This window comes from Mirounga angustirostris, unplaced genomic scaffold, assembly GCF_029215605.1.
Source record: "Mirounga angustirostris isolate CCGP_5_RB_7025 unplaced genomic scaffold, mMirAng1.0.hap1 SCAF_4, whole genome shotgun sequence".
NCBI lineage: Eukaryota > Metazoa > Chordata > Mammalia > Carnivora > Phocidae > Mirounga > Mirounga angustirostris.
The window spans coordinates 43,973,812-44,262,169 of record NW_026991712.1 but is presented as its reverse complement, the minus strand read 5'-3'; the positions used below and the strand labels follow the sequence as shown (position 1 = coordinate 44,262,169).

The 288,358-nt window shown below is 38.0% G+C and overlaps 3 protein-coding genes and 1 long non-coding RNA gene across 7 annotated transcripts; 3 read left to right on the top strand and 1 right to left on the bottom strand.

Moving 5' to 3' along the window:
* Positions 1-6,836: 6,836 nt before the first annotated feature.
* On the bottom strand, positions 6,837-8,884 carry LOC123858906 (uncharacterized). The gene is made up of 2 exons (XR_006794291.3): positions 8,745-8,884; positions 6,837-8,635 (listed from the first exon to the last, which is right to left on the bottom strand). It is a non-coding gene; the product is annotated as an uncharacterized LOC123858906 (long non-coding RNA).
* Positions 8,885-9,127: 243 nt separating this feature from the next.
* OTUD6B (OTU deubiquitinase 6B) lies at positions 9,128-25,534 on the top strand. 3 transcript variants are annotated; one of them, XM_045896255.3, is made up of 7 exons: positions 9,129-9,298; positions 9,948-10,099; positions 12,582-12,662; positions 17,437-17,749; positions 19,863-19,924; positions 22,555-22,661; positions 23,628-25,534. In XM_045896255.3, exons 1-7 carry the CDS (start codon positions 9,217-9,219, stop codon positions 23,710-23,712), a joined length of 882 nt encoding a protein of 293 aa, XP_045752211.1. In that variant the 5' UTR covers positions 9,129-9,216; the 3' UTR covers positions 23,713-25,534. The 3 variants fall into 3 exon arrangements, with proteins under 3 accessions (XP_045752212.1, XP_045752211.1, XP_045752213.1); XM_045896256.3 differs by lacking the exon at positions 22,555-22,661 and having other exon boundaries at positions 9,128-9,298; XM_045896257.1 differs by lacking the exons at positions 9,129-9,298; positions 9,948-10,099 and adding an exon at positions 15,302-15,439.
* Positions 25,535-45,275: 19,741 nt separating this feature from the next.
* Positions 45,276-149,983, top strand: LRRC69 (leucine rich repeat containing 69). 2 transcript variants are annotated; one of them, XM_045896253.2, is made up of 8 exons: positions 45,276-45,673; positions 79,292-79,418; positions 82,581-82,653; positions 89,499-89,694; positions 92,828-92,899; positions 120,147-120,248; positions 133,460-133,639; positions 149,769-149,983. In XM_045896253.2, exons 1-8 carry the CDS (start codon positions 45,491-45,493, stop codon positions 149,877-149,879), a joined length of 1,044 nt encoding a protein of 347 aa, XP_045752209.1. In that variant the 5' UTR covers positions 45,276-45,490; the 3' UTR covers positions 149,880-149,983. The 2 variants fall into 2 exon arrangements, with proteins under 2 accessions (XP_045752209.1, XP_045752210.1); XM_045896254.2 differs by lacking the exons at positions 79,292-79,418; positions 82,581-82,653; positions 89,499-89,694; positions 92,828-92,899.
* SLC26A7 (solute carrier family 26 member 7) lies at positions 120,148-287,313 on the top strand. Its single transcript, XM_045896251.2, has 19 exons — positions 120,148-120,248; positions 180,675-180,981; positions 207,988-208,098; positions 210,069-210,241; positions 228,821-228,985; positions 241,698-241,850; positions 245,735-245,817; positions 247,959-248,106; positions 250,122-250,235; positions 258,697-258,774; positions 259,788-259,883; positions 266,509-266,615; positions 267,699-267,765; positions 271,654-271,791; positions 275,995-276,043; positions 281,302-281,402; positions 285,757-285,811; positions 285,894-285,997; positions 287,005-287,313. Exons 2-19 carry the CDS (start codon positions 180,789-180,791, stop codon positions 287,038-287,040), a joined length of 1,971 nt encoding a protein of 656 aa, XP_045752207.1. The 5' UTR covers positions 120,148-120,248; positions 180,675-180,788; the 3' UTR covers positions 287,041-287,313.
* Positions 287,314-288,358: the final 1,045 nt, after the last annotated feature.

Here is a 288,358-nt window from a genome sequence, read left to right as displayed (position 1 = left end):
AAGGCAGACGCTTAACTGAGCCACCCAGGCACCCCAATACCCAGGTTTCTGATGTGAGCAACTGAGACAACAGTGGTACCGCTTACCGGTTCATTGGTTGCAGTTTATCATATGTCAATTATACCTCAATAAATAAAACTGTAAAAGAAAAAAGGCAAGAAGAAGATGCTATTAGAGGGTAATTAGGGCTCTGACAGTGCTACAGAAGGTGAAGTCATTGACAGTTCCTTGAGATAAGTGATATATACTTATCATGAGATTCCCCCCCCAATTGTCAGGGGTCTCAGGTAGCTTGTTGGTTAGGTGCTGCATCTCTGATAAATCAAACATACGAACTTTGACCTGAATGATAATAAAAAGTCCGTTTTAGAAAATTTGGGGAATATTTTTCCCAAGGAAGCACATAGTGAAAAACTTAAAACTTTTAGGTAGGAAGAAGCTTGATTTTTCTAAAAACACACACAAAAAGAACAATATGGCTAAAGTTCTGGGATTGGGTGTAGATGGGATCAGAGATCAATGCAGGAACAAAAACGTGGGGACTTCTACGATGTGGGACTGGTGCCATTTACTGAGATTAAAAAAAGAAAAAGAAAAATCCTTGGGTGTCTGGGTGGCTCAGTCGGTTAAACATCTGCCTTCAGCTCAGGTCATGATCCTGGGGTCCTGGGATTGAGCCCCATGTTGGGCTTCTTGCTCAGTGGAGAGCCTGCTTCTCCCTCTCCCTCTTTTGCTCCCCCAACCCCACCGCCGTCAAATAAATAAATAAAATCTTTAAAAAAAAATCCTGGAAATGCAGAAATGTTATTCAAAAAGAACAAAAACCCAAACAAATGTAGAAAAGAGCCATTTAGCATGTTAAGTCCAGAGTACCTGCGGGACGATCCAAGTGAAGCCACCCAGGAGGCTGTATTTGTATGTATGACTCCGGGACTTGGGAAAAAGGTCCAGTTGGCACATAGATGTAGTAATTGAAGCCATGGGAGTTGAAGTTGGGAGAAAAATGGGCCTGGGACAGAGCCCTAAGTGAACCAGCAAATTTTAGTGAGAGAGAGAAGGAGCAGTCAGAACCAAAGGAAAAAAAAGCAGGAAAGGGTATGTCATGGAAGCGAAGAGAGGAGATACACAATACTCAATTTAACAAGGGTATATATATCAGTTGGTGGTTAACTATTACGGAGAGAAGTCAGGCAAATTCAACAGGGAGAGAGGAAAGGTGGGTGGGAAGAGCACATTTCTTCTTTCTTTTTTACATGGTGGGACAAGGACAGGTTTCACTGACATTTGAGTAGAAATGTGAACAGAAGAGATAGTCATTAATGTCTGATATTGCTGAGAAGCAAACTACAAGCTGAAAAGTGATTTTTGGCAGCTGTTTTATATGGTGGGAAACTATGCAGCAGTTAAAAATGTTTTTGAGGAATAAATGACTTGGAGAAATGTCTGTATTATAATTGAAGTGAACAAAAAGCAGAAATTTATATATAGTATTAGCCTAAATTTGAAAAGTAATTTAAAAGTAATTTCCACAAGGAAATATCCCGTTCTCAGGGCATCTATGCATGGTGGGATAATGGGTAACACTTATCATCTTTATGTTGTTGAGGATTTCTGCAGAAATGTTTTTAATTTTAAAAAGTAATATGCCTTTCTTTTGCTGTGAACATGACACATGCTAAAGAAAGGTAAATAAGGAATTTTTTTTAAAAAGCTACCATCCAGATGTATAGTAAGTACTGTTAATTTTGGCAATATCCAAATAGTTCACTACAGATTTTCTAGACAGGAAAAGACATGCAAATACACACACACAAACATGTACAATAAGTATTACAATATTTGCTGTTAACTGGCTTTTTTTTTCTTACTACATGTCATTAGGTGTTTTCCATATCAGTTAATACAGAGCTTACTCTTTCCTAGTGGTTACCTGTTAATGTATTTAACTAAGCCCTTATATCTGAACGTACACATCATTCCCTATTTTTTTTCAATATTATAAATTTTGCATACTTTTCTATTGTATTTCCAGGATAAACTTCTAGAAGTGAAGTTGATGGGTTTGCTATGAATTATTAAGCCATGTTCAAAAAATGCTAGTAAGTTAATCACACTGAAATACATTTATTGATCATTTCTTTACTATTATACTGTTTGCTCCATTTCAAACCTCTCGGACCTTACTTTGTCTCTAATAGACACTTAATAATGGTAATAGTTTTTTTTCCCTATCTTATTGAATTGCTTGAGGTTTAAACAAGAGAGTAATATACAAAAGGACTTTATAAAAACCCCAGTATCCATTTTAGCAATCATAGCAGCCATATTATGAAAATAAATTTAATACTTGCAATTCTTGAGAGAAAACAATATAGAAGTCCAGTTAAAATTTTTTTTCAGAAACCAAAAAACTCTTACACTCAAAATTTCAAGTTTCCATTCCACATTTTTATAATTATAAAACATTTAGCACATAACAACTAAGATAGGCTGCTGCCTAAAAGCTCAGTGTCAGTAAACTAGCAGTTATTTTAGCCTGCATTAAATTGTATTGCCTTCCCATATTACTAAAGACGGAATTGTGCCCCCCCAACACACAAAAATTCATATGTTGGGGGGCTGTATTTGGAATAAAGACGTGATTAAGGTTAAACGAGGTCATATGGGTAGAACCCTAACCCAATACAATTAGTGTCCTTATAAGACACCAGAGAGCATGCTCTCTCTGCCTCCCTCTCTCCCTCCCTCTCTTTCTGCCAAGTGGAGGGATGGTGAGAAGGCAGGTATCTACAGGCCAGGAAGATCTCTCATCAGAAATGGAGTTGGCTGGCACCTGGATCTTGGACTTCACAGTCTTGAGAACTCTGAGAAATAAATCTGTTAAGACACCCAGCCTGTGGTATTTTATGGCCACCTAAGACTAAGACATACACTGTTTTCTTTGTTATTATTACTATGAGCTTTCAGGATGAGAGGCTTAAAATTGCCGATTAATTAAAACTAACCCAGGGGAGCCTGGGTGGCTCAGTCAGTTGAGCGTCTAACTCTTGGTTTTGGCTCAGGTCATGCATGATCTCGGGGTTGTGGGATTGAGCCCTGCATTGGGCTGTGCGCTCTATGGGGAGTCTGCTTGAGATTCTCTCTCCCTCTGCCCCTCCCCCTGCTCCTGCTTTCTCTCACGAAAATGAATCTTAAAAAACAAAACAAAACAAACCAAGGCCCAATTTCCTTCAGCAGTGTACTAACCCTTATGAGCTTTGCAGCTGGGTGTGTGACCCTTGAATATCAATCTCATTTCATAATTGATTGCATGGTATCACTTAATTATGCAATCTGGTCAAGCAAAAAACACAAACCCTCAATTTTTCTGTACTTTTTTGGCATATAGATTTATACCACCATTTAGTCTTTTTTAGAATTCTTTGAAATTAATATTTGGGACAGATAGTCTAGATCTCAACCTGGCTCTGTTCCATATTGGAAACATTCTCCTCTTGCTGTACCAGACAAAACAGCAAAATAACAGCTGCTAGGAATCCAGACTTGCTGGCTCAGTGCCAACAGAAAGGAAAGAAGCAAAAACCATTGTGTTCATGGTGATCATGTGCAAGTCTTTCAGGACCATTGCAGTGATCCTTAATTCTGTGGGAGTCATCAGTGTTGTACCCCCTCAAAGCTGCATTCTTTGGCTTTTCGTGTAAATACGGCTTCCCAATTCCAGTTGGAAATACTTAACATAAACGTTGAATTATAGTCCATATTCATGTTTTGCAGGTTACATGTTAATTTGTTTTGTTAATTTGTAAAATTTATTAGTAAACCCCCGAATCAATACTTACGGTGCTTTCATGGGCATGTACATGTGCAGACGAATTTGTCATCTGACATGTATGGGCTCAGATGAAGTGAGACAAGGTGACAGTCTTGTCTCAGCTCTCATGCTGCAAACAAGTGCCCTTTTCATTATGTATTTAGTGTGTTTTTAGCATTTTTCTGCTTTTTCTTGGTGATTTTGCTGTTAAAATGATCCAAGAATACGGCTGGGTAGTGCTTGTTCCTAAGTACAAGAAGACTCTGATGTGCCTTACAGAGAAAATATGTTAGGTAAGATTTGTTCAGGCCATGTACTACAGTGCTGTTGGCTATGAGTTTAAAGTTGGTGAACGAACAACAGATATTAAAGTATCTTAAAACAAGGCTATGTACTGATCAGTTGATGAAAATAATGTGACCAGAGGTTCACGGGAACCTAATCCTATCCTTCCCCCAGATGCAATGATACAGTATTTGTTAATTCAGTGACTTTATAGAAATAACTACTAGTCACAAGAATCAACTATGTTGCAGTGAACTACAAATTAGAATATTCAGAACAATGAGTGTGCCATTATATTTTTAAAAGTTTTAAAATTACAAATTAAAAACAATTTTGGTACAAAGATAAAAGCCCCATACTCCATATTACTCATCGCCAAGTATAGGGCTGACAATAGTGTGCATTGTTTTTGATGTTAAATTCAACTGGAACTATAAATCTCAAATCTTCTATTCCTCTGTAATACCTACCCATCAAATACAGGTGTCCCTTATGGTTTAATCTCCTTTCCTTTTCCCTTCTATTTCTTATCATCCTTTCCAGGGTGGTTTCTCATGGCCTCAAATACCATCTTCAAATAAAAAAACTCAAACCTAAATTTCCAATCTTGACATCTCTTCTGGCTCTAGACCTGAATTTCCAAATACCTGTCTGACTTATCCACAAATTTTCCTGTCACAAATCATGATCAGTATGTTACAAACAAAACTCATTTTTTCCCTCCATAAGCCATTCTTTTCTGCGTATGTACCTTAACTGAAGTAATGAGTTTTCTTCCTTATCATATAAACCAGAAGTTTATCCTCACAACAATCTTCTAAGTAGGTGCTGTAGTGTGGATGAGGTAGGATTACATAGATGACAAAATTAGAGCCTTGAAATCAGATTTGGTTCTGATATTTACTATGCGGCCTTAAGCCAATTACTTTTTGAGCCTCACTTTCATGGTTAATAGACACAGTGAAGATTTTATTTTTCTACTTTAAAGTGTGTTATGTATCCAGACTGGCAGCATCAACACATGGGCGCTTTTAAGAAATACAGAATCTCAGCTTTACCCCAAATGTTGTATTATTATCTGCATCTTTTTTTTTTTAAAGATTTTATTTATTTATTTATTTATTTATTTGAGAGAGAGAGAATGAGAGACAGAGACCATGAGAAGGAGGAAGGTCAGAGGGAGAAGCAGACTCCCTGCTGAGCAGGGAGTCCGATGCGGGACTCGATCCCAGGACTCCAGGATCATGACCTGAGCCGAAGGCAGTCGTTTAACCAACTGAGCCACCCAGGCGCCCTATTATCTGCATCTTAATGTATCTTCAGGCAACTGGTTTGCAAATTCTAGCCCATCCTTACTAATACAAGAATGTTATCACCTTCAGGGGAGTACAACATTGGAGAATCCAATGTAAGTCCTGTCTGTAATTTACTGGAGCTGCTGTTCCAATTATTGCTAATATTCCTATTTATCATTTGTCACCAATTCTAGCTAATGAAGGCCTTTTACAGCTTTTATAATCTTTGATTTCCTCCAAAAACCTTGAACTCTCTGCACATGACTTGAATTTAAATCCACCGCAAGGTTATCTTATTCACTAGAGAGACCTATTATATTGTTATTTGAGAGGCTCATTCTTTATTTACTATTTTAAGTTGTACTCCTTCAACATTTCTTCATTTGGATTGTTCAACTTGAAATTTTCCTTGTGTCCTAACTTTATAAATTTTCAAGACAGAAGGAAAACAGAAGTACCAATCTTGCCCTGAAATATTTGGAAAATGTGACTTCCAATTCAAATGCAAAAACTTTTATACAATAACACTGCTTCGGCAAAACTGTTTCTAGATTCTAATACTATTTAACACTTATTAAGCATTCATAATGTACAATGCATTATGTTCAGTGAGAAAGTTTATAGAGGGGCTTAATATATTTTATAATCTAATCCCATGATGCTATTAACCTGAGTACATTTCTAACAAGCTCCCAGGCAATGCTGATATTGCTTTTCTGAGGACCATAATTTCAATATAAAAACCATACCGCAAGAAATATTATATGAGGTCTAAGAAAGAGACGAAACCTGTGTATGTGAATGTGGGGGCTGTGGTGCTGAGAAAAGACTTTGGCTTCTCCTTCTTTGAAATGAGCTTTTAGAACTTAAGTTAAAACTCATTTGGGAGAAATCTGTCACCAAGATGTTAATTGTGGCACTTAAATAGCTTATATTGGAGAATATCCACTACTTAGGATTGGAAGGTAACAAAATTTACAAACTCCTGTTACTAAGTCTATCTTAGGTGCATATTCCATTCTTCACCTGTTTTCATTCCCTGTTCCTTGCCTTTTGTACACCCATTCCATAACATATAATGTATAACATCCTTATTGTAGCATTTCCTAAATTATAAGTGTTCGTTACAATTTTCTCTTTGACCCAAGTTGAGAACATTCCAAAATTCCAAGAATATGATTTTTCAGCTTTTAAACTTAGTTTCTAGGCTTTCTTGCAATGTAGTCATTTGTGCAATGTGCTCATAAATTAAAGTTCTCTCTGTATCCTAGCACAAGATCATTTAGAAATGTTTCAGGATAGTTTGAAAAGAATGCAAATGAAGTAGCAAAGTAATACATATTATACACACATTCACACCCCTCCTAATCAGTCTATCCCTTTTCATTTACTTTACTAAAGACTGTAAGTGAAGTCAGTCTCCAACATATGTATTGCCACATGTATTTGAATTAAGAATTACTTTATTTTAGAATGCACTTAAAAACTATATATACAGCAGTAAAACTACCACTCACATCAAGATATTGAACATTTTACAGATGAATGCCATGTTATTTACCACATGAAGCTTCTTAAATGCTACATCCTACAGTTTTATACTTTGTTATAGCTTAAATTCTGATAAAAAAAAAATGGGTGTGGAGGTACCATGGGGGAAAAAAAGAATTCTCATAGAAATGTTGCTCCCTATCTCAATTTCTATGCCTTAATAGTTTTCATTATCTTTAAATTCCTTTATCCTTTGTTTTATACAAATGTGAACTCCAGATTCAGAGACTGATTTTTGACCCAATTTGAATCTTTTTAACAGGGATATTTAGCCTGTTTATGAGTGTGATCTGTTAATCTATTTTATGCTAATTTTAATGTTTCCTTGCTGTTTTTGTTTTTTCACCATTTCCTCTCCAATTTTATCTGTAACACTTATCTCAATGTCAAATTTACTTAGAATGAACTACTACATGAAGTGGTTACTACTGATTTTCCCTAGGCAAGATGTACATAAAACAAGGTTTTCATCTACCACCTCCCCAGTCAGGGATTTGGAAATTACTTTCCCCACCCTCTACAATTAAAAATAAAGGGCACAATACTGTACCAATTTCCCATTTTATGAGATTAACACTTGGAATGCCTTTACTCTAGGTGTCCTGTCCACCACAGTAACAAAGCCCTTTTATTTGTTTAGCTGAAGAGCATGCATATCTTTATCCACATTACATACTAAAAACAGTACTTATTGTCTACATTGAACATTTAGCACACCTTTTCGGTTTAAAACAAGACAAACTGAAATTTTAGACCCAACTGAAGAATTTATCTTTGCATTTAGTTTTATAACCCTACATATAACAATTTAATCTTTAATGATACCTAACTAGCTTTAATGCTTACCCGCCATTTTTTTTTTAATACAATTGCCTCACTACTCTTGTTTTTGTGCGCTGCAGTAACAGCATTTAGCAAATTTTTCAAGAATGGTATTTGGCTGATATACTTTCTTAACCGCTGCATATCTACGAATGTCTGCCAGTTGCCTTCATTTAGAAACGATAACTTGGCAGGATATGTAACTCTTAGTTCAAAATCATTTTCCCTTAAAACTGTAGATACTGCCCCCTTGCCTTTCGGCATTTACAGTTGCAAGAGAAAAATGGCGTCAGTCTGACTTTTACCCCTTTACAGGTAACCTGCTTTCTCTGAATACTTGGGAGAATTTTTTTCTTTATCCTTCCAGTTTAAAGATGTCACTAGGATATGTCTAGGTGTTGCTTTCTTTTCGTTGTTTTACTGGTACTCTATGAACTTTTTCTATTTGCAGATTGAGTTCGTTTTTCGAATCTGGAATATTTTCTTCAATTAGGTCCTTATTGTTTCAGCTTCATTTGCTTTCCCGTTTCAGGTATTCCTATTATGTGTAGATTGTATCTCCTGAACCGATCCTGTAGATTTCTCTTCTTCTATTTATTTTTCCTTTTTTTCTGCAGGTTTCTCTTGTTTTACATTTACTTCGGTAATTCGATTTTGTGACCGATCAGGCTTGCACATTTGTTAGCGCTCTCTCCTTGATACTTTCCAAGCGCTCTGACATTAGCCTCTTTATCAATGAGCACAGATCTTTAAGCTCCTGTATTATACGATCAAACCTTACTCTCTCTTCGGTTTCCACTGCTATATCCGTTTCAAGAGGCGGCATTTTCTCGATTATAAGCTGTTTCTTCCGAACTCAGGTATTAACGACCTTTAAAACAATAAACAAAACTTAATTCTCTACCGCTTGACCGAGTCAGCCCAAAGATTCCCATTGGTAATTATTAACAGGTTTATTGAAATGTTCTCTTCTTGCTTACCTTTCGAACAACTCTTCTTGGCAATGGGACCAAAAGTAAAGATTAAAGACAGCCTTCCGAAGCCCCTTACAAAAGAAAATGAACGTCCAAAATGGCTCCCGCACGTCATCACTGCTCGCCTCACGTCAGAGCCAATAGCCTGATGCTTAGCTTTATTGCTGGGGAGCTATAGCGCGCTAGCCAATCGGGAGGCAGCAAACTCCAGCGACCCAAGCCACACCCCCACGCATTGTCGTGCTCCTCCCCCGCCGCCCCGCCTCATCAGAGCGGGGTCATGGGAGTGCGCATGCGTCCATTCCATCTCCTGACCCTTGGGTCCAATGACTCGGCTTAGATCTGGTACCGCCTCGAAGGCGGGACTGGGTCCCAGCCACGGCCAATGGAACCCCAGGTGAAGGTTGAGGGGTGGAAAGCGCCTGGTAGTCGGTGATGTAGGTTTCTACCAGCGCATGTGCAGGGCCACCTGGTCGTCATGGAGGCAATCTTGGCGGAGGAGCTTGATGAGGAGGAGCAGCTGGTGAGAAGGCATCGCAAAGAGAAGAAAGAGTTGCAAGGTGACGAAGGAATGGGAACCTAGAAATCTCTCAGATCCAGGAAAGGGCGCGTGGCGGGTCGGTTCTAGGGAATCTCGAGAGGCTTCTGATCTGCATCCTCCTAGACTTTCCCAAAGTAGCCAGTGGCCTCACCCCTCCTAATCCCCTGCCCCGGTGGTCCCTTAATCCGCCAGATTTTTAGAAGCTTCCTTTTCTCAGGTCCACCGCGTCCCCACTACCCCACGCCACAGCCGGTGCTGGTGTCTGAGAATTTCGTGTTGGGCCCAGATTGTTCTCCCCCTCCCGTCTCCCTTTCCTGTTCCTAATCAGTTACTGATACTGGGCGCTAATGGACGCGTTTTGAAATACCTCAGTTTTGAGGACTCAGAAGGGATGCTTGAGAGATTTAAAACTCAGAGTCATTTTTTCCCCCTCCTCCTATCACACCAAACAGACGTACGTTTTTGTTAATGAGGTTTTTTTGTTTGTTTTGTCTCTCCTTCATCTGGGTTCTTCTCTGTAAATGTCTGATTGTTATGTAATTACTCTTCTTGGCTTACATCATTACTTGTCTATACACTTCTCCTCTTATCATCCCCTTATTGCCCCTATTTGTCATTTCCTCTTAATCTCTGGGTTGTTGACTTAATGATTTTTGGTGGATTTTCAGCCAAAATTCAGGGTATGAAGAATGCTGTTCCCAAGAATGACAAAAAGAGGAGGAAGCAACTCACTGAAGATGTTGCTAAGTTGGAAGCAGAAATGGAACAGAAACATAAAGAAGAACTGGAGCAAGTGAAGCTGAATTCTAAGGAAAGTAAAGTATGTGAAGTGTTGTTTCTTTTTGCCTACAGCTTTTGAAAGCAACTGTCCACCTCTAATAAACTGTTCACTATATGAAATCATAAAATTAGAGGGAAAGGAAGTCACAAAATCATGCTCATGCATCACCTTTCATTAATATTTCTGTGACCAGGTTTACTTGGTAATGTGTAAGGGAGGTCAGCAAAAAAAGTACACTTCAACTATGTACTTGCCCCCAAAATGAACATAATGATAAAGTGGACCAGAGGAAGCTTCACCAAGTGGAAGTTGGAAGATCAGACTTCTAGACCCAGAATTGCCATTAAATAGTATTGTAACTTTGGTAAAGTTACTTAAATTTCCTGAGCATAAAATTCTTCACATATAATATGATACAAATACTTCTGCTGTTTAAGCACAAGATTCTGTAAGAATCGAGTGGGACAGCAAATATGAAATCATGTTCAGGTTATAAAATGTGCTTTATGAACAAGTTGTAATGAATGAAAATTTACTTTTGTTTCCTGGGTAAATTAGAGCATACTGTCATCGTTTTAACTAATACTTATTTTATCATTGTAGCTAATAGATATTGTGTGTGCCAAACACTTTAACATATGTGCATTATTCTCATGTAATTTTCATAGTAACACACTATGAGGTATTACCCATGAAGTAAATGTAGATAATTCCATTTTTCAAGACAGAAATAGACTCAGGGACTAAGAATTTCCTTCTGAATTCATACCAGCTATTAAATGCCAAAGCCAGAAGTCAAAATCAGGACTGTCTTACTCCAAGATGTGAATCATAATTCTGTTATGATTTAGTGTGGTATGGTAGTTTATCACATGATTTTGGATATCAAGGATCACAGGCTCCATAATCTTACTCCATTTTTGATAGAAAGTTCTTATGGCTATACAAAATTTTATCTACCATAACTTAGTTTTACTTGGTTTATTTTTGGTCTGCTGTTGACAAGAAAACAGCTTGTCTGTACTGATTTACAGTGGTCTTTATATGAAACATAATCTCATCTTCTTTAGCCTTATTAGCTAGTCGTTAGTTAAGATCCTGGCCTTCCATGACTTAACATATTTTATTTCCAAGTGGCAAGGTGTTATGCTCCAGTTGTTTGTGTTGTCACAATCATGGTATTCCTGATTATCTCCCCATCTTTTCTATTAATGAGATAGTTTTATTTGCTCTCCAATTTTCAATTTTGAGATCTCTTTCCTAGGTTTCCAAGGACAAAAATGTTTGATTCTTAAGCTACATATTGTTCAACTGTTAAAATACAAACTCCCATTTTACTTTGACCTATGATCTTTTTCATTAACTTAAGCTTGTTTTATTTCTGGACACTATCTGAATTCTCATGTCATTTCTTTCCAGATGCTTCTCTGTATCTTGCCTCTTGTCAGTATGGCAGTTTGTAGATTTTAGCAGATTCCTCTGAAAAATATAAGGATACTAATTTTATTAAAGTTGATGTAACCACTCTCTGAAGTCTTAGTTTGGTTTTGATATTTTGATAATTTGGTTATAGCCTTGGAGCCTGCTATCTCTTTTGTTGTGAGAGGCCTTTATATGCTTTATGCATGTGTCCTACTAAAAACTAGTTTAAGTTACATTTGCAGTAATAAAATACTAGTACTAATCCTGATCGTTAGTCTAGCATATTTCTTCTTACTTCAGCAAACACATAATAGCCATTTGATGATTAAGATTTGTTGTGATATCTAAACAATACATTAACTTTTCTACCTGTAGTTATCAGTTTGTAGATGGGAGAGGATAGAGAAAGCTCAACAGTGTTCATCAGGTTCTGGCTAATTGAGATGGGAAAAGGCCTTTCCTGCCGCATTTGAGATTATGAAGGCGGTAATGAATCCAGCACAAGACCTTATTTTTTCTTTTTTTAAGATTTTATTTATTTATTTAAGAAAGAGAGAGAGCAGGAGCGTGGGCATCATGCACACAGAGGGAGGAGCAGAGGGGGAGGGACAGGCAGACTCCCCGCTGAGTGTGGAACCTGGTATCATGACCTGAGCCGAAATCAAGAGGCTGACACTTAACTAACAGCCACTCAGGCACCTCAACACAGGATCTCATATATCCTATAAGTACTCTCAGCATTTAGAGAAGGGAAGGGTGAACTGCTGAATGAGTTGACACTATAATTATAGGAAGTATTTAGATTAACGGAATAGGAATTTCAAGGAAGGAAAGCCCGCAGGGATGAGCGTTATCTTTGGAGAGCTCTAAGGAAACTTTTTGGGAATCTGGTGAATTCTCCCTTAAAAATTTAAAAAGGAGACAAAACCACTTCATGTAATATTGTACCTAGTGCTGTTATTCAAATTTGAATTGTTGTATTACACATACCTGTGATTTTCTTTTTTTGTGTGATTTTCAATAATTTAATAATCTAATACTTTGAATAATAACTTAAAAGTATTTTTCATTAACTTGGTAATGCTTTTGTTTCCTTCAGATAGATTCTGTTGCTGTTAACATTTCAAACTTGGTTCTTGAGAATCAGCCACCTCGGATATCAAAAGCACAAAAGAGACGGGTATGAATGTCATGTCACCAAGTAATTAAGTTAGTGCTATATGCTTACTATCTTAGGTGTTGTATACGTAAACGAAGGGAATAGGAAAAAAAATGATGGAATTTCTTGTCAAATACCTGAACTAACATTTATTAAAAACTTAGTATGTGCCAGATACAATGCTAGGCTTATAGATTATATGAAATCTCATTTAGTCCTGATTATAATCCTGTGAAGTAGATTCTTATCCTCATTTTGAAGAGAAGAAAATAGGTCTAAACAGTATAAAATAACATGTACAGTTTCTGGGTCTCATAGAGAGTAGGGATAGGAAGGGAGTGTGCGAAGGATATTTACTTAATAATTTAGAATCTTCACATTGTGGGCCCAGGTGATTCTCTTTTGGTTGAAAACTGGTGTTAAGTGGTGAAACAAGGATTTGAATCTAGAAATTAAGCAAGATACACAGGTGTACAGAATTCTCAGTATTATGCAGGTATCTACGTGATGGTTAGTTGCAGTGAAAATTCAGAGAAGGAAAAGTTCATTTGTGCCAAGTATTATATAATGAGTTGGAATTTTAAGAAAGTACAGTTAATTAGATAGGATATTTGAGTAGGAGAAACCTCATGCATAAAAATAAATGTGGGCATGAAATTTTGCATCATCAGAGAGCTATAAGGAAACTGATTTGTTGGAAGTAGTGAGTTCATGAAATCAAAGTTATGGGAATGAAATTAGATAGGTAAGGGCTGTTCACTTGGAAAAAGAAAAAGGGGTTTAAATCTAGTATGTTTAGTCTCAAATACTGTTTTATTAACATTTGATGTTTTATAGTATTTAAGTGTTTGTTTTTAAGCTAATTTAGCATTTTGTAATTTAGTAGTACATAATTTAATAGGGCATGGTATTTGGTGTCAGACATGTGAAGGTTTTAATATCCCACTTACTATTGTAGCTTTGGGTAAGATTCTTAACTTTTTTAAACCTCAGTTTCATATGTACAAAATGGGGTAAATAATACCTACTTTATAGAGTTATTGTAAATATTAAATAATGTACTATTTCCAAAGCCCTAACACAAGGCCTGGAGAACCAGTGGGTCAGCACATGGTAGTATTGTTTACTGTGTTCAGTCCTGCATAGTGTGCCTCTTAGAAATTCAACCCAAGACCGAATCTTTTTTGTTGTTGTTTGAAAGTTGACTAAGTTGCAAGTTGTCAAACATTTCTCATACTTATGTAAGATTTTATTTTCTTGAGGAAATATTATGTTTGTGAATTCCATAGAATCATGAAACTTAGATTTTGTAGTATCTTGGAGGTTATCTATTTTAACTCCCTGCTTATATGTGTTCTTTTTGTGAGAGCCTTATAGTTGTCATCTAGCTTCTATAGATCAAAAGCAAAGGTCAGAATTTTTGCTTGGCAGGAGCATAACGAAATACTTGTTGGAATTACCTCTACTTAGTAATTGATACATCTTATAAGAGTAGCCTATTTAATTCTGGAAAACCTAGGTCCCAACCCCTTCCTGTCTTTATCAAATCTTACTCACCCCAGCTGGACCCTTAGGCAACAAAACAAATAAAAAATTAAACTCCCTTACTTTTCTCAAACATCTTGTTACTTTTCTCCTAAAATTCTGCATAGCTGAAATGCATACCTTTTCAACTATACCCTCAAAAAATTTAGTATCCTTTATAGTCAGCTGCTTAAACACTTGGCAAGAAAACACCCTAGAAGTAATGCCAGAAATTTTTTATTGCTTTGTTATATTAATAGTATTAATAGGATTCTAGAACTGAAAACACTTGAAAGTTTATAGTGTATACGAAAATGAAACCTAAACTTTTTTTTTCCGGCCAAAGACTCCAAGGAATGAAAAGCCAATAAATTAATTGTGTTTATCTTTGGGAGAGATACAATTCTGTCTTAGAAGAAAACTGACAGAACTTTATGAAGATTTATTATTGGAATATTGTAGAGTAAATCTCTAATTTTAAATCTAGAAAAACACAGGGAATATTTTTTTAATTCAGCAGGCTTCAATGGAAGAAGCTTTTTGGTATGCTGGGAAGAGCCCAAAGTAGAACTTAGAAGAATTGGGTTCCAAAAATAGGAAATTTGGGAGCTGGAATGAGATCTAGTTCAATTTCTTTATTTTACAAATGAGTGAGCCCAGTTGCCTTAGTGGCAAACTGAGTTTGATACAAACCCAGGACTAGTACCCGGCTCTTAAGATTTCTCTTCAGAGATGATTTTGCTACATTACTATATTGAAATGACTCTGGTTTTACTGACAATATATTTGTGAGTTAATTGCTGTTTTTATCTTAAATATATGTTTTCATTAGACTTAATTGTTGCCATTCTGTCTCTAGCACTAGGGCTATAGAAACCACAGTGCCTAGCGCCATTGGGAAACTATCCATGGCTGGGAAAAGAATCCAGTGAATTTCCCCCCTTGTGCCCCGGAAAGAAAACACAATTGCTGGGTAACATTGAAGCAGAGCTTGAGGGCAAAAGTGAAATGCTTGGATTAGTATTTTAGAGGGTTAAATGGTTTTGCAGACAGTATAAAATTCCACTCATCTAGTAACTAGCATATAACATCATTAACTCCAGCTCCCATCTGCTCCAACTTTTATTCTGATTTAGGTGCCTGGATAGAAGGAGTGCTCTGTGTTGTCCTTGGTCCCAATCTGCTTCTAAACCAGCTGTATGGCCTTTGGAAATCTTTCTGCGTGCTGTTTCCTCAGAGGAAAATGAGGGGTTTTGGATTAGATGATATCCAAGGTGCTTATCCTCCCTCTCCCCTCTGAAAATGTTTTTTAGACTTTCAAAACGTAACAGTGCCATCTTGTGTTTTAAGGTTTTTATGCTGCTCTGATACATAGTTGTAGGTATGCAGTGAAATAAATTTGTTCATGTTACTTCTGGCATGGTTGGATTCGGGTGGAATAAAAAATAGGTGTATGTTTTATTAGGGAGATAATACTGTTTTTTATTCAGGTAATTTACAAATCACTTTAGGTTCCAGCATGGCACATAACAGGCAAGTAGTTCAAGTGTGTGACATTAAGTTGAAATTTGCCTTTCCATTAATTTCTTCTGCCCCAAGGAGGAATGAAAGCTAGGGACACGAAAATCTTTACTTTTTCCTTCTTTTACCAAATCCTTCACTGTAATTTGCTACCAATATCAAGATTTGTGGAATTCAACTTAACTATTTTTATTCTCTTAAATTGAAAAGGATTCATGTTCTGTATATAAGTAAAACATATTCATGATGGAGAATTAGAAAGATGCAGAAAAGTGTGCACGTGTGCACACACAAAACAAAACTTACTTTGTAAACAAAAGCCAGACTTTTATTTTTTATTTATTTTTTTTTATTATTAAAATTTTCTTTTTTTTTTTTCTTTTTTTTTTATTCATGAGAGACAGAGCGAGAGAGAAAGGCAGAGGGAGAAGCAGGCTCCCAAGGAGCAGGGAGCCTGATGCGGGACTCGATCCCAGGACCCTGAGATCATGACCTGAGCCTAAGGCAGACGCTTAACCATCTGAGCCACCCAGGCGCCCAAAAGCCAGACTTTTAAATACAGAGAACAAACTGGTGGTTGCTAGAGGGGATTTGGATGGGAGGATAGGTGAAGGGGGGAAACAACTTATTTTGTAATCCTATGATCCAGAGAAAAGCACTGTATTTTGTGTATATTTCTCTAATTTTTAAACTATGTATGCATAGATTTAACATATATTAACAATATACATACCTTTTCTGCCCCCAACCTCATTTCTTGACATGTTTCTATGGTACTCTAGCTATATGAACCGTGTTCAGCTATGAAACATACAGTGCTTTTGGCTTTGATACTTGCTGGTATAACTGTCAGAATTTTTTTTTTTTTTCTTATTTTCCCCAGCCTTCCCATTCTACTTCCTATCCATCCTTCATGTCACAGATCTCATTGCCCTATCCCTACACCATCCTTGCATATGTTGCCATAGGAAGAGCTCTTATGACATTTGAATAAGGAAAAGCATGTTGCAGAATGTAATGTGATATCATTTTTTGTCAAAATATTTTTTTCCATACTTTTTTATGAGTACATCTATATTTGTTAAAATGCTTAGAAAAAAAATCACCAGACCTCTAGAGCAGGCACTGAAATTGGCCGTGATCCTTAGGGGAACTTTAGTCTATCTGTAATATTTTAATTTTTTATAAGAAGATTTTTTTTATCTGTGCTTTAGTAAATGTTGTGTGTGTGTGTGTACACACAGAGTTTTTTTCTTTAGGCTAGATAAATAGAATTCCCGTACCCTTCTAAAGGCTTTGCCATATTGATGCCTCACTGGTGATTTAACATGTTAATGCCCCAGTAGTTGAGTGATAAGTTAAAAAGCTTGGATTAGCTTGGCATAAATATGATAATGATGTTGCTTTAAGGCCTAGGATAGCTCAGTCTTCAGGCAGTACTTTGAAATCAGTAAGTAGAGTTTTTAGAAACTTGTCATGTAGTTTTTAAACAGACTTCAAAGAAAAATTTGAAGGCTTTTTTTGGTCCTAATACAGAGCTTGGTGTTGGGTACATGTAGATCAGAAAGATAGTTGCCCTTAAAGGAGTTCATAGTATAGAACATTCTGTAAGTGATGAGATCATCAATATGATAATGCTTGTGGGAGAAGGAAGATGGCAGAAAGTTTTGAGTCTTACATTTCTATCCCCTAAATAAATGTGAAATAGTCCTAATTATTGTAAATTAACTTTCCTGTATTCTCATCCTAGGACAAAAAAGCTGCATTGGAAAAGGAGCGGGAAGAAAGGATAGCTGAAGCTGAAATTGAGAACTTAACTGGAGCTAGACACCTAGAAAGTGAAAAACTGGCTCAAATACTGGCAGCTAGACAGTTGGAAATTAAACAGATTCCATCTGATGGCCATTGTATGTATAGAGCCATTGAAGATCAGCTGGAAGAACGGAAATGCCCCTTGACTGTGGCTGCCTTGAGAAGTCAAACTGCTGAGTATATACAAGGCCATGTGGAAGACTTTCTGCCGTTTTTAACAAATCCTAATACAGGAGATATGTATACTCCAGGTAATTTATTTTTCTTCACTATGTCTTTTTTTTTTTTTTTTTTTCTACTATGTCTTGTTGCTGCTGTTAAATAAAACGATTCCTGGGATTGAGAATAAGAAAAACCCGTGATAGTCTTTATGGAGGGAAAAAAAAAATCTCAAAATTTAGGCAGAATTCTTTTTTATAATTTTAATAGTTACTAGTTCATTTTGCTTTAAGATCTTTTAAGTACTTGACCATTTTGTGGTTTAATGTTTCATTTAAGATAAAAATGGGAATAGGATTACTATTACTGAAAAAAATTGTGGTTTATAAGTTCACATGTCACAAATTTGGGCATAGAGGGAGGTAAGCTTTGACTAGTCTATGGAAGTATAGGGTCCAAAGACCATAAGCAGAATGATTGGGAAAGCTAAATCCTACTTTTATCCTGTACACTGGGAGATTTAATTTTCTCAATAAGCCGTAATATTTAGGAAAAATTTGATTTTGCCAAACCAAAAACAAATAAGTTAATAACCTGCCTTATTATTCTTTATAATACCTTTGGTAATTAAGGTAAGATATTTATGGAGAGGTGTAAAGAAATGCACAACTAGCAAGTAAAGGAGAGAGCAGGTGAAAATCTGAGAGTTTTGGGGGGAGTCAGGGATAGAACAGAGGAGAGTTAGTTCTTAAGGGAAGTTGCAGGTGTGGTAGTATCCTTTGGGAGCAAGTCACATGGCCGGGATGGGTTGGAGAAGAGAAGGTTAAGGTTGGCTTTCCTTTAATGGAGTCCTCAACTCTGCTAGTTGCAGGGCAGTGGAAAAGAGGTGGCAACTCAGCATGCTGAATTTAAAAAAAGATAAAAGACTTAATTTCTTACTCATTCCGCCAATATTTATTGAGGGCCACTATGTGCCAGGGACTATTCTAGGCACTATTTTGAGCATTGGAGATATAGCAGTGGATGAGACAAACCCACAGGACATATTTTCTATAGATGCCCTTAATTCTTTTTTTTTTAATTTTTTTTTAAAAGATTTTATTTATTCATTTGAGACACAGAGATACAGAGAGAGAGAGAGCATGAGCAGTGGGAGAGGCAGAGGGAGAGGGAGAAGCAGGCTCCTCGCTGAGCCAGGAACCTGATGTGGGGCTCGATCCCAGGACCCTGGGATCATGACCTGAGCTGAAGGCAGACGCTTAACCATCTGAGCCACCCAGGTGCCCGATGCCCTTAATTCTTTTCCCTTCCTCTAAACAGGGAGGGTGTTCGTTTCCCATTTTATTTTTTATTTTATTTTATTTTTATTTTTTAAAGATTTTATTTATTTATTCATGAGAGACAGAGAGAGAGAGAGAGAGAAGCAGAGGGAGAAACAGGCTCCCAAGGAGCAGGGAGCCCGATGCGGGACTCGATCCCAGGACCCTGGGATCATGACCTGAGCCGAAGGCAGACGCTTAACCATCTGAGCCATCCAGGCGCCCCTCGTTTCCCATTTTAACTTCCTATATAAAAGTGTGTATGCTCAAGATGTGCCATTAAACTGCAGTTAGGTCTTTGCCTACTCTCATGACTGATCCAGGAAGCCCTTTCTTTGGCTAGTACTGATACTGAAGCAAATAAGGCAAATGCCTTCGAGATAACAAGTGCAGGCACTCTGGTGCTATTGCTGGGAAAGGAATTTCAGGTCATTTCTACTTTTACCCTAATTCTCTTCTCACATTTCTTATGGGGTCTTAGAGTAGACCTGATTTTATAAAGGCTGCACTGTTTTAATTGTTCTGCGTATTTTTTCAGATGGAGGTCTGGGCTTTAAAATATGTGTCAAGGTAGTGAATGGTGGTAATATTGGGGTTGCCTGTGTAAACAGAAGAATAGCCTTGCTATGTAGTTAAGGTGCCTGGGCTTCAGGCTGAGGGAGAGAAGCAGAAATGAATTGCTTTGCTCTCAGATGGAGAGGTGGTCCAAAGTTGGAGCAAGTTAAGTTTGGATATGGGAAGTGGATTAAATTCTAGAGAGTGCAGGTAGAGGGAGAAGTAAGTTCACAACTTGAGTAATGATCAGGAATTGTGGGAGCTATAAAAAGGATCTTGTAACATGAGTTATGAAAATTATTAAGTGCTATCTTCTCATTTTTCTCTACAGAAGAGTTTACAAAGTACTGTGATGATATTGTCAACACAGCTGCATGGGGAGGTCAGCTTGAGGTAAGTTTGTAATTATTCATGGTATTTGTGGCTTGTTAAATTTAATTTCTAAATCCCATATGTAGTATTCAGACATATTTTGCAGCTGATCCTAGTTTCTGAGTATCCCTTTTCTTAATGTATTTGCTATTTCTTTACTGATGAAGCATTGAAATAGGGAGTTAACATTCTTAGGCCTTTGATTTAAGTATGTATCTTTGGGAAGTAAAGCAGTATTTCATTTTATTTTTTTATTTTATTTTTTTTAAGATTTTATTTATTTATTTGACAGAGACAGAGAGAGAGGGAACACAAGCAGGGGGAGTGGGAGAGGGAGAAGCAGGCCTCCCACCGAGCAGGGAGCCCGATGCGGGGCTCCATCCCAGGACCCTGGGATCATGACCTGAGCCGAAGGCAGACGCTTAACGACTGAGCCACCCAGGCGCCCCAGCAGTATTTCATTTTAAATAGCCCAGTGTTTGATCTCTGGGTTGGTGAGGCTAATCTTGTACTTGTGTGTTTCCGTTTGTGATGCTGCTCCTGGCAATATATTTGATTTTCTGGACTTAAGAAAGGAGGATTTTATTCAAGAACAGTAAAATTTACCCTAGTGGTTCAGATGATGAAAATCACTATTGTAAAGTAACATGTCCATTACATTAGAAATAGAAAACCGTATTTTTATGTGAAACTATGGGCCAAATCCTACCACAGTACATTACAGTTGGAATTCTAGTTGATACTGACTGCAAAGCAGTATCTGCTGCATTAAAATTCACATATAGGAAAACAGTATGTTCAGTCACTTGTAGGGAATTATCAGAATTTTTTTTAAAGCTTTAATTATCTTATTGTTAACTTTGTTTCATTAAACAAAATAACCCACCTAGTTGGTCCAAGTGGTGATGGGGCAGCCTGGACTATTTGAAAGTCAGGGGATGAGAGAGAAAGTCCTGGGTTTGGGTCCTGGCTTTCCCTCCACGTCTCAGTTTTGTGATCTTGGAGTCAGCCAGCCTCCTGAGCTCGAGTTTCCTGATTAAATGCGGGTGTGTACTTGGTAGGTCATTTGTGGACATTAAATAAGACAGGTAGTACATGCATAGCACTCCGTAAGCTGAAGTTCCAGCTGGATGAATCTAGCGTGTAATTAATACTATGTAGTGATGGTTAGTCATCTTGAATAGTTTGTGGCTCGAAGTATTTCAGTTCAAGAACTGTATTTTTGGAAGAAATGGCGTGAATGCTTCTTCAAAATCTTTTTCTCAGTAGTGCAATATTTGTACCTCTTCTGAACCACCAGGGGGAACTATGTCCATTCATTTTGTATGCCTCTCCTGGGTCTCTGAAACTCAGGAAATGTTCATAGCAGCTTTGTGACTACATTAGGAGTAAAGATGCTTGAACTTTGAGAAATCACATAGGATTAAGTTTGCTGTTGTGCAGCATAGAATTTTTTCCATATTCTTGAAGTAATTTCTTACCTTTGTTAAACCTTCCTAAAAGGACCATGTTCTAGGCAGAATGTTCTTATAATCGGGTAAATATATAGATGAGGGCACCATGAGTGAGGACTGTTAAATGATTAATTTATGAACTTGGACTCCAGAGTCACACTTACTCAGTTCAGTTGCAGGTCATTTTACTTCCTTGTGCTTGACTACAGAGAGGCACCTTAACCATTCTCTGCTTCAGAGATCTTTAAAATGTGTAACAGTAGTAGCACCTATCCCATAGGGTTATTGTGAGGATTGCACGAATTAATACACGTAAAGTGCCTTAGTGTGCTTGGTCATAGTAAATCTAAACAATGTTACTACTAATACTTATTATTCACTGTTATTCATCTGACTTTAAGCTCTAATTTTATATGAAATTAACATTAGGTATTAATCAGATGGAAATTCCATGAAAGGATAGTACAGTTCTTAAACATAACTCATTCTAGTCATGCCTTGAAAATTATGAAGCAGTGGTTATCAACACTGGTACATTAGAATCATCAGAAAAGGGACGCCTGGGTGGCTCAGTTGGTTAAGCGTCTGTCTTCGGCTCAGGTCATGATCCCAGGGTCGTGGGATCAAGTCCTGCATCGGACTCCCTGCTCCGCGGGGAGCCTGCTTCTCCCTCTGCCTCTGTGTCTCTCTCTCTCTGTCTCTCATGAATAAATAAAATTAAAAAAAAAAAAAAGAATCATCAGAAAAGCTTTAAAAAATTAAGCAAACCTCCTAATCTTCCCTGTTCTTTCTCTCCTTCCTCCCAGCCCTTCCCAAATTGTAATTGATTTGGTCGGGTGTCTGAGCAATAGTATTTTTAAAAACTAGCAATTTTCATGCAATATTCAAAAATAGATTAGTATAATGAGTCCAATCTACCCCTGTCCTCACTTCATTAACTATGGTACTGCTATTTCTAAAAAGCTGTCACGTAGCCAGGACTTGAAACTTCTGCATTTGGTTTAATAAATACTGTATTTGTTTTTTCAACAAATATGTATTAAGTGTCCACTATGTGGCAGGCTCTTGGTGTACAGTGAGGAATAGAATAGATCCATGCTGGATGATGATTGCCCTATTCATGCATACTGAGTAGTTTATGATTTGAATAAGACTTACCTTTTTATTTTCCTTGCTAACACATTTTCTTTCCTTTAGCTAAGAGCTTTGTCTCACATTTTGCAAATGCCAATAGAGATAATACAGGCAGATTCTCCTCCTATTGTAGTTGGTGAAGAATATCCAAAAAACCCATTAATACTTGTGTAAGTACCTGGAAATTTCTACTGTTACATTTTTCATATTTAAGACAAAAAGAGTTATTCAAAGATTTTAGGTTGTGTATGTTGATTAATCAGAAAAAAAATCTATCTTCAGCTGCATTAATTATGCTATTTTATGTTAAAGGCAATTATAGAATTAGAAAGCGTTGTCAATATATGATTTAGATAATTGTTTAAGAACCTCTAGTGGTTTATTTTTGTGTATGAGTTAAGAATAAAGTCATTTCTAAAGGTGACACATTTTAGCATTAGTTTTCATATTGTCCTGGTTTCACATGAATGACGCTAAGTTTCAACAAGTGTAAAAGCTGAAATACATTCACGTTGCCTAATTGTTTATTCCTTAGAGATTTTTTTTTTTTTTTTTAAAGATTTTATTTATTTATTTGACAGAGATAGAGACAGCGAGAGAGGGAACACAAGCACGGGGAGCGGGAGAGGGAGAAGGTTTGGTCCCAGGACCCTGGGATCATGACCTGAGCTGAAAGCAGACGCTTAACAACTGAGCCACTCAGGCACCCAGAGATTGTTTCTTTATATTGTAAAAATATTTTACCTGAATGAGAATTCTCTGAAACACAGCATGGAGAGTTTTCTATTGGCTTTAGTGTTTATTACCCAAACCTACGAAGATAGTCATTAATGGCTTAAATTTAGGTAAAAATTTAAGCTTATTGAGCACTCAGCATTTCAGTATTTCCCTTTACCCCCCAGTGATTGTATACTCCCTGATTTAAACTCATTTATAGAGTTATTGAACCAGATTTTACTGACTGCTGATGCTTTTCAAATGGTGTTGTACTTTTAAGTAATATGTCAATGAAGTCTTTGAATGATACCCCTGTGGAGTGATTCATTCAGAGTGTTTGGTTTTATATACATAATAAACATTTATATACAATGAATTACTTTCGTCTAAACTACTCATTTCTCCTTTTCTCATTTCAGATATATGAGACATGCATACGGCTTAGGAGAACATTACAATTCTGTTACCCAGTTGGTGAACACAGCTACTGAAAATTGCAGCTAGTTTACAAAATGTTGCATAATTATGTTTTAGTACAGTGTGCCGATCTGACTATTCTTACAAGTGCTGGATTGTTCTAACCTTACTGAAAAACACAACTACCTTAAATCAGTTTTATGGCAAAGCTACTAACACAGATTTTTAAAAAATGTGTCAGAGATAAACTTTAACCAGTGTTTCCTTATTGGTATTTTAGAGTCCGTTGTGGAGAACGTCATTTACAGACCAAGATAGTATCCTATTTGCTTAGATTTTTATTAATATAAGGTCCTGAACATTCTGTTCTGCACTGAAAATAAAAAATTTTTCTCCTTATTACTAAAAGCTTTCAGTAACCATTTTAATGTAACTCTTCTTGAAGAAATGAAACGATTCGGTCTTTTTTTCTTGAAAATATGTGGTAATGGTGATAGCAAATTTAATTAATGCTTATAAATGAATCTGATTTCAGTAACCTTGGTACTGATGGGATTAGTACTATGAAGTTTTTTATATAAGCCTGTCAAAGTGTAGCTAAAAAGCTTGCTTTAATAACTAAAAATTTTAAAATACTAATTCACATGGGAATCAGTTAAGTTTAAGAAATGAGACAAATTCATTGGTAAATAGGTGTTCCCTATCAGATCAGACCTCTAAAGAATTACAGATTAGCCTTTTATTTGTGTGCAAATAAAGACCTGTCAGATTACTGTCTCTCTAATTTACTTGTTACTCCTTGCTGTTTCTTAAACTTCCAAATGGAATTACGACCACCAGTTGTTTTTTTTTTTTACAAAAGTTTTTTAGTGTCTTTATTTTTTTATTTTATTTTTATTTTTTATTTTTGAAGTAATCTCTCTGCCCAGCATGGGGCTTGAACTCATGATCCTGAGATAAAGAGTCCTTTTTGGTTTGATCTAGTTTTTCCAAATTAGGAATGAGTATTAAGATTTAGCATCAAGTTCATAGTATTTGAATTTTTCCTCCATGAATGCACTAATTTTTTTAAGTAAATATTGCGTTTTATAATACTAAAAACGAGTGTCAGCCTCACATGCCCAGCTGGTGACAATGTGGGAAGCTGGTAGGGACTGTGGTTAGATAGAACAAGTAAGTACTACATGAAGGTATTCCAGTTCAAAAGGTGAAAAACCATTCTGTTTGCCAAACAAAATATGTTCTGAAGGCTGACTGTTTTGGAATCCTTGATCTGAAATTTTGGGGGCCTGAAATTTATAAAAGTTAAATTATAAAATTGCTAAATGTCTTGCCTTTATTATGAAGTAATCTGTTACTTTAAAATCAAAAGATAAGCATTGAGAAGTAATAAAACAAATATCATGAAACCTAGTTATTACAAATGCCATCTATATTTAAAATAACTTATTGGTAGGTATTTTTTTCTAATAAGATGAATGGAATTTTCTTGATTATAGTTTTATTTTTATTATTTTTTATTTTTAAATGTCCAATATGGTTATGAGTAAGATTTGTGTGGTCAGCTTCTGTTTTTTCATAAAACTTCAGATAATCATTTTAGCTGTAACCAAATATTGAAGTCTTTAAAAAATGGCAGATGTTAATTTAAAAACAGCATATACTAACTTAGTTTGCTGTGTGATTATGGTCTAATGGAAGTTTCATAAGCTTTCTTTTCTCCTAACTCAGAAAAGTATATGTCAGAGTTTTGGAATATGTCCTTAGCCAAGAATTTTATCCACTTAACATATGTTTACAAACTTATATAAAGCAAAAAAGAATGTATAACTATAGTGAGCAATATAGTTTTGCTCCTATTATCTGATGTTTGCCAAAAGAAGAATAAAAGATGTATGAATTAAATCAACAGTTGTTTAAATTGTTATTCTTAATTGTTCTTCTCAAATTGTTTTAGAATTTTATCCAGCCTATATTTTGTCCTTACATATAATTGAGAATAATAGTCACTGATTCTTGCTTTAAGGGATTTGGAATAAATATATTAAGCATAGCATTATGTCTCAGACAGAATAGAGGGAGATAACGTGATAGGCATTTAAGCTGTGGCTCTTAGAAATCAGGTTGAAGCTTAAAACCTTTTAGAATAATGAAGGCAAATGAATTTGAAGAATATTCTAAGACTCATGGATGGACAGAAGAAGGAAAACAAGCACTTGTGTGCAAGACTGAAGCAGTAAGAAGGAAATTTGTGCAAATTAATGCTAGTACACGATTGCTAATATATTATCTTGGTACGGGTTGTCATGAACTAGCTGAAGGAGCAGATCACTTGTGTTTCTGAGAATTTAGTTGGTAATTTCATAATGTTTTTACTTTTATTGAACAAATGAGTATGGTTTTTCTTCCTTTCCATATGTTTTCACATATTGATTTTTCTTTCCTGTCTTATATTTTTTTCAAAATCTTTTTCCATTATGCAGAAAAAATATAACTCGGGGTTCTGATTTTTTTTTTTTTTTTTAAAGCAAGTTGTAGGAAGTATCATTTCTTGTTCACCATTGTTCACCCTCCTATTTGAAGGTCTTTGAGCTGCCATTTGGAGTTGAGCATTTCACCCAACCAGCTTCACCTAGCTTACTATCCTGGTCTCAGCTTAATTAGCACCAACTTAGTCAAACTCCCATCCAGGCTGGGCTGGGTGCCGCAGTTCATACATGTTGATTTCTAGTAACTGCACACTAGTAATTAGTTATTTGTATTTAATTTATTGTTATTGTTATTATTTTCCCCTAGTCTGTAAGTGCTTAGAAACAAGAACTTTTTGGCTATTAATAAAATATCTAGTACATTTCCTGGCCTCTATAGTAAGTGCTTCATAAATGTTGACAGTCATATGATCAATTGAAAGGACAGGCTATGACTCTGAGGAGATGTCATTAGACTAATGGACCTATTAAGAGTAGGGAGAGGTATTGACTTAGCATTGTGCTTGCTCACAAAAGGGCTGCTTTCTAATTTACCTAACCCCTTGATGAATTCTTCAGTCTTTTGGTAGATTTAAGGGAGGAACAACCCAAGAGAGCTTTCTTTTTTCTTCTGATACTCTTAGTTAATTAGCCTTCATGTATCAATTAGGACAATCGATTTTAATGAGTCTATGAAATATAAAGGTCCTTTAAGGTAAGTATATAAACCAAGAAAATACTACAAATCTTGTTAATATGCTGACCAGGAAGAAGTTTATAGCTGTCTTATTTCAGTATAATCAGGATGACTAGCATACCTTACTGAAACAAATTATTAACAGGGATGACTTACAATCTTTCTCCTTATTTTTTTTATCTGTGTTACCCTTATCTTGACAAAAGGAAACTCCTGTTTACTATTTATAATCTTAAGCAATACAGTATCACCATGAGGACTAATGAGAACCCAATGCATGAGTTTACTGAGCAAAAAGAATAACCTAGTTTTAAAAAGTAAATTGCTGTTTTTGAATCAGACATTCCCCCGCTGAAATCAGAAAGGCGTTCTTCACCTCTATCAGTTTCTCAACAGTGACACTACAGACATTTTGAGCTGGATGATTTGCTGTGAGGGCTGTGCTGTGCATTATAAGATACTTAGCAGCTTTGCTGGCCTCTGCCAACTAAATGCCAGTGGTACTCCAGAGATGTGAGGAAGAAAAATACCTCCAGACATTTTAAATGTCTCCTTGGGGACAAAATCGCCCCCATTAGAGAACCACTTACTAAATCGTAAGTTTTCTTGCTAATGAGGTTGGAAAGTTCCAAGGAAAACCAGTAAAAATAAAAATTGGGCACGTTAGGCAGAGTTGTCTTTTGTAACTTTGGCAATTGCCTAATGCTAGACTTTACATGAACCCCCTTTGAAAAGTTCAGTGGACCTTAACTTACTCCATTCTATTTTCATACTGTATCCTGACCCATTGAGATGAGACGATATTTGACTTTTGAGACCACTGGTGGTAGCAGTCAGGATAGACTAAGTCAGGCTGTGGTAACAACTCAAAAATCTTGGTGGCTGTTCCAACAAGGAGTATTTCTTATATGTGCTACATTTTGCCAATTGGCTGGGAGCTGTGCTCCATGTCTATACCCTGGGACCTAAGCTGTCACTGTCTTAAACTTTTCTAGGAGACAGTGTTCTGGAGTTTCACTCCAACAGATTTTGTGGTTCAGAAGAAACACTCGTTTCCATTCATTGGCTTGAATTTGTCATATGGCCTCACGCAAATAGGAAAGTACCCAGAGGTGCAGCCCTGCCATGCATGTGTCCTGAAGGCAGAGCTGGAATATTTGATGAGCATTAAGGATTTTCATATGTACTGAAAATACTGGAATTTGGGATTAGACCTAGATTTAAATCTTGACTGGCACTTATGTTTTAAACTTGTGCATATATTTAAACTTTCAGAGCTTTGCTTGTTATAAAATAGGAATAATAGGAATAATAACATTTACCTTAGTAGGAGAATGATACAAGTAAGTATGAAAGTTCAAATAATGAATCTAGCATTTTAGCAAATGCTCAATATGAAAATAATGGTTATTATTTTGCTGTGTTTTGTGTATGTGGAGGGGTTGTTTTTGTTTTTTGTTTTGTTTCTTTTTTTTGCCTGTGTGTCACCTGGAAGGGAAGCAGAGGTGATAGAAAGGCTAACGATTTGTTTTGGAAAAGTTTTGGATCGGAAAAGTTTCGGATCGTGAAGGTAGTTCACAAAGCAGAGCCTGAGATGCTGGAATGGGGAAATTTCACTGCTGCCCTTGGTATTCAGTGTAGAAGATTTTCTGTAGCTTTAGGCCATTATGAGACCCAGGAAGAATCTGAGATAATAAGGTAAAAATTCTAATAGTTTTGCTTCTTATATGTTATCTCAAAGTTTGACATTTATATTCTGTTTGGAGTTGAGCTGTCAAGATTCTTTTTTTTTTTTTTTAAAGATTTTATTTATTTATTTGAGAGAGAGAATGAGAGAGAGCACATGAGACAGAGGAGGGTCAGAGGGAGAAGCAAACTCCCTGCCGAGCAGGGAGCCCGATGCGGGACTCGATCCCGGACTCCAGGATCATGACCTGAGCCGAAGGCAGCCGCTTAACCAACTGAGCTACCCAGGTGCCCTGAGCTGTCAAGATTCTTGATCAGAATAGAGTTTTCAGGTTTGGTTATGGTATTCTTTAATGAATTTTTAACTTTTCTGATATTGGTGAATTAATGTGAATTAAGGAAACACTTTTACTAAGCTTCACAAAGAATACCCACAACAGCCTGGGTTTAATACCACCACTCCACTGAAATTGCTGTAAAAGCGGTACCAGTGATCACTTTCCCGTTCTTGTATCTCTCTGGAAGTCTCTGCTGCATTTGACACTGGACCACTTGCTCCTTGAAATTCTGTCTTGCTATTCACAACACTATTCTGCTGGTTCCTCCTCCTTAGGCTCTGTTCTGGCTGCACCTCTTCTCTTGACTGTCTTTCAGGATATTATCCTTGATGTTCTTTTTGCCTTGCTCCACCCGAGCTGGCTGAGTGGGGTCCAGACAGGTATTTTGTTTGAAGTGGTTCAAAGAAAATTCAAAAGTGAATTAGTTGGTAGTATTTAAGAGCTGGGAGATTTCACTTAAAGTCCATGTTTCTACTTCTCCAAGAAATCAGAGCTGTCGACACTGGGCCAGGACTTCCTCATGGCAGCACTCAGCAGGGGCTGAGCCGTGGCTGTGGCCTTAAGCCAATACATGGGCCCGGTTCGCCCGCCACCATCCCCAGCTGGTCTGGGAAAGTACAGTTCATGTCTCAGTCAAGGGTATCTTGTTCTCAAGCCAAAATCTTGATTGGCATCATAACATCCTCCCTTACATTCACCTTTTTGTTCTTTAATTCTATCCGTAGACTTTGTAAATGTTTAGTTACCTTATTGAGCTTGGTTTTATCTCACTGTTCTCTTTCCTGATACTTTCATTTCTACTTTTAATTTTAATTGGTTACTTCCTTCTGTTTTCTATGTATCTAATTTTTGGTAGAAACTTCCAAAATATATGTATATGTGTATTTCTGTGTGTGGGGGGGTGTTTAGTAGAATCTGAGAGGTTCTTCTAACTTAGTGGTAATCAAATGCTGATCTGTAAGCTGATACCATTTGCAAAATAAGAAAATTTTGTATAAGATGATGAATTTTTCATAAGGCAAATTCATTTAATTGCATGAAATTTATACATATATATGTATATATATTAATTAACATCTACTAACACTTATTAACATTTATAATACAAAAGAACCTGGCTAATTCCTATGACAAGAGCCCCTGTGACAAAGGATTTTGAAAGCTGCTAAAATGCATTGAAAACGGGAGTTCAGGGGCGCCTGGGTGGCTCAGTCGTTAAGCGTCTGCCTTCGGCTCAGGTCATGATCCCAGGGTCCTGGGATCGAGCCCCGCATTGGGCTCTCTGCTCGGCGGAAAGCCTACTTCTCCCTCTCCCCCTCCCTCTGCTTGTGTTCTCTCTCTCGCTGTGTTTCTCTCTGTCAAATAAACAAAATCTTTAAAAAAAAAAACCAAACAGGAGTTCATAAACACAGGTTATGGCAGAAACCAACACACTTACTTGAATTATTTTGGCAAGCTTATTTTGTGATTAAAACGTCTGAGATTTGGGGTAAAAGTTTTCAAACATGAGCAGATCCTTCGTATACTAGAAACCTACTGTAGAAATTCTCTGTCCTGTAATAAAAAAGGGCACTGGCTTTCTCTTGGTTCGTTTTCCTTTTAAATATGGAAATGGAAACTCTGATTTAAAGGGTTTTAGATTCTCAGGGTCCCTGGCTGGCACAGTCTGTTAAGCATCCAACTCTTGGTTTCGGTTCAGGTCGTGATGTCAGGGTTGTGAGATTGAGCCCCGCATCAGGCTCCATGTTCAGCTTCGAGTCTGCTTAAGACTCTCCCTCTCCCTCTGCCCCTCCGCGCCCCCCCCCCAGAATAAATAAGGAAATCTTAAAAAATAAAAATAAAAAACATAAAGGATTTTGCATTCTCAAAGGCCTGCCTTCTGAGGTCAGCCTTGCCACTTACTATCAACGTGGCTTAGCAAGTTGTTCACTCTCAAAGTCTTCAAGTCTCATTCCCATGTTTAGAACAGGGATGAGAATACCAACCCGACCTTCTGCAAGGACTAAAGCCCACTTAGGTAAAGCACTTAGCACACATATAGTAAATGCTCAATAAAACGTAGTTCTGTTTTCTTTTGTACAACATTTTAAATCAAGATCGCTAACTCTTGTTAAATTTCTGATGTGCGCCTGTACCACTTTTGGGACTGATTAAGGTGCTGATATATGCCTACTGTGTCAAGGACCTGTCTCTGCTGCAACCTGCAGTACACTATCCTTTATCCATCACTACTGCAACTTATTACTTAGATATCTGAATGCACTCTCATTAAAGGAGTTCAAATAGGGAACTAGGTGAGGATTTGTCAGCAGTGCTGTACAAAGAATTCTTGTTGGCTATGAGGTTAGAAATGTAACAGTGGTTCACAGACTTTAACACAGGAAGCAATTTGTAAGAAATTCAGTTATCAACTCTTAATTTTGCCAAGTAAAGTCATTTTATTTTTCTTATTTATATATTTTTAAAGATTTTATTTATTTGAGAGAGAGAAACAGCATGAGCAGGGGGAAAGGGCAGAGGGAGAGGGAGAAGCAGGCTTCCCGCTGAGCATGGAGCTCCATCTCACGACCCTGACATCATGACCTGAGCCGAAACCAAGAGTTGGATGCTTAACGGACTGTGCCAGCCAGGCACCCTGAGAATCTAAAACCCTTTAAATCAGAGTTTCCATTTCCATATTTAAAAGGAAAACGAACCAAGAGAAAGCCAGTGCCCTTTTTTATTACAGGACAGAGAATTTCTACAGTAGGTTTCTAGTATACGAAGGATCTGCTCATGTTTGAAAACTTTTACCCCAAATCTCAGACGTTTTAATCACAAAATAAGCTTGCCAAAATAATTCAAGTAAGTGTGTTGGTTTCTGCCATAACCTGTGTTTATGAACTCCTGTTTTTAATGCATTTTTGCAGCTTTCAAAATCCTTTGTCACCGGGGCCCCTGTCATAGGAATTAGCCAGGTTCTTTTCTACTATAGATGTTAATAAATGTTAGTAGATGTGTTGTAGATGTTAATTAATGTGTTAATAAAATTACTGATTATTTTAAAGTCCTTGAGATTCTAGGATGCTATATATTTTAGCATTCCTTCAGCACTGTATACTTCCAAAGTAGTTTATAATCAGCAGTTAGATATTTCCCACACAATCTCAGTGGAATAGATTGGTATTCTTGTTATTTTACTGATGAGAAGAGAGATAAAGCCAGTTTGACTGACTTGCTGTTTACATAAGTCACCTTCACATTCTAGATTAACATTCAATTTAAGGTTCCTAGTTTTGTGCTGAGTTCACAGGATGATGCATTCTCAAGAAACTGGTGATTTTTCAATTTTCCTGCAAATAGATAGATTTCTGGTTGCTGGGAAAGCTCTGGATGCCAACATTCCATGAGGCCAACCCATATAGCAGAGCTCAGAGGCTGTTTCAACTGAGTGCTTATAGGGAGCACGTTTTAAGATGCAAGTGAAAACTCCAAAGTCTGAAACAGTAAACCCCGTCCCCTTTTCTACATTTCTCTTCCTAGGTTTTTAATGTCTTCATGAACTGGGTTTGTGCCACAGCCTCACCCTACCAAATATTACCCCACTTTCATTTCCCCACTTCACACCCTCAATTGTGGTTCACATCTAATTTAATGTACCTATGAGATCGGGTTGTAGTGGCAATCCCACCCACATTATACCCTATCATTTCTTCCCTGTCCCTTTCTCCTCTCACCTAGAATAGTACAAAAATGTCATAACTGCTGTCCCTGCCCACAGAGCTACTCCCTTACACTGCCCCCTTCCTTCGTGCTGCCAAAGTGAACTGCCAGAAATGCAAATCTGAGGACTGTCTCCTAACCTAAACTTTCCAGTGGCTCCCCAGTCCTAGAGGATGAGTCCACTCCTTAACATGGCATTTAAGGGGGGTCCTTTATGACTGGTCCTGCATACCTCTCCAGCATCGCTTCTCATCACTCCTTTCTTTAGACTTATGCACTCGAATTATTTATATTCCTCATGGTCCCATGTATTTCATGCCTGTGAACATTTTTCTCACACCCCTTTTATTTAAATTTACCCCCACTTCCTTATATTTATTTAATCAACTGCTTAATTCTTCTTACCTGTTATGACTAGACTCAACAGTCAACAGCAGGAAATCTTCCTTGAACCAACAAGATGTCTTAGTGCTCTAATGGTACCCAGCATGTAATGGGTACTTGGTAAATATCTGATTATTGTGGTATTCATTTTGCCACATTTACACATATCAAATCATTATTTTGTACACCTTAAGCTTATACAATGTTGTATGTCAGTTATATCTCAGTGAAACTGGAAAACAATAAATACTTGATGAATGAATGACCGATTTACATTTCTAATTTCCCACTAGACTCTACACCCCTTGAAGACAATGACTGTTATTCATATTTGTATACTAGGCATCTTGGACAGTGCCTAACAAGTAATTACTCAATGTTTTAAACTTCTGTGTCTTCACATGTCTTTTCTCCTATATTTTCATGAACATTAATTTATGCTAATAGACTTTTTTTAAAGAAAGATTTTATTATTATTATTATTTTAGATTTTATTTATTTATTTGAGAGAGAGAATGAGAGAGAGAGAGAGCATGAGAGGGGGGAGGGTCAGAGGGAGAAGCAGACTCCCTGCCGAGCAGGGAGCCTGATGCGGGACTCGATCCTGGGACTCCAGGATCATGACCTGAGCCGAAGGCAGTCGCCTAACCAACTGAGCCACCCAGGCGCCCCTAATAGACTTTATATAAGGTACTCCTTCAGACAACCCCTTAGCATAAAATTCATTTTAATTTAATGAACATTTACTGAATTCTATGCCAAGCATAGTGATAGAGATTGCAGTTTAAACGTATAGCAAGAGAGAAATATGACAACAATAATACAAAGTATTAAGTGCTAAATTAGAGTTTGTATAAAGCCCCACGAAACAAACATGGAAGCAGTTTTGCTCGGACAGGTCACAGTTCAAGGAAAATGACAGAGGAAATACTTGAGCAGATTCTTTAAAGGATTGGGAACAGGCAGGTGGCAAAGGAATATAAGAAAAATGAATGGCATAAACAAAGGACTAAATATATTTGATTCTTTTGATGAATAGTGGTCTTCTAGAGGCAGAATAGAAGGTTAGTGAAAGGGAATGACATATAATGACGCTGGGGCTAGACTGATACTTTAATTCCAACTCAATAGTTGGGATTTTAACTTATAAGCAATGAGGGGTGAATGAAAGATTTTATTTATTATAAATTTATCATAGAGTAAGATGTATTATAAGATGATTGATGGCACTGACCATGTATGTAATTGCAGAGTGGCAGAGAATAGGCAGTAATACAGGTAGAGATGATGAGACTGGCTTGTGATAATAGCAATGGAAAGAGAAGCAGATATGTGTGAAGGGTGATGGTGTGGTGGATTTGTACTGGATCAGTTTAAACTTAGACTTTATCTCAGAATCCCCTTCCCTGTATAGTTTCCCAGTCCTGGCCACAAGCGACGTTTTGCACATTTGGAAGGCACAAGTCAAGCAGAAGCTTAGGCATCGAGTGTCAATAACATGTGTCCTGTTGCCGATCTGCTGGCTCGCTTCACTGGTGTGAATTAACCATGGAGCCTGCAGCTTCTCCCACTTCTGCCAGATCTTCTCCTTCAGCGTCTCTGAATCCTGGGGCAAGCACAGCACCACACACATCAGCAGCAGCCCTATATAGATGGCTTAAACAGCTCCCACAATTACCTAAGGCCAGTCTGTATGACTCTTGGTCTTCTCTGATAAAGAATTTGCTGCTATAACAAAATACCTAAGCCATGTAATGGGTTTTGGGATTGGGACTTGGGTTAAATTAGAAGGGTCTTTTTATTTTATTTATTTATTTAAGATTTTATTTATTTGAGAGAGAGAGAGAAACTGTGTGTGAGTGGGGGGGTGGGGTAGAAGGAGAAGGAAGGAGAATCTCAAGCAGACTCCGTGATGGAGCCTGGCTGGGGGCTCGATCCCATGACCCTGAGATCATGACCTGAGCCAAAATCAAGAAGTCAGATGCTTAACTAAGTCACCCAGGTGCCCCTAGAAGGGTTTTGAAGAGACTGTTAGCAGGAGCCTGATGTTACCCAGGAGGCTGCTGGTGAGGATTTAAAGGAATATGAGAAAAATATTATTGGAAATGTTATTGTTACATTATTGGAAGAAAGGTGACTCTTGTTACATAGTAGCAGAAAGTTAAGCAATGATGCCAGCAGCATTAACATGGAAAATAAAAAGTGTATCTCATCAACTGGATGGCCCACCTAAGGAGATTTCTAGATAAAATGTTAAAGGTGCTATCTAGATTTTTCTAGCTGCCTATGGTAAAAGAGGAGAAAGGCAAGCAAGAAGAAATGAGCCACAAATTTGGGGGTTTGAAAAATTAAATTTTCTTATTCCTAGTCTCTCCAGACAGTAAATGATGCTAAAATTAAATGAGTTCCAGACAGAGAACAAATCAGGGAACCATCAGGAAAATGAATTATAAAGATGAAGTCATGAACATGACTGCAAAACTTTGTTGAAACCTCAGGAAGCTTAAAGATGCTTTCTAGTCAACAGATGCGAGAGCTTCTCAAGTTATTAAGGCTATTGTCCCGTAGTAGTTTCACATGGAAACCCAAAATAGAGGACAACTCTAGCAAAGACATTGGGGGTGTGGCTTTTGTCTGATGGAGTGAATTATAAACTCAAGACAAGCTTGCAAAATATTAAAGGGCCTGTATCAGTTTGTATCAAATGAAACAGTGTAACTTTTTTTTTCTTAATGTATTATGTATTATTTGTTTCAGGGGTACAGGTCTGTGATTCTTACACAATTCACAGCACTCACCATAGTACATACCCTCCCCAATGCCCATCACCCAGTCACCCCATCCTTCCCACTCCCCTCCACTCCAGCAACCCTCAGTTTATTTCCTGAGATTAAGAGTCTCTTATGGTTTCTCTCCCTCTCCCTCCTTGTTTTCCCTCCCTTCCCCTATGATCCTCTGTTTTATTTCTCAAATTCCTCATATCAGTGAGATCATATGATACTTGTCTTTCTCTGATTGACTTATTTCGCTTAGCATAATACCCTCTAGTTCCATCCACATTGTTGCAAATGGCAAGATCTCATTTTTTGGATGGCTGCATAATATACCATTGTGTGTGTGTATATATATATATATATATACCACATCTTTATCTGTTCATCTGTTGATGGACATCTTGGCTCTTTCCATAGTTTGGCTATTGTGGACACTGCTGCTACAAACATTGGGGTGTACATACCCCTTCGGATCACTACATTTGTACCTTTGGGGGAAATACCCAGTAGTGCAATTGCTGGGTCATACAGTAGCTCTATTTTCAACTTTTTGAGGAACCTCCATACTGTTTTCCGGAGTGGTTGCACCAGCTTGCATTCCCACCAACAGTGTAGGAGGGTTCCCCTTTCTCCACATCCTCGCCAACATCTGTCGTTTCCTGACTTGTTAATTTTAGCCATTCTGACTAGTGTGAGGTGGTATCTCATTGAGGTTTTGATTTGGATTTCCCTGATGCCAAGTGATGTTGAGCACTATTTCATATGTCTGTTGGCCATTTGGATGTCTTCTTTGCAGAAATGTCTGTTCATGTCTTCTGCCCATTTCTTGACTGGATTATTTGTTCTTTGGGTGTTGAGTTTGATAAATTCTATATAGATTTGGGATACTAGCCCTTTATCTGATATGTCATTTGCAAGTATCTTCTCCCATTGTCAGTTGTCTTTTTTTTTTTTTTTAAGATTTTATTTATTTATTTGAGAGAGAGAGAATGAGAGAGAACACATGAGAGGGGGGAGGGTCAGAGGGAGAAGCAGACTCCCTGCCAAGCAGGGAGCCCGATGCGGGACTCGATCCAGGGACTCCAGGATCATGACCTGAGCCGAAGGCAGTCGCTTAACCAACTGAGCCACCCAGGCGCCCTGTCTTTTGGTTTTGTTGACTGTTTCCTTTGCTGTGCAAAAGCTTTTTATCTTGATGAAGTCCCAATAGTTCATTTTGCCCTTGCTTTCCTTGCTTTTGGCGATGTGTCTAGGAAGAAGTTGCTGCGGCTGAGGTCGAAGACGTTGCTGCCTGTGTTCTCCTTTAGGATTTTGATGGACTCCTGTCTCACATTTAGGTCTTTCATCCATTTTGAGTCTATTTTTGTGTGTGGTGTAAGGAAATAGTCCAATTTCATTCTTTTGCACATGGCTGTCCGATTTTCCCAACACCATTTGTTGAAGAGACTTTTTTCCATTGGACATTCTTTCCTGCTTTGTCGAAGATTAGTTGACCATAGAGTTGAGGGTCCATTTCTGGGCTCTCTATTCTGTTCCATTGATCTATGTGTCTGTTTTTGTGCCAGTACCATACTGTCTTGATGATGACAGCTTTGTAATAGAGCTGGAAGTCCGGAATTGTGATGCCGCCAGCTTTGGTTTTCTTTTTCAACATTACTCTGGCTATTCGGGGTTTTTTCTGGTTCCATACAAATTTTAGGATTATTTGTTCCATTTCTTTGAAAAAAGTGGATGGTATTTTGATAGGGATTGCTTTAAATGTGTAGATTGCTCTAGTAGCATAGACATTTTCACAATATTTGTTCTTCCAATCCATGAACATGGAACGTTTTTCCATTTTTTTGTATCTTCCTCAATTTCTTTCATGAGTATTCTATAGTTTTCTGAGTACAGATTCTTTGCCTCCTTGGTTAGATTTATTCCTAGGTATCTTATGGTTTTGGGTGCAATTGTAAATGGGATTGACTCCTTAGTTTCTCTTTCTTCTGTCTTGTTGTTGGTGTATAGGAATGCCACTGATTTCTGTTCATTGATTTTATATCCTGCCACTTTACTGAATTCCTATATGAGTTCTAGCAGTTTTGGGGTGGAGTCTTTTAGGTTTTCCACATAAAGTATCATATCATCTGCAAAAAGTGAGAGTTTGACTTCTTCTTTGCCAATTCAGATGCCTTTTATTTCTTTTTGTTGTCTGATTGCTGAGGCTATGACTTCTAGTACTATGTTGAATAGCAGTGGTAATAGTGGACATCTCTGGCATGTTCCTGACCTTAGGGGAAAAGCTGTCAGTATTTCCCCATTGAGAACGATACTCGCTGTGGGTTTTTCATAGATGGTTTTTATGATATTGAGGTATGTAACCTCTATCCCTATACTGTGAAGAGTCCTAATCAAGAAAGGATGCTGTATTTTGTCAAATGCTTTTTCTGCATCTATTGAGAGGATCATATGGTTCTTGTTCTTTCTTTTATTAATGTATTGTATCACATTGATTGATTTGAGGATGTTGAATCAACCTTGCACCTCAGGAATAAATCCTACTTGGTTGCAGTGAATAATCCTTTTAATGCACTTTTGGGTCCTATTGGCTAGTATTTTGGTGAGAATTTTTGCATCCATGTTCATCAGGGATATTGGCCTGTAGTTCTCCTTTTTGATGGGGTCTTTGTCTGGTTTGGGGATCAAGGTAATGCTGGCCTCATAAAGTGAGTTTGGAAGTTTTCCTTCCATTTCTATTTTTTGGAACAGTTTCAGAAGAATAGATATTAATTCTTCTTTAAATGTTTGGTAGAATTCCCCTGGGAAGCCATCTGGCCCTGGGCTCTTGTTTGTTGGGAGATTTTTGATTATTGCTTCAATTTCCTTACTGGTTATTGGTCTGTTCAGGTTTTCTATTTCTTCCTGGTTCAGTTTTGGTAGTTATACATCTCTAGGAAACTATCCATTTCTCCCAGATTGTCCAATTCGCTGGCATAGAGCTGCTCATAATATGTTCTTATAATTGTTTGTATTTCTTTGGTGTTGGTTGTGGTCTCTCCTCTTTCATTCATGATTTTATTTATTTGGGTCCTTTCTCTTTTCTTTTTGATAAGTCTGGCCAGGGGTTTATCAATCTTATTGATTCTTTCAAAGAACAAGTTCCTAGTTTCGTTGATCTGTTCTACTGTTCTTTTGGTTTCTATTTCATTGATTTCTGCTCTGATCTTTATTATTTCTCTTCTCCTGCTGGGTTTAGGTTTTATTTGCTGTTCTTTCTCCAGCTCCTTTAGGTGTGGGGTTAGGTTGTGTATTTGAGACCTTTCTTGTTTCTTGAGAAAGGCTTGTATTGCTATATACTTTCCTCTTAGGACTGCCTTTGCTGCATCCCAAAGATTTTGAACAGTTGTGTTTTCATTTTCATTGGTTTCCATGAATTTTTAAAATTCTTCTTTAATTTCCTGGTTGACCCATTCATTCTTTAGTAGGATGCTCTTTAGCCTCCATGTAGTTGAGTTCTTTCCAACTTTCCTCTTGTGATTGAGTTCTAGTTTCAAAGCACTGTGGTCTGAAAATATGCAGGGAATGATTACAAATTTGGTACCGGTTAAGACCTGATATGTGACCCAAGATGTGATCTACTCTGGAGAATGTTCCATGGGCACTAGAGAAGAATGTGTATTCTGTTCCTTTGGGATGGTATGTTCTGAATATATCTGTGAAGTCCATCTGGTCCAGTGTGTCATTTAAAGCCTTTATTTCCAAAACTAATGATGTAATGTATGGTGACTAACATAACATAATTAAATAATATTTAAAAAAAAGGCCTTTATTTCCTTCTTGATCTTTTGCTTAGATGATCTGTCCATTTCAGTGAGGGGGGTGTTAATGTCCCCTACTATTATTGTATTATTATCAATGCGTTTCTTAGATTTTGTTATTAATTGGCTTATATAATTGGCTGCTCCCATGTTAGGAGCATAGATATTTAAAATTGTTAGATCTTGTTGGATAGACCCTTTAAGTAGGATGTAGTGTCCTTCCTCATCTCTTATTATAGTCTTTGGTTTAAAATCTAATTTATCTGATATAAGGATTGCCACCCCAGCTTTCTTTTGATGTCCATTAGTATGGTAAATGGTTTTCTACCCCCTCACTTTCAATCTGAAGGTGTCTTTGGGTCTAAAATGAGTCTCTTGCAGACAGTATATCGATGGGTCTTGATTTTTTTATCCAATCTGATAATCTGTGTCTTTTGATTGGGGAATTTAGCCCATTTACATTCAGGGTAACTACTGAAAGATATGAATTTAGTGCCATAGTATTGCCTGTAAGGTGACTGTTACTGTATATTGTCTCTGTTCCTTTCTGGTCTATGTTACTTTTAGGCTCTTTCTTTGCTTAGAGGACCCCTTTCAATATTTCTTGTAAGGCTGGTTTCGTGTTTGCAAATTCTTTTAGTTTTTGTTTGTCCTGGAAGCTTTTTATCTCTCCTTCTATTTCAATGACAGCCTAGCTGGATATAGTAATCTTGGCTGCATAGTTTTCTCATTTAGTGCTCTGAATATATCATGCCAGTCCTTTCTGGCCTGCCAGGTCTCTGTGGATAGGTCTGCTGCCAATCTAATGTTTCTACCATTGTAGCTTACAGACCTCTTTTCCTGAGCTGCTTTCAGGATTTTCTCTTTGTCTCTGAGACTTGTGAGTTTTACTATTAGATGTCAGGGTGTTGACCTATTTTTATTGATTTTGAGGGGGGTTCTCTGTGCCTCCTGGATTTTGATGCCTGTTTCCTTCCCCAAATTAGGGAAGTTCTCAGCTATAATTTGCTCCAATATGCCTTCTGTCCCCCCACCCCTTCTTCTTCTGGGATCCCAATTATTCTAATGTTGTTTTGCTCTATGGTATCACTTATCTCTTGAAATCTCCCCTTGTGATCCAGTAGTTGTTTCTCTCTCTTTTTCTCAGCTTCTTTATTCTCCATCATTTGGTCTTCTATGTCACTAATTCTCTCTTCCGCCTCATTTATCCTCCAGTTAAAGCCTCCATTTCTTATTGCACCTTATTAATAGCCTTTTTGATTTCAACTTGGTTAGATTTTTGTTCTTTCATTTCTCCAGAAAGGGATACTCTAGTATCTTCTATGCTTTTTTCAAGCACAGCTAGTATCTTTATAATTGTCATTCTGAACTCTAGCTCTAGTTCCGACATCTTACCGATGTCCATATTGATTAGGTCCCTGATAGTCTGTACTGCCTTTTGTTCTTTTTTTTTTTTTTTTTTCTGAGGTGAGTTTTTCCATCTTGTCATTTTATCCAGAGGAAAATAGATGAATGAGAGAACAAAATGCTAAAAGGGTAACCATGACCCCAGAAAAATATACACTTCCAGAAAGTGGTCGCTTTTCTGTTCATAGAATTGCTGCTATTCTTTTCTTTGATCTCCTGTGAGTTTGTAGGTGTTCTGAATGGTTTGATAACTATCTAGCTGAATTCCTGGGACTAGACAAAATTTAGGTCTCCTACTCATCTGCCATCTTGCTCCTCCCCCCAGTAGAACTTTTTTTTTTTAATTTATTTATTTGAGAGAGAGAGAGAGAACACAAGAATGGGGAAGTGCAGAGGGAGAAGGAGAGAGAGAATCCTCAAGCAGACTCCCCCCTGCTGAGTGTAGAGCCCAATGTGGGACTTGATTCCAGGACCCTGAGATCACAACCTGAGCCAAATCAAGAGTTGGACACTTAACTGACGGAGCCACCCGGGAGCCCCCAAATGTGACAGTATAAAATGAGAGGATGGGGGCACCAGTGGCTTAGTTGGTTAAGTGTCTGCCTCAGGTCACGGTCCCAGGGTTCTAGGATTGAGCCCCACGTCAGGCTCCCAGCTCAGTGTGGAGTCTGCTTGTCTCTCTGCACCACCCTCACATGCGCTCATGCTCTCTCTTGCTCTTGCTGTCTCTCTCAAATAAATAAAATCTTTTAAAAAATAAGAGGAAAGGATGAACCCTCATACACTGCTGATAGGAATGTAAACTGATGCAGCCACTTTGGGAAACAGTCTGGCAGTTCCTTAAAAGTACCCTATGATGTAGCAATTCCTCTCCTAGGTAGATACTCAAGAAAATTTATATAAATGTCCATAGCATCGTTTGTAATAGCCAAAAAGTAGAAACAACCTAAATTTCCATCAAATGATAAATTGATTCAAAAAAAGTATTAGAGCCATATGATGAACATCTTTAGGCGATAAAAAGGAATGAAGTAGTGGTACATGCTATAACATGGATGAACCTTGGAAACACTGAGTGAAAGACAGTCACTAAAGACCACATGTTGTATGATCCCATCTATATAAAATGTCCAAAATAGGCCAATTTATAGAGATAGAAAGGAGATTAGTGGCTGCCTAGGGCTGGAGTGGATGGGAAGAATGGGAGGGTGATAGCTAAAGGACACAGGGTTTCTTTTTCAGCAATGAGAGTTCTACAATTGATTGTGGTGATGATTGCACAACTTGATGAATATATTTAAACCACTGCATTGCACACTTTAAATGGATGAATTGTGTGGAACATGAATTACAAATCAAAGTTGTTACCAAAAAAGGAGAAAAATGAAAAGAGGTCTTTGGTGTCTTGAGCTTCTATGGACAAGCACTCTGAGAAAATTTAGCAAACAAGGGCAATGTTTTATGAAAAAGTAAAGATAATTCAGGAGCCGAGATAGGAGACCAAAAGCCAGCCCCAGGCAGTTGGACTGAACATTAATCAAGGATCTGACAACACATACCTAGTTAAGTTCCAGAATGGCTACAAACCAAGGCTTCCTTGTGCCTCTCATTTTCCCCTTTTTTGAGTGGCATTGTCTATTGCCTGTCCTACATTTCACCTCACCCATTGTTAAATTCTGGGTATGTGAGGATAAGATAATTTGTCTCTTTAGTTCATAGGTCTTCAGATCAAGATGAACTGTCCTTGAAATGGACTCAAGGAAGATGACAAGATTCTGGGATCTAATGCTCTAAACAGATGAAACTTTTGGAGAATGGGGATCTTGGAAGAAAGTCTATTTTGTGTGTTAAAGGAATATAAATAACTCATGGCCAGGGGCTGGACTGTGGTGAGTTTTAAGACATGTCCACTTACCATTGAGAGGTGATTCATCTTCTTTTGAATATGGGCTGTTCTGAGTAACTTGCTTCTAATGAATAGAATGTGGCAGAAGTGATGCTACATGATAGTGAAGTTAGGTCATGAAGTGATATGGCTTCCATTTCACTTTCTCTCTTGGGATGCTCACCCATAGAACTAAGCTACCATGTTGGGAGGAAGCTCAAGCCACCTTGGATGGGCTGCATGGAGGTGTTCTGGCTGACTGCCCAAAGGTCGCAGCACCTACCACCAGATATAAGTGAATGAGCCTTTAGATGATTTCCACCTCAGCCTTTGAGCCATCCCAGCAGTTGCCAAGAGCAACACTGACAAGCTTTCTCCACTGAGCCCTGCCCATATTGCAGATTTGTGAATAAAATAAATGTCTTAAGCCATGTTTTACATTGGTTTGTTACCCAGCAATAGATAACTGAAACAGGTAGTATTAGTAGGACTGACTGATATTGGAAGTAAGAGAAAAGGAGGAGTCAAGAATGTTTACCAGATTTTCTAGTTTAAGAAAATTAATATGAAGCAGTATTAGCTTGCAGTGGTCTGTTTACCTGTTACCTGGCAGTAACAAATTACCAGTATTTGGATAGTGTCAGCTGGGGTCCTGGCTGCACACAGTTACTTCAGAGGAGATGAGTGTCCATGAGGTTTCTTTTTTAAAGCCTGTGATCAGTTTGTTTAGATAGTTACAGCATGATTGTTCTTAAGAAACTAAAACAGTATCAGAGTAAAGAAGCTGGAAGATAGGTTTGGAAGAGATGAGACAAAGCACAGTGACTGAGTAGCTGAAAAATGATTTTATTCTAGCAACTGTAAGTCACTATTAATCAGCACCTCTTGTTTTACTATTATGATGGTACTGATGTACATACTACTCTTCATAAATTTAATGATGATTCTTTAGGACTATATATATACATATATATAGGAATATATATATTTATGTAACATATAACATATATATATAAAACATATAACATATAACACACACACAATCCCAAATGCCTCCGAGCCTCAAACTGACTCATAAGTTCTAATAGTAATCAAATCAAATAGGTTTCAGCTCCACCTCATTCCTTGTCCTAACCTTTTATTTGAATAATGAGAATAATATAATGAACCCATATATACCCATCACTGAGCATCAATAAGTTTGATGTTTCTCCACTCACTTGCCCCCCCCAGTATTTTAAAGAAAATTCAAGACATTATGTCATTTCACCTGCAAATTTCAGATGCATTTCCTGATGTTAAGTACATTTTAAAAAACACTACCAGCACACCATTATCACACATAATGGAATTAGCAATTCCTATCATCTAATATCCTGTCCATGATCACATTTCCCCAGTTGACTCCATAATATTTTTATTCAAATCAGGATCCAAACAAGGTCCACATATTGCATTTGGCTGTAATTTTTCTTGTCTCATTTATTTCCTGTTTCTCCTTTTTATTAATGCCATTGATTTGTTGGTTGAACCTTTTATCTATTCTGCAGAATTTCTCATGTTCTGGATTTGGCTCACTGCTTGCCTGACATGAAGTTAGCTTGTTTTCTAGTCCTCATATTTTCTGTAAATGGCAGCTAGATCTGGACACATGATTACGTTCAGATTTAATTTTTAGGCAAGAATATTTCATAAGTGGTGCTGTGTGCTTTTTTTATAGCATCACATCATGAGACTTAAAACATGTGGTGGTCTCAATTTTAATGATGCTAAAACTGATTTTTAAGTTATTAGCCTGATTTCTTACTTATAAATTTCTCATCAATCTTTTACCTAATTCTCTTAGCATCCAATTATGATTTTTGTGAGATCCATTCTTTTATTTGGATTTGCAAAAATAGTGATTTTTCTAAATCTATTTTTCCTTCCTCATTTATTAGCTTTTATTTTTTCTTTGAGTAGGAACTTTATTACCCTTAAGTTACACTAAAATGCACTTGTAGTGGAAAAGCAGAATAAACACTTCATTTTTTTTCCTTTATCAATTTTCAGACTTACGAGTTCCTTAGCAATCCCTTTGTAATCAATGAGTTTCTTTTATTTTTAAAATACCATTATGAACTCTTAGGTTTTAATGTATTTTCTATTTTTTAAAAAATATTTTATTTATTTATTTGAGAGAGACAGAGATAGTGAGAGAGAGCTCGAGCAGGAAGGAGGAGGAGAAGCAGGCTTCCCGCGGAGCAGGGAGCCCGATGCGGGGCTCGATCCCAGGACCCCAGGATCATGACCTGAGCCGAAGGCAGAGGCTTAACCATCTGAGCCACCCAGGTGCCCCGGTTTTAATGTATTTTCACATGTTTGATTCTAGATTATTCTTTCTGATCCTCAAATTTCCCGGTTTAGACCAATGGGAACCTCTGGAAGTTGGTTTTTGTGTCCTTTTGATGTGTGATCTCATTAGTCTGATAACTTCTATGTCTCTGGCATAAGATATCCTAGGCTCCTCTTGTACATTTCCTGCTCCAAATCTAGAATCAGCTATTTCCTCTCCCTACGTTTTTCACAGGAAACACTCTGATGCCTCCTGTCCTCGACATGGTAGATCTCAGAATGTTTTTGTTTCCATGACACACCAATTCTGTAATTAGAGGTTCTAAAGAGGCACAGTAAGTAACTTAATCCCTCGCAATTACCTTCTCTCTCTTCTATTTCTCTTATAAGCCCATGACTGAAAGGTTGTTAGTAAGAGCATTGAAGGGTGGTGAAAACACTAAGATCGTTACCTTGAATGGGAAGAAGATAACAAAGATGCCCTCAACATTAGATAAACTGCCTGGCCTGAAGACTCTGGATCTTCAGAATAACCAAATACCCAAGGTGTGCCCTGAGATAAGCACCTTGACCCAGGTAAGGAATAGCATATCATTTTGGATTGAGGTTGGAAAATAGGAAGAGAGAAAAGAGGTGAGAGAAAAATAAGCCTTTGATCTCTGGAGACAGCTCCTGGGAGACTTACTGTGGAGTGTTTTTGGAGAGGCATCAAAAAGCTCTCTCCCTTAGGGGATTACATATGGTAGGGGAGAAGACGTTTCAACTTATTTGTGTGCACATCTGGAATCAGAGGATTAGGTCTCTGCCACACTCATCTTTCTGGAGGCTGTCATCTGGAAAAGGGATGAGAGCCTGGAACTGCTTGCCTACCTTGGGGGCTCCATCTGGAAGTGGGATTGAGGATCCCCGAGATGCGGTTCACCCTGGAGACTATCCTGAAGCTTTGCATATGGAATGAAGATAGTTTTTGGATGTAGCAAGGGGGTTCCTTTTCAATTTCCTAGAGCAGGCTGAATTTTGAAATGGGAGTGTTGGCAGGGAATGGGAAGGAAGAAACATTCATTTCTTCTGAAGCAGGCTTTAAAAGAAGGTTAGTATTTTAAATAAAGAATACCCTTCTGAAAGAGCAACAGTTGACATGAATGAATCCCAGATGCTTGTGTTAAACATTTCTGCCCAACAATGTGAAACCTCAGCGGCTAAAGATCTTGACGTTAGGAGAAAGCAAGGGATATTAATTTTGCAGTTTTCTTTTTATTTGCTTCTAAACTGTCACCAAACACTAGAAGAACCTATAAACAGTAAAGTCATTGCAGTTCATTGGTTTTGAGTTCAGAGTTACCAAAAAAAACCAAAACAAAACTATTTTCTTACCTTCACCTACCTCATTTCCTTTTAGATTCACAAAATTTTTTGAACTTGTAATCTGTGGCTAAGTCTTTTAAAAAAATAGGGCAATACTCACAAACTCCTCCTTTTAATGGTAACTTCCAATAGTGCATATATAGTTACAGAAAAAAGATTTGGACTTTTCTAATAGAATAGAGGAGTTTCTATGCAAAAGGATTTAGGATTTGACTGAGTCATGACCTGATTTTCTCCCCCCACTTGATTTTTTTTCCATTAAAGTAACACAATGCATTGTTTTAAGATAATCAAATATTACCAAAGGCTTATAATAAAAAGATACTATCTTCTGTCCCACCCTCCCTCACCCCCAAAACTGATCTCCATGTATAAACATTTTTCACTCATCTTTTTTTCCTTGATTTTTCTGTTTTAGATATCACTCTTCTTCATTCTTCCAAATACTATTAATATACTTAGTTTCTCCATAGTTGTCTTTTAAACTTAATATTGCCACACCTTCATTTCTTCTCTTCCCAACTGCAGTCTCTTTTTAGTCCCCACTTTGTAAGATGACTGTGTCAGCATCTCTAATCCACCTTCAGCTCTCCTTCCCTCCTCCTCACCAAAAATTTTAAACTTGTTACTTTTATAAGATGTATACCATTTACACTGTATTCAGTTATAACTGTGGTTAAATATTTTGTCTCTTGGGGAATTCTAAGATGTATATCATTCATTAAATATCATTTATGCAGAGTTAATTAATGTATTATGATTATATTTTCTTCCTTATATCCCATTTCTGTTCCCTTGGAGTTTCCAGTTGCCTTTCTTTTATTCTTGTGTCTTTTACCTTTGGCATGGCCTCATTTTATTTCAAACTGGATTATGTTACATATTCTATCAAATGTGCTTTTTCCTTGAGTGACATCCCCCCAGGGGCCTCCATCCTCCTGCTCCAGTTGAAGCTGATTATTGTGTAGGTTTGCTGGATAATGTCAGGCTAGGGTGGCTCTCCTGAATTGGACCCATTGTTTCCTCTGGCCCATATTTTCCTCTTTCTTGGTTTCCTTTCTTATTTTGTAAGAGTAAGTCTCCAGATGCCATCCTCGTCTGGGTATGTGGTAGTTCAATTTTTTTCAACTCTTGCATGTCTAAAAATGTGTATTCTTCCTTCATGTTTTGTCAATAGCTATTTAGTAAAAAAAAATTAAAGACTGTAAAATATATTTCCTCAGGGAAAAAAAGCCTGAGTCTGATTATCCTTACTTTGTCTTCTTCTCATGGTTCCCCCAGTACTTTCCTCCCTATCCTTCTATTTAGGAGAGCCCTTAAATTTTGACTTCTGTTTGCTCACAACTTCCTTAAATAGGGAGGTGGCTAAGCTCAGCCCTTAGTTTTAAAGACAAATTCATCTGATTTAGAAAGTAGACTTGTTGTGGTCTACCTTTAAAGTGCTTTACAAGTCAGATTCAGGCTAATGGCATAGCTGTTTAGCTGTTCATGAACTAGCAATTTTTCTCATATAGAGTCTCCCTAGTTGTGGAATTTTGAAAAAAGTCAATCTCCCCTTTATAATGGGAGTTGTAGACGTAGCTCAAATAAAATGTGCTAGAAGCCTTCAAAAGATATAGATTGTTCATATGGTTCAGAAATGCTGCACAGTCATTCCCATAGTTTCTAACAGAAAGGACAGATGATAGTTTCAGAAAAGAGAGAGCTAAGAGGGGCTGCTCGCCCTGGAGGAATGTTTGGGAGACCTGGATATCTGAACTGGTTCAGCCACGTACCAGCTAAATAAAAGGGCTTAATCCCCCCGGGTCTCAATTTCTGCCTTCATTTACTCCATCCACACGTAAGTATTGAGCACCATCTGTGTCTTAGGCACTAGGAACTGGTGATTGAGTAACAGATGAAAATCCCTGCCTTCATGGAGCTTCAAACCAACAAGCAAAACAAACAGGATGTGAGGCAGTGATCAATGCTAAGAAGACAGTAGAGAAGGCAGGCAGGACATGTTGTGGCATTTGAGCTGAAAAGTCGAGGAATGATCTAAGCCACAAAGTGTCTTTGTGATCTTTATAACCTGGTGATATGTATATCATAGTTCTAAGATCATCATTCTTATTCTCATCATTTTCTATAAAATCCCTGAATGTATTTTTCAAGAGTTAGTTTGGACTCTTTCTTGTATTGCCTCAAATCCTACATTTTATGAGTAATTATTAAAAGTATCCCCCTACCACATTTTTGGGGGGTCTATACTGTGCTTGCCTTTTGGACTAGCCTTTTTCTAAATCATTGTAGGAAGTCCAGTTTGCCCCAATATTCCGATTTTTGGTCATATTTTCTAAAAAATATTAAAATGGTCTTGATATTTTTTAAGTTCCTAAAGCAAAAATAATACTTTTAAATTTCAGCACTCATAAAACGGTATCAAATAGAATAACAACATCAATCATTTCTTGAGAGCCAGGCACAATGCTAGGAATTCTGTTCATTTTCAAGGAAGTTATTACCCTCCTATTGTTAATAAAATGTATGTATGGTTCAGTAAGAGGTTAAATCACTTGTCAAGGTCACTCAACCAGTGAATACATCTATAAAATGAAGTCTCTTTCAAGGTTGCTTTCAGCTCTGTTTCATTAGTTATATACTTAATGTGAACTTTACCAGGGTATGGTATTTCAACTTGTAGTTCCTAAAAACAAAAACTGGGTTGCCTAAAGAGAGCAGGTTTGAATGCTACATGGGTTGTCCCCACTTACCATTTCTTTACATATGCATTCTTTTAACAAACATTTACAATTCATCTTCCTGTGTCTGTGCTGGTCCCAAGGATACAAATGTGAAAAACACATGGACCCTATCTTTTTGTTTGAGGATTAAGTTAAATGTTAACATATGTAAAGCTCAATGCCTGGTACATAAGAAATTTTCAAAGTTATAATTGCTATTATGATTACTATTACCATTGTAGTGTAACTGGCAACAAGCATAAAATGGGAGGAGGTTCTTTAGAAAATACAGATCCTACTTCTTCTTTCTTTGTTTATTTGACTAGTGAAATTTGGGGAAATTTTAATCCCTTCTAATGACATGAAAAAAATGAGTTAATGCCCTGTAATTTAGGGTGAATGCATTTGGTCTGTGACTGATGAAGGGCTGGGATAGCAACAATTTTCAAAGAAGCACTTTGTAACTCTTGAGGGTGGAGATCTTGTTTTGTCCCCAGTGCCTGGCACCTAGTAAACCATATAATGTGGACTTGAGTGGAATGGGATGGAAGCCATTTTCAGAGTCCAACTTAGCCAAACACAATGTTATCATAATTATGGCATCATCTAGGAGCAAAGTCCTTTCATAGGCAAATCAGCCATAGTTTTAAAATCCCCAGAAAAACAAATAACTATCATCTCTATTCGTGTGTAGCATTGTTAACACGCCTCATACGGTCCAATGGTAGTACAATAATGTTCCCCTTATGAGGCTCACATGTGTGACTGCCCGGAAATAAGATACGGTCTACCAAAGCTTTTTATTCGACCATAAACAATTGACAGTAAATAAGGCCAATCTTAAGCAGAGTTGGGTAGTTTGTAAATTTGTTATTGTGTTTTTAGTCTCTCCTTTTCTTATATTTACTGTCCTTCTCATTGACCCCTAACACAATCAACTTCCTTTCTTCCTCTCTCTCTCTCCCTCCCTTGCTTGCTTGTTTGCTTCCTTCCTTCCATTCGTCCTTTCTTCCCATGTTCAGCAAATAGTTAAGTGTGCCTGCAGTGGATGAGGCACTCTGATAGATTTTGGCAATATAAAAAAGAACAAAAATATCCATGTGTCCCTATTCTCAGGTTTGGTGGGGAAAGGCAATCAAATAGAGGTAAAATTACAATTGTGAAAAGTACCATGAAGGAGAATTATACTGTGCTATGAGCATTTCTAGTCAGAGAGGTAAGAGAAGGTGGTCCTGAGAAGTGCAACGGAGTGAAGATCTGGATGATGAGTTATGCAGAGGAACACAAGAGGGACAGCACATGCAAACACTTCCCTTTCTCCCTCCTTTGGGGTTCCAGGTCTCACTCTAGAAGCCTCAAGAAACAGTAGGAAACTGATGTCATCTGTACTGTTTGTCAGCCGTACTGTCCTTTCTTCTGTCCTTATCACTGGAAATCTCTTCTTCCTCCATCAAGTAGTGCCTCTGTTTTCTAAGCCTGGCTTTCCTATCAAACAGGGATTTATTATCCTGCTTTACTCTATCCCGTCCAGGTACACAGGCCCCTAGGGAGTTCCTTCTCTCCAAGCTCCTTTATTCTTCCTTTGCCTCCGCCTCTCTGCTCAAGCCTGTGTTAAGCCTCTTGCACCCTTTCTGGAACTTGAGCTTTCTCCACTAGCTGGCAGTCAGGTGTCCAGAAGAAGCTCAACCCTCTTCTCTCACTTGCTGGCTAGGTGATGGGAAACAGCTCACATTATCTCTCTATGCCCTGCTTGCCTTATCTCTAAAACGTGCTTCATTATTCTTAGCACCTAATGTTGCTGTCAACAATACCTTGTATAGAATGCCTTGACATCCTGGTTACTTGGAAAATTGTAGCCCCTACCCTCATTCAAACATCCAAATGCTTCATTCTTCCAAACACTTTGGGTTTTACATTTTAACTGAATGTCAGTTTTGTCTTGTAATTCCTCTTTTCTGACAATTCGAAACTCTTGTTTCTTCCGTATTCTTAAGAAGCTTCTGACAGGATGCTAACAGGTAATACTTTGTTCATGATTTTACTGTGAATGCCAGTCAGAGAGTCTTTCTTATAATGAGTGAGTAGGACTTGCCAATTCCATGACACTGGGTTTCATGTTGGGGGTCTAAGGGGACAGTGCTTAAAGGTTGCAGGTATCTCTATAGAGATTAGATGGTATGCTGGACTTTGGAACCTTTGCCTCTCTTTCCAATGAAATTACAATTGTTTTGAGAAATCCGACTTTATATATTAAGAAGATATGCAAATTTAAATAATAGTTTTGAAATCTGCAAAATTATTCAAATAAGCAAAGTCAGGAATAGCTGGACTTAGAAAAAAGCATTTTACAATTGTATTAAACTGTGGTTTTATTTTATTTATTTATTTTTTAAAGATTTTAATTTATTTATTTGACAGAGAGAGAGAGAGACAGTGAGAAAGGGAACACAGCAGGGGGATTGGGAGAGGGAGAAGCAGGTTTCCCGCTGAGCAGGGAGCCCGATGCGGGGCTCGATCCCAGGACCCTGGGACAATGACCTGAGCGAAGGCAGACGCATAACGACTGAGCCACCCAGGCACCCCTAAAGTGTGATTTTAAATATGCCACAGATTCCTTAAAAAAATTTTAAAAAGGCATTTATAAGAATTAGCAGATTGAGCCATAATGCTACCCTCCCCGATACACCTTGGTCATACACATGCTAATTAAAAAATGTAAAAATCCCGTTAGTCTTCTCTCATTAATTTGATTCAATTATTTTTATTAAATAGTTTATAGAACCTAACATTATATTATGTATTATTTAGGTATAGTGAATGGGAATATTCACTGTCCTTAAAGAATTTCAGGATTAGTAGTCACATACTAGCTAAAACATATACATATATATGTTATAGGCAAATGATCTAACAGCTTATTCCAAAATGGTATCATCAAGCATGATTTAGTTCAAAAAGATGTCCAGATAAAATGGACATTTGAACTTTTTAAAATGATTTATTTATTTATTTTTAGAGGGGGAGGGGCAGAGGAAGAGGGAGAGAGAGTCTTGAGCAGACTCTGTGTTGAGCATGGGTGACCAGGGCTCAATCTCACGACCCTGAGATCTCCACCCTGAGATCATGACCAAGCAGAAACCAAGAGTCGGAGGCTTAACTGACTGTGCCACCCAGGTGCCCCCGAACTCATTTTTTTACACTTTTAAAAATGTTTTTATCCAAGTTAGTCAGAGATATCATTTTAAAAATCAAATAAGCAATTGAAAGACATAATAAATAGCACAGAGTTTACAGTGGCAATTAATAGTGACAAGCACAGCTTAATTAAATGTTAGAAGTTGCCTGGTGCAAGTTCCAGGCATACATCTGATAGGCGGGCTCTACGCCAAATTGAGTATAGGGGTTAGTGAGAATGAGCAGATGCTTAGAATAAAGAAAACATGCAGCCCTTAGAAGGAAGTATATCAAGTTGGGAAGATTGGAGCTGACTGCACTCCATAGATACTTGATTAAAAAAAATGATGTGGAGCCATAATGAGTATTTCACAGGGTGAACCATTAGGTTGCAGAAATGATCTAAGCAGGCAGCATTCAACTAATGTTTACTGAGCAACAATTATGTTCCAGACACTGTTCTTTGAATGCTAGATGAATCGCATAGAGACCTCACTTAATAGTAGAGGTAATATATATGCATGAATCACTACAATATAAAGCAGAAGATAATAATTGGTCATAGAAAGTACACAGGGCCATGCAACTACAAAAGGAAGGTGGCTTCCTGAAGAAGGAGGTATATGCCAAGGAGGAGCAGTAAATACAGAAACCTATCCTAATAACTGGAGAACTAAGGTAAAGTGATAGTTTAATGGAAACAGAATCCTGGAACACATTATCACTAGACACAATAAAAAATTTTCCCAGCAAAATTAACAAGTTAACAGAAGTCATTATTCTGTGGCCAAAATTTTTCTCTTCTCTGAAAACGTCATTGAAAAGTGGCTGTGAGAGAACAGAATGGTGCATACCAGAGGCTGGGGGGTGGGGGAATTGGGGTTACCTTGTTTAAAGGTACAAACTAGGAACTAGTAGATAAGTAAGTCCTGCACAGCATAGTGATTATAGTCAATAATAACTGTATTAAAAACTACAAAGTTGCTAAGAGACTAGATCTTAATTGTTCCTAGCACAAAAGAAAAGAGATGACAATTATGTGATAGAGGTGGCAGATAAGGTTATGGTGGTAATCGTTCTGCAGTATATATATGTATCAAATCAACACACTGTATGCCTTGATCTTACAAAATATTATAGGCCAATTATATTTCAACTTTAAAAAGTGGCTTTGAACTTAGAAATGTTTGAAAAAATGAGTTAGAAATCATGAAGAAAACAGTTTTAACCGTGAGACTCTTAATGAGAGAGAAGAAGCTGAGGGTTGATGGAGGGAGGTGGCTGTGGGGATGGGCCAAATGGGTGATGGGCATTAAGGACAGCACTTGTTATGATGAGCACTGGGTGTTGTATGTAAGTGATGAATCACTAAATTCTACTCCTGAAACCAATATTACACTATATGTTAACTAACTAGAATTTAAATAAAAATTTGAAGAAATTAAAAAAAATTAAAACAGGTGGAAAATTTGAAAACCGAATGGAAGTGTCAACTTATATATATGAAGCACCTACTGAAGTTCTAGCACCATGCATGTCCAACATTTTGTACTATGGTCTTCTTCTGGATCTAAAAGATTATAGTTAACATTTCACAGTATCTGCTATTTTCCAGGCACTTTATTGTATTGTCTGTAATCCATAAGACAGCCCTGAAAAGTAGACACTAGTATCCCCATATTTTTAAAGTAATATCTACCCCCAACATGGGCTTGAACTCACAACCCTAAGATCAAGAGTTGCATGCTCTACTGACTGAGCCAGCCAGGCACCCTATCCCCATTAAAAACAAACAAACAAAAAACCCAAAAAAACCCTGACACTTAGGAATTGGACTTGCCCAAGAAGCTAGTACATTGCAGAGCAGATGGTCTCCAAATCCTGTGCTTTGCCCACTGTGCAATACTGACTAAAGAGTGTACAAGGAATGTACAAGGCTACCTGGCACAGTGTTTGGCACAAATAAAATTCTGTTTAGGTGTTAGTCATTAGTATTATCATTAATAAGTCAATCGGTACTTTTTCTTCTCAAATTTCTTGGCCTCTTCTCTCCTATTTATACAAAGATTGCTACACATTAAACCTGGATTCCATAATCCAGAGGCATTGGTGACACTGAGATGCCTACCTCACATCCAAGCTGTAAGAGGAAACATCCATCTATTTTGAGGTGGGCCACAGACAGGCTGTAACTTAGAGGTATGAATAAGCCTATCGAATAAATCAAATCAAATTTAGGAAAAGTTGGGCCGGATAGACACTGTTTGGGACAAGTATACCAAGATGCAGAAAATGTAATAGGGATACTGAAAACATTTAGGACATTATTGGGTAGGGCGATTCCTTGTGGACTGGTTATTTAGGCAGCCGTTTATATATAATATAGTAGGCCTGGATAAAGGGAATTTAAATACTCTTTATACACATCCGATTCTTTACATTCTTTGGCTATGTAATGCTATAGGCAGGCAGTAATGATCACCAGTTTTAGGGTGACTGCAATGAGATACAGCTGAAAAAGATGCATCTAAAAGGAATTTTGAGACTAAGAGTGGTGACTGATTGAATTTGGGTGTAGAGAGAGAAAGAAGTTCTAGGTGATTCCAAAGTTTGGTCATGAGAGGTGATAGGATTAGAAGAATGGTGGGTGCATTAACCAAAGTGGGGATGGAAAAAACAGATCTTGTATGCCCAGTGACATTGTCCAGTTTTAGGCTTTGAATTTAGAGTGACAAGAGTGACAACATCACGTTAACTTGAGAGATCTTTTGAGCCAAAACCAACAAGATTCAATTTTTGCAGGGATAACTGTAAATTCCTACATTTAAGAAAATAATTCAACTGCACAAGTCCAGGATGTGGGTTATCTCCTTCACAGTTACCTCTTTGGCAGTGGGTTTTTTATGGCCACACACAAAATCAATTATGCAACAATAATATGCCCTGCTGCTGAAAGAGTGCATGCCATGTTGGGCTGCATTAATAGAGGTGCAGTCATCTGCCCGAGGGAGATTCTGTGGTCTCACCAGCATCTATGCTATGAGATCACATTTCCTGTCTCACCCTAGGCGCCATGTTTCCAGAGAGGGGTGCTTATAAAAATGAGAGAGTGACCAGGACAGTGAGAGGTCTGGAAATTATGTCCTGAGGGAAATGGTTAAGGAAGAATGGAACAAATTCAGAGGGACTATGATAGCAATCTTCAAATATTTGAAAGATTATTATGTGGCAGAGAGGAGGGGGAATAAAGCTGTTTTTTTTTATGATTGCCATGGGAAGAATTAGATAGAAGTTATAGAGAGGCTGACAAACAAACAAAAATATGAATAAATAAGTAAATAACACTTCCTAAGAAATAAAAGAGCTACCAATTACCAAGTGTGTACATGAGGGCTGCCCATTTGCATTTTATCTGCTGCACTAGGTGACTTATACAAGTTCTTCCTGATTTTAAGATGCGATAATTTCCTGGTTATGGGACCATGAAAAACCATTTTGTAGAGATGGTGTCTTTCAATCAATGGCAATATGCTAGTTTCCAAAGGACAGAAGAGTTATATTCTGAATATGCCAACAGAAACTTCATTATAGATAATTATTGAAGTAACAGAAGTTTCCAACTTATCCAGTAGCTGTCTCTTATATGACTAAAGGCCTCCCCTCAGGAACTATCCATAACCATAGAGTGTTACTAGTGAAACACTGTATGTGCTCTTTCTGGATGCCTGGTATTTTTGAGACCCTTTGTGAATGGAATAACATTTGGAACAACCTTGGCAAGGCATCTCAAATAGTTCACCTCAAACAACTTGTTAAGGCATCCCAGTTAGCTCACCTCAAACATCACTTTCCCAGAGAGGTGTTCTCTAGTGACCCAATCTGGCCTTGAGTCCCTTCCTTCCTTTCCTTCCTTCCTTCTTTCTTCCTTTCTTCCTTTCCTTCCTTCCTGAATCTTCTTTTAGTTACCCTACTCTATCAAGAATAATTCTGGTTCCATTCACTTCATCTTAGTTTTAACTTTAGAATCGTATAAATCTTGAGATTTTCCGTTGAGCCCTCTTCATCTTCTATATGGTCTTGGTGTTGAGCTCAGAATTTCACATGGTAGCCTTTTCTAGCCAAAGGGCCATGTATTTAATGTGTCATCCAAAGCTGGTGCCTTTTCCTGGGTCATCTATCCATTTTATAACATCTTCTTTGGAGCCTTTTGATCAGAAAACCAGCTATGGCTATCAGATGCCACCCTACCACATTTGCCCAGATTGCTCTTCAAAATTACATTTCTTCAAACTTCATACATCTCCCCCTCCAAGCAGATGGTTTTGTTTCATATTTCATTGAAAAAAAACAAACAGATACTATCAGTCAGGAACTTCCTCAGCTTTCTATCACCAAATCCATCCACGGCCCTGATCTGCATGTGCTTTCTTCAACTTCCTTCCTACAACCTCAGTGAAGAGTCCCTACTCTTATGCAGAGCCAGCACCCACTTACACTTTGGATTATATCCTCTCTCATTTTCTAAAGGATTTTGATTCTGAAATGATCCCTCTCCTTATATCATTAGTTTCTCATTCTCTGCAGAATTATTTCCATTAGCATGTAAATATAAGCTGTACTATCTTTTATTTTCAAAGAAAAACCCTCCAGCTGCCTGCTAATTTTCTAAGATCTCTTCATAGCCAAAGTTCCTAAAAGAATTGTCTATTACCCATTATCTTCACTTTTCCACATTTTCTCCCCAACCCACTTCAATCAGTTTCTTCCCCAACACTTCACCCCTATTGCCAAGGTCACAAATGGTTTTCATGTTGCTAAATCCAGTGGTTATATCTATGCTTTTATTTTACTTAACTTTCCCTGGGATATGGCCTGCATCTTTTAAAAAATAGCTTTCTTTTCCTTTTCTTTCCCCTTGGCTTCTGTTACACTATGTATCTTGGAGAATCTAAGTCATAGATTTTTGTAATTTATTGAGGCTGTGCTCTCAGGAGAAACCTATAAAAGTGTGAGGAAGCAGAACAGAGCAGGGAAAGAATCAAGGTTAAATCTAATTTCAGGAGAAATTTACCCTTAGCCTTATCCCATCAGAGTTCTGGAACATGCCTTGACCCACAGAGGCAAAGGGGCTGGCTGTTACATCCCTGCATTCATTATGGGATATAGGCCACCCTGAGAGGATGGAGTAGAGGCATAACTTTCCAGGCACCTCCAGGTAAGGCATCTCCTAGAAGCCAAGGGAAATTCTTCAGAGAAGGATGCAGTAGAAAGTCCTCAGCCGGAAATGTCCAGTTCCTGAGAATTGAGCACTGTCTCAATAAAGGAGATCTGCTACACCAGATACTGCAGGTGTCCCACCCTCGCTGTCTACCTCACTGGCCATTCCTTCTCTCTGCTAGGCTCAATCCTCTCCTCATAATCTCACTCTTGGTGATCTCTTACAATTGCACAGGATACCTTTTCTTGGGGAAGGCTCAAATTTAACCCTCTGGTCTTGAGCACGTTAGAGAGTTCTGGAGTTGCATTTACATCTGCTTACTTGATATTTCCACTTCAAGTTCTAAAAGGCATCTTAATTTTAATAGGGATAAAACAGAACTCTTGATACCTTGTCCTTCCCCCCAGCCTGCCCTTGTCCTCATTGTCCTCATCTCAGGCGTTCAAGCTCCGAAGCTTGATTCTACACATGACTCCTCTCTTTCTCTTACATCTCACAAGCTTCTGGACCTACTTCCAGAGCATATCTCACATTCATCCACTTCTTTCCACCTCCATCACCACCATTCTAGCCCAAACCATCCTGATTTCTTGGCCTGACCACTGCAGTCATGCCTCTGAAGAGTGTGCTGTCCCTTGCTCCCCTGAAGACTATTCTGTATACAGCTGTCAGAGTGCTCCTGATAAGACATACACCACTTAATACTGCATTTGCTCAAAACCCTACACTCATTTCTCACTTCACTTAGAGTAAAATCCCAACCCTTCACCCTGGTTTACAAAACCATGGACAATCTGGCCCAAGTATACCTTTGCAACCCCATGTTTTGCTGAGTTTACCCATTATGCTTAGCCGCATCAGCCACATCTCCTGGTTCCTCAACTATGTCAAGAATGTTCCAGTTTTGAGGTCTCTATTTTGGCCATTTCTTTTTTATTATCATCGTTCAGATCTCAATTTAAATATCAACTTCTAAGACAAGCTTCCCTGATCAGCGAATCACTATCTCTTATTTTAATTATATACAGAGCACTTAATGCTACCTAATATTTTTATTTTCTTAATTTTTAGACTTTCATTCACTTCTTTTTCTTTTTTTTAAATTTAAGTTTAGTTAACATACAGAGTATTATTAGTTTCAGGGGTAGAATTTAGTGATTCATCAGTTGCATATAGCACCTAGTGTTCATTATATCAAATGCCCTCCTTAATGCCCGCCACCCAATTATCCCATCCCCCCTCCACATTCCCCCCACCCCCAGCAACCCTCAGTTTGTTCCCTAGAGTTAAGAGTTTCTTATGGTTTGTATCCTCTCTGGTTTTACCTTGTTTTTCCTTCCCTTCCTCTATGTTCATCTGTTTTGTTTCTTAAATTCCACATATGGGGGTGCCTGGGTGGCTCAGACTGTTAAGCATCTACCTTCTGCTCAGGTCATGATCCCAGAGTCCCTGGATCGAGACCTGAGTTGAGCTCCCCCATCAGCAGGGTCTGCTTCGCCCTCTGCCCCTCCTCCCACTTGTGTGCTCTCTTGCTCTCAAATAAATAAATAAAATCTTAAAAAAATAAATTCCACATATGAGTGAAATCATATGGTGTTTATTTTTCTCTGACTTACTTCGCTTAGCATAATACCCTCTAGTTCCATCCATGTCATTGCAAATAGCAAGATTTCATTCCTTTTTGATGACTGAGTAATATTCCATTGTATATATATACAACACATCTTCTTTATCCATTCATCTGTCAGTGGATATCTGGGCTCTTTCCGTATTTTGGCTGTTGTGGATATTGCTGCTATAAACATTGGGATGCATGTGTCCCTTTGAATCATTATTTTGTGTCTTTTGGATGAATGCCCAGTAGTGCAATTACTGGGTCATAGGGTAATTTTATTTTTAACTTTCTGAGGAACCTCATACTGTTTTCCAGAGTGGCTGCACCAGTTTGCATTCCCACCGACAGTGTAGGAGGATTCCCCTTTCTTTGCAACCGTGCCAACATCTGTCGTTTCCTGAGTTGTTAATTTTAGCCATTCTGACTAGTGTGAGGTGGTATCTCATTGTGGTTTTGATTTGTATTTACCTGATGATGAGTGATGTTGAGCATTTTTTCATGTGTCCATTACCCATTTATATGTCTTCTTTGGAAAAATGTCTATTCATATCTTCTGTCCATTTCTTGACTAGATTTTTTTGTTTTTTGGGTGTTGAGTTTGATAAGTTCTTTATAGATTTGGGATACTAGCCCTTTATCCGATATGTCATTTACAAATATCTCCTCCCATTCTGTAGATTGCTTTTTAGTTTTGTTGACTGTTTCCTTTGCTGTGCAAAAGCTTTTTATCTTGATGAAGTCCCACCAGTTCATTTTTGCCTTTGTTTCCCTTGCCTTTGGAGATGTGTCTAGCAAGAAGTTGCTATGGCGGAGTCAAAGAGGTTGCTGCCTGTGTTCTCCTCAAGGATTTTGATGGTTTCCTGTCTCACATTTAGGTCTTTCATCCATTCTGAACTTATTTTTGTGTATGGTGTAAGAAAGTGGCTCAGTTTTATTCTTCTGCATGTGGCTGTCCAATTTTCCCAACACCATTTGTTGAAGAGACTGTCTTTTTTCTGTTAGATATTCTTTCATGCTTTGTCGAAGATTAGTTGACCATAGAGTTGAAGGTCCATTTCTGGGTTCTCTATTCTGTTCCATTGATCTATGTGTCTGTTTTTGTGCCAGTACCATACTGTCTTGATGACTATAGCTTTGTAATACAGCTTCAAGTCTGGAATTGTGATTCCTCCAGCTTTGGTTTTCTTTTTCAACATTACTTTGGCTATTTAGGGTCTTTTCTGGTTCCATACAAATTTCTGGATTATTTGTTCCATCTCTGTAAAAATGCTGGTGGTATTTTGATAGTGATTGCCTTGAATGTGTAGATTGCTCTGGGTAGCATAGATATTTTAACAATATTTGTTCTTCCAACCCATGAGCATGGAATGTTTTTTCCATTTCTTTGTGTCTTCCTCAATTTCTTTCATACGTGTTCTATAGTTTTTAGAGTACAGATCTTTTACCTCTTTGGTTAGGCTTATTCCTAGGTATCTTAGGGTTTTTGGTGCAATTGTAAATGGGATCAATTCCTTGATTTCTCTTTCTGCTGCTTCATTGTTAGTATATAGAAATGCAACAGATTTCTGTGCATTGATTTTATATTCTGCAACTTTGCTGAATTCGTGTATCAGTTCTAGCAATTTTTTGATGGGAGTCTTTTGGGTTTTCTACATAGAGCATCATGTCATCTGCAAAGAGTGAAAGTTTGACTTCTTCTTTTCCAATTTGGATGCCTTCTATTTCTACTTGTTGTCTGATTGTTGAGGCTAGGACTTCCAGTACTATGTTGAACAACAGTGGTGAGAATGGACATCCCTGTCATGTTCCTGACCTTAGGGGAAAAACTCTCAGTTTTTCCCTGTTGAGGATGATATTAGCTGTGGGTCTTTCATATATGGCCTTTATGATGTTGAGGCAGGGTTTTTATCAAGAAAGGATGCTGTATTTTGTCAAATGCTTATTCTGCTCTATTAAGAGGATCATATGGTTCTTATCTTTTCTTTTATTAATGTGGTGTATCACATTGATTGATTTGTGGATGTTGAACCACCCTGCAGCCCAGGAATAAATCCCACTTGGTTGCGGTGAGTAATCCTTTTGATGTACTGTTGGATCTGATTAGCTCGTATCCTGTTGAGAATTTTTGCATCCATGTTCATCAGGGATACTGGTCTGTAATTCTTTTTAGTGGCGTCTTTGTCTGGTTTTAAGATCAGGGTAATTCTGGCCGCATAGAATGAGTTTGGAAGTTTTCCATCCATTTTTGGGGACAGTTTCAGAAGAAAAGGTATTAATTCTTTAAATGTTTGGTAGAATTCCCCTGGGAAGCCATCTGGTCCTAGACTCTTGGTTGTTGGGAGATTTTTGATTACTAATTCAATTTCTTTGTTGGTTATGCATCTGTTCAGATTTTCTATTTCTTCCTGTTTCAGTTTTGGTAGTTTATGTGTTTCTAGGAATTTATCCATTTCTTCCAATTTGTTGGCATAGAATTTTTCATAATATTCTCTTATAATTGTTTGTATTTTTGTGGTGTTGGTTGTGATCTCTCCTCTCTCATTCATGATTTTATATATTTGGGTCCTTTCTCTTTTTGATAAGTTGGCTAGGAGTTTATCAATCTTGTTAATTCTTTCAAAGAACAAGCTCCTAGTTTTGTTGATCTGTTCTACTGTTTTTTTTTTTTTCCTGTATCATTTATTTTTGCCTTAATCTTTATTATTTCTCTTCTCCTGTTAGATTTAGGCTTTATTTGCTGTTCTTTTTTCAGCTCCTTTAACTATAAGGTTAGGTTGTGTATTTGAGACTTTTCTTGCTTCTTGAGGAAGGCCTGTATTGCTATATACTTCCCTCTTAGGACCACCTTTTCTGCCTCCCAAAGGTTTTGGACTGTTGTGTTTTCATTTTCATTTGCTTCCATGTATTTTTTAAATTCTTCTTTAATTTCATGATTGACCCATTCATTCTTTAGTAGGATGTTCTTTAACCTCCATATATTTGTGGTCATTCCAAATTTTTTCTTGTGGTTGACTTCAAGTTTCATAGCATTGTGGTCTGAAAATATGCATGGTATGATCCCAATTTTTTTGTAACAGCTGAAACCTGATTTATGACCCAGTATGTAATCTATTCTGGAGAATGTTCCATGTGCACTCAAAAAGAATGTGTATTCTGCAGTTTTAGGATGAAATGCTCTGAGTATATCTGTGAAGTCCATCTGGTCCAGTGTGTCATTCAAAGCTCTTGTTTCCTTGTTGGTCTTCTGCTTAGATGATCTGTCCATTACTGTGAGTGGGGTGTTAAAGCCCTTACTATTATTATAATATTATCAATGAGTTTCTTTAAGTTTGTTATTAATTGATTTATATATTTGGCTGCTCCCAAGTTAGGGGCATAAATATTTGCAATTGTTAGATCTTCTTGTTGGATGGACCCCTTTATTATGCTATAGTGTCCTTCTTCATCTCTTATTATAGTCTTAGGTTTAAAATCTAGTTTTTCTGATACAAGGATGGCTATGCCAGCTTTCTTTTGATGTCCATTAGCATGATAAATGGTTCTCCATCCCCTCAGTTTCAAGCTGGAGGTGACTTTGGGTCTAAAAGGAGTCTCTTGTAAGCAGCATATCATTGGGTCTTGTTTTTTTATCCATTCTGCTACCCTATGTCTTTTGATTGGAGGAGGATTTAGTCCATTTACATTCAGAGTAATTATTGAAATTACAAATTTAGTGCCATTGTATTACCTATAAAGTCGCTATTCCTGTAGATTATCCCTGTTCCTTTCTAGTCTTTGTTACTTTTGGACTCTCAAAGGGTCCCCTTTAATATTTCTTGCAGGGCTGGTTTAGTGTTTACAAATTCCTTTAGTTTTTCTTTGTCTTGGCAACTCTTTATCTTTCCTTCTATTTTGAATGACAACCTTGATGGATGAAGTATCCTTGACTGCATATTTTTCCCATTTAGCACATTGAATATATCATTCAGGCCTGCCAGGTCTCTGTGGACAGCTATGCTGCCAGCTGTCTACCCTTGTAGGTTAAGGACCTCTTGTCCCGAGCTACTTTCAGGACTTTATCTTTGTAATTTGCAAATTTCACTATAATATGTCATGGTGTTGACCAATTTTTGTTGATTTTGAGGGGAGTTCTCTGTGCCTCCTGGACTTGAAAGCCAGTTTCCTTCCCCAGATTAGGGAAGTTCTTAGCATAATTTGTTCAAATAAACCTTCTGCCCCTTTTTCCCCACTATCTTTCTTCTGGGACTCCTATAACATGAATATTATTTCACTTTATGGAATTGCTGAGTTCTTTAAGTCTACCTTCATGATATAATAGTGTTCTTTCACTCTTCTTTTCAGCTTCACTATTTTCCATAATTTTATATTTTATATCACTGATTCACTCTTCTAATTCATTCATTCTTGTTTTTATGGCCTCCACTTGGGACTGCATCTTGGTAATAGCATTTTGAATTTTGGCCTGACTACATTTTAGTTCTTTTATCTCTGCAGTAAGGGATTCTCTAGAGTCTTTTATGCTTTTTCAAGACCAGCTAGTATTCTATAATTGTTGTTTTAAATTCCAGTTCAGACATCTTTTTTTTTTTATTCTTATGTTAATCCCCATACATTACATCATTAGTTTTAGATGAAGTGTTCCATGATTCATTGTTTGTGCACAACACCCAGTGCTCCATGCAGAACGTGCCCTCCTCAATACCCACCACCAGGCTAACCCATCCTCCCACCCCTCTCCCCTCTAGAACCCCGTTTGTTTTTCAGAGTCCACCATCTCTCATGGTTCGTCTACCCCTCCGATTTCCCCCGCTTCACTCTTCCCCTAGCGCTACCCTCTTCTTCTTTTTTTCTTAACATATATTGCATTATTTGTTTCAGAGGTACAGATCTGAGATTCGACAGTCTTGAACAATTCACAGCGCTTACCAGAGCACATACCCTCCCCAGTGTCTATCACCCAGTCACCCCATCCCTCCCACCCCACCCCCCACTCCAACAACACTCAGTTTGATTCCTGCGATTAAGAATTCCTCATATCAGTGAGATCATATGATACATGTCTTTCTCTGTTTGACTTATTTCACTCAACATAATACCCTCCAGTTCCATCCACGTCGTTGCAAATGGCAAGATCTCATTCCTTTTGATGGCTGCATAATATTCCATTGTATATATATACCACATCTTCTTTATCCATTCATCTGTCGATGGACATCTTGGCTCTTTCCACAGTTTGGCTATTGTGGACATTGCTGCTATAAACATCGGGGTGCATGTACCCCTTCGGATCCCTACTTTTGTATCTTTGGGGTAAATATCCAGTAGTGCAATTGCTGGATCATATGGTAGCTCTATTTTCAACTTTTTGAGGAACCTCCATACAGTTTTCCAGAGTGGCTGCACCAGCTTGCATTCCCACCAACAGTGTAGGAGGGTTCCCCTTTCTCTGCATTCCCACCAACATCTGTCGTTTCCTGACTTGTTAATTTTAGCCATTCTGACTGGTGTGAGGTGGTATCTCATTGAGGTTTTGATTTGGATTTCCCTGATGCCGAGCGATATTGAGCACTTTTTCATGTGTCTGTTGGCCATTTGGATGTCTTCTTTGGAAAAATGTCTGTTCATGTCTTCTGCCCATTTCTTGATTGGATTCTTTGTTCTTTGGGTGTTGAGTTTGATGAGTTCTTTATAGATTTTGGATACTAGCCCTTTATCTGATATGTCATTTGCAAATATCTTCTCCCATTCTGTCGGTTGTCTTTTGGTTTTGTTGACTGTTTCCTTTGCTTTGCAAAAGCTTTTTATCTTGATGAAGTCCCAATAGTTCATTTTTGCCCTTGCTTCCCTTGCCTTTGGCGATGTTTCTAGGAAGAGGTTGCTTCGGCTGAGGTCAAAGAGGTTGCTGCCTGTGTTCTCCTTTAGGATTTTGATGGACTCCTGTCTCACATTGAGGTCCTTCAATCATTTGGAGTTTATTTTTGTGTGTGGTGTAAGGAAATGGTCCAGTTTCAATCTTCTGCATGTGGCTATCCAATTTTCCCAACACGATTTGTTGAAGAGACTGTCTTTGTTCCATTGGACATTCTTTCCTGCTTTGTCGAAGATTAGTTGACCATAGAGTTGAGGGTCCATTTCTGGGCTCTCTATTCTGTTCCATTGATCTATGTGTCTGTTTTTGTGCCAGTACCATGCTGTCTTGATGATGACAGCTTTGTAATAGAGCTTGAAGTCCGGAATTGTGATGCTACCGGCTTTGCTTTTCTTTTTCAATATTCCTCTAGCTATGCGGGGTCTTTTCTGGTTCCATACAAATTTTAGGATTATTTGTTCCATTTCTTTGAAAAAAGTGGATGGTATTTTGATGGGGATTGCATTGAATGTGTAGATTGCTCTAGGTAGCATTGACATCTTCACAATATTTGTTCTTCCAATCCATGAGCATGGAACGTTTTTCCATTTCTTTGTGTCTTCCTCAATTTCTTTCATGAGTATTTTATAGTTTTCTGAGTACAGATCCTTTGTCTCTTTGGTTAGATTTATTCCTAGGTATCTTATGCTTTTGGGTGCAATTGTAAATGGGATCGACTCCTTAATTTCTCTTTCTTCTATCTTGTTGTTGGTGTATAGGAATGCCACTGACTTCTGTGCATTGGTTTTATGTCCTGCCACTTGACTGAATTCCTGTATGAGTTCTAGCAGTTTTGGGGTGGAGTCTTTTGGGTTTTCCACATAAAGTATCATATCATCTGCAAAGAGTGAGAGTTTGACTTCTTCTTTGCTGATTTGGATGCCTTTGATTTCTTTTTGTTGTCTGATGGCTGTGGCTAGGACTTCCAATACTATGTTGAATAGCAGTGGTGATAGTGGACATCCCTGCCGTGTTCCTGACCTTAGGGGGAAAGCTCTCAGTTTTTCCCCATTGAGAATAATATTTGCTGTAGGTTTTTCATAGATGGCTTTTATGATATTGAGGTATGTACCCTCTATGCCTATACTCTGAAGAGTTTTGATCAAGAAAGGATGCTGTACTTTGTCAAAAGCTTTTTCTGCATCTATTGAGAGGATCATATGATTCTTGTTCTTTCTTTTGTTAATGTATTGTATCACATTGATTGATTTGCGGATGTTGAACCAACCTTGCAGCCCAGGAATAAATCCCACTTGGTCATGGTGAATAATCCTTTTAATGTACTGTTGGATCCTATTGGCTAGTATTTTGGTGAGAATTTTTGCATCCATGTTCATCAGGGATATTGGTCTGTAATTCTCCTTGTTGATGGGGTCTTTGTCTGGTTTGGGGATCAAGGTAATGCTGGCCTCATAAAATGAGTTTGGAAGTTTTCCTTCCGTTTCTATTTTTTGGAACAGTTTCAGAAGAATAGGTATTAATTCTTCTTGAAATGCTTGGTAGAATTCCCCTGGGAAGCCATCTGGCCCTGGGCTTTTGTTTTTTGGGAGATTTTTGATGACTGCTTCAATTTCCTTAGTGGTTATAGGTCTGTTCAGGTTTTCTATTTCATCCTGGTTCAGTTTTGGTAGTTGATACATCTCTAGGAATGCATCCATCTCTTCCAGGTTATCTAATTTGCTGGCATAGAGTTGCTCATAATATGTTCTTATAATTGTTTGTATTTCTTTGGTGTTGGTTGTGATCTCTCCTCTTTCATTCATGATTTTGTTGATTTGGGTCATTTCTCTTCTCTTTTTGATAAGTCTGGCCAAGGGTTTATCAATCTTGTTAATTCTTTCAAAGAACCAGCTCCTAGTTTCGTTGATCTGTTCTACTGTTCTTTTAATTTCTATTTCATTGATTTCTGCTCTGATCTTTATGATTTCTCTTCTCCTGCTGGGTTTAGGCTTTATTTGCTGTTCTTTCTCCAGCTCCTTTAGGTGGAGGGTTAGGTTGTGTACTTGAGACCTTTCTTGTTTCTTGAGAAAGGCTTGTATTGCTATATACTTTCCTCTTAGGACTGCCTTTGCTGTATCCCAAAGATTTTGAACAGTTGTGTTTTCATTTTCATTGGTTTCCATGAATTTTTTTAATTCTTCTTTAATTTCCTTGTTGACCCATTCATTCTTTAGTAGGATGCTCTTTAGCCTCCATGTATTTGAGTTCTTTCCGACTTTCCTCTTGTGATTGAGTTCTAGTTTCAAAGCATTGTGGTCTGAAAATAGGCAGGGAATGATCCCAATCTTTTGGTACCGGTTGAGACCTGATTTATGACCTAGGATGTGATCTATTCTGGAGAATGTTCCATGGGCACTAGAGAAGAATGTGTATTCCGTTGCTTTGGGGTGGAATGTTCTGAATATGTCTGTGAAGTCCATTTGGTCCAGTGTGTCATTTAAAGTCTTTATTTCCTTGTTGATCTTTTGCTTAGACGATCTGTCCATTTCAGTGAGGGGGATGTTAAAGTCCCCCACTATTATTGTATTGTTGTCAATGTGTTTCTTTGCTTTTGTTATTAATTGCCTTATATAATTGGCTGCTCCCATGTTAGGGGCATAGATATTTACAATTGTTAGATCTTCTTGTTGGATAGATCCTTTAAGTATGATATAGTGTCCTTCCTCATCTCTTATTACAGTCTTTGGTTTAAAATCTAATTTGTCTGATATAAGGATTGCCACCCCAGCTTTCTTTTGGTGTCCATTAGCATGGTAAATGGTTTTCCACCCCCTCACTTTCAATCTGGGTGTGTCTTTGGTTCTAAAATGAGTCTCTTGCAGACAGCATATCGATGGATCTTGTTTTTTAATCTAGTCTGTTAGCCTGTGTCTTTTGATTGGGGCATTTAGCCCATTTACATTCAGGGTAACTATTGAAAGATAGGAATTTAGTGCCATTGTATTGCCTGTAAGGTGACTGTTACCATATATTGTCTGTGTTCCTTTCTGGTCTATGTTGCTTTTAGGGTCTCTCTTTGCTTAGAGGACCCCTTTCAAGATTTCCTGTAGGGCTGGTTTCGTGTTTGCAAATTCCTTTAGTTTTTGTTTGTCCTGGAAGCTTTTTATCTCTCCTTCAATTTTCAATGACAGCCTAGCTGGATAGAGTATTCTTGGCTGCATATTTTTCTCATTTAGTGCTCTGAATATATCCTGCCAGTCCTTTCTGGCCTGCCAGGTCTCTGTGGATAGGTCTGTTGCCAATCTAATGTTTCTACCCTTGTAGGTTACATATCTCTTCTCCCGAGCTGCTTTCAGGATTTTCTCTTTGTCTATGAGACTCGTAAGTTTTACTATTAGATGTCGGGGAGTTGACCTATTTTTATTGATTTTGAGAGGGGTTCTCTGTGCTTCCTGGATTTTCATGCCTGTTTCTTTCCCCAAATTAGGGAAGTTCTCTGCTATAATTTGCTCCATTATACCTTCTGGCCCTCTCTCTCTTTCTTCTTCTGGGATCCCAATTATTCTAATGTTGTTTCGTCTTACGGTATCGCTTATCTCTCGAATTCTGCCCTCATGATCCAGTAGTTGTTTATCTCTCTTTTTCTCAGCTTCTTTATTTTCCATCATTTCATCTTCTATATTACTGATTCTCTCTTCTGCCTCATTTATTCTAGCAGTTAGCACCCCCATTTTTCTTGCACCTCATTAATAGCCTTTTTGATTTCTACTTGGTTGGATTTTAGCTCTTTTACTTCTCCAGAAAGGGTTTCTCTAATAACTTCCATATTTTTTTCAAGCCCAGCTAGTATCTTTAAAGTGATGATTCTGAACTCTAGATCTGATATCGTACTAATGTCCGTATTGAGTAGTTCCCTGGCAGTCGGTACTACCTCATGTTCTTTTTGTTGAGGTGATTTTTTCCGTCTTGTCATTTTGTGCAGAGGAGAATACGGTACTACCTCATGTTCTTTTTGTTGAGGTGATTTTTTCCGTCTTGTCATTTTGTGCAGAGGAGAATAGATTAATGAGAGAACAAAATGCTGGCAGAGTAACCACGTCCCCAGAAAATATACTCTAAACAAACCAGAAAAGACCTGAAGCAGTGGGATAAGAAAAGGAAAGAGAGAAAAAAGAAAAAGAAAAAAAGAAAAAGATAAAAACAAAAACAAACAAAACAACAACAACAAAAGAAAAACCAGAATGTGATCAAATATGATCTATATGGTATATAGATCAGTGCCACACACTAGATTTGGGGTGTATTTTGGTCTTTTAGAATAAAGTGCCTCCCAAAATTTTAAAGAAAGAAAAACTTATATATGTACAAAAATAAGGGTTGATATGATGAAGGGATGGAACATGACTGTAAAAATGGAAATTATAAAAAATGTTATAAAAGGAATTAATAAGAAGTTGTTTGAAAAAAGAGAGAAGAGGATTTAAAAAAAGAAAAACGAAAAAGAGAGAAAAAAAAAGCGAGAGGATGTGATCAGGCAGGGGAATAGAAAACACCATATACTAGAGATTTAGGGTATATTTTAATCTGTTAGAAGAAACTATCTCAAAATTTTAAAGAGAGAACAACTTATATATATAAGCCAAAAATATGGGTAACTACTATGAAGGGATAGAATATGACTCTAAAAATGAAAAATAAAAATGTTTTTTTTTTTTTAAAGGGATTGATAAGATGTTGGTTGAAAAGGGGAAAAAGAAAAATTCAAAAAGAAATAAAAAGACAAAAAGACAGTTTAAAAAAATTAACTTTAAAAGACTAAGGAATCATGGTAAAAAAGCCGTGAATTCTATGTGCAGTAGTCCCCTAGCGCTGGAGTTCTGCCGTTCTCATTGATCAGTAAACTTGGTCTTGGCTGGCTGTTCTCGCTGATCTTCTGGGGAGGGGCCTGTTGCCGTGGTTTCCAAATGTCTCTGCCGGAGGCGGAATTGCCCCGCCCTTGCCCCCTCCTGGCTTAGTAATCTGCTCGGGTTTGCTCTCTGGGGCTTTTGTTCCCTGTGAGCTTTCCGTACAGCTTTGGAGCTGGAGAGTGAAAATGGCGGCCTCCCAATCTCCGCCCCGGAGGAGCCAAGAACTCGGGGCCCCGCTCCTCAGTGAGCCCCCAGAGAAAAGCCGTCAGTCACTCCCGTCTCCTGGGTCTCCAGCCGCACTCCGCACTCGCCAGGCCTGTGACCGCGCGTTTCTATCTCTGGCACCCAACCCCAGGTGGAGTCTCCAAACCCAGCAGATCCCTGCGTTGCACTCCCGTACGGCTCCTCCCGGGGAAGAAGGTGAGTCTCCCCGGATCTGCCGCTTGTTGGGTCCCTGCTGGAGGAGCAGTGGCCCGGCTGTGCCGCGGATCACGGTTTATGGCCACCCCGAGCTGAGAGCCCGCGCCTGGGCTCCACCTCTGCAGCCGGCTTCCCCGCTCTGATCCCTGGGAGCTCTGCCACACTCAGCACCCCCGGTCTTTCTGTGACCCCGAGGGTCCTGAGACCACACTGTCCCGGAGGGTTCCACCCCCCGCTTAGCCACCAGAGTGACGTCCCTCGGCGGAGCAGGCTTTTAAAAGTTCCGATTTTGTGCTCTGCGGCTCTATCACTTGCCAGAAGCGGCTGACGGAGGCCCCTCCCCCGCCATCTATCCTCCCGAATATCGCCTCGGATTCACTTCTCCGCACATCCTACCTTCCAGAAAGTGGTCGCTTTTCTGGTGAGAGAGTTGTTGCTCTTCTTTTCTTCGATCTCCTGTTGGGTTTGTAGGTGTTCAGAATGGTTTGATCCCTATCCAGCTGAATTCCTGAGAGGAGACGAAATCCAGGTCTCCTACTCCTCCGCCATCTTGCTCCGCCCCCCCAGTTCAGACATCTTACTTATATCTGTATTGATTAAATCCATGGCTATGAGTACTACCTCCTGTTCTTTCATTTTGGGTGAATTTCTCCATCTCATCATTTTGTCCAGAAAAGAAAACAAGAAAGAAAAAGAAACAGGGCGCCTGGGTGGCTCAGTTGGTTGGGCGACTGCCTTCTGCTCAGGTCATGATCCCGGAGTCCTGGGATCGAGTCCCGCATCGGGCTCCCTGCTCAGTGGGGAGTCTGCTTCTCCCTCTGACCCTCTTCCCTCTCGTGCTCTCTGTCTCTCACTCTCTCTCTCTCTCAAATAAATAAAGAAAATAAAATCTTAAAAAACAACAACAACAACAACAAAAACAACAAATCATCCATCCTGGGTGTGTTTTAGTCTGCTTATTAAAGAAACTAGATACCAAAATAAGAAAGAAAGAAAGAAAGAAAGAAAGAAAGAAAATATATAAATAAAATGTGATGAAAGAAAACAAAAAAATAGAATATATATATATATAAACTTAAAAAAGAATAAAAAAGAGAATTGAAAAAAAAGAAATAACTTAAAAAAAACCCTAAAGAATAAAAATACAACGGATACTAGATACTATTTTCCCCTAGAGCTGAAGATTTGCAGCCCTCTATATAATCAGTAAATTTGGTGCGAGCAAGTTGTTTGTGCTGGTCTTCTTGGGGTGGGTCCTGTTGCCCTGATTCTCAGGTGGACTTGTCCTAGTGGAAATGCACCTCCGGTGCATAGGGAGGCAGGGCTTGATGTAAGCGGCTCTGGACTCCACTAGGTGGTGCTGTTTTGCTCCCTGAAGGCTTTCAGCACTGATGGGCAGGATGAATATGGGGGGTGCCCAGCTCTCTAGCCTGGGAGCTGAAAATTCATGCCCCCCACTCTTTGGTGAGTCTTCACAGAAGAGCAATCAATCACTCATCTCCCCAGTTTATGTCAGAACTCTGTATTCACCCTGCCTATGTCTGAGCTTTTTTATCTCAGGCATGTGACCAAGTTTCAAAACTCCAAATTTTAGGGACCTCTTACTGTTCCTCCTGGGGAGGGTCAACCCACACTTCTGCCTTTTGCTGGACCCATCCCAGGAAAGTGGTCACACGACCGCACAGTGGTTCACAGTTTATGGCAACACAGAGCAGAAAGCCAGCACCTAGACTTGCTGTTGTCAGCTGGCTTCCACACTACTATGCTTGGAAACAGTGGTGCACTTAGGCACCACTTGTTTTTGTGACCCAGAGGATCCTCAGATCATGGCGTCACACCTGGGATTCCACTCCACTTCACCACCTGAGCACCTTTAAGCCAGGCATGTCTCCCAGTGTAGAAGACCTCTAAAAGTTCTAATTTTTCACTCCATTGTTTATAATGCTTTGTGGTAGCCTCCTTAAGCAGGCTTCCTCCCTGCTGCCATATACTCAGCTTTATCACACCGGATTCAAGTTTCTGCACCTCCTATCTTCCAAAAGGTGGTTGCTTTTCTACTTGTAGACTTGCAGTATTTGTTTTCTCAGACTTCCGATTGATTTCTTGGGTGTTTAAAATGATTTGATAACTATCTAGTTGTATTTAAGGGATGAAACAAACTTAGGGTCCCCCTACTCCTCCCCCATCATCATTCACTTATTTTTCATTCATTGGATTGCTTTTCTCTCACTGTTACTGTGTAAGTGTCTTGAGGGTAAAGACCTTACAAGTCTTTTTTTTTTTTTTTTTAAGATTTTATTTATTTGTCAGAGCGAGAGCATAAGCAGGGGAGTAGCAGAGGTAGAGGAAGAAGCAGGCTCCCCACTGAGCAAGGAGCCCCACGTGGGACTTGATCCCAGGACCCCAGGATCATGACCTGAGCTGAAGGCAGCCACTTAACCGACTGAGCCACTCGGGCGTCCCAAGACCTTACAAGTCTTATTCACCTCTGTGTATCTAGTATCTAGAACTGGTGGCTCAAAATAGGCATACAGTGCATATTTTCAGATGAATACTGACCCACTTGCTTCCTTATAGATGATTATGTGGGCAGTTTAGATTGCATTTTTTCATAATTTGTTTGTGGATATATCTCAAAGCATCAAAAAAACCCAATCTACTTTATAGTCAAGCTTGATTATATCCTGTGATTTCCCATTGATATACCATGAAATCAAATTACTGTGTTATCTTCAAATATCTGGGCCATGCCCTTAGATTCTGTAAAACACAATGACAATATATGTAACTCATAGATGAAAACTTATGACATAGCATGCAAAATAAGCACTATAGAGGTTGTGCCCTCAGAAATACCTGGAAAGCCCTGATAGTGTGAGAAATCACAAGTTTAGTTCTTTGTTATTTACTTTAAAAATATATGTTGCCATATTTTCAATGAAGACAATTCTCCATGAGTCTCTCATGTTTTTGCACATCTCTGTATGCAGAGGCACTGACTAGCTTTGTTCTGAACTAACTTTTCGGGAACATTTATATAGCAGATAGCCTTGGAAATTAGAAATCGTGTCTCCTCTGGAGCAAAGGGCAAGCACAGTTATTGCTTATTCTAAAAGATTCAGGTTCCCTAAATTCATGGTTTCTCTTCTGTAACACAATCCATTGCATGTCCAGGTATCATCTGTTTTTTTTGCATTGCTGGTGCAAAAATAACAATATTCTGGACACTGTTGCTGTAGGTAATAAAATGACCTTTGTCTCCTGCCCAGAGGTCTCATGCTTTCTGCCAGCATCTATGAAATAGTGGCAGGTTAACTATTAGCTTGCAAATTGAGTAAAATCTCAGACCTTTCACAGTTCCCAACTGTTGTATTTCTCACTAGTACTCACAAAGATTTTGTCGAGCATTAGTTTACTGCTATGAATTTCTCACTAAATTTAGGCAAAAGAAAGAAATTGACTTGATTTTTGGAAAAGAGATTTCAAATAGTCACTGCTATAGACATATAATGGTCCCCCAAAGATGCCTACATCCTAATCCCAATAATCTGTGAATGTTAGGTTACATGTCAATGAAGAATCAAGGGTACAGATAGAATCAAGGTCGATAGTCAGCTAACCTTGAGATGAAGAGATTATCCTGGATAATATGTGTAGGCCCTGTGTAATTGTGAGGTTCTTTAGCAAAGGATGAAAGATTTATACAGTCTGAAGAGAAATCAGAGTATGAGGTTCTTTAAATATGGAAGACAGCATCAGAATGATGTTGTGATTTGAGACTTCACCAGTCCTTGCTGGTTTTGAAAATGAAAGTGAGGGCCAGAAATCAATGAATGTGAACGGTTTCTGGAAGCTAGAAAAGGTAAGAGAACAGATTCACCCCTAGAGTCTCCAGAAAAACACAGTCCTGTCAACACTTTTGTCAGTGAATCCAATTTAATTTCATCTGACCTCCAGAACTATAAGATAATAAATTTGCCTTGTTTTAAGCTACTAAATTTGTGGTAATTTGTTATAGTCCAATAGGAAACTAATATAGTCACAGACTCTGGATTAAGTCTTTCCATTAGAATGGCTACACGAATATATTTTAACTTCACCTTTACAAAAGAATAAGGTCGGGGCACCTGGGTGGCTCAGATCATGACCTGAGCCCAAGGCAGATGCTTAACTGACTGAACCACCCAGGCACCCCCCCTAAAATTCAAGTGTAATTATCATACAATGTTACATTAATTTCAGGTGTACAGTATGATTCAACTGCTCTATATATTTCTCAGTGTTCATCAAGATAAGTGTACAAGTGGGAGGATGCGTGAAATAGATAAAGGGGATTAAGAGTACACTTATGTTGATGAGCCCTTTGCCGACTTCTTAAAGGTTTTGATTGTATGGGTCACAATGTTAGGATACTCTTCAGGATGCTCAAGTGAATTATGAGTGAATCATTAATTGTGGTTTTAAATGCCCTTTCAATGGTTTACATTACAATTTTAATGAAGTTCAGTGCTTTATTAAAAATTAAATTGTGCTTTAATTAACATAAGATGTTTGAACCTGAAGCTCAAATGAACTTTATTTATAAAGTTCATTTTAGATATATGTGAAAGAATTGTTTAAGATTATGCTGACATTTTCTTAGGTTACATGGATCTCAACAAAGTTCTTTTTAAAATCCATGTTACAAAAATCATTTTAATGTTGAAATTGTCAGGTAATATCACATGTGTATGAGAAATTGTCAAAGACATAAATTTTGAATAGAAAGAATTTTATATAGAATAACTAAAAATAATGATGCTATTTTTAACAGCAGTCACTTTTGTTGGCCTTTCCCTGGCTTGAATTACTACATTATTTTCACCACATTCCACCCAACATGGGTCATTTCCATTCCAATATTTTTATTCTGACGTGCACTTTTCTTGTATCTTACCATTTTAATTTTTTATGCAGCATACCTAATAAGACTACTTTATTTTTTTCTACCAAGTTTTTATTTAAATTCCAGTTAGCTAACATACCTTGTAATATGAGTTTCATGTTTAGGATTTAGTGATTCATCACTTACATACATACCCAGTGTTCATCACAACAGGTGTCCTCCTTAATACCCATCATGCATTTAACTCATCCCCCCACCCAGCTTCCCTCCAGCAACTCTGTTTATTTTCTATAGTTAATAGTCTGCTCTGTGGTTTGCCTCTTTCTTTTTCCCCTCTATGTTCATCTGTTTTGTTTCTTAAATTCCACATATGAGTGAAATCATATGGTATTTGTCTTTTTTGACTGACTTATTTTGCTTAGCATAGTACTCTCTCTAGCTCCATCCATGTCATTGCAAATGGCAATATTTCATTCTTTTTTATGGCTGACTATATTATGTTGTATATTTAGCCACATCTTTATCCTTTTATCAGTCAATGGACATTTGGGCTCTTTCCATAATTTGGTTATTGTTGATAATGCTGTTATAAACATCAGGGTGCATGTATCTCTTTGAATCAATATTTGTGTACCCTTTGAGTAAATACCTAGTAGTGCAATTGCTGGGTCATAGGGTAATACTATTTTTAACTTTTTGAGGAACCTCCATACTGTTTTCCAGTGTGGCTGTACCAGTTTGCATTCCCACCAACAGTTTAAGAGGGTTCCCCTTTCTTCGCATCCTCACCAACATCTGCTGTTTCCTGACTTGTTAATTTTAATTTTAGCCATTCTGACTAGTGTGAGGTGGTATCTCATATTTCCTTGATGATGAGTGATGTTGAGCATCTTTTCATGTGTCTATTAGCCATTTGTATGTCTTCTTTGAAAAAATGTCTATTAATGTCTTCTCCCCATTTTTTACCTGGATTTTTTGTTTTTTTGGGTGTTGAGTTTCATAAGTTCTTTATATATTTTGGATACCAACCCTTTACAAGTTATGTCATTTGCAAATATCTTCTCCCATTCCATAGGCTGCCTTTTATTTTTGTTGATTATTTCCTTCACCGTGCAGAAGCTTTTGTCTTGAGATGAAGTCCCAATAGTTTGTTTATTTATTTAAAAGATTTTATTTATTTGAGAGAGAGAATGAAAGAGAAAGAGAGAGCATGCAGGGGGGAGGGTCAGAGGGAGAAGCAGACTTCCTGCTGAGCAGGGAGCCTGATGCAAGACTAGATCCTGGGACTCCAGGATCATGACTTGAGCCGAAGGCAGTCGCTTAACCAACTGAGCCACCCAGGTGCCCACCAATAGTTTATTTTTTTTTTTTAAAGATTTATTTATTTATTTGAGAGAGAGAGCATGAGAGGGAGAGGAAGAGAGAATCTCAAGCAGACTGCACTGAGTGTGGAGCCTGACACAGGGCTCGATCCCACAATCCTGAGATCACGACCTGAGCCCAAACCAAAAATCAGATGCTCAACCAACTGCACCACCTAGGCACCCCCAATAGTTTATTTTTGCTTTTGTTTCCCTTGCCTCATGTGATGTATCTAGTAGGCAGTTGCTATGGCTGACATCAAAGAGGTTACCTCTATGTGTTCTCCTTTATGATTTTGATGGTTTCCTGTCTCACATTTAGGTCTTTCACCCATTCTGAATTTGTTTTTGTGTATGGTGTAAGAAAGTAGTCCATGTTCTTTTGCATGTGGCTGTCCAGTTTTCCCAACACCACTTGTTGAAGAGACTGTCTTTTTTTCACTGGATATTCTTTCCTGCTTTGTCAAAGATTAGTTGACCACATATTTGTGGGTCCACTTCGGCATTTTCTGTTCTGTTCCATTCACTTATGTGTTTTTGTGCCAGTACCATACTGTCTTGATCACCACAGCTTTGTAATACAGCTTCATGTCTAGAATTGCTATGCCTCCAGCCTTGCTTTTCTTTTTTAAGATTCCTTTGGCTATTCGGGTCTTCTGTGGTTCCATACAAATTTTAAAATGCTGGTGGTATTTTGATAGGTATTGCATTAAACGTGTAGATTGCTTTGGGTAGTATAGACATTTTTACAATATTTGTTCTTCCAATCCATGAGCATGGAATGTTTTCCCATTTCTTTGTCTCATCTTCAATTTCTTTCAGAAGTGTTTCATAGTTTTTGGAGTACATATCTTTTACTTCTTTGGTTAGGCTTATTCGTAGGTATCTTAAGGTTTTTGATGCTATTGTAAATGGGATTGATTCCTTGATTTCTCTTGCTGTTGTTTCATTATTGGTGTAGAGAAATGCAACAGATTTTTGTATGTTGATTTTGTATCCTGTGACTTTACTGAATTCATGTATCAGTTCTAGCAATTTTTTGGTGGAGTCTTTCTGGTTTTCTATATAGAGTATCATGTCTTCTGCAAATAGTGACTTCTTCTTTGCCGATTTGGATGCCTTTTATTTCTTTTTGTTATTTGATTGCTGATGTTAATACTATTTTAATAGTGATAAGAATGGACATCACTGTCGTGTTCCTGACCTTAGGAGAAAAGCTCTCAGTTTTTCCCTGTTGAGGATGGTATTAACTGTGGGTCTTTTATATACAGCTCTTATGATGTTGAGGTATGTTCCTTCTATCCCTACTTTGTGGAAGGTTTTTATCAAGAGTGGATGCTGTACTTATCAGATGCTTTTTCTGCATCTATTGAGAGGATCATATGGTTCTTATCCATTCTTTTATTTTTTTATTTTTAAAGATTTTATTTATTTATTTGACAGAGAGAGATAGCGAGAGCAGGAATACAAGCAGGGGGAGTGGAAGAAGAAGCAGGCCATGTGTGGAGCCAGGAGCCCGATGCAGGGCTCAATCCCAGGACCTTGGGATCACGACCTGAGCCGAAGGCAGATGCTTGACGACTAAGCCACCCAGGCACCCCTCTTTTATTTTTTTAAAAAAGATTTTATTTATTTAATTGACAGAGACAGAGATAGTGAGAGCAGGAACACAAGCAGGGGGAGTGGGAGAGGGAGCAGGCTTCCCGCCGAGCAGGGAGACCGATGTGGGTGGGACTCAATCCCAGGACCCTAGGATCATGACATGAGCCGAAGGCAGACGCTTAACGACTGAGTCACCCAGGCGCCTTTATTCATTCTTTTATTAATGTGGTGTATCATGCTGATTGATTTGTGAATATTGAGCCACCCTTGAAACCCAGGAGTAAATCCCACTTAATCGTGGTGAATGATTCTTTTAATGTACTGTTGGATTCAATTTGCGAGTATTTTGTTGAGGATTTTTGCATCTATGTTAATCAGGCATATTGGCCTGTAGTTCTCTTTTTTAGTGGAGTCTTTGTCTGGTTTTAAGATCAAGGTAATGCTGGCCTCATAGAATAAGTTTGGAAGTTTTCCTTCCATTTCTATTTTTTGGAACAGTTTCAGAAGAATTTTAACTCTTCTTTAAATGTTTGGTAGAATTCCCCTGGGAAGCCATCCTGCCCTGGACTTTTGTTGGGAGATTTTTGATTACTGATTCAATTTCATTGCTGGTTATCAGTCTGTTCAAGTTTTCTATTTCTCCCTCTTTCAGTTTTGGTGGTTTATATGTTTGTAGGAATTTGTCCATTTCTTCCAGATTGCCCAGTTTGTTGGCATAGAATTTTTCTGTGGCGTTGGTTGTGATCTCTCCTTTCTCGTTCGTGATTTAATTTATTTGGGTCCTTTCTCTTTTCTTTTTGATAAATACTGGTTAGGGGTTTATCAATTTTATTAATCTTTTTCAAAGAACCAGCTCTGGTTTCATGATCTGTTCTACTGGGTTGTTGATGTTGTTTCTGTATCATTGATTTCTGCTCTAATATTTATTATTTCTCTTCTGCTACTGGTTTAGGATTCATGTGTTCTTTTTTTAACTCCTCTAGGTGTAAAGTTATCAACAAAAGTTCTTAATGATTTCTTCATCTCATTTGAAGGTGAATAATGCATGAGTTCATTAAATTTCTATATGTTTACAGTTGATAGTACTAAATCTGGGAAACAACCTTTTGGAAGAAATTCCAGAAGAGATGAAATACCTTACATCCCTGAAGAAGCTTCATTTATTTGGAAATAAGATTTGTAAATTTGCATCTGAAGCATGTGGTAAGTTAGTCAAAGAAGAGCAACATTATGGGATCAAACTTAATCTCCTTATATTGAACAAGTAAAAAAGTAAAAAAAGAAATTTTACCTTTTAATCTTTTTTTGTTGCAGATATTTATACACTATTCTTGAAATTAAGAAATTTGGGGGACTTTTTTTTTCAACCATTGTATTATATATTTCTCTAATGTGGACCTAAGAAAACAAGTTAGTATTAGCAAATTTTCCCTTTTCAGAATCAGTGTACATTTTGACTCTTGAATCTGGAGGCCCTTTCCCTGTGCCTGAGAGGAAACTGGTTGAAAATCGAATCAAGAAAAGCTCTTATTATTCTTTACACTTTTTATTGTCTCAATATTAAGCTACAATATCTGATCAAGATGCTAAGTTTAAAATCAGGAGAATTTGAAAGAAAAAATATGAGATCCAATAATTGGCATTTTTTTTTGGTGTTTCTTTTCAACTTGTAACTTCTCCGTTCAACATTCTTCCTATTTAATATAGGTAGAGTGGGCTTAAGGACAAAACACATGACAAAGATCTAGGTGATTTTTATAGCTTCATTGACTCACGTACAGCACCTCATCATTCTATGTCTCTGCCTCTATTAGTAAAACTAAAGATATGTGAATTTTTGAGACATGGGTGCTAGATATAATCACTGTCACCATCAAGCAGCATTTATTAAGGATATCACTGCATGGGGTGCTAAGTTAGGGGAATATTTGGCAAATAGCACAAATAGACTTGGTATGATCTCTTTATTTAAAAATCTTAAGTCATGTATCTTGGAGAAATATTTTTTCAAAATAGGAACTGTAACAAACACTTATTGATGGTTATGCACATTATATATGCAAAGCCATAGATTAAGGGTTCAATTACAGTTTACTTAGGAGGAAAACAGTTTACACAAGAAAAAAATTAAGGGCATGAAAACAAACACAATTTTATAAACTATTTTATAAACCATATTGAGGGGACAAACTTAGGTAAAACCCGACTTATATAAATAATATTAAGCAACCTAATTAATGCTAATTTAGGTTTCCATAAAGAAAATTTTTTTCTCATGTGCCCTTAAATTTGAGTTTATAAAATATATGTAACCTGTATACAGTGCCCTTGGATGTCTGTAGTTTCTGTATTTCTTGGCTTTGGGCTGTTGAACTTTGAAAAGCCCATGTGAGTGACACGGAATATGTTTTATGTTGTGTCCTTATTATCCAAGAGCCAGAAGTAGTTTGGTATCAGGGAGTTGAGCACTATCCAGCATGTATTACATGACCCAGTGCCCCTGACCAGAACCAGACTGGGCCGGGGCTAGACTTGTGTCCCAAGATCTGGCTGAATGGTAATTGCCCTGTTAGATAAGGCAGGTCCTCACCAGTTCTACACACTCCTGCCAGGTACACTCCCTCCAGCGCCACTACAATGTTCTGAGTTATCTTCTTAGTTCCTGTAGGCATCCCAGTTTGAGAACTGTCTACCCTGTCTGTGAACATTCAAACACAGGAATTGTAGGATGGCTAAGAATATATGGAAAATTAGAGAAAATCTGCTCAAAAGAGAAAGCCTGGGGAGTGGGGGAAAGATGGGAGTAGGGTGGAGAGAGAAAGAGAGAGAGAGAGAATATAAATATGAAGCTGAGAGAAGCTGTAATGAGAAATAAAACTCTGTGTTCTGCAGAGATGCCCTGAGAATATATCCACTGGACTTTGAGAAACTCCTGGGGGAGATATGAGTATTAGCCTGGAGCATGGTGTATGTGTCCTTGGATATCACAACTTGGTTCAGTGGTTCAGAAAAAGCATGAGAAGCCCAGCAGACCCAGGCATGAGCATTTCTGTGACTACCAAGAGCAACGAAAGGCCTATGTATATGCATACACAGCCAATACACATATATGAGCCTATAATCATGTTGCATTACACATGCATTTATATTAATATGATTCCCCCCACCCCCACGGGCTAAGGGCAAAGTGTGTTGGGCGGCCGGCACAGCCATAGCCAAGCCTGACAGAGAGAAGCCTGCCGTGGAGATGTACCTGGAGCTGCCTTGAGTCACCGACTTCGAGTTCAAGGGGCTGGGGGTGCTGCCTCGGGAGATGGACCTCAGTGAGCTGCTGGCGAGCCACGCCACGACCTTCTCCCCCCGGCCCGCCTGCAGTATAGCACCATCTGCGAATTCCGCGCGGGAGAGGCGTGCCGGACCACGCCGTGTGCGACACAGTGCTGCCAGTCCGACGAGCCGGGAAGAAGGACAAGTGCACAGGCCCCCAGTCCGTCCACTTTGCCTTGGGCTCTGCGCAGAGGTTAGTGGCCGAGGAGGGCCTATTCCCCACAAAAGCGGCAGAGTGCCTCAGCTCCTTCGCACCTCTGGTGAAGAAGATGCCCAAGTCCTCGCGCCACGTGCTAGCGCGTCTACTCGTCCCTCCAAGGTCACGCTGGCCCTGGAGCTGCGTGGACACTTGTGCACACTTAACGTCCCCTTCGTCCTCCTCTCCAGGGAGTTCCTCCTGCGCAGCTGCAAAGAGAGCGCCGTCGTGGGTCACCTGCCCGAGGTGCTGCGCAGCGGTGGGGCTGCGGCGCATGCACAGGGGCGCAGAGCCTGACAGGTGTGCACGCGTGCGGAGAGACGGTGGTACGCGTGCGTGCGTGAGTGTGCGCGCACGTGCCGGGCTCGCTCACGGGGGGTCTGCCCACTCACGTTTCCCAGTCGTGCGCGAGGGCAGGGTGCTGGTGGCCGGCGCCTTAGACCGCTCGGCCCGCGTGGTTTTCCTGATGGATGGGTGAATGCCGCCAGTAAGGAGGACTCTTTGGACTTCATTTATTCGCTCAACAAACATTTATGGGACAGCCCTTGTGAGTTAAAACTAAACCAAATTAACCCTGGGTTCAGATGCCACGTAGTTTCTGGTTCCAGTTCGTGGTGAGCCTGGCTGGGCTCTCTGCTCTTGGGCGCTGTGATTTAGCTTTTTAATTTGGTGATGAAGTCCCCCTGTTTTGCTTAAGCTAGTTTAAGAGGGTATCTGTCACCAGCAACCCCAAGAGCCTTGACCAAGGCAAGAAACCAGAAGGAAAACAACGGTATATAGAAAAGTGGCTACAAGTTATTCTCTAAGAGATAGCTAGCGTAAACAAAATTATTTTCCAACAGATGGCTTACAAAATTTGATTCTGCTTAATCTGAACAACAATCAGCTCACATGGATTCCTCAAGAAGTCAGCAGGTAATTTGGTTTATAGTGAGACTTGGTTAAACATCCCTTCACCAGCTCCACCCTGGCCATCTGAACCTCAACCTCATTGCCTGGCCTCAAGTCCCTGTGGGGTTTGTACATGGCAAAGAGGCATCTGAAGGACTGAGACAAGCCACTAATTTTAAGCAGACGATTCTTGAAACACTTCAGGGAGATGAGAAATAGCATGACTTGGTGGTCTAAGTGTAAAAGTGGGGGTTTGAAACCTAAAGTTCTAAAGTTGATTGCATTATTGATTTCCTAACTCTGGAGTTCTTGGAGTTTGCTCTGATACAGAATTGGGGACATTAAATTTTATTTCATAAAGTACTGGAAACCATTTTCAGCTTGATGGAAAAGGTAATGTAAAAACAAAGTGTTGAAAATCAAGATAGCATTTTCATTAAAAACCCCCACATTTTATTATCATTAACAACAACAACAACAACAAAATGCTGCACATCTTATCCTGCACATCTGCACAGATGGGCTGCCGTTACAGTGGCTTTCTTGAGCCAGCTGAGGGCCTCGTCCTTCTGCAGGCAAAACACTCTCTTGGGTTTTTCCTCTGACAGATGGAGAGAAACCTACTTGGGTTTACTTGACTTTGGAGACTCTCTTTATTGCCTGTTGAATAGAAACAGATGTATTACAACATAAGAGCATCCAGATTTTTAAAGGATACAGAACTATGAACAGTTCTTAACAAAGGGATTTGTGCAGCACCTAAAATCTATTCCAATTCACTTGTCTATACTTCTAGTCAATATATTATGCTTCCCAGAGAGATTTTCACAGAGAAAGTAATGTTTTAAGTCAGAGTGACTAGAAAAAATTTTAAGTGATCTAATTTTTGAAGACTATTTATAACAATGAAAATGCCAAAGTTGTTTGCTTGCTCTTTCATTTATTTGGCTTATCAATGGATTTGTGTATCAATGATATAATGAAGAAGGGGAAGATCTGGCAAACTAGGTCATATCTTTGTGCAGCTAGCCTTACGACTTTGGTCAAGTAATTTAACTGCACCTTAGCTTTCTTGTCTCTAAAGGAAAAATTTTGAGTAGATGTACTTCAGAACCTTTTCAGCTGTAATATATTATGATTTCACAGTTTATTAAGCTTAGATCTGATTTGAGTATTAAGTATAATAGTCACAGAACTGTATAAATCTATAGTGACATGTTAGAAGATGATATGAAATGAAATCTTTCACTGAAAAATGTAGGATTGCAAAATATATAAGTCTACACTATTCTATAGATAATTCTGAATTGTCTGTATTCTGGCTTTGTCCTATATGTAGGCTGATTGGTCACTTCCTCAAGCTGGATTCCATTTTCTGATGTTGGTAAAATTTCTTCACCTTCCCATACCTTAGTGTCTTCAGCTGCAGCATGAGGACAATAATAGTGCTATTCATAGTGTTGTTTTGACAGTTAAATAGGCAAATTCATCAAAAATATTTAGGATTAAGCCTGGGACATATTAAGTGCTCAGTGGATGTTAGCTATTCTTATTATGGGTTGTTATTTTTATTCTTCTTTTTGTTCCTCCCTTTTTAGAGATGAAAGATTGACTTACTGGTGAATTTGGGAAAAGCATTGAGTGTACGTGGCTCAGTGTCTTCTTTTTACTCTGCCTTTGAGTAAGCAGCTTCCTTAGCAGGAAAGGCTGTGACTGGGTGGGTATGTTTGATTCAGGAGAGGATTGGTAGGGAGCCTGAGAATGTTCGTGTCAGCTCTATACTGATGTGTGATTCCCTTCTTTCCGAATTCCATATCTTATTTCTCCATTTGTTTAGCATCTGGGAGGGGGAGAGTTCTGTTTGTTGGCTTACTTAAACTACAGAGTATTGGTTCATGGATTTGGAGTCAAACCTGGACAGGAGAGAGTTTTGCCCCTAAACAACTCTGTCTTGGGCAGGGCTGCACAGCCACAGAAGGAAAAGGAGAATGTGGGCATCCTAGGGACAGAATCTCTCTGAAAGAAAGGGAGAAAGGAAGGGACTAAGCCAGTGGGCTCAGTTCTTTCTCCAAATTCGCCACTCAGTGAAGTTATTCTTCAGCCTACTGGAGAGGAAGGGGGGCAGGGAGAAGCTGCAAGTGTGCTTCCTGTAGTTTTCTCTTGGAAGAGTGAAAAGTTCTCCCTGCTCCTGGAAATGGAAACAATGACACATACTTGTTTTCCCTTCTGCTCTTTAGTCAACCAACGAATGATGGCTATTTACAGTAGCCTCTGAGCTCAGCTTTATGCCTTGGAATAAGGACAAAATGAAAAACCAACTGCCATAGTAGTAATTCAGAGTAGAATCAATTAGAGTCGTGATTGTAACAGTGGTTAGTGAAGAAAATTTCTTGTCCTTTTTTTCACAGGACCTACTCCACACACTTTCACTCTCTTTTAATGCTGGGTTGTCCAGTTTTGACCCTATATCCTCTCTGCAAATGACTTTGCTCCTTATTTTACCAAGAAATTTGGCTCCCTCATTCCCTTCTTTTCAGCCTCTTTATCTTGCCTTAAGTAGACCTTAAGACAAAGTCTACTTCTTGCCTTTTCTCTCTTGCTCCCTCATTCTCTTTTATAGTCAAATTTCTCTAAACTGTCATCTGTCTATTGCTTTTGTTTTCTACTTAACCCCTTAAAATTATCTTTTTTCCCCGCTTCATTCTACTTTATATTATTTTTAAAGACCATTAGTATCCTTTGGGCAATCAAATCTAATGGCCTTTTCTCTCTGCTGAATACAAATTACACAAAAGTCATGAGTGTTCCATTCATTGAGTTTTGACCAATGTACACACAGCAATAAGGTATTGAACGTTTCCTTCAATCCACAAATTTCCTCATGTACACTTCCTGAATTCTTACCTCTCGTAAGCAACTATTATTCTATTTCTACCTCTACAAATTAGTTTTACTTGTCCTAGAACTAAGTAAATGGAATCATACAGTCTGTTTTCTTTTGTGTCTACTGCTGAGCATAAATTTTTTTTTGAGATTCACCTTATTGTTGCATTTGTCAGCAATTCGTTGTCTTTTGTTTATCCCCAGTAGCATTTCATTGCATGAATTATGCCACAAGTTATTTTTGCCTGTTCATGGATGTTTGGATTATTTCCCATTTGGGGCTATTATGAATTAAGCTATTATAAATATTCTTGTAGAAATCTTTTTGTGGACATATGTTTAATTTATTTCTCATTTTTTTTTTTTAAGATTTTATTTATTTATTTTACAGAGAGAGACACAGCGAGAGAGGGAACACAAGCAGGGGGAGTGGGAGAGGGAGAAGCAGGCTTCCCGCGGAGCAGGAAGCCCGATGCGGGGGCTTGATCCCAGGACCCTGGGATCATGACCTGAGCTGAAGGCAGTCGCTTAACTACTGAGCCACCCAGGCTCCCCTATTTTTCATTTCAATTCCTAGGAGTAGAGTTGTAGAGTCATTGAGTAGGATTATAGGCGTATGTTAATTTATTAAGAACTGCCAATAGTGGGGGGCACCTGGGTGGCTCAGTCGTTAAGCGTCTGCCTTCGGCTCAGGTCATGATCCCAGGGTCCTGGGATCCAGTCCCACGTCAGGCTTCCTGCTCCACGGGAAGCCTCTTCTCTCTCTCTCGCTCCCCCTGCTTGTGTTCCCTCTCTCGCTGTGTCCCTCTCTGTCAAATAAATAAATAAAATAAAATTAAAAAAAAAAAAAGAACTGCCAATAGTTTTGCAAAGTGGTTGTACCATTTTACATTCCAGCAGTTTTTAAAATGTTAACCACTGCAGTAGATATGAAGTCATATCTCTTGGTAGTTTTAGTTTGCATTTCCCTAATGTCTAATGACAGTTGAGCACCTTTTCATGTTCTCATTCCCTATTTTTATGTCTTCTTTTGTGAAGTGTTTGTATCAAGTACTTTTTCCTTGAAAAAAATTTGTGTTTTTTTTTCTTTCTTAGCATTGAGTTGTAAGAGTTCCTTATCCTTTCTGGATACAGGTGTTTTGATAAGTGTATGTATTGCAAATATCTCTTCTAGTATGTGGCTTGCCTTTTATTTTCTTAACAGTACCTTTAGATGAACTGAAGTTTTTAACTTTGATGAAGGCCAATTTATAAATATTTTTATTTTAAGATTAGTGCTTTCTGTGGCCTTTTAAGGAAATATTTCCTTACCCCAAAGTTATCAAGATATTATCCTATATTTTCTTCTACAATGTTTATAGTTTTAGTTTTTATATTTAGGTCTATGATTCATCTCAAATTAATGCTTGTGCATAGTGTGGGGTTATAGTCAAAGTTCACTTTTTTCCCACATTATCCTATATTTTCTTCTACAAACTTTATAGTTTTAGTTTTTATATTTAGGTCTATGAGTCATCACAAATTAATGTCTGTGTGTGATGTCGGGTAATGGTCAAAGTTTATTTTTCCACATATGTTTATCCAGTTGTTCTAGCACCATTTGTTGAAAGACTGTCTTTTCTTAATTGAGTTACCTTGACACTCCCAAAATCAAATGGCCATTTATAGGTCTATTTGGACTCTCCCTTCTATTGCATTGATCTATTTTTCTATAATTTCCCTAAATACTATCTTAATTACTGTAGCTGTACTGTAAGCTTTGAAATCAGTTAATACTAGTCCTTTGTATTTTTTATTATAGTTTTGGTCACACTAGGTACTTTGAATATCCATGTAAATTTTAAAATTGATTTGTCAGTTTTTACACAAAGAAACTTTAAGATTTTTATTTGGGAGAGCGCCTAGGTGGTGCTGTCAGTTGAGGGTCCAACTCTTCGTTTCAGCTCAGGTTGTAATCCCAGGGTCGTGAGATTGAGTCCAGTATGGGGCTCTGTGCTTAGCGCAGAGTCTGCTTCAGACTCCCTCTCCCTCTCCCCACTGTGCGCTCTCTCTCTCTCTCTCAAATAAATAAATAAATAAATCTTTAAAAAAGATTTTTATTTGCGCTAAGTTGAACTGTAGATCAATTTGTGGAGAAGTGGCATCTTAGCAATGTTGTTTCTTTTTATATGTGGACAAGACATAACCCTACTTTTATTTAGAGCTCCTTTAAATTTTCTCAGTCATAATTGACAGTTTTCAGTATAGAGTTCTCTCCTATCCTTTGTTAAATGTTTTCCTAACTATTTTATGGTGGGTTTTTTTTTATGTTATTGTAAATGGAGTTTTTAGAGCTTTTCTTTTCCAATTTTTATGGCTATAGTTTAGAAGTGCAATAGATTTTTTAAATAGCGACTTTGTAGTCTATGACTCTGTTTTTGGTTCTAGTAGGGTTGTTTGTATTACCTCTCTTTAACATTTAAAGTGTTGACCATCTCTTTAATTTTGAAATTCTCTCCTCCCATACCTTTAAAGATTCTTTGTTAACCTGGTTCATCTCCTGTTTCTCTATTAATGCCTTTTCTAGGTGCCTTTTTTGTTTTTGTTTTTTTTTGTCAGATGTTCACATTCCTCAAGAATCTTTCCCACTTGCTGCTTCTCTCTCTTCTCCTGCCCTTTTTGTTGTTCTTCCTGTCAATCTCATCTGTTCATGTGGCTTTTCTTGTCAGGTTTGTAGTCTTCCCCCAGTCCCCTTCACCTGCTCTGACCACTTTCCTTCCTCCAGGCCCCCCTTTTTAATGGTCTAAGAAACATCACCTCATTCTGTTATTACTTTAATCTCAAAACATTGGACCTTGAGATTATTATATATTTTCATTCTTTGCTTTGCAAACAGACACATCTGCATTTGAATCTTGACAGTGTTATCTACTAGATGGGTGGGCTGGTTGTTTACTGCCTCTCGTCCTTTATTTTCCTCATTTCTAAATTAAGGGTAATAATTCCAGCCTTAGGGTTGTGCTGATGATATAGTTTAATGCACAGGTACATAGTTGATGCTGAACATTACTAATTTCTTTCGCTTCTTTATTCAAAATATTAATATTTTTCTCAGCTTACTATGTTGCCTCTGTTGCCCTGGTTTTACAAGTTCCGTTATTCAAAGCCAAGTTCAAATGTTTATTCTTCCAAAATGCTTATGATATACCTTACTACTATACCTGCAACTAGAAACTCAAATTTCCTTAATCCCTTTCTCCCTGTCTGATGGCATTTCCTATCTTCATTTTATGGCTCTAATATCTCCTTCCAGACCATGATATCCATAAGGGCAGAATTTGTGGCTGATTCATCTTTGTATCTTCCGTAGCAACTAAGTAGTTCTCACATCTGTTTGGTGCAGGATATTTAACCTATATCTATACCTCTATCCATTTATATCCATGTATATATGTATATGTATATTTATGCATGTCTATGTCCTCCTTTGTCTTCTGGCTTCTTTTTTATTATAGCCAATGTATACGTACAAAAAGTGAAAATAGAGTTTTCTCTCTCTTAAATTGAGGTTTTGATTACCTAAAATTCTTTTTTTTTAAATTTTATTTATTTATTTGACAGAGAGAGACACAGCGAGAGAGGGAACACAAGCAGGGGGAGTGGGAGAGGGAGAAGCAGGCTTCGCGAGGAGCAGGGAGCCTGATGCGGGGCTCCATCCCAGGACCCCAGGATCATGACCTGAGCCGAAGGCAGATGCTTAACGACTGAGCCACCCAGGCGCCCCTACCTAAAATTCCTTTGACATAAGCTATCTGATTATAAAATATCTTTAAAAGTTAAATTATAGTAAAGATTTTTTTATGCTCAAAGTATTTGTATTAGTTGTGAACCCATGACTAAAGTAAGGCTCAGATGAGCTACAAAAAAATGAATTGACACATGGCTTCTGAAAAGTACAATGGGCTTTCTTATTCTTATGAATTTCATTCATATGCTTTATTTTTTAGATTAAAAAGTCTTGTATATTTGAGTATAAATCATAACCAGCTAGCCAGCATTCCTAAAGAACTTTGTTTTCTTAAGAATCTTTCTGAACTTCAACTTAACTACAATCAGCTCATTTGCATACCTGAGGAGATTAAGTTTTTGAAGACGCTCCGGAAGCTTCTTCTGGTCAGGAACAACATTGAAGTTTTGCCAGAGGTAAGGAAAACATGGAACCAAATTTTCTTGGGGAAGAACTCATTATGACACAATGGGGAGTGGTTATGGAATAGGTTTGGACATCTGAGTACAAGCCATCATTTACTTTCCCTCTGATTAGGCATAGTCAGTTCCCAAAGCCCTATCACAAAAGAGGGTTATAACTTGGATTATTCCACATAGCTAGGGATGCCAGATTTAGTAAATAAGGATACACGATGCTCACTTAAACTTGAATTTCAGATAAGTAAGGAATAATTTTTTAGTATATGTGTGTTCCAAATATTGCATGGGACATACTTATACTAAAAAAAAAAATTGTTGTTTGAAATGTAAATTTAAGGGAACCTCTTGTATTTTATCTGACAACCTATGTATGGCATAAATTGTAAGTACATTTTGGTTTTCGAATATGTGCTATATGTCTTCCATTTTTCCTACATATCTACTCTCCATCTTTTTACAACATGTTCTGTGCCTGGAAAACTGACCTGCATGGGCATCAGTAAACTCCTTTGTCCTCTGGCTAATAGGACATGAAAGGGCAGGAGGAGAGTAAGTACCAGATGGTATTCCCCTGGTACCATTCCTGATAGGATGTTGTAAGTTGCGTGCATGGCAGACCATAAGGAATATTAGGTGATCCTCATATGGACCATTACTACCTCCCCTTGGTTCTTAAGGCCCATGGCAGTAAAGAACTCCCTGCTGTTGCCAGCTTTTGGGAATGTTGTGGGAACCTTGCCAAACTTTTATAAATGGTGGCTTTATTAAACTCTCCTCAAATTTCCCAGTTTGAGAGTACTGTTTCCTGCTAGGAACTTGTCACTGGGTTTACCTTCCTTCCCTATGCAAATTAAAGTTAATTTGATAGGAGGGAATGCATGTCATGCAGTAAATTGAGGAATACAAAAAGTAGATCAATTCCTGCTGTTTCATTTTTCTCTCAAGAGGATATTCCCTTTAAAAATTCTGGGAGCCTGGGTGGCTCAGTTGGTTAAGGGTCTGCCTTCAGCTCAGGTCATGATCCCAGGGAGCTGGGATCGAGCCCCACATCTGGCCCCCTGCTCAGCGGGGAGTCTGCTTCTCCCTCTGCCTCTGCCCCTCCCTCTCGCTCTCTCTGCCTCTCATGAATAAATAAAGAAAATCTTATAAAATAAAAATAAATAAAAATTCTGTGCACACTGTAATGTGATATGTGAAAATATAGCAAGTTGTAGGCTGTAAAAATATTTCAAAAATTTTATTCTTCAATTCCTTAAAAAATCCTAATTTCTGTAAATGAGTAAGAACAGTTCTCAAAATTACAAACTAAATCTATTAAAAGTGTAATACGTTTATTTGAGGGAAAAACAGTAACAGTAGTACCACGATCATTGTCATGAAGCATTATATTATTTAGTGTTCATAACAACTCTGTGATGTTGCTCTTCTTATTTACCCATTTTATTTTATTTTATTTTTTAAAGATTTTGTTTGAGAGAGAGGGAGAGCAAGTGAGAGCACAAGCATGGGGGAGGGGTAGAGGGAGAGGGAGAAAAACAGACTCCCCGCTGAGCAGGGAGCCTGATCCAGGGCTCAGTCCCAGGACCCTGGGATCATGACCTGAGCCAAAGGCAGACATTTAACCAACTGAGCCACCCAGTGCCCCTACCCATTTAAAATAAGGAAATGAGAGGTTATATGACTTGAACACAGTTTGCAAAGGTCAGAAAAGGGGCTTAAATCCATGTCTGTCTGACTTAAAAGTCTGTACTTCGAACAGTACTCTTCCTACATTTTTTTTTTTTAAATCATGAAGAGTTTGGACTTTAAAAAATTTAAATGCTACTAAGTACAGTCCTGAATTATTATGTAAAGAATGCCTATGATCATATATCCTTGTACATTTAATATGATTCAGTCTACCATTGTTCTTTTTGGTCTGCATTATAAATGGTAAGGCATTATAGGAAATACTCATTTGTCTTGATAATGAACAAATTATGAATCATTTTCTGGTACATTATATTTTAAATAATTTTTAAATTTATTTCTATATTTTTAATTTTTTAGAAGATTTTGTTTATTTACTTAGAAGAGAGAGCATGAGGTGGGGGGGCAGAGGGAGAGAGAGAGGGAGAGAGAATCTCAGGCAGACCCCACGCTGAGCGTGGAACTTGACGCTGGGCTCCACATGGATCTTGATCCCAGGATCCTGAGATCATGATCGGAGCCAAAATCAAGAGTTGGATACTTAACCAGACTAAGCCACCCAGGAGTCCCTGGTACATTATAAATTATGTGTAGGCCTGCACATGGGTGTGAATGTATATGCCCATTCAGTCACACTGGGCATGTAGATAGAGACATTAACAGATTTTACTTTATTTTTATAAGGAAAGGATTGCGTTAGCACAGTGCTAAGCAAAAGGTAGATGTGAAATAAATGCCTTTGGAATTGTTGATAGACCTTTTACATCTGTTTTCTGTTTCTCAAAAGTTCTTTTTTTTTTAGATTTTATTTATTTGACAGAGAGACACAGTGAGAGAGGGAACACAAGCAAGGGGAGTGTGAGAGGGAGAAGCAGGCTTCCTGCCGAGCAGGGAGCCCGAAGCGGGGCTCGATCCCAAGACCCTGGGACCATGACCTGAGGCGAAGGCAGACGCTTAACGACTGAGCCACCCAGGCGCCCCTCTCAAAAGTTCTTTGTATTTTAATTTTAGTAATGTCTATTAAGTTCTCACTATAAGGCCCTTCAGTAAGCACTTTCTGATTAGTAACTTATTTAATCCATTCATCAGCCATATCAAAGTAAGGGCTTCCATTACCATTTTCGTTTTACAAATGGGGAAACTGAAGTGCAAAGAGATTAAGAAATTTGTCCATAGTTACATAGTGTCAGATGTCAGATCTGAACCTACAAATAGCCTAACTTTTGGCCACCATGTTATGTTGCCCTGGAGTAGTCAGAGGAAATGGAGACCACAGAGAATCTGGCACCCGAGGACATAGGGATCTTAGGAGGCCCTGAAGCATTGATCAGGTAATTAGGAAAGATGGTCAATCCCATCAAGTTTGAAGTTGGAAGAAATATTTATGATTCTACATATTAGATTTTTAAAAATCTTTCTCTTTTGTTTTCTGACACAGGGACTTTGTGATCTTATAAAACTAAGAATCCTAGACATAGCTGGAAATTTTATTCAGACATTTCCATCAGGAGTAAGTAGAGTCTACCTCTATTATAAATGAAATATAACTTTGTTTATGCTATTGAGATTCGAAAAATGTGAGCAGTTGTAAAACCTTGTAGTAATTGGAACCTTGTATTATACAAATGACTCAAAGATTTTCTTTGTTCTAGAATTTCAAAACCTGTTCTCTCCCATTCCTTCCCATGTGTTCTCTGCCTGCTTAGATTGTTTGAACTAAGTGAACTCTGATTGCTATCATAAATATTTTAAATGTTTTTTTATTTTATACTGTTTTGGTCACCTCAGACTTTTTGAAAAGGCTTTCCAGAGCATACATTTTTATCCCTTGTAATTAATCCAAGGTGACACTTTTGTTAGTTGTTTTTGAGCCATGAACAATGAAAAACACACTTTTTTCCATTTGGGAATGAATTTTGACTTTACTGTATTTCAAAAAACTGAGGAACAGTTGGTCTTGGCAATGTTTGACTTTTGAGAAAGAAACGGCAGTTTTTCATACTGCATTTTTATGCCCGAGCAAGCGTAGTTCCACATTCAGGGTAATAATTAGAAGCTCATCAATCCAGAAGGTATTCAACAAATAGTTTCTGATCTGTTAAATACTTTTGCTGATAGATCGACTTCAAACTGAAATTTCAGTCCTTTTTACCCTTAGAAAAATTTTTTGCACTCAAGGCGACTCAAATATGAAAAATGAGTGTAAAGTCTGTTTTAGAAAAAAATGTAGTTTAATTGTGTTAAAATATATGTAACATAAAATTTACCATTTTCACTATTTGTAAGTGTGCAGCTCTACAGCACTAGGTAGATATTCACGGTGCTGCACAGCCATCGCCAACTGTCTCCAGAAGTGTTTTGTCTTCTCCAACTAAAACTTTGTTCCCCTTAAACACTGTCTTCCCATTCCCTCCCCCCCCACCCCGACCCCTTGCAGCCGCCGTTGTACTTTCTGTCTCTACAAATCTGACAACTCTGGGCACCTCATTTAGGTACAATATACCTCATAGAAACATACAATACTTTGTCCTTTTGTGACCACATTTCATTTAACATAATGTCTTCAAAGATCATCTATGTTATAGCCTGTGTCAGAATTTCCCTCCTTCCTAAAGGCTGAATAATACTCCGTTGTACGTATCTGTTACACTTTGTTTATCCATTCATCTGTCAGTGGACACTTGGGTTGCTTCCACCTTTTGGCTATAGAGAATCATGCTACTATGACCATGGGTTGTACAACTGTATCTTTGAGTTTCTGTTTTCATTTCTTTGGGGTATATACCTAGAAGTGGAATTGCTGAGTCGTATGGTAATGTTTACTTCTTTTGAAAAGTTTTTATTTAAATTCCAGTTCGTTAACATACAGCGTAACATTCATTTCAGGTGTGCAGTATAGTGATTCAGCATCTCCATACAAGTGCTCCTCACAACAAATGCACTGTGTAGGAATTGCCAGATTATCCTCCAAAAATACACAGTTTTGAATGTTTAATGATTGGATGTTGTTAATATTGACCTGGTAAAGGCGATCAGGTCTTATCATCCTGCAAGTCTTAGCTCACCTCTCTCTGCCCTGTGATGCCTTCCAGGTTTTCCAAAGCAGTCTTCCGGTGCCACCATTTCTGTGGGACCGTTAGAGTTTATACCACGTAGGAGAGTAATTCTTTTCAAGTCTGTCTTGCAGGTAGACGGTAAGCTAAGTAAACTACTGAGTTTTTTAGTTCCCTCGAAACAATTATTTTTAAATTTTTAAAAAAATCTTTTAACAGCGATCTTTCTCCAGCTCCTCTTTCCCTCAAGAGCCCAGTTATTTTTCAAATTGCAGTCATTTGAAGAAAAATTTGACCTGACAAAAGTGAGAAAAAGTTTTAATGGTGATCACCAGGGGGCATCATGACATTTGCCTTTGATGTGAAGGTTATAACAAAATATCTATAAAACATTCGCAGACTTAACAGAAAACTTCACATTTCTGTAACACTTGTGATCAGAATCCTCCATTAGTCTAACTGCCTGAACTATCATGACTGTACTTTTCCGATTGAGAAATGGCACTAAAGGTTATATTTCTAAAGCAGTACTTTGCAATTATTTAGTAATTAGCAGATTTGCAAAGCAATTTTGCATGTTATTAAATATTTATAACAGTTTGATTTTGAATAGCGCATTGAAGAAGACCAATCTGGTATTATTATTCCTGTTTAGCACTGAGGCTCCAGAGAAGTAATTTACTTAACAGCAGCTGCCCTTAGACTTGAGAGGGCATCAGAGTTCCTGGATGACTTGGGAATTGGCAGAGGGCTGGCCCATACCTGTAGAGTTTCTGATTCAGTAGGTTGGGGAGCTCGAGAATTTGAATTCCTGTTAAGTTCTCAGGTGATACTGATGCTGCAAGTCTGGGGACCACACCTGGAGCACCCTGGGCTGGAAATGTAGAGCAGTGATAGAGTTTGGATTTGCACTCAAGATTTTCGGCTGCAAGGCCAGGGCTCTTCTCATATTAGAACTCTGCCTCTGATAAAAAAAAAAAAATACTGAGCAACAAATTCTTTGTCTTAGGAATGACAGGCAGGGGCAGTCTCTGTTATGCTATACAAATAAATGAGACCTTTCTTTCATCTCACAGGGAGTTTGGGTTCTGAGAACTTCCCTGTGTCTTCACTAAAACGATACTCAAGGAACATTCCTTGAACAAATACAATACCTGTATGCTCTGGAAAATACTTTACACAGAAACCAGGATTTTGGTATGTGAACACAAGGAATGCCTGTAAAGTTGGAAGCTAAGTTTTAAATGTTGCTCCTCTTCAGCCACCCTGTGGATGCACTTGGTGAATGTATACCACTGACACAACTTCTTAAACATTTATTTATCAGCCAATCTAAACACTGAAGAGATTTTTAACATATGACTTTAAACACTAAACTTTATTTTGGGGAAAGTTTGGTCAAATCCGTCATCATGGAACTTGTAATAGTCTCTAAGTTTTGTCTTTGAAAAGTTTCCCATTTGCATTAGGTGGTTGTATTTGGAAGTGGGGCTCAGGTCTAGGTAAACTATTTACAAGGACACATATAAATATGATAACTTATGGGAAAGTGCTTTGCTGAGGGTAGACATAGAGGAAATATGCTTTAAAAGATGTAAACCATAGCCAACCCTTTGTTTTCCACAATTGCTGTTTGCTTTCAGTTTCAAATTCATGATATTAATATTCATTTGAAGCCGTGGCCTCCATAAAGAGGTTCTGTGTCAGAGTTAAGAATCTTGAGTATTTGTATATGCCTAAGATCTGCAGGCATATAGTGTTTTCATAAGAAAAAATGCAAGGAGAAAAAGCCCCATGCAGTGGTGTTGTCATGAGAAAAATATGTTTGGACTATTTATGGGAAGGATAATAGTTATAGCACCTATTCCATTTTATCAGTGCCCCCCCTTTTTTTCCTTCAAGAATTCTTCAGAGTCATCATAAATCAAATTGAGAACAGTGCAAACACTTTCCCCTTTCACAGTATGAGAAACACAGGAGAAAAAAATGTAAGTAACTTTCCCAGAAACACAAATCATTTGAATGGCAAAGAGACTATTTGAATCCACTGTTCCCAAACAAAAATTAAATATGCCTAAGTTAGCAATTTACCAGTTGTGTGACCTTGAACACATAACTCAATCACTTTATGTTTCATTTTTTTCCCTGTGGAAATTGGGGATATTAATAACACTTATATCATAACATTGTTGGGAAAGGGTCTGACACAACAGTTGGTGTTCAGCAAATATAGAATGAATAAATGATTAAATGAGATTATATGTGTAAAGCTTTTACTAGTGCTTGGCCCATGGTAGATACTAAATGTTATTTTCTTTTTATTTTAAAGTTTGGTCTGAGCTACCTGCCACTGAATCCATCCCAAATGCAGGACACTTTCACATGCTTTTAAACACATGAGAGCACCTGGATGATTTTAACTTGCCCAAAGCAGGATAAACACTGATCTGTAGGTGCAGGTGTACGGCGGGGTGGGGGGGAGGGTACAGTCTTATAGTACTTTACTACGCTTTCTGTTCTCCATGTGTTTTTTGCCTGAACAGGTTCCAAGTTATTTTCCTCTGCAGACCCATTTACAGTCTTCTGGCCTACCTTGGTTAAGCAATAAAACAGAACCAACAAACAATTTCCCTGAAGGGGGTCCTTCTTTCCCTGGATCTTCACCAGTGATTCTGTTTATTTCTGTCTCATCCTTTCGCCCTGTGGCTCACTTGCTCACTTGTTTTCTGATTGTCACACTGGATTCCTCTGAAAATAGGACCCCTTGTTACTGAACTCCCTTTACTGAAATTGTTGCCTACTACTTATCCTGATGTCCTTTCTTCCCTTGAATACCTTTAGTTTAAAATGGTTTCTCTATTTGTAGCTGATGCCGGTTGATTTTGATCCATGCCAGTCTAAGCATATCTTTGTTGTCCTGCATCTAGCATGGCACAGACTCTGGCTTAGTGTCACTTCAGCCTCATAGTTGTCTAATTCATAAAGCCTGAATATTTCACAGATGCTCCCAGTGCCTTTTGTTTTACTTTTCTGTGCTTAATTCAAAGTCCAAGTGAAGAAAGGCATTTTATTTTTGAATGACTCTCATCATTTACAAATGAGGTCACCTGCCTTCAATAGAATGATTTCTGTATATGAGCAAGTACATACAAATATGTGCACTACACATAGGGAGGCCATTTAGCTTTGGATGGAGAGAAATAGTACTGTGAAACTGACCAAACACATGGAGAATGGTTATATAAAATTTCAAAATGTCCATGATCAAAAATGTGCTTGAGTGATCAAAAGTGCGGTGCAATCGTGGGAAAGGAATTGCCTGGGAAAATGAAATTGTGATGTTTGTCTTGTATCAAAACTTCTGTCCAGAAACTCTGTTGCAAGATGTTTAGGAATTAGCCTAAAAGTTTAAAACTGATGTGCAGGGAAGTGGCCATGAAGCTGTGTTCAAGGACATCTCCAAATGTCTCCACCATCTAGTGATTTGGTTTGAAGTATCCACTTTGCTCCGTAGCCCATGAGAAATTCCATTTGTCTACCTCATCCCCTTTGCTTTTCTGCCTCTTGAACAGCAAAATTAGAGATCCACGTTGTTCTTATTCCCGTATCTATAGTTTATTTTCTGTCTCTGTTGAATATCAAGGAAAACTGTACCCTATCTTTGAAGCTCATTAAATCCTCTCTAAAATTTGACCTTAATTTGAAAATAGTATATTTTCTTTGGTTGTCGGTGCTGCCTTCAGTGGCTCAGTTTATTAGGAGATATACATTTAAAACAACATTCAGTGACCTTTAAAAAAAAATGGGATACAAGCCAATGCTTGCCGAATGAAAACCCCTTGTGGCCTCTGTGGTTTTATGTAAGTGATGTAAGCTTAGCTAATAGAGAATCAGTGAGTTCCAAAACTTGACTAAATGCCATGCCTGTCACTGCTTTTACGAGAATGAGATCATGTTTTCAGCTGTTTCTTATATGGGGGGAGGCAGGGAGGAGAGTGTCGAATTATATGTGATTGCTTCTTTCACCCTTCGAATTCTAAAATTTCACGAGACAGACTTTTTGAAATGAAAAGCATAGAGAAAATTCATAAAATATTACCCTGGATGCAGTGAGGGTTTTGTTAAAACTCTAGCTCAAAAATTGAGGGCTCCGTTAAGTTACAGGTGTAACTGATATTCCTTGCTTAGCTAAAGTAAATCATCTGAGTTCTGCCTTTTTACTTCTCTATGTGCTCTTTTCAGAATTAGGGATGGGCTGGTCCCGAATGACTGACTGTAACTGCTCCGGAGTACCCCATTCCACATGGTGTGATGGGTGGTGAACAGTGTTTAACTGTCGCTCGTTACTCTTGGAAGTTTTATTGTTCTAGCCAAGTGGCTAAAGAGTGATTGAGGTGACAAAGGGGATGCTTTTATTTTCAAAATGTAGACTCCAAAATTTAAGTAACACACACTTGTTGAGAGAAAAGGGAGCATAGGGGTATTTGCTCATAGAGTCGAGTCAGGGCTATTGTTTTTTTTCTGCTGTGTGATAAAAGCTGAGTTTAAATGATTTCAAAATGAGGGCCAGTGTTTTTCAAGGGGTAAACCTAATAAAAAATAAGAAAAATTTTAAAGAGAGACTTGGACTGAAATTCAGTAATGTAGTTCTTAGGCAGCCTATTTAAGCATTGATTTTGATTTAGATGGTGAGTTTTTTCTACCGCACACCCGTATCCCCAAATGTAAGCTCTATGAAAGCAGGGATTTTGTCTTTTTTCACTGATGTATTCCCAACTCCTAGAACAGTGTGTCTTGCAAACTAGGCACCCAATAAATACTTGCTAAATGAACAGATGGGTGGATGGGTGGATTGGGTGGATATGGACTTTACCTAACAAACAAACATAACGGCTTTGTTCTGCTAGAAAAATCAAAACACTGATTGGTGAGAATGAGTAACGAAGAAGTTGGTTTAAGGCAGTAATTTCCAACCAGAGAAGATTTGCCCTTCAGCGACATTTGGCAGTATCTGGAGACATTTTTGGCTGCCACAACTGAGGAATTGTGGTGGTACTGTTAGCATATAGTGGGTAGAGGCTAGAGATCCTGCTAAATGTTCTATTATGTGCAGGACAGTCCCCTGTAACAAAGTATTATCTGGTCTAAAATGTCAATGTCTTGGTTTAGAAACCCTGGTTTTAAAGATTTACTGTTTATTCCTCTGTGTTTTCCAGATCTTAATCCTTATAAAATATATCCTTATCAAACAGATTTGAGAGTGTGTAAGAATCGGCATTGGTGCTTGTTAAAATTTTGATGTCTTGGCTTCATGCTTATGTATTCTGAATTATGTATGCTTTTTGCTTTAAAGTTGAATTTTCTTATATTAATGTGGCTTTATCAGCTACATTTATTTTGATTCATGTTTGCAGGATACATCTATTTTAATTCTTTGCTTTCAACCTTTCTATATCCTTAGGTTTTGGATATATTTCTTATAAATAGCATATGACTCTTCATTTTAAGAAGTTCAGTGTGATAACCTTTGTCTTTAAATTGCAGCATTTAGTTCATCTAAATTTAATGTAGCTGCTGATTTATTTTGGGCTAGCTCAGTATCTTCCTGTATATTTGTAATCTGTTCCACTAACTCTGTGTTCCTTTTTCTCTCATCTCTTCTTTTGGTATGATTGGAAATTTTTGTGATTCCATTTTTAAGAATCTTTGTAAGGCATTTTTATACAGTTTTGTTATTCTTTTAACTTACTACCTTAAAATTTAAAAAATCCTACTTGCTTTATGAAAGTGTATTATTAATTAATACTTACACCCTCCTCTTAGACAATGTAAAAACTATGACATTTTAACTCTATTTGTCCACCTCCATTCTTAAATAATTTGTGTGTACTATAATTTTGCATTTTAAATACAGTTATATTTTAAATATAATTTTTTATTTTAAAAGGTTTTATTATTATTTTACACAGATAGTATTCATTTAGATTTATCTGCAGTTTTCACATTCTTGTTGTTATTCATTTCTTCCCATATCTCCAGTCTTCCTTTTGGGATTCTATATTTGTTTCCAGCTCAAATCACATTTTTTTTAGTTCTCTTTGAGAATGAGCCTACCTGTGATTCAGTTTCACAGTTTTTGTTTGAGTTAAACTATCTTTCTTTGAACTTTATTTTTGAAGAATAAATTTTACTGGGTATAGAATTTTAAATTGACAGTATTATAGGTCACTACTTTCAAAACTTTGTTCCATCGTCTTCTAGCTTCTATTGTTGCTGTTGAGAGGTCTGGGAGAAGTATAGTTTGTTGCTCCTCCTTAGGTAACCTGTTTTTCTTTTCCTGGCAACTTTAAACATTTCCTCATTGTCTTTTATATTCTGCATTTCAAATATGATGTGTCTAGATGTAAACTTCATTTTATTCATCCCACCTGGAATTTATTGGGCTTCTTAGATATGTAAATTAATGTCTTTCATTGTTTTTTGAAAAATTCTTCGTCATTGTCTTTTTCAGTATTGCTTCTACCTCCCCCTTCTTTTGCAACTCTAATTTGCTATATGTTACAGCTTCTCACTGTATCTCTTGTCTTACCCTTCCCTCCCCCACTATTTTCTCTCCTTTTCTCTCTCTCTGCTTCATTCTAGATATTTCCTCCTGATATATTTTACAATGGAATAATTTATTCTTTGGCTGTGTCTGATGTATTTTAAAACCCATCCATTAGGTTATTTCTTTCAGCTTTATTCAGTGGTACAATTTTTGGTTGGTCCTTTTTCATATCTACCATGTTACTTTTTTTTCTTTTTAAAGGGGGGCTTGAATTCATGACCCTGAGGTCAAGACCTGAGCTGAGATCAAGAGTTGGATGCTCAACTGACTGAGCCACCTAGGTGGTGCTACCATGTTACTTTTTTTTTTTTTTAAAGGTTTTATTTATTTATTTGACAGAGAGAGTGAGAGAGCACAAGCAGGGAGAGCGGCAGAGGGAGAGGGAGAAGCAGACTCCCCACTGAGGAGGGAGCCCGATGTGGGCCTCAATCCCAGGACCCTGAGATCATGACCTGAGCCGAAGGCAGACGCCCAACTAACTGAGTCACCCAGGCGCCCCCATGTTACTTTTTATATTTTTCAGTAATCTACTGAAAATTTTAAGCTTGGTTTTTATTTCCTGGAACATGTTAAATATAGTTGTTTTAATGTTGGAGTCTGATAAATTCCATATTGGGAAGTACTTTTGGGTTGATTTCTGTTGTCTGTTGTTTGTGCAGTTTAATTTACCTGTATCAGTCAGAGTTCTCCAGAGAAATGCTATTCAACCCAGTGCACCATCTTTTCTTTTTATGTGCTTAGTGATATATATAGATGAATATTCTCTCTCTCTCTGTATATAAATGCGCACACACACACATATATATATATATATATATATATATTGAACACATATATTTATTAAAGTGTAGTTGACACACAATATTATTTGCAGGTGTACAACATAGTGATATTATAACTGTATAATGCTATAATTCTTGGTTATATTTGATTATATTCAGGACATTGTATTTGAAAAACTATTTTTGAGAATAACTTGAGGCCTCAGATTATGTAACTTCCTAGAGACATTTTCATTTTCTTCTGCCACTTTGACAGTGATGTAATGGCACCCTTTAGTACAATGGAAATAAGAATATGGTTTCACTTTAGTTTCAATGCTTAAGAGACACCCAGAATAGTCAAAGTTGGACTGCTATCTGTGTGGGGTGGATATTTTTTTATTTATCCTTATTCCTAGGTGAAAATTTCTTTCTGGGCTTAGGGGAAAAGGTGTGAGACTTCTTTCTCAGGAGAAAAAATGTGAGACTCAAATCTTTGGATATCCATGTGCTCCTAGATCCTGTCTTGGTTTTTCTGTTGGTCTTTTCTGTTCTTTGATGCCTTGAAGATTTCTGAGATATGTTTATTGAGATATTTTGTCTGAATTACCTTTTTTTCCATTACTGGATTTGGAAGTTTTTGATAGATTTCATTAAGAGAGTGAGAAAACTTGAGTGACTTCATTCCAAAAAACTCAGTTACCTTCTTCAACAGCCAGTGCATTTCCTTTTCTTTAATGATCACTTCTGCTTGTTTCTAGGACTCTTCTGCAGGTATCAGAATATGAAGTAGCAAAGTACTCTAACTTTGACCCACTCAGACCATTCTCTTGCTGTTAAATAGATACTAGATCTGGTTCTCTGGTTAAGAGGTATGTATGGTCTCCTTATTTCCTGCCTTCCTGAGGAAATAGTCTTCCCTCCTCTCTACATGCCTGGTTCTTCTATATCGTTATAGGTCTCAGATCAGGTATCAACTTCTCAGGAAAGCTTTCCCTGGATACCCAAAGTAGCCATCTCATTACTCTATTTTCTCAATTCTTAAAATTTTCTTTATGGGACTGTTATAAATGTATGTTTATTTGTTCACCTGCTTATTGTATGTCTACCCACAATCCATTCTTCTATGTCCAAGGGAATATAAATTCCCATGAAAGCAGGATGCTTGTCTGTTTATTCATTACTGTGTTCTTATTTAGCACCCTGAATATATCATGCTAGTCCTTTCTGGCCTGCTCTGTGAATAGGTCTGCTGCCAGTCTAATATTTCTACCCTTGTAGGTTACAGACCTCTTGTCCTGAGCTGCTTTCAGGATTTTCTCTTTGTCTCTGAGATTTGCAGGCTTCACTGTTATATGTCAAAGTGTTGACCTATTTTTATTGGTTTTGAGGGAGGTTCTCTGTGCCTCCTGGACTTGAATGCCTGTTTCCTTCCCCAGATTAGGGAAGTTCTCAGCTGTAATTTGTTCCAGTATACCTTCTGCTCCTCTCTCTCTTTCCTCTTCTTCTGATATCCCAATTATTCTAATGTTTCACTTTATGGTATCACCTATCTCTCAAATTCTCCCCTTGTGATCCAGTAGTTGTTTATCTCTCTTTTTCTCAGCTTCTTTATTTTCCATCATTTGGTCTTCTCTATCACTAATTCTCTCTTCTGCCTCATTTATCCTAGCAGTTAGAGCCTCCATTTTTGATTGCATGTCATTAAAAGCCTATTTGATTTTGACTTGATTAGATTTTAGTTCTTTCATTTCTCCAGAAAGGGATTCTCTAGAATCTTCTATGTTTTTTTCAAGCCCAACTAGTGTCTTTATAATCGTTATTCTGAACTCTAGTTGTGACATTTTACTAATATCCCTACTGATAAAGTCCCTGGCAGTCAGTACTACCTCTTGTTCTCTTTTTTGAGGTGTCATTCTTGTTGATGTGGGTGTCCTGCAAAAGCAAGGACCCTTTGTCATGGAGCAAACACACATACCTGGCCTAGGAGTCTGAGAAGCTGAAGGATCCCAGCAAGGTGGAGGTGTGGTAGGCCTGTTGCTGTACACCCAGGAGGTGAGCCAGCAGATAACCCCATTACTATGTTCTTAGTGCCTAGAGGAGTGCTTGGCAGATGGTAATGTAAGCTTTTATCCCATGACCCCGAGATCAAGAGTTGCGCGCTCTACTGACTGAGCCAGCCAGGTACCCCTGAGAAATTAGTTTGAGAATCCTCATCTTTTTCATATTTTTGAACTCTAATTTTATTTGCCACAATTTATAAGTCTTCTATCATAAGCCACCTGAAGTTCTTGGAAGATAATTGGTAATATATTAAAATACAAACCAAAACAAAAATAAAAACCTAAGCCCTGGCTGAGTAGGTATCCCAGGAGACTTCCAAAGTTCCCTATATTAAGTTACAGGGCATTTAACATTTTATTTATAATCAGCAGTGAGGGTAGGAGGGAAGGGGGTCACTTTTCTCATTATTTATAAGACTTTTATGAGGTAAGGATCAAATAAATTTATAGAAAACTACTCACTGTATAAATGTTAGTTTTCTCTCTCACTTTTTTTTCCCTCTAAGTGCCCATATGCAAAAAATCACAATAGCGTGCAGAGAAGATACAATGGGGAGATAGGTATGTATAGTGATTAGTGACAGTAAAGACTCAAGGTTCTGGAACATAATGAGGGGGATACACTTTTTTTTTTTTTTTAAAGATTTTATTTATTTATTTTGACAGAGACACAGTGAGAGAGGGAACACAAGCAGGGGGAGTGGGAGAGGGAGAAGCAGGCTCCCCGCTGAGCAGGGAGCCCGATGTGGGGCTCGATCCCAGAACCCTGGGATCATGACCTGAGCCGAAGGCAGACGCTTAACGACTGAGCCACCCAGGCGCCCCGAGGGGGATACACTTCTTGATACACTTGTGTATCAAGAAGACAACTACCCCGAGGTGTCAGGGAACTCGGCCCAGGAAATGGTTCTTTCTTTTCTTAGTACCAGGGCAGCTTCCCTTTAGGAAGTTCTGGCAAGAAACTTCCCTGGACTAGATAGAGTCTGAGGGGAAGAACCAGCAGGGGTTGGCAAAGGCCATCATAGGAGGGATGCTCTTCCATTTGTGAATGTATTGTTATATTGTTAGTAAGGGTTTTGTCTACCTGGGTCACAGATGCTTGCTGGAAACAGTATTATGTATGCTAAGGAAGATATATAAAAGTTACTATGTAAAAATAAAATGTGATGAATAATATTCTTTGAAAACTGTGTGTTTGGTTTTGTGTTAAGCACTTTAGAAACATCATCTTATTTAATCCTCATTATAGGTCTGTGAGTTGGGTACTGTTGCAATTCCCATTTTACAGATGAGAAAACTGAGGCTGTGGAAAGAGATTAATGCACCTATAACAGAGCTGAAATTCAAACCTAGGCCACTTCAAAGTCCAAATATTCTTAATTACTGGTAGTAATTTATATAAATATACCATGCTTGATTATCATAGATGGCTTCTATTTGTCAAGATTGTATATTCTTTTGATTTTTGTGGAAGGCGTGGCTGAGTTGTACTAGCCAGAGAAAGGATTGACCTCTGAACCCTCTACCCATGCTGCGTAGCCTGCTATACTCCTATAGGCTCTGGCTAACTTTAGAAAATTCAAGTCAAGACCCCTGGAAATGTGTTCTTTAGGAGAAGTAAAAGCATAGTTTCATCTGAGATGAGGAGTGGAGATTAGCAATTAACTCTGCAAGCTCTTGCTTTTTGTGTCTAGTAATTAGGAGGAACAATTGGTAACATCTGAAGTCCCTCTACAAAAGGAACCTCTAACCTTACTATTGAGGGAAAGAAAACATACTGGGGTTGGAGCATATTTTTATTTATTTATTTATATATATATTTTAAGATTTTATTTATTCATTTGAGACACAGAGATACAGAGAGAGAGCATGAGCAGGGGGAGAGCAGAGGGAGAGGGAGAAGCAGGCTCCCCACTGAGCCAGGAGCCCGATGTGGGGCTTGATCCCAGGACGCTGGGATCATGACCTGAGCCAAGGCAGACACTTAACCATCTGAGCCACCCAGGTGCCCTGGAATATATTTTTAGATACCATGTGGGCGAGTCTGTTGCTGGCATTCCTGGATTAAAGGGGGGGAACTATCAAAGAAACTGCAGATGTGACTTCCTAGGAGGGTAGACTAAAGAGAAAGCAGAGCTATAAATCAAGACAATAATTCCAGACCGAAGACACTGGATTTGTAGAAGGCTTAAGGCAGCTAAGCGGTGCAGTGGTTACCAGGGAACCCACTCACAGGTGGGGAGACAGTAGGTGACATTGAGGAAGGTTGAGTGTGTCACTGTGGGGACACTTGATGTTACAGTTCTTTGTTTTAGAGTATAAACATTTTGCTTTTAATAATACAAATAATGCTGGCTGCTGTGATAACTGACTGAGCTGGCAAGTGTAAGACGTCAGAAACCTAGTTAGTGCTTTATATATTACATTAGTCCTGACTCCTGTCTTTGCTTTTCACCAGCAAAGCACAAGCATGTGCCCCTGCCCACACTATGACAGTGGTGGTGGATTGCCACCATGATGTGAAGGCTTTAGAGATGTGATGCCAGATGTCATTGCTGCTTCCTCCCCTACTTTTGTCCTAGGTTATCCCTTACAGATCTACGTGCCCCCTGCGCAATCTGACCCAGACAATGAGAGAATGAATGTGGGGAGGGGGATGGGGGAATACTAAATGGAAAAAATATATAACCTATGCGTACCTGAGGGGGTATTGTTAGAAATCTAATTAATGCTAGCAATTTTTTCAACTTTATGGCAGGAAGAGCAGTTATAATGTATGCTTATGGATCAAATATACACTGTGTAAAGCAAGAACAAAATAAAGTGAAACAAGCATGTAGCTTGCATTTAATATGGAAGAGGCCATTTTATGAAATTATTTTACAGCGCTTCCATGTAATTTTTATTCAGGTATTCAGTGTTTTGGAGTACATTCCACTGAATGTCCCCTGGGGAATAAGTAGAGTCAGTCCAGCACTAACTGTCCTCATATAAAAAGAACAAGAGGATTTATGCGTCTTTGGAGTAAGCCCAGGACTGCCAACCAGGCGCTGTCTTTCAATAAAAGCTCTGCCCCTGCCCATTTTCATAGACACAGAGCTGGTTATAAATTCTGCTGTTCTCTTTTCTCCACCTACACCCTGGTGATCTTGCCTGCTGAATAGCCACAATTTTTAGTTACTGGTTTGCCCCACCCTTGTTGAGCTACATATGATCCTTGTTCAAAAATTTAGAGATTTGGAAAGTGGAGAAAGCAAGAGGAGGGCACCATGCTGAAGACTCAGAGTCCCACAGAAACAGCAAAATAAGGACAGCCCCTAGGGAGAGAAGTCTGGGTAACTCATGTAAGTGTTTTCAGCATGAATAGACAAGGAAGTGAGATGGGAAGGAGATAACCAGTGGTGTTAAATGTTTGACAACTAGCTCTCTTTGTGGCATCCACCAAGTTCTGTGGGGTAAATGCTCCCACAGCCTGTATCAGGTTCCCAACATGATATCACTGGAAGCCAGGTTGAACATTGATGCTCATATTTGGCTTTCCTGATCTGGTACCAGTCAGCAAATCAATGGCAGTAAATCTTGGCACCACTGGTATAGAATTTAAAGAGATTATATGTCTTTCTTTTGTGCCAGAGATTCTTAATATATTAGCTTTGTTATTTACAAGCTGTCTATTCTTGGGTAGAGATCCTTCAATTCCTTTAGCCTCATTTCCTTACTATTAATTCATTTATTAAATATATATTTACATATCTTTTATATGCCAGGAACTATTGTTCTAGGCATTCTGGATACAGAGGCGAATAAAATAAACTCTGTACCCTCTTGAATCTTATATTCTAGAGGGGAAGACATAATAAGCAAATACACAAAAAATATAATTTTAGGTAGTTCATGAAGAAAGCACACAGGGCATTATAAGCCCAGAAGGGGAGATTTTACGGATTATTTTTTTGTGCACTGCTCTATTCTCAGTGCTTACACCACTGCAAGAACAAATCAGCATAAAAGAGGGTCTCCTACTCTAAGTGCAGCTGACATGTGATCAGAGAGACTGGAATGATATAGAAGAATCCATGTGGCAGGTGCTGCTGGGAAGCTGGTTGAAGGCTCCATCTCAAACCCTCTTCTCTTGAACTACTTTTGCAGGGAGTGACCATGTGTCACAGTTCTGGCCAGAGAAAAATAAATGGAAATCTTTTGGGTGGGGTTTCTGGAAAAACTTTTATTATTAACTAATGTTAATAGTTGTCAGGAGATACTTCTTCAAAGCTTCCAACACTTATATTTGAAAACAGAAAGCAACACAATGCTTAGAAAAAATCTAGCATTTTTATGAGTATTCTTCTTTTTGCCTACAAACTTCAGTATACGAGCAAATTGTTGAAGAGTCAGTTGATTGAGTTTTCTAAAGCAAAGGAACATGTGAACATGTATGTGTGAACATGTGTAATGAAAAATAAATAACAGTAGTGAATGCTCTAAGCAGCCTAACCAAGAGAGGATATATGAAAAAAAGAATTTGGGTTTTAAGTTCCTGTAGCTGAACCAGTGTTTCTCAACTTTTTTTCATTATTGTCCCCCTTCCACCAGAAGCTTTTTAGACACCAGAAGCTTTTTAGACATTTTTTCCCCTAATAACTTGTCCCCCACCTCATTACATTTTAGCACTGGAGAGAAACTGTACATATGTTTATATTGTCAGGTAGGATTGAGTTTTGGAGGGCCACGAGCCATTGTAATAATATCTAAGATTGTTTTGCCTCCTCCATTAACCAATTTTCATTTCCTTGAGGATCATATCAGCCCTCACTATTGAAATGCATGAGCCGAACCAGCACAGAATTTGAAAAAATATTTCTTACAGTCTTCCTTTTATACCTCATGGGCCAGATATGTGGGAGAATTTTCAGACTTCTGAGAGAATCTTAGAATCAGCACAGATGTTGAGATAGCTTGCTTGAAATCCTTGAAATACTTTTAGTCCTGGGAAAATTTTATCCACTTTGGGAAGCTGTATTTTCAGTCTTTCAACCCAGTACAGAAAGAGTCTATATCCTGTTGCCATTCCCAAATGCATCTTCTGAAAGTTTGCAGATCAGAAATCAGAGGGTGATGTGAGTTTGATCATTTTGGGAAAAAAAATTGGGAATTTGTTTTCACTGTGAATTATTTGGAAAATAGAGATAAACAAAAAGAAAAAAAGCAAAATTACCCACAATCTAAGCATGCTAGGCTGGGGGAGGGGGGAATGCTCATACCTTAACATGTTGGTTTATTTTTTTCCTATTCTTCCAGGTTTTTTTTTTTAAGGTCTATGAATGCATGTGTATATGTGCAGATATAGATTTTTGTAAAAAAAAAAAGGAATATTCATACATGCTAATGTGTTAGTATTATTAGTATTACTTGTACATATTAGTGTATTATTCTTACATACATGTTTTATAATATGCCTTTTCAACTTCTATTGTGAACATTTCCCCATTGCTTGAAGTATTTTCCTAGTTCTTTCTTCTTCCCCCCCCCATTGGGTATCTAGAGTTATTGTGGAAATTTGACTTAATTATTGAATATTCTTTTATCTAGGTCAATTTGTGCTAACTTTTAAAAAGTTATAGTTGACATTAACTTTAGGTGTACAATGTTACATTAGTTTCAGGTGTATGACAGTCATTCGATGCTACTTCTCTATTTCTAGTGGGTGGGTGCATCATATTGATATTGTTTATATTTAAGCAGTCTCCTGTTTTTTGACATGTAGGAGATTTCAAACTTCTTGCCACAATTAAAATGCTTCAGTGAATGTCATTGTAACTAATCTTTGTACATACCGTTAGTTACTCCCTCAGGAAAGATTCATTGAAATGTAATTGCTAGATCCAAATTATGCATACTTTTACTGCTTTGATAAATGTTGTCAAATTTTGCTTCAGAAAGCTTGACATTTTCAAGTTTTAAAACTGGTTCTTATTCTTGCTTTACCTAGGCAGTATTTCACATATCTCTTTAAAAATATTAATTATACTAATTATAGAGTCCTGTCCTATTAGCTCTGTTTCTTCTGACATAAGTTCTTGCCTCTATTATTTCTAATGGTATTGACACTCAGTGATTTTCAGGTCATTTTATTTTTAAGCTTTCATCTTATTTTTGAATTTGAGACCCTTGAGATTTCCTGAAAGCTGGCAGCTGTCTTTGCCATTCACTTTATGGGAGAAGATAAAGTTCTTACAGGAGTTTGTGTTGGTCAGTGACAGTAGAGAAATGGTTGAGAATATATTCCAGCAGGCATAATGCATTCTGATAGCTGCTCATTCTTCCCCGGTGTTGCCAGCCACTCAGGGTCCCTCTCACCTCTCTCTATTCAAAGCACTGCTCCTATTAAGCTATAGGTGTGTGGGATTTAGGGAAAGGAGGTATGGAGGTGGGAGGTGGAGTGTGGCCGTGTGATAAGAATGGGTGGATGAATCCATGGTATCTGCCAGCTTCTTAGTATGGTAATCCTCCTGTCTGTTGTTTCACTACCTGTTCTTTTCTGGAGACCTCTACTGCCTCTGTGTACTGTCCCTCCATTCCATTTTTTTTTGTGTGTAGAAATTTCCCCCTGGGCTTCCATTGCATCCTGGGTTGATACTTCTTTCTTCAGATGATAACTGTTTATAGTTTCTGTTCCTGTGAGAATTTCTATTCCTGTTTTTAAGTGGCTATTTTTTATTTTAAAAGGTATCTTTGTGTCATTTCTAGGATTTGTCATGGGAGAGGGATATTGCTGATTGTGCTTAGTTTTACCATCTTGAAACCAGAAGTACTTATATCAGTTTGCTAATACATTTGCAGCATGCGGAAATGCCTTTACCCTTGTCTGGTAGCACTTAAATGAAGCAAAGTATTGGGGGAAGAAAAGGAAGACAAAATAATGGCTGATCTTAACAAGCCAGAAGAACAATAAATGTAACTTGCCTATTGTAGACAACGGACTACATGTTGGTGTAGTACCTAATTTTTCTAGAATGCTTCAAAGTTTACCACATACTTTATACTTCCTCGTTTGACCTTCACAATTAGTAAGATAGTTATTGTTATAATTATACATGAAGAACAGGCTCAGATACTTTAAATGACTTGTGTAAAGAGATTGTGTGGAGGAAATGGATTTGATCCCAGTCCCCAGCCTTTAAGACCATGCTTTCTCTGTTTTGCAACTAAGTATAGATTTAGTTATAGGAAAAGCTTAAAAGAAAGGGTGTTTTAGTTAAAATAACAGTGACTTAAGGGAAGGTAAAGAAAAGCATTCAAGAATTCTTGAAACATTGATATCTAATTTGAGTAAAGGACAACAAAGATATGTGGAGTGGAATTAAAGGTGTTTTACCTTTAGATGCTTTATTTAAAACCACATTGGGACTTGCATGAAAACCAAGGCAGAAGCTACAAACTGGCATTCTTTCTGCATTTCTCATCATGAATCTGGCCACTAAAATTTTAATTTCCTGTCAGAATAAAAAAAATGGAAGACCGAATATCTCACAGTTGGTTTTTAAACCATAAACAGCTTTCATAAAATCTTTGAATATCTTTCTTCTGGTTCACTACTCTGAATTGTTGCCTGGTCTGAATAAATTTTAATATGTAATTCTTTAGTTTAAATTGTAGACTATCCCAAGGCAGAGGTTGGGGACTTTGATTTCTTTGTTATTCCCCAAGGAAAGTGCCTTTTATAGTTTGGTTACTGCTGATGACTGCTTTTTATCTGTAACCAGATCTGTGAGGTTTAGAAATATGGATGAAAGAATATCATAAGGTATATGGCTTCCCTATCCAGTGGAGAGGTACTAATTATTACATAATTTGCTTTCAGAAGCCTGAAACTGTTTCTAAAGAGTGAGTATTTGAAAGTCTTAAATAGTTTGAGAGAAGGGAGGAGTAGATTTTTATGTTTTGTAAAGAAGGGTTCGAAGAAAAGCACCCAGGAAGGTTAGTTGGAGTAATTTAGAAACAGTGGAGAGAATTGTTTATCTGCTGAAGGTGGGACAAAAGAATTCTATGACATGTTGAAATTGGCGTGCATGATTTCTTTTGGCTCTTTGGTTGCAACATAAATAGAATTTAACTAAAGTTACATAGGGAAGAGTAAGGAGAATCTCACGGGGATTCAAGCAGGAGCTACGGTAAGGTTGGGCAGAGCTCAGAGGATTGGAGAGAGTGTTCTCGGTTCAGGTTGCTGCTGGGATCTTCAGCAGCATGAGGATGAATTGTTAGGTCATCACACTTGTTGATATAATGTTGATATGTTGTTATAATGTAGCCATATTCCAAACGTTGCTCTGTTTATACCTTGTTTCTGGTCTCCTATAAGATCAGCATACATATAACGTACTGTGGAGTTTGCACAAACTTGACATAATAGCTGTTTTATTCCAGCTTCCAGAACTCAGTTGCAAATTATTTCCATGTTTCTCGGTTTAAATTCCCAAAAGAGTATATGATTAGGCAAGTCTGTTGGATCGCATATGATTGGATCAGGCCTATGATTAGCTTTCTTTGGCTCAGGAGTCAAGCCCCTGTTTAAGTGTCCAAGTAGTAGAATCATACCATGTAAAATCTATAGGTGGCAGGGTCCCTGGGTAGTGGTGGAAAGTGGGGGTTGGAGCAGCATCAGCAGAGTAGGAAAAGCTTGGTGGTCCTAGTATATGTTTAATGGAGCTGAAATTTAAACAAGGCAATTTGATTACCAAGTCTGTCTTCCTAGACCCATGCATGTTATATACTGAGTCTTGCACTAGGAATTGGGGATATATTGGTGAGGAACCAGATGGGGTCTCTGCTCTCTTACAGCTGTGGTATAGTGGGAAAACATATTGATCATCTAATTAACATTATGAATATATAATTACAAACTGAAATCCATCCACTAAAAGGGAGAATCCCTGATCTATGAGAGAGAGAGCAGTAGTCAACAGGTAGGTTAGGGAAGGCTTCCAGGAGGAAGTAACATAAACTGAGAGCTGAAGAATAAGTAGGAATCATTTAGGTGAAAGGAAAAGACACATTTCAGACAGAGTAAACAGCATGTGGAAAGGGCTTGGGAAGAAACATGGATGTTCAGGGAACTGGAAATAATTTAGTGTAGCTGGAGCTCAGAGATTGGATGGGAAGAGACCACGGCCAAAGAATATAGGGTATGTGTAAGGATTTTTATCTTTATTTGAAAGGCAACACAAATTTCAAAGGATTTTAGGCAGGGGGTGATATAATCAGATTTGCATTTTGAAAAGATCATTTTGTCTGAATGGTGGAAGACCTATCGGAGGAGACCAGAGGGAATGTTGGGTACACTTCAGGTAGACTCTTACTGAAGCCAAGTAAAAAATTATGGTAACTTGGTCTAAGGTGGTAGCAGTAGGAGTGGAAAGACTTGAACAGATTCAAGAGACATTTAAGAGGTAAATTTGGAAATGGTGATGAGTTATAAGCTTTCTGTGGTCTAGGATAGAAAATGCTGGGAAAAGACCAACCTTAGGAGAGCAGATCATGAGTTCAATCTTGGACATAGTGAGTTTGACTTGTATTTAAGACACGAAAGTGAAGATTTTGAGTAAGCAATTGGCTATCAGATGTGGAATCAGAGTCATTGGCTTAGAGATTTAATTGAAATTGTGGAAGTGGGTAAAATTGCCTAGGGAAAAGAAAATAAAGTAAAAAGAGAATGTGGTGGGCTCTGTGGAGAACTATTTCATGGTTGGGCAAAGAATGATAGGACAGCAAAGAAAAAGCTGAGTTAATGTTGGCTAGCATGCTGAGTAGAGAAGAATTTCTGGCAACCCCTGAGGGCATTTTGGAAGGTGGTCACTGTGGTTCCTGTCTACCCTGCAGTGTGATTCTGCAAATGGGACTTATTTGCTTGAGTGCAGAGACAGGGAAAACTGATGGCAGGGATGACCCAGGGTTAGGTTTTCTTAAACACAGGTAGTGAAAAGACAGAGGACAGAGGGTTCAGGTATGTCATATAATTTACCAGACATTTTTTTTAATATAGGAGAATCTTTTAAAATTTTAAGTAATTCTGAGAAACACATTTTGTGCATAAATATTTGTTCCTATTTCAAATATTTATTTTGGGCGAATTCCTTCAAGTAGAATTAACAAAGAGAAAGAATGACTTTCAGGCTTTTTGATACATTGCAAATTTGTTTATAAGCAGATTGCCCTAATCTTGTTTACATTGGGCAGTGGATGTTCTGATGTTTATTTTTATTTTTATAATTTTTTTCTTTAGATGTTTCTAAGAAGGTACTTTATTTATTTTTACCGACGTATAATTAACATACAGTGTTATCTTAGTTTTAGGTGTACAATATAATGATTCAGCATTTCTGTACATTACTCAGTGCTCATCATCGTAAGTGGACTCTTAATCCCCTTTATCTATTTTTCCCATCTCCTCACCCACCTCCTAATTTTTATTTTTTGCATTTTGGTTGGCAAAATAAATGTATTCCCCAAATTCTTTGTTTTTGTTACTCTCTTTCAGCTGCTTTGTATCTTGAGAAATTTTCTTTGGTTAAGGTAATTAGCTCATACATGTAGAAGTCTTTCCATTGTTTTTGCATGTTAATGAAAACTTGTCTGGATTTCGAATCCATGGGTCATCAGGATTTTCCTTCTCAAATGGCTAAATGTAAGATTACATTTTTTTCTGAATTTTAATGGTATGGACAAATCTGAGAGCAGAGCGCTAAAAAGTGGGAAGTGCATATGATCTGAGGTGAAGATTGTGTGGAAAGAAAGCCAATGTTGCCAGAATGGAGATTGGGTTAGAGAAAGTGAGAGTGAGGGCTAGGGGTCAAAGATGGGATCAAAGATAGTGCAGGGTCCAATCATAAGAGTCCTATCGGCCAGTGTGGGGAGTGAGATGAGAACCACTGGATAATTTACATTGTAAGGCGATCACACTGTTGAGGATGGAGCACTCAGGGCCTGTGGAAAGAGAAGCCTCTTCCTCTGCTGGTTCTCAGGTGGTTCGAAGACAGAAGTGGGGTCTAAACTAGGGGTGGGGTGGGGACCGTGAGGAGAGACAAACAAGCCCTTGTAGACCAGTTGTTCTTTTTACAGTGATGTTTATTTTTTTTTATTTTTTATTTTTTAAAGATTTTATTTATTTATATGACAGAGAGAGACAGCGAGAACAGGAACACAAGCAGGGGGGGCAGGAGAGGGAGAAGCAGGCTCCCCGCGGAGCAGGGAGCCCGATGTGGGACTCGATCCCAGGACCCTGGGATCATGACCTGAGCCGAAGGCAGACGCTTAACGACTGAGCCACCCAGGCGCCCTACAGTGATGTTTAAATCAAGAGGCCTGAAGAGGATGCTAGAATCATTGTCCCATCAGGTTAAGGCCCAGTGTATTGAAGGCAGGAAGGGGCCTGGGCTTGGGGCTTTGGCCACTTCTCCCTGGCCAGAATTGAGGAAGGGGTGTGTGTGTGTTTAGAGCCGGAGAGTTTAGTAATCTCCTTTCCTCTAGTTTTCTCTTGGCCTCCATTCTTCAACTCCTTCTAAGGGTCTTCTTTAGGGACAAGTATCCAACTGATACTGAAGGATCCTGACTTTAGGTCACTTTATGCCTATTTCCACTACCACTCCCAGAATAGAGTTTTTGGCTTTCTTATGTTCAGATGTTATCATCAGCCTACTCATTATACAATTCTGATTAGATATGAAGTTTATCGTATATTTTCTTAAATTTCTCATTGGTTACATATCTTATTTCTGTCCTTTTTAGAATTGTTCATATATTTTTTGAATGCCATAGCCCCACACTTAAGATCTTATCCTCTTTACAAGTTGGGCTTTAGCTTATTTAGAAATTCTAATTCTTGCTAACAGGAACCCATGAGCTTTGGGATGGTCCGAAGAGTCCATGGTAATTTGCTGTTAGCCTACTTATCAGTTGTATTTTAGTCAATATGAAATCTCATCCTCCTTTTTTCTTGTTTACTTTAACAATGTTCTTGCTAAACCAGACCCTTCTGATCTCCCTTATTACTTTAGTCTGAAGCAACAGAAGGACTTGCTGAATTTATACATTGTTCCTGAGGCCTGGGGCTTTGGAGGAACAGTTACAATTGACCACCTCTGGAGAAAAAGGCCTTTGAAAATTTTGAGTTCTTAGGGAGAGCTGTGTGTGCCTGGGGTTTCTGAGAAGACATTTGTTAATTTACCAGTTATTTACTGGGCATCAGCTGTGTTCTAAGTACTGAATTTAGAGGTTGCATTACATAGGCACTTAAGATGTGGTTCTTAAAGAGACCAAAGCCTGAGAGATGAAGATAGACTTTTCAATGATTGTTTCATAGTATTATATATAAGGCCCAAGGAATAGACACGGAAACATTTGGTAGAAGCCGGAGAAGCTTAGGTGGGTAATATTTCATCTTGAAGAAGAGGTGATCCAGGAATGGGGTGAGTAGAAGGCACAGCATGAGTAATAACTGTGAGATAAGACACAGGCCTCTTGTGAGACCCCTAAGTAACTTAGGATGACTGGCGTATAAGGGTGAAGGTTGGGCTTACCAGGATATAGGGTTGGAGAAACTGGCCGAGAAAACCCAATTATGATATACTAGGGCTTTTGAGTTTATTCTGTGGACAAAAGAGAACACTGAAAAGTGTTAAGCAGGATTGTATTATGATCAGATTCTCATTTTAAAAGACAACTTTGGCAGCAGAAGTTTGCATGGAGACTAATTTGAGTACTGTTGTAATAATTCATATAAGGTGAGGGCCTTAATCAAGGCAGAGGGTTAGTGGCTGGGGTTGGGAGTAGGAGGAGATTCTGCAGAGGTAGTGAGGAGGTGGGTGGGAGAGCAGGATGGAAATAAAGGAGAGATTCCAGGGGCGCCTGGGTGGTACAGTCGGTTGAGTGTCCAACTCTTGGTTCTGGCTCAGGTCATGATCTCAGGGTGGTGAGATCGAGCCCTGCTTTGGGCTCTGTGCCAAACATGGAGCCTGCTAAAGTTTCTCTCTCTCCCTCTGCCCTTGCTCTCGTGCTTTCTCTCTCATTCTCTCTCAAATAAATAAGTAAACCTTAAAAAAAAAAAAGGATAGATTCCAGAAATTTTAAGAACGTAGAATTGACAGAACATGGAAAGAGATTTGATGTCGGTGATGAGGCAAAGGAAGGAGGAAAATGTAGAGGAAACATGAGTTTAGTTTCAAATGTTGGAATTTATGGTGACTGTGGGATTCCAGCTGGAGATGTTCCATAGATAGCCAGATATTTGAGAGCATTACTCAGGAAGTTCATTTGTAAAAGTGGTTGATACAAACAACTTCAGCACAAAGTTCCTTGAAATCCTTGATTTTAATGAGCTTTCCCAGTCTGCACTTCAGCAAACCGCCTCCACGTTCATGTCTGGATTTTACCATCATTTTCACCTGCTCTAAGTTAGAAGAATGAAAATCTAGTATGGCAGTCTGAGCACTGGTTCCTCCTGTTTTCCAGTTCCCTATTGCTTTACAGCCGTATCTTTTAGGTCAGTGACAATTCATATCCCTTTATTTCTCCTTTTAGTACCTGGTCCGTCAAAACTTTGTACTATTATTTCTTTTTCTATCTAGCTTAGACCATAAAGCCCAAAGCATTTACTTTTTAGTACATGCAGTGCACCCATTCCCTTGCTATCTGATGTATCCATTCTGCAGACTCTCAGTGTTGGATCTGGGACGCTGGGTGCTAAATGGAAGCACACAGTGTGTAGACATGGATCACCACAAATGTGTGGATTCCAGTAGGTCCCTCAGCACCTCTGTATGATATTTTTGCTTGTCTCTGGCCAGGTTTCTCTTCAAAAATCTGTAGTACATTCCAAACTTTCACCTCCTTCTTCCTGCCTCCTTCCACAGTGACGCCTTGCTTCACAATTCAGTTGACAGATGGTCTTACTCTCTATTTTAGAGACAGAATTGAAGGGAACATGTCTGACTTCTTCAGTGATCCAAGCTCACACCTTCAGACATATCCCTGCCTGCATTTACACTTCCTTTCTTCTGGCCACAGAAAGAGGAAGTAATTCAAAGATGTTAGTATTCAAAGGTCATTTGTGTTCACCTGATCATTACTATTTCAATTATCCTTTTATCTCCTTTCTATTAATCTCTGTATTGGCACTTACCTTCTTTGTGCTCACGTGATCTTCATCTTAAAAAAATAAAACCCCTCATTTTAACCTTCATTTCCCTGAAGCTGCGAATCCCCTCTCCAGATACGACAGATCAGTGAATGTTTATGATTTTTTCCCCTCTATATCAGAGTTTTCCAACTTGAACACTATTTTGCATCTGATAATTCTTTGTGGGGGCTATCCTGTGTATCGTAGGATGTTTAGCAGCATTCCTGCTCTTTACTATTTAGATATCAGTAATACTCCCCCGCCCCCATTTATGACAACCAAAAATATCTATTATGGGAGTGGGGCAGATTTGTTCCACTTGAGATAAAACTCAAAACTCTTGTTTGAGTAGGCAGGTGCAAAGACTCTGAAAGGCTGTAACAACATTTTATTAAATAGAAGAGAACGTAGCTAATTGTGCTACTGGGGTGACGACAATGACCAAAAATATTGTCCTAGTAAGAAGCAAGGCTGACCGGAAACCCAGTAGTGCACATAGAGAGAGGGTATGAAAAAAATGTTGTTCTGGGGAATATTCAGAGTGGACATTGAGAGATTGTGTGACTTCAGGTTATTGAAACTTACCTGCTCGAAGCACATGCTAGTGAATTTCATTAATTAATGTCCTTTCATGAGGATAACTTCTTTCTGAAATATTTTGTGTAGCCAGTTAGCAAACTGAGTCACTCATTACTACGTATGATGGAAGGGTAGTGATAGGATTCAAAGGAAGAGAAGGATGACCCCTAAAGAGAAATGTGTGCCCTTTGAACCATGGTCAAATTTGAAATGAGGTTCATATATGTTAACGATACTCACATATAGCAAGGTATTCAAGTTTGTATCTGTTTGAAAAAGGGCTATGAGTTTTGATATAAATTATGGAGTGTTCTTTAGGACAGAAAGGAAAAAATGATATGCTGGGAGTGCTTTCTTGATTTCAGCACATCCAGCACTGACTTGGGGCTACCACTGGATTCAGCTCTCTAGTTTGCTTCCTGATGGTAGACAACATAGGAAACTGCCTTAGGAAAGTCAGAATGTCTGTTGTGAGACCAGGAGGCAAGGTGATTCCAACATGGCCTTGAGCCCTGTATTTTATTTCAAAATGTCTAGTGACATGATGACCTGGAAAGGTGTTTTAAATCAATTATTTTAATTTGTTGCATGTTTGCTATGTTTCAAACCCTAAGCTGAAATCAGGGAAATATCTAATTCTTCCATAAGTGTGATGATGCCGGCTCATCCTGGCTCACAGGAACCAATTTTCCACATCTCTTCCCAACTCTGTGTTTGGTGACTGGAATCAGCCGTGGTAGCAGTATTTACACCAACGAATCAAAACATGCCACAGTTCAGGGCTTTTAAAAATGTTTTATTTCCAGAGAACTGTTTTACCAGTGCACCACTGAAGATGGGTCTTATTTTTTCCATTTCACAGCTGAAACTGAGGCTCAGAAAAGTAATTCTCTAAATGAATTTAACTTTGAAAACACACAGGTTCCTGGGAAGCAAGGCATGCTATTAATATGAGCGAATCCCTTATTTTTCTACTAAAATGGTAGACTTAAATGGCAGACAATTGAATTTAGGGTTCCTTCATAGAAGATTAAATATCCTTGTGAAATCTGTTCTCCTTTTTTTATTTTCACTGTGCACAATAGGTTATAGTGAGAACATTTTGATTTTCCTTTGTTTCTCTTACCTTTTTCACTGAATATAAATGGATCATGGTTCACAGTCTTTGAGACATGGATTCTGGTGTATATTAGAATGTTATTTTTCATCATACTTGGTTTTCTAACAGATACGTTATTTGCAAAATGTCCCTAGCATTTGGTTAATTAACGGCCCCTTTTCTATTACTAATCAATCCCATTATCCTGAACAAGTTTTCGCAGTTGTCTAGTATGGGGGATGCCACCTGGGACTTGTAAGGTCATTGCCATTCACGCCAGCATGAAGACTCTTAGGCTTCTAACAACTAGAGTATGTCCTGCTGTTAAAATACTAACATGGAATGTAAGTCCTAAATAAGATGTAGCCTCAAAAGTGAAGTTTGTTATTTTATCGTGCAATGAAGTTTTTATTTTGTTTTGAAAGTTTCAGAATCTGAAGCTGAAGGAATTCTACTGTGAAGGAAACCCACTGTTCCTGAAGCAGCCAGTTAATGCTGTACAACAGGAGGACGCCTGGAGTCTACAGGTGAAGCCTTATGTCATTTACACAGGTCCTCAAACGAAAGCTGTGATTTACATTTTAAAGAGTTTTCTGTAAATATTCTTGTAAGCCAGCAAATGATTACTGCAATCCTAGTCCATTGGCAGTGTGGATCCTAGACATAATCTCTTTGACTTGCTTACAGAATCCAATGTAATCCTGATTTCCAGAGTGACCAAATTTGGAGAAATGGAAACATTTTGTTGGATGAAAAGAAAAGAGAGGAATTTGTTTTCACTTTAACCTTCCAAGTATTTTTTCAGTATTATATAAAGATGTATTTGATTTGTTCTTACCAGGATCTTTGCCTCTTCCATTGTATTTTCACTTGTCCCTATTTCTAGTGGATGAAAGAATATGATCCAGAAATCATGTTGACTTTAGTCAGACAAATTGATGATATTAAAAGATGGAATAGAAAAGCATATTAGAGGACTCTCTTTGTGTGTTTTTTGGTGACAGGTGAATTAAAGATTGTAGATCTTTCCACATTTGAGTATGCATCTCCATCATGCATTTGGACTTCTCAGGTTCTAAGTGCTTAACAGGAATGAACTAATTTAGTCCTCTAATAATCTTAAAAAGGTAGTACCCTTATTGTCCTCCTTTTATAGATAAACTGAGACTCAGATAGGTTAAATAACTTGTCCAAGTTCACAGAGCTAGTAGGTGTTGGGATGATGATGCCAACCTAAGCAGCTGGGCTTCAGATTCCATTTTCAGAAAGCTCCATTGTCTCAGAAAGATGCTGCTGGAAGGTGAGGGAAAAGGAAACAGAGGTGGTCCCTTCCTGGAAGAGGTTCTGATTTATGGAGGGGACTGAATGAGCAGTTAACTCAATGTGGCAGTGGTCTCATTGGGAGCCCTTGTATTCAAGAGTGTTGCCCTGTGGCTGGGATGAAGATGCAGAGTGAGAGAGCAGTATTTCTTTCCTCTTTTTTAAAACTGTAAAGACCCAGGAGCACAAACATTTTACACACACACACACACACACATACAGTTGACCCTTGAACAACACAGGGACTAGGAGTGCCAGCCCCATGCAGTTGAAAATCCATGTATAACTTTTGACTCCACCAAAACTTAACTACTAATAGCCTACTGTTGCTGGAAGCCTTACCAATAATATAAATAGTGGATTAACATATTAACACATAACAAATAGGTGTTAATGTACATATGTTTTATATACTGTATTCTTACAATAAAGTAAGCTAGAGAAAAGAAAATATTAAGAAAATCATAAAGAAGAAAATACAGTACTATACTATATTGAAAAAATTCATTGTCTTTGGAAACCAGAGGGGCTTAATATCATGAGTTTTTAAAACTTTTGTTTTGTTTTGTTTTGGCACATTGTGAGATTTTATAATCAGTGGAGCTTACCACCTGGAACTTTAAAACTCAGCAGCTTGGCTGTGGGAGAGCCAGGGGGTGATAAAACACCGAGTTCCCACCCTTAAAGAGACAGCGTAACAAACAGCCCCAGTGATACAGCATAGAAGCAGCAGTTTGAACAACACTTGGGGTATGGGAGAGAGATTTGCTTATTATCTCAGAACTTGTGCAGGAGGCGCAGGGATCTTTGGGAGACTTCTCTAAGAACAAAAGAGCTGGAAGGCCCACACCCCAGCCTAGATACACAACACATGCAGGAACCAGCAGAGTGTGAACACTCCACCTAGCTTGCTAACAGTGTACCCCACACCCACCCTCTTCTGCAGCCTCACTCCCTCCAACCCTGCAGGAGTTTTCCAAATTGGCTACAGGTCCCCTCCCACAGTAGACCTGCACAGAACTTCCTGACACTATGTGCCCTGCCCTTGCATTCTCCTGTTGAGCAGACCCCTCCATCCTGCCCCCCCACAAGAGTCCAAAGCTAGGCCACAAGTGTGGTATTGTGCAAGCAGCCCCAGTAGGGGTCAGCACCATTCCAAAGTGACTCCTGTCCTGGGGAGACTGGAAGATAACCACACATACCAGTTAAACTGCAGCCCCAGCAGTGGGCTGAGTGCAAACATCTGGTCTAACTACAGACTCCACCCATCAGTGACAGCCCCCACCCCCCCCCCCCCCGGCCCCCGGGACAACACAGGAAGAATGCCCTGCAGTGTGGTGCTACTGCATCTCTGACAAATGCTTGGTCTGACCCAACTCAAGCCCAGGGCAGCCCCAGATTGGCCCATGAACAACAGAGGGACCAAACCCAACAACAGGGAAAGTAAGCCACTGCTGACAACTGGACTGAGACAAATACAGCTCAGCCACAGCAGTAGGGCCCACACAGCTCACAGGAGACATCCCTGAAACCCCAAATTCTGATGGACAGGGGACATTACACTAAAGGACACTGTAGGACCTCTCCTTCATAAGGCCACTACCTGTAAGAGCAGGAGACTATAAAAAACTACTGTAACTGATAAATGAATTTAGTAAACTCACATGATACAAAAGCAGTATACAGAAATCTGTTGCATTTCTGTATACTAATAACAAAACAGCAGAAAGGGAAATTAAACAGTTTTATTTATAATTGCACCAAAAATAATAAAATACCTAGGAATGAACTTAACCTAAAAGGTGAAGACCTGTACTCTGAAAACTATAAAACATCAATGAAATAAATTGAAGATGACACAAACAAATGGAAAGAGAGTCCATGCTCATGAATTGGGAGAACAAATATTGTTAAAATGGCCTTACTACCCAAAACAATCTACAGATTTAATGCATCCCCATCAAAATACCAACAGTGTCTTTCACAGAACTAGAACAAATGATCCTAAAATTTGTATGAAACAACAAAAGACCCCAAATAGCCAAAGCAATTTTAAAAAAGAACAAAACTGGAGGAACCTCAATTCCAGACCTCAAGATACACTACAAAGCTGTAGTAATCAAAACAGTATGGTGCTGGCACAAAAACAGACACATAGATCAATGGAACAGAATAGAAAGCCCAGAAATAAACCCATGATTATAGGATCAATTAATCTACAACAGAAGAGACAAGAATATAATGGGAAAAAGACAGTCTCTTTAACAGATGGTGTTGGGAAAAGTGGACAGCTACATGCAAAAGATTGAAACTGGCCCACTTTCTTATACCACACATAAAAATAAGCTGAAAATGGATTAAAGACCTAAATGTGAGACATGTGTCATAAAAATCCTGGAGGAGAGGACAGGCAGTAATTTCTCTGACATTTTTTCTAGATAGTCTCCTGAGGCAAGGGAAACAAAAGCAAAAACAAACTATTGGGACTACATCAAAATAAAAAGCTTCTGTGCAGTAAAAGAAACAATCGATGAAACAAAAAGACAACCAGTGAATGGGAGAAGAAATTTTCAAACAATATATCCGATAAGTGGTTAATATCCAAAAAATATAAAGAACTTATACAACTCAACACCGAAGGAACAAATACTCCAATTAAAAATGGGCAGAAGATATGAACAGAGATTTTTCAAAAGACATACAGATGTCCAAGGGGCAAATGAAAAGATGCTCAACATCACTCATCATCAGGGAAATGCAAACCAAAACCACAATGAGATATTCCCTCACTCCTGTCAGAATGTCTAAAATAAAAAACACAAGAAGCAACAGGTGTTGGTGAGGATATGGAAAAAAAGGAACCCTGTGCACTGTTGGTGGGAGTGCAAACTGGTGCAGCCACTGTGGAAAACAATATGGAGGGTCCTCAAAAGTTAAAAATAGAATTACCATATGATCTAGTAATTCCACTACTGGGTATTTACCCAAAGAATGCAAAAAACTATATCAAAGAAATACATGCACCCCTTTGTTTATTGCAGCATTATTTACAAAAGCCAGATTATGGAAGCAGCCCAAGTGTCCATTGATAGATGATCCACAGTTCAAACCCGTGTTGTTCAAAGGGTCATTTGTACTTAGTAGAAATAATGATTTTTACTTATATTAATGATTTGGGTATTTTTTTAAAGGTTTTATTTATTTGACAGAGAGACAGAGACAGTGAGAGAGGGAACACAAGCAGGGGGGATGGGAAGAGGGAGAAGCAGGCTTTCCGCAGAGCAGGGAGCCCGATGTGGGGCTTGATCCCAGGACCCTGGGATCATGACCTGAGCCGAAAGCAGACACTTAATGACTGAGCCACCCAGGTGCCCCAATGATTTGGGTATTTTTGAAAGTATCTCTAAGATTTTTTCTTAGGAAGGTGCCAAATTTATTATATATTTCATATTTGTACTTAAAGTAAAAGTCATTTCTAGTGGATATTTGGGTAATGTTACTGATATAAACTATTTTTTAAAAATATTTTTTATGATTTTTTATTTTTTTAAGTATAGAGATTACTTAACTCACAACCCTGAGATCAAGAGTCACATGCTTCACCAACTAAGCCAGCCAGGTACCCCTGATTTAAACTACTTGATCTGTCAAAGAATTGTAGAGCTTTGATTTAGGCTATGCCTTGATTAAGATTTTTTAAAACTTTTCTTCACCTCAAAGATTTATGAAATAAATTTAATGTTTATGACTAGATTATAACAAAATATTAACCAAAGCATACTGCACCAGTAGATGCTGCACCAGTAGAGTTTTTACCCATGTTAGTTAATTTAATTCTCTGAATTCTATGTGATTGTATTAGAAAAAAGTCCCTGTTTTACAGGTGTGGTATCCAAGATTAGAGAAGTTAATAAGGACTTGGTCAGATAGGGTCACACCGCTGATAAGTTGTAGAGCCAGGATTTATACCTATTTATCTGTCTAGCTCTAAGAATATTTCCTCTTTTTTTTTTTTTTTTTACATTTTATTATGTTATGTTAGTCACCATACAATACATCATTGGTTTTTGATGTGGTGATCCACGATCCATTGTTTTCGTATAACACCCAGTGCTCCATGCTCCATGCAGTACGTGCCCTCCTCAATACCCATCACCAGGCTAACCCATCCCCCCTCCCCCCTCCCCTCTAAAACACTCAGATTGTTTCTCAGAGTCCATAGTCTCTCATGGTTCATCTCCCTCTCCATTTCCCCCCCCATTTTTCCCTTCCTTCTCCTAATATCCTCCATGCTATTCCTTATGTTCCACAAATAAGTGAAACCATATGATAATTGACTTTCTCTGCTTGACTTATTTCACTTAGCATAATCTCCTCCAGTCCCATCCATGTTGATGTAAAAGTTGGGTATTCATCCTTTCTGACGGCTGAGTAATATTCCATTGTATATATGGACACATCTTCTTTATCCATTCATCTGTTGAATGGCATCTCGGCTCTTTCCACAGTTTGGCTATTGCGGACATTGCTGCTATGAACATTGGGGTGCATATGGCCCTTCTTTTCACTACATCTGTGTCTTTGGGGTAAATACCCAGTAGTGCAATTGCTGGGTCATAGGGTAGCTCTATTTTTAAATTTTTGAGGCACCTCCACACTGTTTTCCAAAGTGGCTGTACCAACTTGCATTTCCACCAACAGTGGGAGGGTTTTGTAAGAGGGTTCCCCTTTCTCCACAACCTCTCCAACATTTGTTGTTTCTTTCCCGATTTTGGCCATTCTAACTGGTGTAAGGTGGTATCTCAATGTGGTTTTGATTTGGATTTCCTTGATGGCTAATGATGATGAACATTTTTCATGTGTCTGTTAACCATTTGTATGTCTTCTTCAGAGGAGTGTCTTTTCATATCTTCTGCCCACTTTTTGACTTGATTATTTGTTTTTTGAGTGTTGAGTTTGAGAAGTTCTTTACAGATCTTGGATACCAGCCCTTTATCTGTAGTGTCATTTGCAAATATCTTCTCCCATTCTGTGGGTTGCCTCTTTGTTGTGTTGACTGTTTCCTTTGCTGTGCAGAAGGCTTTTATCTTGATGAAGTCCCAAAAGTTCATTTTTGCTTTTGTTTCACTAGCTTTTGGAGATGTATCTTGAAAGAAGTTGCTGTGGGCGATGTCAAAGAGGTTACTGCCTATGTTCTCCTCTAGGATTTTGATGGATTCCTGTCTCACATTGAGGTCTTTCATTCACTTTGAGTTTATCTTTGTGAATGGTGTTAGAGAATGGTCGAGTTTCATTCTTCTGCATGTGGCTGTCCAGTTTTCCCAGCACCATTTATTGAAGAGACTGTCTTTTTTCCATTGCATTTTTTTCCTGCTTTGTCAAAGATTATTTGACCATAGAGTTGAGGGTCCATACCTGGGTTCTCTATTCTGTTCCATTGGTCTGTATGTCTGTTTTTGTGCCAGTACCATGCTGTCTTGGTGATCACTGCTTTGTGATATAGCTTGAAATCGGGCAACGTGATGCCCCCAGCTTTGTTTTTCTTTTTCAACATTTCGTTGGCGATTCGGGGTCTTTTCTGATTCCATACAAATTTTAGGATTGTTTGTTCCAGCACTTTAAAAAATGTCATTGGAATTTTGATCGGGATGGCATTGAAGGTATAGTTTGCTCTGGGCAGCATAGACATTTTAACAACGTTTATTCTTCCGATCCATGAGCATGGAATTGTTTTTCCATCTTTTTGTGTCTTCTTCAATTTCTTTCATGAGTGTTTTGTAGTTCCTAGAGTATAGATCATTTACCTCTTTCGTTAGATTTATTCCGAGGTATCTTATGGTTTTTGGTGCTATTGTAAATGGAATCGTTTCTCTAATTTCTCTTTCTACAGTTGCGTTATTAGTGTATAAGAAAGCAACTGATTTCTGTGCATTGATTTTGTATCCTGCCACATTACTGAATTGCTGTATGAGTTCTAGTAATTTGGGGGTGGAGTCTTTTGTGTTTTCCACATAAAGTATCATGTTGTCTGTGAAAAGAGAGAGTTCAACTTCTTCTTTGCCAATTTGAATACCTTTTATTTCTTTTTGTTGTCTGATTGCTGTTGCTAGGACTTCTAGTACTATGTTGAACAATAGTGGCAAGAGTGTGTATTCTTGATGTGTTCCTGATCTTAAGGGAAAGGCTCTCAGCTTTTCCCCATTGAGGATGATATTCGCTGTGGGTTTTTCATAGATGGATTTTATGAACTTGAGGAATGTTCCCTCTATCCCTATACTCTGGAGAGCTTTAATCAGGAAAGGATATTGTATTTTGTCAAATGCTTTTTCTGCATCAATTGAGAGGATCATATGGTTCTTCTCCCTCCTCTTACTAATGTGTTCTATCACACTGATTGATTTGCGAATGTTGAACCACCCTTGCATCCCAGGGATAAATCCCACTTGGTTGTGGTGGATGATCCTTTCAAGATATTGTTGGATCCTATTAGCTAGGATTTTGTTGAGGATTTTGGAATCCATATTCATCAGGGATATTGGTCTGAAATTCTCCTTTTTGATGGGGTCTTTGCCTGTTTTGGGAATTAAGGTAATGCTGGCTTCATAGAATGAGTTTGGAAGTTTTCTTTCTGTTTCTATTTTTTGAAACAGCTTCAGTATCCTCTTTGAATGTTTGGTAGAATTCCCCAGTGAATCCATCAGGCCCTAGACTCTTGTTTTTGGGGAGGTTTTTGATCACTGCTTCAATCTCGTTACTGGTTATTGGCCTATTCAGGTTGTCAGTTTCTTCCTGTTTCAGTCTTGGCAGCTTATAGGTTTCCAGGAAGGCCTCCATTTCATCCAGATTGCTCAGTTTATTGGCCTATAGTTGTTGATAATAATTTCTAATAATTGTTTCTATTTCCTTGGTGTTAGTCGTGATCTCTCCCCTTTCATTCATAATTTTATTAATTTGGGTCCTTTTTCTTTTCTTTTGGATAAGTCTGGCCAGTGGTTTATCGATCTTATTAATTCTTTCAAAGAACCAACTTCTAGTTTCGTTGATCTGATCTACTGTGTTTCTGGTTTCTAATTCATTGATCTCTGCTCTAATTTTAATTATTTCTCTTCTAATGTGTGGCTTAGGCATCGTTTGTTGCTTTTTCTCTAGTTCTTTAAGGTGTAGAGTTAGTTGGTGAATTCGGGATTTTTCTATTTTTTTGAGTGAGGCTTGGATGGCTATGTATTTCCCCCTTAGGACCGCCTTTGCAGTATCCCATAGGTTTTGGACCGATGTGTTTTCATTCTCATTGATTTCCATGAATTGTTTAAGTTCTTCTTTGATTTCCTGGTTGAACCAAACATTCTTGAGCAGAGTGGTCTTTAGCTTCCAAGTGTTTGAATTTCTGCCAAATTTTTTCTTGTGATTGAGTTCCAGTTTTAGAGCATTGTGGTCTGAGAATATGCAGGGAATAATCTCAGTCTTTTGGTATTGGTTGAGACCTGATTTGTGACCCAGTAATATGGTCTATTCTGGAGAAAGTTCCATGTGCGCTCGAGAAGAATGAGTATTCTGTTGTTTTAGGGTGGAACGTTCTGTAAATATCTATGAGGTCCATCTGGTCCAATGTATCATTCAAAGCTCTTGTTTCCTTGTTGATTTTTTGCTTAGATGATCTGTCCATTGCTGAGAGTGGAGTATTGAGGTCTCCTACAATTAACGTATTGTTATCAATATGACTTTATTTTGGTTAACAGTTGGCTTATGTAGATGGCTGCTCCCATGTTGGGGGCATAGATATTTACAATTGTTAGATCTTCTTGTTGGATAGACCCTTTAAAAATGATATAGTGTCCTTCTGTGTCTCTAATTACAGACTTTAGTTTAAAATCTAATTTGTTTGATATAAGAATTGCTACCCCAGCTTTCTTTTGAGGTCTGTTGCCATGGAAGATGGATCTCCATCCCTTCACTTTCAGTCTGGATGTATCTTTAGGTTCAAAATGAGTCTCTTGTAGACAGCATATGGATGGGTCCTGTCTTTTTATCCAGTCTGCAACCCTGTGCCGTTTTATGGGAGCGTTTAGGCCATTCACGATAGGAATGATTATTGAAAGATATGAATTAATTGTCATCGTTGCCTGTGAAGACGTTGTTTCTATAGATTGTCCCTATAAATTTCTGTTGTATATCACTCTTGGGGTCTTTCTCCTTTTATAGAACCCCCCTTAATATTTCTTGCAGGGCTGGCTTAGTGGTCACATATTCTTTCAGTTTCTGCCGGTCGTGGAAGCTCTGCATCTCTCCATCCATTCTAAATTACAGCCTTGCCAGATAAAGTATTCTTGGCTGCATATTCTTCTCATTTAGTACCCTGAATATGTCTTGCCAGGCCTTTCTGGCTTGCCAGGTGTCTCTGGATAGGTCTGACATTATTCTGATGTTCCTCCCTCTGTACGTAAGGAATCTCTTCCCCCTAACTGCCCTTAAGGTGGTTTCCTTGGTTCTAAGATTTGCAAGTTTTACTATTACATGCTGGGGTGTTGGCCTGTTTTCCTTGATCTTAGGAGGGGTCCTCTCTGCCTCTAGGACTCAAATTTTGTTTCATTCCCCAGATTAGGGAAGTTCTCAGCTACGATTTGCTCAAATACATCTTCTAGTCCTCTCTCTTTCTCCACTCCCTCTGGGATTCCAATTATTCTGACATTGGAACACTTCATGGTGTCACTTATTTCTCTGATTCTATTTTCATGGATTCTGAGTTGTTTTTCCCTGGCCTCCTCTTTTCCCTTTTTATCTATTATATTGTCTTCCAGGTCGCTTATTCGCTCTTCTGCCTCAGTTACCCTAGCTGTTAGATTATCTAGATTGGATTGGATCTCATTGATAGCATTTTTAAGTTCTGCCAATTCACCTTTCATTTCTGCCCTTAGAGACTCTATGTTGCCATTAATTGATTTCTCCATTCTAGCCATTGTCTTCACGATTGCTAGCCTGAATTCCATCTCCGACATCTTGGTTATATCTGCATCCATTTGTAAATCTGCAGCGTAAGTCATAATCTCTGAGTCTTTTCTATTTCGGGGGCTCCTCCTCCTAGTCATTCTGTTGATGGGTGTTCGAGGGAATGTATAGAGTCCAAATTATTGACCAGAACCCAAGCAAGATGCACCTGTTTTCTTGGGACCTTAGGGTTGCTGGCCTCTTGTTTTCCCAGCCTGTCTTCTGTGGGAGGGGCCTGCCGCGCCGTTACTCAGGCAACCCTGTTTGGGCGGAGTTGCCCTGCCCCCATGTGGCGGGGGATGGGCTCAGCCAGAATCAGTCTTTGGGGCTTTTGTTCTCTGGCGGCTTTCCCTGGGGGCTTTCCGCGTCTCTTCCGCGAGTCAGAGCAGAAGAGACCCTTTCCAATCCTCTGCCTCAGAGCAGAGAGACCACAGTCTGTTCTTCAGTGAGCTCTCCAGGCCACACCATCTCCGTTTCTGTCCGTGTGGCTGCAGCAGCCTAGGTTGTGCGCCCCTCTGCAGCGCTCCCAGTCCTGCCTCCAGGTGGGGGCACATCTCTGCCCTTTGTGCTTCTAAAACCGCGAGCAGCTCCCAGTTCGCGGGCGTGTGTGTCCCCACTGCTCTGGGTTTCTGACCTGGGGGCTGCCCTAAAGTCCTTTCCCCGCTGCTACCGGTCTGCGAGTCTGTGCCCCGTCCGCAGCTGCAAGGCTGTCACTCACCGTCGGTGTAGGATCCCCATGGCCAGGCACCCTCCCACTGCTGTTTATTCTCTGATATCTGCCCGCAGAATCATGGCTCTCCACTTCGTACCTCAAAACCAACCGCCTGTGATATTCTGTTTGTAGAGATCCAGATCTTCTTACATCTCAGGCTGGTTTCGTGGGTGCTCAGAGTGGTCTGGTAGATATCCAGCTCAATTCCGGGGACCAGTTGAAATAGGGTCCCCTACTCCTCCGCCATCTTTCCCCCCTCAGAATCTTTCCTCTTGATGATGTTTTAGTGCCTGTCATATACACAGTAATGTTTGATAATGCATCAGTTTCAAAGTTCATCATTCCTTCTAAACCTTCATATTTGTTGTACATTTTATAATTTTTAGTATTTATAAAGATATAATTTGTATATGGATAATTTTAAAATTAAAATTAAATCATATGTAAGGAAAATAAAAGAATTCAGCTGAAACTGATTTTAATATATGATGGTTAAGCATAGGAATAATCTCTGATGTACATACAGTTAGCTAACAAATGTTCTAACAAAACAGCATATAAACTATTCAAAAGGAACAATTTATTTGTTCACAAAAGATTTCTTGACTTTTAAACACTAGAATTCGGCCATCATTAAGTCTTATGTTATCGAAGACTGCATTGCCTGTATCTTTAAGAGGTGTCCTGAAAGATACTAGTGGTCATGCTAATAGTATCTTACTTTATATATACTAGCAGTTCCAAGTCATAACTTTATGTTTCAGTGGTATATGTTATTCTTCCAAAGTAATATATTGGCAGCAAGTAGGAGAGGAACATAATTAATGGGTAACGTAAGAGTTGTCAAGAGACATATCAAATGCAACAAACATGTTTGGTTTCCAGAAACCATAAATGGAAAAAGTGAACTGTATGAATTGTGACCTATTTATAAATAGGTCCGATGTATTTCAGCAAATTTTTCTACCATCTGCTGTTTTGGGAGTGAATCCTTGTTTGTTTTCTGCTTTATTGTGAGACCTAGCCATTGAGATCTGGTAGCTAAAAACTTGCCTCTAAAATCAGTGTTTCATTCTGAATCACAAACTCTGCTCTGTGTAAGTAGTTAAAGAAAAGGATTTGATAAGGGACATCTAATTTAGGAGTCCTGGTAATATTAGTGCGAAAGAGTATTTTTTCAGAAAGGTTGACCTTATTATGTAACCATCCAGGAGAAAGAGCTGAAGTAGGTAGGAGGTTGTGCTGTTGAAGGATCAGACACTTAAGGAACCCAAGCTTAAGGCTGTTCGCTGTAGAAAGGCAGCTTTCTCAGATGCTTGGTAAATGGAAGGGATAAAGTAATAAGGAACAGGGAGGCAACAAGTTATAGAATTTTGTTGTTATTTTTTAAGATTTTAATTGGGGTGAATGAGTGAAGATTATGTATGTACATATGTATGTATGTATATATTCCCAAAGATTCCTATTAGAGCCTGATGTGGGCTATTATAATACCAGAGGGAAATCTTTCACTTTGGCCAGAAAAAAAAAAAAAAAAAAAAGTCCCACAAACTGTTAAAATTCACGCAGTGTTTGTGTAACATTTATACAGGACTTCCATGCTACCGGCACAAACAATGAGGCTCCTTTAGTGGAGTAAATCAAGTGTTTATCTTGTTTGCTTCATCAGTGAAGATTTGATTTTATGTATTATATAGTATTTTACTTCAAGATGATGATATTGTTGGTGGTCATGGCAAAAGCCAGCTTATGTTTTCTCACCACCCCTTTTGTTATTTAATATTCTAATTATTACCTAAAGTGAAGTTTCTGGATATAGCTGGGTGGATAGGTGTAATACCTATTGAATTCAGAGATTTGGGTAATAGAAATCAGTGCTCTTTACCAATATGACTCTATTCCAGTACTCGCTGCAGTGGGTAACTTAGACCAGTGTGTCTCAAAGTTCAATAGGCATACTGGGGAACTTTTTAAATTGCAGCTTCTGGTTTAGTAGGTCTGGGGTGCAGGTGGAAGTCTGCATTTCTTTCTTCTTATTCTTTTTTTTTTTAATATTTGTTTATTTATTTGAGAGAGAGAGGGAGAGAGGCAGCAGGGGGAAGGGTAGAGGGAGAGGGAGGAGAGAAGCAGACCCCCAGCTGGGCGCAGACTCTGGTGCTTGGCTCAGTCTCAGGACCCTGAGATCAGGACCTGAGCTGAAATCAGGCGTTGGAAGATTAACCAACCGAGCCACCCAGGCACCCCAGGAAGTCTGCATTTCTAGTAGGTTTTGAGGTGATGCAGATGCTATTGGTCCATGAGTCATAGTTTAAGTAGTAAGGATGTAGACGTTAGTAAATATGACAGACTCAATTTTTGAGTCCAGTCTGAATATTTGTACAGTCCTTGCTTATTTTATTTTATTTTTTGAACCCATAATTTATACCTTGCTTATTTTAATGAGAGGTACAGAATTTTAACCTAAACTTTAATGATGTAAATTTTTATTAATTTGGATTCTTGTACATAAAAGACATGGAGATATTGAAATGGAAGTAACTTGTTTTTCTTATATTATTGAAAATGAATTTATAATGTCAGTCACTAGCAATATAATTTATAACATATATATAATGGATAATTAACTGTGAGAAATAGGCCAAAAATGTCAATTAGTGAAATGTCAATTGTAATATAAAATAGTTATCTTAAAAATAATCTGAGGAACCATTTTTTTTAATCTAGGAAATAACATCAAGATTTATAATGAATGAGCTAGCAGGAAAGAATCCTTTCATAATGCACGTCATAGAACAGCACCCACAGGTCAGGAACATAATCTCTCAGGGAAGAAAATGCGCAATATGTGGAAAGTGCTTTTTAACCATATGGCTGGAATGTGTTGAATTTGTTCCTCCACCAAAGGTAAAAGGTGCTTTTTGTGTGAATAGAGCCTAAGACCTTCTCTTATTCTTTGTCCTTATCTAAATCAACCGGTACTAACTAGATTTTTGTCTGAGAATTGACTTCTATGATAGTATAATGTTTTTTATTGAGCTTTATTGAGATATAATTGACACATAACATCGTGTAAGGTTTTATGGTATTAAGGTTTACATAAGACATGTTGATTTGATACATTTATAAATTGCAAAATGATTACCACCATAGTTATTTCTTTTTTTGTGGTGAGAACACCTAAAATCTACTAAATTAGCAACATTCGAGTATATGAAACAGATTATTAACTGTACTTACCATACTGTGCATTAGATCCCTAGACTTGTTTAATCTTATAACTTGAAGTTTGTACCCTTTGACCAATATCTCCCCATTTTTCCCACCCCAACCAACCACCACTTTACTACTTTACTATATCTCTGAGTTGGTCCTTTTTTTAGATATTATAAGTGATATATAAGTGATATTATATTTTAAGTGTTATTATAAAGTATTTGTCTTTCTCTGTCTGACTTACTTCACTTAGCATAATGCCCTCAAGATCCATCCAAGTTGTAACAAATAGCAGGATTTCCTTTCTCATGGCTAAATAATATTCCTGTGTATGTGTGTGTGTGTGTATCTCACATCTTTTTTATCCATTCATCCACTGACAGACACTTAGGCTGTTTCCATGTCTTTACTACTCACTATTATGAGTAGTGATGCAATGAATACAAGAGAACTGATATCTCTATGAGATAACTGATTTCAGTTTCTTTAGATATATACTCAGAAGTGGGATTGCTGGATCATATGATAGTTTTATTTTTAGGTTTTGAAGAACATGCATACTGTTTTTCATAGTGGCTGTACTAATTTGTACTCCCACCAATAGTGCACTAGAATTCTTTTTTTTCCCATATTCTTGCCAATACTTATCTCTTGTCGTTTTAATGATAGCTATTGTAATTGGTGAAGTGATATCTCATTGTGGTTTCGATTTGCATTTCCTTGATGATTAGTGATGTTGAGCACCTTTTCATGTACCTGTTGACCATTTGTATGTCTTCTTTAAAAAAAATGTCTATTCAGTTCCTGTGCCCATTTTGTAATTAGGTTATTAATTTTTGGTCTGTTGAGTTATATGAGTTCTTTATATATTTTGGATATTAACCCTTTATTAGATATATAACTTATAAATATCTCCTCTCCTTTTGTAGGTTGCCTTTTCATTTCACTGAGTTTCTTTTGCTAAAAAGCTTCAGAAGCTTTTTAGTTTGGTGTAGTCCCACTTATTTTTTTTCCTTTTGTTGTGTTTTTGGTGTCATATCCGGGAAATCACTGCCAAGACCAAGGTAAAAAGGTTTTTCCCTTAGTTTTTTCCTTGGAGTTTTACAGTTTCAGTTCTTTTTTTTTTTAAGATTTTATTTATTTATTTGACAGAGAGAGACACAGCAAGAGAGGGAACACAAGCAGGGGGAGTGGGAGAGGGAGAAGCAGGCTTCCCGCGGAGCAGGGAGCCCGATGTGGGGCTCGATCCCAGGACCCTTGGGATCATGACCTGAGCCAAAGGCAGATGCTTAACAACTGAGCCACCCAGGCACCCCTACAGTTTGAATTCATAAATTTAAATCTTTCATCCATTTTGAGTTTACTTTTATGAGTGGTGTAAGATAGGGGTCCAATTTCATTCTTCTACATGTAATTGTCCAGTTTTTCCAACAGTGTTGAAGACACTATCCCTTCTCCATTGAGTATTCTTGCTTGCTTGTCAATTAGTTGGCCATATATGTGAGGGTTTATTTCTGGGATCTAGATTGTGTTCCCTTGGCCTAAGTATCTGTTTTTATGCTGGTACTGTACTGTTTTGATTACTATAAGCTTTGTAATATAGTTTGAAATCAGAAAGTGTGATGCATCCAGCTTTGTTCTTTTTGGGGGGATTCCATTGGCCATTTGGCATCTTTTGTGGTTTCATACAAATTTTAGGATTGTTGTTTTTCTATTTCTGTGAAAAATGTCATTGGAATTTTGATAGGGATTACATTAAATTTATAGATGGGTAATATGGATATTTTGACAACATTAATTCTTCTGATCAATGAACATAGGATATCTTCCCATTTGTTTGTGCCTTCAGTTTCTTTAATCAAAGTCTTATTGTTTTCAGTGTAGAGAACTTTCACCTCGGTTACATTTAGTCCTAAGAACTTTGTTTTTGATGTGCTGGTGAATGAAATTGCTTCTTTTATTTCTTTTTCAGATGTTTTGTTGGTGGTGTACAGAACATGACTGTTTTTTGTATGTTGACTTTACTGAATTTATTGATTAGTGCTAGAAGGTTTTTGGAGGAGTCTTTAGGATTTCTTCTACATAATACCATAGCATCTGCAAACAAAGACAGTTTTACTGTTTTCTATTAGGGTACCTTTTATTTCATTTTCTAGCCTGACTGCTCTGGCTAGGATTTTCAGTACTCTGTTGAACAGGAGTGGTAAGAATATAGAGAGCTTAGCACAGTGCTTGGTACATATTTTATTTCTGAGAAAGGCTGATGAATCACAAGATCTGGATTTGAAACCAGCTCTTCCATTCTACTAGGTTATTAATATATTATATCAAATGTATCTTAGAGAAAAATCTGGCAGAACTGCTGCCAATGAGGGCTAATATCAAGGTAAAATAATGGTTGAAGTGAAATTTAAAAGTCAAAACGAGCTGGACATGAAATACCAAGAGAAGAGAAAGATCATCAGTGGAAAAATGAAAATAGAAATGTATGTTGATTCTCAAGATGGGAGTAAATCTGTAATCTTGGTTGCTTATGTAACCTATCTGTGAATTGTTCACACTACCATCTGGAATTGATTGTTACATTCAAGAGATGTTTAATGAGTATAACACATGCGATATTACTTGGTAAAAGTTTTCAAAACACTCTGCTTTTCACTGGTCATGACACGAACACCTTGGAGAAGTTGCCATTTTTCATTTTTTTCCCAATGAACATCTTTCAGTCTTTCTTGAGGAGAATGTTCTTGCTCTAATAGATTTTTTCTTAAAGTCATCTGATAAGCTGCTAGTCTCATTTCAAGTAGAGAAGTCACAACCTAATGATAGTAACTGCATCCAACACTTATTTGGTACTGTGTCTCATGTCATGCTAAGCATGTTGCCTTGGCATCCCTCCGTTAATGTGCAAAATAACCTCATGACACCAGTGATAAATCCAAGTTCAGAGGAGCAAAATACTTTGGCTCAGTTCACAAAGCTGCTGAATAGAGGCTATGCGGAGGGAACCCATGTATGTGATTCCTTGCTCTTAACCAGACATGGTGGACCATCTTTCCTATGCTTTTCAACCCAGTTATTTCTCATTTGCTTCAACTGAATTTAAGGCATTCATGTTAAAGAGACTTATTCTGTCATTATTTATCTACTCAAACTCATGAATTTTTTTCCTAGTACTTTACCAAGGGCTGGGAATATAGAGCTCCAGCCTCCCAGGAACTTAGACGTTCCAAGGAGAAGTGGTATAAGAAGGTGACTGGAATCTAACAAATTAGGCTTGATGACCAGCCCTGCCACTTAACCACCTGTGTCATCTTAATTTACCTTTGGGGCTAAACTCCCATTTGTAAAATTGCAATAATAATAATAGTACATATCTCACAGGGCTGAGATGAAGTACTTCATAGATGGTGCTTAGCATAGTAGGTGCTTCATAAAGGTAGTGCATAATAGATACTTAATAGGATAGATTTAAAAAAAATTAAGGCCTTCAGACAAGAAAGAATTATTACATTCTTATGTAAGTACAGTGATGGAGGAGTGCACAGGGTGGTGCTATAACAAAAACAATGAATCGTGGATCACTACATCAAAAACTAATGATGTATGGTGACTAACATAACATAATAAAATAAAATAAAGAAGTCATTTCATTTAAATGGGAACATTCTCTCTCTATCCCTGGGGCCTAGCACAGTGATCATTCTTGGTGCTTGAATACATAATACATGTTAACATTATTTTAATAAGCATTGCTTGTAAATGTGCTTTGAGTGATAGGAAGGTATTAGAATAAAGTACCAGTGGGCAGGCATTTTTGGTAAGGGAACTGCCTGTGCAAAGTAACATTGTGCAAGTAAATTATGCAATGAGTGCCAGAAACTCGCAGAGATGGGAGATGAGGTTAGAGAGAGAAGCAGGTGTGAGATCAGGATGGCTCTTGGGTGTGAAGTTTGAACTGAATTTTGAAAGCTACTCTCTTGGTTTGTTACAGTTTGTTACAGCTGCCATCACAAAGTGCCACAGACTGAGTGGCTTCAACAACAGAAATTTATTTTCTCACATTCCTGGAGGTTAGAAGTACGAGACCAAGGCATCAGAAGCCTTCGTTTCTTTTGTGGCTTCCCGCCTTGGCTCATAGATGATCATCTTCTCTGTGTGTTCACATAGTCTTCTCTTTGTACATGTCTGTGTCCAAATTTCCTCTTCTCATAAGCGCATGGTCATCTTGAATTAGGGCCCACCATAATGACCTCATTTTAACATAATTACGCCTTAAAGACCCTATTTCCAAATAGAGTCACATTTGGAAGTACTGGGGGTTAAGATTTTAACATACGAATTTGTGGGGGACATGTTTCAGCCCATAACACCTACTTAGAGTTGTTGAAGCAGTGGAGTAGCCAGATGAGATTATTTATTTATTTATTTTTTGCAAGATACTCGAAGCCAGGGGAATGAAGATTGCTCAAGGAGACTTATATGGTGAGGTGAGAAGGTCAGAAGGACAGAACCCTTGAGGATGATAATACCATACTATCAAAGGGGTGAACAATAGCAGGAGTCAGTAAAGGGGAATGAGAAAATATCAGGGAGGCAGTGAGGGCCAAAATCAGGTAGTGCGAGCACAGATTTTCTAGCTATAAAACACAGATGTGTGAGAAAGAGGATTTTCTTACTCTTTCTTCTGCTGAACTTATCTTCCATTTGGGCCCTCATTCTACTGGAAAACTTATTTTAGTTAATTCCAAGTTTATGTGGTAATTTTAGGAAGTTTTTGGTCATTTAAGATATAATTTTGATCATTCAGGATTTCCTTCTCCTCCCTTTCTTCCTGTATTATCCAACTTTTGGAGCTCTTGAGTACTGTCCCATGTGGTCATCCTCTGAAGGGTATGGTCATCCTGTCAAGACCTCAGATGTGGTTGTATCTTCATGACGATGTCTGCTGAGTTGCCCACTATCATTGACTTCTGCTTATTTCTTCTGTGCCCTGTCCCTTCTAGTTCTGACCTTGGAGTCTCTGTCCTGCTGGTCCTTTCCTACCACAGTATTCTCTGGGTGAGATAATTTGGCTGTTCCCTTACTCTACTATGGGCTCAAGCATGAGTTGATTAAAGGTTCCAAGTTGAGAGATTCAGAGCTGAGGAGAAAAAACTGGGCTGGAAAATTGGGAGAGGAAGATTGTATCCTTTGTGTCATTAAATGGGAAGCAGATGGCCTCTATCAGAAACCAAATGGGAACACAGAAGTGAAGTCTACAAGTCTTAACTAATCTCCATGAAATGTATAGGGTAAAGGTAGAAGAGCAATAAGATGTTCCCTAGAGGGTGAGGAAGGCTTGAGGAAAGATTTTGAGGATGGGGAAATATGTGCATGATTGTAGGCTGTGGAAAGGGCTAGTAAAAGGTGGAACTTAAAATTAGTCTGTGTTGTGTGCTAATTAGGAAGGGCTTAGTGTTTTGATTATATACTGCCTACTTTAAGGAATTAATAGTGCTAGAATTTGGTTACCACATGATGAGCCTCATCTTTTCCATCACCTTAAGGGATTGAGTAAGCTAAAAAGAGCAGATATGAAAGTTTTTAAACAACTAGAAAATGGGGGCGATGCCTGGGTGGCTCAGTTGTTAAGTGTCTGCCTTTAGCTCAGGTCATGATCTCAGGGTCCTGGGATCAAGCCCCACATCAGGCTCCCTGCTCAGTGGGGAGCCTGCTTCTCCCTCTCACTCCCCCTGCTTGTGTTCCCTCTCTTGCTGTGTCTCTCTCGGTCAAATAAATAAAATCTTAAAAAAAAACCAACTAGAAAATGGATAGTGGTGGTAGTTTCCCACTTAAGTATGATTTGTATGTGTTTGTTTCCTTCAGTTACCTTTAGTGGGTGCTTACTATGTGCAAGGTACTGTGCTTGTCTCTTAGGATCCAAAGATGAATAAGACAGTCCATGCCGTTGAGGAAATCACATACTGTTTATTAAAATACATTGTTATAAGCATTGTAATAAGGTGTTATATACTCACACTATGACATCACAGACAGAGCAAGCAACTACTTAGGTGTCCCTGTCTGTTCAGGCTACTATAATGAAATACCACAGACTGAGTGGCTTATAAATGACAGAAATTTATATCTTACAGTTCTGGAGGCTAGAAGTCAGAGGTCAAGGTGCCAGCATGGTTGGTTGAGGGCCCTCTTTTGGATCACATATTTCTTGTTGTATTCTCAAGTGTTGGAAGATGCTAGAGGTGTCTCTTCTAAAGGCACTGATCCCAATCATGAGGACTCTGTCCTCCTGATCTAATCACCTCCCAAAGGCCTCATCTCCTAAAATCATGACATTAGTTATGAGGACTAATGCATGAATTTTGGAAGGACACAGGAGGCTTAAGGGAAACTTTGCTGAGGAAGTGTTATTTGAGTAACATGAAGTCACAGTGTTCATATTAACTTTATGACTTGTTTTTCATTGCCTCCATTTAGAGGTGAAGCAACTAAAGAAGATAAGCAGCTTGTTCATCTTAAGTTTCAAATCTTTGAAGTAACAGGACTTGAGTTAATGCCTCCTGATACCCCCTTTAGGTCTCTTTTTGTTGTACTTCTATAGCATATACATTTTTATTTTGAACCATAAAAGAAAGTGCAAATAAATTCATTGATTGATGGTTGTATAATTATTCACAACAGCTGCCTTCCTTATTTGAAGGAAAGGTGGAAGAGAGATGAGGCTTTTCCTCTATTGACTCATGGAGTGGAACATAGAACCACTGATATTCAGGCCAGATGAAGGGAAGAATTTTCCTACGGGATTTTACACAGATGCATACACACATGCACTCATGCATGTTAACATTGGTCATTACTGAAGAAACAATAAGGATGGAAGAAAGAATAGGAGAATAAAGAGATTTGGTATCTACATACTTTCATTTTAAAAATTAAAAGGGAGGGGCACCTGGGTGGCTCAGCTGGTTAAGCGTCTGCCTTCTGCCTTCGGCTCAGGTCATGATCTCAGGGTCCTGGGATTAAGCCCTGCATCGGGCACCCTGCTCAGTGGGGAGCCTGCTTCTCCCTCTGCTGCTCCCCCCAACTCATGTTCTCTCTCGCACAAATAAATAAATAAAATCTTTAAAAAAATTGAAAGGGTGATAAGAATACCTTTTTATCAACTAAGTATGTCTGAGTGCATTATAAAAACAGCAACAGAATGGCATAAGAATATAGCATGGGTTAAAAACATAATGGTTAAAAAAATAAACCAGAGACCTAGCAAATGGCAGAAAATATTCAGTTATTGGAGAAAGACATGATCCCTCACGTTGAAAAAGCACATTGGGTGCCAAGCAGAATAAAAAAGAACAAATCCATCTCTAGACACATTTTGGTAAAATTGCATTATGCCAAAGAGGAGCCATTAAGAGCTAAAGGTAAATTTTTTTAAAGATAAATTTTTAATAAAATAGATCATCTACAAAGAAATGACAGTGGACTGAGAGCAGATGCCAGGAAAAAAATGGTATAATATTTTCAAGCACTAAGAGAAAATAACTCAAAATCTAGAATTCTATGCCTAGATAAGTCGATAGGCAAAAGACATTGGAGTATCAGGAAATTGTGAGAAGAAAAAATTTGAAAAGGAAAATTGTTTTGCTTTGAAACAACCACTGATCCTAACTTTATTAAAATAATTGAAAAAATTAAACAAGTAACTTTAGTAAGTTTGTGACAGTGAAAAAAGTATGTAACAATGGAATTAGAATAAGTGTATAGTATGAAATTATAAATTATGCCAAATAAATTTAAGGATATTTAAAAATTGGATAGATTGGGATATATATTACCAGGTACTTGCCAATTGAAACATCTTATTTTAGTGGGGTTGTTTAGTTCCCTGTTTCTAGAATGAAAATGTGCACAGAATATGTGGGGATGATAATCAGATTAACCACGTTGGTAAACAGTTGCTTTTATATATCTTTAGGATTGTGTGTTGCCTTTCCACTTAAGTAGAAGGAGATTATACAAAAACTAGTTTGCCTAGAAGCCTTCCTTTCTATTTAAAAAAATTTATATCTTAATTATCTTTTCAGGAACGAAACTTAGAGAATGCTGACCTTTAGAGTAAATACTTGATCATGAAGGGAGAGCCCATTTGATAATGCCAACGTCTGGTTGCTTTGTTGTGCTTTACAGAATGTTCTGTCTCTGCCGGAGTTTGCCATCTGAAGGCACAGTTGAAGGGGGGAGACCCTTGATGACAAATGGGTCTTTATTCTTTACATAAAACAACTAGAAACAACCAAATATCAAATTGTAATTGCTTTTATTCAGGTGAATGTGAAATTATGTGGTACTTATGGAATAGTGAGATTGAGGACTGAAAAGTAGTTGATGAAAAGTTCCGCTCAATATCAGATATTAACCTTTACCATAATTCATCCAGATGCTTTTGTGTTTTTCCAAATGTTACAGCTCTTGCCATCTGAGTTCAGCAAGTCCTTAGCAATGATAGAATTATCAATAATTTCAGCGTAATTGATATTTCAGTATTAACTGCTAATGATATAAATCTCTGAAATAGCAACAAAGCTAATCCTTTTTAGTTACTACCAACTCGGGCCATATTTGAACTAGTAACTTAGAGGTAACCTAAATAGTCTCATAAAATCATTTCCAAACACTTGAGAGTGATCCTGGGCCCAAGATATGCATTTGATAGTTTTCATTTTGTATAGTTACGTTAGTTGAACTTAACATTTCCCCAGATACCTTTAAAATTGAAGAGTTTAGGGAGGGAACAGTTTGGAATATGAACTCTCAACCCTGTATTGAATGATGTAATGTAATTAAAACTACCCTCAGAAGAGATTAGATTGAGTAGGTTTCACTACAAATGAGTGAAAATGCTGATCTACTCTATGAAAATAAATGAAAATTTGCTACCTTAATTCCTTTTTTATGACAAGCTGCCAGTAATGAAACATAATATAAGATTACATTTAATAATTTTACTCATTACTTATAGAGCAAAATCTTACTTTGCAGTAAAAGGTTATTACTGTTTAGATACCACTGACATTCACTTATGAAACTGATCATTTCAGCCAGCCAACTGTGAAAATGAGTGTAGGTTTTAAAACATTTATGCAGTGGTTAGTCAGTTTAATGTACATTAGGCACTAAGAGGATCAGAAGGCATCACATTTCTAATTCTAAACAGTCGTGAAAGTAATATGTATTTATTCAGAAAAATTGAAATGGTATGAATGTTCTTTATTATTTTATTCAGAAAATAGCAAAACAATTATAGTATAAACGAACTCACACACTATATCTTGATTACTTCTACTCCTGTGGGAACTCATTGAATTTTCTTTTCTCTTTAGAAAACTCTCCCTTTTGTTCTTAAACTGCTGGGTAGAGTCACAATTGTATTCAATATCTATGATTGTTTTTTCTTCTAAAGAATCTCAAATTGCATTCAACTTCAGTACCTTTATCTGAAGCTGTGCATCACCAAAATGTTTGAACCTCCCACGTGAAATTCAAAGGACATTGATGATGAAGACATGGTGTTGTAGAGCAGGATCACTCTGTAGAGGAAAGAATGCTGCTTGCTTTGGTTTCTGCTCTTATCACAGTCCAAAGTGCCCTACAGGCATAATGACCATATAATGTATTACTTAAGTCAAGATGCTTTTGAGAGTGAAAGTGAACATTATTACTAAGCTGGAAAACCAGCAGGAAACCAGGACTATCCTGGGCAAATCTGAATGTGTGTCTCCCCTGCTTAAGTGGAGCAGTTAACTTTAGAGTAGTGCTCATTGCTGGCTTTTATCACTGCTGGTGTGGAGGAGTTGTCATTCTAAATGTTCATCTGAGATTTTAAAAATTATTTTCGGTCACTCTGTAAATATTTGAGATCCTGCTTTAAACAGGAAACTCTGGGAGTTAAGTATAGGGCAAATAAGTAGGGGACCTAGTTGGTCCCAAATGGTTTAAAATCTAAGAACTTTAAAGATGAAAAAGACACTAGCAATACAAACTAAATGTTAAATGAGTGGTAAGAACTTTTGTGCTTCAGATAGGAAGACGAGATCATTGTAAGTTGTCGGGCCTGGAAGGTACCCAGAAAGATGCTGTGACTTTACAAGGCCTTGATGTAGGTAGAATTATAAATTATGCCAAATAAATTTAAGGATATTTAAAAATTGGATAGATTGGGATATATATTACCAGGTACTTGCCAGAAAGATGCTGTGACTTTACAAGGCCTTGATGTAGGTAGAATTCAGATACATGGAGAAGGAAGCAGAGCGGATATTTTAGAAGAGAATGATATGGAGGAGAATGGATCTTGTTCATAGGGCAGTGAATTAAGTTGGTTCATGGAATGAGAGGAGGAGACATTATAAAAAAAAATGAGGTCAAATTCTATGAACCTGTCAAAGGACAGAATAAGGAGTTTGAACTTGATCCCATTTGGAAATGGAATCCTACTGAATGTGTGGGGACAAGCCACTGATATAAAGAAAGATGTATTTTAGAAGGAATCATTTAGCAGTACTGTGCAGGATTAACTGGAGGTTGAAGAGAAGAGAAGCTGAAGAAAAGAGACCTATTAGTGGTTGTCTAGTGTGGGTGTAAGGTGTAGCATTAGAAAATGCAAGGAAAGGAACCTTCATGGGAGGAGGAAGGTTGATGGAACCTGATTGGATAAGGGAAACTGCAGAAGGGTGTGAAGGAGAAAAACCAGAAAACTCCAGAGGGAGCTGATCTGGGAGGCAAGACCCCAACTTTTATCTCAGACATACTGAGTTTCAAGTGCTGTGCGGATAATTCAAGTGAATATATTTGGCCAGTTGGAGATAGATCAGAACAGCAAAGCAGTGTACTTCTGTACATTATCTGAAAATGTGTGCACTTTCCAACAACTGTTCATTCTTTCAGAGAGCTCTGTACATTGTTATTAAACCACAGTAAAAATCCTACTTTGGTGAAAGAAGGTGGGAGGAATACTCTGACTAACACTGAGTAAGAGTTTAGTGAACTTAGAGTCTAGTTCTGTCTCTAGCTTGAACCCTGAGACTTAAGGTAAACCACCTTCATTCTCACTGTATCTGGACTAATTTCCTCATCTGGGCAATGAAGGGATTAGAGCAAAGCCTCTTCTAGCTTCAGAGTGTCCGAGGGGCTGTCATAGTCATGCTTTTCATGGTCCTGCTAATTTGGAACATGATACCGGTATTAGTGTCCCATTGCTGATGTAACAAATTGCCATAAACTTGGTATCTTAATGAAAATTTATTATGTTCCAGTTTGGTAGGTCAGAAGTCCAACATGAGTCTCACTGAGCTAAAATCAAGGTGTCAGCAGGGCTCCATTGCTTTCTGGGGGCTCCAGGGGAGGATCCATTTTCTTGTTCTTTCCAGCTTTTAGAGGCCACTGACATTCCTTGGCTCATGGCCCCTTCCTCCATCCTCAAAGCTAACATTGGCAGATCTGTCCTTCTCACATCACATCACTTGGATCTACTCTTCTGCCTCCTTCTTCCACTTTTAACAATCCCTGTAATGAAATTGGGTCCACCTAGATAATACAGAATAATTATGGACCTCTGAAGGTCCTTATATTAATCACACCTGTAAAGTCCCTTCTGCTATGTAAGGTAACATACATATTCACAGGTTCCAGGGATTAGGACATGAACATCTTTGCTCTGCCTACTATGATACTTTTCCAAAGAAAACAGGAAACGATCTTATTCTTTTTTCTTATGCTTTATGCTTCATGTAATACTGAAACCTTATTCAAAGCTTTACTTTTACTGTAATATTAATATATATTTTGATAACTTTTTATTTCTCAGTTTAAAAGATGACAGTCATTGTCACTGATAAGGCATGTGTTGAATTTAAAAAAAAAACTCTCAATTCCACCATTCAAAAAATATAAAACTTAGTAAATACATGTTTTTAAACTTAAAGGGAAAGGGCAAAACTACTTTTTCCTAAAATAGGGAGAGGATGTAATCATATATTCCATTTGCTTTAGGAAATAATGCATTTCACTATAAATAGTAAAGGGTGAAAAATTAGACTGTAGTATATTTTCACATATTAAAGCCTTTTGCTACAAAGATACTTCAGAATAAAAGCATGCCTAATTATAGACCAATTCCTTTTCCTTTTCTATCTTCAGCTTGACAAAAAGGAACTTTCAGATGTTTCAATTTCTATCTGTAAACAACAAGCAAACCAGTAATTATCTTCCACAGAATCTTGAAGTTATGTTAATTGAGGCTTATGAAGAGAGGTCCTCTATAAGAGGGTGTGTCGTTATTCTTTTGTAACATGCTCATGTCAAATGGACAAGTGTACTGGTAGAAACCATTGTGATGATGCCACAAATGGGCATAGAAATTTAAATGGATATCAACAGGTCAGGTATTTGAGACTTTTTTTTTTCTTTATGAAAACACATTACTGCATCCAGTGACTCTAGATGGAAAAGTATGTTCCCAAGGAATTATGTTGAGTTCATTTTTTTTTTAAAGAGCAGGGAACCCGATGCGGGACTTGATCCCGGGACTCCAGGATCATGACCTGAACCGAAGGCAGTCGCTTAACCAACTGAGCCACCCAGGTGCCCCAAGTTCATTTTTCTTAGTAAAATTTCCAGCAAACAATTCAGAGTACTGAGAGATATCAGAAATAGTAATTATTAAATTATAGAATAATTATAAGCAAAGATTCATATTCAGTACAAAACTGAAACAAAACATTTTATTTTAATTAACTAGACTTTGATACCCCCAAGAAGGGGAAAGAGGGATACAGACCCTTTGCATTCCTGCCTGCAACAAGAGCCAATGCGAACCTTGCCCATATAGTTTCTTACTGACACAAGGGAAATGGCTAAAACCACAGTGGAAATAGAAAATGTCTTTTAATAGTTTCTACTGTAAACTTTTTACCTCATGGAGAAACTGGACAAAGCAAATCAGATTAACTGTATGGCCCCACTTGTCTCCTTGGTTTATGTTTGTCTTTCTATAACCTCATCCTAGTTGATGGCTCTATTCTTTGTTCTAGTTTCTTAAATAACACTAAGTGAAGTGTATTAGCATGGTTTATTTTGATAGCCCTTAGTTGTGGATGAAATGTGCTACGGTAGTAAGCAGGGGTAGCTGGTTGGACCCATATGCAAAGGGGAAAAAACACATTTAGCTTTTGAGCACAATTTCAACACTTAGCCACTATAATCCAGTTGATCACTATGATCTCATATAGATTTAAAATACTGTACATAATTTGTATATCATTGGAGAACTTTATGAATTGTTACCCCTGGACTAATGTATTCACTTATTGTTGATAGTCCATGATTCAACATTTTATGGTCTGTTTATTGCTTATATTGTATAGTTTCCCCAATACAGTATGCACATTCCTGAACTTCTGCTCTCACAGCTCACTGTTTTTGGATGTCCTTTCGTGTCCTTTCCAGGCAGTCACAACCTAGTCATCCTTCAAAACCCAGCTCACCATTTTCTTATACCATGAAATTTTGCTTAATGTGCAGCCTATGGTGGTGTCTCCCTTCTCTGAATAATATAGAACCTATCATGGTGTTGAGCCTTATGTTTCTAGTTATTTTTTGTGTTTATGTATTAGCTTTCCAACTAGATACTGAAAAGATTCTTTGAGGCAGAGATTGTTATATATCTTTGTATCCTTGGTACTTTGCTTAATGTGGTTCAAGTTTAGGTTGCTTATAATTTTTTAGAACTTTTGGTTGCAAGTTAAAGAAACCCAACTTATGCACTAACTAACTAACTAATGACAAGTAATAAAGCAGGTCTAGGAATGGGTCTGGCTGAATACTTAGTCATGCTCGGTCAGGTAACCCAAATTTATCATCAGGAATCTGTCCTTCTATGTGTATTGTCTCTGCTTTCCTTTGTTTGGTTTTGCACTCATTGCACCCTACACTATGCTCTCTGTCAATAGAGGTAGAGCTTCCTTCTCTTAGTAGATCCAGGGAAAGCCCTAGGGCTGATGTTCATTATTGGACTGTCTTGGGTTATGTGCCGGATTTGAGTTATATGGCTAAGTCTTAAGCCAGGGAGTGGAATCAGTTATCCTCTCTCTTCCATAACATAAACACTGAAATCAGTGAAGGGATGTTTCCCAAAAGGGAAAAGATGGGCTTTTGTGCCAGCAGAATGGGAAATAGATGCTGGACAGGCAAAAACAAGATGCTGATTGGAGATTTCAGTAAATGTTTGCTGATTGATCAACTGAACTTCCTTTTAGGAATAAAGTCAGATTTGTAGAGATTCTGTACCATTTTCCACCTTAATCCCAAATATTTTATCATCAGATAGTGCCATGTATCCTCTGAGTACTTCATAGTCATGGTTGGAGGTAGATGAGAAGGTGATGTGACATATGACTTTGACTTCCCCACCAAGGTTGAAAGGCTATTACTCTCTCAAGGATGGATTAATAACTGTGCCTTGGTGTTTGAACGTTTAAATGGGCCCTCACAGTTCATTTGTGGAAGAGTGGACCAAACAGTAATGAAATCTCTCACTGTGGTTTGTGATGATCACAGCCCAGTGAGTCCATGATAAAAGTAAGTAGCATTGTCAATGAGTTAAACTACTAGTTGTGTGACTGTTTTGGATTCTTTGAGAGCTATGTTGACTTCAGAAGTTGTTTATAAAGCATACAGATGGTAAGCTTTTGAAGTTGCCATTATTTCCAGCATTAGTGGTGAAGACATGTATACTAAGTTGGCTAACAGGGTTTTTGACTGCCTATTTTGTGTATTGAGAATGAAAAACAGAGATTTGAAGTACAAAAACTTAAGTCATGTATTGGGCAAATTGTCTGAAATCCAGCCAGTCTTAATGAACATTATGCATACTGAGCAGAGAATATTAATTTCCATGGGAAATGGATGCTGGATGGGCCAAACCAAGATATTCATTGGGGAATTCAATAAATGTCTGCTGATTGATCAATTTAACATCCCTGTAGGACAGAAATCAGGTTTGTGTGGATTCTGTATTGTTTTTTATCTTCATCCTAAACACATTATGGCTAGACAGTATAATATATTTGGATAAAAGCATAGATAATCCTTTATCATTTGAATTTTGTTTATTTTTTTAAAGATTTATTTATTTTTGGGGTGCCTGGGTGGCTCAGTTGTTAAGCATCTGCCTTCGGCTCAGGTCATGATCCCAGGGTCCTGGGATTGAGTCCCGCATCCGGCTCCTAGCTCAGTGAGGAGCCTGCTTCTCCCTCTCCCTCTGCTGCTCCCCCTGCTTGTGCTCTCTCTCTTTCTCTCTCTCTGACAAATAAATAAATACAAATCTTTAAAGATTTGTTTATTTTAGGGAGAGAGAGAACGGGAGGAGGGACAGAGAGGGAAAGGGAGAGAGAGACTCTCAAGCAGACTCTGCACTGAGTCCAACGACGTGGAGCTGGATCTCAGGACCCTGAGATCATGACCTGAACTGAAACCAACAGTCGAATACTCAACTGATTGAACCACTCAGGTACCCCTTTGTTTAGTTTTGAATATACCTTTCTTAGCTAGTTAATTTGTTCTCTTAGCTAGTTAATAGTTTTGAATATGCCTTTCTTAGCTAGTTAATTTGTGTGTGGGAAAAGAGCAAATCAAGCATAAATAGAGTAGTGTGCCCTTTAGAAATTAATGTTGTGAAATCTCGGAGAAAGTTAATGTTTATTTTATTCAAAAATATTTATTGAGTACTGCTTTAATTTTATTTTTAATCTTTACCTTTTAGAACTGGAAGATAAGCAGAAATCTACAGCTGGTACCTCTTCGAATATTAATTTGTTCTTACAAATGTTTTAATCAGCGTGGCCCTAACCTCTTTGGAATTGCTCAAGCGTAGAGCTGGTGAGCAGCTCACTTAGAGCCTCACATGACTTGCCCCATCAGCTCTGCACACAGAGTCAGATTATGCCCTACTTATGATACCGTGCTGTGTCTCTTCCCTTTCCCGGTACATTAAGCAAAGGAAGAAAAATAATTTACTTGTAAAGATCCCAATTTAAGCACTATAACCTACCTTTAGCTTGTTTAGACTCTAGGTATGCTGTTCTTTGACTTAAAAACAAAATAAAGAATGGAAAAATAAAGATCTGTGTGGCAAGTGAGTGTTATTTTTTCCTGTCATTTTATGACCACCACCCTCCTTTTCTGGATAAGTATTAAGAGACTTTGATGGGGACAAGTATTTATTTTATGCATGTTTTGCAAGTGAAAGAGAATTACCTTTTAGTGCGAGACAGTTGTATCACATTTGTATGATTTCAGCTGAGCTCTTTTTTTTTTTTTTAAGATTTTATTTATTTATTTGAGAGAGAGAATGAGAGACAGAGAGCATGAGAGGGGGGAGGGTCAGAGGGAGAAGCAGACTCCCTGCCGAGCAGGGAGCCCGATGCGGGACTCGATCCCGGGACTCCAGGATCATGACCTGAGCCGAAGGCAGTCGCTTAACCAACTGAGCCACCCAGGCGCCCCTGAGCTCTTATTTTTTAAGAGGCACTAATGTCTTAACTGACTAAGATAAAACCTTTATTCCACTTAAAGCTGAATAGAAGCCTGGAAACTCAGGCTTGTTTACTCCTAACATCACTTTGTTTCTACTTTTAAAGTTTTGTTCTTTCTTTATTTTTGCTTTTCACAAGAGAAACTTACGGAAGCCAGGGCAGTAGCGCTGAAATGAGAATTTGACTCATTTTCTCTGAAGGACAACAGAAAAGTAGAGAAAGAAGTTATGAAAATTTATGATATAGGTCGCATAGACCAGTGGTCTTTGTATGTGTGGTTCTGTCCAGCAGCCACATCACTTGTGAACTTGTTCAAAGTACAGATTATCTGGCCTTACCCCAAACCTACTACATCAGAAACTGGGGGAGTATGGCTCAGCAGTCTGTGTTTTAACAGATTTTCCAGGTGATTTCGAGCCATGCTCTCATTTGAGAACCAAAGGTACTGACGAGGAGAAATTTGCTCTAGGTTCAGAAAAGCAAGAAATTTAATCATAATTTTATGTTTAAACCCCACTAGAAATATGTTTCTTCACATAACTATTTGTCAGTACTTCTGGTGGAAAGCTGAGTGGATTCTCATTTTCCGTTTATTTTATTATTTATGTTACCTTTTGTTAGTTCACTTCAGGATATACTCCTTTATGTATCAGACTTGCCTCTAGCATACCTGGAAAGCTAAATCAATGGAGCACAGCTGAAAGGCCGTAAGTCCCAAAGAATACAGGAGTCAGACCCCACTGAGACAGAGGTGGGGCCTCAAGAAAATTTCTAAAGGCTCCATTAATCAAGAATGCATTTTAAACAAAAATAAAAAACAAAGTACAAATGAAAGTCATAGGAACTCATTAAAAATGAGTCACAGCAATAAACCATGTATGCTTATTGAGGGAAAACCACTCGGAAAATTGATTTTGATTAGGGAAATATTTTTATGCAACATGTGCTGTTCAAGAGTGTTTTGTTTACCATTTTAATCTCTTGACCTCAGCCACAGTTTATGTGCCATTCTAGTTCTGGGGAGAACATTGTATCCGTTTATTCATCTATGTACTCATTTGTTCAACAAATATTTTAAGTACCCTTGAACCTCAGGTGACATGAAAAAAGAATGTTAACTCTATACTTTTTCACCTCATCTACTTCTATCTCATGGTCCTGAGACCCGGTTTCTGCCCCCTTTTCCAAAACTGATATTTTGGAGGTCATCACTGACTTCCTACCAATCCACCTGCTCCTCATCTGGCTGGTCTTCCCTGCAAGTTTGAGCTCAGAGCTCAGTTGACTGTTTTCTGCCTCTTGGAACCATATGCCTTAGGTTCACTCTTTATTTCTTTGGTGCCTCTTCCCCATACTTTAAACTGAATTCTCTTCTTTTTAATTTTTTATTTTTTTAAAAGATTTTATTTATTTATTTGACAGAGAGAGAGAGACAGTGAGAGCAGGAACACAAGCAGGGGGAGTGGGAGAGGGAGAAGCAGGCTTCCTGCTGAGCAGGGAGTCCAATGTGGGACTCGATCCCAGGACCCTGGGATCATGACCTGAGCCGAAGGCAGACGCTTAACGACTGAGCCACCCAGGCGCCCTAACTGAATTCTCTTCTATAGCTTCTTTCAAAACCAAGGGTTCTATGAGACTCTCTGTTCAGTACCATTTTCTTCTCTTAACACTTTTTCTTTACCTGAAGGAACTCATCTACTCCCACCAGTTTCATTTATCACACCTGGGTGGGTAGCTCCCCAGTCTCTTAAGCTGTAGTTCATGTTTCCAAGCTCCCCCACTTCAACATTTCTAAAATAGGACTGACTCTCTTCTTCTTCTTCTTTTTTTTAAAGTTTATTTGAGAGAGAACACAAGAGAGAGCACACGTGCAGGGGGAGGGGCAGAGGGAGAAGCAGACTCTCGGCTGAACAGGGAGCCCGACATGGGGCTCGATCTCAGGACCCCGGGATCATGACCTGAGCTGAAGGCAGATGCTTAACCGACTGAGCCTCCCAGGACCCCCAAATTGTTCTTTTTCACAAATTGTTTTCTTCCCGTGTAGTAAACACATATTTATTGTGGCCCTACTATCTACCAGGCACTGTGTTTTTGTCCTAGGAATATAGCAGAACAAACTGGCAGGGCCCCTGCTCTCAGGAAGCTTATATTCTAACGAGTCAGGGGAGGCAAACGAGGAAAAATAGACAATATGGTGATATATAAACTTTGAAGAGAAGTAAAATAAGATTTGGGAGATAGAGAATGATGGGAATACTTTTTATAGAGGGTGGTCTGGGTCTGATAAGGTAATACTTGATCAGAGATCTGAAGCAAGTGAGGACATGAGCTCTACAGATAGAATATAATGAATCAGAATCAGTTGAGTGTTTGGAAGGCAGAAAGTTCAGGATGATGCTAAAAGTACCAAATAACTAATGGTGTGCTAAAGAAAAATCATGACTCTGATGTCAGAAAATTTAGTGTGATTGGATGCATGGTCATGTATCAAGTGTCACCATGGCAACCAGCCTGGGGAAGGATGCACCTGCTTCTACCCTGTGGGGCCACCCCATGTTCTGAATCATTGGTTAATTAAATCAGAAATTCAGTTAAATCTTATTCCCCACATATGTGAGTGTGTATGTGCATGCAAGTTTGTGGTCTCTTCTTGCCAATCTGTAATCCATCTGAGACACTATTAGATTCTGAAACACTGCAAAATATTTTTACTCCTAACAATTACAACCACCCTCTATTTATTCAGGTGAAGTTGAAGCAGCTGAAACATTGACTTTTTATGGATTATTTGGATTCATTTTTTTCCCTTTTTTGCCTCTTTTGTGGGTGCTCTCTGTAATTTTTTTTGGCTTACTCACATTTGCCTCAGAAGGATATAGGAGCGTAAGGAAAGAGAAATTAAGTCTCTTTTACTGTTTTTCATAAACTCATATCATCAGTTATTGGGAAGTAGTTTCAAACAGAAGAATATATATATTATTTTAGGGTTATTAATGAATTCTATTTGTCCCTAGTTACTAATTTCTTCCCATTCTATTCTATTCCTATTCTATTCTATTCCTATTCTATTAGTGAATTTCTGTATGTGTCTAGTTACTATGAATAATTCAAGCATAATCTCTGGTTATTTGTATTTGTGGATCCCCTTTGTCTACACAATCCAATGTGGATTTTTCTCACAGTATTAATTACTCAATATTTCCAACAACTGTTCAGAATGGTGCTTGTTGAATCCTGTTCCTGTGGGCAAAGAATCAATAAATCTAGTTAAGTACTGATACTATTTTTGTATAATCAAAGCAATAAGCCATTAATGATATTTGTGATATTTGCCTTTTTTTTAACCTTCTTGGTTAAAAAAAATTGTTTCTTTATGTTAATGTTTATTAGTGGTGATTACTGATAAAGTTTTATTTTTATTATTTTTTTAAAGGATATTCTTTTTTTTTTTAAAGATTTTATTTATTTGAGAGAGAGCAGAGAGAGAGAGAGCGCATGAGCAGGAGTGAGGGGCAGAGGGAGAGGAACAAGCAGACACCCCGCTGAGCAGAGATCCCGATGCAAGCCTCAATTCCCGGACCCCAGGACCATGACCTGAGCTGAAGGCAGAGGCTTAGGCGACTGAGCCATCCAGGTGCCCCACTGAGAAAGTTTTAGATGAAGGGAGATTTAGGTTTTTTTTGCCTGATAAAGCTTCTAAAAACTCTAAAATAACCATTGGAACTCTCATTGGTATTTCTCCATAAAATACCTCTTTGCATGTTCCTTATTGTCTAGGTTTCCCACACTGTAGCTGTGAGAAAATAAATAGCTGGAAGTCAGTTGCACTTGTTAAAAAGAATGGTTTGCTTCTTGGTGCCAAGAAAGTTCCCAGGCAGTTTAATCTGCAAACCCAGTCCTGGAACTTGGGGAGCTTTCTGCAGGCCACAGGACTCTGAATCACGTGGAGTCTCCTGACCTGCAGTTGAGAAGGGACTTTGAGACACCTAGACCAGCTGTGACACCCCAGGATTGATGAGGGGACTTTTAAATAACCCTCATCCTGCTAGAGTGGGTATCCTAAGGGGCAGAGCGTTCACCTGAGGTAGAAGGCAGGATGCATGCCCTGTTTCTGCATACAGGGTTGGAGTGAGTGAGGATGGCTAATAGGGCAACAACATTAGTAAACACCTGGGCTGGTGGTGGATGAGTGAGCTACAAGAGCTGAAAGAGGGAGGATGCTTTAGAAGGTAGGCAGAGAAAACAAAGGATTTATAATGTTGTCAAGTCAGGCCGCCCAAGAGGAGTGAAAGATCAGACATACCAAGGGCTGTTGTCTGGGCTCACAAAGAGAGGTGGGGCTCATCAGCATCCCTGCAGACTCAAGGTGAGGACGAGCCTGAATTGCAGCTTGCAGGCAGACAGCATGGGGCCGGGGCTGTGTGGGGCAGGATGTTCACAAGGGCCATTTTATGGGAAATCTGCCTTTTATTCCCTTAAATAGTTGATAACAATTTGGAGAGAGGAAAAAGGAGTGTTTTGGAGGATGGGGGAGCTGGATGCAGGGGAAATGGATCATAAATAGCCACCACTCTCCTGGTAAAATTAGAAAAAGCTTCCAATCAATTGAATTAAACTTTAATTTCTTTCTCATGTAAATCAGGGGTTGCATTTAATTTTATCTTTCCAAATAGAAGAAAAGAAGGGCATTTAAAAGGTTTTAAAGCTTACCACTTCAAATGTCTCATCAAGTAAGTAATATTGGCTTAAATAAAAAAGTACTTAGGAGACTAAAATATCCATGTTCCATCGGAAGTCTTCCATTTTATGTTTATAATTGCTCATCCAACACATGTTTCTTGATACCTTCAATGGGAAGACACTCTTTAAAGCTAGGAATAGATAAGGTCTTACAGAGGTTCAGTCTGTTCTGAACACAACAACATCCCCTCCCATCCTGCAGGGAGTACTTCCTGGCCGCGTATTTAATTGTGAGTTTGACCCCAGCGTAACTAAACCCCTTACCTTCAGCTTCCCCTGTGCGTCGTCACTTTCTATTTCACTCCATAATTGACTTACCAATTTTCTTTATTGTCTGTCTCATTCCACTCTAATGTAAATCCATGAGAGCTGGGCAGGGCTTTTCCCCTTAACATTTTATTATAAAAATTCTCAAACATACAGAAAAGTTGGGAGAATTTTACAGTGAACATTCATATGCCCGTCACCTAGATTCTACAATTCACATTTTACTATATTTCCTTTTATTACATATCTATTCATCCCTCTATTCAGGCATAAATCCATTTTACCATTTTTTTTCTCATGTAATTTGAAGTTGGAGACATCAGCGTATTTTTCTTCTAATATTTCAGTGTGCATGTAACTAATTAGAGTTCAATACTTGTTTCTTTTTTTTCCCTGAGGTAAAATTTACATGCATGTGTTTTCATGCACAAAGTTACATGACTTTGGCGAATGCATTTATATACCTTTATTGAGATATTCAGCATTACCACCACCCCAGAAAATTCTCTCCTGTAGGGTCGCCAGATTCCACAAATAAAAATACAAGACACCTAGTTAAATCTGAATTTCAGCAAAACAATGAATACTTTTTTTTTTACATTTTTTTTTTTAATTTAACATCGCTAAAGGCAAGGGAAACAAGGGCAAAAATGAACTATTGGGACTTCATCAAGATAAAAAGCTTTTGCACAGCAAAGGAAACAGTCAACAAAACCAAAAGACAACCGACAGAATGGGAGAAGATATTTGCAAATGACATACCAGAATACATTTTTATTTATTTTAAATTTTTATTGATTTCCTTAATTCCAGTCTAATTAACATGCAGTGTTATATTAGTTTCAGGTATACAATATAGCGACTCAACAATTATATATTATGCAGTGCTTATCATGGTAACTGTACTCTTAATCCCCATCACCTATTTCACCCATGCCCCTACCCACCTCTCCTCTGGCAACCACTAGTTTGTTCTCTATATTTAAGAGTCTGTTTTTTTGTTTGTCTCTTTTTTTCTTTGTTTATTTTGTTTCGTAAATTCCACCCATGATTGAAATAATATAGTATTTGTCTTTCTCTGATTGACTTATTTCACTTAACATTATGCCCTGTAGATGCATCCATGTTGTTGCAAATGGGAAGATTTCATTCTTTTTTATGGCTAATATTCCACTGTGTGTGTGTGTGTGTGTATACACACCACATCTTCTTTATCCATTCATCTATTGATGGACACTTGGGTTGCTTCTCTATTTTGGCTATTGTAAATAATGCTGCTATAAACGTAGGGGTACATATACCTTTTTGAATTGTGTCTTTGTTTTCTTTGAGTAAATACCCAGGTAATAGAATTACTGGATCATAAGGTAGTTCTATTTTTAACTTCTTGAGGAACCCGCATACTGTCTTCCACAGAGGCTGCACCAGTTTGCATTCCTACCAACAGTGCGTGAAGGTTCCTTTTCTCCACATCCTCGCCAATGCATGTTTGTTGTTTGTTGTGTTTTTAATTTTAGCCATTCTGACAGGAGTGAGGTGATATCTCATTATGGTTTTGATTTACATTTTCCCGATGATTAGTGATGTTGAGCATCTTTTCATGTGTCTCTTGACCATCTGTATGTCTTCTTTGGAAAAATAACTGTTTATGTCTTTTGCTCATTTTTAATTGGATTATTTGTGTTTTTTTGGTCTTGAGTTGTATAAATTCTTTATAGATTTTGGATATTACCCCTTATTGGATATATCATCTAAAAATATCTTCTCTCATTTGCTGTGTTGTCTTTTTGTTTTGTTGATGGTTTCCTTCACTGCAAAATCTTTTGATTTTGGTGTACTGTCAATAGTTCAATTTTATTTTTGTTTCCCTTATCAAAGGAGACATATCTGGAAAAGTGTTTCTATGACTGATGTCAAAGAGATTATTGCCTATGTTTTCTTCTAGGAATTTTGTAGTTTCAGGTCTCACATATAGGTCTTCAATCCATTTTTGAGTTTATTTTTGTGTATAGTGTAAGAAAGTGGTCCAGTTTAATTTTTTAAAACAATTAGCTGTCTAGTTTTCCCAACACCATTTGTTAAAGAGATTATCTTTTTCTCATTATACATTCTTGCCTCCCTTGTCATAGATTAATTGACCATATCGTGGGTTTTTTTATGGGCTCTCTATTATGTTCCATTGATCTATGCATCTATTTTTGTGCAGGTACCATACTGTTTTACTTGCTACAGCTTTGTAGGATATCTTGAGATCTGGGATTGAGAGTCCTCCAGTTTTGTTCTTCTTTTTTAAGATTGCTTTGGCTATTTGGGGTCTTTTGTGATGCCGTACAAATTTTAGGATTATTTGTTCTAGTTCTGTTTTGAAAGACATTGTTGGTATTTTGATAGGGATTGCATTAAATCTGTAGGTTGCTTTAGGTAGTAAGGCCATTTTAACAATATTTGTTCTCCCAATCCATGAACATGGACTCTTCTTTCCATTTGTGTCATCTTCAGTGTATTTCATCAATGTTTTATAGTTTTTGTAGTACAGGTCTTTCACTTCCTTGGCTAAGTTTATTTCCAGGTATTTTATTATTTTTGGTACAACTGTAAATGGGATTGTTTTCTTAATTACAACGAGCACATTTTTATTTTAATAATGTCTCAAATAGTGCATAGGACATACTTATACTAAAAAAGATTTTGTTGTTTATTTGAAATTCAAATTTAACTGAGAATCCTGTATTTTATCTAGCAACCCTATTTTTTAGTAAATTCGTGCCTCAACCCCCAGAGGAACCATTGTTCTGATTTTTTTCCACCATAGATTTAGCGTATATAAAAGGAGTCGTACAATTTCCATGAGACTTTTTTCACTCAGCGTGATTGTTTTGAGATCCATCCATGTTGTGTATATAGTTCATGAGTTTGTCCCTTTTTATTGCTGAATAGTATCCCATAATATAAGTTTAGTACTGTTTGTTCACTCATTCCTCACCTTGGGCTTTTTTCTAGTTTCTGTCTATTATGAATGATCTGCTAAGAACCAAACCATGCTTGGAAACATCCAGTGGCTGCCAGCTAAGTTCTAGATGAAGTAGCAACTCCTTACTATGCCTCGTAGGCACTTTCTGCTTTAGCCTTCCCTACCTCTTCCCTGGTCTTACCTCTCACTATTCTGTTCCAAGTTTACTCCTCTCCAGTCATCTTCCTTTCAGTGCCCTGAAGTGGAACGTCTATGCTGCTTCGACGTTGGGCCTTTTATGAGCAGTTCCCTCCAATTGGAATATGGCTTCCTGCCAGCTGCCTGGCACATTTTGCTCAGGCTCCTCCTACTACAGTGGAACTGTAGGCAAGTTTCTTAACCTCTGTGTGTTTCTGAACCCCTTGTTCAGAGTCCTAGAATAATAAGAGTTCCTTTCTCAAGGGGTTGTTATGAGGATCAACTGAATTAACAAATGGAAAGTACTCAGCCAGGCAACCCAGTAAGTGTTCAATGTTAGTACTCCATGTTGTGGAAAACTTGAATTTTGAGAAGCTTATGCTTTACGTGTACTGCATACGAATGGATGGGGAGTGATGGAAGGGGTTGACAGCAGAATGGAAGAGAAATTAGGGGCAAAAGCCAACACGGGGGTGGGGTAAAGACCAGATGGGAGTTTATAGTAATAGTCTATGTGAGTACACTCAGTGGGAATTGAGGTAATGGCAGTAGAAATGGAAAATGTGAGAGATTTAGAAGATCTTTATTTTGGAGACAGAACTGACTGACTGAAAGAGAATGAAGTAGATGGTGGAGACAGATACCTCTGAGCTTTCTGTCTTGGTTATCTGTGACAAGGTTGGTGCCAAGTAACGAGATAAGGGATTCAGGTAGAGGGACTGGATTTGGTGAAAAATAAGTTTGATTTTAGACATGATCAATTCAGGATGTTTACTGGACACCGGTGGAACCGTCCACCAGAATGGTGGAGAGGAAAAATACAATCAAAAGTACGGATTTTGATCATGAAACAATTATATCTTTGTATCATCTGAGGATTTTGTTTTCAAGGAAATAAAATGGTGATGCTTTTATTGCTGTTCTATAAATCTCATTCCTCATTTAGACTAACCCTGGATAGGATTCCAATAAGTAGACAGCTCTGTTCTTTCCACATCACAGTCTCAGGTAGCAGAGATACAAGGACAGGTGGAGAAGGCTCTTTTAGTAGGAGAGGGCCAAGGGCTCACCTGAAGAGCCTGTTTAAAAGTCAGAAGAAGCAGTATTTGAAGGGAACCACTTAATAAGGTCTGGCTCTGGCTGTGATTCTTTTCTTCTTTCTTTCTTTTTTTTTTATTTTCTTCTCAAGGATTAAGACTTTGGCACTTTGAATCACTGTGTTCCAATTTGCAGCTTAGTGTGGATTATTTTAAATCCCAAAACTGAGAAGAAAAAGAGGAGTCAGTAGGTAGCCGTTAGATTCCTGATTTCAAGTCAAGAGGCCAGTAATACATGACACAGGGAAGAGTGTGTGTGTGTGTGTGTGTGTGTGTATTGTCTGTCTTCCTTGTTTTGATTCTTTTCCACTGCTGGGCAGGAACCCAAGATCAGAGAAGGATCTGGCATTGCTACTGTGGTCTTCCTTTGATCTAATAAAAACTTCCTTGTCATCATGCTGGAGCTTTGTGTCACTTTTTTAGAGAATTAGGTGTATGCAATTTTTATCTATTACTCTATATAATTTTGTTAGAGTGTACTGTAATAAAAATTTCTGAACTGAAAAGTCCTTTTAGGACAGAATTACTCATTAAGAAAAAAGAAACTGATCTTAGTTATTTTTTTTTCCTCTGGATGTATTTTAGAAATACACAGCAATAAAAAAGTATTGCCTTCCTGATAGAAATAGTCATGGAATCAAATTGTTTCAATCTAAGCATTTCCAGGGGTTATTTATCTAGCCAAGTGGATCTACTCACAATATGATATGTGTATTTATGTTCATACAAGGCTTTGTATTGTGAACCAGAATTCTGATACATTATGTTTTTTTTTATGATGTTATGTTAGTCACCATTCATTACATCATTAGTTTTTGATGTAGTGTTCCATGATTCATTGTTTGGGTGTAACACCCAGTGCTCCATTCAATACGTGCCCTCTTTAATACCCATCACCAGGCTTACCCCTCCCTTCAACCCCCTCCCCTCTAGAACCCTCAGTTTGTTTCTCAGAGTCCATAGTCTCTCATGGTTCGTCTCCCCCTCTGATCCCGCCCCCCTTCATTTTTCCCTTCCTGCTATCTTCTTCTTTCTTTTTTTTTTTTTTTAACATATAATGTATTATTTGTTTCAGAGGTACAGGTCTGTGATTCAACAGTCTTATTACACAATTCACAGCGCTCACCATAGCACATACCCTCCCCAATGTCTATCACCCAGCCACCCCATCCCTCCCACCCACCCCCACTCCAGCAACCCTCAGTTTGTTTCCTGAGATTAAGAATTCCTCATATCAGTGAGATCACATGATACATTATGTTTTAAAAGTGTTATTTAGAGAAACTGAGAGAATCTTTCATGTCATAGACACCAGGTATCTTACTGCTAATTCCGAACTTCTAATTTCACGAAAGGAATTACTTACTGTTAGAACAGTACTTTTCCACTCTACTATGATTGTTATAGTGCTAAGGGTATTCCCATTAGCTTAGTACTCATAAATTTTCCAGGGCGTATGTCCCAGAATCAGTTCTGGTTGAACATGCCTTGCTGAATTTCAGAAACATCTAAGCAAAGCACAGTGGCTTGACGTGGAGAAACCAGAGTGCCAGAGTGCTTGTGTAGGTGGTAGGAGGGCAGAACCAGTGAAGATGTTGCCAGGCATGGTAAATGGGCCTATTTTGTGTTTGTTGACAGAACATCCACGGGAAGTATTGTATAAAGGAATCAGTCACTGCCTATGTTTAGCAGGCTGATGATATATTCCTATGAAGCCTCAATCTAAACAGAATGTTGATCTTTCTAGTCCCGTGATTCTAGGAAAGGCTATGCATTTCTGAAGCTGGTGATTACTGACAAATTAAGGTTTGACAATTCTAGCCAAGAATGCTGCTCAGTGTTCATTAGAACTGAAGTATATTGGGAATATTTCTAAGTTGGTGGAGAATGCCTTGGGTTTGCAAGATGCCTCCATGGTCTTGCCTGATTGTATTTAAATTGTGTGTTTTTTGGATCCTTTTGAAACCCAAAGGATCATTTCTTTCAGCCTAGTTAAGATGCATCAGGTTGACTCTTGCAAGGTAGAAAGCAGGATACGCCCAAAAGGGGAGAAGAGGAAATGTGAAGAGAAAAAGCAACAAAAAAGTTGGTCTCTGCAGAGGCAGTGTGGAAGGCAGTAGGCTGATTTGCCCTCAGATGATGTGGGGGAGGGACACATAACCTGATATCATCTCACTTTTGAAATAAATATGTTCTTGAAATCCAAAAATGTAAAGTAACTTGTCCAAAATCACTCAGTATATCAGTGGAAATGCCTAAACTCTTAGCTTCCTGCTTAGTTCAATGTTTTTTTAAATATACTGATGCCTTGCCCATAGAGTCTTCCAGAGAGCCAGACTTCCTATAACATATCATTTTAACTTACTTGTTGCTACACAAGGCCATTCTTTGTGCTATTCTTTAGACCCTTAAATGTAATTATTGCCTTCCAGCCCCTGTCACTGTCCTTCCCTCTTTTATCTCTTCTCTTCTCTAACACCCTTAAAGATGATATTCCAACTTTGAGTTCTCAGAAACATTTGCTTATTCCAGATAGATCAGATAGCAGATGTAGAAGACCAAGGCAATAAGAAGAATGGATTTAATTTGTTTGCCATGAATCTGGAATTAATTTTCATATTTAACTTAGTTTAATTCTTTTCAACGACTATAATTCTCAATTCTCTGAAAGTCTCAGTTTCTGTTTTTTTTCTTGTTCTTCAAAGTATGACCACCTCTAGGGGTGGAATGTTGGTCAGGAATATATTTTGGAGATTACTAGCTTTATAACTTAATTGGTTTTAATCAAGTCTGTTGGTCATAGCACAAACTTTTCTTTTTAATTCTTGCTCAAAGAGTTAAACCCATTATTTTTCAGAGTGGCTTCCCAAAGCCTTTATAGTTGGTTAGTGTATTAGGAAATTCTTCTAGGTTTCTTAAGAAGTAGATTAGGAAGTAGAGTAGTTACTTAACATTAAGTTATTACTAAAGCAAAGCAGATACATATCTACGTCTATGTCTATATCTATCTATCTATATACATATATATAATTGTCCTTGCATGGATTGAATTTAGGTGGCCCCTTTGTTATTATTTACAAAAATGGTACAGAAAGACTTGGCAGCAAAGGGCAAGTATCTTTGCCTATTTTTCACTTGCATAAAATACTGGCTCATTCTCACTTCTAATGAGGGAATTGAGAAACCAAATTTGAAGTGTATGATGCTCTTAAATAAGACAGCCAAACCTGAATGAGAACTCTGTATTTTTTCAGATAGCAAATGATCATGATTGAAAACAGTCTTCCCATTTTATGAATAGACATATTATGACCCAGCTATCATTGTACTGTTACTTGATTTTCTCAGACATATTCCGATAAGCACTATGCTCAAGGAACAACATGTCATTCCTTTCCTCACCTGACTCACATGGATGAGTTCAAAGGGACTGTGCAGTATTACCTGTTACTTCAAGTTTACCTTTTCTAAGAGCAGTCATCCATGCCCCACAAACAGACATACCATAAATTAGTGAGCAGGTTTCCCAGGTGTGCAGGAGTTGGAGGTCCTAAGAGGATTCAGTGGTCTGGCTCTGTACCTGGGATTTCTACAATGTACAGTTGTGTCGTCTTAGCTGTCTACCTCTGGTCATGAAGGGCTTAATCCCTACATTCTGAAAATAAGCCTCCAGAGAGGAAGGAGCAACTAGAGGAGATGGAAGGAAATATTGCAAGAGATATATTCTTCCTCATGTTTAGGGGGACTTTTGAGACACTGGCATGCGCTTTCTAATAAATTATCCATGTGCCTATCCTTACTCATTCCTTTCAGGAGAAAAAGAGAAAATCAAAATTCCTACCAGTCTAGGAACATTGTGAAACAATGTCAGCCATGAAATATTTATGAAAGATTCTGGATGAAGCAGAATATGGGGGAAGAAAGGACTGAGAAAGGTCTGAGAGACACAAATATTTTGATGATTGAGAATCATTGTCTGGGGATTTAAAAAAATACAGCTAAAAAAAGATTGGTTCTTTAAAAGGACTGGTTCCTAATGGATGTTCAAACTATATATATTTCTCACAAACACAGGAAGAATTTCTAACAGCCATTGACTAATAACTCTCAAGTCATATTTGAATTGATATATTACCAATTTAAATGCTAAATTAAATGCATCATCTCCTAACCACTAAGATTTTGGTTTGGAACTTCTGTAATATTCTCATAGAAGGAATAGAATAAATAGAGTCAGAGTAAAATCCACCCCCCCCACCAAATTACTTAGAATTCTTAACTTAATGTCTCTTGACATTTCTGGAAGTGAAAAAAAAAAAAACCCTACACTATTCATTATTTTTAAACATTTTACTCACATGTATAACCTTGTGAGCTATAAATCTCTCATCTCTTTGAGAGGCCCTCAGGACAGAAGTGGTAGAATATATCTGGAGTAGACATTAGTCCCAATTAATACAGAAACAAAATTTGCAGTAGTCTATTTATATCTGAGTTTGACTTTTGGGAAAATCGTATCTTTTCTTTTCCCAAAGAAAAGCATAGATCCTCTTGACTGCATGAGAAAGAAAAGAGAAACCTCTAACCTAAATAGAAGGGGGAAAAATTGAAGCTGGTAATTAAGTAAGCCTCAAACTTCAAATTTCCAGCTCTCTGCACTTCTCCTTCCCCTTCTGCGAAGGTTTCAGGTAGTAAGAGTTAGAAGAAGCTATGAGAAGTCCAAAATCCATTTGAATCATTTCATAATTCAAGTATCCTGGGCAGTTAAATTCTTTAACAAAGTATATTAGACTGTCAGATGAAGTAGGTAAAAGCAGCAAATAGCCAAAACTCGCTCTTTTTTTTAAATTTTATTAATTTATTTGACAGAGAGAGACACAGAGAGAGAGGGAACACAAGCAGGGGGAGTGGGAGAGGGAGAAGCAGGCCTCCCGCAGAGCAGGACCCTGGGATCATGACCTGAGCGGAAGGCATACGCTTAACGACTGAGCCACCAGGCGCCCCCAAAACTCTCTTGATGGTAGCGCACACATCATTTTAATTAGACAAAATGAGAAGAAATGATGTATCATGTTACAGAAAATATTAACTAGCATCAGTAGTCATCACTGAGATAAATTTGGGAAGTTCTTTGCAGATACAAGCCCTTAACAGTCTTTACCTAGGTGTTCTTTTTTTTTTTTTTTTTTTTTTTAATATTTTATTTATTTATTTGACAGAGAGAGACACAGCGAGAGAGGGAACACAAGCAGGGGGAGTGGGAGAAGGAGAAGCAGGCTTCCCGCTGAACAGAGAGCCCGATGCGGGGCTCGATTCCAGGACCCTGGGATCATGACCTGAGCCGAAGGCAGACGCTTAACGACTGAGCCATCCAGGCGCCCCAAGTGTTTATTTTTGACTTGACAACCACTAGGTGACGCTGTTGCTTCAGAGTTAGCGCAGGACATTCCATTAACCATGTAAGCTATAGGAGAAGCTCTATTGTTTATGTTTGTTATAAACATATTTTTAATGTTTAAATAAGCATATTTGATTTACTGGCCTGAAATTGACCTAATATTGATTGTCAATATTATTGAAAATAGTTTTAACAATACTATTTACTCTATACAATTGACACATGCTGAGAATAAAGCGAACCACTACTACTTCTGCTGCTACACCGATGTCTAGTGTTTATCAGCTGCTTGGTCTGTGACGACCTTTGTGCTTAGCCTTTTAGGTAAATTATTTTATTGGGTCCTTCTGTCAGTCAAGCTTGCTAACGATGACACAGCCAAGAAGCGGCAGAACAGGAATTCAGATCCCATCTCCCTGCTACTCCAGCCTCTTCATTGATAATGTGGTGGCCAGTCACCTGAAAGGCTGGTGGCAGGACATGATCTGAGCCCTGTCCTGGCATTTCCAACCCAGTTCTCTAGGTCAAAATAACAGGGTCTAGGGGCACCTGGGTAGCTCAGTCGGTTAAGCATCTTGCCTTTAGCTCAGGTCATGATCCAAGAGTCCTGGGATGGAGCCCCACATCGGGCTCCCTGCTCGCAGGAAGCCAGCTTCTCCCTCTGCCTCTCCCTACACTCATGCTCACACTCTCTCTCTGACAAATAAATAAAATATTAAAAAATACCCAAAATAACAGGGTCTAGGGAAAAAATAGTAGAGCAGGTTTTAACATAAACATAATATGGTTTCCTTTACATTACTTTTAAAAGGTATTTTTGGGAACTCATATTTGTGAAAAAAAAACAAAAACCAAAAAACTTCTGTGTCTATTTGATATACCGATTAATATTTTTACTCACAGCAGATAACCTGAATTTAGAATTGCTGGATAAAACACTGGATCCCCATTTAAATTTGTGTTTCAGATAAATGACATTTTAGTGTAAATATGTCCCATGCACAAATCGCAATTTCTGACAAACAACAGATACATTTATTTCTTGTATAAGTCTGTTCCAAATATTGCATGGAGCATATCTATATTTAAAAAAAATAAAAATCATTCCTTGTTTATCTGAAATTCACATTTAACTAGGTATCCTGTATTTTAATTTGCTAGATCTGGCAATATCACCTTACCTATTATTCCAGTTAATTTGAGGCAGTTTCACAAAAACTCACTAAGTTTCCTTTTTCTCTGTCTTGGACTTTCTCCCTTTTCTCTATATCTCTCTGCCCATTCCTGTCTGAGGAATATACATTTGTCCTTTTAGAGGATGATCCTGTGATCTGTGCCCCTCATCGTTTTGCTTCCTGACTTTTTCCAGACTTGCTCCATCTGGTATCATCATGCATGTCTCATTTTCACTTTTCTCCCCCTCTCTACTTTGTCTTTTTTCCATTTATAAAAGTGATTAGAGATTTCTACCTCAAAGAACCTCAAACTTCCTCTGCATCCTATTTGCTTATACTTCTTGAAAAAGTAGCTCGTATTTTCTTACCATCCATTCATTCTTCAGATAGCTGCAATTTGGTGTCTGTACCTATTACTGTAATAAAACTTCTCTCCTGAAAGGCATTCACCAACTTTCTGATTGCTAAATTCCATGCTTTTCTAAGCCCTCATCTTTCTTTTTTCCTTCTATTTGATGGTGTTCCATCTCTAATCCCTTATTTCAGTTCTCCATACTATTTCCCATGGTTGCATCATCACCTTCTTGTAGTGCATTCTGAGATTCTCAGTGTCTTTATCCCTATTGTAATAATGGTATCACCATAGACCCAAATACTAGAAAGATTTGTCTTTGACATTCTTTGGCCCCCATTTTTTTTTTTTTGCTTTATTATGCAGCTTCTGCCTCTACATTTTTGCATCCATCCATTCCTTTTGATTTTTAATTTGATTACATTAATCAAACAAAGGAAAGAGATTTTTCAAAATTTAAGATCGGAAAGGAATTGTCTTCCATTATTTCCCACCTTAGTCTCCTTAGCTGATGATTATTCTGGGGTGACAGGAATAAAAGGTGTATTCTTGTGATGGGGTTCTTTATTTTTCTGGACTTATGGATAAGTTGCTGAGCTCTCTGCTTTCAGCTGGTTGCTTTTGGGCAGTGATCCCCTGACCCATGAAAATCGAGGTGGGAGATGAACTACTTTTCTTATCTTGTACCTGAAGTGGGTCAACAGGTTCAGAAATTGCTCTATTGATAAATATGATATAGGTATTTCCATTACATTCACTGTTTTGAGCATTATCTACTCAAAATGTGGTCTAGAATATGGGAAAGATCATACATACAGTTTGCCTTATTTCTAATCTCAAGAACCAATTTCAGAAGGGCAGTTTATAGTTTGAACTCTTAAATCTTTTGCCCTTAGTTTTACAACCCTAATTATGTTAGGTCTCCTAAAGTATAATGCTTCCTCATCTTGAGACTTCCTGGGGGATGGGTAATCCATGGAGATATGTCAGAAAACATGCTGACCATTCTGCATAATTGTTTAAGCAACCCATTAAAACAATGGTTTCAAATAATAAGAATGTTCATTGGATTGGAGACTTTGGGAATATATATTTAATTAGGTGGAGATTTTCTTTTAAGTACAGGTTAGTATACTGTCCATTAAAAATAATTTCTTCTCTAAAGAATTTCTTCTCTAAAAGAATTGATAGGCATAAGTACTATGTGCTACTAAGCATATTCATCACTTTTTACTTTGCACTAATTTTAAATTTCTAAGTATAATAAAACCTTGTTTTTTTATAGATTGCATTGAGACTCAATTTGTTAAAGGCGATTTATAGATAAAAATATGAGAAAATGTTTCTGCTAGCTCTCTTAAGGGATTGCCTTAGATTAAAAATTCTTAGAGCAATAATGGTAAGTTTACACTGTATGGGTGGTCACTCCTGCCAATGCCCATGGCAGACATCACTAATAGATCTATGCAAACTTCCTTGCTGAGCATGATGCACTGCTTTAGAATTTTTCTCAACTTCAAATTTCAGTAATTCAACTGAAGAACAAATTCATCTCTATTGACATAGGATATGGATAGCCCTTTTGTTAATTATACTCAGAATGTAGAGGATAAATACCAGAAGATAATGTCAAGAGTTTAGGAATTTCGGGACCACTTTGAGGACATGACAATGTTTAGGGTTTGAGCAGAGAGAGTGCAGATCTTCAGACTAGAGAGACAGGAGTACAGGACCATGTTCTGAGGATAAATAAAGCTGTAGTCCAAGTCAGAATTTCAGATTCAAGCAAGGCAGATGGAAATAGATTTGGGTTGTTACTCAACTTGGAGGCTAAGTAGACTGGTTTGAAAAAAATTATAAACTGGGTAAGAGTATCCATTACAGAAGAAGAAAACATTCCATTCTAATTGAATAATGATGGGAAATAAAACATATATGGTGTTCTTCTTCTATGCTTTTAATGCATTAAGGCATATTAAAAGCTCAATTCAAAACTGTTGAAATACACACATTGTTCAAATCATCTTAGCAACCAATGAAAGAAATTTATAAGAGTTAACAACTAACATTTATCAGTGCCTCTCCCATGTGCCAGGCATTGTCCTTGGTACTCTACTTATCTAAATCCTCCCCTCGAAGACCTTGAAAAGTTAGCGTAGCATTTCAGCTTTGCTTGCCAATGTGCTGGTTGGTTGTCTGGCTCCAGAGTATAACACTTCAAATATTTCTTTTTTGTTGTTCTCCTTTTTTTTTTTTTTTGAAGATTTTATTTATTTATTTGACAGAGAGAGAGATAGCGAGAGCAGGAACACAAGCAGGGGGAGTGGGAGAGGGAGAAGCAGGCTTCTTGCCGAGCAGGGAGCCCGATGTGGGACTTGATCCCAGGACCCTGGGATCATGATCTGAGCCGAAGGCAGACGCTTAACGACTGAGCCACCCAGGCGCCCTGTTGTTCTCCTTTTGACATGAATAAAAAGTAATGTTCTCTAGGGTTTGGTTTATCTGCTCTAGTATATATAGTTTTTACTGTCAATAATATAGTGGATATGGTGCAAAATATCATTGCAATCTATGTGCAATGTAAACCGTGCAATTTCTAGTGTAAATTTCAGTAATGCCAATAATTAATTGGGAGAATGAGAACTCTGGTACTATTCCCTATATGCTACTTCCTGAAGCAAGAGAAATGCTTTAAGGAAGGTCTAAAAAGTCCCTTAAAAATTTGAATTTTCAATAAATTAAAATGGCTTGGGTATTTGTTCACATATTCCAATAAATGATAAATTTGTAATTATTAACTCTTTCTTTTTCTATTTGGCTCCACTGCCAGTTATATGTATGTTGTCACCGAATTTGACTTCCTATGGACAAATAAAGTTGAGCACTGAGAATTTCTGAATATTATTGTTTTTAAAATTTTTTATTTTTAATTGAAGTATAGTTGACATATATTAAATTAGTTTCAGGTGTACAACATAGTAATTTAACAATTATATATGTTATGAAATGTTCACCACAGTAAGTGTATTATAATTTAATTGACTATATTCCCTATGCTGTCTGAATATTATTATGTGCTTTTTGGTAACAAGACATTAGTGGTAGCCCACATTATAATTATGTTGTCAGATATGGAATGTAAACCAGCAAGTAAAAACTATCTCAAAAGAAAAATATGTTCTGTGGCTTAAGGGCCCAAGAAATTCTAAGCATGGTGCTTTAAATTTTTATTGGAGAATCAATTGATCCAGAAAACTAGACATCATTAAGTGTTGTAGAAATCAGCATAGGATAGGTCGAAGAATGTCCCAGTGAGACCACTCAAAAGATGAATTTATTATAAATCAGGGCTGGTGTAAGATGTTAACCCAAAAAAGTGCCTTGGAGCATGGGAAAAATATCCACCAATAAAAATGACATCATTAGTAATGATTCTTTGCCAGTTAGACCCTAATAATTCTACTTCTAAGGAAATAGTCCAAGATCTGGTTTAAGATTTATGTCCAAAGATGTGTATCCCAGTGTTATCTGTAATTTTTAAAAAAAGCCCCCAAACTAGAAAACTAAAATACTCCTAGGGGAGTGGGTATGTAAACCAAACCATCTTTATGAAGGAATATTGTGCAGTCATTTAAAAAATGGTGTTCCCTAAGAGTTTTCTATGAAATGATAAAGGCTGATGATATACTACTCAGTGAAATGAAAAATTATATTTACAGTAATGTCTCAACTATTTAAAGGAAAACTTTTCATGGAAAAAAAAAACTAGGACAAATGTACCAAAGTTTCAATCATCAGTATGATTCTGGAGCATATTTTTCTTTTTCTATTTTTTAACACCTTTCTATACTTTACAAAATTTTCTATTTTATAATAGTAATTTGATTATCTAATAACTAGAAAATGAAGAAAAATATTTCAAAAAATAAATGATTTCTGAATTCTTGTTAAAGTATAAGCGTTCTGCATTTTGCTCTATTCATCTTTCACACAACATATACAAAGCCATGAGGTTAATTATGGAAATTAAAAGCAATTGAATGAGTAGGAACTTGAGTTTTAATTTTTGATATTTTAATACATATATATTTATGAGAGTAGTTTGGTTATTTTTCAGTTTTGTAAGTTTACTCATATTACATGTATACAATAATTGTCTTTTGATAAAAATATCTCTTGGGGGTGCCTGGCTGGCCCACTCAGAAGAGCAAATAGTTTTTGCTCTCAGGGTCATGAGTTCGAGCCCCATGTTGCTTGTAGAGATTACTAAAAACAAAAGAAATAAACTTAAAAGAAAAACACTTCTTGTTGCAAGTAAGTGAGAACCTAAAGTAGTTATCAGTCCTGCATCTTAGACTAGCCCCTGAGTGACCATCTCATAAATGCTATAAAAATTATTTCCACACTGCTTGAATCTTCTAAATTAGGAATCATCTCTAGGTACTATTTCAACTTTAAGACTTAAAACCGAATAAGGCTAACAGTACAAGATCCATTCTAGTATTGAATTTTCACTAAAAGTAATTTAATAAATTAAACACTGATAATTTTGGAGAATAATATTGATAATGTTGGGGAAATTTTTTGAGGCTGATCCTTATGCAGCAATATAGGCTATATGGACTATTTTAGCTATTTTTCTTCTGAGTATCACAACAGTTCCAAAGAGTTCATTTTTTCTCTGATATTATGATCCCTTCTAGATGAGGACTCTGTGCCCAGAGGGAGAGTCTAATGAAGCTATTAGAAAAACTCCCATTATCTCTTTTAATAGAAGTACTAGATTGAAAGGTTACATAGTTACATGACTGCTGAAGACATAGTATATTTGATTTCAGGAATAAGTCTGATATAAACTCTTAAGATACCTTTTTAGACAAAATGAGAACAATTATATTTGACTGACCTCAAATAATTCCTACTAAAGAATAAATTTTAATCTGAAGGACCTTCTAGTAGATGTGCCTGTTTTTTCTTATTTATTGATTTGAATAAGGACATATAACATGTATCATTTTTTCCCAATTCTATGGACTGAATTGTATCCTTAAATTTATGTTAGAGCCCTAACCTCCAATATGATGATATTTGGAGATGGACCTTCAGGAGATAATTAAGTTTAGATTAGGTCATGAGGATGGGGCCTTTCTGATGGGATTAGTGCCCTTATAAGAAGAGATATCAGAGCTTGTTTCTTCTTTCTCTCCCTGCTATATGACACAGTGAGGACACAGTGAGAAGGTAGATGTCTACAAGGTAGGAAGAGGGGTCCTCACCAGGAACCTAACTGACCATACCTTAATCTTGGACTTCCCAGCCTCCAGAACTGTGAGAAATAAATTCCTGAGGTTTAAACTACTGAATCTATGATATTTTGTATGGCAACCCAAGCTAACTAATATAGGTAACACAATGTTTGAAGGAATAACTAATATGTTGAAGTGAAGTGTATAATTATCAGTATTAGTAATGACTGTCTCAGATTCAGAAAGACTTTGGCCCAATGAATTAATAGATTCAACATGTCAGATAAGGTTTAATATAAAACTTAGTGCTTAGATTTTTACGAAAAGCTCCTACATAAAAAGGGTGGAGAACAAATCATTTAACAGAGTGGTTTGGAAAAAATTAGAATTTAATTGTATGGTATTGTTTACACTTCTCAAGTCAGAACATAGCTAATCACTATTAAATTTTGGTACCACATTCTAAAAAGAAAATTGGCAAGGTATAGCAAATCATAAGGAAGTGATCATAATGGTAAACTGTTTGAAAGCCATATTATATGATGAATAACTTTAATTTCCAACCAGAATGGACTAAGGGACTAAGCTTATACTTCTGCCTGGAACAAATAAAAACCTGACAAATATGTGAAACAATACAATCAAGAATTTGGACATCAGGCAACAAAGGACCATAATCTTGGAAAGATTGGAAACAAACTAAATGAGGCACTGATTGTCCCAGCTTACGGCTAGGAGAATTTCCAAGCCAGGGTATAGAAGAGCATGGGGGTAGATGAGAGCTCAGAAGACTGGTAGTCTTCCTAACTTGAAGAGAAGGATCCTGGAGATTGGGAGGCCAAAGCAGATAGATTTCACACAGAGTATGAGAAAAAATAGTGACAGAGAGACAGTCTCAGAAATCTGCACATGCAAAGTGTTCAGCTAAATAAAGGTCAACACAAGAGTGTGAGGAATCTACAGACACTAGGGAAATGGCTAGAAGGAGCTATCCTAGGGACACAGTGTCAGGAATTGTTCATGTTTCCATCAGCCTGAGTGAAAATCTCATGATCCACAGAGCATCATGTAGCAACTTTGATTTTACCTTAATAGTGGGAATAAATGTTCCTCTGGTCCCACCTATCAGTATAATGCTTTCAGGTCTTGCTTTTAATCTCTGAGATGAAAAACACACTAGATGGAATTAACAGTAGATTAGAAACTACAGAATAAAAGATTAGAGAACTTGAAGACAACAATAGAAACTACCTAAAATGAAACATAAAAAAAGCCTGAAATAAATATACATAAAAGTATCTGCAAACTGTGGGACAATATCAAGTAGCCCAATATATATTTATTTGGAGACTCCAAAGGATGTAGGGCAGAAAAAAATATTTGAATAAGTAATTGCCAGATGTTTTCCAAATACGGTTCAAACTGTAAACTCACAGATCTAAGAAGCTTGACAAACACCAAGTACATACTTCAAAAAAGGAACAAAATGTGCTGGAAGGAAGAAATACCAAGATACAGTATGATGAAATTACTTAAAACCAATGATAAAGACAAAATCTTAAAAGATCTAGAGAAGAAAGACACAACATGTACAGAAGAACAAAGAAGATGACAAAAAATTTCTTGTTGGAAAAAGCTAGACAGTGGAACAATGTCTTTAAAGTACTAAAACAAACAAAAAGAACACAACAAGGACAACAACAACAAAGAAAATCTCTGCCAACCTAGAATTCTACACCTAAATGGAAATATCTTTCAAAAACAAAGGCAAGGGCGCCTGGGTGGCTCAGTTGGTTAGGCGACTGCCTTCGGCTCACGTCATGATCCTGGAGTCCTGGGATCGAGTCCCGCATCGGGCTCCCTGCTCAGCAGGGAGTCTGCTTCTCCCTCTGACCCTCCTCCCTCTCATGCTCTCTGTCTCTCATTCTCTCTCTTGCAAATAAATAAAATCTTTAAAAAAAAAAAATTAAAAAAAAAACAACAAAAAAAACAAAGGCAAAATAGGGATACCTGGGTGGCTCAGTTGGTCTGACTTAGGCTCAGGTCATGATCTCTGAGTCCTGAGATAGAGCCCTGAGTCAGGCTTCCCACTCAGCAGGGAGTCTGCTTGTACCTCTGCCCCTCTCCACTCTTTTGTGCAGGTACTCTCTCTCTCCCTCCCTCAAATAAATAAATAAAATCTTTTAAAAAGTCAAAATAAAACCTTTTTCAGATATATAAAACCTGAAAGAATTTATTTAGCAATCTGCACAAGAAGATATGCTAAAGGAAGTACTTTAGGCAGAAGAATAATACCAGATGAAAATCTGGAACTATCCAAGGAAAAATGAAGACCAATGGAATGATAACTTCATGGGTAAATATAATAGAATTTTTAAATTATTTAACTGTCTTTAAAAGTTAAGCAACTTTAAGACAGAAAGTAATAATGTAGATTTAAATCTATGGCAATAATAGCATAAAGGAAAGTGGAAGTGTATAGTTGTAAGGTCCTTATACTAAATGTGAAGTGATATGCTATCACTTGAAGATAGACTTTGGTAAGTTAAAGATGTGCAATATAAGCCCTAAAGTGATCAACAAATTAAGAGTTTTATAGCAAATAAAACAACAAATGAAATAAAATAGAATCATAGAAAATAATCCAGAAGATGGTAATAAGAGAGGGAAAATAAAGAGCTGATGGAATAAGTATAAAATAAATAGCAAAATGGTGGATTTAAACCCAACCATATCAATAATCATCTAAATTTAAATGGTCTAAATAATTCAAAGAATTGCAATCTATGCCAATAACTGAAGGTACTTAGGACATGTAGCTGGAAAATGAGGATGCATAAGCACAATCACAATCTTCCAGTTTACGCATATTTCCTTTAACATGTATAATGTTAATGTTCTTAGAAATAGGAGAGCTAAAGCAGTGGTTATAGGGGCTTAATGTTCTTAGAAATAGGACAGCTAAAGCAGTGGTTATAGATTCATAATCATGGAACCCTTAGAAGGGTGGATTTCTAGTACCGTACTGGGTAATTCCCTCTTTTGGTGTTTTCAAATCTTAAATCATGTTATGTCCCCAGCCATAGTATATTTCACTTATTGTGTAACAATTGTTGGTCGGAAATGAAAAAAGGCTTTTACTAATTCTCAATGAACTACTATTTTTACTGTTTCTTTCTTTCCTTTTTCCTTCCTTCCTCCCTTCTTTCTTTCCCTCCAACCTTCCATTCTTTCTTTTTCAGCTCAGAATGCTATAACAGAAATACCATGGACTGTGTGCCTTAAATAACAAACATTTATTTCTCACAATTCTGGAGTCTGGGAAGTCTAAGAACAAGAGCTTAGGCACCCAAAGATTAGATGTTTGGTGAGGGCTCTTTTCCTGGCTTTTAGACAGCCACCTTCTCACTGTATCTTACATAGCTGAGAGAAAGCATTCTCGTCTCTTTTCCTCCTTGTAAGGACCCTGATTTTATCGTGGAGTCTCTACCCTCATGACCTCATATGAACCTAATCATTTCCCAAAGTTCTCACCTCCTAATACTGTTCCATTTACTGTTAAGGTTTCAACATAAGAATATTGGAGGGACATAAGCATGTAGTCCATAATACCTTCCTCCCTCTTTTTCTCTCTCTGTCTCTTTCTTTCTTCTTCCCCTTGTATTTGAAAATGCCTTGGATAATTGTGGAATGCACATTTGATTTTTTTCCCCCTGGGTATCTTTTTATTTCACCAGAGCTATCTCTTTTTGGTTCCCATTATAAGTCAAAACAAGTCACAGAACACAAAAAAATGGCAGAAAGAAAAAAACATGGTAAAGAAACAGACTGGGAAGTGCTATTTAATCCAAAGAAGGCAAAGTAAGGCATGTTAGCAATCAGCACTGAGAGCACAGGATTTCGCTCACTCTACTGTAGTGGTTTGTCTGTCATGAATAAAATATTAATTGTACTGTTCAGGACTGTAATTGACTTATATGTATGCATCCGCATTTAAACATTTAAATCTAAAAGTATTTCTGAAATGAAGAGCACCAAACCAAACAACCAAAAAAAAAAAAAAAAAGAAAGAAACAAACCCCCCCAAAAAACCCAGAGCTTATTTGGGATAGAACTAAATGAATTAGTTCTAAAGCTGATGGGTTGTTTAGTATCACAAGGATTAGGATAAATACTAAAGAATGAACATTTTCAGTAGCAGATCTTGGCACAATAATTGGGAAAAGATGTTTAACAATTAGAATGTCTAAAAATTGGAAAGCCTGTTAATTTTAGTCATTAGAGGAATTAAAACAGTAGTTGGATTCAGGGCTGTACCAGCCTATATAAATTTTGGGTGAATGAGGAAAAGGTACCCTTCCTGGTAGATGACTTAATGGGAGTTGCTTCCTTTGTGTGGATGTATCCCCAGGCCAGTTACATGGCTTAGTGAGCAGAACATGGCCTTAGTTTCATAGCCTCTACTTTCCTTCTCAGATGGGAACCATTTGTAGTGTCCTCTTGTTAGAAATACTGTAGATCAACTTCTTGAAGTAGGCATGAGTTTGGAGTGATGCTCTCTGAAATTTATGAGTCTATATTTCCAAGAATAATGTGTCCCAGTCTTCAAATAGATCACATTCAAAGAAGCATAATGCCACAATCAAAAGTAACCCAAGATTTTCAATCTTTACTAGTGTCTCTCAAAAACCATTGAATGTGGTGCAATTTATAACCTGTACAACATTTTTTAAAAGGCTGATTCCTCATTTGAGCCTGACTCAATTTCCTTGTACTTCACATTTTTTTCAGAGGTTCTCACAGTCTAACCCTCCAAAACTCTCTCTGAAACCCCAGTGCATGAGGTTTTCTCTCTTTTTTTTTTTAAAGATTTTTTAATTTATTTATTTGACAGAGAGAGACACAGCAAGAGAGGGAACACAAGCAGGGGGAGTGGGAGAGGGAGAAGCAGGCCTCCCGCAGAGCAGGACCCTGGGATCATGACCTGAGCTGAAGGCATATGCTTAATGACTGAGCCCCACATGAGGTTTTCTATCTTTGTTTTGTCTCCTCCCTTTTCCTCCATTTACTATCTAGTTTTTCCTTCTTCCATTCTCTAGACTCTTTAATACAAGAAAAAGGAATTGTATTGAAAAAGATAGAACTTTCCTTAGATTGTAAGAGAATAGGGAGAAGTTGAGCAAGTAAAAATGAAATCTCTTTCCCATTCTCTTAACTTTCTTTTTCTCTATACCTATTTTCCCAATTTAACATCACAGCCTGGAAACCAGGTTGAGACAGACTAAATAATTCTCACATACTTTCAGGAGTAGGGACATTCATATGTTAATACTTTTTTGAGTGGGTCCTATGTATGCCGAGCTTTCTATTAGATCCTAAGGAAAAGAGACAAAACAAGTTAGGTGAATAATCCCTACTCACAAGGAATTTACAATCTCATGAGCCAAACTGAATAAAATCAAATGAAATAGATTTCAAAGAAGAAATACAATGAAAATGTGTGAAAATGTGACAGCTGTATACCCATGAATTGCTTCAGGGCTACTTGGGTGTTGGGTGTATAGTATGAACAAAACTATGGGGAAGCCAGGGAAGCCTTCATGGAGAGGTAGTATTGAGTAAACTGCTTGGATGAGGAAAAAGACCATGGAACAAGGGAAATCAGTAGAGAGATCTACTAAAGAGTCAAGTAATGTGCAGCAAACCATGAGTATACTTATCTGCTGGAACAGAAGGTCTAAGTAAGGTGGGAAACCTTTTTTCTCAGTGGGAATGCAATTCTCCCTTCTCTGGGCAACCATAACATTTCTTGTGTGAACTTTTATTAATTTATCCCATTCTGCTTTGAGTTAGTTAGTTATACATTTTCTATTTCCTTCATTAAATGTTAACTCCCAGAAAGTGGAGACAGTCTGCCCACCCCCACCACCCTACTCTACTTCTATAGCATGTCACACAGAATCTAGCAAATAGTTGTTCAATAAATACTTAATTAAATGGAGTTGATGAGAAGCTAGTCAGAGGTGGGTAGGGGAGTGGAGTAGGGTCACATGTTTGTGCTAATGAGTTTAACTTTGATATTGGACATCACTGGAAGTTCAAACATGTCAGGGATATAATCAAAATATTATTTTAAGAAGAAGAATTTTTCTATCATTCTGCATAGGAGGTGGGACATATGGTCATCTTTTTATTGTATAAGTGTTGCCTGGACATTTGGGAAGAGATGTCTCATATAGATGATACATAGTACTGAACTTTAAGCTAATTTTAGTCATTGAAACTTTTGAATAAATATATTTAGTCTTTTTGAATTTTACAGGCTGGATCAAAGTACTCTGAGAATCTTGTGGGTGTGAATAAATTTCTTCATAGGATTTTTTGGTATTGTTGATTATAAATAGGAGTGATTCCATGCTTTGGAGTGAGATGTTGCTATGTTTTAAATAATGTGCAAGCATATCAAATTGGAAAAAAGTCTGGATATTGGAATTCCAGATTTATACTTAAACAAAGATTTTTTGGAAAGATTTATTGTATTTTTTAAGAGTTTTTTGATTGAAATACAACAGAACTATTTTATCAAACTAATTTCTCCTCCTGCCTGGTCTTAGGATGTTTTAGAACATTTGCTGGTACTAATGTATTTAGGTACTTATATACAGATTCGTCTTCAATTCTAAAAGTCCATTCATGTGAATTCTTTGTTATAAACATTTTTTTAAAAAAAAAATGATTGAAATTACACAAATCATAGCTGTTGCTTGGTGACTTCAGTCAAGCTTTTTTTTTAAGTTTGTCAGTATAGATTTGGAATTTATGATCTGGATATGTTTTGAAAAAATATCTTTAGTGTTGATTTTGATTATAGAAGTAATACATACATATATATCTTTGTTTTATATACTGAATGTAGTATATAAAACAAAGTTAAAGATTGCTGTTTGTGAAGGAAAAGCAATGTATCATCACTGTTTAGAATGGATTTACTGGGTGCCTGGGTGGCTCAGTTGGTTGGGTGTCTGCCTTGGACTCAGGTCATGATGCCAGGGTCCTGGGATTGAGTCCTGCCTTGGGCTCCCTGCTCAGTGGGGAGCCTGCTTCTCCTTCTGCCCCCTTCCTCGCCCCCCCTCACTCCCGTGAGTGCTCTCTCTCTCTCAAAAATAAATAAATAAAATCTTAAAAAAAAAAAAAAGAGTGGATTTACTTATCTGGTGGTTTTACCTTTCATACCAAAGGATAGGGTTAAAATACTATGACTCAGTCTCTAATGGGACTCAAAATCTAAGCTAAGGAAGAGTTTGTAAACTTAACATGATGTAAACAATTGGAAAATGCAAAGCAAATTCTATCCTATACATACGAACGAAGTGTACCTTCATCCCTACATATGTGGGATTTGTTGTATTTATAAAGAAAGTTATTTTTGTACAGATAGAAAGCCATGTGATCTTTGGAAAGCTGAAAGAATAGTTCTCCACCTTAATTTAAAAACAATGGAAAAAGGTACAGCAGAGGACCTTGGATGTAGCCAAGGGCTCCAAGTACTCTGTTATTCTGAAGGCTTTCAGAAACCAGATTTCTGCTCACTGGATAAATTGATATTAAAGGGGCTGCAGCAAACTTGTACATGATATTCTTTTTCTTGGCTTCACAATTTTAGTTAATATATTGGCTTTTTGGTTGAATTCCAATGGCACAGCTCATAAATGCAGGGTTTCTCTTCTGGGGTGGGGGAAACAATCATAAAATAATAATCTTTGACAGCCTGTCTGTTCTATTATAAAATGTAACACCATATCTAAAAAAGAGAAACCCCCCAAAGGTCATGTGAAAAGAGGGCAGCACCACAAAAAAATTTGGGGACACTTCAAACAATAGTTTGAACCATACATTATTCCTTGAGAAATTCCAGTTACAATAGCATGAGTGTGAGAACTAGATTATTTGGAGAAATAGAGAAAACTGAACGAACAATTTCTGAGACAGGGAAGAACTGTAGCCACAAATATTTCTTCATAGTGATCTTATTTTCTCAGCCCAGGAGATGAAATTTCAGTTTATGAGAACTGGCTATTACGTTTTCTGACTGGGCAGTGGCTGTCTGAATGTTTCTGTATGAATGAAAAGCTCATCTCCCAGGGAATAAAAAAAAGATAAGGATATTTAGCAATACCCTCTTCTTTTTCTGAATTTTGTAGAACTGGCAGTCGTCTGATATAATGAAAATATATACTTCCTCAAAAAGTAAGGCTAGATTGTCTGAATATATTTTGCACGACAGACCCCTCTGGCAGTTTTATGTTTTTGCACAGCTTGTAGGGGAGAGACTGGACTAGTTTCCTGGTTGCATTAGCATAACCCAGCCCACTTCCAACACACGCCCAGAACTACCTCATTAGCCATTGGGATTGGAGCCAAAAACATAAGACTACAGTGAATATAAGGGGAATTACTGGCGAAAGAGCTCTAGACCAGCTTAACACTGAACCCATTACTTTTCCAAGATCAGAAAAATAATAATACACTAACAGGAACCATTTCCCCGTCTTGTTCAGATAAGGATTCAAGGTTTTAACCTATACCTTTTATCTAGAATAATTAGCTTCACCATAATAAGGCATACAGCCTGGCTGCAGATATTTAAGTGCTTCTGTTAATCTCTCTCTCCCTCTTTCTCTCTCTCCTTTATTGATTTATTTTCTGGATAGCTTTGACACGGAAGACCACAGACGAATTGGAGCCTGGCATTGAAAGGAGGTGTTCTACAACAATTTTTTTTCCTTGTCTAAAGAAGTTTACTTCTACAAGAGGGAATCTGAAAAATGACAGGGGCAAAGAGGAAAAAGAAAGGCATGCTGTGGAGCAAGATGCATACCCCCCATTGCGAAGACTTTAAACAGTGGTGTAGAAGGCGTCTACCTATTCTGGAATGGGCACCACATTACAATCTGAAAGAAAATTTGCTTCCAGACACCATGTCTGGGATAATGTTGGCAGTTCAACAGGTGACACAAGGTAATGTACTGCATTTGATTTTCCTGTTTTATGCAGAATAGATGTCACTTTGCTTTCTTGGAAGAGTATTAGGACCCAAGATCTGTAATTTAGCTTGTGAAATGGATAGTTGATTAACTCTGGGGGAAATAAGCACATTGAATATCTGTATGAACAGGCTTTCTTAGTTGTCTTTTTTAAATGTATTTTTGAAAGCTATTAAGCACTCAACCAATTTTTGAATGGCATTATTATGTATTTGCAATGTTAAAATTCATACTATGTAAGAGTAAAAGATCAGTAATTGTGGGAGAATGAGTTTTTGTAGCTTGACCTTACTGATATAGTTTCTTACTTTCATGGAATCAAGCTATAAAATATCTCCTGGCTTGTACGTATCGTTTATAAACCTAATTAGCAGCACACAATTACCTGTTGTAGCCTTGAGAGTTGCTATAAGCAAGGAACAGAACTTTCTGTACATAAAGGAGGCTCTTTGCCAAGATCATTATTTGCAGAGAGAATCCTGTATGTCCTTAGAGCTTATGTTTTACTGTGCATGCTGATTTAATTCTGTATCACATTACGTACTGTATTTATTTCTCAATAAGAAATTTAAACTGGTGAGAAGTCTGAGTTTAACTTTCCCAAAGCAGATTCTAAGTGATACTCTGGATTTAGATAGGTGTTTCTATTGGTGAAAGCTGTAAGTTAAGTAGTACATACATGTGTGTGAGCATGTGTGTGTGCACATGTGTTTTCCTTAAAGGTACATTTGTTGTATTATTATTAGTGTTTTGTTTTATTTATTTATTTATTTTTTGCTAATTCAAGTAATAATTTCCTATGTAGCAAAGAAAGGAACCAATTTCTCAACCTTGAGAATTTGGAACACTTTCCTTGGCATAGACTCTGTAGATTTATATTTCCTTGTAGTTTAACTACATCCCTGGCTTGAACTATTATTCATACCGTTAAATTATAAGCACTCTTTTAATTGAATTATTCTGTAGCTGGAACAAACTGGTTTGTGTATTTGTGTTTTTAGTATGATTAGGAACATCTGCACTGGTGGCTTTACTTTAAGATCCATAATACTATCTTACTTTATGGGATTCTATTTCCCTGAATAGTCTTATATTACATTTTTAATGAACATTTTGCCAATAGTGAAGCATGGTAATCTTTAATAAAAATACAAAGTAAATAACAGGTTAGGACATTTTCAGCCTTGTTTTTATTCAATTTTAAATTCAAAATGAGACACTACTATGTACTTTGAACCTTAGGTGATTAAGTTCCAAGGGCTTTTTCACCAGATAGTTTCAGTATAGCTTATAAATTTATTTTGCTTTAATTTAATGTAGAGTGAAAGAGAAATGTATTTTTAAAACAATTTGTAGTTTCATCTCTGTAAAATACCAAGTTAATAGGGAAATTTGGGGATGTGATCAAGATGCCTGTCATACACCGTTAGCAATAGTATTTATGTATAAGTCCCTGGCAGTTAATTGTACGGCTTTCATTTGGATGTAGATTTTGAGGGATTTTGCTTTATGAGTCATATATTTCATTGGTTACAAAGAAACACATTGGCCAGCCCCTGATGGAGGAGAAGCACAAAGCTTACTCAGCCCTGTGTCTTGGAGTTATGGATCTGGCTTCTGGTTCTCTTGGAAAGCTACCAGTGACTGGACAAGGCTACACCGCTAGAAAGAACTTCAGGGTTTTCATTGATGTATGAAAAGACTAAGCCTCCTAAAAGTACCTATTCTTTTAAAGACAGTTCTCTCAAACTTTCTCAGGCTTACACACTATGGAGAGATAAAAAGTGCAATATAAGTAAATTACCATTGTTGTGAGGGGCCCTGTGCTAAACCCCCCTATTCATTATCTTCCCTTTTCCTAACAAAATCCCAAGAGACAGCAGTCTCTTCTCTGTTTTCCAAATGAGAAAATGGAGGCTTAGAAAAGCAAGTAATTTTCTCTGGACCTCATACCTGATAAGTGGTAGAGTTAGGACTTGATTCCAAAGCCAACACTTTTAACATTTTACACTTTATGCACTACACTGCCAAGATAACTAGATTTTTTCATTATACCAATGTTACTGGTAATAGGAGATATTTCTTGGGACAGGTATGAATATCCTTCCCTTCAAATTACTTTTGCATTTAGGTTTCATCCCTGGAGTTTTTAGACTCGAAGGTGAGCGATGAGGGAAATAACTACCATAAAATATAGAGTAAGAAAGGCATTTAGATATCATTAGCTTCTATTTATGTGGATATAGGCAATCATTATCAGCCCCATTTCTTTAGGAAAATCAGAAGAAAGGGGTAATTTTTGCTCTTGCATCATAACACAAGAGAAACAAACACCTTTGAAGCAGTTTTTCAGTTACTCAGCATAGTTGAATTATATGCAATTGTTGAATTCAACATTTTTTACCTCTAAATATGGACAGTTATATGGTTCAATCCAGTAGTTTGTCATTCTTCTCTCTCTAGAAATGCAATTAGAATTAAGAATAATGGAAACTAACTTTTGAATGTATTCTATATTTCAGATATTTTAAATTATGTATTTTAAATCACTTCATTAAAGATTTCCCTATTGTTACATATAGATGATTGTCAGTTATCATCATATTTAACTCATGTACAGCATTTTCTGTATTGATTATACTCTTTCTAAAACTTTCTTGTCTTGGTTTTGAGACACTGCTCTTTCACTTTTCTCCTCCTACCTCTCTGGCCTTCTCTTCTTGTGAGTCTGCAGATTTTGACTTCTATGCTATCCATCCATTAAGCATCCGTGTCCTGGAGGTTCAAACCCTGGCCTTCTTCTTCAAGAATGCTGGAGGCTATTTAATTGGCATAAGAGGTTTTTAACTACCATCATCCTTCGAATGAAACTTTCTTCTAACCTGAGATCCATATATTCAGTTGTGCAAACCTGGAATCTTCTTTTTTAAATTATGTTCAGTTAGCCAACATATAGTACATAATTAGTCTTTGATGTAGTGTTCAATGATTCATTAGTTGCATATAACACCCAGTGCTCATTACAACACGTGCCCTTCTAAAAGCACATTTGCACATTTGCAACATCAAATGCAACATTTAGTCTTCGAAAACAACTAATCAGAATTATAATAATTAATAATAATAACAGTAATTTTCAGGCACTGTTGTAAGAATATTTGACATTATGTACAAAGCTGAGGTTCAGAGAGAATAAATCACTTGCTTAAAGTCACACAGCAAAAGAGTTAGGATTTGCATTCAAGTAGTCAGGCTCCAGGGACTATGCTCTCATCTTAGCTAGAATGCGTCTCACAGGGGCTCCCAAGAGTCATTTCCAACTCTTTCCTGTCTTTTGCCACTTAGCCCCCTAGCACACAATTAGCCCCTAGGTTCTGTTATTTCCAGTCCCTGCTTATCTTTCCATTCCAGGTAGTCTTCCTCATGCCTCCCGCTGCGGCCCCAGTTCACTGTCTGAACTATTGCAGTCATCATTCTGTGGGCCTTCCTTCTCTCCTGTCTCCTCCTGTAGGCTGTGTTCTATACTGCAGTCAGAATGATTGTAAAAATCTGAATATATCACTTCCCTGTTCAAAAATCTTCAATCCTCACTTTCCTTTAGGATGAAAGTCCAATTCTTCAGAATAATTTATTAGATCATTAATAATCTGGGCCCCTTGATACTAAGGTCTACTCAAAGAGATCTCTCCTCTGAGAATCCCTCTCAGTCTCCTGGGAAGATGTATGTTTTTTTTCCCTCCTACTCCCTCTGTACTTTTTAAGTATCTCTATGATAGGCCTTAACAGATTGTATTATAGTATTTCGATACAACTCTTCCCACACTGGTCTGTAGGCTCTGGAAACAAAGATAATGTTCTAATCTTCATATTATTACCAATTTGTATATTCCCTGTTGCATAGAAGTAGGTTTTCAATAAATATCTGTTAGAAATATAAAAAACAATTTAGCTCCTGCAGCCTCTGATTGTTCCATAGTAGCATGTTGACATTCGAGGAAGGAAATTAAATTTAAGTTCTTAGATTTTCAGAATAAATGCAACAGAGATACTAATAGTAAAAAAAATATATATATAAATATGAGTAATTAATTTCTTCCAATTCCTCTTACTTTCCTGAAGTTATAAACTTGCAGCCCTCCAAACAAATCTGGTAAAAGATAGATTTCCTTTGTCCCCAAACAGTGATAATTAATTTTTTCTCTGGCCAGCATCAACAAATATAAAGAGTTCATATATAAATCCAGATGCCTGGCTTCTCTTGAAAAGGGAGAATACATGGCTATACGGGGGGCCCACATTCCCATTTGGCAAAAATCTGCTGGACTTCAGAGAGGCTCCCCCCTTTAGATAGGACATGCACTTTACATTTTGCCACACTCTTCCTCACTTACCTGTGCATTGCCACCCTTCCTGCTAGGGTTCCTGTTAATTGCCCAGGTCTATGAATGTCTCAATTTGTTTCCCCTGCCAAGGCACTTTCTAATATGTTTTATCAAAAGGCCTCAAACTCACCCCTAAATAAAACCTTTACAGAGAGATTACATAAGATTAGTTTCTTAGCTTAGATCCATAGAACCTTTCGGTCTACATACCTGGATTAATGTATTACAATAGACTTCATTTCTATATAATCCTTCGTATTTTCTGTTAATTATTCTTTTAAAAAGTCCATAGGCTTTGCCAGACTGCTAAAGGGGGAGATTGCACCTCCCCAAAGTAAATAAAAGTGTCTTCGTGTCCTTGTTTCAAAGGAAGAGAAACCTTAGACCCTTGTTCAGCATGTTCTAGTATTTCTTAGAAACAATTTGTATTTTAAAAAATATTTAATAATAAATCTGGAAGCTCTTATTACTACCATCAGTTATAGAAGCCATTAGAGTTTGTATCTATCGCAATATCCTTTAACTGACAATTTGTAGGACCTCACTACAGAAGATATTTTGAAGATGAGCAACATTGTAGAGACAGTCATTGACTTAAAACATGTCACAAATATGGTGGGCAAGCTAAGCAGTACAAGACTCTGGCCTCTAGGGTACGTGGCCCACATTCTAGCCTGAGCAGACACTTAGGGGAAGTGGTTTCTTTGTTTCCAACCTGAAAACTCAAGCACTGAGACAGGGTGGAGCCCTAAAATGCATGACTTGCCATGTAAGAAGCTAATCCACTGAGAAGGAATATGAGAATGTTTTGCCTTGCATTCCAAGGGATCACCTAGAAATTGTGTTCCCAAACCATGAAAATTTTATGCTGCCATAGGGTTGCCTGATGTTCAAACCACAGTGTTTTGGGCTGCAGACAAAAGATGGATATTCCTTATAATTATGCAGAATGTGTGGTATTATTGGCACCGAAACATATGTGTGGAAGCTGAGCTTCGTTGCACTCCTGAGGGCAGCTGAGGGACATGTGGAACGCTAAGTGGAAATTCCTGGAGCATACTGCCTTGGCAAGATGAAAGGCTTGTCTGGGAATTTTCCCCTGCATGGTCTCAGCCTTGAGGATTCAGAATCCTAGCATTAACTACGTATCTCTTAACCTACCCCCCTTAGACTATTTCTTCCCGCTAGTAACTTTTCTCTTCTCCAGAAACAAGGGCAGCAAAATATTGCCAAGTAAGTCCAAAGGATACTTGCCCTGATCCTTATACAAATATGCCCACAAGCTAGTTACTCTTTGCTGGCCTTTCTCCTCCATTTCCCTTTATCCTGTGACGCATCCTCACATTATAACTCCAGGCTTCATTCTATACATCTGGTTTTCTTTTTCTTAAATGTAAAAAGATGATGATGTTTATATTAAAGGGCCATTTATGTACTTCTGCACTTAGAGTAATGCTCTTTACAATATTTAGCATTGTTCCCATGGAAGAATCATGACCTTCCTTTTTAGGGTGTTGGACCTTAGCAAGGTTTGCAACAAAATAGGTTGGCATTGAGTGTGAGGATAAAGTGTGTGGCCTGTATAGACTTCTATTTTTGCCAGCTAGGATCCATCCTTACTTCTGTTAGTGACTATATCCATTTTTAGTATATGTGGTTTAGTATATGTGTATATGAGGTTGTAATTTTGACTCTAGTGATGGAGTCAAGGCCAGTTAATGGGCTGAGTCCCCCTCAACCAGATTCTCAACCTTACAGATCCACTGGAGCCACCTTAGGGCTGAAAAGAATACTGATACCTGAGTCCCATTATCAAGCAATTATCAGACTTCCTGGGAAGGGTTCCCAGACATTCAGGCATTATGTTTTTTCTTCTTTAAGTTGTCCCAGAATCTATTGTGCAACACTGTTGAGAACTGGATGCAGACACAGCGATTAGTCCAGGGGAAGCCTTGTGGCTCAAGTCTTGGTGGTTGGTACAATCCAGTACATCAGGCCAGCGACTGGTTCAGGCATGAGCTCTGTCACTTAGGCACAATGGCATGGATTTACTATGCAACAAGTCAGTCGTTTTTTGTTCAACATGATAATGGTAGTACAAATGACCTGAATGGTTCAGTCCGTCTGGATCCCAGGGTATGTATGGACCTTTCAAGAAGAGACACCTTTGTGGGGCGCCTGGGTGTCTCAGTTGTTGGGCGTCTGCCTTCGGCTCAGGTCATGGTCCCAGGGTCCTGGGATGGAGCCCCACATCGGGCTCCCTGCTCAGCAGGAAGCCTGCTTCTCCCTCTCCCACTCCCCCTGCTTGTGTTCCTGCTCTATTTTTCTCTCTCTCTGTCAAATAAATAAATAAAATCTTTAAAAAAAAAAGAAGAGACACCTTTGTTTATAGGGGGACTGCTGGCAGGGAGGATGATGTGCCTCTGTAGCTTCCCAGGGTCTCCACAGCCTGAAAATGAAGCCAGCCCAGCAAAGAGCGTAGCAGAGAGAAACAGTCCTGACGGCAGCTAGCACAACCTCGACTTTTTACTTGCATGTGCGAACACATTTTTTAAATTGCTTAATTAGGTTTGAGTTCTAATCACCTTAACTACACATTTGAGTGTTGTTAAATTTAAATGTATCACACATTTTTTTTTCTAATTCTACAGAACCCAGCAAGATAAATATCACTGTACTTTATATTTTTATGAGAAGAGGAGTTTGAGGCTCAGAACACTAGATGATGTGCAGCTTAAGAGGGGTTCAAATCTGCATGTGCCAAGCTCCATCCCTCAGCCCTCACTGCCTTCTGTTCCCCAGTTTTGTTCGACTATCGCAGCCATAACCTGAGTAGGACTGGGGCTGACTGTGGGCGACAGAATGCCCTAGCTTCCCTTCACATCAGCCCCCCAGGTGCCCCTTCCCATGATAACACGTCACCTTGCTCGATGAAATAAAACCCAGAGATTCTGGTTGAGAGCAGAAGAGGGCTCTGCCACTGGGAAGCCACCCATACTGGGGCTCCTGCTCTTTTCCTTGAGAGCTTCTCACTGCCCCCTGTTAGACATGCTTCAAACGGGAGAGGGAGGGCAGATGTCCTTGAACGCTGGCCCTGAGCATCAATGAACAATAGCTTTTACCATGTGGTAGAGCACACGGATCAGATGTTTGGATGAGACTTTACTAAAGGCTAGGGGGCAATAAAAGTGAAGAACGGGGGGCGCCTGGGTGGCTCAGACATTAAGTGTCTGCCTTCGGCTCAGGTCATGATCCCAGGGTCCTGGGATCGAGCCCCACATCGGGCTCCCTGCTCGGCGGGAGGCCTGCTTCTCCCTCTCCCACTCCCCCTGCTTGTGTTCCCTCTTTCGCTGTGTCTTTCTCTGTCAAATAAATAAATAAAATCTTAAAAAAAAAAAAAAAGTGAAGAACGGAGTGCCACGGGTCTGTAACCAGGCTTACTCATCTTCACGCGGTTTATTCCCCTTCATCTCAGCCATGCTCTCCTGTATCACGGTAGATGCCATCTCTAACCCTAACCCCCCTGCCCAGGGCACATTTATCCTTTGCCATTCCGAGTCCAAGAGAAGGCCTCCCTGGAGCTCTTCTAACTTTTCTGCCACTGGAGATGTCTGCCCACCAGGCAAGACTCTATGCCCCTCCGTAGCCATGAGCTCAGCAGCATCGGTCTGTCTCAGCTTCACCATTTCTATAAATAAAAACCATAATAGCCTGTTTCTCTAGCCTTTGTTCTTGATCATCTTTTCCCCTATACATTTTGTTTCTCATGAACTAATCCATTTCCATGGCTTCAATTGCCACTTTTCTGCTGGTGAGTTGTAAAAATATATTTCTCGCTCAATTTTCTCTTTTTTGTTCTAGATATAAATATCCAGCTGCCTATTGAACATCATCTTAATGTCTCCCAGGGACATGTTTACAGCTGGACACATCACTTTGCCCTCTCAAAATCAATCCTTATCCTCTATTCTGTATTATACTGAGAGTCACCCCCATCTACCCAATTGTCTATACCAGAAGTCTGGGAATGATCCTTACTTCCCTTCCCGCTTAACAACTGTATTCAATTGAGGAGGTTCTCTAAATTCTTTCCTCTTTTTTTTTTTTTATTTTAAAGATTTTATTTATTTATTTGACAGAGACAGCGAGAGCAGGAACACAAGCAGGGGAGAGGAAGAGGGAGAAGCAGGCTTCCCGCCGAGCAGGGAGCCCGATGTGGGACTCGATCCCAGGACCCTGGGATCATGACCTGAGCCGAAGGCAGTTGCTTCACCAACTGAGCCACCCAGGCGCCCTAAATTCTTTCCTCTTAACATCTCTCAAATATACCTGATGGCCATTGGCCTTGTGACCATTGGTATTAATGGTATTAATAGATATTAATTAGATATTAGACCTTGGTATTAATAGATATTGTACTCTTGTACTTAATAGATAATTTTTTATTTGCTGAGTGCTTAAAATATGCCATAAATTATACTTCAGAATAATCTAAGAGTTTGATACTATGATTATCTGCATTTAAAAATTTTTAATTGTTATGTTAATCACCATACATTACATTGTTATTTTCTGATGTAGTGTTCCATGATTCATTGTTTGTGAATAACACCCAGTGCTCCATGCAGAACGTGCCCTCCTCAATACCCATCACCAGGCTAACCCATCCTCCCACCCCTCCCCTCTAGAACCCTCAGTTTGTTTTTCAGAGCCCATCGTCTCTCATGGTTCGTCTCCCCCTCCGATTTCCCCCCCTTCATTCTTCCCCTCCCGCTACCTTCTTCTTCTTCTTCTTTTTTTTTTCTTAACGTATATTACATTATTTGTTTCAGAGGTACAGATCTGAGATTCAACAGTCTTGCACAAGAAGGAAAGTGGATTAGTTTGCTTGTAGTGCCAAGTAATACAGTTTCTATAAAGCAGAGGGAGTGGTTTTTTTGTTTTGTTTTGTTTTCAAAAGAGAGGCTTTTTTGTTTTATTTTATTTTTCAGCTAGGGCAGTTGTAGGTGGTTGCTTTAGATGAAAGTTATCTTCTTAGATATTTATATTTTAAGTACATAATAAGATTTCCATCTCCAAGGGACAGAGAAAGGATGTAAGCTTTCTCTCAGAAGGACTTTAAAGGCATATTTGCTCAAATCTAGGGCATTTACTATTTAAGTTTTAAAATTTAATTAATTAATTAATTAATTTTTTATAGAGGGAGTCTTTTGATGTTTTTCTTTCTGGCTCCTGAGCCCATGCTCTTATCTTAATTAAAAGCCACCATTATTCCTTCCATGCCGGTTAGAATGTCTTTTTGTTTATAGTTTTGTCTCTCTACTGTTTATTTCAAACTACAACAAAAAATTTTTGAGTTGGATAGTAGGGATCTTTGTCTTAAATTCCTTCAGCTACACCTCTGCCAATGGCTTTTGGACCTTTTTTGGTGTTTCACTCCATAGAATACCCTTGCTTCACAGTATCTCACTGGTCTCTCTCTCTCACTGCCCACACCGTCTTTCTTCTCATCCCTCCCCTCATGGCTCCCTGGAACTGAAACCACAGGTGTGTGTTTACTGACTTGTATCATGTTGGGAGCCAGTATTGAAATATCAGAAGAGTTCTTTTTTAAACTGAGAGGTTTTTCCTCTTCATTTAAATCTAATCATCTAAAAACAAGTGACTCATATTCCTAAATGGACACCATAGGCTGAAGTTTATTGGTGCTTGTACCCTTTCTATGGGCGTGGACTTTCCAATTTATCATATTCCCCAATACTTGCTATTCTTTTACATCAGTACCACTTCATGCCTCTTATTCATCCTCTTCAGATCTGGGGCAGGATGTTCTCAGGTTCAGCTCAGGGACACCATGATTGTCCAAATTCATGACAGTATTCAAAAGAACAATATATTTACTATAAAAGCAAACATTATTTAGAAGAGAGTTATGGCTATAAATAGCCAGCTTTTCTCTCATTAGACAGCATTAGACTTCTGAAGATGTTTTTCAAAGCCCTTCAATATTTGGATCTCACTTTTCCAACCACATCTCTTCTTATTCATCCTATGTTGTGGTTACACTGAACTGCTTCGTGTTCTAAAGGATCATACTCATTTTGCCTCCAGACATTTACACATACTGCTTCTTTTTTTTTTTATGATTTTATTTATTCATTTGAAACACAGAGATAGAGAGAGAGAGAGCATGAGCAGGGAGAGAAGCAGAGGGAGAGGGAGAAGCAGGCTCCCCACTGAGCCAGGAGCCCGATGTGGGGCTTGGACCCAGGGCCCTGGGATCATGACCTGAGCCGAAGGCAGACGCTTAACCATCTGAGCCACCCAGGCACCCCATACTGCTTCTTCTTAAATGGGTAGTTTTTCCCCCCTGATTCACTCTATATAGATTATATCTTCACCTGATTAGATCTTCGCATCTATCAGGGCTGGGTTTAGCTCAGTGGTTCTTAACCTTGGCTGCATATTAGAATCTCTTTTGGCACTTAAAACCTGTGCTCAAACCCTAGACCAATTAAAATAGAATTTTGGAGAATTTAGGGCAAATCGTTTAATTTCCTGGTCCTTAGTTAGCTTCCTCAACTAATAATAAAGTGAACTAAAATGAGTTGCTAGGGTTGAGAATTACGGGCTTTCACAAAGCGTTTGATACCTCAGTTTTGTTCTGCCATAGTACTCTCACTTGTCCACTTAACTATTGCTTTTGTTTTTGATTTATATTTGATCTCCCCCCTAAGTTACAAGTTCCTTGAGGGCAGGGACTATTTATAGTCTAGGGTGATCAACTATCCTCGTTTCAGCAATCAAGTTCTCAAGTCCTGGGAAACTCTTTCAGCTCCTATCAAAGTATTTGACACCTAGTAGTTACTTAAATGTTTGTTGACAGTGAAAAATTGTAACTGAGATGACAGGACAGAATTTTCCTATGTCCACTTTCCTTTTAGTGGCTACTCTCCCCATGGAAACTTTTAGTCTCTTACTGTTTCTGCTTTATCAGCTTCTAGGTCTGTTGATCCTGAAGATTCCTGGTCATGGTAATTTTGTCATTTTCACTCTTGTGAGCTCTCACCTATATAACAAGCTATGTATGGTATGAAAGAATGATGTGATTTGCCTTAACCCCCTCTAGTGATTAGAACCAATGATCTTTGATTAACAGTCTTTGTCTGTGAACCTAGAGAATGTGGGTCTATAGGAATTTTGTTTGCATGAGGTTGTGGTTCTTGAATATATGTAAATTTACTCTGGGAGACCCACTTGTAATAATCGCTTAGCCCTGAGCCCACCGATGCTTTGAATCAGACAGCTGATTATACTGTGGTTTGCTAAGAACAATTCTAAGACCACCACAAACCAGTTACCGGAGGGAAATAAACTTTCATGATTACCCACACAGTTCAGGTTTGATTTCTTATGTGTAGTTCTTGGAAGTACCTAGTGCCACCTAATTATTTTGTTTTCAAGAATACTAATCTGCCTTCCTAGGGTACTTTATTCATTTCTATTAAAAAACATACTTGAAAGAATACACAGTATTTTGCTATGTTCTTGGAAAGAGACAAATACATATAAGACAACAATCCAGCCCACAAGGGCCTTATTATTTTTCCTTCCTCAGAAATTTGTACAAAGTATATGAGAATATGATCCTGTTATTCAGCCTTGAAGATCTCAATCTGGTGTGGGTACGTAAGGGTGGGAACATTTTCTTAATGAAAGTTTGTAGAGTATTGGTTTCAGCCACTTTCTGCTGTGAGTAGGTTGTTTAACCTAGGCAGCTGCCAAAGAATGTGTTTTTATTTAGGAACATGAAAAGTAGTACGAGCCCATCTATATAACATAACATGAAATGAATTGTTGGTGGTAAAAACTGGACCAATATAGAGATCCAAGTGGCAGTCTTAAATAGCTGGCAAGACTTGATTAGTATAGATGTATGGTAGTATATGAAATGGCATTTTAAGAACTCAAGTCCTGCTCATCATTCTTTCTCTGGAGAGGATCTCAAGAGAGGTAACATTTAGGGAAGGGCAGCCAGTGTCCCACTTTATCTGCTGTATTACTCTTTAAAGCATAGCTCTAGCTAAACTGGATTGTATCAAAAACAACTTAGATCTGAGATCAAAGAGGTATTCTCTCTTGTAAAGCTAAGGTTTAGATGTGCTTATGAAAAGAGAGTGAGAGAAAGATGTATCAGAGCTTACCTTGAGGCAGGCCCTGGTCTTTTTATCATATTAGGAGCCTGGATGAAGAAATAGTAGAAGAGAGAAAAACGTACATGTGTGGATATACCTTTGCCCATCAAGAAATGTGTCCTCAGATTAAGAGATATGAGGAATTCTTAATCACAGGAAACAAACTGAGGGTTGCTGGAGTGGTGGGGGATGGGAGGGATGGGGTGTCTGGGTGATAGACATTGGGGAGGGTATGTGCTATGGTGAGCGCTGTGAATTGTATAAGACTGTTGAATCACAGACCTGTACCTCTGAAACAAATAATACATTATATGTTAAAAAAAAGAAAAAAAAGAAGATAGTAGGAAGGGAAAAATGAAGGGGGGGGAACCGGAGGGGGAGGCAAACCATGAGACACTGTGGACTCTGAGAAACAAACTGAGGGTTCTAGAGGGGAGGGGGGTGGGGGGATGGGTTAGCCTGGTGATGGATATTAAAGAGGGCACGTATGGAATGAAGCACTGGGTGTTATAGGCAAGCAATGAATCATGGAACACTACATCAAAAACTAATGATGTAATGTATGGTGATTAACATAACATAATAAAATAAAATTTAAAAAAATAAAAAGGGAACTCTCATAAGTATTAAAAAGAAAGAGTACACATCACAATGAATGTTGGGTAGTGTATAGGATTGTTGAATCACTATATAGTATATCTGAAACTAACACTGTATGTTAAATATACTGGAATTAAAATTAAAAAAAATGTGTCTTCATCGGAGTGTTCAACTTTGACCTCTCCAATTAGCAGCCCTCCTCTTGGGTGGGGGAGGTGGAGGGTGGTGGGGAGAAGGTGTCTGAGAACTTCTGCTCCACTGCTTGGGCTGAGGTTGTAACTGTAACTGGAGAGAGCGGGATAGAATCAAGCCATTTGAGAAGGTAGGATTGAGGTCAAGTTCAAGAAGGTGAGCTAAGACATGCAAATTCATCCTGGTGGGTGTAAAATTTAGCATCTGGATATCCACCAGTGAGAGCAGGACACAAAAGGTAAAATTGGGGATAAAGTGTCAGAAGCTAAGGTGAAATACAGGAGTAATTTCGGATTAGGACCTGGGTTCAAGATTCTGGGTAAAAAGGGACTGAGGTACAGTCTAGGAGGCCAGCAGCATGGACAGATCTCAGTGTCTTTTCTGATTTTCTACCCAGTATATGAGCAGGCTTCAAATTTCAGTGGATGGACTTGAGCCCATAGGAGGCAGTGAGAAAATACACCTGGCTGGCAAAGAGAAGGAAGAAGCAATAGCCAGCAGTTAATGTAAAGTGGGATAAAAGTTCTTGCCCTCTGCTGCTCCCTGATCTAGTGTTTTGTCTAGATGGGTGTTATGGAAACGTGGTCCTCAGAAAAAACACTGAAAGATGCCATGGGGCAATTCCTGTTCAGATTTACTCAGGTAGAGAGTTCAAGGGGAAAGAACATCAGGACCTATGAGAAGTCTTAAAGCTACCAGTCATACTCTACCTAATGTGGTTAGCACCTCCTAGAAAACGGGCCTTCAGCACCCTTGGGTTGGTACTGGCCTCCGCAATGAACCACTTATTAACCTCATTTCCTGAAGTATTTATAGTTTTTTAACTACCTGACCTTGCTTATGTCTCCATCTGCCTGATAACCAGTACCTTCCTTTGTCTTTTTGACCCTTTGTTTGTCTCCTCATATCCTGGGTAAATCGGTGTCTGGTAAATCTGGGTAAATGTATCGTTTCATTTCTAGGACCTTTTCTGTCTTTATCAGAGCCCCATGAAAACTATTTTGTGCTTGACACATAATAGTTTACTTATAAGTGGAAATAATTTTTATTATCTTTCTTAACAGTAGATCTCACAACCTAATTGGAGACCTAGACATAAAAGCAGATAATTATAATAATTTTGGTAGTAATATAAATGAAGAATATACAAGGTATGGTAATTACATTGATGGCATGATCAAGTCTTGCTGAAGTGGGGTTGAGGTTTGTAGTTAGGGAAAGTTTCAAGAGGAAATTATACTTTGACTGGGTCTTAAAGGCTAAATAATAGTTTCCCAGGTAGTCCATAGATGAAGGGCACTATGGACAGGAGAAAAAAACATGTGCAAGGGTAAGAAGAATAAAAAAACACAGTTCATTTAAACACTCATCAGTAATCTCATTTGGTGGGAGTTGAACTGGAGAGGGTAGCAGGGCCCACATCCTAAAAGGCTTGAATAACATGGACAAAGTATTTGGGCTTATTTTCTAAGGTGCTGGAGAGCATTGGTGGCTCTTGAGGGATGCCAGGGTGTGACAAAGGTTTGTGTTACTGAATAATCACTCTGGCAGCAGCTTCTATTACATTCTTGGCAGAGGCAAGAGACTAGTTAGGAGAAATTCTATTGTGGAAAGATTATAGTCATGGGGGTGGACAGGATTAGTTTGTAGAACAAAAAGAGAAATCAGAATGGAAGCAACTTTGGGGAACACTGACATTTCAGTGGCTGAGGAGCTAGCAAAGGGGAATGAGAAGACATGGTCCTTGAGCATCATGGTGCTCTGGGAGTCAGTGGGTCAGAGTTCTAAGAAGAGTGTGGTTGACATGGTAAAATGTATGGATGAAACATAGAGTTCCCAGGACATAAAGAATAAACCAAAAATGTGAAATTTGACGAGAGCCCTGGAAAATATTTTTAATGATAAACTCAGATGTACCAGAACAAAGTGCTTCATAACTCTTCAGGAACGAGGACAACTTGTGGAAAAAATTCTTTCTATCCTCAACCCCAGCTTTAGTTCTTACCTTTCAATAAAACTTTCTCCTACTATGGCTCCCATATTTCTCTATCTTCTTTGAACCCTAACCATACTGATCATTCTATAAGCTGCACATATAATTGTTTGTTTCAGGCAAGAACCTTATAGTTCATATCTCATATTCCTTTATATCTCTAATGAAATTTAAGGTGGATTTGGGTACACAGTAAAAGGTTTAAGTACTTACAGAATAACTATCAGAAAGACCTCAATTTTGAGTTCCAACTACGTCACTTGGTCAAGTTCTTTAGCTGCTCTAAGATTAAGTCTTCCTATATGTACAATGGGAATAACAACACCCAGTACATAGAGTTACTTTGGGGATTAAATGAGAGAAAATGAAATGCTCAGGACAGAATCTAGTACAAAAGAAGTGTTTAATGCTGTTATTTCAATGCTGTTAATTGCTGTCTTCTATTTCCCATGTAAACATAAACTTCAGAAAGGCGGGGATTTTTATCTGGGCTGTTAATCGATGTACCTCAAGTGCTTGGCACGTAGTACATGTTTCACTTGAGGCAGATGTCTTCCTGTGCCTAGGTCTTAGCTTGGCTACTTGAAGGTAAAAGGAAGGTAAGAAGATGGAAAATATCAGTTTTGCCTGAAGTCTTCCAAAACAGTTAAGTTAGAGAAGTTCTAGGCATCCTACAAAATGTTAAGGGTGCCCTCCCAAATTCGCTAGAATGGGTACTTCAAATCTTACTTCCAGCTATTACTGATATCCATTGCTAGACAGATATCATTGAACATCTGCATCTCTATGCATGAATGTGCACGTATTCTGTCTCTCTCCCATTTCTCTTTCCTCCCCTGCCTACCCAGTTAAAAAACAGAAACAGAGGGGCTCCTGGGTGGCTCAGTCATTAAGCGTCTGCCTTCGGCTCAGGTCATGATCCCAGGGTCCTGGGATCGAGCCCCGCATCGAGCCCCGCATCGGGCTCCCTGCTTGGCGGGAAGTCTGCTTCTCCCTCTGCCTGCCGCTCCCCCTGCTTGTGTTCCCTCTCTCGCTGTGTCTCTCCGTCAAATAAATAAATAAAATCTTAAAAAAAGAAAAAAACAGAAACAAATGAAAACAAATCCGAAAGGGAATGGGAAGAGGTGCCAAATAACCGAATTAGCATTTTAAGTTCATTGTATCATTCTGTTTGGGTCTTAAGGCCCGTGAGCCAGCACTTATATCCATGACTCGGTCAAAGAACATTTTAATGACTATTTGTATCCTGTGGGTTCGTGATCATTCTCATGTAGCTTGTTGTGTGTAAACTGGGGGTATTGCTGGACAGCACTGGGCAGACAGGAGGCTCATTACTGCCTTGCTACGATTTGTGTGGCCAAGCGGCCTAGTCTCTGAGGCTGCATTGTGTGAGGAGGGAGGGCCAAACAGGAGTGTGGCCGAACGCGCTGGTCTGCACAGACAAGGGCCCCTCAGTTTTGCCGGGAGTCAGAGATTAACGAAATGTGCCTTTCCTCTGCTCAAACAGTTCCTTATTTTCATGTGGGCCTTACTGTTTGCTCAACACACTTAGCCACTTGAAAATGGTGAGCTACTGAATCCCTTCCGGAAGTAGCTGGGTTATCTTTAAGGAGTAAATTAACCCTTTCCGAGCACGGGGGGCTGCACATAATCCATTTCTGAAATGATTTCAACCATCACAGCCTGAAAAGTGATATAATCTCACATGCCTGGTCTGATGTTTACTTATATACTTATGTCACTAAAGCTAAAGGATTGCTTCTTTTCCCGCCCCCCCGAAAATTATAGTTTTGAATATAGTTAGGTAACAACTCTAGTATTAAAAATATTAAAGGATGGAAGTGACCCAGAGAAAGTCCTTCACACTGACCTAGTTCAAGACCGGGAAACCAGGGACCACTGTTGCAGTCTCTTTCTCTTCTTAATTAGTGGGTCTCAGAGTCCCAAGTAAATACTGTAAGAAGAAACAAAGAAATGGCATATGTTGTGTATATTTGAGTTTATACTTGCACATTTGCCTCTGGTTCCTGTGATTCTTTTTTTTTTTTTAAGATTTTATTTATTTATTTGACAGAGAGAGACACAGAGAGAGAGGGAACACAAGCAGGGGGAGTGGGAGAGGGAGAAGCAGGCTTCCCGCCGAGCAGGGAGCCTGATGCGGGGCTCGATCCCAGGACCCTGGGATCATGACCTGAGCCGAAGGCAGATGCTTAACGACTGAGCCACCCAGGCGCCCCTCCTGTGATTCTTGATCACCACACAAAATCAGACCCTTCCTTTATCATTTCTCCTCTCCTTCCCTTCCTCTAATACACAGTATGTGTCCTCCCTGGCTTGTTATTCCTAGTGATAGCTTCGCGGCCAGCCTTTACCGGTGCACCCTTAGGAACCCCTCTCCCTTAGGGAACAAAAGTCCACACTTCCAAAATGTTCATAAGATATTCTCTCAGCCTGTTCATCTTTCTTAAAAGCTTGCTGTCTCATTCAAGGGCATTATCCCCGCGGACACTCCTCTCAAGTGGAGGCTCATCGTCTTCCCATCACCCTTGGTAATTCACATATAAAACACATCATGCTTGTGTTTCCATGCTCAATTTCCATCCTCTTCAATACTGCATCTCCATTTGCTTGTGCCCCATGCAAGGTCAATTGTCTTCACATGGTCATGTATTTTCGTAAAATTTCCAAAGTGATATATTTTAACAGAAGTTGATTAAGAACACTGTCTCTTCCCAACTCAGCTTCCCTTGGGTCACACCTCCTCTGTATGGTGGTATTGGCATGCCTGCAAGTGTTTTTGGGATCTGGTTGAGAGGAAGTTGCCACCAAGGGCTGACACTGACAGAGATCAAATAACACTAATCGGACAGTAATATAACAAGGGCATTATCAAGAAACTGGATAATTAATGTCAGCAGTTCTCAAATAGTTTTTAAGTTTCTGCACAAGAAAACTTGAAATGCCCTGAAATCTTACAGCTATCAAGAATCTCAAAAGAGGCTCATGCAGTTTGACAGTTTGGATTACACGTGATATTAGTAACTAGTTATACAGCTAAAATAAAAATTTCTGATCTACCAGTAACAAAAAAAAAAATCCTTAAATACAAAATGATTACTTTAGTCTGATTCCCCAGAAACTGGAGTCTGAGTCAGAGAGCTTCTGTGCAACTTTGTAATTAGGGAATGCAAGCCCAGAGGGCAGGGGGAGGGACTGTGAGGGGAGACAACAGGAAGATGCCTGTGATGGGGCTGGCTCTCTCCAAGGGTGTCACATAGCTCCGGCAAGGGGGCCGTGCCCCCAGGAAGGTATCGATCCACTGCACCTCCAGACTATCTTTCAGTTGGGAGAAATGAGGAAACGTGTATTCACTAGTTTACTCTGTCACTGGTCAAAGGCACACCCCTTGGGTGCTCCTCTGAGCTGACATGTGGGAGTCTGGGCATTAACAGAATCACAGAGCAGGTGTCAACAGAGAAATGCCAGGGTGAGAAAAAGAGAAGCTGTCAAATGGCACTGCATGAAGTCAGACAGCCCCTGCAGAGCTGTGAGAGACAGGTGAGGCCAAGAATATCTGAAATGGTATATTAGAAATGTCTAATGTGCAAGAGGAAAGCCAAATTTATCTTTCCATTCTCTCTATAGCAAATATTACAAAAATCATTATCAGATAAAGAAGTGTTCAAAGAATGAATATCCAGCCTAAAATTATAAGGGGGATAAAGACGTATAGAGTTATATCAGGCAGTTAATCAATAAAAATAGTGTATTATTTTTTATGGATATTTTGTCATGGAGTTTGTCAGCTTTTTAGAATTTATAATTTAGAGTGATTTCTCAGTGTAAATATTCACTTTTGTAACTAATTTTATGTTGTAACTTTATCTTTTTTCTAGGAAGCCTTTCAAAATGTGTAAGATTTGGGGCTCATAAAACCTGACTGCCTAGGGGCACCTGGATGGCTCAGTTGGGCGTCCAACTTTTGATTGCGGCTCTCAGGTCAAGATCTTGGGGTTGTGAGATCAAGCCCTGCATTGGGCTCTGCACTGGGCATGGAGCCTGCTTGGGATTCTCTTTCTCCCTCTCCCTCTGCCCCTCCCCTCTCTCCTTTTCCCTCCCTCTCTAAAAACAACAACAATAACAAAAAACCTGACTGCCCAAGGGCTCATGTGTCCTATCTTAAAATAATAAGAAAATAAACTTCTCTTTCCTTGATCCCATGTCACCATTTGGCCCCAAGCCTTTTTCTCTTCTCTTCACTAATAAGGTTTTTCAGGGGTTGGTTCATGTTTCCTGCCTCTTCTTCCTCTGCTCAGGTCCATTCCTTCACGTGCCCTGCTGCCCCCCCTCCCCCGACCTTTCCTTCCTATGCCCTCTATTCCCCAGGAGTGCTCGGTCTAAGGTCATCAGTGGCTCCTTTTCTGTTATCCAATTCAAAGGACATTTCTGTTCTTTGTCATGCATACTGTTTCTGTAGAATAGCCACAGACTTTGGCCTTGGCTTCTTTACGCCCTTTTCTCCTAATTCTCTTTCTATGCATCTGGCAGTTCCTTCACTCCTCGAATTTTGGTGTTGACCAGGACCTTCAGCCTTCCTATGTTCACCTACCCAGTCTCTTTGGACCAAACCCAGGATGTTAGCTGATTCCTGTTACAACCACTCACATCCAGTCAGCCACCTTTGGTCCTGTGACATGTTCTAGGAAGAAAGTGCTCTGTGCTAAAGCCACAGGCCAAGGAACTGATTTGTTTTTTGACTGCGTGTAATGCCTCTTTATATGGGATGGAACTGCGTTTCCTCTCTCTTCTGCCACTACCTGGATATCAGCAGGAGCTCCCTGTTTTCTTTCTGCCAGTCTTGTGTGTCTTCCACATAACTGCCAGAGTGATCGCTTAAAAAGCAAATCTTGTCACCTTGCTTCCATCAGAAAGAAATCTAATGACTTCTTTAAGATTCAGGATAATGTTAAGGTTGCTTTCAAAAGTCTCTATCAAAAATGTATAAATTGTATAGGTTTATAAACAATGTAAAAGGTGAAAAAAGTTACAAAGATGTGTAAAAAGATGTATAATCTCTTCCTTGGATTTTTACATAAAGTATTACATAAAAAATATATATGCCTGTAACTTGTCATGTCTAACAATATATAATGGACATGTCTCCAGGTTAATGGATACAGATCTAATTCATTCTTTTTAATAGCTGCATAATATTTCATAGTTCTGTTATGCCAAAATTGATCTAGTGGTGTCCATATTGATGACTATTCAGGCCATTTCCATCTTTAATTACTATATAAGGTATTTTAATACATAGGATTAGATATTCATTATTAAGTAATTATGTATTCATTTAATAGTTCCAATAAAAGTGTAATGGAATTTCATAAAACATACATTCATCTCATGTCCTTCTCTAAACCAGATGCTTTGGTGAAGGGAATGCAAATCTCCGATTGGCCAGGCTGAGCCATGGGTCCCCACCTAGAGCTTGGAGCAGGGGTCAACTGCCCTTTCTCAGCCCATGCTCTTTGCGTGGCAGGAGGGACTTCCTGAAGGAAATTGGTGTCTTGCTACCAAAAGAAGGGACACTGGAGATGGGTGGCTAAAAGTAGCAAATGTTTTACCACAGAAGCTAATGACCTATTCCACCAGGGGCAGGTGGTGACATTATTCCCATGTTGTAGACAGGGATTCCATCCTATGGGAGTTGGGGCAGAGGAACAGAAATACTGAGGCTTTGAAGTGTTCCATACTATCTCCTTGGTAGTGAAATCTGACTCAGGAAGAATTCAGTTGGCTTAAAGCTGTGGTGGTGGTTTTGGTCAGCTTGGGGGTACTTGTCCATGTTGTTTGCTCTACAAATGGAGGTTATATGCCTTGTCTAAAATTGAGAAGTGAGTATTCTCAGTGATATGTAGGAGTCAGTGGTAACTAATTAACTTAGATGTGTAAGGACCCAGGGGTTTTCCTACTAGAATCCATGGATGGAGTGAGGGCATGTCTAGGCTTTGCTTCTCTTGAGGACCTAAATAATGCCTAAATGGTCCGTGTTAGATGCAAAATTCCCTTTTTTCAGCCTGCCAGTAACCTGCCCAGAAACATTCCACACTGTGTGTGAGTCCTGACTTTGTGTATGTGTGTATGGCCACGTATTTTAAGTTAGTTTTCATTATTCGATTTATAAATGTACCAATTCTGCTTTTACTCTTGGGACAAATGACTGTTCATTTGAAGAGGAAATAAAATGTGTAGCTGATAGGCCATTTGTAGTGATTCAGTATTTCTTATCTTCCCACTGTCCCAATGTCTTGATTCTAGATATTTCTAGCACCTTCTCTGAATCAGAAAATATGAGATTATTTAAAAAACAGAGAAAGGGAGGGGCACCTGGGTGCCTCAGTTGGTTAAGTGGCTGCCTTTGGCTCAGGTCATGATCTCAGGGTCCTGGGATGGAGTCCAGTGTCGGGCTCCCTGCTCAGTGGGGAGTCTGCTTCTCCCTTTCCTTCTGCCCCTCCACCTGGCTTGTGCTCTCTCTGTGTCCCTTCAAAATAAATAAATAAAATCTTTTTTAAAAAATGCTATAAAAATGGAGAAAGAGAAAAGGAGGAGAAGGTCGTGGGGAGAGAGGAGGAGGGAGAGAGAGACAGCGAGGGAGGGAGGTGGGGAGAGCAGAACCGCCTAACACCTTATTTCATTAGGTAGCATTTTCTCCTTTTTAACTGTTAACCTGGAAAAGTACCTCAGGATCACCTTGCCTTCCATTTCCTTTGTCCGTACAAGCTGCCCTTTCATTTTCATTAAAAAAGGCGAGTCATGAGAACCTTAAGTCGGTGATTAAGGAATGCAGCACAGGATTGGATCTTTCATCTCCTTTCTTTGAGTCTTATTGTTAGTGCTTTCTCTGAACACTTTCTATTACTCTCTTGGGATTATTGGTGCTTAGTCCTTACTCTTTGGAATGAGAACTTTAAGTGCTTCTATCTTTAGCAATTCTGGGCTCAGAATAAGTTCTGAAATGCACACAAAAATACTTCTGATCCTCAATATTCATGACATCACTCTGCCACCTCCACTGCCCGCCGCTAGGCATTTATCAGAAATAATTAAGCTTTTGTTATTGGCTTTTACTCCTTTGAAGTATTTTTACTGAGGGGGTGTCATTTGGATAATGCTCTAATTTATTAAGTGGTATGACTTATTAGGATAAGAATCTCAGCTTTGGGGGCACCTGGGTGGCTCAGTTGGTTAAGCGACTGCCTTCAGCTCAGGTCATGATCCTGGAGTCCCAGGATAGAGTCCCACATCCGGCTCCCTGCTTGGCGGGGAGTCTGCTTCTCCCTCTGACCCTCCCCCCTCTCTTGTGCTCTCTCTCATTGTCTCTCTCTCAAATAAATAAATAAAATCTTAAAAAAAAAAAAAAAAGAATCTCAGCTTTGGTTTTAAAATAAAACCAGGGGGCAAAGGGGCAGGTGACAAACACCACCTGTCCCCTGGTTGAATAGATTATTAGCTTCTATCTCAAATCCTAGAGTTCTTCCTTCATCATATCCAAATGCAACAATTCATCTGTGGGCCCAGCATTTAGAACTGAAAGGTAATGTTTGTTTTCTGCTTGGCAACTTAAAACAAATTGAATACAGTGCTTTAACATGATTTTGAGAAATGAATATTTTCGAGGTTGACCAAACTAAAAGCTGCCCATTTTTGCAGAAGATGAGGGAAAGCTACCCGTGCTTTTCTGATGGGCAGTTCCTCAGTCATAGGTCACAAATAAGGTGGGGTTGATCATCCAGCAGGGGGCACCTTTTTCTAATTTGCATAGAGTGCTGAGTGATCAAGCACCAGCTTCAGTTAGCTGCGGGCTGGACGCAGAGGCCAGGGTCTTTGCGTGAGCCGGTCAGCCTGGGTTCAGCCTTCTTGATATTTTTGTAAATATTTTCTTTCTTGTGTATTAGAAATTGGAGAGATTAATGAGACAATTCAGTTGTATTACTTCGTATGGAAACTCAATTCACAAAGTCTTAAAAGACTGATCATGGTTCAAAGGGGAGTAAAACCAGTGCTTCTGAGTCCTAGCTGCCTGACCTTAGAATAAATAGCTGCAGAACTTAGAATAAACCTTAGAATAGGCCAACAGAACATGGAGTCTCAACAGAGTGGCTCTCCACGTGTAACTCCAGCACCAGATCCCCAACTTCTAACACATTACTTAATTTCTAGACATGATCTTTTGCAATTCCAGGTTTCTTTTATATTTCTGAACAATTGCTATCATGTAAATCCAGAAAAAACGGCTGACACGGAAATAAAAATCTGTATCTTAAAGTACTGAATATCGTCTTCTCTGTGATAAACAGTTCTCTTTTTCACCGGTAGTGACTGTGTGGCTTTCTAGCCATTTCAACCAAGAGATTATCGTAGGAGCAGAGGCAGAGACTCAAGAGCGATCTACCCGCCTGGGTGCTCCTTCTCCCTCAGGGGTCAGGCACTGTGTTTCGGGAAGTCATTTGCCCTGCAGCCGGCCTGGGGTTTAGGGGCAAGGGGAATGGTGGGAAATGTTTGACTTCATGCTCAGGGCCTCTCCAAAGTCTGGGGATGTTCACAAGCCCTGAAGCTACTGATGATATTGATGCTGGAATAAGGAGTCTGTTCTGTTTCTGTAGCCATTACTACACCTACAAAACATGTTTTCTTAAAAACTGCATCTTTCAAAGCCTTCAGAAAGTGACCATTCTTTTGCGGTTATATCAGACTTGCATTACCAATTTATGATTTTTGATCTTTAAAAATTATCTAAAGACCTTAAGGTTTGGGCTTCCTCCAATCTCTCTTTCTTTGTCTCTCTCTCTCTTTTTTCTCCTCTCTCTCTCTCCCTTTCCCCTTTGCTCTGCGTTTCCTTCCTATCCCCTTTTGGCACCCCTTGGCCTGATACTTATTTTGTTTTTATTTCTTGATCCTTCTTTTTGTTGTCTTGCTTCTCTTCTAATCCAAGTTAGATTATGTAATACAAATATTTATTAGCATTTGCAGTATTTCCTCCCCAAATAATAGAATTAGAGAGTTGTAATCCTGCTCTTAATTTATCAAATACCCTGTTTCATAAATATGGAGAAGAGTATAGATAATTCTGGTAATTTGTAAGTGACTTGAACTAGTCAATATATTCATCATTTTTGGAGTATTTACCATATTTTAGCTGGGTGAGTGTGTGTGTATGAAAATATGTATGTGGCTTATTTTGTGACCCAGAATAATAAAAGAATCAAAATAAGAAAACTTCATCCAGCCCTCTGTGCTTTTTGGAGGTGTGTGTGGGAGGATGGCTTGGGTTTTATGGTTCTTATTTGTGGAAAGAGTATTTGACATTTTAAAGCACCGTTTATCTGCGTTCATCCATTCCTCTTTTATGTTGGCCATTGTTCATTGTCATCTTAGCAAAGAAGCAGATTCTGGCTGAGAGTGAAAGGCACTGTTGCTCAAAGGGAAAGCTCAGTATCAGTGTCGGATGAGATGAAGGAAGTGTCTACAGGATTTCTGGTCTTTGAGGTTGTTTTTGTAGAATCTACTGAAGTAATATTTTACATTTTTAGGTTTAGAGCTCTCTTAAAGATTTGGGTTAAACATGTTACATGGATTATTCCTATTTTAATTTGGTAAGGGTAGGAGATCTGAAGAAATTCTGTTTTTGAGTGGATTTTGCTATACATAGATTTTGCGGGGGATTAAAGAGAGACAGGGAGAAAGAGAGAGAGGGAGGGAAGCCAGAGGGAGGGAGAGAGGGGAAGAGGGAAAGAGTGAGAGGAAAAGAGAGAGAGAGGGAGGGAGAGAAAGAAAGGAGTTAATAAAACATAAATAGGTAGCTATTCACTAGGCAAGAGGTGAGGATCTCACTGCTTCTAGCTCTGTCTATACATTTTCTGCTGCAGATAGAATAAAAATGTAGCCAAATAGGGCAACTCCTATCCTGTTGATATTTATCACATTTATCAAAACTTAGTGTGCATATAATTCATCCAAGATGCTTTTGTTAAAAATGCTGCATGCAATTTTCCTTTGCCCCCATCATTGGTTTAGTAGATCTGGGTGATCTTCTGAAATGTGGGCCACATTTTTTCTTACCTGGAAACACTCAGTATTCCCACAGATGCTACTGTGCCAATAAAATGATACCCAGAAAATGTAGAAATGCTTCTCAAAGTGTGTGTGGAGATATTTTGCTTATGATGTTATCACTTTTACCAGGAAGACTCTCTGAACCAACGTTTTCTTGTAGACATTAATGTAATCAAGAGGAAAGGTAGCGGTCCCAAAGTAATGGTTTTTGGGATTGAAATTTATTTATTTATTTTTTTATTATTAATCATTGTATTAATTTTATTACATTAATAAATAAAAAAATTTGAGGAATGAGATATTAGAATCCTGCCATATTGGGAAAAACCCTGATGCTCAAGGAAAAATTCAAGAGTCAGGAGAGAAGGAGGAGGGCCATGGTTCCGAACTGAATGTGCTGGCTTCCTCCTTAGAATTCAAGCACAGCAAACAAGGGCCTGATTTCTTTGGGCATGTGCTGCCAGTGAAGACGGAGAGACTTCCTGAGAAGGCACGGTTCCACCTCCAATATGGTGCCCATGGCAATGGCTAATGGAGTTTCTTAGCCTAGTGGGCCTGAGGCAGCAACATAAGGGGCTGCATGTTTCTGTGTAATACCAAAAAAAGTCCCTTGGAGCTACTGAGACCCCAAGAAAAGAAAACAAAGAAAACTAAGCAGGCTCATGGACTGGGAGAGGGCTAGCAATGGCTGGGGAGACCAGAATGTAGGGATTTTGCAACCAGAGACAGTAACAAGCATGGTGGCCGCTGATAAAAGTCACCTACATGATGCCCAGCTACACATCCAGCAGACAGAGCAAGGACAGGTTGAAGGCTAACAATGAAGAGGGAATAAAGCACTTCAACTGGAGGCTAGTAGGACCAAAGTCTCTTTTCTGATATCCAAGAACTTGGGTGATTCTGAGGGAAAAGTCAGGAAAACAGTCAGAAGGAATCTTGAAATTGAATATTTCTTAAAAGTGACCAAAACCAAAACTAGACAGTAGATGTATTAATAATGTTTTAAATTGCTGAGGAATCAGTCTGTCAGTCAGAATGAACCAGCACGGGACAGATCAGCTTGTCTTGCTCAACGACAGACATGTGGAGGGCTCCAGGGTAAGCTCAAGCTCAGGAAGAGGAGATTTACCAGGAAGCCAATGAGGTGTAACCCTCAGGGCCTCACCAGCATGGGCCCCGCCAAGGCCTTCTGTTTCTTTTCTTTTCTTTTCTTTTTTTTTATTCTTATGTTAATCCCCATACATTATATCATTAGTTTTAGATGTAGGGTTCCATGATTCATTGTTTGTGCATAATAGAATTGAAATTTAAATATGAACTATATTAAGGAATTTCCTGTTACTTAGGATAGTAATGCTAGAATCTCACTGAGCAATAATTAATTAGAATAATTAAGTCATAGTTCCTTTTGTCATTAAAAAAAATCGATACCCATTCTATTTTGTAGTGGACTGTATCTTGGAGTTATAAGATGGTCCTAATTACCTGGGTCTACTTGACAGGGTTGGCCTTCGCGATTCTCTCATCTGTGCACCCAGTGTTCGGTTTATATGGGTCTCTGTTTCCTGCCATCATTTATGCCATATTTGGAATGGGACGTCATGTTGCCACAGGTAATAATTTCTGTCTATGTTTATGCTTCTCATGTTACTAATGAAAGGGACTCAGAAGTGCTCATTAGAGGGGCACCTGAGTGGCACAGTTGGTTAAGCTTCTGACTCTTGGTTTCAGCTCAGGTTGTGATCTCAAGGTCATGAGATCAAGCCCCACATTGGGCTCCACACTGAGCGCAGTGACTGCTTAAGACACTCTCTCCCTCTCCCTCAGCGCCTCCCCTCCACGCTTGTGTGCATGTGCTCTCGCTTTTCCTAAAATAAATAAATCTTAAAAAAAAAAAAAAAGAAGTGCGCATTAGTTACTGATTACATTTCCAAAGCAATTCTAACTTTACTTCTGAAAACCTCAGCAAATATTAGAGCAGGACATTTAACTCTCTGTGCCTCAGTTATTCAATATGTACTGTGACTTATTGCTATATTAATATGTAATCAAGGTTATTTTAAAGATTCTTTGCATTTTTAAGTTGTAAAAAGGTTGTAAGAGAAGGGCATATATTCTGAATTTACAGTGTAATGAGAGAAGGTAAGCTCTTTGAGGGAAAGAAAAAACTATTGAATTTAGTTACTCAAACACTGAAAAACATTTTTTTATGTAATTGATACTTGGACTAAATGATCTTTCAGGTTTCTTCCAAGCTGGAATCCATAATGCCCTTTAATTAGTATACTCTTACCTTGCCTACTTATGCATTACTAAAGAAAATCTGAACTATCACAAGTAGTCTGATAATAGAGCAAGCTGGTTAAAAACCTGGGTTGTAGAGTTAAATGGTTCTGGGTGTATGTCTTATTTGTTGTTTGCTGTCTGCATGATCTTGGACAACATTATAAAGGCCTATTTGCTGCTTTCTGTATAGTGAAAAAAAAAATTCATATGATTGTAATGAAAATTAGATGAGATAGTTGATGTATAGTGTCTAATTTAGTACTTGCTATATAAGATTTAGTAAGTTAGTTATTATTATTATAAAAATGATACCCTAATCTTAAATATTAAGGTAATAATGATAAAAAATACTTTTTTTTTTTTTTAAAGATTTTATTTATTTTTTTGACAGAGAGAGACATAGCGAGAGCAGGAACACAAGCAGGGGGAGTGGGAGAGGGAGAAGCAGGCTTCCCACAGAGCAGGGAACCCGATGTGGGACTCGATCCCAGGACCCTGGGATCATGACCTGAGCCGAAGGCAGACGCTTAATGACTGAGCCACCCAGGCGCCCGATAAAAAATACTTTTAACTAGAAATATCCGTATAGGCATTTCTATTTATTTTGTGTGCTTAAGATCTCACCTCTAAGTATGTGTCTATTTCTTCAGTGGTCAGTTTGTGTTATTGATTGCATTGGTTTCCTATTTCTGATGTAACAAGTTACTGGGAGCTTAGTGGCTTGAAACAAGATAAATTTATTATCTATAGTTTTAGAAGTCAGAAGTCTGAAATGAGTGTACAGAGCTAATATTGAAGTGGAAGAGTTCACAATTAACCACTGAGCCTACTGAGGTTTTCATAATTATCATCTCCTTTATATTTTCCTCAAACCCTGAAAGGGAGGTATTAAATTATCCCCAGTTTACAGATGAAGTAATGCAGACTCAGGGTAATGTGCTTTAAGTCACATTATTGATAAATAGAGGACTTGCATTCGAGTCTAAGCTGTAATCTGAATCCCTGCCCTGAGGATATTCTCTGTGCACGTCTGCAGAGAGGTGAGAAAATGTAGGTATGGCCTGGGAAGAGCAAGTAGCTGGGTGTGGCTGTGTGTTGAAAGAATATGTGTATATGTAGGAAAGTTTCTGCTTCTTGCCTGGAGTGGAGTGAAGGGTGGATGAGTCAGGGTGCTGATAATGTTTCCAGTAGATCTATTTGGTTTTACACCATGGATTCAACTTTAATGGTGGAATCCAACCATTATCGTTGAGTCCGTTACTAACAGAAGATTCCCCCCACCCCCACCCTCTTTTAGGCACCTTTGCTTTGACATCCTTAATATCAGCCAACGCAGTGGAACGGCTGGTCCCTCTGAGCAGCCAGAACCTCAGCGCACAGAGTAACACAAGCACACTGGGTTTATCGGACTTCGAGCTGCAAAGGATTGGTGTAGCTGCAGCTGTTTCCTTCTTGGGAGGTGTGATTCAGGTAAGTGGTACTGAGACCTGGGAATGGAGAAAGGGAGGCCATGGGAGGAAGGAAGGGAGGGAGGAAGGCAGGCAGGCAGTTGGTGCTTTGTTTTTATTTGTGTTCATGTCTTTGTATAGATGGATGAAGAGCTGATATGTTTTATCTTTATGGAAACACTGTCTACTACACAGAGTAGTTACTCTGTAAGTGCTAGTTGAATAAATGAATCAGAATCAAGAAATCAAAGTTACAGAGAAGCGGTTTTTTACTTTTCAAGAACGAACTTTGTAAAAAATGTTTTACAAAATGGAAAGGGCTTCCTTATACAGCAATGAGACAGTCCTTGTGTTCATACAGTGACCGGATCGTCACTGTGGGATAAGGTAGGAGAAGCTCCTACAATGGGAAGGGACGTGACTAGATTTCTCGGGTCCTTCCCAATTTTTAGAGTTTATGATGTTAACTCCCCAGAGCAGTAACAAGTGGTATTTCATTTGTGCCGAAGACTGCCAGTGTGAGGGCTTTCGACTCAGACCTGCACCAGACTTTGCCCCTTCCAGCATCAGGCAGCTGTTTTGTTGCCTGGTCTGCTCTAGTTTTTCTACTTCTTCAAAATATCGGGCTATGTAATTTGCTGTTTCTAATCAGTTGTCAGAATTAGATAATTCAGAAGTGTATAGAAAATAAATGTAGGACGGTACTGACTCTTAGACACGGAATTTGTCTGATAACCATTTTGGTTTATTCTTCTGTGTTATAATGAGTTATATGTGCACAGATTTCCTGGGTGACTATTTTCTGGGTTGACAGAGGCTCTGTTTTACAGTGTGACATTATTTATAAGGTCAAATATGGTGTAAAGGCCAACAAGGGAGAAAAATAGTTGATGATTGTCTGGAATTGGAGGGTTAGAAGAAAAGATGTGATCTAGAGGGAAGGAAAACAGAAATTCCTAGAACTACATTGCCTTCTAACGATGTAAAAAGGGTGGGAGAATTTAGGATGTAAGACCAATCCTAACTGAACTCTTCCCAGTTCTTTAGAGAATAGATTATGTGAGGGCAGCTTTGCCTAGGAAGCTACCAGACTAGGAGGCTAATAGGTATTGTGTGCGGCGATGGTTGTGCTTTCATGAAACACAGACTGGTTGCCTGAATACCCTATAACCTTCGTTTTATTTTTTCAAACGCGGATGATGTCCATGTATTCTGAGACTTGCACAGGCAAGCTTAGTGGGCTCTTCTCCCTCCATTGGCCACCGTGAGGCTCTAATGGACCTCTCATCTGTGTCCATCTCAGAAATAATCAACCATGTGAATTGGTGATTCAAAAATGGGTATGTTGCCATAGATTTGCTATAGGTTTTCCTCCATTTCTCCTCATTTAAAATAAAATAATAATCTCTGTGTTAACACAGCAAAAATAATATCACTATTCCTCCTGGTCCCATTATCTACCATTCATATCTCTCTTTGAATTTATGATTTTTACTAGGTTTGGACTTTCTGATATTCTTTTAAGCATGGAACAAGTAGTTTTAAGTGTATATTAGTATTTTTAAAAATCCAAGAAAGTATATAACTCACAGTAAGACCCAGCAACCTTCTGCTTTGTCTCATTTTAACCATTTTCCATAGTTTAAAACAATCATCAGGTATTTTGTTATTATCTAGCATATTTGGATTGAGAATTTAAATGATAATAAAATATAAAAGTAAAAGCCAGGATTCTAACAACATAAAAAATAAATGTCTCATTTCTCAGAATGAAACTCCCTAGAATCATGAGAGTAAAACAGGATATTATTAAAGATAATAAAAATAATTTGGTTTTCATGGACTTCTATTACATGTAAAATCTGATCCAGAGAGTCGCATGTTTTGTCTTATAACTTCATCAAACATCTGTTTTCCTTTGTCTTTTGCTCCGATCCTGGATATGTGACCTACGTTTTAGCCAGTTTTTGAACAGATGGCTGGAATGTATTTGACCTCCAAACTCATCTATCCCTTGTCAACCAGAACCCTAGGGTCTGTGGGATTTGTTGCAGCCAGCTTTTCGGTCATTTTTCCTTTCCTCCTTCAGATTTGAAACCTCCTGAATATGAGGGCAGTCCCAGGGTTTCCAGCTTCTACAAACACAGACAGTGTTTGTTTACCTTGTTTTATTTATTTTTAATTCCAACTGATGGAACTATTTAGGTTAATACAATTATATTAAGGTGTTTGAAATAGTCACATCCAATCTGGTTGACAAATTGTGTATCAGTTGGAAATGCTCTCAGCTATAAGTAACTGAGAACCCTACTATGGGAGGCTTACTTATACAGACATTTATTGCATTTTGTGTCACAAGAGGTCATGGCAGACAACAGGTTCTTCAACGTCTGGCAAACCATTCAATTGATGAACTGATCTGCCTTTTTTATTAGATAATAAGGTCCCTTTGACTTAGTGCTTTTCCTCTTTTGCCTTCTCTTCTGGTAGTTCATCAATAACCTTTCCCCCTAGATTGTTGCTTTTATTTATCTAACTTCCTTTCCCATGCAACTGTTTCTCTACTTCTTTATTGGACTTATGTTCCTTAACATTGTTTTAATGATTCTAGTATGTCTTTCTCTTTTTTAGAAGAAACTATGGCATAAAATGATAAAGGAATTAGAATTAAGATGTATACTTATAGTGAACTCTTTTCATACCATAAAATTTCTGATTTTATTTTGAGATTGCTTCTTTTTTTGCCTTTCTTTCACCTTTCTGTACAACCATAATATTTTGGTTTGTTTTCTACATAAGACATTATTTGGAACACAAGGTTTTTGAGGTTACAGTATCTTAATCTGTTTTCCAGTTTTCATAGCACTTAGCCTAGCACTCCACACATAGTAGATTCATAGGAAAGTTGGTGAATTAAATGAACTATTTAGAATCTGAAAATCAAGAAATAGCAGACATCATGCCTGGTAATAATTTTGTGATTTTAAAAGAATTGAGTCTGACATTTGTTGACTTAATTATTATAACAGGAGGAGACTCTGAAAAAAGGTACATCAGAGAACTGTCATTCTCCCCAGCCCACCCCCAGTCTCCCTGTCCTTTCTGCTTTATTCTCACCCACCTCCTATAGGTAACCTGTCTCGTTCATTTCTGGTTTATACTTTCACAAAATGAGTGTTTTCTTATTTACCCTTCTTTCTTACATGGAAGTTAGCATTCTTTTTTTTTTTTTAATTTTTTTTTTTGAAGTTAGCGTTCTTTTGTGTTTGACTTTCTTCACTCAACAGTAATATATCCTGGAAATCATTCCATGTCAGCTCCTAGAAATGCCATCCATGCTTTTTTATTGCTGCATTGTGCTCGGTTGTATAGATATGCCATTGTTTATTCAACACATCTCCTATATTTGGGCATTGAAGTTGATTCCAGCATTTTGCATTTGTAAACAATGCTACTGTGTATGTGTATATGTATTTTCATATTGGTGGTGGTGTCTGTTCAGGGTGAATTCCTAGAATGGGATTACTGGATCAAAAGGTCAGTGGTTTTGTTTGATATTTTCAAATTACCTACCAAAAGGGTTGTAGCAGTTTGCATTCCTACAGAAATATATGAGAGCACCCTCAGCCTCACCAACAGAACGTGTTGTCAGATTTTAAGTTTTAATCAACCAGATAGGTAGGAAATCATATTCAAGGGTAATTTGCATTTCTTAAATTATGAGTGATGGCAAATTATAACATCTTTGCATATGTTTAAGACCATTTTGTATCCATTTTGTAGATTGTATTTTGTGTTCATATATTTTTCTAATTTTTCTATTAGGGTTTTGGTCCTTTTCCCCCCAAATTTTAAGAGTTCTTCATATATTATGGATATTAGCCCTTTATCTGTGATATATGCTGCAAGTATTTTAGTCTAATTAGACATGCAATTTATTTTACCATGCAAATGAAAAAATTTATGTAGTCGGATTTATCAGTCACTCTTTAAATTGCCCCTGGACTTTGTCAATATTAGAAAGCTTTCCCTTACACTAAGTGTATAGAAGAATTCACCATATTTTTAAAAATTTATTAAGTTATTTTCTATATGAATTTTTTTTTTAATATTGACTTTTCTGGTCAGTGTGGAGTTAATTCTTGTGTGTGGTGGGAGATAAGAATCTGATTGTATTCTTTTTCTAAGTGGTTGCCCAGTTGGGCCAGTGACATTTATTAAAAAGCTCACCCTTGCTTCTGTGATTTATGATGCCACCTATAGCATTTCCACATTTGCTTAGATCTGATTTATTCTATTCTATTCTGTTCTATTCTACTGGTCTGGAAATGTATTCTAGTGGCAGGAGCACCCTGTTTTAATTATGGAGACTTCTAGTGTGGTTTAATCTGGTAGGACTGGTGTACTTTGTAGGTTTTACATCTTAGTGTGTTTTTGGCTATTCATGCATGTTTGTTCTTTCTTCTGAACTTTAGCATCAACTTGTCTAGCTCCACTTAAAAAAAGTTGTTGATATTTTCATTGGGATTGTGTTTAATTGACATCTTTATGGCATGGAGTTATCTTATCCAAGAACAGATGCCTTTAGTTTTGTTCAAGTCTACTTTTGTTAGACTTTCAAGTCTTTCAGGAGGGTTTCCTCATATGTTTTGCACATTTATTCCTAAGTATGTCATCATCTTTGTTGCTATTATACATGGAGCTTTCTTTACCATTATGTCCTTCAGCTTGTTATTGTTTCTGTCTGTAAAAGCTATAGATTTTTTTCCCACTCATTTCTTTATTTAACAAATATATCTGTTAAGATGCTGTCAGCTGCAGAAAATATAATTTGTACACAAAAGTGGCTTAAAAGATAGAGTTTAGTGTTTCATATGACAAGAATTCTGGTAGTAGCAGAGTTCCTGGTTGGTTAATTCAGTAACTATAATTCCATCAATAGCCTATATTTTTTATAGCTTCCTGCTATGCCATCCTTGGCCAGTTACTTTTCTTCCTGGGTGACCCCTCAGTCCATGACTGCATGGTTTCAAAATGCTGCCATCATGTCAGGCACCATGTCCTCACACAATCACATCAAGACTCAGAAAAATGTCTCTTCTTGTGCATCTCTTTGTCAGGAATAAAAACAGACCCTAGAAAGTCCCTGGTGGATTTCTCCTGCTTGGAAATATCACATGCCCATTCTTAAATGAATTGCTAGTGGGGTGGGGATAATATCACCATAATTGTCTTAGACTAATTAAAATTTATCTCTGGGATATAGAAAGGAACTCCTTCTTTGAATACCTCACAAAAAGAAAAGTGAACAAATTGGGATTCTGCTAGTGATAAAGAATTTGATAGTTGTTAGAAACATTAAACATCAGTGCCAGGCACTTAATAACTTTTTGGAACTCTACTCTGGCCAGCTATCTGCTAGACATAGGGAAAACTGGAATGAGAGAATAGGCTCAGGTCACTTTTCATAGAAGATATAGTCTAGTAGGGAGAAGGGTAACTGAACAAGTCATTATCAAGAAAAAATAGTATTATTTTTGGATAAGAAAAGTGAATAAGCAAGCTCCAGTATTGTATACATGTACATATGGGTGCTTGGGTCTGTTCATTATATATCCTGATACCTTACTGAATTGTTTTTTGTTTTTTTACTATTTGAATGAGTTTTATTATTCATTGATTTTTTTAAGTATTTTCTAGAGGTACTTTTACTTTTTTACAAATTAATATAACTCATGATTTCTCTTGTTCAGTTGCATTAGATGGTACCTCTGCTATAATGGTAAATAATAGTGGAAACAGTAGGGTTTTTTTTTTTTTGCCTTTTCTTGAACTTGCTTAAAATGCCATTAGCATCTCCATTAAGATGCTAGTCTTGAGAATAGAGTATATAAATTTACCATGTTAAAAAATTATTTATTGTTTTACATTTTTGTGTATTTAATAGAAATTAGAAAAAATGTTGAATATTTTTTTTTAAATGTTGAATATTGATGCAAGCTTTTTCAGCATCTATAGAGATAATCCTGTGATTTTTTTTTCCTCTGAAATCTATTGTATGTTATATTAATGGATTTCCTAACATTGAACCAACCTTAAATCGCTCAAATGACTCCCACTTGATCATGGTGTGTTTTATTCTTAATGTGGTTTTGGAGTCCGTTTATTAATTTTTTTTAAGATTTTATTTATTTATTTGAGAGAGACAGAGAGAGCACGAGTCAGGGGAAGGGCATGGGGAGGAGAAGCAGACTCTCCACTGAGCGTGGAGCCAGATGCAGGCTGGATGGGCTCAGTTCCATGACCCTGAAGATCATGACCTGAGCCAAAGGCAGATGCTTAACCGACTGAGCCACCCAGGCACCCCTGGTGGTAATTTCTTGATAACGTTCTCTATTTCTTCTATAAAGTCGTGTGCAGCACTCTGTCTCCAGTATGGTCAAATTTGGTAATCTGTATTTCCCTAGAATATTGTCCTTTCTATCTAGTCTTTCAAATTTACTTGTATGTAGGTCTTTGATTTCTTATGATTTTTAAACAGTTTCTTGTTTTAATGTTTTCTTTTTCTTTTTTTTTTTAAAGATTTTATTTATTTATTTGAGAGAGAGAGAATGAGAGAGAGCGAGTACATGAGAGGGGGGAGGGTCAGAGAGAGAAGCAGACTCCTTGCCAAGCAGGGAGCCCGATGCGGGACTCGATCCAGGGACTCCAGGATCATGACCTGAGCCGAAGGCAGTCGCTTAACCAACTGAGCCACCGAGGCGCCCCTTGTTTTAATGTTTTCTGCTTTGACATTTTTTAGTTTTATATTTGCACTTCGCTCTTCTTTTCTTGATCAAGTTAGCTAGTGGTTTGTCTATGTTAATTCTTTAAGAAAAAAGTAGGATTTTGAAAGTCTACCTTTTCTATTGCTACCTCTGCTTTTAATTTTATTTCCTTTCTTTTGTTATTTTTTTAGTTTATTCTTTTTCTAGTTTTTGAGTTGGGAATTCAATCATTTATTATAATTTTAAAAGTTTTATTGATAAATGCATTTAGTGCATTTAGTGAATTTTCCCATGCTCTTTGCTTGAAATGTTTTCTGTACATTCTGATAGTGTTTTACTGTCAATATTTTTTAGAAATTCAGTACTTTCAGTTTATATTTCCCCTTTCACCCAACAATTATTTAGGAAAAGGTTTTAAATTTCCAAACAAATGGGCCTTTTTGTTTTTTAATTTTGCCAATAATTTCTGGTGTTATTGCACTGTGGTCAGAGAGAGCTGTTTGTAATAGTTCTACATTTTCTAATTTACTAATGTTTTCCTTGCAACCTAATATATGATCAATTTTTGTGAATGTTTCATGAGCACTTGGGGAGAAGAAGGCATAGTCTCTTAGTGTATAGCTGTAAGTTCTACCTTATTGATTAAGTTATTAAGTTTTCAATATTCTTATTCATTTTTTTGTCTACTTGATCTTTCTTGCACTGAGAATGATGCATTCCTTACTGTAGGCTGCTTTCACCAGAATAAACAGATTTGCCTTGTAGTGGTTTGATTATCTTTTAGGTAAGCTGTTTATGTGTACATCTTAAACAAAAATGCTTTCAAATATCTCTCATTCATTGTCATTCAGGCAAAGAAGTAATTCCTGTTTCTCTTCTCTCTTACCATTTTTTTTATATTGCTAGTATAAAGTGCACTTATACAACCACAATAATGTAATGTGATAGGTTTCTATGTTGTATATTAGATTATGGGCCCTTTAAAAACAGCTTTATTGAGGTATAATTGCCACACATAAATTCCATGTATTTAGAGTGTGCAACTTGATGTTTTGACATATGCATGAAACCAACACCACAATCAAGATAGTGAAAATATCTGTGACTCCCCTACATTTTTCCTTGGCCCTTGACCTTCTCAGTGCTTTAGGACCCCCACCTTCCATCAACCATGAATCACTCTGATTTGTTTGCATTTTCTAGAGTTTCAAAAAAACATATTCACTGTATTATTTTTTTGTCTGGTTTCTTTCCCTCTGCGTAATTTCACTGTTGTTGATTTTCTAGTTTTTTTTGTAATGGTTTTGTAGCATAGTGAGGACCTCTGTGATTAGGACTCATGCAGTATCTGATCGTAACTGAACTCTCTGGTCTGGAAATTTTTTGTTTCCATTTGTACCATCTATTCCTAAGGTACATTAAGTGTCTCATCTTGGAAAGAAAGTCTTTCTGTTGTAACTGATGCAATTTTGTGCTATTAGTGTTACTTTTCAAAAAAAATAAAAAAGAAACATTTTCTAGCCAAAAAACAGTAGCAGCCAAGAGAGGAATTGCTTGCTCACTCATAGCAATGAGGTGTTAATTTCAAGGCAAGGCGGAACCTTTTAAAAATGCCAATATCACTAAGCATTTCTGTTGGGGAAACAAACATTCAATAAAAGTTAAGGCACTTTTTAAAAACCATTGTTTTCTTCTCCCTGTAGCTTTTATTATTCTCATGTTGGGCATCTTGCCCATTACTTTTTCCAAGAACTGAGAGGGGTCTGGGATTGTCCCTGCCCGTTTACTTCTGGAAGTTTTCCCAAGCTCTACTTTTCTGAAGTGACTGTGGGACAAGATTTCTGCCCTGGAGGACATGAGTATATACAGCTCCTTTGTTTGACAGTTGCACAAGCATGGGGTGACACAGGTGGGGGTGTTTAGTGGCACAGAGCCTTGTATTATTGTGCTGGTGCATTCTGGAAGCACACAGGCTTACGTCTTCAAGAATGATAGAAACCAACTGCAGACCCAAATAGGAGATTTTCATTTACTTTTGGTTTTGTACTAAACGTTTTTTGGGTGTATTAAATACTGGGATCATGAATATAGGAAAGATTTAAGATATAAACTAGTTTAACCTGACTATTCAACACATCGTACATACCGCTTCCAGAAAAATCATTGACTTCATCTTCTGAAGTTCAGGGGGAAGATGATCTAAAATTTCTTTTGATGATGTCTCACTATTTCACAACCATTATAGTCAGGAAGTCATTACTTCGCTTAATCTAAATCTTTCCAGCTGTATTTGTACCTGGAGAAGCTAAGGAGTAATACACTTAAAAGTAGAATTATAACATCTTTAAAATTATAAAAATAAAAATTTTTCACATTGAAAATAATAATAATAATAATAAAAGTATTTATTATCCTACTATATGCCAAGCTCTGTTCTCATCTTAGTGCATGTATTCATACATTCAATCCCCATCATTTTATGAAATAAGTCATTTTATTCTTCCCATTATACAGATGAAGATGCTGAAAGGTGAAGTGACTTCTATTTAGAATCTCACAATTAGGAACTAGCCAAGTAGGAGTTGGACTCCAGTATAACAGCCTCTTAACTGCTATGCTAGCTCTGGCTTTCTAGACTCATACTGAGACAGGAAGCAAGGAAACTCCATCCAGTAACTTCTAAGGCCAGGCACTGTGTGTGTTCTTTCCACATTTCACCTCCTTAATGGTAGCAGCAGCCTCTGCACTAGGCGTGACTTGAATGGTGGGGCAATGGCTTTGGCTGGACAACTGTGTGCCTGCCAATTCTCCAGGCACTCAAGGTCCTTTTCCGTGTCACTTGCATGTCCTTCAAGGCTCAGCTTAAATAGAATCATCTCAGAGAAGCCTTCCCTGATATCTCTGGACGTGGTTATAAGTGATTACCCCCACTGCCTTCGGTAAGACATTGCTCATGACTTACACGATGGGACTTTTCTATCTACCAGGAAATATTTTCTGCATATTTACACCTGCCTTTCTAGACTCTGAGTCTCTGGAGAAGAGACTGTTTATCTCTATAATTCCAGTAGCTAGTATTTAATAGATGCAAGTTGAATAACTTGAATAAGAAAAAGGTCAATTAAATGTTAATGATATCACTTATGTTAAGTAGCCAAAATTAAATTGAGATTTTTTTTTTTTACTTTTATCAATTTACCATTTTCTCCCTCTATCCCTGACCAGAATATAGGGAATGTGTTTATATCTGTTTAAACTGTAAACAGTTATTAATGAAAAAGGAGTAAGAAAATGTAGTATAATTTTCTAATTTGATTATGTATTTTGTCAGATCCGTCCCACTGAAATGTGAAGACCTAGTCAGTGAAATCTCCCACCTCTTCCCACAGCTTCCCCCATCCACCACCCAGTGAAAAATAGAAATACAACCACTTCCCATACCCCTGTGTCTTTTAATACTATCATGCTCCAATCATCCCATCCTACAATGTCATTGTTTTCTATAACTGGGGCAGAAAGGAAGGCAGACGGGTCAAATCACTGTCCACCCTTAGCACTTCTGATTCTCATCGCCTCTTGCGTTAGAGGCTTTGTTTTCCAGAAAAGTCTGAGAACTGAAAAGATTATGGCGCCTCTTTCAACCATGTAATTCCAAATAAAAATAATTCTTAACCCCAGTGAATTTCTGATATATTTGACAATAAAAAATCAAATGAAAAATAAACTGTATTTCCTAAGCCTATGATCAATTTGCCTCCGGATTATCTAACACTTGGCTCATTTCTGTTCTCCATTCCTGCTGTGTCCAGCTTAGGTGCTTTTCTGTCCTTTTTCTTTTAGTTTCTCCTCTTATACTGACCTATTAAATGGCCATTTTTCCCACATTTTATCATCAGATTAATCCTACCAAAGCCCAGCTCTTATTTTTGAGCCAGAGTGCAACACACTTCTTGGCAAAATTAGGTGTTTAATAAATGTATGGAAGAGTGATGTCACTCACTCCTGCAAAACTCTCTTTTCACTACTTTTAAGGTGCTGCATATTCTGATTTCAAAATGTCTTACTTTATTTTCTATTACTCCCTTTAGGCTAGTTGTGCTCCTTCTGAACTAGCAGCTGTCTTCTGAACATATCCCATGCTGTTCTGCTTTATACTCATATTCTTCCCTCTTTCTGGAATGCTTTCTAATAACTTCTCCCGCTTGGATTTCTTCTTATGTGTCAAGGCACAAGTTTACCCCCTATCCAGCATAATTCCCTTCTCTCTGAAATCTATGGTGTGTTTTCTATTCCTCTCTTTTATATGTGTGCACACTTGTCTTGGTGTGGTTATTTACACACATGTCATACTTTTGAAGCCCAGCTGTCTGAGATCCTCTAAAGGTCTCTCTTCTCCCCCACGCCCACGTGTGCAGAACTCAGGAACTCGTCACGAGCAGGACACACGTTGGGGAAAAATGTCGATTTACCTGAAGATTCTGTAGAAGACGTGGAGGAGGTTTTCTTTTCTTTCCCTTTTAAAAAACTTTTTGTTTTAGAATAATTTTAGATTTCAGTAAAGTTACAAAGAGAGCAGAGCTACCACCTACCCCATCCACCTACAGGTTCCCCTATTATTAACATCTTACATTGGTGTGGTACATTAGTCACAATTAATGAACCCAGACTGATACATTGCTATTACCTGAAGTCCATATGTAGTATTCAGCTTTCCTTAATTTTTACCTAATGTCATTTTTCTGTTCCAGGATCTTATCCAGTACACCACATTACATTTAATTGTCCTGTCTCCCATTAGGCTTCTCTCTCTCTCTTTTTTTTTTTTAAAGAGTAAAAGTAGATTTAATGAGGGAAGACAGAGAATTTGGTTTTGCACACTTTAATTTTTAGACATCTTAGTTACATTTTGAATACACAATAAAAGGTCTTAAAACTGAACTAGATCTACAACATTGTGAGCTTCTACAGCTTAAGAGATTTTTCTTAGAGAAGTCATGAATTTTTTCCCCTTTATAGACTTTTGCAACCTGTTTTGAACAGGACAAGTTGAAACAGGTTTGCCCTGTAGAATATTAAAAGAGCATGGACTTCAAGGTAAGATCTGATAGAGAGGAAATGTTGAATTCTGACTGAGATTCCTCAAGAGTGGAACTGATGGTTGTTATCCCTCAGGATGTGCAAGGATGAAATCCCTTGCAGTAGGACACCTACAGTATGCAGTTTGCACAGTTATTCAATAAGTGTTGATTTCTTTCCTTCATAATCTTAAATCACAACACAAATACTTAATATGTTTTAAGAACCACTTAAACTTCCTGCAGGCTGATCTGCAGTCAGTATACAATCTTTCAGCCAAAATTCCATTTCTTGCAACTATGCAACAAAGATTGTTTATAATAATGTGTTGACCAAAGACAAGGTATTGATGGAATCAAAGGTCCCATTAGGCTTCTCTTAACTATGTAAATGAGACTTTTCTTGTTTTTGATTACCTTGACAGTTTAAGAAATTCTGGTCAGTATTCTGTAGGTCCCTCAATTGGGATTTGTCTGATATTTTTCTCATGATTAGACTGGGGTTATGGAATTTTAGGAGAAAGACCAGGGAGATAGAGTGACATTCTGATTACATCATATCAGCAGTCTAGACTATCAATATAACTTATCATCCTTGATGTTAACCTTAATCACTTGGCTGAACTAGTGTTTGTCAGCTTGCTCTAATGTAAAGTTTCTCTATTCCCCTCCTTTCCACACTGTATTCTTTGGAAAGAAGTCAATATGCAGAGCGCACACTTAAGAGGCGGGAGTTACCTTAAGTGAGGAGTTGAGATAAGGAGTGGGGAGTGTCTATGTAAATTATTGGAATAATAATTTACACAGGAGATTTCTCAGCTCCCCCATTTAAAAATGTAATCAATTATTTATATCAATATGGACTCAAGGATATTTATTTTATCCTTTGGATTATAGTCCAATACTACTTCATGTATGTTGTTCCTCAAATTGTGCTAGCTTTGGGTGTTGGGAGATCTTTCAGTTGGCTCCTATGTCCCTCCTTGACATAACCCCTCCATTTATTTATTTGTTTGTTTGTTTATTTTTAGAGCACTTCCTTTCTTTCTGACACTACAAGATAATCCAGGCTCATAATGTATATTTCCTTCCCCAGTCCTAGAATCAACCATTTCTCTGAGGAGCCCTGGTTCTTCTTATTGGGGTATAGCATCCGAGATCAAAATTTGGATGCTAGGTATCCTCATTGCAACTGGGGTGTTGTTGCTTCTAGCCCTCTCAGCTGACAGAGTGAGGAAATATATGTATGTCTATTAACCCATGTATGCAGACATATCTCTATATATTTCTATATGTATCTATCTGTATCTATTTTTATTTTTTCCCCTAAGATACTCTCCCTGTTGTAAAGGCCATAACCTTAATGTCATCTGCAAAATCCCTTCATAAATTAGTGTGATTTATTTATTTATTTATTTATTTGACAGAGAGTGAGAGAGCACAAGCAGGGGGAGCGGCAGAGGGAGAGGGAGAAGTAGGGCCCCTCTGAGCAGGGAGCCCGATGCGGGACTTGATCCCAGGACCCTGAGATACCACCTGAGCCGAAGGCAGATGCTTAACCAACTGAGCCACCCAGGCGCCCCCATAAATTAGTGTTCTTTTGAATAACTGGGAATAAGAATTTGGGGAAGAATTCTGCCTACCACACTGAGTTTATATTTCAGAACTGAAGTGTGCATTTTTCCAGGTTTGTTAGTTTTTAAAAGTAATACAATGGGTAAATGTACTGCACAGCCTGCTAAATGTAAAAAAAGAGAGGCAGACTACCTGTATCTATTTTTAAACATGAGTTCCCAGATATCCCCAACTCTAATCCCTTACCACATCGATCATCCTAGCCTTCTCCCCTTGCTGGTCTGTAACTTCTCCAACGGTGAGAAACCTGGCTCCCACCATTCACCATCCATCTACTTAATTTTTTAATTCCAGTATATATGTAGTTTCAGAATTGTTAACTCCTATCCCCATGGGAAACAACTTTATAGCTAGACTACAGTGTTTCTTTTTCGTCAATGGTTTCATTTATTTATTTTTAAGGATTTTTATTTATTTATTTATTTGACAGAGAAGAGACAGCGAGAACAGGAACACAAGCAGGGGGAGTGGGAGAGGGAGAAGCAGGCTCCCCGCCAAGCAGGGAGCCCGACACAGGGCTCGATTCCAGGACCCTGGTATCATGACCTGAGCCGAAGGCAGACGCTTAATGACTGAGCCACCCAGGCACCCCTCGTCGTTGGTTTTACAGACTTTACTCATTTCCAGAGTTATTCACATGAGCAGGTTTTTTTTTTTTTTTTTTTTTTGCCACCCGTTTCAGTGAGGTTATCCATTTAGCTAGTCTGAAAAGTCTGTATATTATATGATGCCATTTGAGTGACACTCTGGAAAAGGCAAAATTGATATAGAAAACACAGCAGTGGTTGCAGATTCTTTGTCATATTCTGCATTCCATTCTGGGATCTCCTGACCTCCAAAGGGTTTTTAAAAAATATTTTCATACATTAAGGTCCACTCTTGTGCTGTAAAGATCTATGGGTTTTGACAAATGCTTGTGTTATATGTCCATCATTACAGTATCATACAGAATAGTTTCACCATTCTAACAAGTTCCTTGTAGTTTACCTATTACACATTCTCCCACTCCCAAGGCCCTGGAAACTGCAGATCTGCTTACTGTCTCTATAGTTTTGTTTTTTTCTAGAATATCACATATATGGAATCATGCAGTATATAGTTTTTTCAGGTTGTCTTCATTCACTTAAAATAGTTAAGATTTATCCATGTCTTTGCATGGCTTGATAACTCCTTCCCTTTTAGCACGAACAGTATGGAGGAGGGTTTTATATTCTCAAATCCACAGCGTATAACTTCATAGGTATCCATTTGACATTTTTGATTCTCAAGTTTTCTGGCCACGCAGGCCTTTTTGCCATATCCCTATGCAGCACTCAGTCATTTTCCTATCGTCATGAGCAATTTAGCTCTCTCCCCCAGACCTGCCTACGCTGCTCAATGAAGAACACAGCTCTTAGCATTTTAGCTCCCACCCAAAGAGCTTCTCAGGTTTTACCTTCCTAGTTACACCTACATTACAGTTCTTTATGTTTTTGGTTAATAGTGCCCCCTCCCAGCATCTTCATTTCACCTCTCTTTGGATGGTTTTTTAAAGTATGAACTGTATCTTTATCATTGTATTTGGCAACAGTGCTGCGGCTAGTCCCTAGTAGGTATTCAGTAAATATTTATTGAGCAGACAAATAAATGACTTGGTATATGTAAAAGCCAGATTGCAAAGGATCTGACAAAACCTGAAATGCATGCTGTATTCCATCCACATGGGTAGAATAGTTGTTTACTATGTACTCTTTTCTTTTTTCACTATTTGAAGGCCACTTGCAAAAAATGGCCTGAAATCTGAGATGCATTCAATTTATATAGAACACATGGTGTTTACAGAAACATTACCCAAGAGTGTCATGCTAGTGAACCTTGATAATGTGTGTCAGAGGTTTTCAGCCTTAGCCCAGATTATCAGCTTTACTACAAACAGCTGAAATATATTGATTGTATAAAATTTATTTTCTCATAAAACATTGCATGGCCAAATTTTGGGAGTTGGCTAGCCAGCTTAGAGCTATTGTCATCTATATTATTAGTAAAAGGAGGTAAGGTGGCTATTTAGTATGTCATTAGCTGAAAAAAATGCTTAACATTGGTATAAAATTTAAATACTGGGCCTCCAAGCAAAATAGTCTAGAAGGATCCTCATTTCACATATTTAAGTTCTAAGACAATCTTGGAAGCCACGTCCATCTGTGGGTGCTTCTTACAAAACCTGTGTTGCATGGGTATTTGCTATCTTCCAAGCTGTGTACATCAGCCTCTATATGCTAGAGCCCTAATTTTGATGTGAATAAACTGTTCAAATTTGGGTAGTGGGAAAAGAGGAGTTCTTAAATTTCTCCTCTTCTCTTTCTGATCCTTCTCTTTCCTTTTTCCTCCTTCTCTTCCTCTTTGTCCTTAAAATATCTGTCATTGTCTTGGGTTATGGAGAATGTCGTCATCCAAAGAGTAATTCTTCTTCAGTTAAATCTCACATGTTTGCAATCATCCTTCACATACCCAATGGTTTGTATCAGAAATGAGCTCTTAAGGGGCTAGTTGACCTTTTGGAGTCAAGAATTCTCCATTTTAGGGATTTATCTCTTGCTGGGAAGATTTTTTTTAAGCATAAAAATGTGTACAAGTAGACTATTACAAAAACACTTTAGGTCTTCGGCTAAGTTTGAAAGGAGGGTACTCCATCTTTTCTGATTTCTGTTGTAACGCAGGTGTATGTATTTGCAATATGTGAAAAGGCTGAACTCTATCTTGTACTTTCCTGGGCCCTTCCATTCGTAACATTCAGGTTGTGGAAATGACTAAGAAGCTGCTGCTAACAGCCAGTGTTAGCTGGAAATGGTTGGTGAATGACTTCAGGTAAAGTGACCTTTGTTTCTCAGCCATGAAAAATCATTAACTCCTCTAAAAAGGTGCTAGAATTTAGGAAACAAATAATAAGCAGAAGGTAAAACAGTGATGGTTTATACAAGGGCTCCCAAAAGAGTTTGCTTCTCAAAATAAATGAAGGTAAGATTTCTTGGCATCCAGATAAGAACTTTCCAACATTCCACGTATGCATAAAATTCCATATGTGCAAACAGGTTTCACAATTTCCAAAATTTGGATTGCTTGTAAACTGCATTTAGTTGAATTGGAAATCTTTCTCTCTGGTGTTCATCTTACCCCAATAATATGCTAACTTTATCCTTAGGGCCTGTAAGAGTTAATATCATAAGTTGGAATTTACTTACTAGTAGATAGACACTTGGGGAAAATTGGTTCAATGTTTTTCTTAACTGATGGGGTTTTCAGGATGAAAATCAACAGACTATGGATCAAGAGTTGCCAAGAAGATCAGTGTGTTCCATTTGTACCTATACCATTGATTGCATATTTCCCTCAGGTCAATTCTACTTTGACAAACACACAGTTTCTGAAAAGAAAATGTTAGTAGCAGAAGCTGCTGCTCTGGCCTCCTATGTTGGCAGAAACAGACTGCCTGATTTCTGCGTTGGCGATCCATATTATTTTTTAATTGCATATTGAATAAAAGGGGGCTGGCTGCTAAACTGCAAGCAATTTGGATACATTTCTTTCTGCACTGATAAATTCTCTCAAGTTTTCCAGAGATGGAAAAGGTGGTGTGGCCCCTTGTACATTCTCAAAAGTGTGGCTGGTTTTTCATACTGGGGAAACATGCATGGCACCTCATGATGTTCCTGGTGCATCACATATGTTGCACATTTTGCAAGTTTTGAAGCCCTTTCTTATATTATTTCATATTCATTTTATAATGATTCTACAAGACAGCATAGACTTCACTGTGACGATTTATAGATGATAAGGAGGCTCAGAAAATTTCAGTAGATTTTCTATAGTCACACAGCTAGGATGTCAGACTAGGAGCCAGATTGGGACTCAGGTTTTCAGATTTGAGTCCAGGAAACTCGACTCTGGTGCAAGTTCAGAGCATGATCGCTTTTGGTCAAAGGGCCTAAGCAGTGATATATTTTGCAATTTATGCTCTAGGGTTATCAGATAGCACTTTATACTTCCCTTTCTCATCACTGTGAACTCTTCATAGAATGAGATCTCATTGCTATTCTTTCCTCTGATTTTTAATAATTAATCTTATTTTCCAGCAGGAATTTTAAGACCTGACCTAAATATTATAATTAACACATTGAGAGGCCCTATCAACATGACCCACTTTGTGTCCCTTTTCCAGTGTGGGGATACTCATGAATGTAATTTAATGTTACTTTCAAAACACTGAATTTTATGCTTTGCAGTTTCTCTGAGTTTATACAGTTGTATTTAGGGAAAGGGTGGGCCATCTTCTGAAAGCTCTCTCTCCAGCAAAGGAAGGACACTAACCACTGCTGTGTTAATAGTGAGAGAGGAGAGTTTTGATTCTTCTGGTCATCTTTTGCCCAGCAGAACTCAATGCATAGCTTCTACTCAGACTTGATCATTTTGTCTGGTCATGACATGGTTTTGCCATGGAGCACGATGCTATGAGTAACAAGGGACTCTTTAAGGAAAATGAGTTTTCGACTGATTCCTGGGTTTCTGAATTCATATCCCTTTAATCTATCTCTGTCCTTTGCTCTTCTCCACATACAAATAAGTCCTCATATGTTCTTATTAGTATTGACCATTTAGAGCTACTTGACAGTTTCTAGTCACAAAAGGGTTTCCATTTCTCAGAACCCGGGAGAAACTCAAGAAGTGGCTTTTGAGGTTTTAAGCCTACTGGGTGTGGAGTAGTGAATCATGTCCTTCTGAGTTTTTTTAAAATTAAAATATAATTATGCAACTTTACTTTTCTCCATAGAACCCCATATATGAACTGATTTGAGCATACTTCCCCTTTTTGTGACTCACGTGATTAGGAAAAGAGAAAAAAAGAAGTCAATTTTCAGGGGGGAAAAATGTGTTCCTTTTCACTGGAGCACTTACACTGTACCCAAGAACATTTGGAAAGTCTTGGAACCTAGTTATGTTTTCACGAAAACTCAAGATATTGAATATATAAGACTTAAGAATCTCATCTTGCGTCAGTTCTTTAGGTCTGTGTGGAATGGAAATGAAAATGTGTCAGACGTTAATTCCTCTAGGAACCCTGGGAAATGTCATTCTCCTTTGTCCTCTTAGGTGGCCATGTTTGCGCTGCAGCTGGGCAGGGCCACATTCCTGCTTACGGAGCCCGTAATCAGTGCAATGACAACCGGGGCGGCCACCCACGTCATGACTTCACAAGTCAAGTATCTCCTGGGAATGAAAATGCCATATATATCTGGACCACTTGGATTCTTTTACGTGAGCTTTGCATATGTCTTTGTTCGTGTATTTTGGGAGTGTGTTTTGCAAAGTAGAATTCGGTGAAGTCGAATACTGAGATTTTTCGGTACGAAGGGAACGTGGGTTTCAATACGACCTTTTGGGATACTTTGAATGTAATTTAAGATACGAAGTTAGCTTAATGAGTTCTAGCTACTAATTTTGGAAGCAATTCTTGATAAAAATTGAGTATGATATAATTTGGGGTCATGATTAGAAAAAAATAACTGGAATTTTCTTGAGAGCCAGATAGGTTGCCAACTTCTAATGGAAGCCATCTACTGGGATTGGGGCCCAATTTAACTACAGTACACTCTACCACATTCATTCAGTATAGTGAACTCCGGTTTGGCTCAAATCACAAGGCCTGGGCAAAATTGGAGCCCCGATAGTCGACAATCAGTTATTAAAAGTCACTTGAACCTGAGGGAGGAACCTATGACCAGTTTCAAAATATTACCCTAATAATACTCCATTGTTTTTGGTTTTTTTTGAAGCGGACCTAAAATCTCTGACTGCTCAGGAAGTCACATCCTGTGGAGCTTTATAAGAAAATGAATGTCTTGTTAATAAACTGGAGGGCAACCCTACTTCATTTTACTTAGTTTTATGTAGTAGAGAAGGAAAAGAAATATTTTCATTCTACTCTTCTAGATTCTGAGCTGTGGACCCTCTAACAAAAAACAGATTAACAAGAGAAAACCAACAAGTTTATTAACATGTATATCGTATATACAAGCGAGAATCTCAGAGATACGAGTAACTCGAAAGAGGTGTCTGGAATTTGGGCGTAAAGACCATCTTCACCTATACAAAGGAGGAAAGTGTGGGGAGCCAGGTTTTGGGAAGGTGACGGGGAAAAGTGCTGTAAACAAGGATAAGGTTTGCTATGCAGATTTAAGTTGCTCCTTCTTCATTGATCAGAGTCTTTTTTATTTAGAGTCATCCTTTCCTTCTTGGTACAGAGCGGGAGACACAAGTGGAGACTTCCTTTACGAATGTAAATTTCTCTTACAAAAGGGTCACTTATATGCTGTTTTCAGAGCTTCCTTGTGTCTGTTGTTTCTCAAAATAATAAACCGAGGATAATTCTTATGTCAAAGAGGCATATTTTGGGGTGGCACATTCTGAGCTCCCGCAATATAATGCTGCATACTAAATAACATTAATGTTTTATAATGAGAGTACTGCTACCCTCAATTTTCTTGATTTTAAAGGCTGAATATTAGCTTAACATAGAAGTACAATAATTTCTTTATCTAATGCCTGATGTTGAGGTGGTTTGCAGTGTTTCACTATTATACACAACTTCATGAGGATCTTTCTTCTTTGTATGTTATTATCTGCAACACTAATTATTTCATTAGGATAAATTCCTAGTAATGGAATTACCGGATCAAAAGGGCATAAGATTTTTGCCAAATTTCAATCTGAAAAGTTGTGCTAATTAATATTGCATGCTCACCGTATCATTGTCAACTCTAATTATTTTTAAAATTTGTCATTTTGGTATGTGAGAAGTAGTATTATCTATCTGCTTACATATGTGTTTCTCTGAGTAACTGGTAAAGCAGTCAACAAAGATAGCAATTGACAACATGGAACTGGAAGCTGGTTCTGAATTTTTGTTATTTAGGTAATATCCTGCTCAATGATTCATTCATTATAAGAGAGCTTAAAACTAGAACAAGAACCCTGGGACTGAGCCTGGAGGCAGCAACATAATTCCAAGCCCCAGATCAAACAAAAGCAGACCAAAGTAGCTGTCAGGTGACTGGTCCTGTTAAGACTTTTGGTGTCACCAGGTCTACACCAGAGAACCAAATCAGCACTGGATTCTGTCTTGACCTCCTTGAATGGTGTGCTCATATGTGCATGTGAAGTGTAAGGAGCAGGTTACAAATTAGCCTCTTCAGTCATATTCACACACAAATAATCATCCCTCCTTTTTCTAGTTCTGTTAAAAGAAAGAGGGTAGCCTGATAGGGGAATGACATTTAGCCTTTCAGCTGGTTTCTCTCGTGGCACGGTGCATAAAATGCTATGTTAAAGTGCTTGGTGTATGATTTTTTTTCCATTTTGTTTTCTTGTGAGGAAAACTGCAAGCTACTTAATCTTTACCTTGTCTGTCAAATACTGTGTGGCTTTTGGGGGCCAAGGGTTAAGTTCTCACAATGAAACAGGATCAGATTTTAAAATATTTATAGATGGCTGGCTTTAAATTCACAGTATTCAGTTGGTGGAAATTGCTATGCTTTGTGCTGATGGAAAATGAAGAAAGTTGCTCTTGGTTTTCAATGTCACAGAGACTTGCACTATTCAGGCGGCTTAGTTGGAATGGTGCTTTGATTCTTTGCCAGGGTTTCAAAATGAATGCAGATATTTTAATGTAAAAAATTGTGGTGATCTGAGCTTTAGATTAAGAAATAAATTTTGCATCATGCATAGGTTGCACTGGGACATTTGCAAAGTGAGCTTTGGTATAGTTAGGCTGAAGAACCTGATGATGATAATGTAAATGTGAAGTTGCCCCTGGATCATTTGGGTGGGGTGTGCGGGAGCAGAGCTGAGCTCAGCACTGAGGTATAGAACAGAGGACAAAATGGAGGCCTTGGTCATCAGGCCAGAGAAGCCAGAGGAGAGCAAATTAACACATTTGGGGATTTTTCACTTTTTCACTATGCTTCCTACCTCTGAGGTATCACAACTGTTCTATCCTTTTTGAAAGCTGCTCAAGCTGATGGGAGATAAAGAATATGTAGCTGATTATCTTTGGAACATAAATTAATATCTAGAGTTGAGACTCTTGCACAATGAGCCAGTGATCACTCCTAATTTTCTCAGGGGGAACACTTATTTTTCCTAAAAGAATTCAAGTCTGGCCAATCAAAATGTCTATTGATTAATTTTGATAGTAGTGATCCTTACTATCAGCTGGGAGAGAAAACACAGCCTTCTGCCTTTATCCTTTTCTGAGGTCACTGGAGGTTGGGGTCTCTCCTTTCTGCCACTGGGATGGTTTCTTCAGTGTCTTCTACCTGGGGGATGCCTGATTCTGTGCTACTAAGAGAATCTAATTCTCTAGTTTGAATATCTAAAATCTCCATCCCTTTCGTTGCCCTGGGATGGTGGGTATTCTTGCCTCAGCAGAACATTTTTAGAGAGCAGTTTGAATCAAATACAGGTGATGGCAGGTTCTGCCCTGTCAGATTATAGACCTCTGATAGGTCTTAAGAAGTAGATGTGCCCTAATGCTTCTCCTCTTTCTACATCTGGCGTGTGGATCACGTGCCCTCAGTGCCACCTAAGATCAGAGAGTTGGGCCACTTCTTCTCTTCTGGCTGAAAACTGTTAAGGAGCTTCACCAGATGAGGGGTCTCCCATAAACGTTAAAGCCTACTAAAGCTTTCAGCCACTGGTCTTTTGAAACCCCTCTCAGAATTTCTATGGTCTTCATATGCAGAGAGATCCCTGGTAACACCCTTATGATGCTCCTCAATTCCCAAGAAAAGTGGATAGAATTAGGCCAAATTCATCTTTTTATTTAACCTTCCTAAATCCCTTCATGCATCATGTTTTACTTCCCCTTTGTTCTACAAGTTTTATCTCTAAATTCATATACCTCTAATGAATTTTAACTTATGGCCATTTCTTTAAGGCCTTTGAAGTATTGCACATTCTTTTTTAGTTACTTATTGGGTAAAAATCAGTTTTTTTCTCTGAGTTGACTTTTAGCTCTGGTGATTTTATTTAGGGCCCATACAATCAGGTAGACACTAATTGATCTTTTCTTTTCCTTAGAAAGAGGCGAGAAAGAGGAGAAAGAACTTGAGAATCTTAGAAGCCCAGATTCAGATCATAACTCTGGCCTTGACCAAATCACCAAGTATCTTTGACTTCTGGTTGCCTGTTTCATAAATTGGTGATAATTATACCTATTGGGAGTCATTCCCTAAGTGAAATGTCTGGAACATAATAAGTGTTCATTAAATAGAAGCCATTATCTTTGTACTAGTAATGCATATTTGGATATAACAAATTCAAGATTTTTTAAAGTGCTTTTTATATAAGAGATACTTTTATCTATTAACAATAAAATAGTAATAGATGCTTTTCCTGTAATCTATAGAGGACTCAATCAGATAACCAAAGCTAAACAGTAAAACAAAATTATACTTCTTTTTGCAACTTAGAAAGATGACTTCAAAATTTATAAAACTTAAAAAAAAATAACTATATCTGCTGCTTATAATAAGGCTTAGTCATCAGAATTCAAGAAATGCTATGTTTTTTAGTTTATTTTTTATTTAAAAATATTTCCATCTATTCAGCTCACTACCCCAATACTTTAAAACTCACTTAACTAATTATAAACAGTGCTGGAATACATTTCACACTAAGCAGAAACAATAACATTCTGTCTTGGGACTCTGGCTCACCAGTGACACTGTTTGATTCCTCTCATTCTTAAGATTCAAGTATTTGACTAGTAGTTGGTTCCCCACACAGATAAGAGGGAAAGGTTTAACTCTTCTCTAGAATATTTTTTTAAAAATTGAGAAATGATGATGTATCTTTTATTAGAAAGGATGTTTCCCCAAAAGGCACAATAAAAATTACAAAAATTCCTAGTTGCTATTAGCACATGTGGGTTTCTTTGAGATGGCGCCAGTGCCTCAGCCTGTAGCAACATATGATAAATTTGTCAGAGTTAGTTTCATTGGCATGGCTTTATATGAGTGCTGTTCTAAATAATTATGTACAATTCTGTACATTAAACCCAAGAGCACAAGGCAAGCTGGGCAATACATTCAATTACCCTTCTTGGACGTTTTTATTTCTTTCCTTAAATCTGAGGAGTTTCAGGACTGAAAAAGAGTTTCATTCCCACCCCCATCCCTGAAGTATACGAAAGTACTTTTCTAGTTTGGATATCCATGAAGGCTGCAAAGCAGAGACCAAGAATGTTAATAAAATGGGATAGAAACGTCAGAAGGAAATCAGAGCCAATGAAACATTTTTTTAAATAGAGAATGAGATCACAATTAAATATGTACAAATGAGGTTTATATGTGGAGAATAAATCTACTTTGAAGATCTAGGCCCTCTGGGAATTCTGAATCAAGAACACGCTTTGGTGGTTTATGAAAGCCTGTTTTCTCTGCAGTTATTGTTACATGTCTATTGTGAATTGCAAGGATGTTCAATATACCCTGAAAAATGGACAGAATAAATTGAAGGGGAGAGGAAAGGAATGTTCATCTCAGCTTGGTTCAATCAATGATGCTGGGGATAGAGAATGCGGCAGGTTTAATTTGGTTACGGAACAATTATATGGAAATTTGTAACAAAGGTTACTTTAAAATTTTAAATCGGAGAGCAGTTATTTTTGCAACTCAAACATCTTGGGTTGAGCTCTCCCTATCCCCCACAATTCACTGAAAAATGTAGCACTACAAAATCCCTGTTCAATAATTCATATTAAACTTTGTCTTCTAAACAAGGGATGGCCAGACGCCACTGAGGCCGTGGTGCACTTCGTTGTATGAGTTGTGAGTTTTGTGTGCTGTGTTGTTTCTAATGTCTAACACACCATACGTCCCCTAGTTCACATTTTGGTTGCAGACTTAATTTATCCCTTAAAGCAATAGTGAATGGATTTATTCCCAATGTGAGAAGCACTTGTTGATCAGAAGTTAGCATATTATTAAGTAAAAAAAAAAAAAAAGAATGTATTTTTTTTCTACCTCTGGAGGTTTTGTTTGTATTCATGAAAACACAGCCTAGGGTTAAGCTTTCAGCTTCATATATTTCTCTTGCTTTTCTGTTTGCGCTACTTTAGGAAGTAGAGGGATTTGAGGAGTTTGATTTAACAATACTGATCCTAAAATGTTTAATGATACAATGATATGTAGGCAAAGTTTATAGGAGACATCAAATTCTTAAGAAGGGAGAGAACTAGTACCAACCTCAATTTTGGAGGGATTGGATATGGCTTTAGGGATCTCCAAGCAGAATCTATTTCTGCTTAGAGATGGGATTCAAATATAATGAAGTTGAAAGTGAGCTGAGGCAGGGAGAGGGTGTGTCTGGGCAACTGTAGCTCATGTTTAAAGGCCTCAAGGATGTGAAAGCTGCCAGGGCTGAGAGTAGACTTGTCTCCCCACCTGCCAGGTGGGAGAGTTGGACTAAGTGTGAGGCTTCAAAACCAGAAATCTTCAACAGACTAATCTGGGGAGATTTTAGGAACTACACATGGAGGGGAAGAGATTAGTATGCATGCATCCTTGATTTAAGAACCACTAGAATAGATTTCCTCAGCAAATAGTAACTGACTGCCTCTTTGGCACTGAGGATATGGTTGAGAAATAATATCCCTGTTCCCATGGATTTTTATTGAAATACTGAGGAAGGCATGAAATAGGGCAGGAGGAGACAGATTGGTGAACAAAATCATCCCAGATAATGTTAATGAAGGAAGCCAGGTCATGTAATTGAAGGTGGGTAATGGGATAGAGCAAAGGAGAAATGATAATACTCATCTTGTATTAACTGGGAAATTAGTCACTGCACATAAGATAGCCTAGTGCCTAGAAATGTTAGTCCCCCTGCTCGTCTAGAGAATGGTGATACTGAAATAGGCTGTCCTGTTCTTTCTACCACAAGCTGCCCTCCCCATTCTGCATGTGGTAGTGAAAATATGAAAATTCCCCTCTGTTCAGGGTGGGAAGAAGGGGTTAAGGTGAATGTACTGTATGGATGCAAGGAGACTTTCATCAAATATGAGTATGTTAAGAAAAACAGTCACGGTCCCTGTACTCACAGCTTTTAGAATCAAGTTAGAAGGCTCCTTGCATGATTCTGCTACTGATGTTGAAGATGCAAGGCCAGGTGTGAGAAGAGTTGGTTTGCCCGAGAAGCAGCTAGGTGCCACCAAATCCCACCACTAACAGAATCAAAGACAAATCAAAGACTGCATGCTCCAAGGTGGTCTCACCTTCAAAGGGTTGGTGTCTCCTCCTCCCCCACCCCAATATTCCGAGGCAAACAGGAAGCACCAGGGAAGTTTGGAACAGTTGCTTGCTGGACTAAAATAAGAGAATAGTGGGGGAGGCGTTGGTAAAATGGTGAATAGGTTGGTCTAGGGTTCGGGGAACCTGCGTCACAGTCCTGACTCTGTCACTCACAAGCCAAGTCACCTAAGATAAGTCACTAGTCTTGGGAGCCTAGATTTCTACATTAATAGAATGAGTGTGTTCAACTGCTTGATTTCTGAGGCCTTTTGGGCTCTGACAACTGTCTTCTAAATATTGCTTTCGTTAGGCACTTTTGTCAAGATCCCTGCCACAGCTGTCCATCAGGCCTATTTATCTGGGATAGATGCTTACATCAGCTTGCTTCTCTCTTAATGGTGCTAATCATTTAGTGACGGTTACTAAAAGCTTTCTGTTTAGTTTTACTTAGTGTTTTTTTTTTTTTTTTTTTAAGATTTTATTTATTTATTTGACAGAGAGAGAGACAGCTAGAGAAGGAACCCAAGCAGGGGGAGTGGGAGAGGGAGAAGCAGACTTCCCGCTGAGCAGGGAGCCCGAGGTGGGGCTTGATCCCAGGACCCCGGGATCATGACCTGAGCCGAAGGCAGACGCTTAACGACTGAGCCACCCAGGCGCCCCGAGTTTCACTTTGTGTTTTAAAGACTTCTCTCTTAGTTAACTTGAAGAGGGGGGGAGTTTCGTAGGTATATATGAAATCCCAAAGGTAAAGGTCTGAGTTGCCTCTACCCTCTGTGTTCGTTTGGTAGGACTGCTGTAATAAACGGCCACAGGCTAGATGGATCCAACAGCAGAACTGGATCTTCTCACAGTTCTGGAGGCTGGACATCATCCAGGTGCCAGCGCGGTGGCTTCCTCTTTGGCTTCTCTCCTTGGCTTGCGGATGGCCACCCTCTGGCCTCTTCACATGGTCTTCCCTCTGGGCATACACATCCCCAGTGTCTCTCTGTATGTCCTCATCTCCTCTTTTTATAAGGGCACCAGTCAGATTGGATTAGAGCCCACTCTAATGGCCTCATTTTAATTTAATTACCTCTTTGAAGGCCCTCTCTCCAAATATAGTCACCTTAGGAGGTACTGGGCGTTAGGGTCTCAGCATATGAATTTTAGGGGAACCCACTGAGTCCATAACACCCTCTTTGAGTTGTCTCAACAATGAGAAGCATTTGACTTGGTAACTATGTTAGTGCCCTGTGGCTACTGTTACAAATTACCAGAAACTTGGTGACTTAACACAGAGAACTTTATTCTCACATTTCTGGACTCCAGAAGTCCAAAAATCAAGGTATTAGCAGGGCTACGATCTCTCTGGAGGTTCTAGGGGAATCCTTCCTTGACTTTCAGCTTCTGGTGGCTTCAGGCATTCCTTGGCTTGTGGCTACATCAACCAGACTCTGCCTCTGTTACCCCAAAGCCCCTTCTGCTCTGTCTTCACGTCTCCTCCTCTTCTGTCTCTTGTAAGTGCTGTTGTTGGATTTGAAACATATGTCTGTGCACAGATGATGCCACATGGTAGCAAGCATTTATGAATGTTACAGTTTTTTTTCTAGAGATATTCCTGGTTTTGTGGTTGACGACAGACTCAAAATCATATATTGGGAATCAAGACTCACGGATTACAGATTAGTACTTTATACCTACCATAAAGTAGCATGCTGACAGCTTTATTAAGGTTTGCTGATTGTACCATCACTCTGTTGTTTCTCTAGCGAAGCATAAAGTGATTTATGACAGATTCCTAATACAAAAATAGCACAGGAATGATAAAATAATACTAAAGGGTTTATATGTTCTTTTTGGCATAAAATATATGTTAGCATATTTCACGGGGTCCCTTTATAGATAGTTCAGAAATATACTCATCATTGTTACTGAAGAATTGTCAATGATAGCATTATGTAGTTAAAATATTAAAACTATTTTTTTCTATCATGGAGATTTCATGATAGCAAAACCTAAAGCATGCAGAATGCTAGTGAAAAGGATACTTGGCTGATGGAAATTTCTGGTTGATTGAGTATTGGGCAGAAAATCCATTCATTTTTAATACTTATTAATATTTCTAAACATTTAAGATCTTTCTCTCTGCCTTATGAAGTTTAACAAAATGGACATAATTTAGCTTTTTCAGTTACATAATGAGAAACTATTGAATGGGTATGACCCCAGAATCTATTGAAAGGGTACGACCTCCTTTGCTTATTTATTTTTTTCCTTAATTAAAGACTGAATATGAGTTTTTTTAGCTTTGGTTTTTGCTTCATTCTTATAAAAGTGGAGTTATTAAAAATCTGATTATTTGGATCAGATAGAAGATATAAAAAATCGATCATTTGAAATTTACTGCAATAGAAGCTTTAATATTTAGCTCAAGACCTTGCATATAATAAAACCTCAATAAACATGTTGAGTGAATTAATAGATGATAACTACAAATCCCCTTAATGTGATATAGCTCAAATATTGATAATGAGAAAAGAAGAGTCTGGGTCCTCCCTCTCTTCATCATTCTGCTTATTCAAGTTAAAGTCTCCTATTTACAGATTTATTATTATTTTTACTACATTAGGCCAAAGTATTTATTCATTCAGCAGTATTTATTGAGTGTCCATCTGCCAGACATTATTCTAGAAGTTGAGAATCCATCAGTTAAAGAAACAAACAAACAAACAAACAAGAATGGCCAACTCAGATGAGAACACATTATATAAATAAATTTGTTGGGGCACCTGGGTGGTTCAGTCAGTTAAGCGGCTGCATTGGGCTCAGGTCATGATCTTGGGCTCCTGAGATCCAGCCCCACATCAGGCTCCCTGCTCAGTGGGAAGTCTGCTTCTCCCTCTCCTACTTCTCCCCCTTTTTGTGTTCTCTCATGCTCTCGTTTTCTCTCTCTCAAATAAATAAATAAATAAATAAATAAATAAATAAATAAATAAAATCTTTAAAAAAAATTTGTGTGTGGGTGTGCAAATGTCTATAAGTGCTTCAGAAAAGTCTCCTCTGTAAAGAAAGCAGTATGAAACAACATATGTATTATGAATAGGCTACTTTTATTCTTTGAAATATCTCAAAATGGATTTGTTTAAACATTATCAATATTTTTCATTTAATGTCATTATAGTAAATGGTCAGTTTAAAGAACTAGTATTATAGTTTCAAAATGAACTAAACTTCTATTTTATTAAACTGACTGTTTAATCAGTTCTGATGAAACAACTTATTTATTTATCCATACACATATAAATTGCCTCTGCTCTTCTGAGGTCTGAGAAGTGAAAGATGCTCTTCAGTAGGGATTTTTACCCACTGAAGCTTAGTGCGTGATAGCATTCTCAGATAACTGGATTTATATGAGAAATGAGAAATTTTATTTATTTATTTATTTATTTATTTATTTATTTATTTATTTTTAGATTTTATTTATTTGAGAGAGAGAGAGAAAGCACGAGCAAGGGGGGAGGGGAGAAGCAGGCTCCTCACTGAGCAGGGAGCTCGACATGGAGCTCAATCCTGGGACTCCAGGATCATGACCTGAGCTGAAGGCGGTCGCTTAACTGACTGAGCCACTCAGGCACCCCAAGAAATGGTAAATTTTAATGTGTGCTTACGATGCCTAGACCTGTATTAAATGAGGATATGTAAATATGTGTTTGTATGTGTGCATATGTGTGTTTGTATCCCTATCCCTGTTCCTCTCTCTGTTTCCATATGCCACTCAGGGCCTACAAGCTGACTTTCGCTGTGACTTCTCTATGTGGGACCACATGCCAGTCATTAGGATGACACTCCTCATCAGCCTGCTTTTCTATTGTGTTCTTCATGCTGGTTGTGACAAGCCTTTGCCCACACCCACGCTCTTCTGGAGCATCTTGTGAGACGTGCTTTGCTCTACAAGTTGTTGTTTAACCCAGACAGACGATAAAAACCCTGAGGGGCTTTTCTCATTCCTTTCATTCTGGGGTGGTCATTTTTATTACTGCAAACACATGTTCACAAAATGCACATTACAGCAAATTTGGTATGGCTTGGCAGTTGAGCATAGTCCCCCCCCCCCTTTCTATATAGGCAGTCTCATGGCATACTTTTAATACCATGGATAAAACAGAAGGAATAATCCTCTAAATGCTTTAAAACATTTGGATGCTTGTGTTTTTTCTTGACAAATCATCTGAATGATATTCTCATTTTTGTCCTTAAATCATCAGAAAGCTATGTATTTGGACAGAATTATCTTGAGATTCCTCTAACCCTACCCCCTATAGAATATATTTCACTGAGTAGCATTTTGGATTTTAGTCCCTGGCTTTGAATAAGGGGTGACTATGAGAAACAGAACTTGCTCCTTCGCTTGCTGTAGGAATCCTGTGAACAATTATCATCCACAACATAGAGACACAGGAAAAAATACTGTCTGCGCCTCAGATAACTATGATATTGTAGGACTTAATTTTCTTTCCAGGTAGTGTAGGATAAAATAGAATACTGTGAAAAAGATAACAGGTAAAGCTATTCTGATCCCTAATTATTCCTTATTGTATCTGATACACAAGTAGTGGGTTTTTTTGGTTTGTTTTTTTTTTGTTTGTTTTGCTTTGGTTTTTGTTGTTTTGTTTTTAAACTGTGTGGACAAAAGGGATTCTGGATTACCTACATTATACTCTGGTCCCTTTCACCCAGTGAGGCTCCATTTTAACTGAGTTTATTTAACACATTACAGTGTTAATGATAACGTTTAACATCTAGAATCCAGGTTCAGATAGCATGATGTACCTCCTTACACCATCTCTGGACCAGATCTCTGGACCAGACGGTTAAGTCCTTTGATTAGGAAACCTACTGAGCAGAATTTTAGGAGATGCTAAAGAACATAGTCTATGTGAGCTCTTTTGGTCCATTGTGTATGTAATATTTCGATCCATTATTTTTAGCTGTGGTCACCTTATAGTTGAGATAGTAAAAAGAGAGGCTAAAGAATGCCAACTAGTTGGGTTGCTGTGAGAATAGCCTGTGAACTAGAGTAAAAGCTAGTTTTTATCACCTGAAATGACTTGAAGAATCCCTTGTGGACAAATAGAAATGAGCTTTTAAAAACCAGAGTCAGCATGATCCAACAGAAGGAGGAGTTAAGGGACATGTTGAAGATAAGCATTTAAGGCCTATTTAAAACCTTTGAAATTATACAAGTGATGTATCTTCGCAAGAGAAAATTTGGAAGATACAGTTAAATGCAAATATCTCCTTATTCAGAGCTCTTAACTTTCCAGATGCATCCATAGATATTTAAAGTGCCTGTGCATGTTTGATCCTGGAGTATGAATGAATCTTCATGTAGGTAATGAGTTTCAGCATCCCTGCCCATCGAAGGACCCGGAAGAATCATCCTCTCTAGCAGTGTCCTTATATAGGAAGGAGTGAACACAGTTTAGTGGAAGAGTCATGGACAAAGCAATTTTGTACATGCAAGTGAATTATAGCTTGCTCTGCATCAGCACTGACCACCCTTTAGGCCCCACCTTTCCACACCCCACCCCTTAACATATTTGTGTGAAATATCGCTGAGTTCATTTGGAGCCAGATTTCAGTGTTGGTCTGTTGTGGATAACTCTGAGTTTTGTTTGTATGTTTCCTCATCACTGTAGATCTACACCTATGTCTTTGAAAACATCAAGTTTGTCCGACTGGAAGCACTGCTGTTATCCTTGCTGAGCATCGTGGTGCTCGTTCTGGTTAAAGAGCTGAATGAACAGTTTAAAAGCAAAATTAAAGTTGTTCTTCCTGTCGATTTAGTTTTGGTAAGTATGAAATCAACATTTAGCATTCTGCCTTACAGTGCTTGCCAGTTGTTGGGGTAACCTGCTAAGGTGCACTATATTGTCTGCAGTAACCCACAGCTATTCCTGTCTCTCATTAAAGGAGGGCTAATTTTGCATGGCTATACATTAATGTAAGAACAGGAAACATTTTGAGTAAATAACTTTAAAAAGGAGGCACACGTGTTTTCAATTTACACAGCATTTCTCATACGCTTGTAATTTTTTAACATAAATAATAGAACATATAGCTTAAGATTTTAAATTGGGAGACATTTCTGAGGGTGAGACTCAAAAGATTTCTGGAATGATTCTTTCCAAAGCAATAAAAAGGGACATCACATTCTATTGATGTGGCATCTGTAATGATATACACAGAAATATTATCAGTTGACAAATGTCCATTAATGATTGGTAGAGTTATTAACACTTTTTTTTTTTTTTTACTGACCTAATTTTGCTTTGTTGAAAGGATACTCATGATTTTCACTGGCCAGGGCTGGTTCTCTAAGATATTTTTTGTTGCTATACCTGGCAAAACAATGAATTATACTTTGCGTTAAGGTTTATGGTTTAAGGTTTATGGATTATGCATTAAAAAACACATTTTGAAATTTTAAGAGCCTCTAATGGGAACTCTTAATTAAACAAAGCACTAAGTTGAAAATGTAATGTTAACACAACCACAGTCTACTAACTTAATCATTAATTGGCTTTAGTTTTTTAATGGTCTTTGGGTTACACATGTACAGAACAAGTGGTATCTAAATAATTTCACCTCTTGAAATATTCATTCATATTGCTGAAATGGTGTAGGTTTACATAAATAGATAAGCCTAGCACATTGGAAACTATCTCTGAGGACTGTGAGTTCTGTAGAACTCAGATGGATGGCCTCTCTCCATAGCTAGACCTTGTATGATTCTATACTCCTGATAATTTATGGAGATCCATGTAACATATGTGATCTATATAACATATGTGTGTTTGTGTGTATTTCAAATAAGCCATAAAAGTGGAGGGTACTGTGATTATTAGTAGTTCTCACAGCAACAACTGTGAAACATACCATTTTATTCCAAAATCCTATAGGTATTAAGAAATCTTATTATTATCTTGGGAAGCTTTATTATATAAGTTGCATGAAACCAAAAACTGAAAATAATCGTAGGTAACAAGGCCCTTGAGCTAGTAATAAAAAAGTTACTTATTCAGTGTAAAAGTAGTAAGAATTATCCTTTATCCTTATAAAAAAAAGGAGAGGTAATTCTTATACAAGGTTGCCCCTAATATTTGCAAGATCTAAGGTAAAAATACTAATGCAGGCCCCAATACTTAAAAGTTATAGATCAAAGTGTTAAATAAAACATGTTCTGGGGTGCCTAGGTAGTTCAGTTGGTTAAGCATCTGACTCCTGATTTCAGCTCGGGTCATGATCCCAGCGTTGTGAGTTTGAGCCCCATGTAGGACTCCATGTTGGACATGGAGCCTACCTAAGATTCTCTCTCTCCCTCTCCCCCTGCTCCTCCTTCCCCACCCCGCTTGCGTGCGCTCTCTCTCCAAAGAAACCCAAAAAACAAACAAACAAAAAACAGGTTCTGTTTTCCTATATTGACTAAAAAACCTTAGTGATTACCTTGAAAGGTCAGAATAGAGAATTCTCCATTGTTTGAGTTCTGCCAGAATGAGGCAGCATGGGGAGAGCCCACTCCTTGGCCTGACCTTTCTCTTCCTACTCCAGCTCTGTCTCACCTACAAGGGGATTCGTATGTATATGTGTGGCTATTCCTGCCCCAGTATCCAAGCTCCAAACACATCCTTACTCTTTCATCACCAAAACTGTCCCCAGACCTCTTCATGGGTCACACTGGGAGGATGAACCTGGGGGGAACAGGCTTGGGGCCATTGGAGCAGGAAACTGTAGATTCCTGAGTATCCAAAGTGTGGTCCAGAAAGATGAGTACCGGTGAGTTGTGCACATCCCCTCACCCTTACAAAGCTCTCATTTTATGGGGAGCACTACAGTTAGAGGAGGACCAGATTAGAACTGCCTAAAGCACTGGGCCTGCCTGGACTGGGATCCCCTGTTGCCCAAGTCTAAGGTCAGTGCTGGCCTTATACACATATGTAATATTAAAATAATATTGAAGAGGCACCAATGATTCAGCTGATAAAGGAAGTTTAATTTTGGCAAAGAGATATAGTGAGGAAATAAGACATTGTCTGAAAGCCAATCAGTGGCTTAAATTAGTTAATTTTAATATTGACTATAGGTATTGAACATCGCATATTCTTCCATTTTCAATAAGGAACCAATATTTTGTGGCTATGGCATATTTTCTTTTACAGCTCACAGTATTTTCTGACCTGATATAAATATTTCATGGAAATTATTAACAATTAAAATTTATTAATCATCTGAGGAATTTTTGAATATGTTAATGCTTCTGATTCTAATAACCTGAACTTTTAACTACTTATTCTTCATCAGATAACACTATTATATCACAATATTTATTAAGTTTAACAATATAACCTGTGCAGTTTTGTTGCCTTTTAAAAAAATCCTCAAGGCTGTTTTGCTTTTTAAGTCTATTTGATGTTTTAAAGCCCTCTGTAAATTCAGTTAAATATCATTACAGAGAACAGAAATACACAGATAGGAAAAATCCCTACAAAATAATATTATTGGGCATTAATTGCTAAATATGTCTTAATTTGCTAATGTGATTTTGTTATACCTTTTTTTTCTGTCATGTGTATGGTAAATTTGTACTTTATTTATTTATTTTTTTAAAGATTTTATTTATTTATTTGAGAGAGAGAGTGAGAGAGAGCACATGAGAGGGGGGAGGGTCAGAGGGAGAAGCAGACTCCCTGCCGAGCAGGGAGCCCGATGCGGGACTCGATCCAGGGATTCCAGGATCATGACCTGAGCCGAAGGCAGTCGCCCAACCAACTGAGCCACCCAGGCGCCCGGTAAATTTGTACTTTAAATAGATAATTGGTATGTCTCTTTTTAACAAAAAAAGTATAGTATATAAGTAGTTACAAGCTAATACCAAACTGATACCGTAACCATGTGAAATTTCCAGTACCTACTAAAATTACAAGAAGAATGAAAAGAGAATGTGAAAATGGATAGAAAACATGGGGGTGGCATGGCTAGAATAACAGAGACTGAACCGGGTTCTGAACATACATTTTAAAGGTGATGATGTATACAGGCAGAGAACACCTGAACTTGCCTATCATAGGTCATATAGAGCATAGGGAACCTGAGACTCCATGGAGGTAATTTTAAAAACAGTGAGTCCAGCATATTATTAACTAGTGTATTTTACTTCAAGAAATAGTAAAAGCTCAAAATTCAAAATTACAAGGAGACTGTAAATCATCATTGGTTACTAACCTATATAGGTATATTAATGCAACATCTCAAACTCTTGAAAAGTTGGCATCATAGAGGGAAGTCGTGCTGTGTTATAAAGCATTCCTTCATGTTCCAGGAGACAAGTATTTAGGTTGGTTGTAATATCTGTACACACACACATACACTCCTATATTCTATTCTGTGCCCCTTCAAAATCAGTCACAATTGGATTGACAGTTTGGGAAGGATATTAGAAAAACCATATTATTGGGAGGCCATTTTATTTTTGAGACTGTAAAGCAAGTGTGCTCAAATTTCAGAGGCATTTTTTTGATTCTTAAGATTTTCTTAATTTTTAAAAGTCTGTGCAACTGCTACATTACTCTTGACAATCATGGGACGCATAAACAATGTTTACTTTTAGAAATAGTTTCAAGGTGTTTGAGAGGCCAGTAATAATTTTCTTTTTCTTTTTTCAAATGGAACCACACAGATTATTGCTGCATCATTTGCTTGTTATTGTACCAATATGGAAATCACATATGGATTAGAAGTAGTTGGTCATATTCCAGAAGGGTAATGTAGTCTTTTTCTTTCTTTCTTTTGTGTTTGTTTGTTTGTTTGTTTTTGATGGAGGAAAGGTCTTGGAGTAGGTGGCTATGGATTTAATTTCTTTCAAATGCCCTCTATAGGACAAATTCTAATTAATTTCTATTTGAAAATGATAGAAACAAACAATACACCTATGGAGAAAGAGTAACTTCTTAAACTGTTTACCTATTAGTAGGGAAGCTGACAACTATTTTATACAGCATTGCTTCAGGTAAAAGATTTGGAAATTATTTACAAAGATATTATTTGGGAAAAAAAGGAGGGCATTGAATTTTCAAATTATAGTCATGCTCTGAGATTTATTGTTCCCTATTCCATTCATGTATTCTTATGACTATTTTTATTTCACTTAAAACGTACTAAAAGCACACAAGCATCATCTGAAATAGCTACCCCATAGGCCTGGGTGGTGTATAATGGTGAGAGAGGGTAGAAGTAGAGCAGAGGGTATGGTTTTCTCAAAGCCGTCCTCTGGACCCTAAGAGGAAGGTTAACAAGAAGTGTTCACCCTAAAAGGGCAAAACATTGAGGCAAATATAGCCTGAAGGAACACAAAGACATCTTAGGGAAGAGAGGGGTGTCCATAGGGTTATTCCCTCCTAATGGGCTGTATATATACTGGTATTTATGAATGTGGGGCAAAGTTACAGTTGTTTCCTCTATATTTTTATCTTCCAGTCCCAAATTTTGGTTTCTAATTACATTAAAATGGAGGAACAGTAGAGGTTGAAAAGATAATTAAATAAATTAGATAATTAAAAAAATCTGTCTTTAACCTTTAACCTTTATGTAGATGTAGGCTAATGGTTATTATTTAAATCAACTTGGGTTTTCTTTAGGGTTCTCTACTTTTCCACCTTCAGAAGTCAATTTATTGACTAGGTCAACTTATTGTTATTAATAATTAGGCAAGCTCAATTTTTATGAAACAAAAGTTCTTATACTTTGAAATGGCAGCATTCTTGTATATCATATTAAGATATTTTAGGGCCTGTAATGTTACAAATCAATTTCTCTTGGGTGTAAACTTTAGTAAGTGGATAAAATAAATCATGCCTCTCCCCCACCTGCCTTAATTCTCCTTTATTTTGAGTGACCTTTCCAGACCCATTCTCTGAAGGAATTATAGAAAGAGTGTGGCATTGAAAAGAGACAGTGAACCCCAGCTCTACCACTCACTTTGTGATTTAGATGCCTTACCTAAACTTTCTTAAAATGTTCTCTCCACCGTAGAGTGCACGAGTGGTACTCAGGGTGGGGTTGTGTGGACGATTAAATGAAACAGCTAATTGAGAGGGCTGAACATTCCACTTTCTTGCTGATATTAAGTCAACATGATTTATCTTCCCTTTTTCTTCTACTTTTTCCCCAGAGGGATTTTTTGTTTGTTTGTTTTTGGAGGAGAAGTAAGTCCTCCAAAGCATCATCAGGGATAAATAAACAAGGTCCCTTGGCTCAAGTGGTTTTCAAAAGACAAGGAGACAATGGCTGGGTATTAGTTGAAAGAAGTATTTTAAACACTTCTTTAAAACTGGGGAACTGTATTTTGCAATAGAGGGTAGATGGAGCCTTTACAGACATTTTTCTTAACATATGTGATGCATAGTTAAGTGTACTGTGAAAGGATTGAGTTAAAAACATAATTAAGATTATGAACTCAATGGCCCATTTAGGGATTAGCTCAAGAATTGTAGCTCACAGTAAACCATTGTTTGCATACAACACTGTAGTACTCAGCGCAGGAAGTACAGTTTTTAATGCCTGCCAAATACGTATTTGGAAAGGTTTGAATGAAAGAACACTCGAGATTTGCTTTTGTTCTGATACAGGAAATTTTTGTCGAGTCAGAGTTCTGTAGCGTAACCTGGGCGTAAATGCCGATGGACGCATGGAGCCCGTCTCTGTGGCGATCATTGTGATTTTGCCTTTCTGCTAAATAATATTGAAAACAAAGCACTTCTAACTGCAAGGCTGCCTGGTTTTCACATGAGTGTTTCACTTTTTCTGTGTAAACTTCGTAGTCATTACCACAGTTGAACTCAGTGCAAGTTGCTACAGAAATTACATGAAAATTGATGACTTCAGTATGGTCTTTCTTTCCATAGAATCCCTCCACCTAGAGCTCCCCCGATGAATGTCCTCTCTGCAGTAATCACTGAAGCTTTTGGAGTGGCACTCGTCGGCTATGTGGCCTCCCTGGCTCTGGCTCAAGGATCTGCCAAAAAATACAAATATTCAGTTGATGACAACCAGGTGGAGTACGCCTCAGCCCCCCTCCACGGCTGTTGTGTCATGGTACTCCGTACTACCAGACCCTGAGAATGTTGAACTTATGAGAAATATAACTTTCCTAAGTGTATAGCAAGAATGGGTAGAACAAAACAAAAATCTCTAAATCATTCATAGAAAGCTGAAAATCTGGCCTTCATGGGTTGGTTTATAATATACATTTTTTTTTTTTTTTCCATAGGGAGAGGGACATCTTGAAGTCCTTTCTGACTTTAGGATAGAATCTACATATATTTATCATTGCATGCTGACTTTTAAAAATCATGGATTTCAAAGTAAAAATAACACTAGTATTACTTATTTGTGTTAGTAAAAAACTAAAGGGTGCAAGGGTTTATTCTAAGAATACCAAAGAATGAAAATTTTACTGATTATATTTCTGAATTGACTTCTGCTAGTTTCTTATTTCAATCCTGTGGCCCTACATGTCTGCACAGTTCTGCAGAGGTAGATGTGGAATAGTGGTTATGAACGGCCTATTACCTGTGTCTAAATCTCACTCTGACACTATGTGCCCTTAATTGGTTCTGTGCCCCGTTTTGTTATCTGTGAAAAAACAAAACAAAACAAAAAAACCCACAGATTTATTCATTTAACAGACGTGTATTGAGCTCTACCATGTCCCAGACACTGGTCTAGGAACAAGGGATGCAATGGTATACGACACATCATGTCGTTCCTCATCTCAAACCCTCCCAGTGGCTTCCCATCATGTGCAGATAAAATGCCTCTTTTCCAAAGCTTACAGGCCCTACACGACCTGCCACCATCCCTGTCCTCTGTGATCTCATATCCCTTTACACTCTGTCTTTGCCACACTTACTGCCTTGCTTTACCTTGGCCCCACTAATCATGTTTCTGACTCAGGACATTTGTACTTGATGCCCTCTTTGCCAAGAACTCTGTTCTCTCAGATATCTGCATGCCTCTTTTATTCAAATGTTCCCTTCTCAGGGAGGCCTTTCTTGGTAAACTAAAATCCTAAACGCAGATTTTTCCACTCCCTTCTCTGCTTTGCTTTTCATATTAATCTTGTTTAGTGTCAGCATTTTCTCACTAGAGTGCTAGCTCTCTGAGGGCAGGGATGTTTGCCTGTTTTGTTTACTGGCAACAGCAGACGCAGGAAAACATCAGGAGGCTTTTGCAATAATCCAGGTGACATTTGATGACTTGGACCCGGATATAACAGTACAAGAGATGAGAAGTAGATGGATTCTGGATTGGATGCGGATACCCTCTGGGAAAAGGGGAAGGAGTAAAAAATATCTCTAATGCTTTTGGTCTAAGCAACTGGAACTTGAGGTGGGGAAGAATGTGGGAGGACCCGGTTGGGGATGGTAGAGAGCAATAACCCGTTTTGGTTAAGTTTGGGATACCTGTCAGCCATCCACATGGAGATGCTAAGTAGCAGGTTGGCCGTATGAGTCTGAAGTACAGAAGAGTGGCCCAGGCTAGAGATGTAAATTTGAGAGTTGTCAATGTGTATTTGGGTAGCTAAGATCACAGAGAGAAGTGGTCCAATATTTGTGATTGGTTAGATGAGAAAGAACCATAAAGAAAACGGAGAAGTGGTGGCCAGGGAGGTAGGAGGAAAACAGGAGGGTGTGAGGTCCTAGGAGGACCTAGAAGGAACCTTTAAGGAGGAGGAAGTGAGCAACTATCTCAGAGTCCACTTTTAGGTCAGGTAGGTAAGAGATAACCACTGGATTTAGCATTGTGGAGGTCATTGGTGGAGTGGTGGGAGTATTTCCGTAGAAGGTGGTTATGAGCATTAAATGCTTAGAACAGTTTCTGGCTTGTTGTAAGCACTCAATAAAAGTTAGCTATTTTTTTTTTTTTTTAAATAATGGTTAAGTCACAACAAATGGGGAGCATAGAAATTGAATACAAACGAGCCTCATCCTTTGACAGGATGTCCCTGTGGTCTCCAAAAGTTGATTGTGATTAAGTAGTATATTCTCTTATTATCAATCTTGTAGGAATTTTTGGCCCATGGCCTCAGCAATGTGATTCCTTCATTTTTCTTCTGCATACCAAGTGCTGCCGCCATGGGAAGGACTGCTGGTCTGTACAGCACAGGGGCGAAGACGCAGGTAACTTCATTGTTAGAATGGACCAAAAATCGGCTGGTTGCTCTCCTTTTTGGAAAGGGGGAATATTGAGCTCCTCTCTAAAGTCCTTTCTGATTTTAGGATAGAATCTACATATATTTATCATTGCATGCTGACTGAAATAAAGAGAATATTTTCCCTTCTTCAATTTTTTTTTTAACTAGTTTCAAGAAAGTCTATTTCTCTCTCTCTTTCTTATGAATGATCCTTCCAGAAGCCCAGTTGACTCAGTGAGCAGACAGAAATCCTGCTAGTGGCTGGGTTATTGTTGGCAATCTTTGAATAAAGCTCCCTCTAGTGGTGCTGCTGATTTTGTGTTTTGCTAATCTAACCAATTTGAAAGTTTTCCATCCTTGTTCATTTCCTTTAAATAAAATTAAATCAATTATATGTAAAATCTGCCCTTGACGCTGACATTTCTGTCTATAGAGATGTACAAGTATATACACGAGTGAGAAGTCGTCTGTGCACATTTTAGGTTAAGGAAACAATTATATATTTTTAAGAACTTAAATCAGTTCAACATTTGTTGAGAGCCTGCTATATACCGGGTATTATGCTGGGTACCAGTAGGCAGACAGTGGTGATAATGAAGATGTTGTTTTGATGATGGTGATGGTGGGAACATTGGTGGAGGCATATATTAAGTATGTCGTACTTTTTATATAAATGTATGTGTCATATGTATATGTCATACTTTTTATATAAATGGACTCTTTTAACCTTTAGGCAACTCTATGGAGGAGGTATAATTATTATCCTCAGCTTTCACTTGAGAGAGTTGAGGAAAAGAGGGTTAAAATAACTTACCCAGGTCACAGAGCTCATGAGTGGCGAGCTGGGATTTGAACCCAAATAGATCAACCTCAACCTCAAACCTTGCACTTTTAAGTACTGTTCCATATACAAAAATTTATGCAGATGTTACTATAAGAAATTAATATTAACATCTAACCATTATTAAAACAATTCACATTGATTAACATTGGAATTGAATGAGAATTCATAAAACATTTTATGTGATGATTCAAACATTTATTAGGGGTCTACTTTATATTAAGTCATTTTGGGGGGTTGTAGAAGAATAAATTTGAAAAAGATATGGTTCTTGACCTTGGGGGCAAGTGGCAAGAGAAAGACGGGTAAATGGAAATTAAAATATAGCATAAATGTAACTAATAAAATTACTGATGAATGTACCGTGGAGCAGAAAGGAAGCAGCAACAAATTCTGAATGTATAATAATTTCAGAGATAATTGCCACAACTCATGAGCTGAGATGTGACGTCCTCATTCAACCTTGTTTTACATGACAGTTTGATTAGCTTTTATGCAGCTAGTGACTTCAAGCATAGGTTTATCAGGTGAACCAGCATGAACACTTCCAAACTGGACTCTCAAGTGTTTGGGGGCTAAATTTGAATGTTTAAGACGTAGTGTACTCAGTATCATCCCCGACTCTGAAGACACTTCTATCTATAAAATTCTAGGATTCTATAGTAGTTTCTCTAGAAACCTGGTTTCTCACGAGGGGGGAGTATATTCGATTTCCTCTCTTCATGTTCAGGCTAGATAAATGAAGAAATTGGCTAAGGGCATACCAGAGCCTGGGCTTGTGGTCTGGCTCCATCACTAGTAGTTGAGTGACTTAACACAGGTAACTTGACCTCTCTAGCCTAACTGGACTTGGCTGGTGAAGTATTTGTCATAGGGATTATATGAGTTAATACATGCGTAGTTTGCCCAAAGCCTGAGCACTAAATAAATACTCCTTCAATGTTAACAATGATCATCGATGGCATTATTATTATCGTTAAATATTTTTATTATAATAAAATCTTTCCAGAACCTTTTGTTTGACATTGAATATTAAAACATCCTGGTTTGATTGCGATGCAGTAAAGGCAGTTTCTGTTCCAGGTTGCCCCTCCAACTTGCTGGGGATGTTGAACAGGTTAGCATCTTCATCCATCACATGGACGAGAGAAGGTTGGAATGTGAGATGTCTTCCACCTGAGTGTGTATCAGACCTGGAGTTTCCTTAGGCTTTTACTACTTTTCCAATTAATTTAGTAGTAACAAAACTGTCTCTTTAATCTTTGTAACTTTAAAGATTGAATGTCTAAGGGGAAAACACGTTGAAAAAACGTTATTTTTAAATCTTGGATTTTTTTTTTAACCATTCTAGTTGGACATACATGTGTTCGACTGAGGGTGGGGATGGAGGGGCCGCTTTCTCTGTTGTGCGGGCCACATGTTTGAATGATAAGAGCAACAGAACTTTTCTAATGACTTCTCAGAGTTATTTTCTGCATGGTGTTTTATCCTAGACTTCAGAAGAAATGAAAGAAATCTAACAAAACACAAGTTCAGAGAAACAAAGCTCAGCAGGAGAGTATTTTCATGTTGTTTTGCTTGTTGGGATGGTTACTAATCCATTCAGCAATTCCCATTATATTGAACAGAGAAGGAATCTGATTTAATGGGTATACCCAGAATGAGGATGCTTTCCCATGGAAGTTGTTTTAGACCTTTGACATGTGGGTATAACTGATAACTGACATGAAGAAGGCACTTGGGGAAGCCAAGTCTTAGAAGTTTTTTGTTTTTTTTTAAGATTTTATTCATTTATTTGACAGAGAGAGAGATAGCGAGAGCAGGAACACAAGCAGGGGGAGTGGGAGAGGGAGAAGCAGGCTTCCTGCCGAGCAGGGAGCCCGATGTGGGACTCGAACCCAGGACCTGAGCCGAAGGCAGGCGCCTAACGACTGAGCCACCCAGGCACCCCAAAAGTTTTGTTTTAAATAGGCTATTTGTGAAACCCGTGTTCTGTGTGACAAGACTTCACAAAACAACCCCTTAAATGGCTCTGTCTCTTTTAGGAACTAGAGTTATCCCCAGTAAATTAATCTAGAAGACATAAGAGCTCTTTAACTTTCAGGCTAATGACAACTATTTAAAGGAGCAGTGGGAACCACCTTCCATTGTTAATTATTTCAGCAATAGAATCTTTCTTACTTGGAAATATTATTGGTATTTCTGTAGCAAGTTACCATTTTCAAATGTAAATATGAACTTATTATTTCCTCCTAAAGCCCTTAAAAGGCTTTGCATATGTCTTAGAATTCACACCTTTATGTTACCTACAAGATTCTGAGTGTTTCCTTCTACAGCCTAATCTTAGACTCCTCTCTTCCTCTGTCCCAGCTCTCAGGCCCATGATCCTTCTTCCTTCCTGTGGGCAATTGTCGTGGCCTCTGTTGTGGCTGCCTCTGCTTACCCTTTAAGATAACTCCTCCCATCCTTCGGATCCCATTGCTGCTTCTGGCACAAGTGTTCTTCTCTTCAGGGTCCTTAGCTCTGCTGGACATTAAATGTTCATCGGTGTGATTTATATGATTGAAGCCTGCCTTCTACCCTTGACTGAGGCTCTTAGAAAACAGGGTCCCTGTCTGCTTCGGTTCACTACATCCTCAGTGTCTAGCCCAGGATTCAGCACATAGTAAGTGTTCAGTAACTATGTGTGATAAGAATGAATGAAATGAAAGTATCTGATAATGATAAAACTAGTGGGTTTTGCTGACATTAAAAGGGACAGGTGAAGCCATGCAGCTTTTATTGGGACTTAATACAGTACATTTGAAGTCAGGAAAATACCACTTGAAAACAGGCTTAGGATCACAGACTTTAGGAAAGTACTGTTCAGTAGAAATGTAATAGGAGCCACATAGGTAATTTAAATGTTTTAGTTGTCATACTTTAAAAAGCAGAAGAAGCTGCTAAAATTAATTTAATAATACATTTGATTTACCCAATATAGTCAAAATATTATTTCAACAAAGAATCTATCTAAGAATTGTCAGTGATATATTTTATTTTCTTTTTGTACTAAGACTTCAAAATCTGGTGTGTATTTTACATTTCCAGCCTATCTTAATATGGGCTATCCACATCTCAAATGCCCAAGAGCTACATGTGGCTATATTAGTGCATTTAGGAACATTTTACGTACAAGAGCATTGGTGGTAAAGCCTTTCAGTGTTTTCGAAAATTAAATTAAAATGTTTGAATTGAAATAAGAAAAGATACTAATCATTTAATCCCAAGTGCCGTGGTCAGAGACCAAGACATTTCTTTCTTTCTTTTTTTTTTTGAAGATTTTATTTATTTGAGAGAGAGAGAGAGAGCCCACGAGCAAGAGAGAGTGGGGTGGGGGAGGGGCAAAGGGAGAGGGAACAAGAACCTCAAGCAGACCCCTTGCTGAGCATGGAGCCCACGCATGGGGCTCGATCCCAGGACCCTGAGACCATGACCTGAGCCGAAATCAAGAGTCAGAAGCTTAACCGACTGAGCCACCCAGGTGCCCAAGAGGCCAATACATTTCTTTTTTTTATATATATTTTATTCATTTATTTAATAGAGAGAGAGAGACAGCGAGAAAGGGAACACAGGCAGGGGGAGTGGGAGAGGGAGAAGCAGGCTTCCCGCCAAGCAGGGAGCCCGATGTGGGGCTCCATCCCAGGACCCCAGAACCATGACCTGAGCCGAAGGCAGCTGCTTAACCAACTGAGCCACCCAGGCGCCCTGAGGCCAATATATTTCTGTCCTCCACACGTAGAAACCCTTTTTACAGTGATTCCCTTAAGATGTGACATGCTGAGCATGGGTGTCTAGATACTTATAAGTCTTGGTGCTGCCTAGACATAGAGCACGAAGAAGTGTTGCAGGTCTGCCTTCCGTCCTTCCCTCTGAGGCACGGTAATATGGGAGGGAGCACAGTGTGCCCAGGTTCTCTCCCCTACATGTTTCCCTTTGCTTCCAACAGAGCAGATACCCTGGTGCTGTGCGGGCAGTTTGGGAGGCATAACCGAAGCATGAAGGATGAGAGGCCGCATCAGCTGCAGGCGAAGCTTGGTCACAGCCAGAAGTTTTTCTGCAACCCTGAGAGCTGCCTTTAGGCTCTGATTTGCCAAGCTGTATTCTTTGAGTCTTTCAAATTTGGCTTATTGATTCCAACTTCTTTAAAACTTCTTGACTGTAGCCGTAGTTACCCAGTATCCTCTCTCTCTCCTGCTGCCCTTTCCACTTTTGCCATTCCAGCACTTTCCACAAAGCTGTGCACAAAGTCGACCGACTTTGCATTCTTTAGCACCCGTTTAGGAAGGAAATGGCTGGCACCTCACCCTTCCTCCAGCCGTCTATATATATATAGGTATGGGTAACACGAATGCGGAATCATCTTTGTAAGCAACCTACAGCATATACCAGACGTATAGTACTGTAAAAGAAGAAACTGCCGATTCCATTATCCTTTATGCAGAATTAACTCAATATGAGTAGTTAGATTTTAGAGCAAAAAAACTCTAGCCATTTAGTTCGTATGACATGGAAAGAGGTGACGAAGAGTAAAATACCTAGACAGTGTTTGCCCTGTGCATAACTAAGGGTGTGAACCCTTTTCATTACTGGTTAACAGTATAAGCCAAACTGAAACTTGTTAATAAGAGGGCACTCAGGTGGCATTTGTTTTCTGAAGTTTGAAAGACAGTAACAAGAGGGGTGCGCCTGGGGGGCACAGTTGGTTGAGCACCCAACTCTTGGTTTTGGCTTGGGTCCTGATCTTGGGGTTATGACACTGCGCCCTGCATCGGGCTCTGCGCTTAGCGCAGATGGTCTGCTTGAGATTCTCTTTGTCTCTCTGTTCCTGTGTGCCCCTCCCCTGGTGTGCATGCTCTCTCTCTCTCTCTCTCTCTCAAATAAATCTTAAAAAAAAAAAAAAAGGAACAAGGTTCTTTCTCGTTTTGGTTGCAACTTGCCTTTAAAATGTTTCTCTTGGTAGATCAGAGATATATAAAAAGCAGCACTTCATATTCAGAGTAACAGATATTCAGAAACTGGATAATACTTGAAAATATAGCTCAACTGTGTTATTCCAGAAACCTGAAGTTAGAGAAGTCTGGGATGGCACTGCAAATATCTGATCGCTGTTCAACCATTGTGCACAGTTACCGAGTTGGCCATCTATGAATGATGGCTTGGATTGCATGATCTCAAAGATTTTTTACAAATCTACATTTCAGCATCTAGGGGTCTTGATTGAGGACACAATGAATGTCAGTATTTTGAGAGCATCGAGGGCAGAAACTATTATATTATTGATTTCTATGCCTGAGGAGTAGATACACTGGGCAGAACTGATACAGATTTCTTTTTTTTTTTAAATTTTTTTTTTGATACAGATTTCTTGTCCAATTAGATACAATTATCTTTTGAACTAGAGCATCAACAGGGATGAGGCAAATGCTTTGAAGTAGTTAAGCCATTTGCTTATATGGTCTATTTCATATGTGACTTACCATCGAAGGTACACAAATAATCTTTTTCACCCATAGTTTGTCACCTTTGTAAGTAACATCCATTTAGTTCTTGACTTATTTTGACAATGACTGAAATTGTAGTTCAGTGAGTGCACAATTGTTGATGTACCTACAAAGCATCATGTAAACAAAAGGTCAGTTAAATGTTAGAGAAAAGCCCAAAGGTAGTTGTAGTTTACTGTCTTAAAATAACATTATTCAGTTAGGTTGTGATTTCTATAACAGTTTCCGTGTATTATAAGATATTTAGGAACCTTAAAATATGTTTGGCTTTATGGGTCCCATTTTGGCTCATAATCCATATGCCTTCTAATTCCCAAACTCTATGACCTTGGGCAAGTCACTTTGCCTCCCTGTGCCTCAAACCCTTCCAAAGGAGTTTAGACTGTAGCTGTCCAAAGTTCATATCTGCAACTAAGATTAAGAGTTTTATTTTCAAGTACATTTAATAGTGAAAGTGACATTTCACTTGTAAGTGAATTGAGTGAAGAGTCCCACAAAAGAGGTGCATGCCATTCATTATCCTTTGTCATGAAATAAATAAACCTTTGCATTCGGTATCCTTTTCTTTCCATAAACATACTTCACTTACTGAGCTATCTGAATGAATCCTATGATCTGCTGCTCTCTGACACCGGGCTTTCTCCAGCCTAGTGGAATGTCAGACATATTTTGTTGTTTAAAAATTCTTACGTAAAATCGCCAGTTATTCCTAAATGATCACCGTAACAGTTTGGTATACTATGACTTGTTTTATAAGTGATTTTAGTTTCCTAATGACTTATTTCCCATAGAAGGATTTTTTTCCTCTTTATATTCTGGGGTGTGCTAGAGATGAGTTCCACTAAATATGAAAGGAATCTGTGTCTACTTTCACTCAGGTTAATGGTTTTGAGTTTCATTCATGCTGTTGCTTATATCAATAGTCTGTTCTTTTTATTTATTGCTGAGTAATATTCTGTTGTATGGATGTACCACAATTTGCTTATCTATTCACCAAGTGGTGAACATTTCAGTTATAGTTTTTAGTGTTTATGAATAAAGCTGCTATAAATATTTACATATAGGTATTTGCATGGGCATATGTTTTCATTTCTCTTAGGTAGTTCTGGGACACATGTAAGTGTATGCATAACTTCATAAGAAACTGTCAAACTCCTTTCAAAGTGGTTATACTCTGCTGCATCCTCACCAGCAATGTCCGGCAACTCCACTTGCTTTGAGTCCATGCCAACCTTTGATATTAATTGTTTACATATTTATTTTTAATTTTAGCCATCCTACTAGATCCTGATTCACTTGCTATCTCCATAATGATATCTGGGCATTTCTGTGTTCCTGTGAAGCCCTCTTTTCTCTCCTTAGGCTGACAGTTATCTAAATGTTTTTACTAAGTCGTGCACGTTTGCTTATGTGGAATCAGGTTCTCCATCAAGTGGAGCGTAGCTAGGAGTCAGGTGTTCTGAATTGCCTTTTGTCAGCAAGTTGAGTTGGTTGGAACATGATATTAATGACTCAGGATTAATAAAGTTAAGTTTACTTCACTGCAGAGACTGCTCCTATAATCCCATATAACTGCTTCATCCTAGAACCCTTCCTAACAAAGAACTCCAAAGAGAGTAAGTGCTTCAGTGGACATTTTTCATCAGCCGGAGAAAAACCCTAAGCTGCATCTTCAGTTATTATTCAAACAACTCACTAGGAAATGAGGAGAGTCAAGTTGAACAACAACAGGCTAACGGACTTTTAATTGAAATGTCACTTTCACTATTAAACAAAAAAAGCCATTTCTGTGATGTGTGATAAAAGTTGATGGTGTCCTATTTCTTTGTGTGGAATTGCTTTTCTCCCATCACTGACTTAATTTGATTGCACCAGTTTGTCAGCTGTCATGTTTGGGTTCCCTCAGCTGCAAAATATGGATAATGGTAGTCTATGCAATTTAACAATCATGCACCAACATTTGGTCTCTTACAGTCAAGATGAACTAAGAATTTTATTTCCCCCTATAACTTTGGAATAATAAAGTTCAAGGCTTTCTTTCTCATCTGTCTTGTATTTTACAGGTGGCTTGTTTAATATCTTGCATTCTTGTCCTGATAGTCATCTATTCAGTAGGACCTTTGCTTTACTGGCTGCCCATGGTACAGTAGTACTTTTTCATTATCTACTTTTTAACTTTACTTTAAATGAAATCACTGTATATTAAAATGTCTTAGAAGAGTAACCTCAGTGGCCCTACATCTGAAAACCATGTGACAGAAGTAATGATTGAACGGAGGGGGTGGTGGACAGAGACCACATTTGATAGGGAAGGAATGGGAAGGGACCTTGACTGTTTTGTGTTTCTTACACCCATGTGTAAAAATGGCATTGTGGAATTAGATTTATTCTGTGCTCGTTTGGAGGGTGGAACTGGGGAATCTCTGGTATAAGACACAGACTTGGGAAGAATTTTATCAGAACTTGGACTGTTAGAAAAATGTGGGTAGGGCAAGGTAGCAGGGAACAAAATACATCTTGCCACCCTTGATATCTTTATACAAAGTGACTCAGAACACCAGTGTGCCTTTCATAAGCCTGGGGCACCAAAGTGACCCAAGTAAGATCCTGGTCTTCAGAGAGCCAAAGACCATCTCATTCCTGTCTTGTTCTAAATCTTCATTCATATAATGAGAATCAGTCATTTCCACAGCAGGATCTTCCAATAATCAAGTTCACTTTTCAAGAGAGTTATAAATATCTTCAGGTGAAACCAGATAATTGGTGTTGAAGGCAATTATAAAGAAATATATAATATAAATATTTAATTTTTTGCAACAAACTTCAGATGGCAGTGGATAATTATTTTAAAGTTAAGAGGACATTCAGCTTTATAACATGCACCCTTATAATTCATTACTTTTCTTTTTTTTCTTTCTTGTATTTTACAATGGCATAAATTTTAGACTGTGATTTTCTAGAATTGATATTATATTCCTAAAGTACAATAATAGGTTCTAAACAAAATGAATATTGCTTTAAACTTCTAAATGGTGATTGCTTTTCTCTAGTAAGTACTTTAAAAACAAACAAAGACATAAAAATACCTTGGTCATTTTAAATTCAGATTAAAATCTTTATCTTACTTCTTCACCAACTTATTTCCTGTTTGTAGTGTGTTCTTGCAAGTATTATTGTCGTGGGACTGAAGGGAATGCTAATACAGTTTCGGGACTTAAAAAAATATTGGAATGTGGATAAAATCGATTGGGTAAGTAGAAATTTGACCTAAAATTTCTTTCTTTGGCTTTAACATGTATTGCAAAATCAACTTTAATATTTTTATTTGCAGAAAATAGTTTTGCCACTTGAGACTTGTGCACTTCATAAGCTACCATTTATTTTTTTCAAACTCTTAATGAAGGCATTAAAATATAAAATGTCTTTATAAGAAACAGAAATGGAATTTTGTCAAATTTTGATTGATGTGTTGTTTGAGAACTTTTAATGAAATGCTAGCTAATTTGAATGGATTGGGGATTCTCAATTTCCATTATGAATTGATCCTGGAAATGAAGCTCATCAAGGAAGTACACACTTAATAGAACAATATGAAAAACCATCATTAATTGGTAAGAAATGTGTTGCATTAATATAGGTTGAACATATTAACAGTGACCATGTTCCTTCTAAATATAAAGTCTCATGAATTTAGTTTTGAAGGGCTTACATTGAGAGGAGCATTATGTTAATAGAATGTTGCCAGCAAGAGATTAAATTTTACTGAACAATGATCAAGTGTGGCTTCTACTAACAGAAATGTTTAACATACTTATTCTAGAGAAATGTATCTATGCAGGAACGTCCAAAATACTTTCCCTTTCCAGTATGGGTAAAGTATTTCATAAGTACCCTCTGTTTAGCTCTATTATGACATTCACCATATTGAAATGCAGTTATCTATATATTTCCCCTCCTTCAGATTCTTTGCTCAGGATTATTTGTATTGGTGCCTATTTTCATAATACTTCTCCCAAGGCTCAGTATTACCCTACCAAAGTACAGGGGTGGGTGCCATGGGGAATGCAAAGATAAATAAAGAACTATTTGTCCCCTCCAGACATTTATATTTGTGCAGGAAGCAGACATAGACACATCAACTTATTATGCAAGGCATGATACAATATGACCTGGAAGCAAAAGTACAAGCTTAGTTTTGAGGAAAAAAATGGAGGCTGGAGCATTTAATTTGGACTGGGTCCATATGAAAGAGTCTGACAGCAGAGCTGAAATTTGAACTAACACTTGAAGGAACAGTATTTGATAGGCAGGCCAAAGTGTTAAAATTAGCCAGACTCATGGAGGATCGTGACTTTTTTAAGGTACTATGTGTGAGGTAGCACATGGAAATAGAGAAATTAGAGGATGCAGACTTATTGAACAAGCTATTTGATAACCCTACGATAAAGGTATTTCTAAGGAACTCATTAATTACATAAGAGGGAGCACCTTACCATATTGGAAGGGAAATGATGTCAGGGAAGGCTTCTTCCAGGAAATGATGGGTAGAACCTCTAGTGTGAGGGTGGGAGTAGTAAACAAATGGAGTTGCAAAAGTTAAGAATGAGTTGGACTTGAGAAGGTTGCTCATATCCTATAAAGAAGACTAGACTTCATTCTGAAGGCAGTGAGACATCACCAAAAGGAGAAATAGGAATAAGATTTATGTATCAGAAGGGTCACTTGAGTAATTTGGGAAGATGGATGAAACTGTTTTAGTAGTCAGCCAAATAAGTGAGGAAGGCCTGGAACACAACTGAGACCAAGAAGTTCAAGAGGAAGAAATAGAGTTGAAAAATATTTGAGAGATTGCATTAATTTGTTCTCACCACCAATTCATCATATAAAGTGCATCAGTCTAGAACTACTTCTAAGTTTCTGGTTAGGAACGTCACTGCAGGAAGATGATGTCATTCAGTTATAGAATACAGAAGATTGTTTATGAGACTGACACGCTACCTACTGCGCTAACGAGGCACCTGAACACAGAAGATTGTTTAAATGCATTTAGTGGTTACCTTTAGGGTTTTTTTTTTTCCTTTTAAGTACAGATTCTTATTCCCAAGTTACTTATTTCAATTCATCTCTTTGTTTTCTGTATGTCATCATCAAGTAGTTTTTCAAGAAAGGCTTATGTGTTTTATATTCCCTGAGGTGCTGATGGTAAAAATATCTACATGTCAGTTTTTTTTTTTTTTTTTTCATACTAGAAGGAAGTTATTGGCTGAGTCTAAAATGCTTTCCCACAGGACTTTTGAGACTTGGCACTATCTTCAGGTATTGAGGGATAGGATAGAGAAATCACAGCTCAACATGATTTTGTTTTGTTTTGTTTTTTTTATGTGAATTAGTTTTTCTGCATGGATGTTCAGTGAAGTTCTTTCTTGCCCATGATGTTTGGTAATAATATCAGAATATTTCCTGGGGTTGAACACGTAGCATCAAGTTTCTATGAGAGTGATGCATCCTTTTGATCTCAGAATTAAGGATTACATACAAAATTTTTCTTCTAATACATCTCTGAGTATTTTTTCAAATCTGTATGTTCTTTTAATGAATTATGTATTTGTTGACTTTATTTTGTCTTTCTTTGTATCTAATACATTTTTCTATGATTACTTTTGGGAGCATGTGTGTGGTTTTTCTGGACTATTTACTGTATTTCTGTTATGGATTTCTAGTTGTGATTCTCTCTCTCTCGCTCTCTCTCTTTTTTTTTTTTTTAGCTTTAAATATGGCTTTTATCTCTATAATGTTTTTATTTCCATCCACATTCCTTTCTAAATTCTTCCAGCTTGTTTTTTTAGATCTCTTTCAGTTTTCCTTTTTTAAAATATAGTTTTTCTTCTTTGAATCTTCACATCTATTTTTGAGGGTTTGTGTGTATTTGGGGGGTTATATTGCCTATTACATGTCTAAACCTATCCTCTGTCTTTGTTTTGTTATTTTGTTTCCTTCCCCATTTCTATGAATAAGTCCCTTACTGATTCTTTTATGATTATAATGCATTTTTAGTAGACCTAGTTATTTGCTGAAAAATAATGTGGGGAGGGCAGGAGGTAGGAACTGAGATGGAGCAGTCCACAGCTCTGATTTAGGTATATCATTGGAAGATTTGTCTTGTTGAAACAAAACCTCACAGTCACAGGCTCTCTTATGACCTGACACTTGCTGTCTTCTCTCCCTTCTTCATGTTGCTTCATCTCTGTCAGTCTCCTTTTTAGGAAGCTAGGTTGTAAGTGAGACAACTGGCATTTCATTTTACTGCTCTTCTTTCTATGGTATAAAATAGGTATCATATGGGTACATTTCCTTCTTCTGTGGTGGCCCACCATTCCCCCAGGAACTTAGAACTCTTTTTTTTTTTTAAGATTTTATTTATTTGACAGAGAGAGACACAGCGAGAGAGGGAACACAAGCAGGGGGAGTGGGAGAGGGAGAAGCAGGCCTCCCGCCGAGCAGGGAGCCCCATGTGGGGCTCGATCCTAGAGCCCTGAGATCATGACCTGAGCCGAAGGCAGACGCTTAACGACTGAGCCACCCAGGCGCCCCAGAACTTAGAACTCTTATCAGAAAATTATTAAATAGATTTTTAAAAACTGTGACATTCATGAAGAAATCTGTAATTGATTGAAATTTGAGGGTAAATGTGTTGGCTTCCAGTGTCCTCCTTGATATCTTACAAATGTCACAGTATTTGGGAAATCTACACCATATTTTGGAGTTAGGAGTTGTGACCATGTTCTTGTTTCATTGAACCTGGGTTTTCCTCCCTATATATTCATTTTTTATATTGTTTTGGATGGATTTCAATAGAAGGTAGTAGAGTAAAAGTGCCTTTAATATCTTATCTAAATCTATACTTAAAAAGGTAATCCTAGCAGCAGTGTAGCAAATGGCTTACAGTGTAACAAAAGCAGGTAATTAAATAGGAGGCTGTCAGAATAGTCTAGGCAAGCCATAGTAAAGTGTGAACTAGGGCATTCTCAATGAATTGAGAAGGGGGTATGGTTTGAGATGTTTTTTAAATTAATAGTTGATAGGAAATGATTGGACAAGTAGATGAAAAAAGAGAAATAGTAAATATAATTCCACCATTTCTGATTGTAGTGTTTTAAAGAATATTAGTGTTAAAACTGAGAGAGAACATTGAAGGAAGGGGAGATTTTGGGGTGAAGTTAATGAGTTTGCATTTGAGTTTGAAGATATTGGCAGACAATTTGAAAAATGGTTTAATAGCTCAGACTTGGTAGTATCCTATATAGAGATGATAGTTGAAAATTTGGAGTAAATAGTATGGTGTGGGCAAAAAGAATGGTTGAGAAAGATGACATGGATCTAACAGATGAATAATGGTTGAATGAGGTGTTGGGTTTAGCCTGACAAAGCCTCCTAAGGTTGAAGTGGACAGGTCTTTCTTAGTTGCTAAGGAATTCAACAGTGAGAAGCCGTAGATGATTGGGATACAATCTGGTCATAGCATTTATAGTGAGAATAGTGCACAGACTTTTTTGGATATAGGTTATATTACCCAGTAGACAGAATATGTCCAGATTACTCAATAGATAGAATATACCTAAAATATCGTGGAAGTGAAGTTACCAAAGATGTGTATATATGTAAAATAATTTGAAGGTTGAAAGTTTAAAAAAATCATATAAGCAGTCATCACATGAAAAGTTAGAAATTTTTATTTCTTTAAATTGTTTATAGTTTAATAATGATTCCACTTTGAGCTGTAGATCAAAAACCCTGTCTGAGGTAATGAGGAAATAGGAATCCAAAATGGAGACCATGGGCTCAGAGCTGAGTTTGAGTAACTGAGCAGTGGGAATAGAATTCACATCTACAGAAATATAATGTATATCAATCACCAGAACAGATCAGGAAGAGGTGAAGTGATTTGAGTAGCTGCTCAAATGTGTAAGGGTTTATGTGTTTATGTATTTCCTACTTGAGGTCAGCTTTGGGGTTAGCTTGTGTTTAGGGGCTGTGAGTGCTAATAGAGGAGGGATCAAGTGGGAACACATAATAAAAAAAATAGGAGCCTGGGAGTTAACAAATTCCTTATAACTGTGACAACCAACATTTGGATCTTTAATAGAAATTGTTACAGAATAGTGTTGGGACTTACTCTAACCAATAGAACTGTTTACTGGCTATGTTGTTAATTTACATTTGATATTTTTTTCAAAGCTATAAATGTAGCCCCAGGAAATAACTAAGCATTGTGAGCCCAACTTACAATAGATGATGTTGTGGGAGAGTAAATATGCTTTAAAAATAGAACCAGATGGTACCAAAATTTTTGGTTGCTCTGATGAATCATGGCCTCTGGGCTCTGTGTTTTTTTTAAATGGCAGGAACCAGGATCCTCAATTCCCTATGCTATATTGAAACATGGAGGTTGGCCATGAGGAATTGGACTTATAAAGCTTTATTAATATTTTATTATTATTCTGCCACACCCGAGCAGGTTCCGTCAGCATTAAGGGATGAGTAAGAAACAAAGCAATCATGGCAAGTTGACGTAATGATCAAAAACTTGCAGCCTTATTTTGTATGTGATGAAGCATAATGTAATACATTAGGGAGGAAAAATTACACCATATACATATAAAAGACTCAAATAATTGTTTTTTTGCCTGAATAGAGGAAAACATCTGAGTGTCTAACCTATGAGATGACAGGCTGAGGATGATGTCATAATAAGTCCTAACTTAGCATTACGTTTCTTGGTGATAGATCTGAACATGAGAACACTTAAAATATATTTTCTCTTTTTACTCTAGAATGTTTGTTTCTTCTATATCAAAAGGAATTTTATAGATAAAAATCCCTCCATTTGCTTCCAAGGGCTTAGCTTTTCAAAATAGCCCATCATGAAGAACCACTCAAGCTCCATTTAGATAAATAATACAAAGGAGAAGCATTTTGAGTAAAAAATGCTATTTAGAAACATTTGCTTCAAACTTCTCACCCCGCCCCACAAAAATCTGTGCTATCTTCAGATTATAGAGAAGTTTCTAACTTTTTCATTTGCATCTGAAATTGAATTAGGTTGTTGAAGATGTTTTAAAGTTCTAATATAGCCATCTGGATAGAAAGAAATCAACTGGTAAAGTGATGCAAATAATTTGGAGATAAGAGAGAGCTTGAACATTTTGTTGGTCTACTATTTGATAAATGCAGGATATTGTGTTTAGAAAATATCACCTTCTGGATTTCACAAATTATTTTGTTTTTAAAGATTTTTTTTTTGCCAACAATAAACTTAGAAATGTCAACTATAATACAATATTTTGTGATAGATTGTCATTTCAGGTGGTGGACAAAACTGTAATAGCGTTGGAATCCCAACTAAAGGAGAAAAAGAATTTTCTTGCCATCTTTTGAAATATTCCCAAGGCCTAAGTTGGCCCAGATTTTTCAGCTTTCACAATTTCATAAGAAGTCGCCCCTTGCAAATAAAATTATAACAATCTCTATAGTGGCTGATCTAAAAGTGGCATTGGTAGTGTTAGATTCAGTCATTTTAACCATTAACTATTTATAGATCTGAAAGGAAGTGTTGTTGGGGATTGAACTAAGGGCTGGCAATTTCTAGAAATGAAAGAAGGTGCCTTTTCCCCACCTTTTCTGCTGGGAGTCCGATGGGACCAGGATTTGTTTCTCTGTTCCCGGGCTTCTGTTCACCACTTTAAAAATAATCTATTCTTGCTGAGAGATTTGGTCACAGGAATGTTGTAGAATAAGGTTGTGAGGAATTTGGCAATCATGAGAAAGATGAGAATTACCAAAGGGCTCGTATCTTCTATTTCCTCTTTCTCTTCCAGGGCATCTGGGTCACTACATATGTATTTACGATATGCTTTGCTGCCAACGTGGGGTTGCTGTTCGGTGTGGTCTCTACCTTAGCTATCGTAATCGGTCGCTTCCCGAGGTAAGATCTTACTTAAATGCTGTCTATTTTGACACAACAGCTAAGTAAATGGTATTGCCAGTTACTTTTATTTCTGTGGAATATTTAGTGCGACGCTCATGTTTTAGTTGGTATCAGAGAATTAGAGATGAAAAGAAAACGTTTATCTACATATGATATATAACTATATATAACTATATATATATAAAACAATATAACAATATTGGTCTTAATGAAGAAAAATATCTTGTCCACACTATAAAGTAGAATATATAAAATCTATCAAAGTAAATAAATTGACCCATAGCCATACACTGTGTCACGGAGTTGTTTTTTTTTTAAATCAAGTGAAGGGGATATATTATCCAATGGCTACATAAAATCTAATCATTTAGAAATTTAAATAACTTCAGTAAATTTAATTTTTCAGAAGCCAGATTTATATATATAATGTATATATATATATATTTCTTCTAGATAATTTATTGAAGAACTCTAGATAATTAATTGAAGATTTCTATTGAACATCTGTAAACCATTCCCCTATTTTGACCAGTTATTTTTCTATTTTCTGGGTGTTCATCATCTGATAATGCTTCTACTCATTTCTCATCCTTCCCTTGAAATTCTTTCTGAAATAATATACTTCAAAAAATTTTAAGTTTTACCTCTGTAGAGTCTATAAAGAGATTTCTGTAGAAATCTATCTGTGTAGATTCATCAATATCTGGTCCTGTCTTGCCATTGATACCCTCTTTACTTCTTTTTCCCCTAAAACAAGATTTTCTCAAACACTATACACTCTCTTATAACTCTTTTGGTCAATCTACCTCTTGTGGCTTGGACATATGGGGCTCTGGGAACCCAGATGAGGTAAATTGTATTTATTAATCTCTACTTAGATGTCTCCAGTGTTATTGTCTATTCCCAAGGATCCCAGAGAAATACAGATTTACCAATGTTTTATGAACAAATGGGATGTAGGATTTTAACCATTACAGATAAGTTCTAATTGTTAAGATAAAATGACATCCTTTTTACATTTTCATTGTTAATGTAGTGATTAGGAAATGCCATTTTATTTTTGATCTGACTGAATTCTAGGGCAAAGACTCTGAGTATAAAAAACATGAAAGAAATGGAATTGAAAGTGAAGACAGAAATGGATGGCGTAAGTTTAGTTTTCTTTTCTTTTGTGTAATTATTAACAATTTTTGTAATTCGGATAGTTTTAAGGTATCATAAGTAGATAAAGTATGATTTTAAATTCATTATAATTTTATTTTTAATTGGCATGAACTTTCAATGGTATATGTGACCACCATACATGTGGCAGTTGACATGCAACAGATCAACAGAACAACAACAAGAATATTGTATTAGCATTCAGCTAAGATGATAGCACAGTTCATAGAACTACAGCTCACAGTGGAATAATGGTCCAGATTAGTTCAGGCATTTGGAAACCTCTTTTCCATTCGCTAAGTTGCATAAAATAGTCAAACTAGACCAATAGTCTATTCCGAATTAAATGATGGAAGAAGATAGGAGAGAAGGGAATAAAGCAAGGTTGGATCATGGTATTGCTTTTATTTATTTAATACAATTAGATTGTATTATTAGCAGAGGTTAATTAAGTCCAATGGTTATGGAATGCCAATAGGATTGGTTTCTTGCACAGTGGACATCTTTTTAAAGGAAACAGCTCATGGAAATTGTCTGTCATGCTTGGGCAGGCCAATTGTGTTTGAGTTCTAGTTTCTTATTCTGAAGGATGACCAAAACAAGTTTAAAGTGAGGCGAGAAAATGTTGACTTAAATATTTTGCCAATTTAAAAAAATTGCCCTCACTTTGAACCTGCTTTGTAAATGTTTGGCTAACCATTTTTTGTTTTTGTTTTTTTGTCTATCATATTTACTTGTTTCAGTACCTCATGATTGCCTTCAGAACAAAGAGAACTGGCCTCCCACCAGAAGGACCAATTGTCAGGGTATTTCTGAGTAGATTGGAAGTAGGAAGTAGCATCGGGAGTCCTTCTGTGCACACAGGGAAATGGCGCACATGTTTACACATGCACATGCACGTGTGCATGTGTGTGTGTGTGTGTTTAAATTGAAAAATAATTAGCATACACTATTGTATTAGATTCAAGTATACAACATAGTGATCAGTATTTATATACATTATGGTTTGTGTTTTTAATAAGTGAGAAAAAGTTTGCTTCATAGAGAGCTACTAGAGTCCAGAGCCCTAAGAGTGTCCCAGGCTCAGGATTTCCACTAGTGATGCCTTTCTTTTCTTTCTTTAAATTTTCCATGAGAATTTAGTGCTCACACAGAGTCCCAGACTGGCTTTTGGGCCCCTAGAAGCCTCTGTGTATCCAACCTACACATACAGCTATGCACATTACCCTTGACATTTGTGGCTTGGAAACAGAATTCCAGTTTGACCATTTTTCAGCTTAAAGATTATTCAGAAGAATAAATTCTATCTAATCCGTTCCTTCTTTTCAGGCTAAATATATGGGCAAGTGAATGAGGGGATTTGTAGGAAGATAAAAATGCCAAAATTCACCCATGTTTTTAAACACTAGTTCCAGTGTAGTCACATAACTGAATTAGTAACTGTGTCACATGGAAATGTTAATTTTCTTAGAACTTTACACTTCACTAATTATTTAATGTTTTGTATTAAAAATAAGAGGGAAAGAAAGCTCAGAGCAAGATTTGAATGTGAGTTGTTAGGTGGAGTTTTCAGTCAACTTCAAGCAAGGCAGTGGTCCACCACTCCCCTCCTCCGTTCGTGCTCTCCCACCTTCTTCACATGAAACACACATCCTCGACTTGGGAGACCTGTTTTGGGGTGAATTCAGCCCCATTGAGAATTTCTTTTCTGACACAATTTGAATCTTTATTCCTAAACAAATACTTGTTTTTTAAAAAAGTTAACTTAAAATATTGGCCCAATCATGTGGTATGATTGGTGGGTTGATCTTAGATGTGGCGCTTTTTTTTTTTTTCTAAAGATATTATTTATTTATTTGACAGAGAGAGAGAGCAGAGAGAGAGAGAGCGAACAAGCAGGGAGAGCACCAGAGGTAGGGGGAGAAGCAGGCTCTCTGCTGAGCAGGGAACCCGATGTGGGTCTCGATCCCAGGACCCTGGGATCATGACCTGAGCTGAAGGCAGACGTTTAACGACTGACCTACTCAGGTGCTCCTGATGTGGGGGCTTTGTGATAACTAAATATGACAGGCCCAAGAATTGTTTTATTTTTGGTTTGTAAGAGATTTACACTTTTTTAAAAAGTTTTTATTTTGGGGCGCCTGGGTGGCTCAGTCGTTAAGCGTCTGCCTTCGGCTCAGGTTGTGATCCCAGGGTCCTGGGATTGAGCCCCACATTGGGCTCCCTGCTCCGTGGGGAAGCCTGCTTCTCCCCTCCTTCTCCCCCTGCTTGTGTTCCCTCTCTCGCTATGTCTCTCTCTGTCAAATAAATAAATACAATCTTTAAAAAAAAAAGTTTTTATTTTAATTCCAGTGAGTTAACGTACAGTGTTATATTAGTTTCAGGTGTACAATATAGTGATTCAGCAATTCCATACATTACGTGGTGCTTGTTACCAGTGCTCTCCTTAATCCCCATCACCTATTTAACCCACCTCCACTACCCTCCTCCCTTCTGGTAACCATCAGTTTCTTCTCTATAATTAAGAGTCTGTTTCTTGTTTTGTCTTTCTCTGTAAGAGGTTTACTGTTGATTAAAAGTTAATTTGATAATGTAAGGTTTTCGTTTTCTGGAATTGTTTATCTGTAGCAAATCTCACTTTCTAGAGTTTAATCAGTTGTGTAGCCATAGAAATGTTTTGAGATTATGTAGTTTAAAAAAAAAAAATGTACCTACGTTGGGGCACCTGGGTGGCTCAGTCGTTAAGTGTCTGCCTTTGGCTCAGGTCATGATCCCAGAGTCCTAGGATCGAGCGCCCCATCGGGCTCTCTGCTCCACAGGGAGCCTGCTTCTTCCTCTCCCACTCCCCCTGCTTGTGTTCCCTCTCTCGCTGTGTCTCTGTCAAATAAATAAATGAAATCTTAAAAACAAAAACGAAGTGGAAGTCATATAGCCAGTTGATAACCACTCTTTAAAAAAATATGTACCTACTTTAAAAGATGAGGAAGCTGAGAGTAATACCTAATATTTTCTTTCTTTTATCTTTCTTTCTCTGCCTGTATGCTTCACTATTCCCTGGGTTTCCTCTTCTATGCAAGTACTAAAGCCTGAAGGAGTATTGCTTTATTTAGTTGGTAAGGAGTTATTTCATAGAACTTACTATCTTCTCCATTTCTAGGTCAGCCCCTGCCCCAAAGGTCATGGAGAGCATGATTTCAGTTGCATACCACCAATTGGTGCCAGGAAGACCTGGGCAATGGCCAAAGCAGGCTCCTTTTGTTTGGAAGCTTTTTCTTCTCCCTTCCTGCATCTCTTACCTGCATCCTGGCAATCTGGTGTAACCTAGGCCTGCCCAAAGTGAAACCACATTCCCCATGTTACCTCTTGGTTTCTTACTCCTAATTAGGACTTATTGGTCACTTGTAAGGTTATAATTCCAGCCAAAAGAAAGCTATGTCATTATGAGGTAAATGACTGAGAGTTGACCCTTTAGGACATTTTCATTAAAAAATGCTGATGGTCAAGTGAATGAACTTTTGATTTCTAGATTGTATGGAAGACATACTTTTGGGAGGACAGGGCTTCCTGGTACTCTCTGGATATCCTAAGATGTTGCCATCCCCAAATCAGTAGGAGTAAGGGCCATTTCCTGAAAAGATGCAGGCTCATCTCCTAGTTATTAATGTTTTTTAGTAAAGAGGAAGTACATATTTTTCCTAAGAAGCATGATAGTATGTTAGGTTCTCCAAATAAGTTTTAATAATGACACCCTTGGCTAAGAGATTTCTTCCATCATTGAGTGACATTTGTATTTGTAAGTTTAGACTCTTTGGGTAGAGTTATCCTCTTTTATTTCATTCAGAACTCTGAATTTATTCCTATTCTCCTCCAAAAGGAAACCCTGCAGCAGGTGAAAATTATCTCAATAAATAACCCACTTGTTTTCCTGAATGCAAAGAAGTTTCATACTGATCTAATGAACATAATCCAAAAAGAAAATGTGAGCAACCAGCTACTGGATGATATCAGCAAGGTAGGATCAGCTAGTTCATGATTATAATAATGTACTACAAATAACCTTATATCGTGATACTAAGATATGAATCATGAAATATAATACATTATTAGAGTGCTTGGAAACCTCTCCTTCAGCAAAGCCTTCTATTGTATTATACTTTTCATTTGGTTCTTGTAGTTATTTTTTAGGTAATCACTCCCATTCATTCATTCATTCACTCAGCATATATCTAGTGGACATGTGTACTATATACTATAACCCTGAGAAGAATAAATAAGACAAATCATTTAGCTTAAAGGACCTTTTTACGAAGAGAAAAGAGTCCAATCCAAATCTAAAAGAGATAGAATATGATAAATGACTTCAGAGAAGCATAAACTATTGCCATCATTATAACATTATTATAAAAAACTAGCATTCTTTATCTCCACAAGTTATCTTCATTAACAGAGATATCAACTGTGCATCATGTTGATTGTATGTAAATAAGCTATCTGTGATTATTTGAATCCTTAAGCCCTTAAGCATGGACTTTGGAGCTAAGCTGCCTGGGTTTGCCATTGATGAGCTGTGGGAACTTAACTGAGTTATTAAACCTTTTGTGATTCAGTTTCCTGGTCTATAATCAGGATGATTAAATGAGTTAATATATGCAAGGATACTTGCAAGAATATCTGGCCTACTCAATATTATAAAATCTTAACTAATATTAGTTTGAGCACAAGTAGTACCCTCTCCATGAAGCTTTCCATGACTACTTCAGATTACAATTCAGAGTGTGTATTATCCCCAGTCACTCAGGTACATAGGAAGTATTGACTCTCCCATTTCTAGCATCTCAGGAACTGTCCAGTAACACATTCCTGTTCCTTGCAGCTTTATGCTTCTACCTCTGGGCCTCATACTAATCCACACCATAGAGGCCATAAACACAGGATCAGATATATTATTTGCTGGGCTCAGTGCAAAATGAAAAGGTGAGGTTCCTTGTTCAACAATTATTGAGAATTTCAAGATGGCATTAGCAGAGCATTAAACCAAGTAGGGGACCCTTCTAAGCATGGGACTCTGTATGACCACACAGGTTGCAAGCCTACAAGACTGACCCAGCCTGTATATCTCCAGCCCTGTGTTTTCCTCTCACTATACTTTTTAGGATGCCACTTTCAGCAGATTATTAGGAACCCCACCTATAATTTTGGGTTGAGAAGCACTTGCACTCATGCCAAAGATGGACATCATTCTTAGTTGTTCAAGTTGGATACAAGGCCTCTTTCTTTTACAAAGCCCTGCTTACTTTATAGCAGTGTTTAGCTCTATTATGAGATAGGCAGGTTCTTGTGGCTGACGTAGGCTCACAACCACCACACACAGTAATATTGTGGGAAAATTTGTCCACAATTCCAAATAATCTAATTAACCCATAAGAAACTTGCAGTTTTATTTTACCAAAATGTAAATTTACTTCTTGAAATGATATGCTTCTTTGTAGGCTTTATCATGTCTAGTAGGGTATCTGACATGAATATTGTTATAACCAGTTGTTTATTGATAGTTGATAGTATTTTCCTTAGAATATTTTCCTGCAAGACTAAGGTTGTTCCAGCGTGTTTTCAGAAATTGAAAATTGGCATATCTTGTAGCATTTCAAGTCAGAAATAAACCTCATTAATGCAGCCTTCTGGGAGGAGGTTCCACATATATGATTTCACCTACTTGGGACTTAAGAAATTTGAGTCTAATAGTCAAGTAGAGTTCATTGAATCTAGGTTATTGGTACATAATGACATCCAAAGGGATTCTTTAACTCAGAACTCTATGGTGGTGAGAAAGGATTTCTTGAGAGTATGTTTCACTATAATGAGAATAATGCAAATATTGTATGTATTTACAGACTGTGAGTTTTAAAGGATACACTAAGGATTCACATGGTAATCTGGAAGCTCTGCTGTCTGAGGAATCATAGATAAACCTTTATTCAGAATGGTTACATGGATGGTCTTGAGTAGCATGGATGCTCTTTGGGACATCTCATCTTATTCTTATCATACACTGTGTCTGGGATATATACTTCTTGTTTTAAGACCCATGCTTGTTCCAATTTCAGTTTTAGAGCCTGCATCAGTTAATTTCTGCCACAGCTTTACCTACTTTCACTGCACTCTGCACAGTGGTCCACAGTTCTGTCTTAAACTGGGGTGCTCTGCTGGGGCCTTGGTCTTCTCTCCCAGCTGCATTTTCAGCAGATGGCCATGATGGACGGGCATTTAAAACACCCTAGGGCAAGAAGAATCACACTGTATTCAAAACACAAACTGATAAAGGACTTCCTGTTTTGTGTTACTGTGACAATATATTTCTTACATGTCATCATTAAATATCTTCCTGAATGTAGAAGCTTAGAAGGATCTCAGGGTGCTAGTGTTTATTGAATTCATGTTCATTATTATATAGGTTATATATAGATACTCATATAATAATCACCGTTTTGTGAACTCACTTTGCAAAGGAAGTTTCAATCTGCTGTTTATCCAAAATTTTCTTTTGCTCAGACCAGGTATTTTTTTAAATAGACTTTAGTTTTTGGAACAGTTTTAGACATTCAAAAAAAAATGAAAAGTGTTAGTACAGAGAGTTCCTATACACCCTTGCACCATACAGTTTTTGCTGTTATTAACACCTTGGGTTAGTGCGACATATTTGTTACAATCAATGGTACATTATCATTAACTAAAGTTCATGCTTTATTCAGATTTCTTTAGTTTTACTGAGTGTTGTTACAATCAACGGTACATTATCATTAACTAAAGTTCATGCTTTATTCGGATTTCTTTAGTTTTATTGAGTGTCCTTTTTCTGTTCCAGGATTCCATCCAGGATATCACATTATATTTAGTTGTCCTGTCTCCTTAGATTCTGCTTCACTGTGACAGTGTCCCAGACTTTTCTTTTTCATTGACCTTGACAGTTTTGAGTAGTATTGGTCAGGTATTTTGTGGAATCTCCTTCTATTGGAATTTATCATGGTAAGATAAGGGGGTAGCAGCCCACAGGTAAAGAGTGTGGAGTTGTGCTTCAACTCCTTGAGGGTGGAGTATCTACATAAATTATTGCACAGATTTCAGACAAGATTAAAGATAGGAGGAGGGAAAAGAAACTCACATTCATTGAATGTCTCTCAAGGACGAGTCCCTTTAATTAGGCTAACTTAATCATCGCCAGCCCCAGGATGTAAGTGGTATTACCTGAATGCTACAAAAAAGGAAGATTGAGACTTAGAAATGTAAAATTACCTGGTGGAAATACAGCTGATAACTGTCAGAGCCAGAATTAAAGTATATAAGCTGCACCACTGGGTATCTGGAAGAGAAAATAGATGTTCTCTAGTCAGCCTTTAAGATGAAACTGATGTGATGTCTTGGAGAAGTGGTATAATGTAGTGCTTGGGAACATGAGGGTCTGAATGGAAAAGCATGAGCTTTGGTTTTAGCTGAGGTTCTTACTAGCTTTGTGACTTCGGTGAAGTTATTTAACCTTTCCAATCTTTAGCTCCCTCTTATGGAAAATGAGATTAGTAAATTCATAGGATTTTTCTGAATCAAATAATTAACAGAGTCCTTGGTATATAGCAAGTAGTCAAAAATATCAATTACTATCATCATTATCAACATTTGAGAAGTAGATAGCATGTGATCTCATTAGAGGCATCAGTTATTGTCAATTTCAAAGAACTTTAATTGTAGGATGCAGTGTTATTTTCATTTTCTAGCATTTCCATAACTTGGGACTGTTTCCCAGGCATTTTCATGGAGCTGCAGGTGAACAGTTCACTTTCATATAATATGAAATATATGGTCAATGACTCTCTCTCAGAGAATGTTGTGTTAATGAGGTTAATTTCTGATTGGATACACTACATGAAAACAGATGCAAATGTTTAATTCGTGATCAAAAGTCAAAACAAACAGTCTTGCAGAAAATGTTTTAAACAAGACAGTCTGACTTGGGAATGCATGTTATTTACTGAGCTACTTAGAACCAATGGTCATTTTATTATTTCAATGTGTTGTATTTATCATTCTGAGAAAAAAAGACTAGTGAAAAATAATATTTCAAGCCTAATTTTTTTATTATTTATGGAGAAAAGAAAGATGTGTTGTTTTCAAGAACGGAAGTGAATTTTTATATTATTCTTCTTTATATTCATTTTCATTTCAGTGTGAACAAAACACGTTGCTGAATTCTCTATCCAATGGCAACTGCAATGGTGAGTTAGCTTAAAAAAAAAAAATCTAAGTGTCCTGACTGAATATAGACCAGAGAATAAGTCCTCTTTCCTCTTCCTGCCATTCTGCCTCCCTCTACTGTCCTCATCTTCCTTCTCTCTCTGCTCCACTTCTCCCTCCCACTGTCCTCCTCCTTCTTTCCCTGTTCTGCCCTTCTCCCCCCTCCTCCTATTTCTACTTCTCTCTTCCTCCTTCCTCCTCTGTCTTCTCTCTTCCTCATTCCTCCTTCTCCCCTTCCCTCTTTTCCTCCTTCCCTTCCTTCTCCTCCTCCATCTCACCTACTGCTCTCTTTTAGAAGCAAATTTAAGTAAAAGGTATAGACTTACACAGGATGAAGTGTAAAACTTTATTACAAGGTATTAAAAATACTTGCAATTAAAAAATACTTGGAACACTTAAGTAAATGGTATTTATAGATAAATGGAAGGAAACTACAATGTTCATTGGTTAGAATACTCAATATTGAAAAGGTGTCAGTTTTATTTATGTTGAATTGATTTATAAATATAAATTTAGTCCCTATTAAAATTCCAATAGGACATCTTAATGGCAATTGCCAAGCTTATTTTAAATTTTGTATAGAAATTCAAAAGGCCAAGAATAGGACAAGACACTCTTAAAATATGTGAACAAGGGGGAGAGAATATTTTAACTGTCAAGATATATTATAATGCTCTCATAATCAATGCAGTATGGTATTGGTTCCAAGATAAATGAACAGATCAATAGGACAAAGTAGGGGCCCCAGAAGGGGAGAAAAATTTCACACATATTGGTGTTTGATTTGTGACAAAACTGACATGCTGAGCAGTGAGGAAAGGACAGGCTTGCTAATGATGTGACAATCATGTGTCTACAGTGAATGAAATTATTCACTGCAATTCACACAACGTACCACCAAATCAGTACCGGGTAAATCAAAATCCTAAGAGTGGTAAACAAAATATAAATTTAGAAGAAGATATAGGAGAAAATGCACAAGAAATGCAAAGCTTTAAGCATAAAGAAAATTATCGTTAGACTTTACTAGATCGTTTTTAAGAGTTTTTGTTTAGTGAAAGCCACCATATTAAAGCATGAGAAGATAAGCCAGAGTGGAGGAAGATAGATATATCATATAACGTGGAGAAAGGACTGTACTCCTTTACAAATCAATGAATAAAAAAAAGCAGATGACCCAATAGGAATGGGTAAAAGACATGAGCAGGCATTTTCAAATTTACCAGTAAACGTGTGAGAATATGCTTGACTATTACAGTAGTTACTGGAGCAATGCAAATTAAATATTTAAATATATATATATATATAGTGGACTTAATTTACATTGCTCCAGTAATATGTATGTACATATGTAATTGGTAAAGATTTAAAAGTCTGACAATGCCAAAGGTTAGTGAGAATGTAGGACAAGAAGTCTCCTACAATGCTGGTGGGGGTGTAAAATGTTATAACTACCTTCGAAAATGGTTTGGCAAAATTGTATAAAGTTAAAGATATGCATCCCTATTAGCAACAATTCCACATCTACTTATGCAACCTGCAGAAATGAGAGTCTGTGTACAACAAATTACACAAACAAGAATATTCACAACAGTTAGGAATAGAGGCACAACTCGGGTCCCTGTTGCAGGCGGGCAGGCATACAGGAAGGGATGCTCAAAGCTGGGACAGGAGAGCCTGGTCTGAAAGCAGTCTGCAGGGAGACAAGCACCTTAATCCCTCTGCTGTGGTCACAGGCTATGAAAATGGAGGGAGAGGATGAACTTGAAAGAGATTTCAGCATGTCAGGAACACAGCCGGCACTGTTTGAGTGTTGGAGGAGGGGAGAGGGAAAAACAATGATTCTGAAGCTCTGAACCTCTCACACTGGGATGATGAGAACCTGGGGGGCATGAAAAGGGAAGATAAGTTGACTTTGGAGGGTGGTGTATATAAGATGCTGAGATGTCATCCAAGAGATGTCCAGCGGGTTTGGGGAGAACACAGAATAGCTCTGGAAGTGACTAAATCAAAGGGAGACATAGCTGAGCAAGGGAGTGGGAAACAGATAAGAGAATAAAAAAATCCACCCCCCCCCCAATAATTTTCACAGAAGGGGAAGATTTGTAGTTGAGCACATGATTGAATAATCAAAATCTATGAAACAAACTATATAAATGATAAGATGGCAGTCATATTTACCTGAATGAAAACAAAAATTGCTCAAATGTGAAATCTTCCATTATCATTCCATTTGGGGAGGTTGTGTCCCCAAAACATTGTAGTCCCGTTATGCCATTCCCAAGAGGCACTCCTGCACACATGTCTCTTAGGGTTCTGGTTTGCCAGCTGAACTCCACTCCTTCTCACCTGCTAAACTTCTACTCATCCTCCAGATGTCCGCTCATGTATTCTGTTCTTCTCTTCATTCCTGCATTTATTGTTTCATGTCCTTTTCCCTCAGCAAATGTTTCTTGTATTTACTGAACATCTACTTAGTCCTGGGCACCATGACAGGTACTGCATGTTCAAAGCTGAAGAAAGCAGGCATGATCTCTGCTATCACAGATCCTAAAACTTGTCTGAAACGAGTTCCCTGCCCTCACCACCAATCCTCACTCCCCACACCAGCAACCCAGGTATATTGGTTTCCCATTGCTACTGTAACAAATTACCACAGACTTAGTGGCTTAAAACAACACACATATAGTTTTAGAGGACAGAGGCTGAAATGAATCCTACAGGAGAAAATCAAAGTTTGGCAGGGTTATATTCTTTCTGGAGGCTCTAGAAGAAAATCCATTTATTCCCTTGCTCTTCCCAACTTTTAGAAGCCATCTGCATTCCATGACTCTCGGCCTCTTCCTCCTTCTTCAAATCAGCAGCATGGTGGCATCATCAGATTTCTCTTTGACTTCTTCTACCACCACATCTTCTCTGATTCCCACCCTCCCACCTTCCTCTCATAAGGACCCTTGTGATTACATCAGACTCCCCACCCCCCCACCCCCCCACCCCGGATAATCTAGGATAACATCCCTATCTTAAGTTCTTAACTTAATCAAGCCCACAGAATTCTTTTTGCCCTTTACAGACCTACTTACAGGTCTGGGGATTAAGATGTCCATTAAGGACAAAGATGTCCATCTTTGGTGGCCATTATTCTCTCCCCCACACCAGGTCACTCCTATATCTCCTTAGCACTTTGTGCATAATTTTTCTAGTCTTCAGAATATTTCAAACTACTAGTTCAATCAGCTGGTTTCCTGGCTTTGTTGTGAGTCTATGGAGGGCAGAGAACATTATCTCTCTTGTTTACAATTCTACTGGCCTTACTTAGCACAGCACCCAGAGTCCTGAATATGTCTATACTGACTGCCTGCTTGAATGAATGAATGAACACATGAGATGCTTGATAATATGTGCACATGTTTTCCAAAGAGAATGTTGTGGTTTGTTCTAAATATTTCATAGCTCCTGTTTTCTTGAGAAATTAGAGGTGCAAATCTGCTTCTCAATAGTTAATTGATATCAACAGAAAATCCCTTCTCAAAAAATTATGAGTGACTCACAGACTGTCAAGAACCTTTTGAAGTATATGAAAAGCACTCCTAAATTAAGCAACTATGAATACTTTTTAATTAAAGGAGTTAATGAATATTCTACAGGAAAGAACTGGCTTCCACAGTCTGGAGTTAATTGCCCACCCACACCTGATGGTTAATTCCTTTCTGAAATGTTGTTTTTTGTAGATAAAGCCCATCATTTACCACATCCCACATGGGTGTACATTAGTTGTCTCCTTTGCACATGCTCCACGCTTACCTCATTTTGCTTAAGGCAGGATATCAGCTGTGAATTCACTTTACTCTTTTCTATGATGATGTGATTTTTATTGCACTGGTTGATTTACTTAGAAGCTTAGAACACAAGGTTATAGCCATAAAATCAGTACAATGGCAGAACTGAGAGGGTACTGTGTAAAAGAAAACTTCACTGATTTGTGAAAAGATTTCAGAAGTGTCCTTTCTATTTAAATTTTCATTTGAGTGAATTGGTAACTTTACCACTAAAGATGTCTTTTTTTATTTGGAAAAGGCATCATGAATTGTTTCTCTGAAAATAGCTTGCTTAAATTATTATCTACAACTACATGGCACAATTCATTTGTTTTATTTTGTTTCATTTTGAATGGTCTGAAAATATGCTCTATTTTGATTAAATGAATGGGAAAGAGGAAAATGGATGTAAAAATGAAAGACAAAGCAAGCACAGTGAGACAATAGAAGGGAAATTTTTGTACTGCTGTTGAAAAAACCCAAACACTTTTATAGTTAACAGCCTATCACCACTTAAGTTATGAAATAACTGTAAGAAAATATAGAGAATGACAAGTGCAATTTATAAGTGAAATAAGTGTGATAAGTTAGGGAAGAAGAAAAACTTGTTTCTTAAAGAATTTTTTGTACCTTTTACCACCATTTTCTGGTCATTTAGATCCAGTGATCAATCCCTCTAAATAATATCTAAATAGATTGTTTTTTCATGGTAGCATTGAGTTCAGATTGACAGATACGTTTCTTGTGAACTACTAGTGGCTTTCTGAAGCATGAGTTGATAAAAATTCTAAGATCTTTGACCTCAGTGGAAAAAGTACCATGATTGATTAGCCATGTCTATTTGGCTGAGGAATGGGGATGATAGAACTCATGCCATATAGTAATAGTTGTAGATAATAATTTATGTGGCTTCTTTCAGGAAAAGCAATTCATTGACATTTTTTTGACATTTCTAAATAAACAATTGCTAATATTTTTTTCAAATTATAGTTACTTTTTTTCCAAGCCTCTCCTGTAGATAGTACCAATGACAATTATGTTTTCTAGTAAATAAAGAATGGGTCTTAAAGATCTCAGAAAAATTCATATTTAAAATTTTTTTATTTGACATAATAAAATAAAATTAAAAAAAAGAGGTTAGTGAAAATGATTGCTGAGTTTCAGTTTGTCTCTCTGTGAAATGAGAGGTAATTAACCCATCCCATCTTCCTCTCTGAGTTACATAATAATTACCTGAAATCATGTTCAAATAATTAAAAGTTAAAGAGTTCAGAAGTAATCCGTAATTAAGTGAAAAATAGAAAAACTGGAAAGTGCTTGGAATCAGTCTTGTTAAACCACTGTTACCTTTCCACATTCAATGGTCAGCAGCAGCAACCTCTAAGAATTCTCCCTAACTCGAGTCTCTGTTTCTCCTGCAGACGACGTGTCACAGCCATGCCTAAATGAGAAGAACTTTTTAATCCTGGATTGCAGTGGAGTGACTTTTTTCGACTATTCTGGAGTCTCCATGCTTGTTGAGGTATTTACATAGCTTGTGTTTGGACTGATTCTTTCCCTTTTCTGTAGTAACGGGGGTTTTCACCAGCTACTCTCTCAGCCCCGGGGTCTTGACTCCACTTGTTTCAACACTCACCTCACCCATTCTCCCCTAAGGACATAGAACTTGCCGCCTCCCACTGCCATAGAGTTGTCTTCAGGAGATCCCATCAAGCTTCTGGTGTGCGTATGTGTGGGGTCCAAGGGTGGGGGTAATCACATGGGGTAATCAGAGAGGACAGAACACAGGCTTGGGATGCAGTGGGCATGTAGTGCCTGCTGGGCAGTCAGCTTACAGGCTTCTAGAAAGAAGAGTCCCCTCCATGGAAAAGTGGCCCTGGTGATGGCAGGATGTTTTCTCTTACCCTCATGGATGGGTGTAGTTTCTCCAGATACCATATCTGATCCCTCAAACAGTCCCCAGTGCAGGGGCTTTTCTCCATTCTATCGGATGATGGTGCTTACTTCTCTACCCTATGATCTTCATGGTGTCTCCTTGGTCCTGGTGTGCAAAATATAAAACTGCTTATTTCCTTAAAATGAACATGGCTCACAGGACATTTCTACAGAAAGAAGAACACCTAATTTTTCTAATTCAAGGAAAACTCGGACACTTCTGGAATTTTTTTCCTCCACTTATTTTTTAAAAGATTTTATTTATTTATTTGTCAGAGAGAGAGAGAGAGCGCACACAAGCAGGGGGAGCGACGGGAAGAGGGACAAGCAGGCTCCCTGCTTAGCAGGGAGTCTGATGCAGGACTCGATCCCAGGACCCTGGGATGGGAGCCTGATGCAGGACTCAATCCCAGGACCCTGGGATCATGACCTGAGCCGAAGGCAGACACTTAACCTACTGAGCCACCCAGGCATCCCTATTTTTTTTTAGTAAATACTATGTCAACAGGGAAGTTACCTCCTTTTTCCATTTGTTCTCTCCCTCAGTGTCTTAAATTTGTTGGGGAAGGGTCTTGAGGATGGAGCAACATCTGTTCCTCAACTGTCCTCAGTCCTCCACCAGCTTCTGCTGCATGGAACTCAGCTCTCCTGTTTCTGGGTATCTGCTCCCCAGGGGTTCTCTACTCTTGCCTCATAGTCTCTCCCATGGGTAGCTTTGTATTCTGTCAAAAACTTAATCAAAACCCTGTGAAAACTTCTGGAGCTCTTTCTCTGCTTATCTCCCTCATTTCCATTACTCTCTCCCACAGATTTCGCCCACCTAATCCTTCCTGAACTCTACTTCCGTCTGCTCAGCTCAGTGAAGCTCTTGCATTTTACTCAGGCATCCATCACTCTCTGGCCCAGAAGCAGCTTTGTGCAGAAAGCTGAGCTCTTAGAGAGCTTGTCTCATCTGTCTTCTTTCTCTCAGGGAACTCAGTCCTGTGCTCCCTGTTCCCACTGTCTAAAAACAGTTGTTCGTATATTTTTGTTCAGTTGTCTACTTATTTATGAAGGATGGGATGGTCTTGTGTTAGTTACTCATCAGGGCAAGATGCAGAAATTGGACATAGGGCTTGAAAGATTTAAGATCAGTAGTTTCTAGACTGTTTTACATTATGGGTGTTGGTTGTTTTCTGTGGTGTTGTGTGGTTGTGCCTCTATTCATTTATAAATATAAATTTGAAATGTCCGAACTCCCAAATTCAAGATAGTCAGAGGTCAAAAAAACGAAAACAAAAACAAGAAACAGTGCAAAGGTCAACTTCAGTATCCTTTCCTATGAAGATAAGGGTGAGAATTTGGGGAAGAGAAGCTGCTTAGTGTGTGACAGTCAGGGGTGGTCCCAGCATCGTCCCACTAGCTATGAGGTGTGGGGGGAAATCATTAACCTTCCTGGATCGCAGTTTATTCACCTCGTAAAAATGAGGGGATGATTTTGTTTCAGTATGAGCAGATATTTAGAAAGCAAATCATACAAAAACTGTTGAGTGTTAAATATCCTAGACTTAAATCCAGTGGCTGTTTTTGGTATGTCACCTTTTTTTTCCCCCATATAATATGCTTTCATTTTCTTGTTGTTCACTATAAAAACTGCACAGTTTGGCATAGTTCAACCTGAATACGTCATGTTTTCTTGCATCCAAATCTGGACTGTAGACAGTTCTTGACTGGAGGGCTCCCTGTGTTCAGCCTTTCTCTTTCCTCTGCGTCACCAAGGTCTAGAAGAGTGCTCTCCAGTGGATGTGCAGAAGGCTCACCTGGGGTGCTCATCAACAGCACAGTCTTCTGGGTCCTAGTTTTGGTCCAGGAATCTTTATTTAAACAACCACAGGTGATTCTGAGGCAAGTGGTCCAAGATCATATTCTGAGAAACACTAGATTAGGATTGTCCCTTTACTGGGAAAGACCAGGATGTACAGTTTTTGTTTAATTATATTATAAATTTATTTTGAATATGCTCAAATGTTCATTAGTGCCTCTCTCTAGATATTGCAAATCAGGATTAGAGTTAGTAAATAGGAGGAAATGGTTACCTATTCCCACTAAGTTTAGGATCTAAAGTTGAAAATTCAGAGGAATCCAAATAATTCGGGTACTGGGCATGCTGAAAAAGAGTTTTTTTTTTTTTTTCCCATTCATCTTCACAGTTTTAAAATACTACACAATGGAATTATGAGATAAATCAACCGATGCATTTTATTTTTAGATTAGTGAAAAACATTTGCTCTTGGCCTGGTGTTTCCTATCTGTATATAGGACACCAGCAGTTTTGTGTCAATTTGCCTTTTTAATTTCCTTATTACTATTTGGTTTATTTCATCATGATTACAGTAAATTATGATGTATATTAAGAACATTGACTTTAAAGATAGATAAATCCTGGCTCTGAATATTAGCCATATAATGAGTTCCATGATCTGGGCTTAAGTATTTACTTTTCTGTAAGCTGAAAGTAGACACACCCACTTCATCAAGTTGTGAAGCTTTGCAATGATGTATTGCAAAGAAAGCACACCACAAAGTTTCTAGAAGTTAATAAGTACTCAATAATTCTAGCTTTTATTATTTGTTTTCATTTTGCAAAAGTCATTTCTTAAAATGCAAATAGTATCATTGTGACTAACATTAGTTTTGAGTTTCAGCCACTGGAAGAGGGTCTAGAGTAAAGAACCACAGGGTCTCTTGAGCCGTACGTGTCTTCTGCTTCCTAACGTTCCTGGATTATTTCCTTAGTCACTGTAGTGCTAGGAACTTCCGCTGTGAGTTATAGGTTGAAGGAAATGGAATGACTTTTATTTATTCTTCTACTTAGGACACTAGGAAGGTCAGTGAACTGGAGATTATGTTTATCAACATCAATAAACCACCTGTAGCAATGTGTTTGTGCTTCCTGAGCTTGAGAAAAGTCAAACACTCACAAGTCACCTTGAATTAATCCTTTTTAACTTTATAAAAACAGGAGCCATTTATTTTGGCAAAGTTTCAGTCCATGTATTGTTCGTTTGTTTGCTTATTTATTCATGCTCAGAGTGACACATCTCCTATTATTCTGCAATTCTTCTAACATATAACGCTTACTTCAGGAACAATAGAAGGGAAAATTTTTGAATGTATCATGCATGCTCTTAGAATGTGTTGTAAATGCTTTCTATATTTTATATATAAGATACTTTTCTATTACATAACCAAATCCATCCTGTTGCTAAAACTTCTCAATTTATTTTCACTAAGTTTCATGGGTTGACTTTGGTCTGGGTGAATTCAAAATCTGGGCCTTCAATAAGTTGTTCCTCCATGGTGTTTTCTAGGACATGAATGAGGTAAGACTCTAAAATACGCCAAGCCCTTTAGTTAGGACCCCTCATCTTGATGTACTTTTAAAAATGGAAGTTGGGCAATCAAACTTGGCTTCAATTATTTTAGTTCTCAGCGTACCATCCAGGGATGGGACTTGAGAGTCCATGAATAATCACAACTTGTTGTAAAATATTAAACTAAGCAGTATGTCAGCAGTTTTCATCACTTTTATCAATGGGTCCTTGACTTCTAGTCAAAGAAGTTTGAGAACAACTTTCTGTCATTCTTACAGGGAAGGAAATGCGGTGTTTTAATTTTTATTAAGTGAAGATTTATTAAATGAGCATGTAAGTAGCCAAACTTAGTTGCAAGAAAGGTAAATACCCTGCTGCATTAATCTTAGTTGGCGAAGGCAGTCTTAGAAGTTTGCTGGGGTGAGCCTGACTGTGTAGCAATACCTCCCTCTGCTGGTCTGATATCGTAAACATTGGCTTTTTTGGGTTGTTTTTAAATAGTAATTCTCCTTTCTTCTTAAGCCCATCTTTTTCTTTCCAGCCCGCTCTCCTGAATTAATTATGGGTATACTATTTTCATCCCTCCAGGCTTACAATGACTGTAAGAGCAGGAGTGTGGACGTATCATTAGCACATTGCACAGGTAAGGGAGGGTTCTCGGCTAACATTGAACATGATGCTTCTGCTGCTCCAGCTAGCCTTACATTACTTGTGTTTTCTTGTAGCTTCCTTGATAAAAGCAATGAAGTACTGTGGAAACCCAGACTCAGAGAAACCAGTTTCTTTTGACTCAGTATCTGCTGCACTAAGTAACATCTATTCAAGTAAGGTGAGCCATGCAGGTTGGCATGCGGGAATTATACGAAAAATTAGAGTGTAGAATCAAGAGCTTTGCTTTTTTTTTTTTTTTTTTTGTATTAGCCTATTACTCCTCTCAGAGTCCTCTGCTATAATAAAGGAATTTTTCCATTCCTTACTTGGATTGGTTATGAACATTGTTTAATAATTGGGTCTTCTAATAATATCATGGCTTAGAGGATTTGGGGATCACTTATCAAGTGCAAACTGCTTGCTTGTAAAATAAATGCTTCTTCCAGGATCTACTATCCTGGGAATTTGAATCCACCTCTGTCAAATGCTAAAACTTTATATTAGCCTTATATAGCTTTTTTTTTTCTGCTCTGATACCCTTGCCTCTAAGTTCATATTGCCGTCTTCGGAAATATTATTTGCAGAGCCCAGTACTCCCATGATACGAAGCATCACAGTTATCCTCCAAATACTGGGCTTTATAGTTAGTCTTAGAGCTGTTCCTAGAGCTTTGATTTCCTGCAATTTTTCTTTGGCTTTGAATCGTTTTGCTTTTCCTCATCCCTAGAACAGCATTTAGTACTTCCCAGAGTCATCCCTATCACATTCAATCAGAACAGTTTGTATTTACAAAATAATAATGACAACACAATTATTACTATTACTATTATTATGATATATCTAACATTTATTGGATGTTCCTTATATTACAGAAATATCATAAGAGCTTTACCTATATTAATTCATTAGACTTGCCACAACCTATATTATTATTTAACCTCTTTTTAGAAATGAGGAAACTGAGGCCCAGGGAAGTTATACCATTTGTAAGTAGGAGAGCTGGTTTCAGAGTCAGCAGTCTGTCTGACCTTAGACTTGGAGCTTTCAACCACTGTACTCTCATGCCTCACAGAATGTCTGTTTGCTTAACTTGGCTGGACAGCTTGCATCAGTCGCTACTGTTCTTTGATTATGGTACCAATTTAAGAGTGGAACATGTGCTTATTTCTTCCTCTTCTATTTTAGAATTTGAGCAAACTCAGTGATCACGGTGAAGTCTGAGACCCTTTTGCTGCAGTTCAATTCTTGCCTTTAGCAACTGCCCTGAAGAGACCATACATACTCTGGCATTTTGCACAGCCTTTTTTGTTGTTGAGATCCTATAGATGACCTGGACTATAAGGATGATGTGACTTAATAATCACGTAGCCACTGGTCAAGATTCACCAGCAATTTTTCCTAATCTTTGTTAGTAAGTGGATTTACTTAGTAGGTTATTGTAGACTTATTTTATAAAAATTGGTATGCATTTAGATTTAGTTGTATTGAAAGGTAAACATGAATTTATTTCCTTTGCCATGGTATTTGGTGGTGTTTTATTTCCGTTTTTTTTTTAAGTAAACTTGCAAAACTGAGAAACACTTTGTCATAAGAGGTCTAGAACATTTGCAAGCCATTTGTAAAAATCCAGGATCATCTGTAACTAATACATAAAAACAACTTAGCAAATGTGCCATATTCCCCTCCAAAAAACAAAAAACTCATTAAACATCAATAAGATTAATACAATAGGATATGAAATTCACAGCAATTAAGTCCAACGAAAACAAATGACAAACTAGAAACCACTGTTCTTCATGTTCTTCCATGCAAGGAAGTCTTCAACTCTATTTTCAAGATAACCAGTGTCCCATTGAAACCAAGTTCTTGACATTAGTCTGTTTTACTCTGAATACTGGAAATGCTTAGCCCTAAATTCTACATCCCAACCCCATAAAGTCTCTGTTTTTACCTTAGGTTTGATTGAAGCCAGAGCATATAGAATTTGCACATTTTATATTTTGTCACAAATATGATTTTTAGATGAGAAAATAAATACCACCCGTAGAATAGCTTTATGCTATTCTAATATACAATTAACTGTAGTAGTTTGGGATTTTCCTATTTCAGAGAGACAGTCAACATAATATAATACATTTATCTCTCTATCCATTTAGATAGATAGGTCTCCATAGTATGTTTTTCTTTTTCTTTTGCTAGAGTAGAGCTTAGATATGTGATTATCTGTAAAACTACCAAATCAATAGGATAATTGACAAGCACCATAGCCCAGGGTGACCTGTGTAAATTACTGTTTTCATGCTTATACATATATTTTCAATCATGTACAATTACAGAATTTCATATTTTTATCAGACAATTTGATACACTTATGAAGAAATCTCATTTTTCTAAGATAGGTCTGCTTCAGTTTGAAGGTACTGGAACTGTTCTTGAAATTACCAGTATAACAAAAAGTCAAGTACTTTAAAGTGAATTTGAAAAGTAGGTTGAAAACAAAACTTAAAGACTGATCATTTGGGTATTTTTGTGGGCATCT

What these genes read in the sequence shown, in the direction of transcription:
- OTUD6B (XM_045896255.3), top strand. Translation starts at nt 9,217, where the DNA reads ATGGAGGCAATCTTGGCGGAGGAGCTTGATGAGGAGGAGCAGCTGGTG. An exon ending in AGAGAAGAAAGAGTTGCAAG is followed by an intron (nt 9,299 to 9,947) that starts GTGACGAAGGAA and finishes GTGGATTTTCAG; the next exon opens with CCAAAATTCAGGGTATGAAG. An exon ending in TGAATTCTAAGGAAAGTAAA is followed by an intron (nt 10,100 to 12,581) that starts GTATGTGAAGTG and finishes TGTTTCCTTCAG; the next exon opens with ATAGATTCTGTTGCTGTTAA.
- LRRC69 (XM_045896253.2), top strand. Translation starts at nt 45,491, where the DNA reads ATGACTGAAAGGTTGTTAGTAAGAGCATTGAAGGGTGGTGAAAACACT. An exon ending in AGGACGCCTGGAGTCTACAG is followed by an intron (nt 120,249 to 133,459) that starts GTGAAGCCTTAT and finishes TTTTTAATCTAG; the next exon opens with GAAATAACATCAAGATTTAT. An exon ending in AATTTGTTCCTCCACCAAAG is followed by an intron (nt 133,640 to 149,768) that starts GTAAAAGGTGCT and finishes TTTACCTTTTAG; the next exon opens with AACTGGAAGATAAGCAGAAA.
- SLC26A7 (XM_045896251.2), top strand. Translation starts at nt 180,789, where the DNA reads ATGACAGGGGCAAAGAGGAAAAAGAAAGGCATGCTGTGGAGCAAGATG. An exon ending in TTCCTGTCGATTTAGTTTTG is followed by an intron (nt 241,851 to 245,734) that starts GTAAGTATGAAA and finishes GGAACCACACAG; the next exon opens with ATTATTGCTGCATCATTTGC. An exon ending in GCACAGGGGCGAAGACGCAG is followed by an intron (nt 250,236 to 258,696) that starts GTAACTTCATTG and finishes TGTATTTTACAG; the next exon opens with GTGGCTTGTTTAATATCTTG.